This window comes from Channa argus, chromosome 1 (genome assembly GCF_033026475.1).
Source record: "Channa argus isolate prfri chromosome 1, Channa argus male v1.0, whole genome shotgun sequence".
Lineage (NCBI taxonomy): Eukaryota > Metazoa > Chordata > Actinopteri > Anabantiformes > Channidae > Channa > Channa argus.
In genome coordinates this window covers 8915168-9164288 of record NC_090197.1, presented here as the reverse complement: position 1 = coordinate 9164288, position 249121 = coordinate 8915168, and the positions used below count along the sequence as shown (strand labels likewise).

At 40.0% G+C, this 249121-nt stretch overlaps 9 protein-coding genes and 1 long non-coding RNA gene across 32 annotated transcripts in view; 5 read left to right on the top strand and 5 right to left on the bottom strand.

The window, feature by feature from the left end:
* Positions 1–8907: 8907 nt before the first annotated feature.
* LOC137108446 (doublesex- and mab-3-related transcription factor B1-like) lies at positions 8908–13148 on the bottom strand. Its single transcript, XM_067493078.1, has 3 exons — positions 11805–13148; positions 9382–9626; positions 8908–9264 (listed from the first exon to the last, which is right to left on the bottom strand). The coding sequence occupies exons 1-3, from the start codon at positions 12232–12234 to the stop codon at positions 9142–9144; spliced, it is 798 nt and encodes a 265-aa protein (XP_067349179.1). The 5' UTR covers positions 12235–13148; the 3' UTR covers positions 8908–9141.
* Positions 13149–14029: 881 nt separating this feature from the next.
* pleca (plectin a) lies at positions 14030–107483 on the bottom strand. Of its 23 annotated transcripts, XM_067490412.1 has the most exons (39): positions 107309–107483; positions 106597–106634; positions 104031–104192; positions 97992–98205; positions 46733–46794; positions 44869–44883; positions 43736–43825; positions 43280–43315; positions 41699–41776; positions 41408–41500; positions 38806–38972; positions 36275–36390; positions 35940–36046; positions 35543–35662; positions 35334–35429; positions 34709–34836; positions 33930–34023; positions 33688–33842; positions 33074–33410; positions 32642–32719; positions 32247–32408; positions 32059–32163; positions 31730–31825; positions 31447–31572; positions 31101–31253; positions 30766–30920; positions 30559–30685; positions 30214–30397; positions 30059–30079; positions 29409–29566; positions 29074–29252; positions 28850–28988; positions 28387–28743; positions 28137–28220; positions 27943–28047; positions 27612–27710; positions 22332–25679; positions 14946–21884; positions 14030–14842 (listed from the first exon to the last, which is right to left on the bottom strand). In XM_067490412.1, the coding sequence occupies exons 1-38, from the start codon at positions 107466–107468 to the stop codon at positions 15684–15686; spliced, it is 14145 nt and encodes a 4714-aa protein (XP_067346513.1). In that variant the 5' UTR covers positions 107469–107483; the 3' UTR covers positions 14030–14842; positions 14946–15683. The 23 variants fall into 23 exon arrangements, with proteins under 23 accessions (XP_067346513.1, XP_067346698.1, XP_067346794.1 ...); XM_067490597.1 differs by lacking the exon at positions 30059–30079; XM_067490693.1 differs by lacking the exon at positions 43280–43315.
* On the top strand, positions 36413–41193 carry LOC137108499 (uncharacterized). The gene is made up of 4 exons (XR_010912207.1): positions 36413–37211; positions 37429–37516; positions 38302–38336; positions 40154–41193. It is a non-coding gene; the product is annotated as an uncharacterized lncRNA (long non-coding RNA).
* Positions 107484–108841: 1358 nt separating the features above from the next.
* On the bottom strand, positions 108842–115129 carry eif3eb (eukaryotic translation initiation factor 3, subunit E, b). The gene is made up of 13 exons (XM_067492817.1): positions 115003–115129; positions 114366–114483; positions 114050–114167; positions 113878–113920; positions 113130–113234; positions 112881–113006; positions 112593–112717; positions 112136–112262; positions 111947–112048; positions 110218–110327; positions 109851–109953; positions 109491–109625; positions 108842–109030 (listed from the first exon to the last, which is right to left on the bottom strand). The coding sequence occupies exons 1-13, from the start codon at positions 115090–115092 to the stop codon at positions 108992–108994; spliced, it is 1341 nt and encodes a 446-aa protein (XP_067348918.1). The 5' UTR covers positions 115093–115129; the 3' UTR covers positions 108842–108991.
* A 12084-nt stretch (positions 115130–127213) lies between these two features.
* Positions 127214–136066, bottom strand: LOC137106643 (transmembrane protein 74). The gene is made up of 2 exons (XM_067490277.1): positions 135925–136066; positions 127214–135681 (listed from the first exon to the last, which is right to left on the bottom strand). Exon 2 carries the CDS (start codon positions 135631–135633, stop codon positions 134866–134868), a length of 768 nt encoding a protein of 255 aa, XP_067346378.1. The 5' UTR covers positions 135634–135681; positions 135925–136066; the 3' UTR covers positions 127214–134865.
* A 10877-nt stretch (positions 136067–146943) lies between these two features.
* On the top strand, positions 146944–153915 carry trhrb (thyrotropin-releasing hormone receptor b). Its single transcript, XM_067490138.1, has 2 exons — positions 146944–149252; positions 150225–153915. The coding sequence occupies exons 1-2, from the start codon at positions 148470–148472 to the stop codon at positions 150648–150650; spliced, it is 1209 nt and encodes a 402-aa protein (XP_067346239.1). The 5' UTR covers positions 146944–148469; the 3' UTR covers positions 150651–153915.
* Positions 153916–161957: 8042 nt separating this feature from the next.
* On the bottom strand, positions 161958–192776 carry nudcd1 (NudC domain containing 1). The gene is made up of 10 exons (XM_067489868.1): positions 192567–192776; positions 191347–191501; positions 188878–189063; positions 186336–186519; positions 185144–185332; positions 180119–180326; positions 175441–175585; positions 174969–175094; positions 165089–165248; positions 161958–162478 (listed from the first exon to the last, which is right to left on the bottom strand). Exons 1-10 carry the CDS (start codon positions 192679–192681, stop codon positions 162189–162191), a joined length of 1758 nt encoding a protein of 585 aa, XP_067345969.1. The 5' UTR covers positions 192682–192776; the 3' UTR covers positions 161958–162188.
* A 193-nt stretch (positions 192777–192969) lies between these two features.
* LOC137106533 (transcription and mRNA export factor ENY2-2-like) lies at positions 192970–194481 on the top strand. Its single transcript, XM_067490011.1, has 5 exons — positions 192970–193095; positions 193197–193271; positions 193381–193451; positions 193537–193611; positions 194214–194481. Exons 2-5 carry the CDS (start codon positions 193204–193206, stop codon positions 194288–194290), a joined length of 291 nt encoding a protein of 96 aa, XP_067346112.1. The 5' UTR covers positions 192970–193095; positions 193197–193203; the 3' UTR covers positions 194291–194481.
* Positions 194482–197438: 2957 nt separating this feature from the next.
* Positions 197439–244862, top strand: pkhd1l1.1 (PKHD1 like 1, tandem duplicate 1). The gene is made up of 76 exons (XM_067482409.1): positions 197439–197580; positions 203101–203178; positions 203571–203709; positions 203790–203898; positions 204006–204063; positions 204153–204246; positions 204432–204485; positions 204650–204723; positions 204810–204852; positions 205765–205835; positions 205944–206054; positions 206940–207032; positions 207619–207884; positions 208662–208753; positions 208830–208989; positions 209469–209604; positions 209841–209984; positions 210163–210317; positions 210730–210840; positions 211145–211294; positions 211419–211543; positions 211660–211823; positions 212003–212172; positions 212443–212575; positions 212796–212950; positions 213326–213448; positions 213749–213854; positions 214148–214255; positions 214344–214508; positions 214681–214802; positions 216028–216160; positions 216532–216724; positions 217046–217188; positions 217395–217499; positions 217813–217998; positions 218564–218737; positions 218831–219027; positions 219245–220217; positions 220629–220877; positions 221575–221724; positions 222694–222868; positions 223140–223296; positions 223412–223568; positions 223824–224033; positions 224225–224354; positions 224561–224802; positions 225046–225182; positions 225402–226431; positions 227570–227761; positions 228482–228633; positions 228735–228891; positions 233034–233247; positions 233792–233880; positions 233992–234149; positions 235260–235389; positions 235966–236084; positions 236272–236401; positions 236539–236712; positions 237103–237206; positions 237786–237909; positions 238051–238172; positions 238253–238343; positions 238502–238650; positions 238814–238936; positions 239017–239128; positions 240227–240343; positions 240501–240666; positions 240928–241160; positions 241526–241690; positions 241799–241956; positions 242038–242173; positions 242444–242788; positions 242905–243056; positions 243163–243309; positions 244130–244283; positions 244486–244862. The coding sequence occupies exons 1-76, from the start codon at positions 197439–197441 to the stop codon at positions 244749–244751; spliced, it is 12771 nt and encodes a 4256-aa protein (XP_067338510.1). The 3' UTR covers positions 244752–244862.
* Positions 244863–245531: 669 nt separating this feature from the next.
* Positions 245532–249121, top strand: part of gdf6b (growth differentiation factor 6b) — a 3945-nt gene continuing 355 nt past the window's right edge. The window contains exons 1-2 of the mRNA XM_067489730.1: positions 245532–245968; positions 246204–249121. The exon at positions 246204–249121 is cut by the window's right edge and continues 355 nt beyond it. Of these exons, the coding sequence (XP_067345831.1) occupies positions 245632–245968; positions 246204–247099 (1233 nt within the window). The 5' untranslated portion in view covers positions 245532–245631 and the 3' untranslated portion in view covers positions 247100–249121. The remainder of the gene's footprint in view (positions 245969–246203) is intronic.

Sequence of the window (249121 nt, the reverse complement as noted above, 5' to 3'; positions counted from 1 at the left end):
CACACTGAATAATATACTGTATAATAATGCAGCTCATCACATGTGGATAAAGCAAACACTAACCACACAACTCTCATTCACACAAACTGTACCATTTTTCAGTAATTGCACGTACAAAAATATTAATATTTTGCTGAGCACAATAGGTGCTGAGCCACAAAAGCTTTGTCAAAATAATCATGTCTCTGTATGTTTTATATTACACCATCAATCCAGAATCTACTGTTACAATGAGGCCTTTCCAATGAAGCATTTGTTTGCAAAAGTCTTTCAGCTTTATTTTTACTGCTTCTAGAGAAGTGTAAGACACGTGTTTGGACAGGTTATTGGTTTCACATGAAAAATGAGATCACTGTGTCACCTTTTACTTTAACGGCACACGCCTAAACTTAATTTTCTGAAAAAACAACAGGAGGATTTTCAAAACCGAAAGCTCATTTGCACTTTCACACTTAAAGCGGCTCTGAGGGCATTTTCAGAATCTTTAACGACTCTTTTAAACATCCATCTCTTGTCTTTAACCACTTATTGACAACACATAGAGACATAAGCAGACAATTTAGAGTCACCAATTAACCTATATTAACGTGCATGTCTTTGGACTTGGGAGGAAACGGGAAAAACTGGAGCTTGGTCCCCACCTCGGAAAAGCATGTAGTTTATTGTCTGCTACGCCTTCACTTATCTAATCACTATCTTTGTCTGCAATCTGGGTTATGTGAGTTTGAGGAAACAAGAATAGATTATGCTGACTGTTAAACTAAAAAGAAAATGACACGCAGTAAGAGAGGGAAAGTCGTGATTAGGTCCGAGTTCATCACTTCAAAACAATGTCACATTTTATTGTTGTGTAATTTGATCCACTGTTAAGGTAGAAAACAACTAATACGCAGTGTGAGAAACATGAGAAGTGTATTAATGTGTTGATTAGAAGAACACAGAAGCATTTTGGCGTCAGATGCCTCTGTCCATGCTCTGAAACTGATCCAAGTACTTGTCTGAAATTAAAAGCTGCTCTAAACTGAGTCGAGACACCAACTAAAGGGGGCGGGGGGGGGGGGGGGGGTATTTCCAGCCTGATTTGTGTCATATGCAATGAACTTTCCACCAGCAGTAATAAGTTCATTCATTAGTCCAAAGGGACCAAAGCTCTCACTGGCACTGTGGAACTGTTACAGGAACAAAAATCCTCTATTGCAACATAAACCACAGTATGGTGAGCTTTTTAAAACGTACGCTTTTCCTTTGTCTTTACAGAAAACTTGTCTGTGGATAATAACCTACTCATGAGCAAATGTGTTTTTTTTTCATTAGCTCTCCACATTGTTGAGGCTCCTTCAGGATATTGGATTTTCCCGTCGTATCCTGAAACCAATGCAGGAATTTATTTTAATAGTGTCTCCATTGTCTGTTCCTGTCAACGCCACACCCAGCTCACCCCTCACTACCTCATTAATACAGTATGTGTCCACTTTACTTTAGAGGCACCTGAAGCATCTAATTATAAAGACTCTGACAACCTATTCTCTCTACAAAATTCTCCACCGTTCATGTGCATACTCCAAATCCAAATCATACTCACTTTAATCCCAATTCTTTATCTGAGGTCCACTCCTTAAAGACACGGGAGCCAGCCCATGAGATCTGGCTGCACAAAAAAATGTGACTCTGCAACATCAAAAAAGGAATCTAATTCTCAGAATGATTGCAACACACATGCACATTGAAGTGAAACCAGCCTCAAAATAATCAGTGGCCTCTGTCCGTCGGCTGCACTGATAGAATCACATATACAGTTAAATGTTACTGTATGATTTACTGGACATGATCATTAATTCACCACTGACTGTAGTAACTGAGTAGCTCACTCAGCACTTTAATGTGGGTGGTGTGTCCTCAAACAATGTGGTGTGTTCTCCATTCCACCACCACATGGGACAGGTGTTATCATCTTGTGTTGTCTCAGACCCACCCATCGTTTCTTTTCACATGTATCCATAGTGATAAGTACTCATGGTTGGCTAACCTGACATTTGGGTGTTTTCTAACTGCTTAAATACACATGTCAAAAGTGATTTGTTTCGGTGGAATGAGCATTGAGCTGCAATCAATAATTTCGAAATCCATCTTGCTGGTGCCCCTGAGGGAAGATGGGTAAAAAACATTAGTCGGAAAAAGCATGTTGTGTTAGGGAACTGCTGGGGGGGTTAGTTTGCACATGTTTAGGGTCATACACAGTTAAAAGCGCCACAGGAAGTATTCGCAGCACTTCGGTAAAAGGAGGTATGTCTTTTGTACTTTGTTCATTTATTCCTGTGGAAACACAGTCGTAGTTGGCTGCAACTTAAGGAGCTGCAGCCAACTGCAGCTCCTTTTGTCTAGAGTTTGCATGCACTCCCTGTGCCTGCCTGCCTTTCCTCTAGATTCCTCCAGCTTTCCTCCCACAGTGCAAAACGTACAGCTAGGTGTATTGGAGACTCTTAATTTGCCCATGTGAGTGTGAATGGTTGTCTGTCTCTGCATGTGGGCCCTGCTTGAGACTGGCCATCTGTCCAGGGTGTACCTGGCCTCTCAACCAGTGTCAGCTGTGACCCGCTCCTGCCCCCGTCATCACAAACAGTGCTGGGTGGACAGGAGAAAGCATTTCACGCACTGAATAAATGAGCAGAGACAACAAAACACTAGCTTCTTCATATTTGATCTCTGTACAGTTTTAATAGTGTAATGAAGTTTCAATATCAGGGGAAACTGGGGACAGTTGCAACATCAGGCAGTTGAAACATAGGCTATTACTCCAGTCAGGAATGAGATCCAGTCATGACCTTCATGCTGCAAATGCTCAGTTAGCTCCTCCTCCTTCCACAGAGAAAACAGCCGTGTGTGACCTAACTTTCATCAAAAAGCATATTTCAAGATAAAGATTTGTTGTCATACTGCACGAAGCAATGTAATGTCATACTATTTTAGCCATTTATTAACTTCTAACAGGAAATGCATGTGTCAATGCTAGTGTAGCAAGTTTTATAATGGCTGTCAGTGTTGTCACAACATCATTAAAAGGCTTGTCATGACATAACAAAATGTATGTTTTATGGATTATTGAAGAACTACTTACAATAGCAAGATATTTAACCTTTTGTATTTTAGTATTTTAGACTTTTTAAAATCAGGCGGTGCATGGCATGGGCTAATCTGCCCTGGACTGATGGAGGAGCCATTTCCTCCGTGATCCTGTCTCTGACACACACATAAGCTACATCACACACAGACACACACAAATAATGACTTACATGTAAAGCCTGTCCACACACAGTTCAGGAAGCTTTCAAAGTACTTCACGTTCAGTTGTCGTTCATTTACATGTATTGTTTGATTAAAAGCAAGCATTTTGTTGTTTATAGTTATTACTTGACTTTTTGCACCTTTTTATTCTTCTTTATGTTTATACAGCCCTATAGCCAATTTATATTTGGTAAATAGTGTCTTATATAGCGCTTTTATCCAAAGTGCTTTACAGTGTTGATTCCCATTCACACACACACACAAACACTAAAAACCGATGGCAGTGGCTGCCATGCAAGGTGCTCACCTGACCCACCGGGAGCAACTTGGGGTTCAGTGTCTTGCCCAAGGACACTGACATTTAGCCAGGGGTTAAACCAGTGACCCTGTGGCCCATGGACGACTGCCTTACCAGCTGAGCTACAGCTGCCCCCAAAATAAAGATTATTTTTTATATATATTTATATATTTATAAGGTGTCTGTTGCTTAGTTTGTAGCTCCATTGGTGAGGCATGGACCACAGGGTCAGTCGTTCAAGTCCCTGCCGTTGCAGTGTGTAATGCCTGTGCTGTGTGGAGTCTGTACTGTTTCTTAAAAAGAAAATGAATTATATCAGACCAAAGTAAAACTCCAGGGTTTAAGATCTGTCTGATTTTTTTTACATTTGACACTATGAGATTTTGTCCTGGGGTATTACCAGTGCTGTAAGAATAAGAAAGCTGAAATGTCCCACAAACCGATGGGTTTGTGAATGCACCTGAGGTTAATGAGGGCAAAGCGCTGCTAAAGCTAATTAGTCAGATCAATGTCACTGTTGACATTTAGCCCGAGGCAAAGAAGATTGGCTCGTCCTTCAGATTCAGTCAAAACTTCTGACAGGTGACAAGCTTTGTTTTTACAAACTTATTAACACTGCTTTCACCAGCGGCAGTATTCACAGGTCACAGCTAACGCCAATGTTTGCTAGCATTAGCTTGTATTTGCTGAGCGTGTCAGTCCGTGTTCATCCTGTGTTAGCATACACAGATACTTAACAACTTGTTTCTGTACAAGTTAATTAAGCCAGTGTTTTTGAGAAACCCCGCAGGTCGTTTAAAAAGATCTTTCGTTGTTGTCGGTGTTTCGTTGGAAGCCCCAAAGACTCTTCTATCCATCAGCGTGATAAGATTTTCGCTCCACTCAAACGTGTAAATAAGGTTTTAACTACTTTCTCAAGTTGTGTTTTCCGGCATCAAAATAAAGATGGCGCCCCGTCGTCGGCTACATGCACGACTCGCATCTTGGAAAAACGAGTTTAATTTAATTTTATTTTTTTAATCCAGACTTTTATAAATATTTTATCCAGATGGTTTTATGACTCTTTGGGGATTGTCGTGTCCTGAGAACAACAGAAAGTGTTCGAAAACGACAGATCGATTGACTGACTGATGGTTAATTATATGGAGAAATGTAACCTGTAAGTCCAGGTTTGACAGATGTAAGATGTGTGGTTTTAAGTCTCATTACTTTTATTGAAAAATACTACCTCAGATGAATCTTTTTCACGGTGCCATTATATAAAACCATTTCCATACAACAAACTTACTAAAGTGAGAGATGGTTTTACAAGTGGTGCATTCAAGACAGTTGCCAATCATCCCAGGAGCGAAAGTCCCAGCACATTCACCCAAAGGCCGTTCTGTGCTGTGCAATGCTCTGATGAAGAAAAACAAGAAACAGAAAGCGCCTACTCAGTGAACGTGTCTGCAGAGTTGGTAGACTGAACAACTACCACTTGTTTGGAAGGTTTGCGAGGAGAAAGCCTCTTCTGTCTAAAAAGAACATGAAAGCATTACTGAGGCTGGCAAAATGGAATTTGAACAAACCACAAGACTTTTGTAACAATGTCCTATGGACAGATGAGACCAAAGTGGATTAATTTGGCCTTGATGCCCAATGCCATGTTTGTTGAAAACGAAACACATCATTTCAGCAGAAACTCCTCATACCCACTGTCAGTAACCGTGGTGGAGGGCTGATGCTTTGGGCTTGTTTTGCAGCCACAGGACGTGGGCACCTTGCAGTCATTGAGACGACCCTGAACCGTTTTCTAACCCCAATTGTTAGAACAGTTCAAAGCCAGGACCTTTAAGAGAGCTATGCATAAGCAATACCCAATGACAATGTTGTTAAGAAGAATGGGCCAGCATTCCTGTACAGGGATGTGGAAGACTGATAAAATCATACGGGAAATGATCACTTTAAATAAGTGCTGCTAAAAGCAGATCTACGAGCTATTGGAATATGGGGGGAAGTTGGTATTACCTAGATGTTTATTTTCTGTTTGGCTTCATTTTTGTTAAGTAATGCCACTGGAGAAAACTGTTATGATGTTGTTGTTTATCTACTAAGATCCACTATGATCAGGTGATTGCGTACAATTGTTTTTACACAAAAAACAGAATTAAAAGAGGCGGTGTTTTGCTCATCTGTGTGGTTTTAAGTCGATCATCACTTGCTTCAGTAAAGAAGCGTCAGTGTTTCAAGCAATGTTGAGCTTGGATGTCGCACATTCTGTACCTTCTTAAAAACACTAGTGTTAACATACGTTCTGCGTTCTGTCCTGTCTGCTTTTTATATTGAATGAAACACCTGAACTTTATGAGAAACTGTGATGGAGCCTGTCACTCACATGTGAACAGTTTGATGTCTAATATTGCTCTTGCAGGCATAAACATGCCTCAAATACTGATACTCTGATACTGTACCTGTTGTGCAGACTCTGACTTTTTATTTTCTTAGGGTGAAGATCAGATGGGCCTGTATTTTCCAGTTGCTGAAAGTCACTGCGTGGACTGAAGTACAAAAGGTAAAATCCTCCACCTTCACATTTAAATTATAACTCAACATAAACTCCTTATGTCCTAAAGATAATCTTAAAATGTTCAGTGCTCCAGATGTGTCTTAATTTAAGAGTTAAGAGTAGATCCCAGATGTGTGCAGCACAGAAATGGAGGTGAGCACGCAAAGACTTGACATTGGCCATGGCATTATTGATACACGGGATAAAATATGAGTATGTGTAAGACAGAGAAGGACAGCTTTTGCATTTGATTTTACTTGAATTATCCAGCACCTTGTCCATATTTGGTCATAAACCTAAACTACTCACCAGCTTCTACTGCTTTACTTTTATTTTTTTAAGGTAATTAAAAGTAAAGGACAACACTGTGAACCAAAGACACAGGGGTGTGTAACTTACATCAGTATGCTGGCATGCCGAGCATTTGGATCAAAGCACCGTGTCTACACTGTAAGTCTGGTCTTGCAGGGACTGGCTGTAGATGCCTACTTTTGTTAACAGATACTGTAGTTGGTGGGTTGGCAGTCGGCCAAATGGCAGCAAACAGTTCAGTTGCTACCAAAACCAGCAAACCTGTCCCCCACAATGATTAAAAGTTGTAGAGAATGTGATGGGAAAGGCGAGATCTAAAGTCACTAGCACGGTTGAAGTATTCTCAGGAATTTATAAATCCACAGCATCTGGCAGCGCACAGACACACTTACGTGCACACGCAGGTAGAACGATGTGCAGCTTCAGTTATTGAACCTGTTGAAGTTGCTGATGCAGACTGTAATCAGCCTGATGAAAATCCCACCAGAGTGGTGAATGGGGGGGAGGCATGGTGTCACAGTGTGTGCCTCCCCTGAAATTCCTCATGAAACTTCCAACACTTAAGTGACAAATATCAGCAACCAAAGCAGAATCACTGTGAGATACAAACATTCACTGGCCACTTTATTAGGTACACCTTTGCAATTTAGTGCAATCAAATACAGCAGGTGATAATTCTACTCTGTTTATTATTTAGGTCATAGTGGCTAGTGGAGTCGTACTGGACTGAATTATAAGACGAGGTGGTTCTAAAGTTTTGGTCATGTCATTCATTTTTAATAGGTGTTGAACCAGCTAAATAAACAGAGCAGTGATTCATCGAGAGAATTATGCAACCTGTTGACCTGAGGTGCAGTTATCCTCCACCATGTTGTAATTTGTTGCATCTTTAAAGCTGCAAAAATAATGGCTATGAATGTGTGAAGACTAAAAATATAGATTTGGTATAAGTTTATTTTATTGCTGCATATGCAGATCGGCCCTAAGTGCTGGTGAGTTTCTACAAAGCTGACTGGTGGTTAGATACAAAAGTGTTTCTGTGCCCCCTTGTGGGCAAATATTACATAATGTATATCAGCCTCAGAAACTGAGATTTTCAGATGAAGTTTGGATTCTGTAAATTAAAAAAAAAAGTGTGTATGTAAGCTGTCACAACCTGTTGAGTGGGAAATTTAGAATGAAAAGATCTGATAAAACAATTAGAAGAAAAGTGAAAAGGCAAAGAATGGTGTGACAATAAAGGTTAATAATAAACCTGTACAGTTGCTGTTCAACTATATTTAGTCAAATACTGAACTTGAGTATAATTTTGTTACTTTTTTCTCAGAGGGAAATATTGGACTTTTTATTTTACTATGTTTTACTGACAACTTTACAGATGCAGATTCTTAATACCTAATATTGTTAGCTAATAAGTGATGGTGTATTATTATTGATTTACACAGTGGTTAGAACTAGCTCCACAGCATTAGTGATGTAAATGATTAGTGAACACAAATGTATTGTGTATTATGTAATGTGTGCTATTGTTGAATACTTTTATATTGGGTACTTGCAGTATATTATGATGCTTTTACTTGGGTGGAATTTTAGGACAAAGTCAAAAGAATGGCAGATAAAATACAACACTGAATGTTGTATTTATTTATTATTAATTACTAGAACGATGTGTAATGAGATGACAATAAATATTTTTTACTGGTGTGTAGCCCTGAATATTGTTGTCTTTATGCAACAAACTAAAGGGTTAATTTTTGAATACAAGAAATTATTGTTGGATAATACTTTAGATTAAATGGTCAGAAATGACATTTTAAGTGAAAGGCCTGAACATTTTATATTTTTTCTGAAATATTTGTGTACAAGTGTGTTTGTGCATATGTGAAACAAATACGGATTAGACTAACTGTCTTTTGTACAAGTATTTTAGCGTATATAGTTTTCCTTAATACTGCTTAGTAATTTGAATTAGTGCTTCTACTCGTGCAATATTTTCCACTGCTACTTCTGCTGTTAGCAGTCCGTTGATGTAAAAAGGTTTAGTTATTGACAAAACTTGCTGATCACACCTGTCTGTAGCCCACAGTAGCTGAGCAGCTTCAACAGTAATTTTTCCAGTGTTTGAAAAAATATTATCGTTTTTTTAAAAATGATATAAAATTCATAGGTAATACGATATTACGAAGCTTGTAGTTACAGTAAAGCTATGTTATTTGTAAGCTTATAGATTCTTTTTCTGAAACATTGATTAAACATACACTAAATAGACTGTTAGTATGTTGAAGAATCAGGGTGGTGTGTATTCTTGTTTACATAAGAATTGCCAATTGAAGAATAACTTAAAAAAACCCTGCATATTATGTCTTATGCAAAGTACATGTGTGTGTATTGAACAAAATGGCGCAGTTCTGATTTATAACTGATGTAGTGTTTCACCTCTCAAATCACATTCAAAAAAACCTCGTATACGTGCAAATGAAGAATATCAGTCACGTTTATTACAAATTCTGAAAATAGAAATTGGAAAATAACTTAACATCTGAGAACAGCGGCAGCCTTATCAGCACATTAAAGAATGGTGTGCAGAAACATTCATGACAAAAATCAGCAAAACAGTTTGGTTCGTTAACAAAATGGAACCTTCTTCTATCAATGTGATGCAATGAAACAAGAAAACAATCAATTCCCTTTATAATTTAGTGCTTTAATCCAGCTCCACTATGTCAGCCTCAGCGTGTTTGGCCACAGGAGGCTCCATGAGTTGCTTCTGCTGGAAGGCCTCTGGAAGTGGGGGTGGTTGGAGGGTGAAGAAGACCTCTCCGCAATCCTGACACATTAAACCGAGAGACAAGTACTTATTACATGACAAAAGCCACAGAAAGCAGGTGGTTGTTAATACAGCTGGTCTGAAGTATATTGTAGAAAAGGAATAAAAGCAACTTACAGCAGGGGGTCTAGGCTCTAGTGGAGGTGGGTATTTCAGTGCTTCCTGCTGGATGTAGGGCAACATTAAGGGTCTACAAAGACCTTGGTTGTACAACCCAGCAGGTACTGGTGGCCACCACGGCATGTTGAGCGTGAGGCTTGGATATGGAACATAGCTCCTCGGGTCATGACCTCCCATCCCAAATGGGAAGCGAATAAAAGGCAGAGTTGCTAAAGGCCCAAATTCACAGGATGAAGGGGCCTCTGAAAAGAAAATGGAGACATTAGCTACATTTGAACATCTTCATAAAGATTCCACCCATTCATTTACCTTAATGTTAAACTCCAACCCAAAATAACAAAGGAATAAATATAGAGTTTTCATTACTAATGAATTTAGTTTTACTGTATTAATGTATTTGTTTACATATGATATTAAAAGCAACTATACAATAGCAATTCACAACAAACCCTATTAATACTTATATAAATTATTTATGCATTAATAACACAAATATTTCTAAAATAGTTCATTCTTCAAAGTGAAAAGACCTTCACCTGTAGCACTTTTAAATGCATTTTGATGCCTATTCTACAGTGGCCCTGAGAGCTCACTACAAATCGAGAAAATTGGACAAAACGCAAGCAATTAAAAAAACGACTTTAAGAAACATGCTGCAAAAGGCCCCAACTCTACAGAATTGAGAAAGGCACTTCAAAAGCCACAACCTGACAAATCACTGATTTGACAAATGACAAATCAGCATTCAAAAAGGTACAACACAATGGAAATGGCTCCAGGAGCAACTAAAAATATATTTCCTAATCTAAATGTCTGTCCCCCGAAACCGACAACTGTCACAGCAATGTTTCCGGGGTTGTGTTGTAGCTTTTTGCAGGGGGTTTCATCATTTGGTTTTTTGTGGCTTTTGCAGCGTCTTTTTTCAATTTGATTGTGTTGGGGCCTTTTGCAGCACAGATCTTAATGCTGTGCCTTCATTGTCAAATTCGTGAATGTATTTTATGTGTTTTTTTTTTTTTTTTTTTTTTTTATTTGCTTTTTTTGTCCGATTTGCATGTGTGTTCTCGATTTGCAGTGCTGTAAGCTCCCAGGGCCACTGTACTGTTCTTTTGTACTAAAGTAAAAAATTTGAGCGGAAATATTTCTACACTGTTATAATGCTATACTAAGGAAAACAACATTTTTAACAACATTAGAGTCTCAAACCCAAATTTTGTTTATCATATTTGCCCAACAAAATGATATTCTCACATTTAATGAACTGCGGTGTTTAAGGTCAAGACAGTGTCGTATTTTTTATCTAGTTCTTTAATACATTAGAGGAAAGTAACTGAGTAGATGTACTTGAGTGTTTTTTTTTTTCATTTTATGTTACTCTATATTTTTGCTTCCTCACACTTGATTTTAAAGTTTTCTTAGTCTACTACATGTATCTGACAGATGTTGCCTAGTTATTAAGAATTTCAAAACACAATTTCATTACACTTGTTATTTTTGTGTATGAGTTGTTGGCAGTTCCTCCAAAAGGGTGATTGCTCCTCCAAACCTATTTGGTGTTTTAAGTAAATGTTCAATGCCCAATAAGGAAAAATAGGTAAATATTTCATGAAAGTAAAATAAGGGAATCTTTATTTTAAAAAATTTAAAAAGCTGAACTTACTGTATTCTCTCTCTGTGTAGATTTTATTTTATACCATTGGACTAAAAGTATAGAATTAAGTAATTAATATTAGTTGAGTATTAGTTAGTAATAGTACTTCATATTGGCGATGAAGAACTTTTACCGGCACGTACTACAGCAAATTTTAACGTTAGATTTGATCGTTTTAAAATATTTTTTTTAACTTAAAAATGTAGCCATTTATTTTAATAAGTCGAATCTTTACTCGCGCCAATCTCCTCCGCTACCGGTGCGCGCGTGCATGCTCTCGGGGTGCTCGCGCGCGCTGTTGGAGCGATCTGCAGGTGTTAAAGACCAGTCCAGCGTTTTTTTGTTTTTGTTGTTGTTATTTTAGGTTTTGTTTTGTTTTTGCTTTTATTATAAAACTTATTTTGTAACGGACGCGTTATCATTAATTGATTAATGAAAACACTTGAGTTAGGGGCTAAGTGAAGTTTAAATTCAGGCGCAGAAAAATCTGCTCAATCAGACAGAAAAAGCTAAATTGTGGATGTCTCATCTGCACGTTTGTGTGTCCGTCAGCCATTTTCTAGTCGCTGAAGTTAGATTTTTGGTTTGAGCGTATTGTTGTGGTTCTTTGAGAGCGTTCCAAGGTCGTAACAATTCATAGATATCGAATAGTAATAACCTCCAGGTTTTCTTTACATTATTTCACTTTGAGTATTGTAATCCAGTCGGTTAGCTAACATTAATCATCATGGCGTTTGCTTCTTCAACGTGCTGTGAGGTGCAGTCTTACCTGCGCTGGAAGAAAACGGCAGCACGTCTCTGTTGCCCGAACCGGCCACACGCTCTCCTCCCACGTCTGTCCCGCACCTGGGGTCCATGGGTCTCCCTTCATTAATGGCGGCTCTCTCCGGGGCCGCTGTAGACTGTTGAAATAGGGCCCACGGACGAGGGCCTCCAGCCGCGGGCGAGGCGCGGGTTTGCTGCGTGTCTGTGCTCTGGGGCTTATGCTGAACTCTCTTCAGGCTTCGCTGCAGGCCCGTGATCCGACTCCGCTCCTTGATGAGAAAACACCTCGGGCAGTCGCACTGGAGAAAAGGGCAGCACTTCGTGTGGCCCCTCTGCCGGACGATGATCCCGTGGTGCCGGCACCGGGTGCACTTCGGCTGTCTGGGCCGCTCGTCGGCGGCCGCATCGGTTAGTTGTTCTTTAGACAGTGACATGCTGAAGCAGTTGTTTAACAATGAACTTGCGGTTTATTGCAGCAGAGGCCTCCACGCAGTAACATACGCCGTCTGTCCTTTTTTAAAAAAAATAAAAAATAAAATGTATCATTTGGCTGAGGTCATTGGCTCCTGGTCAGAGGCCAGTGAGGACAATTAAGACGAAAAAGGCCCAATCAGAGGCTGCTGCGTTGTTGCTGTGCTGATTACCAGACTGCAATGTGTAAAGGGAGTTTCAGGCAATGTCCCGTTAACAGCAACCCGTTTTATTTATTATGGACGACACTGTTTATCTGTAGGTTTATAAATTGCTTCTTCTGTCAATAGAGCAGGGCTCTGTCCAAAGTTTATTTTGACATTAATACTGCAGCTTAATATCGGAATCCTTAATACAGGAGTGTAGGATGCAGTAGACTTGTATTCAGTCTGTCTCGATGTCACCATTTGAGTTGAGTCCTCCATTATAAGACACAAAATAGCTGACTTTAATTATTGTTTTGAAAGGATCTTGGATATAATCTTACTGCCGCTTCAAGTCCAGACTCACATTTGTGAGAATTTAAGATTATCTATGAAAGTTAAAACGTGTTGATAATCCTCCATTTTTTCACAACAGCAGTCTAGATCTAGATCAAAGATAAACATCAACATAAATACTATAAAGGTCACATGTTTGACTTTTAAACTAGTGTTGTTGTTGTTGTTGTTGTTTGCAGGAGAAAAGCAGTAAAAGAAAATGTTTTCATAGGTTTCACAACTCCCGCACAGGAATAAAGGCTTTATTAGATTGTTTGTCAGGGTTAAGGGTTTCATAACGATTGCGTGGATGATTAACTGGTGAAACTGTTGCTGATTTAAGATTGTAATGTAAAATTACTTGCTGAAGTGGAAGATGCAAACTTCAGCATCACGTTACTTTTTTATTTATTTATTTTTTTAAAGCATCTACTAGCTACTGGAGGCTGTCTCAGCGTTCTCTGCTTCTGTATTTAATCCTAGACTGACTGCATAATGGGTCTGGGTTCTGTGGGTACCTAACCATCAGTTGCAGGCTTTGTTGTTCTTGTCTGTAAACTTCCTTATGACTCTGGTTATCGGATAAATGATAAAAACTGTAAAACACAGTGGACACCTGCCAGAATAAAGACTAAGTTAAGGTGTATGTGTGAGAGAACAGCCACATTGGCATTTGTCCCCATATCCATTTGGTGCCATTACCTTCTTCTCTACATTTAATAAGAAATCCTATGCATTTCATATTTTATAAAAACCAGTGACCAGTATAAAAACCCAAAAAGTTATACACAACGCTAATGATTCATAGTGGCCTATTCATTAAAAACTCCATTATGACCATGTTATAATGAATCCGCTATAATCAGTAATATAATTTAATGTCAAGTCAAACAGATGACAGCTGAGCACTTTTTGTTACTATTTTAACACTGCAGTGTTGCTGATTAATCACTCTATTGCTTCAACCACTGTTCATCATCTTCTTATTAAAGTTTAACTATGCAGCCTCTAGATGTCAGTCTTCTGCCATTCAATACCATTCGGCCTCAGACATCTTTTGACACCTGCTGACCATGTAACTATGGCAGATTCAGTTATTTACATACCATGATATTAACTTTCACAAGTGTTGATGTTGGCCATATCTAACTAACTGCATAATAAAAGTTGTATTTATTTCTATAATTAATATACAACTCAAACACAATAGCACCCAAAGTCTATCAGTGATAACGTTCATTTGGTTTACTGCCAACATGAGTCAAAACAGCAGACAAAATATGTTTCCTTGTTTATTTACATAGTGTAGGTTGTTACACTTAAAGTCCTTGTCACCATTTTAATATAAATACACAACTTTAAACAAGGCCTGATAACCCTCATTAAAATCCTTCAAACCTCTTTTAAAAACATAAGACAAATGCTTTAATGGTTGTCTCTTTGCACCTTTTTCAAATGTCAGTAAATCATGCAAAGCAAAAAATATTTAGTATGAAAATAAAATGCTATAGATAAAATGTGTTGCTTTACAAAGGAGAATTAAAACCAAAACAAAGGGGGGAGTAAAAGTACAAATACTGGATCTGGTGGCAAAGCTTAAAGATCTCTTCTAAAAAAAAAAAAAAAGGTAATTTAATGGCTTACAGCAATATATTTTTTTAGATGATTATCATTATACAGTACATACATTGCCTGGGGGATATTAAACATTCATAGCCCTGTGTAACTACACATTGAAGTTAAGGGTTATTATTTTTAAAGATTTACCTGATAACACAACAATCACACCAGGAAGGATAGCATTGCTTTTTCAGTCATGGGTGAGTTTACAGTGAACATCCCCATAAAGTGATACACAGTATTCTGCAGGCACTTACAAAGCATGGTTTAGGCCTTTTTAAGTGAGTTTAAGATTAGATGCAGGTCTCAAAGTAGTCCATTAAAAACAATCAGAAGAAACATTATTTGAGAAAGTACATTTGTGTACTCTTGCATAAAATCATTAGAGTCAGGGTCACAGTCCAAATGAATGCAGTGGGTCTCTGGAAGACATCTGAGTAGAGATGAACTCTGAAGACATATCAGAAAAAACCTGTTGAGAAAGAGATTGTTAGGTTTACATAGACACTAAAGGAAACAAGCATACGAGAGTTGGACATTTTATCAAATGTAATTGGTCATCAAACAAAGTCTACCTTGTTAAGTGTCTGCAACAGCAGGGACTTAGGTGGTCTTGAGGTTGGGTGGGTAAAGTCCAGATGGTAGTAATGGTCATATTCAATTGCATATTCCTTATGTTTGTGGAAGCTTCCTGTCGGTGGGTAATTTAGAAATGTAGCATGTTGCTAACTCCATAGTGTCATGACGGACATTTAGGAAATGTGTCCAGGTTTTGGCAGATTTATTGTGGCAGTGTAGCCCAGGAGAAAACGATTCTTTAAGCAAAGACTTTGTGTTATTTATCTTCAGGAGACTCCTTATTCTGCTCTGCAAAGTGGCTTTTATATTTCAGAAATATACACATATTTGGTTCTCTTAATAAGCAGTCTAATGGTCATGGTCAACATTTTAAGTGATAAAGGTAATAAATTCCTGTTTGTGAATCAGTAAATCCTTATGATAATAACATTTTTAATTGAAAAAAATATTTCTAGTACATTTGTAGATATTTGAAATAATAAAACAGCTCTAATATATGCTATCTGATTACAGCATAGTAATCAGAAGGTCTGATAAAATAGCATAAACAAAGTAAATGGGAAATATACATAACAAAACGATCCAACTTGTATAAAATTAAATATTAAAAGTCCTGTAACAACCACATGCAGAGCAGAATAAAGTTAGTCTTTATTCCACTAAGAATTAGGCATCTGGTGAGAACAATGGTTTTATAGTGTCATCTTTTGATTGGAAGGTCATTTCATAAATCCTCAGTATCGGCGGCCATAGCTTGGTGAACTGTAGGAGGTGGAGGAGAAGGTGGTTGTGAAACTTGATCCAGTGGCATCAAAGCTGCCTCTTCTGGAGCCTGACCTGGATCCAGTTCTTGAGCCAGACCTTGACCCAGTAGCAGAGCCTGACCCACTGATGCTATACGGACTGTAGAGGCCTTTGCTAGACTGAGATGATGCTTCAAGTAGTCTTAGACCAGTCCCCTCCTCCATCATGCTTCTTTCCATAGCATCCTTGTAGGAGATTTTAAGCTTGGTTTTAGGGCACGTGAGGTATTTTGAGTAAGCACTTACATCTCTTAACTTCTGTGCAGTGCGTGCATCTAAGGTGCCCTTCTTTACCGCCTCATCTATGGAGACTCTGCTAGTAGCATCTGGTTCAATTAATCCACCAGTGAGATACTGGACTTCAAGGAATCGCTGTCCCGCCTCATAGTACAGCCAGCCCTTCTTTAGGGCTTGAGCTGCTGACATCTTGGATTTGGTTCTAGGATCTTCAAATCCATTGTAGGCCTTCTGTGCTAGACTGATGCGGTCCACCATGATTTTATCCACAAGCCCTTTGTTTAATGCCTCTGTGACAGGGAATTTCTCTCCAGTATTTGGGTCAATGATGCCTCCTGTGCATGCTTGAGCTTCCAGTAATCTTTGACCTGTTATGTTGTCCACAAGATTTCTGTGAATGGCCTCAGTGACAGACACTTTCTCCAGTGTGTCTGTGTCTAAGATTCCAGCCACAGGGCCAGTTTCCTCTGTTGGGTCATTCCATGTGGTTGCTGGCGTTTTGATACTAGGTATTGGGCTCATGGGGTAGGAGGATGACGAACCAAACGATGATGAACGTGATCTCACACCGCTCATGTTTCCAGACAGCATGTCTGCAAACTCTGTGATGGAAAGAGTTCCTGCTCTGTACTGATCTAGAGCTGACTTGTCGATCAGGCCCCGTGAAATTGCGTCATCGATGTCATACTGCCGACCAGACCTTCTGTCAATTATCATGGATTTCACAACTCCATCAGATGAGGTGATGGTAATTTCCTCCCATTCACACTCCTGTTCTGCAAGCTCTGTATAAGTTTGATGGTCAATAAGCCCTTTTTGATAGGCTTCGTAAACGGACATCTCTTTACCGGTCTCTGGATCAACGATTACAACCCTGCGCTTGCGAACTGAAGACTTGGATGACGTCTTCCTCTCACGCTTCTTTTCTTTCAGTAGCAAAAGAGCCAGGCCTGTTTCTTGGTCAATCTTGCATCTTTCCATCAGCTGTAGGTAGGTAAGATTTTCCTCAGTGTTTGGATCAAAGAAGCCTTTCGTGTCATCAGATGGGTCAGTGAGGATTTGATTCATTTCCTCGTCAAAGAGGCCACGCTCATATGCGGTTTCAACTGGCAAGCGGTGGCTCTCCTGCGGATCTATGATTCCACCAGTAGCAATTTGAGCCTCTAACAGACGAACGCCATGATCTTTCAGAATGAGGCCCTTTTTCATAGCCTGGAATAGTGAGATGACCTTGCCAGTATAAGGATCCTTGTAGCCTGTGACAGCTCTTTCAGCCGAGAGTAGTTTGTCTTTGAACTCCGGGCCAACAATACCCATTTTAACAGCTTCGGTCACGTTTAGTTTCAGATTCTTAATGGGATCTATTACATACCCTGTGGCAGCTTGAGCCTCAAGGAGCTCAAAGGCAGTCCCTGGTCTAATCATGTTCTTCTTCATGGCTTGGTAAATGGACAGGCGCTCTTTGGTAGATTCTACAAACACACCAGCAATACAGCTGGTCCCCTCCAGGTACTTCTTTAGCCCTCTGCTGACCTCCTCCACTGTAGTGACCCCCTCAGTGAGTTCGTTGTATGTCTTTTGGTCAATAATCTGTGAAAGCAGCAGCTCATCCACAGTGATTTGCTTTCTGAGACCCTTGAAGAGAAGTCTTCTATCTGCCAGTGAAAGTAGACGCAAACCACTTTCTTTATCGGTTCTGCATCTTTTCAGTAGCTGGGCATAAGACTGTTTCTCATCGGTCATTGGATCAGGGTAACCTCGCACATCCCCAGTGGGTTCAGATATTCTTTCAAGTGTCTCTCTGTTGATGTATCCACGCTGCATGGCTACATCTGCGTTAAGGCGGAAGCAGTATTCAGGATCCATTAATCCACCAGTTGCGTTTTGGGCCTCCAAAAGTCTCAGGGCATAATCCTCAGGAATAAGGTCTTTTTTCATGGCCTGGAAGAGAGAAATCACTTTTCCAGTGTATGGATCCTTGTAACCTGTCACTGCTCTCTCAGCAGAAAGAAGTTTGTCATGAAGTTCAGGGCCCACAAGTCCTTTGCGCACAGCCTCATCAACGGTTAGAAGTTCGTCTTTAACTGGATCAATCATGAATCCTGTTGCTGCCTGGGCCTCGAGTAGATTTAAGGCAACTTCTGGCTTAATCTTTCCACTCTTCATAGCCTGATATATGCTGATCTTTGGAGGACTGACTGACATAACACCGGCAATACAACCAGTGCCAAAGAGATACTGTTTTACTGATGGCATTTCCATTATTTCACGAATAGTCATCTTCTCTTGTTTCAGAAGATTGTATGTCTGCAAATCAATAATTCGAGCACTGTAGAGCTCCTCAATTGTAACTCTTCTCCTGATTATATCACACGACATGCTCTGCTCTGACTTTAGGGTTTCTCTCTGTTCGATGATTTCAATGATGATGATAAGCATTCTCTCCTTTGTGATCTGCCCCAAGCGATACTGCTCCATGAGGCGGCGCCTCTCCTCTTCTGGAAGCATATTTGAGTTCATGACTTCCCAGATGGTCATACTCTTTCCTTCAAAACTCTTGTGAGGGATCTCTATTGCAGTGTTGGCTAGATCTGTTTGGGCTTGCTCCTCTGAGTACTGATAAGATTTCTTCACAGAAGCAGGCGCTTCAACCTTTGACATAGGCAAGTAGCACAGACCAGAGTTGGGATCTCTTAGACATTTTTCCAGCAACTGCTTGTAGGTGACCCTTTCATTAGTGTTGGGATTGATGAAGCCTTTAACATCACCAGAAGGTTCATTTAAGGACTTTAACATTTGTTTACTTAAACAGCCACGCTGAACGGCCACATCACTGGGGACACGATGACTGTTGACTGGATCAATAATTCCTCCTGTAGTAAACTGAGCTTCCAGCAGCGGAATAGCATGCTCCCTCAGTACAAGTTCTTTCTTCATGGCCTGGAATAGAGAAATCTTGTTGCCGGTGTATGGATCTTTGTACCCTGTTACTGCCTTTTCCGCTGAGAGTAGTTTCTCATGAAGTTCTGGGCCAACAACACCAGCCTTCACAGCATCATCCACAGAGTATTTCAGATTTTTAACTGGATCAGTTATGAAACCAGTTCCTGCTTGGGCCTCAAGTAGTGCCAGTCCAGTTGTGTGTTGCAAAAGATTCTTTTTCATTGCTTCATAGATGCTCAACTTCTCATTTGAATCTTCCATGGTGACACCATCAATGCGATCCGTGCCCTGCAAGTACTTCCTCACCTTTTCAGTTTCACTCACTTCTTTAGGTGTCTTTTTACCCTGTTGCAGTTGTTCAAATGTTGCCTTATCAATGATGTTGGAATCGAGTAATGTGTTGGCAGAAACTGGTGCCCTAAGGCCTTCGAAACAGATACCTTTCTCTGTTTTCTCTCCCTTTTCATCAACCATTGTTATCACAATTTTTATTAGCTTTTCAATTGTCACTTGTCCCATTGTGTACTGGCGTATCAGCTCTATTCTTTGTTCCTCCGTTATGTATTCCGAGTGTATGATCTCCCAAATTGTAACTTTTCTCCCTTTGAAAGGGCCATACTCAAGCTCCATGGTTGTGTGGTTGAAGGCCTCCTTTGTCTTAGCCTCTGTGATTTGTTTGTCTTCTTTTGGTTTTGGGGCCTTCTTTGAGAGGGGAAGCAATGGAAGTCCAGTTTCTTTGTCTGTGACACATTTGTTCATAAGTTGAGCGTAGGTTGCATCCTCTTCTGTATTTGGATCATAAAAGACCTTTATGTCATCAGTGTTTGTGTTCAGGGTCTTGGCAGTTTCCTCATCAAAATATCCACGCTTGTAGGCAACTTCATGTGGGATGTGATAGCTTTTAACTGGGTCAATAATTCCTCCTGTTGAGAGCTGTGCCTCGAGCAGACGAATGCCATTGTCTTTCTTAATTAGTCCTTTGTTCATGGCTTCAAAAACGGACACTTTCTTTCCCGTATATGGATCCCTGTAGCCACTGATGGCTCTTTCTGCGCACAGGAGTCGTTCATGCAGCTCTGGGCCCACAAGACCCGATTTAACAGCTTCATCAACAGGGACCCTCTCATTTTTCACAGGATCAATTACAAACCCTGTTGCTGCCTGGGCTTCAAGAAGGTTCAGTGCGGTTTCTGGTGACAGTAGTTCTTTCTTCATAGCTTGATAGAAGGGCATTTTCTCCTTGGTTGTTTCATTCAACAGTCCAGCAATGCAGGGTGTTCCCTGCAGTGCCTTCTTCACGGGCTCCATCTCAGAGACCTCTTTAACTGTTATTTTGCCATTGCTCAACTTATTGAACAAATCTTTGTTTATGACCCTGGACTCCAACAGTTCACTGGCGGAGACTGTGGCCCTCAAACCATTAAATACATTTTCATTATTCTTCTCCTTGTCCTCCACAACAGTAATGACAATTTTGATAATCTTTTCCACTGTGATCTTGCCTGTCCTGTACTGACGGATCAGTTCCCTCCTTTGCTCTTCGGTGAAATACTCTGAATTGATGACTTCCCAAATAGTGACAGTTTTTCCTTTGAATCTTCCAAAAGGCACAACAACATTTGATTGACTCAACACTTCTTTAGTCTCCACATCTGTGTATGTTGTTTCGCTTTCAGCTGCTTTCTCGGTTACTGGTAATATCAACAGGCCTGTTTCTGTATCCTTGGTGCATCTCTCCAACAACTGCTTGTAAGTGAGTTGTTCCTGAGTGCTGGGATCGATGAATAACTTGCAGTCATCGCTGGGATCAGTGAGTTTCTTGTTCATGTCTGCGTCAAACTGACCCTGCTTGTAGGCAGTTGGCAGGGGTACTCTATGACTATTGATGGGGTCAATGATGCCACCTGTTGCAAGCTGTACATCTAGGAATTTGGTGGCTTGCTCCTTCTCAACAAGTCCCTTCTTCATGGCCTCAAAGAGCGAGATTTTGGCTCCGGTATAGGGATCTTTGAAGCCAGTGGCTGCTCTTTCGGCAGAGAGCATCCTGTCATGGAGTTCAGGGCCAATCAGCTCATCCTTAACAGCCTCATCAACAGTGAGGAGTTTGGTTTTCACTGGATCTACGATGTAACCAGTAGCCGCTTGAGCCTCTAGGAGCATCGTGGCAGTGTTGGGATTTATCTTATTCTCTGTCATGGCCTGATAGATGCTCATTTTCTCATTGGATGGAGTCAGGACACCTCCAACGCAGCTCTGACCCTTAAGGCAGGATTTAACTTTATCAATCTTTGCGAGGTCTTGCACAGAGACTTTGCCCTTTTTCAATTTGTCAAACTCCTTCTTGGTCAGGACACCAATGTCATGGAGCCTTTCTGCAGGAACTTTCTCTCTTATTCCCTCAAATGTTAATGGCGACTCTCCATCTTTCTTCCCTCTATCTGCATCAACAGAGCCATTGAATACTGTCTTTGTAGTTCCTACCATTGTCATTGCAACTAACTGTTGCTCTGGAACCTCATCAGTCTGGACCTCCATTTCCTTTGTTTTGAATCCTCCCTGTTTGGAAGCAACCTCAAGATTCTGAAGTTTCTCTTTGAGCTTTTTGTTTTCCTCTTCCAAAAGTTTTTCTTGTTCAAGCCTTTTCTTCTCCAGCACTTCCATTTCTCTCTGTTTGTTTTTCATCTCTGCTTCAGCCTCCTTTTGTTTCTTCACAGATTCATCCATTATGGCCTGCAGTTTCTTCTTCTCCTCGTCCATTAGCTTCCGCTGCCGTTCTTGTTCCTCTCTTAGCGCTTTAGCTTTGCTCACTTCATTCTCAAGCTGTTTCTCAAGTTTCTTTTTCTCATCTTCGACATCCTTTTCTCTCTTCAACAATAGTTCTTTTTCTTGGAGAAAAGACTGCTGTAGGATGACCTTCTGTTGCTCAATTTGTTCTTGTTGAGCATTTGCCATCTGTTTGAAAAGGGGGGGAAAAAATAAATCTGTAAAATCAACCATCACTCACACATGTTGGAACAGGGAAATATTCACTTGATCTAATAATTCTAATAATCCTTTTGACAGGACTCTCATGACTGTACATCTGTAATAAGCTACAGCCAGAATCCGGCTCACTTAGCTTAACAAAGACTGAAAGCTACACTGCTCTTCCTATATCTTGGTTTAATAAGCCCAGGAACAAAGTATACCAGCCATAACAAGAGTGGCTGTTTCTCAGTTTCCAGTCTTTATGCTAACCATCTACCTCAGTCCAGCTTCTTATTTAGCATTAAACATGTTATATTTTTATCTCAGCAATTAGGTAAAACATTCTAAAATGGCTAATTATTCCTGTAATGTGTTAATGGGGCCATTTAACTCTACAGTAGTGTGTTCTGATAAAAAGTCATGTCACTATACCTCTTTAGATTTTTTCTGAAGCTCCTCTGCCTCTTGTTTTAGTTTCTCTCGCTCTTTTTCTAGGTCAGCGATGGCGTTCTTCAAGTCATCCGCCTCTCTGCTGCTCTGCAGCCTCTGTGTCTCCAGCTTTTGCACAACAGTTTCTGTAGTTTGCTTTTCTGCCTCTTGAAGACGAGCTTTTGCGTCATCAGCTTGTTTCTTGAATTTCTTAGCCTCCTTCTCTGCTTTTGCCTGAGCATCACTAAGTTCTTTTACCCTCAATTTCAGTTTCTCTGCTTCAGCTGAAATTTCGAGCTGCCTCTGTCTTTCAGCTTCTAATGACTTTTGGAAGCCCTCTGTCTCCTTATCAAGGCGCTGCTGGATCTCTTGTTTGTCTTCAAATAGTTTTTTAGCCTTTTCTTGTGCCTGGTTCTTTTGTTTCTGGAGCTCCTCTGCCTCAGCTTTTAGTCTTGTGGCCTCTTGAATCGCCTGCATTTTCTCCTTTAGCATTTTCTCTGCAAGTGCCCTCTGCTGGGCCAACTCAGACTCAGCCATCTGCCTCTGCCTGGCTGCTTCCTCAGCCTCCACACTAAGTCTAGCAGCTTCTTCTGCCAGGCTCTTCATTTTCTCAGCTTCCTCTGCAAGTAATTTCTGGGTATTGTCTTTGTCCTTTTGCATGAGGCGCTGGTTTTCTTCCTCAATTCTGAGCTTAAGCTTCAGGAGTTCATCCATCTGCACCTTAACTCTAGACAGTTCATCCTCCACCTGTGCTTTTTGTTTGACAGCATCATTTACCTCCCCTTTAACTCGCTGAAGCTCCTCATCCAACACTGCTTTTTGCTTATCAGTCTCATCAAGTTGTAGTTTAACCATTGCCAGTTCCTTTTCCACCTGAGATTTCTGTTTAAGTGCTTGTTCTGCTTCCTTTTTGTGCTTGGCCATTTCTGCATCAGCCTGCTGCTTTTGTTTTAGTGCTGCTGCCTCCGCTGCTGCCCTCTTGGCAGCCTCCTCCTCTGCCTCTTTCCTCAGTCTCTCTGCATCTTTTTGAGCTTTAGCCTGTTTAGCTGCTTCATCCTCTGCGGCCTTTTTCAATTTTTCAGCCTCCTCAGCCTTTTGACGGAGCACGGCAGCCTCTTTCTCTGCCTTTTCTTTGGCCTTCTCAACTGCTTGTGCAAGTTTCTGAGCATTTTCAAACTCCTCTTTCAGCTTTTCCTGTGCAAGAAAGTCTTCTTTATTCTTACTGAGAACATCTTGTGCTTTCTGTTCTGCAGCAGTGCATTTCTGTGCTGCCTCTTTGGCCAGAATAACCTGCTTCTCTGCCTCTTTCTCTGCATTTTCTTTCAGTTTATTTGCATCAGCAGCCTTCTGTTTGAGGCGTTCAACTTCTTCCTGAGCGGCTTTGCATTGTCTGACTGCCTCCTCCTCTGCTGCTGCGATCTTCTTCACCTTCTCCTCAGCTTCTTTCCGTTTCTTCTCTTCCTCTGCAGCAAGCTTTTTCAGTTTCTCTGCTTCTTCCTCTGCTTTCAGTTTACTCTTCTGAGTCTCATCTGCCATACCCTTCAGTTTCTTTAACTCCACCTCCAAATCCGACTTCTCTTTTGAAGCTTTCTCAAAGCTGATTTTAATTATGTGAATTTCTTCTTCAACCACCTTTTTTTGCCTCAGAGTTTCTTCCACAATAGTTTTTTGTCTGTCCAACTCTGAATCCGACGAGCTCTTCAGGTGCGTGATTTTCTCCTCGATGTCTCGTTTATGCTGAGCAGCTTGATCTTCCAGCATCTTCCTCTGATAAGCTTCATCTTCAGCTTGTCTTTTAAGCCTTTCGTTCTCTGCCTCTTTGGCTTTCAGAGCAACCTCTGCTTCAGTCTTCAGCCGCGTGGCCTCGTTGATAGTGGTCAGTTTCTCTTTGAGTATCTTTTCAGCCTCAGCTCTCTGCCGAGCTGCCTCTTCCTCTGCCATCTGTCTCTGCTTCTTTGCCTCTTCAGCCACTGATCTCAGTCTTGATGCTTCCTCAGCAAGTTGTTTCATTTTCAGTGCTTCGGTCTCCAGAAGCTGCTTGCTCTTTTCTGTGTTGGACAGTGTCTCCTTCTCAGCTTTAATCTTCATCTGCAGAAGTGCATCCATTTCACTTCTGACTTTAGCCAGCTCATCTTCCAGTTGTTTTCTCTGGTTTTCAGCTGTGTTCACCTCATTTTTCAAACGCTGAAGCTCATTATCCAACAGGCTCCTTTGCTGTTCAGCATGTTCAAAGTCAGCCTTTAAACGGATGCATTCTTGTTCTGCAGACAGCTTTTGTTGAGCTATTTGCTCTGCGAACTTCCTTTGTTTTTCTAACTCTTTCTCTGCATTCTCCTTCTGCTTGAGTGCAGCTTCTTCAGCTTTAGCCCGTTTCTTGGCATCTCGCTCTGCTTCAGTCTTCTGCTTTTCTGCCTCCTCTTGAGCCTGGCTCTTCTTTTGGGCTTCCTCCTCCGCTTGTAGCCTCAAGCGAAGGGCCTCATTGGCTTTCTGTCTCCATGCTTCAAGCTCCATCTCTGCTTGCTCCCTGGCTTTGTTAGCCTCTTCTTGTTGTTTCCTGAGCGTTTCAGCTTCCTCCTGCAACTGAAGGACAGTGCCCTGCTCTTTCTTAAGTGATTCTTCGAGTTGTGTTGCTTTTTCATTGAAGGACATGGATTTAGCTTGCAACTGTGTTGCTGCAGACTTCTGTGCCACCTCCTCTACTACTTTAATCTGTCTTATTTTTTCCTCCTCAGCCTGTCTCATGCGCCTGTCTGCCTCCTCTGCTTGCATTTTGAATTTTTGAAGGTCATCTAGTGCCTTCTGCTTCTGCTTGGCAGCTTCTTTTTCAGCTTCAGATTTGCGCTTCAGTTCATCTTCTGCATTTTTCTTTTTTTGAGTCTCTTCATTCACTTGCTTGCGAAGCCTTTCTGCCTCCTCCTGAGCAGTTTTCCTGAGTTTCTCTGCCTCGGCAGCCTGATCTCTCAGCTGCTGTAGCTCAGTCTCAGCTGTGCCCTTCTGTTTGATTGTCGTCTCTAACTGCACTCTGATTATGTGGATTTCCTCCTCAATCTTCCTCCGACTGACTAGTGCCTCCTCCAGCTGCTGATTCTTGGATTTGATCTCCTGTTCTGATAGGTTCTTCAGCTGATGCAGCTCTGTCTGTATGTTTTTCTTCTGCTTCTCAGCATCTGCTGCCACATCTAGTCTCTTGCTGGCCTCTTCTTTCATTTTCAGCTTCAGCTCCTGAGCTTCTTGTTCTGCCTTGGCCACAGATTTAGCATGAGCCTCGGCCAACTGTTTCTGCTTATCTAACTCAGCCTGAATCTCTGCCATCCGTTTCTTTTCCTCTTCTTTTAGTTTTTCTGAAGCTTTCTGTTTAAGTAGAAGCAAGGAAGGAGTAAAGAGAATTAAGATGATAAGTGTAAAAAAACATGTAGGCACAAAAATGTAAATATGAGAAAGTTACAGCTATTTAACTACAACAGTCATTTTAAAGATACTGTATTGGGAAATGCTTGCCATGTTTTTTTAACATATGGCACATACAATGACATTTTACTTCACAAGACAGCACAAGACTACAGTTTCCTGACATGCAGTTGAGGCATCTTAATTGACCGCTTCTTGATATGGCATAAATACCTGTACAGTAATGAAGGCCTTGTCACTTTTGCTCACTAAGTATCATAGAATGTGGGCTTGTTACAAATATTTGTGTGTGCGTGTGTGTATGTGTGTAACAATACCCAAATTAGAATAAATATTTCAACATGCAAAATGTAGTTGCTGTTGGTAAATTTCATATTCACCATTAAGGCTTGAGTTGTGTCCCTTCTCAGTATTTCGTAAAGTGTACAATAACTGATAAGTAAGCAGGGAATAAATAGCAAGCAAATAGAAGTATATTTCCCGCTGCATTTTGCAGCGGGAAATATACCAACACTGTACAGAAATGTTAACAGCACAGTAACTTAAATAATGATTTATGGAATTGCATCACAGCACGTCAGTGTCAGAACCTGAAATCCCTCACCACAAAAAAACAAAACAGCATAGTGATGCAGAAAACACTGGATGATTGCATGAAACACACAGCAAAAAGTCGGCTTGTTGCGAACCGTGACTAGACATAAATCCAAGATCAAGCAGCACAGATTCTGACAACAAATGCAGGAAACATCAAGAGATCTGTTCTGCCATTTAGTAAGTGTTGTGTACAGGTAACTTCTAACTGTAAGGAAGGTTCAGCATTTTCAAAACCTGTAATATTGATCTCGAACTGGCTCAGGATACATTTGTTTCTTGTATATTAGCTCAAGCCTTGATTAGCAAAATGTTTTTTACAATTATTTCAGTAATAGAAAAATAGTGGAGGGAAAAAAACCACATCATCTGGTTCCAGCTACGCACAAGAGGATTTGCTATTAAAAAGTTAGTTAAACAAGACATTTGTTAACAGGGACTATATTTGATCTTATTCAATCTTTTATATGATAAAGGATTAATCAATAAATCAAAAAAGTGTCGGAAATTACTAAACATGTACATTAAGTGCTTGTGTCACATTAAAGCAAGAGAAATAGTTACATTTTTAAATTGTAATAATTTTACTGTACAACAAAGCAAAAACAGGTGATGTTTCCAAAATCCTGAACCTTCCTTGTGTTTCAGACCAAAGATTTGATGTAGAGAAAGGTAATAGGAACTGAGGAGGTCTTTTTGATTGTTTGTTTGTTTTTTAAATACCTGGTGCTTTGGGGTTAATTCATCTCTTAAGCGTGTGATTATTATTCATCATGACAAAGCACTGGCGAGCAGGTAAAAGGGATCAAACACAATAGAAAGTTAGAAAAGAAGAAAAAAGGAAAACCTAAAGGTAGATTGAAAATAATATCTCTGAGAAGGCAGGAGCCAAACTGAAGCCTTTGAATCCCAAGTGTTGGTGATTTAAATAGGAAGTGAAAATGTTAATACCAAAAAAAAAAAAAAAATGGTTGGGTGAGCAGTCGGAAAATTAGAAACTAAGCCAAATTGGAGTCACGTGTACAGACTACATGACGTGATTAGAAAATGAGAGACATACTTTAGTTGGGATGTGATGTGCTGCAATAATATGAAACTGTTTGCTTCACCACTTTATGCTCAGTTATCATAGTGCACACACCAAAATTAATTTGAGAAGCCAACATGTTGGAAAAATGTAATGTAAACAATGGGTTTACAGATAGGAGTGGGATTGTTTGTGTTAGTGGGGCTGAAGGTTTTTAACAGAAGTCTGCTGCTGTGTTATTAGTGTGTAATTACCTCATCATCCTCTAAGCGACGCTGTATGTCCATGATAAATTTGATGTACTGGCTGGTGAGAGTCATTAGTTCACTGTAGCGGGTTCTCAGAGTGACATACTGTAAGAAGCATAGTAAACCAGATGATTATCTTGCATCGAACTCTAAATCACACGTATCATTTTCCAACATTCTGTGTTCACATTTTTAAGCCTTTAGCCTTTGTGGTAACCTAAGCTGAACATCTACTCGGTGTACGCTGCTTTGGTTATATACATTAAATGTTTTTTCTCAGCAACAAAGCGAAACGGCAGATTCCCAGAATCACCGCTTACACTGTAGCAAAGCTTACCTCTTGAATGATATTATCAGATGCACTCTCTATTTTGGGTTTCTTTAGAGGAGACGCTATGGGATCCTGAAGGGCTTTGTAGGTCAATATCTGGAATTCATAATCCTAAAAAAATAAACAAAAAAAAAAGAAAAAGCTGTCAAGCCAGAAATCCAACTTCCTTTTGTTGCAAAGCTGAAAATACCAGTACTGACCTTCACTGAATCGATGTAAGCTTTTGCATCCTTCTGGCAATTATCGACCTTGTCCTTGTTTTTCTCAATCTCTTCCAGAAGTTTCTGTAAGTATATTTGAAAATGTTAAAACAGACAGTACTTAAGTATTTGCTATAGCATTTAGTTTGCTTAAATATTTAGTGTTTTCTGGAAATTGATATGTATTCTGATTAAATCTGTGCCATCAGTGTGACCACCAGAGGGCTGAGACTTGTCTTCCCCACAATACCTTTTCCCCTGCCAGCTGCTCCCTAAGAGCCTTGCTGTCATTGATGGGCACAGCCTGAATCTTTTCCTGCCTCTGCCTCGCCTCTTCGAGCCAGCGGATGAGCCACTCGTAGCTTTCCTGGTAGGAGTTCATGTGGCGCCCGAGGAGGTTGAGCTCCCGTAGCCTCAGGTCGATCTGAGCGAACACAGCCTGCCAGCGCTCCAGGAAGCTGCCGACCAGCCGACGGTAATGTTCTAGCTCAACGTCACGCTCGCCGTGAATCCTTGTCATCTGGTCGTTGATGGCTGCTGCTGTCTTGAGCTCGTCCTGCAGCCGGTCAAACACGACCTGGTCGGCCTCTGCTTCAGCGCGCAAGGTCTGTCAGACAAAAGAAGAAAAGTCATTATCTCAACATGAAAGCGGTGAAGTTCATTAAACGTAAATATCAAATCTGTACAGGTATTATGAATCAACTGTTACGAACCTTCAGCTTACTACGATGGGTCTCCACCTCCTTCTCCTCAGCTGGGACTTTATTGACATCCCGAAGACGAGCCTCATAATTCTTTAAGGTGTCCTCTGCGTCTTTAGTGTTTCTGATCACAACATCTATAGTCTTTAGCCTGAAATCGAGAGGTTCACATTGTATTAAAAGCACAAGGCCACCTGGAAATCCATCAGGAAGAATTCAGAGTCACTAAGCCTCACTTGTCCAGGTAGACAGACGAGAGGCCATAGACATGGTCCATCTTCTTCAGTGTGATGTCCAGTTCGGAGCGCAGTATTGGGGCAGAGCTGGACTGTTGAGCAGAAGCCAGAACCTCATCTGTCTTCTCAGTAATGGAGTTCAAGTCTTTTCTCAAGCCCTCCAACTCTGATTGGACTTTCTGTCACCAAGAAAAATGAAGATTTTTATTAAGACTTTACAGAACATTCTACTTGGTAATATCCATGAATTTCAGTGAAGTATTTGTTTATTCCTTCTGCACATGATTTTGTGCTTATGTTTGTAAATTGCAGGTTTTACATTTAATGATTTTTACCATTTGCTCGGCCGTCTTCTGGGCACAAGCTTTGAGTGGCTCTTTGTCCACGGGCTGACGGAGACGGGTCACCGTTCGATTCTCACAACCCTCCAGCCTCAGACGAAGATCCTTTATATTTGTCAGATAAGTCTTGCACACAGACTCGTCTTGCTCTCCTGGTTGGATTTAAACATTTTATGTTTTAAATATTATTTTCTAGATATTACAAACTGAACAGAAAGTCCGGATAGTTCAGGTCAAGTTCTTGCAGTGCATGTAAGAGAGCTTGTTAAAGAAAACGAGTGGAAATATTAGTTACACAATATTTTAGCTTTTTGTATCATAAAGAGTAAAAAAGAGGCTTCAGTAAAAATCACCATCATGATTTGCAAATATATCAGTCAGTGTTCACATTAACTTTTTTTTCCATGCTTGATTGGATCCAATTAGATTTTCTATTATAGTGGTTAACTTATCAATTAGTTCATTCACAGGACAAGGATTGGAAATCAGCTACCATCAAACCCATGCACAGAGACAACAATGCAACCAAGAGGGAAGTTAGGGGAAATATGGAGACGATGAAAGTGGAGTTAATGTATGGAATGAAAAATGACTGTGACGTGTAACAAGACTGCTACACATCTGTTTTAAGCGAGGCACCTTACCTGCTTTGGGTGGCACGTGGCCTGTAACGTGAATGCAACAGTCAACTTACACACTAATGTCTGAGATATGATTCAGTGAGAAAATATTTTGGAATGATGTGGAGGGTCATGATCTAACGCTGAAAGAATAACATCAATAATCACATAGTCCACACCTTGCTCTGCAGAGCTGACCATCGTGTTGTAGTGCTGGTTTGCCTTGTTGTAGTTGGTCTCCACCTGCATTCGGTCCTCAGCCCCAAACATATGGGAGTCCTGGCTGTCTCTCAGGAAGTCCTGGTAGTGCTGCTCCAGGTTCCTCAGCGCCAGTCGGTACTCCTCCACCCTCAGGGTCTTAAACTACAGGGAGCAAAGGAAGATGGAAGTTAAAGACAACACAAAGCTGCGTCTTCAGTTAGTTTATTGGAGAACGTAAAGAACACTACATGTTAAGAAAAGCATTTTTCACATCTGTAGCAAATAATCAGGGAGGATGTATCCACTATGTATCTTGTTATTACCATGGTGATGTTCCAGGTGTTGATAATGTGGATGTCTCTCATCAAGTACTGCCATGACAACAGACTCTTCATATCCACAAACATCGTCTGCCACATTGTCTGCAGTCTCTGTAGGTTTCCGTCCAGTCTGAAGACGGTAAAAAACACAAATTAGCACATGAGTGAATGTGAACATAGTTTCTGACTGATCTATGACTCTCAGCTCACCCAGCAACACTATTCACTGCATCCTTATTGGTGGGTGGAACCAGGAAGCAGATGGATGGCACAGACGCCTCGTTGCCTTTATCATTCAGCACCTTCCACTTGTAAGGCTGCGAGTTGTCCAACAGAGCGCATTCGTCTCCTCTGTGGACCGTGATCTGAAAGAAGAGAAAAACAGATGCTCATGCAATGAACTGAACCTCATTCAAGATTACATTCAATATATTTGGGAGGAGAATTATAAATTTACTTTATTAGAAACTGGTGGAAAGCTGAACATTTTGGCAACACTGGTTTTACAAATACAAAAACACAGGACACAGTATTTATATATTTACCTCCATTTGTTTGAAGTCACATACAGCCTGAATGAGAAGTTTGCCCTTTATTGGGGTAGCAGGGTTTCGTGGTTTGAGCTGGACAATTGTTTTGGCCCTTCGCTTCAGACCTTCCAGGTGAGTTTTACACTCATTCAGTTGCTCCTTCTCATCCTGTGAAGGTAAAGTACAGGTGTAATCTAGAGGTTACACATAAATGTCCGAAGAGAAGAAAGAGTTTGAATAACATCTGTGCTCAAGCCACAAAATATAACGGCACGTCACAAATTGTACCATTAAATAACGCGATGTACTAACAACATCTTGGTGTTGTAAAAGTAAACAACACAGTGGTGAATGAACCTACAGCTGCGTCCTGCAGTAGGTCTTCCAGCCGGGTGACTGTGATAGAGCGGTCGCATGAGTACTTCCTCTTCATTGTGTCTTGCATCTTTTTGATCTTCTCCTCTGCCTCCTTCACATCTGAGAAAAACTAGAGGGGGAATACGTTTAAAAAAAAAAATCATCAAGTTGCAGTGAAGATTTACAGTACAAGTTGAACTGAAGAACAAAGAATACAAGTGCAGACCATTTACTGTTCTCTGATAACGTTACAGTAGCTCCACGGACAGTGTTAAAGGGAAACATACCTGGAAGTAGGAAGTGTTTTCTTTCAGGTGGGTTTCAATGCAGCAGCACAACTGAAGGATCCAACTCCACTGAGTCTGCAGAGCGGCAGTGAAGGACTGCACGGGGGGAAAGAGCACGTTTCCTCAAAACTCTACATTTTGGTTTAGTTAAGACTTCTAAAATTTTATACATACTGTACAATGACACTTGGGTCATTAGTATCCAACAAGTTTACTATGACAACTGACTGTTTACGTAGTGTTTAACGTTTCCCAGACCTTGACAATTTGGTTATAATGACAAAGTGGTCATAATGTTTTGGCAGCACTGTAATCTTGAATAATTTTACCTCGACAGTTTTCCTGGCAGGGTGTTCGTCTTTCAGCAGTTTGTCCCCTGTGGTCTGGACACCGTTCACCTTCTTCTCTCTAAGCTCCAAGTCCCTCATCAAACCCTGCTCCACAAAAACAACAACCGTCACACCACTGTCAACATTAGCAGAGCCCTGATAGTAAGAACAGCACTCAGTGAATGTACCGAGTAGTTTTCCTTCTTTGCCACCACGTTGGTGTTGCGATCACTCCAGTCATAGTTAACCTCCTCCTCCTCTTTCTCGTTCAGCCATATCAGTTCTTTGGTGGCGGCGGTGACGAAGGCGTGAAGCTGGACCAGGTAGCGCAGACGAGCCTTGGAGTCATTCTGTAATTATACCGATATACTTGTTATACAATGTGAGAGGTTGAAAGACTGGTTCAGAAGGTAACTGTGAGGGAAAAGATGATTTTAAGATCCACTCTTTGGTAGATGGAAGATCAATTTCTGTTTGTCCCAAATGAACATAGGTTACATATCCAGGTGCTCAGACACGTATAAAGGAATTATTGAATATATCTATGACTAAATTGAAATATATTTTATCCTTTGAAACTCACCAGGAGCTTGTCGTACTGCAGCTCCAGTTTTCCCAGATAGTCGCGGTAGGCAGCTTTACTAGCAGGTGAGATCTGACTCTGGAGAAAATAATGAGGTAAAATCCTACGTAAGACAAGCAGTATTTCATCCTGAAAACTAAAAAAAAAACATTTTCCTGACCTTTCTTTAATCAAGAGATTTTCTTGAAATCTATAGGTTTTGACAAAATATGGCAACAAAATTATGATTCATGACTCAAAAGAAACAGGGAAAAAAGGTAGAATGAAACCATTTTATATCATTTATACACCATTTACACAAAAATATACTTTTACTAGATTTACACTTTTCGTGTCAGTCTAAATGTCTAAAACTTTTTAAAAACGTTTATCATCTGAGCAGCTGACAGTTTTCCAACCCAAATTTCCTGCTTCATTTTAGACTAATTGTACCTCATCAGACTTTGCCCTCTCGATTTTGGAGCGGAACTCCTCCACTGACTGGTGCAGGCCACGGTGGCTGCCCAGCTGGGATTCAACAGCAGGCAGGTCTGAGCCCCACTCCCCTTCATCCACCCGGCGCTGGTTCTCCTCCACCCAGCCCAGCAGATCTTGGATGTAGCGCAGCGTGACTTGGTCCAGCTCAGGCCGCACCCTTTCTGGGGCCTGCTGCAGGACCTGGACAGTGTGCATCTGAGTCATTGGGATCTGCGTGGGGGTCACACCCGACTTGAGGCGCAGGTTGTACTCGCTCCTGAGGTTCACCAACCTCTCGTGGAGACGATACACTCTAAAGCCAGAATCAGTATAAAATGTTACAAACTTATTTTAATGTATTTGGTTAATTTATAAGGCAAATTATAAAATCCACCAAGTTTCGTCTCTAATTTTAGGATTTGGTTTTTGTATTTGTGTTTTATGTATAAAACTAATGTCTTTGAGTTTTGTACAATACAAGCCACTTGAAATGTTGCCTTGTCTCATTAAACTTGTATTAATTAATTGAAAATCAGATTCGTAGATTGAGTGCCAATAAAAATAATAGTTAAGTAAGTTTACTTCTGCACCTGCGATACATCTGTTCAGCTTGAAGGTGGCGTCCATCTTTAAGCAACTGAACATCGTTAAAGAGGAAGCGGATCATTCCTTCTGCTTTTTCTAGATCTGCCTCCATCTCTGCTGCATGCTGAGCTGGTTTCCCTGAGCTCAGACTTCTCACATCCTGTGGGACAGAGCAGCGTAGATGTAATGAGTCCTGCGGTGATTTATGGTAAAACTATGTTGCGTGTCACAAAGGTTAGTGTCTCACCATCTGCAGCAGGGTTTCCACCTGGTTGAGCTGTTCCTCACACACCCCTGACTCCATCTGGACCTTGCTGACGACCCTCTGAAGTCGCTCCAACCTGCATTGCGAGGGGAGAAGTAGAGGGTGGGGGTCAAAGGTGAAATATTTCAAAGAGGTCAAAGTACCTGATAGCAAGAAAGAAAGATAATTTGACTTTCTTTTTTTTTTTTTTTTTTTTTTTACACGTTTGATGTAATCATCTGAAATAAAACAAATCTCACAACAAATACATAAAACTAAATTAAGACATAAAAGCACTCACTCCGTCTTCTGGCGGAATAAATACTTTAACTCGTATCCCTGATGCAGGAAAGCCATGATGGAGCTGTGTCTTTCACAAAGGCAATATTTTTTAAAACCCTCCACTGCACTTTCTAGTGCTGTAAGTGCTGTAAGAACTACAACCAAAAGCTACGCCCAGGCAACCTTGTGATTTAAAAAAAAAAACACACATGATTATGGAAGGGACTATCAAATGACAATTTTATTGTGGGTCTGTTGCCCTGGCAATTGTATAGTCGTCATGTGTTTGGCTTAATATGATTTTTACTCCCCACAAAACAAAGCCAGCTCAGTTTCATTTTATTACCAAAGTGGACTTTATCATTAGGAAATGAGTCATCCTCACACAGTAAGACTTTCTTGATGCTTTGTGGTTTCTCGTCTTTTCCTTTTAGAATAACTGTTGAGTCTGCTTTGGCAACAGACAGCATGTGATGAGGTTTCATACGTGGCCTACTTGCCTCTCAAATTCTGTCCTGAGGAGACGCTCTCTCTCCAGTATGGCCACATGCAGACGACCCCATTCCTTCTCCACGTCAATAGGGTGGTAACCTGGCGGCACTTTGACAAGGCCTGCCTGGACTGCACCCTGCAAAATAAGTACCACATACTGTGACCTGCATTTAAACAATTACTCTTCCGTTTTTCCCAGACTGTAGTCTCCCAGACTGCTTTTAAGGCGGAAAAAGAACCTACTTTAGAGGTTGGACTTGTAAATTCACCTGCATTATTCTTAAGACAGGGCGTTCTTTTGAAAATGGCCGACACTACAAGACTACCACTACCATGACCACAAGCCAAGTCAGAACTGATTGACATGCATGTTACAGGTTCACATCTGTGAAGAACAGTTCAACTAATCACCTCTCTGTCTTGCCAAAACTGTGGGGGGGAAAAAAAGGTAAATGTCAAGTGTAAAGCTGGAATTTGTCAGTGTTATATTTGTGTAGACACGCCAATCACTTAAACTTTTTTTTTCCCTGGCATATATTGCGAACATGGCTGAACCTGTTCAAACATCCTGTGTGCAGCTGACTTTCATGACTGACAGAGTGCAGCCTCATTAGAACCACGATGAGAACTCACCTCAAAAGACTTAAAGATGTGTTTGGATCGGTTCTTGTCAGCCTCCTTTGCAGGAAGCTCTGTTTCTTTGAACTTTAGAAACTGACGCCAAAGAACCTGCAGTTCAGAATAATATATAAATATTCATTAGCTTCTTCGTCTGCATCATTATGCAGATCAATTTGTTCATCAAAAATAATTTCTTTACTAGGAAGCCTAGATCCACTCACCTCAATCTCCTCGTAGCTAGTGGGGAACTTCCTCTCCTCAAAGACAAGGATGTGGTGTCTGATCCACTGCAGCAGCATGGTGACCAGCTCATAATACTCCTGCCAACGCAGCTCCAGCTCCTGAAGCACAGATACAGACACACATCCAGGTTTTCAAACCCATCTGAAAATGCAAACTCTCACTAATTTAAAATCTTCTGCTTTCTAAACGTTTTCTACAAAGGGGCTTTGTGAACTATGTTTTAACAACTCTATGAAGCTGGAAAACTAGCACCCATTAACTCTTGCTGCAGTCAAAAGAGATAACCACCCTATTTTTTGAACCCTGCCATCAACAGACCTTTACACTCATCTAGAGGACAGCTGAATTACTATGACTTGAATGAGGAAGACTTACGTTGGCTTTGACACCATCCTGAACGTCTGGGACCCTCGGCATGACATCATACAGAGAGGAAACATATGTGATGATGGATTTTTCATCTGGATGGAGCACATCCACATCTGAAGAGAAACAAAATCATTTAAATTAGAAAATACATATAATGTTATTGATGAGGTAAATGTTGCATCAGTGTCAAAGTCAACTGGAAAATGGGACATGAACACATACACATACACGTACACGTAAAGCTAAAAAATAAGGAAAATAGGGCACACAAACCCCAATATTCTCTTAAATATAGAGGATGATAGTGAATATGTCTGTTGCTGCTGTGTGACTCCTCTCACCTTCAGGGTCCAGCAGTCTTGTGACACCCAGCTCTCGGTCTGCCACACTGAAGGCCTGCTCCAGATTCTCCTGGTTGCTCTGTCGGTACACTTGACTCATGTCGATCAGATTCGGCCTACAGACAGCAAAAGGGAACAGTGAGTGGGAGTGGTTTATTGCTGTCAACGTCTTTTCTTACATCTGGAGGTTGGAAATTTCAGTGAGAAGGATGCTCATTAATGAACTTTTGACATTACTCTGAGTTCTGCGTGTTTTAAATAACAAGGAAAAAAAAAAAAGACCCGCAAGCCATAATTCCTTTATGACAGCTGATAAAATGCCTGTAACATATTTCATGTTGCTGGAGGCAGGATGGCCATGAGATTTCATTTTACATGAACAGGCAAGCAAAAAGTAGATTCCTCTTTACCAGAGAAGCTTAAAATTCACCCACTGTGTCATGCACGGAGATAACAGGGGCATTGCCTCTGAGTGCACTTTGGTACAAAGATAACTACGGTCTAATTACACGTAGACACAAACACAGAGCTCATATCACTCAAGGAACAAAGGTGCATCTCATGAATCTTAGAAATACCAAAGAGACAGATTAACAAATGCGCAGATTAAATTGTACACAGTTACATATAAATAATTTCAGTGTTCCTACACTTGCACAACTCTTTGGATGTAGTAGTCATTGTGTGCCTGTGTTGGCTCTTCTGCATGGCTGCCATGTCTGCAGGACATCCTGTCCCTGCTAAGGTGGATGATGTGAGGCTCTGATCCTGACTCATGCTCCTCGCTGTGGGACCATCTACTGGACTGGGTCCCTTGGGTGTGGGAACTTCGGTCCGAATCAAACGAGTTTTCAGTGAGTCCATCCTCGCACAGCATGACCACCCTGTCCTCCAAGTCACTGACAGAGCCTGCTGTGCTGCTGGAAGCACTATTCAGGTGCCTCTTTGAGTGAAACTTTCTCTTTAATTTCAACATTGTAATGATATTCAGATTAGCGGCAGTAGAGGTTTCCAAGTGGGTGGAGTGAAGTTTTTTTCCTTTTCTTTTTTAAAACAAAAAAAGTTATAAAAAATAAATAAATCTAGACTTTTATCTTCACTAGTCCACTGGTAAATCCTGGTTACATCCAGTCCTCTTCATTTTTTCGTTCCAGTTAGCCACTGCTGAGACTCCACGCTGCAGCTGTTAAAACCTCTGCCGTCCTCTTCTGCTTCCACCAAGAATGAATCTATGCCAGAGAGGTAAGTGTACCAGTGTTTTTTCTACGATCTGCTGAACCTTCAGTGAGCTTACCCTCAGGGAAACCTTTTCTTAAATCAGTGAGATACACCCACACCGCCAAAGAAAACTCTCGCTCTCCTTACGCTGACTGATGCCAACTTTCCAAGTTGTACGTGTTATTTCTGTGTTGTGTGGCGAATGATCTTGCAGGGCTTGTTTGTTTGTGTAAACACACACAAAGACTCAAATTGGTACTCCACCCAAAATATGTGTTTTCAGTATAAGATGGGTACCTCCAGTTGGCTAGAAAGGGGGCTGTTTAAAGTATTGTCCTTTCAGAGTAGTATAATGTCTGTGGTCAGCTTAAATTCGTGTACGTCCTTAGAGTCAGAAAGTTTTCATAGCTCTCCTACTGCCCAAAGAATTTCTCTGCTGCCAGTGTGAACTTTAAACCAGTGATATTTTTGTCTCCTTTATGCTGGTGGAGTCTGATGCTCAAAGAAAAGATGGAAAAAATTCTATCACTTGCCCTAATTACCATTTACAGTACAAAAGGTTGCTTATAATATGCTTCTTTTATTGCTCGAAGTAGATGCTTATTTTGGTCAGAAAATGGGAGAATCATTTATCCTACGAAGATTCATTAACTAGTGCACAAAAGGTTAATGAATGACTGATGTAACATCCCTATAATTATGTACAAATAATTACAGTGTCTGCTGTTAGTGCACATTTACACATCATTCACTACCAGGTTTAGATCTTTAAAATGATTCTTTTCTCATTTTACATTGGTCTTTTACAGAAAGAGTTCCAGATGATGACAGACATTTTTAACAGGTAAATTAATGCTAACAGTATAACGGCTAAATAAGTGTTACCAGGTGTTAGATTCTATTGTCAATAAATAAACAGAAGAATTCATAAATGTATCTATTTTTATATTTACAGTAACCGGTCAGCATTTTGTCCTGACATGTCAACTGCGCTACTGTAAAAAGCCTAAATATTAAATAGGCAGTTCTTATTCTGAATCCGATGTATAATAAATAAAGACACAGCAACACGAAATATGCAAAAGGTCATCAAGTAAACCTTTTCAACTGTGTGTAAACTTCACGCCCTGTGGTGATACAAGATCGCAGGTCCAGGCAAGTTAGAGTAGAGTAAGAGAAATAGTGTAAACTATCTTTACCTTAATGTACATTTGTAAACTATCTTTTCTAGATTGTAAAATAAGATATGGGTTCAATGCTCAGTCTTGTTTCCTTTAAACCTGATAGTCTGAGGGCTGTACTCAGTGTCCCACCTGTGTTTATGTATGATGGCATTGAAGAGCTTGCCATCCCTCCAGCTGGTGGTGAAGTTGTCACAGCGCAGACCCTGGTATCCCTCCACCATCCTCTGAGACCACAGCAGCAGCTTCTCCTTCGCCGTCATGTCGTCTGACTGGCCGTTCACCTGAATGTCGGAGATCTGGAGAAGACAGTGCTGATTGTCAGTGGTGGTGGATGTAAAAAGTGGTAAAAGCTTAACATTAGCATAGGCAATAAACAAAACATACGAAGATATTATAACTGCAAGCCATTTTATGGTGAAGTAACTTTTTTCATGGTGGCATCTTAGATATCGTTTAGATTTTAATTACATATTATTTTGTACATATTAAATATGATTGAAATGTCGGTAGAAGGGCAAATATAAAAACTTTCCCCCCTTTGCCTGTTGATTTCTACCAGACTTGAGCCACAAATAACAACCACCACTTTTACTCAGAGGTCACGTGAAATCCATTAAATTACTTTTTTGTCCGAAAAACACCAGCTCTTTGTGTCAAACTAAACAGAAACCAGTGGGTCCTTCAAACATATGTAGGTTTCCAAGAAAGATTCACATTTACAATTCTACTCCAGCTGCTGTAAATGAATGTTGGACTATGTTTCAGAACCTCCACAGGCAAATTCCTCTTTTATCAGAGCGGGAAAACCAAGCTATGAGTCCCATGATCACACTACTAAAAATCCCTGCATAAAATATTACAGCGTACAAATTAACCAGCAGATTTACAGTGATCAATGCAAATTTACATTAAGGTAAATTCCAGTACTGTGTTGATGCTAAGGAAGATTTTTTTTTTGGCTTCTGTTGACTTGGAGCCACTTGGCACTTGTTCTATATCTATAATCAGTGTAAAAATGGTACTTATGAGAAGTTTGTGGTATTTCATTTGGTCTGCATTAAGCAGCAGACAGGTGGGGCTCCCTAAAAAACAATCACAGGAAATCGTTTGAAAGTTAACTCTGCAGGTTCCTTTAAACTGGACTATTTTTCGTCCTGATGCAGAAATCTACTTACTGAAAACTCCAATCAGGTCAAAATTATTAATTATGCAACTTCTAATTTCATTACTACTCCATCATTTTATTACTACTCTGATTTGTTTTAGCAGGAAGAAAACCTCTTAAATTCAGACAAATCCTAGCTGCTGATGATGCAGCTGATGAAGTGATGTCCAGCCCAGATATATTTCTCTTACTGGAATAAATGTTGCTTTATTACTTATACATGATGTTTTGGGGAATGCTGATGAGTCACAACAGAACTAAATTTCACCTAAAGCCTCTTTTTAATTCCATTTTTTTTTTCTTTTATTGCAGGAAAGGGTGGAGGAGGGGAAAAAAAGACGGTATTTCTTTTTTTCTGCTATTTTCCCTCTTTAAGGGAAACCCTGCTGCTATACGTGGGCACAAAATGACTCAGACGCTGAATGGAAACAGAACCTCCGCCCTTGCAGGCCTGACACATTCCCAGCTCCCTCTGCCATGAAGCTGACCATTATTTATACAGTCACCTGTGCTGCACCTGGGGAGCTCAGGGGAAATTCTCCATTGTTTGTGAAGACTAGCATGTGCCAAAACAAAGACATTAGGGGTTTGTTGCAAAGGAATAAGGGCTTTCTGTTGACTGATGAGCCAGGTTTTATTTTAATACTTGTACAGCAAACGTTCAAACTGAAACAGGTTTATGCTCAGTTACATTTCAGTCTGCAATAAGGTTTTGAGAAAACTTTCTACTGGGGTTTGACTGGTCAGAAGTTGTGAGTTCTCATGGGAAGCACTGAGTCACACTGAGGGATGAGGAACAGGATCCCACATCCACATCCCAACATAACCATCAGCTTTTTTAGGATCAAAGAATTTGCAAATACTCCCACTGTTTTTTTCCAACATCCACCAAACCATCTGCTAAAGAACTATCCAAACTTCAGGAATGCATCTGCCCACTGACGAATGCTTTCCGCCAGTGCGGCTTGTGCTGCCATAGCAAAGTCAAACTGTTTATATTTGAAAACTCCTGCTTGAATGAAACACCCAGAAATCGTATAGAGCCTCAGAGGCACACTGAAAAAATGGTGGGGGGGGTAAAATTGACATGATTGAATGTCCTTTAAAATGGCATTAAAAATGAATGAACAGAGTCTTTCAGTGTTTTGTCTTTGTGCACTCTAGGCCTCAAAAAGCTGTAGTACAGTACAGTAGCTGTGTATATAAATTCAAAGTGCTGCCAAGTGTCCGAGAAATCCCATTTGGAAATGTTTTGCTGCTGGATTACAAACTACTGCATCAGCATTAGCCTGAATTGACAATGACTGAAGAACTAACCCCGAACAGGGAAAACATTGTTCCTTATTGTGCCGCGGAAGCAAACTAATCACAAGGTAATAAAAGTATACGAAGGCTCTGTTAGTGGGAAATGGGAGAATGTAATGCAGTTTAAAAGGTAAATGCCACATGTAGATCAGGAAATGTGATTCATGGGATAAGTCAGTTTATGTTTAATGCAAAGGTAGGTATATTAGTATAATTACAGTAATTGACATCAAAGGATCCCTATAAAGTTCTCATGAATACCTGGAAGTGAAGAATGATGGTCCATATCAGCCCCAGAGTCAGCTTAGGGTTACCATCTGCAATGTCATCATTCCTGATGTTGACCAGTTTAACCTAAAAATGCATATCAATATGAGAAACACAGCTCATTTTTACGTCCAAAGTTGAACTACAAACTATGCCAGGCTTATACCCACATTTTCCCTTAATGGGGCAAAAAAAACCCAAACAAAAATAGTAAATAAAACCAAATCTTCAAACATCAAAATAACCCAGGCATTAAAAAAAGATACTGTTATTTTTTTAACCAACCTGTCTGTGTTTGAGAAAGTCCAGGGCAATTTGTACATTCTGCAGCTTGTGGAAGCGCATCCGGCCTTTCTCTCGTGGCTGCAAGAGACGAGATGATAAGAAATATGAGAAAGTGATCGAATCCTCAACTAAAAGCAAGGCCCCATGACTGAGGAACAGGTGTTTCAGATGCCACCAACACCTTGTGTTTAAAACAAAAAGATCTATTCTACTGTATACAAGTCATTACAGTCATGGTCTTGGAAACTCAAATTAAAAATATAGCAGATTTGAACTGTGACTTAAATTCTGCATGGTTGTGATAAAAGCATTTGGCCAGACTTTCACTAGATCCAACCCTACATGGCCTCAAAATGCATTAGAGATACAGCCAAGATGTCTGCAGATGGAAGCATGATAATGAATGAACAACTACCGTAGTGACTGTCCTAATATTCAGTCTTTCCTATACCTGCACATCATATACTGGCCTAGACTTTATCTGTAGTCATAAGACAGAGTTAGTCCAGGGGTGATGGTCATGACATGCATTAGTGCTCCAAGTTGTAAGCTTTCAAGCCAGTCTCAAGCTTTTTGCTTGCTTTTGATCAGCTTGCAGTGATGAAATCTTGGCCTCTGCTTTCAATACAGTGAGGAAACCTAATGCTTGCAATTCTTGTTTGACCCTAGAAAGCTCAATTTAAAAATATTAAGAGGATTATACCAGTTAATTTTTCTAAATACTTCTTTTGAAATCAAAATTGCAGGTGCAAGTAGATAAATATCCTTATTTTTGGGTTCAGGTCGAATCCACTTGACAAAAAGCGCTGGATCATGAGACAAATCAGAAAGTCCAACCCAGAAAACATTTCAAAGAAAATGATACTGTGAATGGTTTCATTTCTTTGGTCATTTTCTAAATGACTCATAATTTTAACAATCCCCATTCAGACACTAAAACCATTTCGTCTACTTACGGGTAGTGTCTCTAAGTCTTCATCTGTAGCATAAACTGCTTTTGATGTCCAAACACAAATGAACTGCTCTGAATCACAGTTTTTACAGTGATATAAAAAAAGCAAGATTAAACTGCACATGTGCAAATTACGGTGTTTGGAGGCAACAGCTTTTAAACCACTTCAGAGCCAAGCATTTTGGAATCAGGAGAGATGGAGCAGTGTGTCTGGCTGATGTGCTTTTGGACAACAACAGAGACCTACAGTATAGCACAGAGGAATGAGATAATCCAGGTTACAGACTCTCAGAAATGAAAAGTGAATAGAGGTAATTCATTGTCGGTTTAAATGTCTGTATAGCAATTCTTGTTATGAAACTTCAGTTAGAAAGACGTGATTACTGAAATTCACTATGTCACATAAACAATAGCTGTAGAAATTATTCCACTGAGGGCACTGCCTGCACTACCTCCATAGAGACCCTGCAAGCTCACGGACAAAATGGCTACATACAGTGTTTGATACAAATTGGGACAATATACTGCCATCATGTGACTGTCATCATGCAACAACCCAGCAGCCACCTGGGGTGGTGACACATGCCACGCCCGAGGAGGCGGCCAGCCACAGTCCAGGCGCCACTCACCAACCGCACGTTCCTCACAACGTCACGTTCCCTCGGCTACCTCAGCATGAGCATTGCAAGAGAGGAAGGCAGAGGCAGAGGAGGAAAGGTCAGGGCAAAGGTCAGCAAACAGGAATTAGATAAAGGAAAAAACCAGGGGTCAAACAAGTCAGAGCAGAAAGGTTACAAGATGGAAGCAAATCATGAAAATTAGTGTTTCAAGGCTACATCACCAGACGGTAAGTAAAGTAAAAGAGTGCACGTAACCTCAGCATGTACTGAAATGTTCAAAACTCCTGAATCAAATGAAACACATGCAAGACTGGACACAAGAAGCCCACTGGACATATATTTGACTAACATAAACATTCAGAATTAAAGGAGTAGGCTAGACAGCAAATAAGGTCAGTAGGACAGGAGAGCAGGGAGAAGAAGCTGAAGCAGATGTTCTGATATCTAAAGGTCACCAAAGCTCACCAGTGTGTCTCCTGAGAGCACCTCCAGCAGGGAGATGAGGTTGTGTCCATCTCTGAGGTCCTCGTACAGGTCGGTGACATGTCTCTGGGCCTGAAAAGAGACAAGGAGGAGGCTTTTTCAAAAGTTTTGCAGTCACATTTTGATCCATGGGGGAAAATCCTTTTTTTTCAGACTTCCATCCTGTTCGTGCATCAGTAATCAATCGCGGCTTTTGTATATATGAGATACAACAATGAGATTAAGGAACGTCCCATTAAATGCAGCCACATTTAACCTAATGTCACCATAACAATAGGAAATAACTTAAATGTAAACAGACAATCCAGGGAATCGAATTACTGTCTGCCTTCTGCCGTAACGGTCTGGTCTATATTTGGGGTTCTTTTTCATGTTTTTTGGTTTTTCTTTTCACAGCCTGGTTCTTATTTTCTTAATTTTGGCCATTCTTCTAATTGGCTAAGTTATTGTTTGACAGATGTAGGTTAACAACAGGAGGAATATAAAAGCGGTTTCAGTTGAAAACAGTTTGGTAAAGCTGCTTACTCACACATGAAAACACAAGAGAGCACCCATGCACACACACGTACACAACTTTAAGTCAATGGGCAAAAGCCTAAAGGACATTTTCAGTGAAGTGTGTAGGTAATAAATCTAATATTTTCCCTAAGTTTCTCTTCAAAAAGAAGTTGTGCTGAAACCAGATTTGTTTGCAAAGTCACCGATAATTGAATCGCTCATGTTTTTGAGATCTTGGTTATGTTGCCCTGTCTGCTAATCTCAGCAAGAAAGCTGTTAAATATAAAAGAGATAAATATTATACACAAAAACATAAGGCTGACAGTCAAATTTTCCTTTGAGTCTTAACTGCAACATAACAAATGATGCTAATTAGACTCCTAAAAGCCTAAAGTGTGTCCTTTACTACCGCATTAAATTCACTGTATTAATAATCATAGAGTTACGTAACATGCAAAAGCCACATTGTACTGCAGACAAAGCTCTCACAGCAGTAGGAAGAGAGTCCAAGTGTTAAAATGAGAGAAGAAGCTCACATAACAAAGGCTAAAAATGTAAACCCAGGCATGCAGGCACAAATGTGTCCACTCAGCACTCTGCTCACAGACAGCACCTACCTCTGCCTTCCAGTGCTGATGAGACAGGATGGACGATGAAAAGAAGAAACAGTTTGATGTGAGAAGAAATTAAACTGTAGGGATGTGTTAAGGAAAAGAACAAACATGCAGAGACGGGTTTGATGTGACAGACAAAGACGCCTGGTCATTTTCTGGTTAATGTAGCAGATCCCATCTTTGAACTAACAAAAGAAATGTTTTTCCATTTCATTTTTATGAATGTCCCGATTAAAATAAAAGGCTTAAATAAAACACAGATTAACGTGTGGTTTTTATTCTCCATATTCTAAAAGGAGGTGTAAGACCTGTTGCAGCAGATGTGGCTGTAAGAGTTCAGTGTTTCTGCTCCCGTAGTTTAATCCCATGATTCGGATGTGTCGGTGAGTCCAAAATGCCTCAGGGGCATCCAGATCCTAGACGCACTCGAATCATTTGGACTCAAATCTGAGGGATTTCCCGAAAAAGAAGCGGTGACTGGCAACAAAGAACGCAGTCAGTCCTCACGGGTTGACGGACTCAGTCCCCCAGTGAAAACAAAGACTTGTCAACCAGAACATGCTGCAGGGCAGCAGCCAACACGCTCCAGGTAAAAGGAGACATTAGCTTATTTAATGGTTGCTAAACACATCCCAATGTGACAAGTAACAAAAATAAAAACACACCCAGTTAACAGTATTTCACAGACAGAATACAATGGCATCTGTTACAAACTGTGCCTTGTTTCCCTCTTTTCATTCTGACATAATATTAAACTGCATGTAGTAAAATGTCAGAGTGTCATAGAAAGGTCCCCACTGTCCAGCTTCACTCCTCAAGTGGATGTCGCAAGGTAAGTTACTAATTGTGACTGAAGAGAAGAGCAAATCTTTTCGCTGACGATTATAACTACGATCCTGCTTGGTTGTTGTATTTAATCAAGTGTAAACTGCAACAATCAGCAGATTAATTGTTTAATTTAACAGTCAAATAATCATATACTATTTCATTTAATTCGGTTTTCGAGAATAACAGCGTAATCTTCCTCTAAACTCTCATTATTTGCTCTTTTCTATCATATTTGATGGTAAATTTAATTTTTTAGGTTATTTGATTTTGAAACAAACTCATCCCCGCTTTGTAATTGTTTGGCTGAATTATTAAAATCAATAAGTTTATCATTTAAGCCGCAAATAATATATATATATTTTTTTTGTTGGGCATTAGTGCATGGGAAGTTCCCAGAGCTCAAGGGGGCGTCTTTATGTGAGTGCAGGGGAATGTACAGTTTATTACACATAGGAAGTGTTTGCTATTTGCAGATCATGACTCACTAAGGTGGATGACACAAGTCTTGCAGTGTCATGGCTACAAACAAACAGGACTGATAAACGTACATTCAGTGTAGGAGCTCGGTCCTAGAGCTTTCTGTTCCCCTGCAGAGCCCTGAGACGCCGCCCCTGACGGTCTGCGGCACAGATGTGAAACCTGACCGAGCCCGGGCCAACGATGCCCTGGTGCCCAAATGCCGGCTACTAAAGTGAGGCCAGGTGTTCGTGATTCACTCCCTCACACGCATGGAGTACAGTTAACACAAACAGCATCTGACTAGGTTTTTGTGCAGAGAAGAAATTTGTGCCCACAGTTTCCCAGAGTGTCTCTCTTTTTCTGCCGTGCTGAATCGAAACCTGTTTGTGTTATCCTTTCTAGTTCAGGTAAAAATTTCCAGCAGCGAGATGCAGTGAAGAAAACCTTTGGAGTAATGTAATCTGTAGTAACCAGGGGAGAAACCAACGTAAGTGATTAAAAAGGACAGGTGGCACCTTTCTGATTACCCCACAGATTTTTACTGTTTAGAGTCGATAATTATTAGTGCACGTGTTCTTACCTTCACCAGGTGCTTGTTGACCCATTTTGTGAAGGTCTTTTTCTGAACTCTGTCTCGTTCATCTGTGGACAGACAGGAAAAAAACAGCTCAGTTTTAACAAATAACTAAGAATAAAGTGTAGTTTACAATATCGCTGACCACTTTCCCAGACTACAATGACCCAGAGACAATTCATTTTGAACCGTGCGTGTTGTAAAACACACCTTGTGAACACCTTTCTTAGGTGGAAGACGTTGATGCCATTATTGAACTCTCTCATTCCCAAGCAATGGTGATTATCTGTAGAGCTTGACTAAGACCAATCATCTATTTCAGGAAAATTTCAAATCTCAGCAAATTGATTTTGTTTGCATAGTGAATGAAACTCCATGGTTCCCCTGGCTGATCATCCAACAAACCCTAAAATAAATTCTTTGACCCCCTCAGAAAAACCCTGACCCCCAGTAATGGCTTTAGAAGCAGTAAATGGTTTTTGTATTTAGTGAGCTTAAACATTAAAAACCAGAGTTATGTTCCCACGTTATGAGACACTAGAGTAAACATTTTTTTTTTTTTAGGTTATAAAGCTTTCCCAGGCTCGGATAAATATCTGAGCCACCACACAGCCAGAAAAACAGATTCCTGAACATGTGAAGTTCAGAGACTGCAGAGAACACTGCCATTCAGACGGTAAACTCCCTCTTATAGCGATCTACAACTTGTCCATCAAAATACAACAAAGGTGTCGTATGTGTCAGGGAAAACACGAGTTAATCACACTTCTGATTATCACCTCTACAGGAACAGGCTCTAGCTTGTAAGTCTGGTGCCATTTTGGTTTGAGGTTAGTGGCTGATTATTTCAACTTAAACTCTCAAGTACCAGCAAATACTCAACAATATTTTCCTTACATTTAATCAAACATACAGCATCTCTTCACCATCATTGCTTGAGTAAGTCATGAGAATTTTTTGTCAACCAGTGATCATCATGATGTACTGGAACAAATCTGTCTTTGAGCAGTTTGTAGGTTCTAAACTAACAAGACAGTGAAAACCATTATGTTGGGCTTTGCTGTAAGTCACACTGGGCAAAGAGCTTTATTGTTTTATCGAGATCAGCTCTGAGATAAAAGACAGAAGTGATCAGATGAAAAAAAGAGAACAGAGAAACCCCAGACGAAGAGGACATCCCATAGTGCCAACACCCTTTTTAGGGTGGCATTGTGTCGATGACTCAAACGCATCCGTGACTGTCGGAGTCGAAATCGAGAAGTGAAAATAACCTCAACCGCACAGATGATTGTTTCTTCAGAAATTAAGGCAAACTGCAATTAACATTCCTTAAACAAACCAGTAACATACCAAATACTGACACTGAAAAAAAACTTTACTGATCCGTTTTACAAATAATGTGCATGCTTGTCTGACTTCTGTTGCCTGGAGCTGCAGACTGAGCCATGGAGGTTTTCTTTCATCCTCTGAGATAAGGCAACTTTCAAGATAAGGTGAGAGATATCAGGTCTCCTGAAAGAACATTATTGTGTGTTTGCTGCAGTATAAGCAAACCATCCTGTCACTCTGTTGCTGAAAAATGCTGTTGTGATGTGGATCCCCTCCCTCGAGGCAATAACATGCTTTTTAATATAATTTTATTATATTACATTTTTTAATTACACCCTCAGATTCCTTCACTATGCTATAAGTTATTTTAAACCATCTAAACTATATTTGATTTGAGGAACAAAAAAAATCAAACATCAAGTTATTTTTTCAGTTCCTCTCTGTTTTCAAATACAATTATTCGTCTGTGCAGCAAAGAATCCGACTCCAGAAAGTCTGTCTTCTGACTCAAATGGGTGTCAGCACAGTTGACCAATAAAAAGAGGAAAAGCCATGACACATGAAGGGGTGTGGCCCATTTGATAAAAGGGAGGTAGAAGACCACCAAGTACAAAAATTGGACTTAAAATAAATAAGCAGAAAATGAGCAAAAACCTGAGAATTAATGTGACAGACTCAACAGTTAGTTGAGAGACACAACTACACAATTGTTATTACAAGTTATGTTTCCATTTTCAACAATCTAACCACAGGAAAAAAAAACCCACAAAAACTCTCACAAAAGAGCCACAGAAGCAAAGTAAGCATTAAGATAAACTCTACCTTTCCTGTGATCCGTGGCCTTGAGCATCCCCTGCGAGTAAGACTCCTCAATGAAGACCCCATCACTACCCACACTGTCAGAGGAGTAGTTTCTAAATCTCTGCTGCCACGCCATGCTGCCGTTATCTCAGTGATCAAAAGCCAAGCAGAAGCCTCTGCAGGATTAGAGGCAATGTTTTCTACTTTCCACTTCTTCCTATAGCCTGAAACACTGCTTCACAGTCAGGGATCCTGCACTTAAGTGGGAGTGTTCAAGCCACTGATTCAGTTCCTGAACACAAGACTTGCTGCCTTTTTTTCCTCCCTGCCTTCATTTGTTGTCTCTGACATTCTATGGTCCAATTTTTTTTTTTTTAAAAAACCAACTCATGAAAAATGCCTGCCTGCGGGCTACGATGTTAGAAACTGTCACTCAGCACGGAGTGGTGTGTAGAGGAAGAGAGGGGAAGAAGAGTCCCCTTGTGGCCCTGCAGTGTTATGTAGACCTCAGCCCCACCCACCATACCACACCTCACCAAAGACCCTCAGAGCACCCAACCAACAAACGCCAAAACCAAAGACTTTAGATAAGTCTCCCACATTTTCACAGACACTTTATTTGTGTTTTTCCTTGTTACCTTATTGCTGCTTGCCAATGTAGTGATGAGCTGAGTATTGTAATGTACAGTTTGCTCCAATAACCATGATTTCAGCTGTCAAACAAGCTGCCACCTAACTGTAATCTTTAGCACTATCCAACAATAATAAGATTTGTTCCAGAATATAAAGGCAACTGAATGTTCACAATCATTTCAGACATCTTAAGAAAGTTTAACATTTATTAAATTACATTTTTTAATGCAAGAATAAAAATTATTGCTATTCAATTACTAGTCTATACTTATTTATGATATTACTAATTTAAGTGAACAGTTGTGCCAAATGTGATGAAATTCACACTGTTTCTCAGATATATGTAACATTGTTGAGAATGGGTCAAATGCGAGGTCACACTAAATTTGACTGAAAAATTAAAATCTGTTCATCTTTTAGTCCTGGTGGACATGTGCCAAATTTAAAGACATTTCCTCAAGGTGTTCCTGAGATTTTGTGTTTTTGAGAATGGGAACTCCTCTGGAAATTATGTTTAGGAAAAGTTCAGAAACAGCAACTCCAGCACTGATGTCTATAAAAGAAACTGCGGTTTTGATCGTAGCATCATACTGCAGAAGAGAGAAAAGCCTGCTCTCGTAAGATCCAACCAGATGTGCATGACACCTAATAATTAGAAAAAAACTGTAAAGACACTAATCCAGACAAGCATCACTCTCAAGTGTGTGGTCTGAGGCCGGAAGGTTGGACATGCTACACAGCATCACAGGGGCCTAAATCAGATGCCTGTTCCTCATCAGAAATCAGTCAAAGACACAGCAGAGCAAGTTTAATGTCTTTAGCCATTTGGCACAACTAAAAGAAAATCTTGAGGATGAATGCTTTTCCTCCATCAGGAAACAATTACTGGGAGACTGGCAGTGAAGTCTTACTTTCCTTGCATAACAGACAGCAGACACTCACAATATGGGGGGGAGGGGGGTTGTCTCCAGGAGAGAATCCAGCAGCAGAGAGGACACAAGCATTTTAAGATTTCTAACGAGAACAACCTTGTGGGAGTTTGACTACAATCATTTAGTTTGAATTAATTTTTTAGATCAATTCCCAACATCGTCTCAGTCAGTAGAGTTTACTACCACAAACAAAAAACAGATAAAAGAGGGAGAAAGACTTGGCTTTAGAAAACCTCTTGAGTAACCACACTGCTGAAGAAAATTACCCCAGACACAGAGCAGCTATTGTGGCTTTGGACTGAAGAAACAATGTGTGTCTATGTGCATGTGAACAAAAAGAAAAAGAATTGTTTCCATATTCTTCATGCCATAAAACTCTTCAATCAGCTTCTGTCTAAGACCGTCTGCACTAACACACAGCTTTCTGCAGCACAGTATCGGCATTGTTTTACAGCTGCACCTCTACACTAGCACATATATATGTTACAGCACATAAATACCTGTAACACCTTTCACACTTGAGAGCATCAATTTTCCGACACGATTCTGACGTAAGATTTTTTAGATGCCTACACAGGGAGGTGGCTTGTTGGGACTTGAGGTCGAAGCTGCTGATAATATTCCTTCACCAGACCTTAACCCATCCCTTTTTTGTGCAAACAAACATATTATAGACTGATTTTGATTTATTAATTTAAATCTTAATTTTGTACTTTTTTTTTTAAATTAGTTTTTTTGTCCTTTTGGCTTATCCTGTGAGTTCAGGGTCACCACAGCGGATCATTTTTTGCTGTTGATTTGGCACATTGTTCACGCTGGATGCACTTCCTGACACAACCCTCCACAATTTCTACCGGGCTTGGGACCGGCGCTGTGCGGCAAGGGATGGGGATGGGCTGTTGGGGGTTCAATTGTGTTTGATGTATAAAATGTGTCAGCAGCACAGGGACCCCTTTTAAAACTAATAATAAAGTCAGCCACACCTACAACATGCTGGTCCGTACACACAGTGCTGTACTGTGTGAATGTTTCTCCTTTCCCTGTAACTGATAACATGTAATGATAAACTGGTGGGAGTTTTACAGTTCAGCCAGGAGAAGCATGCAAGTCTCTGCATTCCTGCTGAGGGTGCGCCCACCCTCCTCACAAACAGGGGGAGCTGCCTCTCTCTGAGATAACACCACCCTGACCTGGAAAACTGTTTATCTGTGCAAGTGACAGCATGCGATGTCAGACTCACAGAGGACAGGAATATTAGCCAAGATGGGGTATCACCAGGTTCACAGGGTTTGACAGGGTTTATGATGGAAAGATGATGGAATGAATATTGGACTCTGGGAAGTTAAGGAATTCAAGTTATGGGACATATTCAACCTGAAGCTGCCAATAAAGACACTTTGGAAGCATTTACTACAACAGAAGAAGACAAAATTGTATCTGTTATTAAAACTGTGGAATGCATTCATCTTCAAAACAAACGGAGGTGGTGATAGGCAATGGGGAAAACAGTTTATTGTCCATCTGCATCTACCAAGAGAAGCCGAAAAGCAACAACACATTTAATGGTCATCGCTGAAGTTGGTCACATTGTGTTCTCCTTCATAATTACAAACGGCTGAGGACTCCAGCCCACTTTTGCACTAAAAGAATCATTGTCATACAGTATGCGTTCAAAAACACACGTAATTAGCCACACATGGTGTTTACAACCATGTGGTTATGAAAATATGGAGGCGGGATAATTGCTGGATTTATGATCCTCAGCTGTGACAGTCAAGGCCAATTAAAGAGAAGCTGAAATTATTCCTCATCACTGTTTCTCTCCCTCTTCTGTAGGAAAAGCTCCCCTGCAAAAAGTCAGAACAGCTCGTGCTCAACTATAATCCACTTTAATGTCTAACTAGTAGCTGGCAACCTTCCTTGCTCCAACTCCCTAATCAGGGTTTGGGCTACTGTAAAGGGAGTCCAAGGTCACCTCGGGCCCTCCAATGCTGAGTTATGTTTATGAACAGTCACTTCTCATTTTGGGATTTCGAAGACTGGTTGCCATGAAAACACTGCAAAAGAAGCTACTGGATGTTTACAAGAGTTTTTCGTGCCTCAAAACCTCTGGAGAGCTCCACGTTTGGAGGGGGAAAGGAAATTTCTCACAGCACTTAAAATTTCAGTGTCCAAAAAAATACAAACATTTGTGAGATCTGAGAATAAATTACAGATGACACTGTTCAGCGCTGTCAGTCCATAAACAAACATCCACTTAAGCCTCTCTGTCGACAAACTGCACATTCAGTTGCTGACAGTTGGCCGATTCAGTTGTTAACAGTAATTATGTGAAAATGTGAGCTAGGAAATACTGAATTACAGGAAAACGTTATGCTTTTTAATCAAAGATCATTATTCAGTCTTTAGTCCACAGTGTTGTTTAGTCTGTGGCATAAAGACAGTCAAAGGTTTAAATTCAACAAACAAGTATTCTCATTATTGACTAAATCTACCATTTTTTTCTTCATAAATTTGGGGACTAATTGGATTGGATGAAGTCAGAAAATTGTGGAAAAACGCCATCATACATTCACAGAGCAACACTTCAAAACTAAAACAAATTTAACTTTAATCCTTAGCAGATTTAAATTAGGACCTGAGATTACTGTCAAAGAGCTTTTCAGTCCTCTAATAGCTTTACAATATTCTGTCAACTGCAACAAATGTGTAATAAATTACTTCTAAAATAAAGCGAAGCTTTGCTAAAGATCGTTTTGGACATCCGCTGTTTTGACCCTCAGGGCTTGCTGTTCTGTGGGTGGAGGCATGGAAAAGGTTAACATCATCACCATCAGCACCCCAAAGCCCCTCCCTACCAGAGCCTCCTCCGGTTACAGAGATGAAGACAGCGGCTGAACGCTCGGACCTACCTGCGCAGCACATGCGGCTGTACAAGTGGGAGCCCACTTCCCCGCAGCTCATTTCATGGATATAATTAGTTCGCCGGTAAAAAAGTCCCCACTCGGAGCCTCCACACCAGGACGGCACAGCATCGTGTATCGTATCCTCCACTTCAGCCATCCTGGTGTTTGTGTGTGTGTGTGAGTGTTTGTGCCGCGCGTAAACGCTGGACTTTCTTGAAAACGCCCCCCGACTCGCAAACGTCTCGTGTGTGGAACCAGCCCTCAAAACCTTTTTTCCCTCCTTTATCCAAACCACATGGAGAAGAAGGAAAAAAAAAAAAAAACAGACAGGGTTGTATCAGATTGCAGACACTTTGTCACAAGTCCAGCCCCCTTTTGTTTTGTTTAGTGAGACGGACTGGACACCTCCCAGCCGCTCCTCCATCCCCCTGCTGTCGCCTCCGTGGTTGCGCGTAGTATTAACGATTTGTGCCATTAAGGCGCGTATGGGAGGGACGTCCCCGAAATACACACGCTGGAGGGCTGTGTACACTGCAGAGGACTACAAGCTATGTCCCTATTATAGCATGTGTGATGTGTGAGGCTCACCCAGCATTGCATAATACCCCGGGCCCCTTAATGCGAAGCAGAAGAGTTCTGGGAAGACACGTGTGAATATTACAACCAGTTAGAGACCGTTTTATTCTCCTTCTTCTTTCATCTCACAATGGATAGTAACTGGGGAACAGGGGCAGTGGAAGTTTGACAAGCCGCATGTGCAACGTTAACCCGCGGGTTGTAAATCATCACTTTCCCTTCACCTCCACAACAGCTGTGGGCAATAAATAACTCCAACTGAGGAGTTGTGTTTTTTTCTCCCCCCTTTCTTTGCGTAACACCGAGGAATTCTTCACATTCATGAGCAGGTATTGGCTTAGTTTCAAGTCAAGGCAGCAGACACACACCTGTGACTGTCCCTGCAATGAATCAATCGCGTGGTTTCTAAAAGTACAGTACTGAATTTAGAATTGTGGCTACAAATACACGAATACTAGTTGAACAGCAGAACAGAATAAGATCAGAATGAGACTAGCACACATTCTTTTTCATTCTTATAGTGTAAGATGCATGTGTCACATTTTAAATGTTTCAACGATGTGAGCTTTCGAAAAACAGGTTTGCACTTTCTGAACAACCGTATTCAAAGTAGGACAGATACGTACATCTGCTTATTGCTCTTCACAATATGCTATTCAACAACATTCAGGACGGTTGAAGGCTTTTCTGTTCAGAAAAGCCTTTTAAAGTGATCATTACTTTTTTATTATTATGCTATGTTATTTTATGTTTTATAAGTTTCTATGCTTTACATGTTTTTTATTTTTTATACTTGCTTTTAATCTGCTTGTGTAGCACATTTGTCAACAAACGTAAAGTGCTTTATAAACAAAATAAATTATTATTATTATTCACATGATGTCAAACCCAAAGCCTTTTTAGAAAATGAAAAAAAAGAATGACAAAGTTTTCAAACACGCAAATGCTAAATGTGAGAGTTGTTGTTTCTAGATTTCCTTAAAGGAGTAATCTTTTTTTTTTTAATCAAACATTATTGGTGGTTCTTCACATGGACCAATGAGAGCTGAGCACCTGGATAAACACTGGCCTCCGCTCTACTCTATGTTCACAAAGACAGAGGATAAACCTGACCGCTTCAGCGGTTGGCCACTAATGTTTGTTGTGATGTGCAGGTTATTGTGAAGGGCATGTAGGGACATGGTGGGGCGTGCATTGTTTTCAACAGCCTTCAATAACAGCATGTTCTTTCACTTGTTCACTTTTTTTATTCCGATCTGCAGCAGTCATAGTGGGACATCCTTCCTCCTCAAGTCTGTTATTATCGCCACAGTGAAGGGAGACGGGAGACGGGAAAGTGAGTCACAGCTGCACAAAACGAGCCAAAATCTAACACTAAGTCCTGCAGTTTGCTGCATGTGGTATGTGGTTTCAAAGACGCCGCTGCCAGTCTGCTGTGTCGTCCACGGACACTGCTGTAGATTTGGGTGTGGCTTCCCAAACGGATTAGACGTACTCGCTGTTAAGGCTGGTGTTGTGAAGCATTGTAAAACTGTTGAGTCTTTAGAGACCTTCATACAAAAAGCATTAGCGGAAATCTCACGACAAGAGACTGAAAACAACAAGAAGGCATTAAAGGCTGCTGAGGAGCTTCCAGCAGAAAAACATAACGGTTCAGAATTTATAGAAACAAAGTCACTTGACTCCAAATATGCAAATGACTCCTTAATTGTCTGTGCGCGCTAACTGCTTTAAGGTTCAGAGGATCTAAGTTGGGCCACATGAAGGTAAAGCAAACACCTCCCCCTGCAGTTTGTTATGCTTGTATCCAGGATACATAGTCCGCCGTCCCTGGTGTTGAGTTTACCACCAATAGCCACCCACCATGTGCGGCAGTATGAGCTTTTTCTAAACCTGGCTCTGGGTGATTTCCCTTTCACCCACTTTCATCTTCACCTTGTGTCAAAGCCACCTTGTTACCCCAGCAAACTAAAGTTCAAATTTCACAAGTAGATCAGCTGCCTCCTTCCATCCACCAAATGTTTGTACCCATTTGTACCGGAGCTGTAATGTAAACAGAAACCACACTTGCAGTCTGGAAAAGATGAATCGCAACACCTCCCTCCTCTGTTGAGAATACATCATTAAAGCACAGACAGACGCAAAGAAGAGGAAATATGAGCATTGCCGATGTGCAGGATGTAGATTTATTGTCTGCACTGCGGCAAGTGCAGAGCTGAAAGCAGATCTGAAATGCAAAATGGCTGGATATCGACAGAAGGTAGAGATAACATGCAGCCTAGTTTTGCAATGTAATGTTTGCCTGCAATTTCCCAGTCAAACCACTCATTCTGCTGCCTTTATTTAATCAGCACTTTGGCTGTTCACGCTTTACAGAATACACAATGGTGTACAGATGGAGCTGAGAGGTGAATGGTGTTTTTTTAATTTCTACAGAATTTCCCTTTTAAGTCTCCAAATGGACACCTGTTATTTTGTCATTGCAATGATAATCATCATAATACACCCAGGCAAGTCACTGTTGTGAAAACTACTCTCATGTACACAAGGTGTGTCCCTGTTTACCTTCCTTTGAAAGGAGTTGTGCAGGTAATTATGTGACTTAGACCACTGGCAGTAAGGGAAAAGTCCAGGACATCGCGTCACCCTAGCAACATGACCACCCATTTTTAGAAGGTGTGTGTCCTATTTAAACAGTTTAAGCCTTTTTCCATTGCGATGTTTCAGCCAGCTTCATTTAAAGTGAATTTGTGGCCAAACAAGTTTCTTATCATGCTTAGTGAGACACAAAAACAATAGCTCTATTTGTGCTTGCAGAATGTCAGACAGACATCCTGTAATATGCCTCAGGGTGTGTCACCTGCAGGACTGTGTTAACAGCCTCAATGTGATTAGGTTTGCCAGCAGTGAAATAGGCCCGAAGGGTGTATGGTGACATTAAAAGCCAAAGGTGCCTGCAGGTATCCTTCAGGCTCGAGGTGAATAGCATGTCATTCTTCTTTCCTTGGCAGCACATGATTGGTGTGTAGAGAATACTCTTAAAGCCGTACAAGAATAAACCAGCTGAACAAGTCTATTAGCAATGCAGGAGTAACCACAGTTGATGTTAGGACATTCTGAATAGTCTGGAGCTTAACCTCACAACAAGTCAACTTAAAGAGCCACAAGTCAGACACGGCATTTTTTTCCCCCTAAAAACACACTATTTCAGGGAAAACCCCCCAGCTGAGGAGCAAAGCTGATGCTGAGGTGTGCACATCAAAGCTCTGACGAAGGCAGATTCTCCCCTGCGGACCAGAATACTCCAGCTCCTACGTCATCACAAAACAGCCAGCACTTACAGGGTTAACTGCAACAACTCCATACCACAGGAAACTGAGACGTGTGATGGAAAAAAAAAAAAAAAAAAGAGGGGGGAGTGAGTAGGAGAGAGAGTGTGCGCCACCAAAAAGCAAACAGGACGAGAGACGGCAGAGAAGACGGGAGGAGGAAAGCCGGCAAGAAACTATTCCCAGAGAAAAACGCTTTGATCTACCTTCCTCTAAACGCAGAGCTGTCATCTGTCCTACAGTAAGCCTCGTAGCGATACGTTTTCTCGGCTTTTCTTACCTTGCTTACGGCGCGTTCTCCACTGCCACACAACGATCAAAGTAACAATGTGGCCCACAACCACCAGGGCTGGGAACACATTTCCAGGGGGGCTTGCCGGCATTGGGCCTGGTAAAAAGTGGAGAGTCCCAGGCTCTGAAGACAGGTGGGAGGGCTGGAGCGGGGGGTGAAAGGTGAAGGGGGGAGTGGTAGGGAGGAGGGGGGAGCGCCTAGGGGTGTGGTGTCATCCCGGACTTTAAAACAAGCGCTGGAGCCAAGTTGTCCGCTGCATTTACGAGAGAAAGAAGAATGAAAGAGTACCCCTCCCTCTGACTCAGTCCTCTGGCAAAAGTGGCCAATCTTACTCCCTCCCTCCCTCCCTCCCTCTTTTGCCTGTACTTTACCGATTCCTCTCTCCTTTCCATCTCCTCTGCCGTTTAAAGTTGCACAAAATTTGCTCTAATTTTGCCAACACAAGCAAAGGTGCAGCCCTGAAATAGTCAAAAAGAAGTTTTGTCTTCTTCTGTTACTACTGTTTTTGACCATCAGGAATTGGCTGCTTGTTTTCCTTGCTCACTGCAGCCTATCTGCAGGAGTTAATAATATATGAGGCTGTTTTGTGTGACACACACACACACACACACACTCACACACACACACACAGATAAGCCTTGATAACAAGCAAAACTAAGTGCTAGTGAGATCCACCTTAAGCCAGTTTCAAAGTTTCCAGTTCATTCACTCCACTGAATTTCCTTTTGGCCACTGAAGGCTCCTTGCAGTTATTTTCCACCATAGTTTATGAGCCACAGATAATCCAAGACCAGTCCCTTCCTCTTTTTATAAATGTTTATACTGAAGCCATACTTCCCAACTTTATTTTTGCCCTCAAAGAACCACCCACTCGCTATCAATTTAATCTCCCTCTGAAACTCCACTACGGTGTGTTTCCCTAAATGCTAATCTTTTCCTTATGCTTGGATAGTGCAACCAGTTCCAAACTACTGTTTTACCACCAAAACCTCCTAAATACCAACTTTTTTTTTTTTAACCCTTAAACTGTGATTTCAATTTTTCCTCTGGACAGACCCTGTTATTACAGTGAGGAGCCCTAAGGGGAATTTTCTGCTCAAACTAGATGAAGCTCCTTTTGACAAGCAAACCTTAAAAACCAGTCCATCAGCCATAATTACACCTGCTTGTTATCACAGTGAGGTATCCAGTAAATATATCTCTCAGTATTTCAACTGGTTGTCGGCAGGCACTTTTGTTTTCGGCGTTTTCATACAGTATATCGGTGTCAAAGGCTTTGACACTTCTAAGATCTTTTCTCATAAGAGCATGACTACATTAAGATGGGTAAATGTGTAACCCCCTTATCTACGTTTTTGTGCTGAGATTGAAATGATGGTTTTCTTCCCTTAAACTGAAACCTTTTTTAAAAGCAACCCCCAGGCTGTTAAAATCTGTAACTCCTGGCTCAGAATTCTCAGATGCAGCCTTGCGTATGTGTATTTGCATGCATACAACCAAGGGCAGATCTTAGGGTGGCCAGGGGCGTTTGTTAAACTCTGGTCCCACCGCACACGGCAACATTTGGGTTGATCACTTTTGCTGCCCCTGACAAAAAGGCTGATTCAGAGCCGTCCCACATTGGGTGGTGGTGGTGTTAACATTAAAAAGTGATTTGCATATTGGAGCCAAGTTAATGCTCTCTCTTTTCACTAAATATTATTTGATGTTAATTGGTTTAATATCCTTTAAATTATATTCTTATATAACATTAGGTCTTGTTAGCTTTGCAAAGAAACTGGTTATTATTTACTTTATCTGTGTTATGTTTAAAAAGCAGTCAGGCTTCTATGTCTGGATAGACATTGAAGTTCTACTTCCTTGTTCTCTGTTTGTTTTGTGACAAAGCGACAACTCCAAAATTCTTGTAGTCTCCTGACTGCTGACTCCTGACAATGTGCAGAGGGGAAGTAGAAATAGTAGACTATTTTTTTCTTCGTTTTATTTCTGAGGTTGGTTAGGTTGTCAGTTCAGCATCCATGCTCAGTCGGAGGATCCCACCCCACCAGGTGTGGCCCCGTCCAGCCATTAAGGGCTACCTTGGTGACAATCCCGGGCCCGGATAAAAATGGGAGGGTTTTGGCAGGAAGGGCATGCGGCGCAAAAACTCAAGCCAAATCAACATGCGGAACACGTTCCGCTGTGACGACCTCTGAAGGGACAAGCCAAAAGCCGTTGATCTATTTCACGACTTAACGTGGGTGGAGTTAAATGCAGAAACAACCTGAACTCCTTGGAATACTTTAAAAGTAAAAAAGTACCCAGCTTAGGCCCTGATCAGACAGAGCGCTTTTGCAGATTACAAAATGCGAGTTAGACCAGATTGCCTGCTAAAGCGCGGTCTGTCTGATTAGAGCTTTAATGTAGATGTGGTCTAACTATAATTGCAAAAACAGACATAACACCTACTGTGACTAATGATACCTTTAAAACCCTCTTGCTGGAAGCAAAACGGCATCAGTGGCATTATTTCTGTTGTTAGAACATTGTGCAGGGAACATTAGATGATGTGCAGCAGAAACCCAACACCAAGACCAGTGTCACGAACACAAACTGAAAGCAATGGGATGCCGCATGCCAACCACGCTCCATAAAAGAAGCAGAAATAGATATTACAACCTAGAACTTGAGCTGCCTTTAACATAAGCACAGTGTCAATTTATAAACTGTACAGAGGACAATGCAGTAAGTGCTTGTCATGCACGGGCCTATTGTTGTTCAGTATGCTGTGACAAAGCTAAATGAATAATTTAAATAAACAAGTTGCTTTCAAAGACAAAACATTGAAATTGAAAGGTAAAACTACATGGTGTTGGCAGTTCAATCGGGCTGAAACCTTATATGATCCCAGCTTGAAAATATCAACAAATCCCTAAAGCCTCAGGAGCTGGCAGCTGAAATCGCCAATTAGTTACAGTGAAAACTGAGCAAAGGGCACAGGAGCAAGGGAGAAGTATAGACGTCTGGAATAAATTAACTCTACCACTCCCACATGGGAGGAGTCAGCCCACTCCCACTCTTCTCACATGGTATGCATTTGCTCAATGATTCCCACATTGTGGTACATATTCAGCATACCCACACATAAGCAATATAGCGGACCTTCATGACTATTCAGTTGTGTGGTAATGCAATCATGAATGATAAAGCTCTCACTAACAGCAAAGGTAGGTTTAAGTTTACAATGAAAGAATTGTCACAGGAGTTTCATTCAACAACTATTTATAGAAACACAGCAACACGGTAGCTGGGAGTGGCACTCTCCTAAGATGACATGCAAAATGCAATCATTTAAACCCATATTTATTCTTGCTGTAGCATCCCCTGATAAAAAGTCTAAAATAAAATATATTCCTGTAAAAAAAAAAATACAAAAATCAAACCTACCGACTGGAGGTCCCGAACAGAAACAACAGCACAAATCCATCTCCTCAGAGCGTCTTCACAACTTTGAGAAAGAAAACAGTGAACTGCCAAGGAGTCAAATCTGACCTCACGACATTGTGTTCTGATGAAAACCGGGGGGGCGTGTTAAAAAAAGCACATGAAAAAAAAAAAAAAAAAAGGGAAAAAAAGAGAGAAGTAGAGGCACAGCTGGGGAGTAAAATCTAGACGGTGCTGCGAGTTTCACTCAATTTGTGAGGCTTCCCTCAGTGGAAAGAGCATCTCATGCGTGGTGGTTTCTGACGAGCACCACTGGACAGAATCCATGTGCAGGGTTGCAGAAATTCCCAGGGACACATATTCTTACCGGATTCAGACAAAGAGCGGAAAACATGATTTAGCCAGCAAGCTACTATAACAAAGGCTTCTCTGTGAAAGCCATAAAAAATTTGGAGGCAGGTCAGTAATGCCCCCATATCCACAGGATATGAAACATACTGTATGACCATATGACTACTGCAGCAAATACTTTGTCATAAAAGTTCAACAATAAAAGGTGGAACATCTTGCTAATATTAAAACATGTAAGTATTAGACATATTACTCTTATCCCACGCCTGCCCAGTGGTAGCTGCTTTGTTGGCCAAAAGCCTTACCGATAACTTGTTGAAGTTATTCATAGAAAAAAAATTGCCAAATATTCACTGGATTCATTTGGTCAAATATTGTGTTTTGTGTTTCATTTAAATCAAAGATGAATATTAGCTTTAAACTATTGGTAAAAAGGGCTCTGGTTAGTTGTGATAAGCATTTTTAAATGTTTTATCAACCGAATGAATTATTTAAAAAGCAATTCATAAAGATCTAAATCCTTTGATTGCAGCTCTTCAGACAAATAATATTACCAAGCAAAACTAAAATGCAGTTTACTCAAAGCAACATGAAATATCTGTATCTTAGGGCACATCGTCTGTGCAGCTGTGCATTATTTCCGAGCCTCCCCAAGCCTTAAAGTTTCACTGTCTTGAGACATGAAGCAGCCAGTCAGGGGCCTTTCCGCTGCCCACTCCCCCTGTATTTAACACTAGGGAACTTGATACTAGACGCTGCCAGGCAGTGTGGGTGGTGTCTAACTCAAGGCCTTCGGTGCAAAGTTATGAACTATATTTTGCATCGGTCTTATTAGCTAAATAAACCCTTGTTGTACACATCTTAGATCAGAAAAAACAAACAGATATGAAGCAGGAAACCTTGTTTTGGAAAAAAAAAACCAAAAAACAGCAGAACACCTAAAACAATATGTCACAGTTTAATCACGAACCCAAAGCGCTCTCCTGGACGGGTATTTAATGAATGGTAATGAGAGACACAACTGTACTGGTTTCATCCTCTCCGGTCCTCCAGCTGAGACTCACCAAAGTATTTCTGTGCTGACACCTTTTGGTAAGAAGACAGAACTGTTCCAACAACAAAGACGTCCTACCTTGGCCGTGTTGAATCAAAGCCTCCATGAAGTCTCTAGTATAATTCATTTCCATCGTAGCTCAAAGAGTTTCTAGCTTATTTCACTTTGTCACTATAACATTTAAGAAATGCAACATATGTCACTAAACTAAGACAGGAGACAAGTAGCTCTGTGTGCAGCTGCCGCTGTTCTGTTCTAGTACAGTAAAGACTTTTAAAATGATGGAGTTTATTTTCATTGCAGGCTGGGCTAAAAACACTGAAGGGCAGATGAAAGGTGGCAACTGCCACATGTTCTCATCTGGACGGCTCTGCTGCTTCACCCTTCTTGCAGAGGCACGGGCAGGAAAAGCTGAGTGTGGCTTAATTGGACTCACATTTCCCAGTCTCTGCTTAGTCATATATCAGGGCCCAACAATGGAAAGTTCTCAGGCTGTTTATTTTTATGTAGCTTATGCAGAAGCACTGAGCATCATCTTGTGCAATTCTTTCACATGGAAACTCTGGGAAATGTGGCATGTATTGTAAAATGAAAATGACTGACTATGACTGTGAATGTAAATAATATTACATACTATGATTTACTGTACCATAGAAGTAGTGTAAAGGATAGAATTATTTTGCCAGCAGATGGCAGAGTTATCATCATTCCTATGTAATTTCAAAATTTCTATGTATACAGATTCTACAATAAGGAAAGTGAATCACAAATTCTCAATACATAAAAAATCACTGCTGCAACCACTGAATCACTGAACAATTGGTATAATGTAAATAAAAATAGAAAGTTGTGATTTGTGATCAGTGTTCCAAACTAAGTGTTGTGCAAGGAATAAGGGAATACTAAGTATGTACACATGCAAAAACAAAAAAATGAACAGTGCTAAAACATCCACATGAAATTAGTTTTGGGATACTTGTGCAACATTTAAATTTAGCTGATAAACCTACACCTACTCAAATGGTGATGCAGCCAAGCCACATAGTGGCACAAGTTGTTATGCATCAAGTAAAATGACATGTAATTAGCACTGGTTGTCATTTAGCTATAAGGAAAGTGACAAGTCCATTATTTGTATAATTCAAAATTAAATGGCCCTTTATCTGATGCTCCCTAACACACAGCACTCATAGCAAAGCCCAGATAGTCCACTGCAGTCAAAGGAAAATGGCAGGATGGAAGGAAGAACTAAGACAAGCTCAAAGCTTGCTGGACTAAAAAAGAGATCCTGTGAATAGGCTGCTGCTCCTCAGGGTCCTCTCTGAGGAAGTTAACCCAAAGCAGACAGGTTTGGGGACAGCAACTTGACACACTGAAGTGCCTACAGGGAGTCTGCATCAAAGTCTGCACTTTGGACGAGTTCTCTGCAGCAACATGGAGATTGGTGATGACTTTTGTAAGAATAGACTTCTCCATAAGTTCAGTGGTGTCCTCAACATCCTAATCCACCACTTTCTCCTTTGTCAGGTCGTTTACAGTGTATGTAGGTGTTGACGGAGGGATTTCTGAGACAAGGTCAAAATAAGACTCTAGGATTTTAGAATTGGTCACATTTAGCTGTTTCACCATCTCAACATCTTAAGATTACTTCTCAAAAATATCTTCAATCACCAGATTAGTTTCTTTAGGAACACCTGACTGTTCCTTTACAGTTGAGCGCTTCCAAAAAAAGCGACTGTCAGCCAGTTTACCACCACATGTTTGGGCTCAACTTCAGGTACTACCAGAACAACTTCTGCAGCACTTCCTTTACTGGGGTAAAAGAAGTCATCTGAACTGTTGTATTTTCTTTGGGGGATCTCTAGTTAAATTGAGGGAGTTTTAAAGAATAAAGAAACTGGCAGTTTGGTCTCCATGAATGAGACAGGAGCTCCGTCTTAAGGTGGGAGACAGGAAGCATCCAAACATTGTGACCCTTCTTGGCCCCTTCCTTCTCTCTGCAGAAATGATTGCTTTTTAAGATGAACCTCAGGTTTTGAACAGCATCCTTACCAACTTTGAAGACTTGCAGCTTGTTCACTCGCTTTTCCAACTCTTCTTTACTGTAAATGTGTCCGAGCAATATGCCTTTTTGGCATTCTCTTCCACACTTGGATCTTAAGGTGTATGATAAAAGGCCTTTTATATTTTGGACATGGACCAAGAATGCAGGGCAACAAACATGCTGAAGCGGTGTAGGTACAGTGCAAACAGTCAATGAGGTACTCAATTCCTTCATTCTTTAGATAGTAATAAGCGTTTCCATGCAAAAGCCTCCTAGATATAGGCTGTAGATTTGAGAGAGCCTATGGCGTGGATAATCTTTAGATTGCTCACCACCTTGACTTCAGGGTGCATGGACTGTTGACATCATAAGCATGGAGAAACAGCGAGGCTCGCTTTTTCAGTCCCTAGTCAAAAGAAAAAGTGAGATGGAAGAACGAAAGAGAATCCAAAAGGGTGTGTTTGCACAGGATGCAAACAGAAACCAAAAGGATGTAAGGGAAGCAGTGTAGAGGTGTCGTAGTGGGATCATATCGCAGCCTCCCCACCAGGTGTATCCTTGAGTGAGACCTGCAACGTTAGCCACCATATTGACTCTAGCTCCCAGGCCCCCTTGTGGCAGTGCATCGCTCCCCCCACGGGGGTGGATTACATGTAGAGACTGAATTTCACAGTAACGTCTATGTGAAAAATGTATGTGTGCTCATTGATGACCAATAAAGATTATTACTAATAATTCTTATTGTACAGTTGGTAAAATCAGTCGAGTTTATCTGCAGAAAGCAGCCAGATTAAATAAAGCTTCCTCTGATAAGTGGCAGAGATGACCTTCAAACCATTATCAACAGGTCTGAGGGGAAACCGCCATCTGCCCCACACACAGAAAGCTGTGAGTAAAGATTTACCTTCAAAAGGCAATTTACAGAATGAACCCTTTGTATGTGGGGGCTTTCTTAATGTGGTGCTGCTGGAGGTGACCACTCCAACAACCCGTCAAAACCACTATTTTTTCCTTAAGCTTGGTACGTTTGTAAAGGTTGTTTTTTTTGGAAAGCCCAAACCTAAAGGTCAACCACTGAGAGACTACTGGCAAAATCTCCAAGCTTTTCCCCAGCAGTCATAAGAGCCCACATCCCCCAACCAGCCAAGTTGGTAAACCTAAATAGACAAGCCATCAAGTCATTTCTTTCCCCTAAGAGAGGACAATTGTGTCTGTGTTCAAGTTTGCGTTACTCAACCTCCTCTGAGACTGATCAACACTGGAAAGTAAGAAATACGTCCAGGATAACCACTAGTGCCAACAGGGATACAAATACAAGGGGGAGGCTTGGAAAATGTTTGCAGGGGATGGCGATTTATTCCCCATTTGCCTATAAATAAGGTGATAGAATTCTTTCCTCATTATCCAGTAACACATAAGAACATAATACAAAGCCCTCTGTAGATCCCAGGGCGCCAGATTGTGGCCATAGTACAGACAGTGATGTGATAACAATGAAGCTTAAAGTTTTGCAAATATGGGGTGGTGTCGCTGTTCTGTTTCCAGCAGTTACCAGTCTAATAAATCCCTTGCGACCATTTAAGAATCTGCTAATGAAAATCAACTTTGGCCTGTTTGTCAACGAAATGAATGTGAAACAGATTCTCTCTCTACTGGGAACAATGTTTCATGACAAACCGTGGGGAGTAACAGCATGTGAAGGAGACGATAAGGCCTCCTAACAAGTCTGGGTTAAATAGTATTAGGCAATAATTCTTACACTCGGCAGTATATGGGCCAAGTACACTTTGTACAAACACAGTAAGATGTGTTTTAAAATCCTTTTCGTGTCCCTTCGAGGGACTGAAACCTTTGGAACCCTCGCAGGTAGAAATAACCCAACCGTTCTCGGGCGTGGAATTTTTGAAAGAATCCCTGCAAATGCTTTTTGTGCCAGATGAGCCTCTACTGCAGCTCATACCGGGCAAATGCTACGTTGCTGGTTCTCTGGTATTTTATACATTTCATAGTAATAGTGGAAATGATATAGCGAAAGAGTAAGTGAAGATGGGTGAAATGCTGCTTTTCAAGCAGGGGGGTAATCTCTTGATATATGGCACAGTGGATAAAAATCTCTTATGGTTGAAGAAATAGGTCTCTCCCAGTGCAAGAATTCAGTGGTATTTTTATCTAAAACCTTGAGGCACATATTGAGTTCATTTGATGCAAAGACTTTATCTCCATGTGCTCTCAATTACCTGTTCTGTGGCTCTAAATCAAACAAAACAGCGGCAATAACAATCTTTTGTTTGGTTACTACCACCAAAACACAGGTGAAGAAAAATGAAAGCATCTGTACCTGCGTCAAAACTTTGCCAACTCCTGCCCTCAACTAAAGTCTTAAAAAACAGACAGTACACAAAGTACTGGCTCAAACACAATGCCACATGTATAAAAGCCCTACCGAGGCACAAATCCTTTATCAGCCAATTTGGAATTACAGCGCTTCATGGAAACATGTTGAAATGAAGAGTGGATGGGGGAAAGTTACTAAAGCTTACTGGTTATTTCGAGAGGCAACCCCCATGTGAATGCGTGTAACCATGAAACACAGACTGCGTCTTTAAACCGTTGCCAGGGTGTAAATAAAAAAAAACTATTTATTGTGTCCCTTTTTAAGCCATGATGAAAACTCATTGCCATGGAGGTGGTGACACAGGACGAGAGAATGGAGACAACTCAAGGTGACAGCTACTCTAAAACAAACCCATTCAACTCTGCTGGCAGATGCGGCACCCTCCACATTCCAGTTCATACTTTATAGCAAGTAATTTAGGATATATGGTTGTCTTCCAAGTCATTAAATGCAACTCCAAATTTTGACATTTGGAAATGGAGCATTGGGAAAACGCTGGAAGGAGTATTTCTTAAACAGTGTACACACATCTGGTGATACATTTTCCTATTCGGCACCCAACATGCTCCTCAACAAACACCCAGGACTGTTCTGCCGGAATAACTGTCTACAGTGATATTAAATTCAACTCCAGTGGATATAGACGTATTGAAGATTGTCACTTTGCACTCAGCTTTCTCTGTTCTGAAGTGGGTACAGTGTCTGTTCAACAGTAGAAAGTTTGAAATATTTTACAGATTCAAAATGGATATTTTTTCCATGCTGATGTGCTTTGTTAAAACTGTGCAAAGGTTTAAAGCATCTAAAGTTAGTTTTGAACAATATGGCTGAATGGTAATTTATTGTTATAAAAAGATTATTATTCAGGTGGTTATTAAGGTGTTCAGGGTTTAACTCTCTCTATGAGAAAGTGAGCATATACAAGAGAAAATGGGTCGGCATTAGATAAATGACAACAAAAGGGTTATCTGGGGCCTTTCTCTTTGTGGTTTGGATGCATGTATAATTTATCACGGTTACCTACCTAAATATGTTAGCTTATCGTATAGAGATGTTGTCCACACCTTCCCTGAGGTTAGACGGATTGAACGCCACACGAAGTGATGCAGAAATATTCAAGGCTAAACGTTTTTAAGTGAAGCTCGCCTATCAGAGATTTCCAATCACATTATTTTCCCATATGCGTATTGATAAGTAACATTCGGGGCTGTGTGAAGTGTGGTGGAGTGTAGCAGACATTAGCAGGAAAGAACATTGTAAGGAAGGGCAGAGCAGAGTAGAGTGGAGTCTCATGCTAACACTAATGAAAAATATATAGATAAAAAATAAATACTAAATACTAGACAGAACTACCTCATGTAAAGGATGAGGTAGCACCAACACACCGAGTGTTCAACTGTCTTGAATGACAAGAGCTGCAATGCAATACCGAGCAATAAAATGTCACATATCTGTGATGACACGGAGAAAATTCACTCAGATGAAGTTGTGCCACTCTCAAACAGCAGGCTACATGCAAATGAGAGGTTTGTATTTTACTGTGTAATATAGAATAATCCAATCCTCAACAGGAATTACTGTTCAGGACGATGCAAAGCGCAAAGACGTTTTAGCTGATACTTCACAAACCACAGGCTATAAATGCTCATTATGAAAGCACTTGAACGTGAGCCGTCAAGAGGGCAATTGAGCTAAAATGGCTGACACTTTGAACAGCTAATGGACGCTTCCGGGATCACTATGGCAAAAGCACTGAGCCTTTTAGAGAAATCTATGCCCTGAAGCAGCTGCAGTGTCAACAGAAGGAAACCTGTTGAGTGCAAAGGTAAAATCATTAATTTTCCCTAAAAGATCACTGATCTGAAATGGCCATTTGGAAAGCTGCTAATGGATGACTGCACTTTGCCAGAGTTGCCAGTTTGTCAAATGCATCATACTGTATGACTAAGAGGAACCATACCATAGCAACAGAAGAAGAGGAAACATGAGAGTTTCTGTGTGTGTGTGTGTGTGTGTGTGTGTGTGTGTGTGTGTGTGTGTGTGTGTGTCAGAGAGAGTGGCCACTGCAGTGAGTCATCAGAAGCCCATGCTAGGGCGTGGCCGGCCAGAAATGTCTGTAACCATAGAAATATGACACATCATAGAAGAATGACTAAATACACCACAAGGCCAGAACAGTGGTCAGAGGCGATAACATTGCTACTGGCAACACAGAAAAACACAGACTCACTCTTCCTGGAAGTCATTCAGTGGTTCATCACCACGCAACCACAGCGGAGCATCCAAAACTTTCAGATGATAAAAACATCAAAAAAAAAAAAAAAAAAAAAAAATTGGCAAACTGCAAGGTGCAAGATATAGTGAGTTAACTCTGGTTTTGACATTATTTTGAAGAGAGCACTTTTCCATGTTACCATGCATCAAACCACCAACAAAAAAGCAAGACCTTTAAAAAAACAAAAAAAACAAAAAAACACTCCTCTAAAAATCTACCTTTATCGATCTGTGTGCTCACAACATTCCACACACTCCTCTGGGCCACACCTCTTCATAACACCAAACCTCCAGCAATTTTAGCAATTTTTCTGGTGAAGCAAGAATTGTTTACAGCATACTGAGCATTGCAATCAACAGCAAAGTGAACAGAGAAGTGGATTATGCTGCAGCAACGGTGGAAATAACATTTATGTAATAGTTTTAATATTTTAAAAAATGCTTTCTTGTGCCTTGACTCTCAGTAGCTTTTGTAATTACACACTTTTGCAGTATGTGATACCGTAATACCGTGATAGAGTGTTGGACTCTGGGGAGATATTCAGATCTAAACTGACACCGAGTGTAAATACAATATGTTGGTTTGTTTGTGCTGATGCTTACAGAAATTGGTTCCAAGAATAAACTACTGGATTTGTGTTCCTCTCTGTTTCCTAGTAGCACTTTTATTTACATTTGAGTGAGTTTCCTCTACGGTGGGTGCAGAGCCTCGATTGAGTGGCTCGAAAGTTTCTGCTTGTTGGGAGTTCAGTCACAGCTCATTAAGACAATCTCATTCTTGGACAATGAACACTGTCTTCTTCGACACTAGTTACAATAAAAAAAAAGAAACCGCAGTCAATGTGAAGTTTTGTCACCCAAGGGTATTTGGGCCAGTATATCTACTACTGTATCACAATGGTGTTTCTGGCTGCAAAATAAGAAAGAAGAAAACTTAAAAGGCACTTTGGCAAAGCCCTGGCTGACACTCCCACAATTACAACCCCCTTTGGTCCAAGAAACACTCTAATGCCACTTTGTCAGCATAAACTGTGTCAGGTGCCATTAGTGCGGTCGTATATATCAGTTTGCCCTCCTCTCAAACCCCGACAGGATGAAAGGGGCTACTTTCTCTTTTTGCCCTCTGTTCAGCCCCCTGCTATGTCCCTCTCTCTATCCTGCTCTTCTCTGTCCTTTTCCAGATCACTGCCAGACTTTGCACCACCATGACAAAAATGCATCATAGTAACAATGACTCTTTGCAAAGATTCACAAACACATCTCACGAGGAAAGTGCAGTTATTTTTTTTTCCCAGTCAGTGGGGCGCCTTGCTGCCTGTGTTCCGCTGTTTTGCTTGCGGTGAGGATTGGCAAACATACAGCCCCTGCAGCTTTTATAACTTTATCGCAATGCAACTTCTGGAAATGGCACAAAGATGAGGGTTTATAACTTACAATTACTGACCAACTTAAATGTCAGTGAGAGGGATACAATTCAAATTTAGGAGTAGGATTTGGACATGTTGCTCGGATATAACCAACTCTAGTTAGCTGCATAAGCAAAAATGGCACATATATTATCTGTGGAAAACGAGGTAGTTTGAGCAAATAGAAACATATTTCATAACAGAGTGATCAAAGTCCACCAACAAGTCAATGGATAAAAATAATTTTAATAATGAAAATATTACATACTTTCAGTCATAGACTAGCTCACTCAAAGTGAACCAAGACAGCAGGACTGTTAAAATTGAATGTCCACCAAGGGTTAAAGATTTAGTTCTGAGAGAAAGACAGGGACAGACGATATAGCCTCAAGCTGCAGATCCAGCTGACTCACTTCACAACAAAGAGCCTGTCACACATTGTGATAAAAATTATACAAACATCCTGCAGTCTCTCATGACATGAACAACAACAGCAGCAGCCGTCTCCTCAGCCACCATTAACATTTTATACTAAGCTGGTTTGTCTAGCAAGACCACTGCAATACCATAATAATAATAATAATAATAATAAGTATGATTTGTGGTACATACAACAGGACCTCACCACTCCTCTGCCACTGACCCCAGTTGTTGTCTGGGATCCTCAACTCAAACCCACAAATGACTTTAAGGGCAGGGACAGCAACTTACCTAGGAAAAAAAAAAACACAAAAACACACCAGAAAATTGAAAATACTGTTCCACATGGAAATAACCACTGATTCCAAAGTACACTTAAACTTTAAAAAGCAGTACAAATGAAGAGAAAGCTTTTTATAGGGGTTCACACAACAGTTAAGCAACTTTTAATGGATTAAACAGAACTAACGATTCTAATTGCATAACAAAGACATTAATGTGCTGACCACAAAACTGAGACGGGATTAAAGAAGTTAGCCAATGCTCAATACCATGGAGATGGCGTTGGAAACAGCAGCTTTATTTAAAGCATGTAACGCTGTGGATTCAACATGAGTAAAGGTTATTAAGGTCCTTCTGGTAATTTGTGTCTGTCTGTGGTGGCTTCGCCAATAGCGCCACCTTCTGGCCTCTTCAGGGACAGTGCAAAATGAAAGTCAAAATACTGCAGCGTTGTCATACAAGTTGGTTTAAGAGACACCTGGTTTCAGTGCCCAAGCTAATTACCCTTCCCCTGACAAAACAAAGGAGAGGGAGTGTAATTATGTCCCATGAAGAGGTGTAGTAGAGAAAGGAGAGGAAGATGTTTCTAATTATGGAGGCAGTCATCCTTTTGAATTACAGGAAACCTGAAGGTAATGAGATTGTGTAATCACTACAACTAAGCTCTGAGGCCACTCTGCAACTATTAGGCAGCATGACTGACAGATTCACTGACAGCTCTAATATGATTACACTGACTAATTCAGTCTACATGCTAACCAGACAACACAACAATTACAAACGTATCAGTGGTACTAATAAGTCTCATTTAGTGCCTTGAATAGATTTACATGTATAAACATGGAACAGGTTTTTCTCAGATTATTGAGGCCATGTAATTGGGTTGTATGTATGTTACGTTGGATGAAAATGTGTAGATGTAAGGTAGGTTTACTATAGATAAATATGAAATATGTAAAAGTGAATCCTACAAAGTACTTTTACACCACTACAATGTAGAGCAAAATACTGTGCTTTTTATTCACAAAATTTATTTGACATGCTTAGTCAGCAACTTTGCAGCTAACCAAAGGGTAAATGAGTGAATTGTAGAAATGAAATTAATGTTGATGATTTTTCAAAAGAAAACAGGTTCTCTCCTTGAATCTATACATGAAATAAACTAAACTAGATTTTTGCAGAAACTTTATTTATGGAGGTACAGATGGAACAAATCTAAACTTTAAATCTAGACTTGTATATATTCATTATAAAGCATCAAGTTCAACAAGGGTTTGAAACACTGATCTCTTTGTATTGTTTTTGTACTTTTCTACAATTTATAATGTCATTCAGTAAACTTTAGAGATACTTAGTACTTAAACTTGATTAAAGAAATTGAAGTGATGCTTTTACACTGAACATTTTTGATACCCGAGTCAGCATCCGCATTCTCAAAAATGGAGAAGTGGCAGAAGTAATCAGAAGACATTATTGATTACAGTTTCAAGAGTTGACTAGTGGTTAAAAGAAATTGTGTTTGTGTTTGATCGTGAATCATGACACCAGTCTTTCGAGGACTTTTAGTTCATTTATTTGTTCGCTGTAATAGTGACAAAAGCTGAGACTTGGTCGACCATTGTTTTTACGTTATTAAGAGCTGTTTACTATATACGCAGTGTGATGAATAGGCAGCAATAAGCCCTGCAGTTGATCTGGGATCAGCAGCAGTCTCTTTCACACTCAAAGACCTGAGGGCACGCCATTGTGTCCAACAAGAACACAGACAGACTGGAAGTGCTTTATAAAGTCAGTGAATTTCACACAATTGCATTGTTTTGATATATCAGTGTCAGCGCACGCGTTTCAACAAAGCTCTAATAGAATGGAAACATAAAATGTTTTTTTCTGTGGTGACAGCTATTATTTGTGCAAAAACAGTTTATACATTTAAGCAGATGTTTTCTCAACTATTAAATCCAGGACGTTCATGTGACAAAACTTACTCCACTTGTGATTCCATGACTCACAGGTCTAATTGCAGGATCCAGTTGGAGAGATAAACAGTTTGAAGCCTCTTCTATACCAAACTTGTAAAGTAAAAGAACAACATGTTTAACATCTTGACAGCATTATTACGTGGGTTATTATAATTATAAGCTTTAGATTGAAATCTGCAAGGAGATGAGTGAGTATCCGTCTAATTTTCTTTCCTGTTTCGCCGCATCCTGTGCATGTGTATCTGCAGTCATGCTCTGTTTGATATCTGTGGATAAGAGCCTAGTGCAGCATTTTCTCTTTCCTTCACTGCTGCACTTTCTGCTTGCCAAGAATATCCCAGCATAAAATAATCAATGGATAAATAAGCAACTCTTGTAATAAGGAGCAGAGAACAGAGGGGGCCATATTTTAAAATATTTAATAGTCATGACTGATTTAAATATGTTCAAAATCTAGATGTTTAAGGACACATTTCTGAAAAGTTTAATCCTTCAGAGAATCGACTGGCTTCATTTAATCAAAGTGTATGATGGAGTTTACTGATGCACACATTCTGTTTGCATGTCAGGCTTAGAGATGAAAGGCTCATATATCATTTGCTTAGCAGCAGCAGTATTCAATAACTCTCGAATGCTTCAGCTGACATCCAGGAGCTTGTGGATGGCCATGTCAGATTCCTCATCTGTTCCTATCCAGGCAGGGGTATGATTCACTCCAGATGGCACAAGTCATGTTCTGCATGTTGTGTGTGCATTAGACATCCCAAAGAAAGCCATTATAATCAGTATTTTTATATTTATAATAGATCGTAACCTATAAATAAATCAATCAACAAAAACAAAAGGCATTAAAATATCTTTGAATGCTAAAAGTTTGGGTAATATAGACTTATAGACTTAAAATATATCCGAATAGTTTATAAAAAAAATGTGGGGGTACTGACAGAAGTTATGTGTAAATAAAGTACTTTTAACAATATTCTTCTGACTACAAGTCGTTGTGTACAGTGCAAATGCAAACAATGGTTAAAAACTATGCCCAGACCTACTTCTGACCAAATACTGCTTATTTAAAGCAATCCCAAAGCCTCGCTCAGTTTATTTTTAGTCTTAATGTCTCTCCTTGTGCCAGTGGAGAAAGAATTGACAAAACCATTTAAAAGGAATCAAAGGAGGGTGCTGACTGTTGTTGGTCTAACATCTGTCCTGAAATTCTCTTATCAAAGTGTTTTTGCTTGAGGTTGTGGAACAAATTTTAACAAAGTTTCACGCTGGCTTCTGATACAACAACAGCAGATTACAGATGTTTGATTCAGACCTGATTGGTTGCTGAACCATTTTGAAATGATGGATGAAGGTCTTTCTTGTTTTAGAATTAACTCCTCAAACTCCAACATGCAGGTTCGGACGTCTACTATTGTGTTTGATATATTTGGGATGAAGCATATACAACTGTGTCATCACACAAGTGCATGATTAATATCACAATATGACTAAATTCTTATCATGGTGAGATGATATTGCCCCGCCCTAGACCACAAGTTTATGCCATGTTGACTAATGTGTTGTTTTTGTCTGAACATTCCCCACAATGTGTTTACGTTTCTATAAGCAGAAAATGGAAAAAACATCTCGTGAAAATGTGGTACGAGCACATTTCTGGAATTTTTTTTTTTGAAAAAGTATTTACCGATTACCAAAATAATATCTTTTGATTGATTGATGAAGAATATATGTTTACATTGAATGGAGAACAGCCATTACACACAGCAAATTACTATGAAACAGGATTCAGACCAGTAAGAAAAGGTGACCGCAATTAGCCTTATCACATTTTCTGAGCATTTGAGTGAAGCCTCAGTGAATGACCCTGCATTTCAGGTTATCATTTCCTTAGGTTAGGTTATTTCATAAATTGATGCAATTTAAAAAAGAAGGTCTCAGAATTATGTATCTGCAAATTTTAGACAGGGAACTTGTCTGATGTCAGAAGCTACTTTTCCATATTGCCACGTTGTCCTGTAACACTAAACCTCTCCAGGGTCAAATGCACTGAACCCTACCCCAACCCCTTTTAACTGGATATCCCTTCCTTTGGCCTGTCTAAATGCCAAGCCATTTTTCTTTAACGCACACACATACGTGCACACACACACAAACACGCCTAAAGGAATGCTGGAATCCACAGAAACAACTAATGGCAGCTTCACAAAGGCCAAAGGTTAAAAGAGGTTAAGAATGCCAACAGGCTGGTAGATAAGCTCATTGTTAAGACGTAATAAAAGTTCTGTGTTAATGTTCTATGTTGCGGCTGGTGGCATTGATTAAATTATATATTTTTTGAAAAGACTGAACTATAACCTTTAGTTAAGAAAGTAGACATCACATAGAGGTTGGGAAACTCTTTTGCAATGAAGACCTGCAGTGACACAAAGAGCAGGGTAAGAAGGTGCAGATTAAACAATACAAAATGTATACAGAGGAAAGGGAAAATAACTGAGGAACCTGAAGTAGACTTGGAGGCTTCATAATCTACAATGAAAGTTAAATATTTATCAGCAAATGTAGGTAAATGTGGCTTATTTAGATTTTTTGGTAGATCTCATAAAAGCCTGTTCACAGTTTAGCATAAGCCTGAAATTGGGCTGAGTCCATGATCCAGCTCTGGCTGCCAGAAAGGGGTGAAGAGGAGGGGGATATTAAGCTGTGGTGAACTAAGGCCACCTATCAATAGTGGCCTTACATGTCTCAACACATACAGGACACCGCAGGCAGGCTTCTGTGTTTCTGTACCAACTGCCTGAAAATAGCTGAAAAGAATGAACAATGGAAGCAGTGGTCTTGAGGTGATGACATGCTTACAAATGAACTGCGTCTGTTTAGCTGTGTCCAACATATTAAGTAACACCGCTGGGAACCACTCAATGAAGTGATGAAGCTTTTCTCTCCAGAGCCCTGGGGAAAACATTTTCAGCCTGTCCGAGTGGGTAGGACTCCTTCAGGTTTCTTTACAGGGTCACTTAAATGCTTCTGCCGCCTGGAAAACTCTCCTGAAGTGTTACCACATTTTGCCTGACCAGAACACAAACCTCAACTTCATAGAGGAGCTTCTAAAAAGCAACTGCTTCATGGATTTAGCCAATTTCTCCAGTCTGCTTGGATTTGGTCTCCTCAAATTAGAAGGATTGAGTACTTTTAAATGTGAATCTGCTTTAAGCCTTATTTAAAGAGCTGTAGATCACGAGCATTGTTACAAGATCTGTTTAAGTTTAAAGTAGCACATTCTCAATGGCCTGAATACCTGGTAAACTCGCAGCCTATCATACCTACAAGGTGGCAGAGAAAAATGGGAAGAGAGTTGTGGCATTTAAATAAATTAAGATGCCTCAGAGCCAGAGAATCTGGTGAGTGGATGCAAATTTTTGAAAAAATTACTCCGCATTTTGCTATACTTTGCTTTACTTGTAGGTACTACAGATATGTATGAATCATCCGCATCCCTTAAACTTTGGTTGTTGATCGCTGATTTCAATATAACTATTACTACTATTTATTAAAGATGGCAATAAGACGATAAATCTTGCAGACACTGATGCCACGAAATATACATTTTGCATTACCATATTATTAATTTTTATACCAGTAAAATAAAGTAAAATAGTGAAATAAAGCAAGTGATGATGAAGTGATGTAAACACCAACTGTAAGCAAACATGAGAGCATTCTGCAGCCTGAACATGGGAAATCATACACGTTTCTTTTACACACACATACCCACTTTCTATCCAGGCTTATTGCACCAATAGTCTCATCCCTGGCTGAGGGGCAGGGCAACACTTAGCCATATCACTGCTGTTGCCGCTCTGCAGCAGCCCTTCTGCTCTGCATCTCCCGGCGCAGACGCATTTAATGTGCCGCATGCAGCAGCCAACAGCAGCAGCAGCCTCCCACTGCGTCTCACACACAGGCTCATAAAACGCACTGTGTTAGCACAATTGTTTCCCCCAACCCCTGATCAAACCCCTGTGGTGACGCCTGGACACAAAAGGGGAACAAAAGCTTTTCAGTCCGTTTAGCCACAAAAGCAGGCAGTGAGCGAGGGAGAACAGAGGATTACAATTCCTCTTTGCAACTCAACAATTTTGAGACCCTCCAAACTCAACTTGTTCATCCTGCATCCATACGATGAGTACGTCCTCATCACAGAGGGATTGTGGGAAAACAAGGCGGTCCTTAAAGCATATGATGGTGTGAGGAAGCAAAATCTTTTAAAAAATAGTCGAGGGGAGTACCTTTTAGAGAGCTGATCTCATGCTGGATAGACCTTCCAGGATCCATGCTCAGTCTCCAGTCTAGCTGCTGCTCAAGACTCCAAACAGGTTAATCTCAGCTCTGCAAGGTCAGCTGAGGGCTGAAAAAACTACGCTAGAGGATGCAAAAGCCTTTCTGCTAACAGCAGGCTGTCTCCCTCTCCCTCTCTCTGCTGCTGCCACTGGAGTTGGCAGCTCAGTGTTTTTGTACACTCCCTTTCTCTCTTCCCTGCCCACTTGCACTCAGTGCCTGTCAGCAGAGAAACTAAAAGAAAGGAGCACGACTCCCTCCTTTCCGCCCCTCACCCCTCCCTGATGTTGTCCCGTTTTATCCTCATGGTGTTTCTTAGGGAGGTGTCTCAACCAATAACACTCTTCCTGCACATAATGAGACTGTTTTGATTGAGAGGTGGTGGGTGAAAAAAATAGTCAAAGTCACAAATGGTTTATTTAGCACAGATTTAAATCCCACGACAACATATCACTGCTGTAGTATGAATGAGAAACCATTTATTTTGAAATGTGTTGTTAAGAAAAATAACAGGGGGGAAGTGGGTGTGTAATATTTCTCCTTCAGGAGGAGCGTATCAGTGACTCAGCATTATCTTCGCTCTAAAATACTCCATTACTAAAACTGGGCCAGTGGAGCTTTTAAAAGGTAAATGCTGTGCAGAGGAGTCCCTGGACTACAGCACCTTTTTCTGAGGAAACACAAATCTGCAATCTGCAATCTGAAAAGACTTCAGTTAGGCAACAGCATATTTTTCAACTAGTTTTAAACACAGATGAAACAACTGAAATGCACAATGCTATAACCCGCAGTCCTGATGGTTTAATTTAATTTGAGCAAATGTGTTGGATTTCAGCTCAAGTTAGTGATTTAAACTTTTACAGCTATTTTATGATTTCTCAACACCAGGATTAGAAAGTCACTGACAGCTGTATGTCTCATTCCATCTATCCATCAACCCAAAAGATATTAAAAAAGAAGCCAACCCATTTGTGTTATTGTCTATAAACCAAGAGTCACAAAGATTAATACTGTTAGAGCCTTGGCAGGGCTACTTTACAAGAAGACAGTGAAGGTTATGCTGATTTTGGCTCAGCAGTCTCCTCAAGTCTCCAGTGACTGGCTGACAGTTCTCTGTTGTGTTGTGTCTGAAGTCAGCAATACTGAAAATTATATATGACGTATGAATCTGCAGTTCAGACTTTTTTACCAGAAGTGTTAGACACAGCACATGGCCTGTGATTGTTAAAACAAAATGTAAATATATATAAATAAAATATATAACAACCGCAAGCAACTGTTAATAAAAATTAGTTTTTTGATGCTCTTTTTTTTTTTTTTTTAAAGGTGGGAAAAATGTCTTGGAGGATTTTAGAATAACCACAAAGTCCCCACTCTGATCTTCACTTGTTTGGCATCAAAAACAAAAGTGATGATATTTCTGTTGTCAATCTAAGATAAAAGCAACAGATACAAGTTTGAAAGCAACTATGGAGATTTTTCCATGCATCAAAGGTCTTGAACATAGACTGAGAACCAGCAGCAGATTTTCTCCATCAAATATAAATAGCTACTTTGAAACTGAAATGTAAAAGTGTTGGGAAAAGATTACGCGGAAAGCAGACTCAACTACAGGTGAAATCCATGACTCACTGAAACATACAATAGACGAACAATTTCTAAATCTTACAGCATCCTGGAAAGAGCAGATCATCCACTTAACAATACACAGAGGCAGTGGATTGTTTCTGTAATATCCTCGTACTGCACAAAGCTAAATCGGTGCTTTTTACCCAGGCGTGTGAAGTTGTGGGTGACTCATAATGAATCTAAGGGTGGCAGTTCTGCATTTCTATGTGACCTGCACTATTTGTCAGCAGGTGTGTTTCCTGTATTGCTTCTGTCAAGTCCAAGCTGGCATGACTACAACAGCTTCTATTAGTGTCGTGTGATCTGATTGATCACGCTGCTAGATGGTAATGTAGTCACATGCACGAGAGCCACTTGTCCACACTGATCGATGCCATTTCATGCTAAAGGTTTGTTTTCCTTCTAATTGAGTGTCCAGTAGTCAGACTTCTTGAAAGCAAAGCTAGTAAAACAGGGTTTTTGCTGCATGACCAAACCATTCTACTTATCCAAACAGCAAAGCTTTGACAGCTGCTTTTTACAAAAAATAAAAAAATAAATGGCTCAAATATTCTATACTGCCTGCAAACTGAGCAGAGACATTAAATCATACTAACCAAATTTAGAAATGACTGGAAACCAAACAAGACTGGTGCCATTGCTAAATGAAAACATTTAAAATCACTGGCCATGCAACAAAATCATTCTTAAATGGGAAACAGTTTAGTCCAGTTGAGGACAGATGAGCAGATGTACTCAGCTCCCCCCAACTTTATGCAGGCAACCTGGTTAACGAAAACATATTTTCTCTTCTAACAGAGTGGTGCTGAATTTAACAGCAAGCCTCTGACCTTGCGTGCACACACACACACACACACACACACACACACACACACACACACACACACACACACACACACACACACACACACACACACACACACACACACACACACACACACACACACTAATCCTTTATCTTTCACTTGAGCAGAAAAACAGAAGCAAGACACTAAAGCCAGTGCGTCTACTACTACCTCGGTGTACAGTCATGAAATTCAGTAACACTGTAATGACCCCTCTACTAATCAATATGCAATCAATGGAGGCTTGTCAGGCTGAAGGCAGATCACTGATCTGGTTTCCTAGCAGCAGTGAAGAAATAGATCTTCTGCTTGAGATTAACCCTTTATAAGATGTCAACAGGCATTCACATGTTTATCTAACGTTTGTAACAAGTTATCCACTACTTGCTGTAATAAAAAACAAAAAAATGCACACTGGGACAAATTCTAGCGTATTATGTAAATGATCCTTTTTTAACATCTGAAGCTGTATGTGTTACAGACTCTAAAGGATGCAGATTAAGTAATAAATTTGTTTCTTCCTAAACTGAGAGTTGTTTTGGGATTTAATCAAATATTTACTTTATCTTGGCTCACTAAGGATTTCTACTCCCCAGATTGAGCCTCCCAGGAAGCCCTTGCTCCAAGGCAGAGGACAAATCCTTCCTGCTGAGTTGGGCGATTTATAAATCTAATAATGGCCCAAACACCGAATTAGCGATCTTAAGGCATTTTATCAGTAGACTTTACTGTGAGCAGTAATCAAGCTAATAATACATATAATACTGAAGTGTTTCACTTTTTTTTAGACAGCATCTTCTCACTGCATTTTGTCATTCTGACAGGGAAAGCTGCAATTTCTTAATGAAATCTCTTCAGTAAAATGTTCCCAGCTTTTTACCAGAATTTGATGCTTATCAGATGCTCAAACGGTTTACAAAGCTACAAAAAAAATTACATAATGAAATAAAAAGGAGATGTACTTTATAACTATTCACCCAGCAAAACCTGGTGCCTTAATCCTGGTGTAAATTGTGAAGATACATTAAAATACACACAACCAGCAGGACTGAGCAGCTTCAGGACATCATTTCAGAAAAGAGCTTTACACTGAGGCAATGAAGCTTCCGGCAATGACAGGAGATAATCATCAGTCTGAAATGTGATCTTAATAAAGCTATAACTTTAAAATCCGAAGTAACACACAACAGCATGTTCAAATCTGTATTTATACCTTAACACTATTAGCCACAACATTAAAACATTACTGTTATCTTGGTTCATTTTGTAACAGAAAGTGTGGAACTGGGTACTTTGCACAACTGAAACTCATACAACAAACTAACACTAGATTGGCACTAGCCAGAAAAATAAGAGCACGATCCTCAAATAACGATTATAACTGATCCCCAAGTAATGTTTATTAGACATTGATAAATTAAAATTTCTGTGCTGACTTTATTCCTGGAATTAATTACAGTGATTTGTAAAGAGTTAATACTCTCCAAGAGAAACATATTATATAGATTTGTTAATGTATTTGAGAAAGTGAAGAAACTTAGGATTCCTTGTTAAATGTCATTTCATGGCAAAGTAAACTATCTGACAACCAGCTGAGTAAATGTTTTTTTTTTCCTCCAAGCAGCTGCTCTACCAAGTCAAAATTCACTCAAATTTCAGTCTCATGTCCTTCTTAATCGAAGGTAGAAAATCTGACACAAATCCCCTGCCCCTCTCCTGGATGTGCCTCTTGCCATTATGGAGCTCAGCCACTTGGAGATGGAGCTTAGTCCAGTACACTCTTTGGGTGTGTCTGTGTGTGTGTGTGTGTGTGTGTGTGTGTGTGTGTGTGTGTGTGTGTGTGTGTGTGTGTGTGTGTGTGTGTGTGTGTGTGTGTGTGTGTGTGTGTGTGAGGGGCCTTAGAGAAGGTGATATACTGGGTACTATGCCCTGCTATCTATATTCATTAGAGTGATATAAAACTCCATGTGCAGTTGTTGCAGCCCATCTTTACACACATACAGAGTATGAACCAGTCAGGGAGTCAACTGTCTGCGGCCAAAAATAATCTGTTTACTACTGCCACACCCGGTTTCTTTCACACACAAAGAGGGAAAAAAAATGATATGCAATACATCAAGCTGTCCTGATGTAAAGCTAATTAAAGGAATACAGAACGTGAAGTGACGGGAGTCCTTCACTGAGTCTTTATCTAAGTGAGGGCAACTCTGACTGCATAACTGCACTTCTACTAGTCCCAGATTTTAGGAAAAACAATAACAAGAAATATTCAGTTTACCATAATTCAAGACCATGAAATGCAGCAATCGGGCATTTCAGAATCAGAACCCCAAAAAAATGGTTGGCATTTTTGTTTCATAAATGTCAATAAAAATTAAGAAACTTATTTTCTCTGCAGTACCAATCAATTAATCCGTACTCACTGTTTATTCTGGTTGCTACCCTAAACCTTCATTGTTGTCCAAAATGTATTAAAAACATCACTGTCACAATGCTCCACTCAATGACTTATTTCTTTATTTCAAAACATGTTCTCACATGGTAATACTGTTACTATAAAAATACTGTATTTGATTTTGAACAGCCAGTAATGGAGGCTTTGTAGCCATGTTGTCAAGTTTGATAAGATTTGTCATCTTTCACATTGTTCTTTTCACCAAGTGAGAGATGAAAAAATAAAAATAGGAAGAAAGTTAGTTAGAAAAAATAAAGTTAGGAAGTCAACATGAGCAACACATATGAATGTGGTACAACAAAAGCCAAACATGGTGTGTGAGGGTCTTCGATGTATCACTTTAGACAAAAAAAAAGAGCACATCAATACTAGGAATTCACAGAATGTGTTGTGATTTAAATAAAGGGTTTCTGAGGCCCACTATTCTTCAGATCTACATATCTGAAAGAGAGACATTCAGCTTTTTGCTTTTTATGCCACCATGACAAATCCACTGAAGTCTATTCTACGGGCCACCTGGAAGAATGATATGGTACTTTACAGAACAATGATGGTGTTCCTGACCTTAGCATAAATGAAATAAATGAACAAAATGAATGTGGACAGAATTATTAATGAATATGAGTCAACACGTCACCTTTGGTTTTACCTTGACCACCATGCACTTTGGGTTTATCCAGTAAAGTCTGGAAACATTCAGATGGTTCATGAGTAACACGGACAAGTAAATTTGGAATAGTTTACAAGACAGTGCGATAACTTATTTTCAACATTGTCTGTTTAAGCTAGTACTTTTTGAGCTCTGAAAGAAAAAAAATATTAAACCTTGTCACGGCAGGTCCACTGCCCTCTGGAATTTATGTCACAAAATAAGAGGAGCAGAAAATTTGGGTGTAAATACACTAAAAACGCACAAGTGCTGTTGTGCTGTTCAGTGTAAGTTAAACTCCGAAACCCTATGTGCCAGCCAGTTCAATCCTGGCATTCCTGGCATTTGTCTGGCTTATTGTGGCATGCCAGAACTGGGGGGGTAAGCACTATTGTTCCACACCCCAGCCAGAACCAACGGGAAGGCAGGATCTGTCTGCACTTTAATGAACTGTACAGGCCAAACGATGAGCACAATCGAGAACAAGCAAAACCGAGACTGTGTTTTCTTGCGAGGTTGAAGGGGTAATAGACATATGTGAGGATACAGAACTCATACACTCACTATTTGGCATGATTTGGATTCCATTTTAGTGTCCACTCATAATTAATTTATAGCTCAACAGTGCAGAGCACTCAGACAGGATAAAATGATAGTTTGTATTCAACAGTTTCCTGGACACTAAAGTCTTGCAGTGACCAGACAGATTTCTCTGTCACTGACATCAGCCCTGCAGGCAGATTTGAAAGACATCATTCATGATGTCGCTGCTATGGCGCTGTGGTGGGAACGTAAACACTGTTTACTGTTTACTTGAGGTTAATGTTTAAAAAACCCATTGATTTTTTTTCCCCTTACTGCATATAAGTAAATTAACAGTAAAATAGGTGGATAACAAAAAAAAAATGCAGCTGTGCATAAAAGAGGAAAATGTCCATCTACAACAATTATGTGGCAAATAATTGTGCTAGAGATGACAAATATGACAAATATGTGCAATGTCACTGATTAACTGAAAAATACTATGTGGTATAAAATGAAATGTCTGAAATGTAGTTCTTTGAAAACAAGCAAACCTATTTGTACAGGTACTTAGTGGGGTTTAATCTTTGTGTGGTGTCGGGGTCAAATGGACCCATTTTATAGCTTTACTAAAAGAAAACTCATACAAGAAAAACATCAATTGACCTAAAACTCCATGGCCTTAGATAATTTTCAGTGAAGAATTTCTAACAGAAAAGAAATTACGACCACACATGATGTTCGGGTCAATTTGACCTGCACTCTGACTCTCACTCTCTCTCTCTGTCTCTCTCTCACTCTCTCTCTCTCTCTGTCTGTCTCTCTCTCCACACATATAGCACAGCAGACAGGTGCACATTGCTAAAATGTTGCGAAGTACTGAGAAGCCTTCTGCACCCCTTTTCCCACATTGTGCAGGTGCAGGTTGTGTGGGAACCTACACCTTTTTATCCCAAGCATATGTAGTGTGGAAGGGGCAGAACATATTAATTGTAGTGTATAAGTATAAGTCACCTACAATTCTCCACCAGCAGCATAAGCAGCCTAAATGTTGCGGACAGAGAGGCAGATAGTTAATAGGAAGAAAAGGATGTCGAGTATGAGGATAGCATAGAAGCAAATAAGTGTGTGTTTAAAAAACATTAATAACTTCCATTGAATTTTTTTTCTAGATTTATCTCACCAAGATCTTTATTATCGTTTATTTTTATTAGACAAATTGTAACAATTAAGAAAATGAATTACAATACTTAGATTGTGAAATATGATCAACATTAATTTCAAATGTTAATTATAGTGTCTGTGGTTGAGATAAAGTGTATCATATATATCAGTGTATCAACAGACAGTATTACGTTATGTATTTTTTTGTTACTGTAATGCTTTCAATTTCCAAAGGGACAAAAAGTAAACATAAAGCACAAAAAAAAAAAAAAATCAGTTTGAGATTAAAATCACTGAGTAGAATGAACGTCTTACAATGTGGTCACAATTAATGTCAGCTGTCATTGACTTCAAACATTTGAAGTCCACTGCTTTAACACAAATTGACTCTCAATTACAGCAGACTTTGTGCACCACCAGCAGACTTAGCTAGGCTGAGTTCACTTTGCGGTGGTTTATGGTTGGGAATCAATTAAATTTTTATGTAATTTATCATCAAAGGGAATTTAGACTCAGTGAAATTAAGTTAACTAGTCTATTAGTACCAGATAAATGGGGGGACGACTGAAATCCGTGTTGGCAAACTGAACAGTGAAGATTAAACGTTGTACCCTAGAAAACGCCGCTGACAGGGTCATTATGTCATTGAAGAGGTCAAAGCTTCCTACCTTTCGTAGGCATAACAGCTTTTTAAGGCTTTAGTGCCTTTAAAATGACATTAAATATGTTTGAGCCTATTCGCCTGACAGAGTTAACTATTCAATTTGTTTTGGTCCTTTCGGTTTATCCCGTGAGTTCTGGGTCGCCACATTGTCCGCGTGTTGATTTGGCACAGTTTTTACACTGGATGCCCTTCCTGACGCAACCCCCCCCAATTTCTACCGGGCTTGGAAATGCACAAATGGTTAATTTGCTGTTTTGTTGCTTTATTCTTACATTGAAATTAAACACAATTATATTTTAATTTTGGTCAGGCAGAATCAGCAGTTTAAAAATTAGGAGCATGATTGTGATAGGCATTGCATTTTTGATGTCTTTATAAATCCATTGATGTAACGAGTTGTTAACAGAATCATTTTTAAAAAAAACTCTGTGAACCCCGTTATCTTAATGACTTGTTAGCCCTGCACATAACTTTTACATTAATAATGCGAGTCTCAATTCAGTGGCTGCATCCTCCTTATGTCAGAGTTGCTACTGGGACTGTTAACCAGTAACCTGATTTTAAGGTTAATATTGTTTTGGTAGGGTCTACACATTACTAAAATGGTAGGATATATTTGACAATATGTCCAATCACTGCACTGACACACAAATCCTGTAGTCACCACACTATGTTTCAATGGTATATGTGAACTAACACAAAGCAAACAGGTCAACTGACAAACTGACGTGAAGTAGCAGACAGCGAGTGAAAATTCTGCTGCAGCTTCTGAGCTTGTGGTATTACTGTACCCTGAGCCCCCTGATGGCACAGGACTGTGGGACAGATAGTGGGTGTAAACATATATGGTAAATGGTAAAGGCTCTGCTCTTATATACTGCTTTTCTACCTATATGTACTCAAAGCGCTTTCTTATTCACCCATTCGCACTCACAATCACAAACACAAACACACACACACACACACACACTGACAGGGGAGCTGCTATGCAACTGGCCAACACTCACCAGGAGCAACTAAGTTGGGGTTCAGTGTCTTGCTCAATGACACTTTGACATGTGACTGAAGGAGCCGGGGATCGGACCAACAACTGCGGTATGGACGACCGCTCCACCTCCATTGCCACAGCAGCCCCGGGGGAGAAATTATGCGTACAAGTCCTCTGTCAATGGAGGCCCTCACACCCATGGCAGACAAACCATACATTAATGACCTGAACTGTAACCATTTGTCTTTTGTCCAAATTTTACACCTAAGGAAAAATAGAAAATTTCCTTTTCTTTCAAATAAATAATCTGTGTATAAATAAAAAAAATGTGATCAAGCTAAAAACAAGGCTGCTTTACATTTTGTCGTTATATTAATGTTTTCATCTGACAGTGACGATAATCTTAATGGTCAGAAGACACATAGACAACCAAGGGAAAAAGCTAAACCCTCTAAAATAATATACTTTGTTCATGCATGCAGACCAAATCACATTCCATAGACTTTCCTTTGGACCCACTGTACATGAAACCTGCCCTCCAGTTGCTTAAAAGAGGGTCTGAAGAGTTTAAGGACAATAGAAAACTATTCATTCTCTCCACATTTACATCCTTATTATGGCCAACCTGTTTGTCCTGTTGGTTTTATTGGCTTTAGTGCCGTAATTTATTGATTATATGTCAGAAATGTATACTTTTATGTACTGCATTTTGATATTTAAAAGATAATATCAACAGAAGACTTAGAAAGCATTAAAAATAAAATTCAAATAACAGACATACAGAATTGACATACAAATATATGGAAGATCAAATGTCAACAATTTACACAGAGTAAAAAACTAAGAAGCTTTTTTTTTTTTTTCTCACACATTCACACATTAATCAACAGAAAAGAGCATTTATAGTCTCATGTATATGTAGGTAAGAGCCACAATAATGTTGTTGGGCACTTTTTTGTCCCCTATGAGAAGAAATTTCAACTAGAAGATTTTTCCGTTTCCTTTTCCATAAAACAGTAGGTGCATTGGATGTTAGTAAGAGCTACACATGATGTGAGAATAATGAGTTGCATTTATGTGCACGTATGATTTTCTGAATGCACAACATGCCTCCAAGGACTATTGCTATTTTTAAATTTGAGATCAAGTTGCATGAAACTGATCTGAGGGACGTACTGGAAGTGCAGTGTTGAGGGGGCTTCTCTGTGGACGCTGTGGCTCAACAGTGATTCAGATGACAAACTTATCACAGGCCTTTTAGACGTGAACCCTGTTGGTAATCTTACACACAGACACACACGGGTCTTAATAGACAATAATATCTCTAGCTTCTAACTATCACAACTAACTTTCTAATTCAATCGTATCTTTTTTTAACTATTCCACTCTATTTTTATTCAGTCAGGATAAGCTTGACATATTAGAATTTCTCCTCATTTATCTATACTCTTTTTCACTGTCTGCAGCCACCAATTTTCCTCTTAAGTTTAGAAAGTGGCTTCTTTTTAGGGCTTTGGGGTTTGAGGAAAATTCACTTTGAATGGCAGAGCTTGGCAGAAAAACCCTACAAAATCAAACTTGATAACTGTGGTCATTATTGAGGTTCTTCTGTTTCCCAAGTGTGTTTGTGTGTGTGCGCGTGTATATATGAAGAAATATCTAACATGCAAATAAAATGCAACTTGTAGAGAGCATATCAATATGTTATGAAAATCGTGACTTGATTTGCAAAACTATTCATTGTTATAACTTTTTGCATCCTTTAAATAACAACAGGGCATTAAAACACTGTACAAACTTTTTTTGTTTTTCTTTAACGAGAATAACTCGGGAACTGGCCATGTAAACTTCTGGGGTATTTTTGTAGTGTGTATTTAAAGCAGAGCTGCGTGTTTTACACTGATAGATCTGTCCAGTCACTATAATAACACAAACCTCTGCTTGACTACACTTAATAATTCTCATAGGAAACTGAATTTCACCTGTTGCAATTACTTATGCAAGCTGTCATCTAAACAACTAAAACAGTAATGTCTTTCCATGTGATTCCACAGTGAATACTCAAGCTGCAAATGCTAAAAGGGATTTTAAACACACACTCAAGGTACTTTTCAGCCTTATAGACAAATTCTTTTACAAGTTGCCTCTTGATCACCCACTCACACACTGATGGCGCCTGCCAGGCCCACTGGGATCAACTCCGAGTTAAGTGTCTTCACGAGGACCCTTGTAGAGAGGAAGAGCCAGGAACTGAACCACCAAACCTAAAATTAGTGGATGACCAGAACTAGCCCAAATTAGAAGGAACCATTTAAATGTATCCCCTCAGTGGAAAATGCAGGAGGGATTCTTTTTTCAGGATCTGATTTCTCTTAATAGTGTAATGGATTCTGAGCCGGTGTCAATAGTTAATGGACAGATAAAACCTGAAGGAATTAAATCACTGACAGCATTTAAATCATGCATTATATTCACAGTAATATAGAAGATGCCCTCTGGAATCAATAAACACTGAATATCAACTGCATGTGAGTTGGGACATATACATACATACACAAACTTAAAACAAGGGTTTAGAGAAAGGGCTGACATCTTGTGGCAGCCCCCCACAAATAAACAAACCCACTTTTAGCTTCATGCCACAAGGGAAAGCTGATGGAGCCTTAATGAACTTTAACTCTTTTAATTCGCCATGATTTTGTAACCAGCATATTCATTTTTTCTGGAAGTACAATTATCTAAAATAAATATTATCAAGCCAAAAACCAACAATAAGAAAGAGTAACAGGAAAAGTGCTCTTGGCAGAGGCACTTGGGGTTTTGACTGGGGTGTGGAGCACCAGACTGGTGCCAGAGCAACACAGCAGGAACACTGATCTCAGTGACAGGCACAGTAGGCAGCCACATGGGAAGAAAATGACTAGGCTGGTGTGATTGGATAGAATGATACTGTTCCCAAGACCAGGCCCATTTCAACTTATTGATAGTTTGTAACTGGGGTGGAAATTGTACCAACAGTTATGAGTTCTGACTTTATTTAAAAGCTATTTTTATTCAGACATTCACACTGCTTTTCCACAACAATGCTTTACACACACACACACACACACACACACACAGTCTCTCTCTTTCCGTCTCTATTAAAGTCTGCACAAAGTATCTGAAGATCTACTAAATGGGAGCTGCCTCTTCCCTTACATCATATGTACCTGTCAACTGAGGCCCTTACTCACACCGCCTCCAGATGTTGATATAATCAGCTTGTCTTTACTCGTACATTGGGCCTGAGAATGACCCATGTAGGCCAAATTCAGCTGGTAAAAAACACAATAAGATTCCTACTCAATCTTATATTCCAACATCTTAATAACAGAATTGTGAATTGGATTAACCTGAGCACATTAGTAATTGACTAATTGACCAGTGCTCACTAGGTTAGTGAGAAATTACATGTCAAATAGTTTATGTCAAACTAAAAAGGCCAAAATATAAAGCTATTACAATTTTACACTACTATACAAAAAAAGCAAATCCTTGGCAAAAAAATTTGGTATTTTATTTTTACAAATAAAGTTTTAATTAAAAGGTTTCAAACGGGGTTTTCATGGTAACAAATAGAGGTTATGTTCTGTCTCTTTTTACTTCATCAAAAAATACATACAAGATGGCCAAAACTCTGCATGTAACTGCCGATAGCTGTCACAACACAACTAGCATAAAACATACCTCCACAGCACTATAGTGGTTAAAAGCTCCACAGGGTGTCTTTAATGTGCTGTTGATAAGCAACTCAATTAATCGGCTGCTTGTTTTGGCTCCAATTTATTAAAGAAATAAAATAGATGCATCTAAAATAAATCAGAGATTCTGCCTAATCACATGCATGTCAGGGTGAACACAGTGTTTGTGAGACACAGAAATCAGGATTTACTCCCAGGACTGGCAATGGTCATATTCAAACCCATTATTCAAATAAACAAAGGGAACTCCACGAATATTATAACAAATTATGGGCTTCGGTGTATGAGCTTTATCTCTGCAGTCCTTTCTGAAATGAAATTGAACACCACGGAATCATGCTAGTGTTTACCCAGACATAATCAAACAAATGACCTTCTCTTTTGCAGCACATTCGGTCATGTTGAACTTGGACCTATGGCAATTAATTACAAGCCAAATGTCTCATCCACACGGCCCAGTGTTTCCTGATGTATGCATAGGAGTCTGTCAGGTCAAAAGAGAAGACAATGAGAACCAGGCACAACATGACACAGGTCTTCCCTCACTGTATAAAAGGCCACACAGTAACCTTGTGCCCTTTAGACAGGCTTTTTAACTTTAAACTCTGTCAGATTCACCTGAACACAACTGTCAAACTTCATTACTGAGGATCCCTGTTATCCCTCTGTAAAAAAAGGAAAAAGCTGATGTATAAGTCTATGTCTTTGCAGCAGAAATAGGGCTTCACTGTCATGTGTGTCTACAGCAGAAATCTTATACTTCCTGTTTCCTAAAAGGCCATCTGTGTAAATCAATATGGAACCAATTATTACTGGGTTAGTCAGTCAGGTTTACATACTGCACTCAATGGAGCATGCACACACCCACCTGCCATTCAAACAACTCTCACCATGGTTGTCATTTGGGTATGTTGAGTAAAAGGGAGTAAAGAAGAGAAGGGTTGAGGTGTTACCTTTATATTTCTCTCTGACGTTCTCGTAAGCTTGCACATAGTCCTGTTCCTCTAGCAGCCGCTTCCCTGGGTCAAATATGGGCATGGACATGGCCTGGCTGATACTGGGTCAGGGTTTGGGCACCTTCCTCCTTTCCTCTCCCTTTCAAACTTTCCTTTTAACTTTCAATTGGCACTGTGTTCCTTCCTTTCACTCCCTGACCCCTCAGAGCTGATAAAACCTTTCCTGGCTTTCTGTCCACCTATCTGTCTGTCCCACCTTCTTCCTCTCACACACACTGTCACAGTATTCCCTCTAAAGCTGTAGGTTTCATTCCGGACCACCACCACCACTCCCCTCCTCTTCTTGAGAAATACCCACACATATGTCAGACCCTCCTCTTAAAGGCACAGAATCTACCACACACCACAAAGACAGATACCAGTTGAGGCTGAGCAACAGATCCAACACATGCACCGCTCAGGCCAACTCCACCCCAGAGAGATACACAGGGCTACATCCATGAAAAAACAAATGACGGAGTTGTATGGGGTCATTTGAGTTCCTGCTATTAGAGAAATTGGGGCAAGGCCGACCAAGTAGATCCTGGTGTAGTCACAGCAAACTACCAGAACTTTTGCATGCTTATCCTCAAAGTCACGTCATATTCCCAAAACAGAATGACGGCAGATTGCGAGGTGTTAATGCCAGAGAACCACACCTCTTCAGTACAACACTGGTTGGGTGCTGGTTCACATGATTTAAAACAAGGTTCCCTACATCTGAGACTTTAGGACACAACTTCTCAGTCCTGCCGGTTAATTACCAATGTGAACAAAAAGTATCACCTTACATAATGCTGACAGCCTTTTCTTGCTTTCAGGAAAAAGTATTTGATAAACCCACCACAAAATGCAAAATACATCCACTTAGATGTCAGAAGTTTGTCAGGCACTACACTAAACTAAGACCGGTGCAGTCTAATACAACATTCCTGCAATAAATTCATCTCTGGAATATATTAGTTTTACCTTGATGTAACTAATAAATTGCCAAATGAGGGTAGATAAAAGAAGTTAAGTGATCCTGAAAGTGTCCATCAAGGTTTACTCCCTGATCTGACTTGGATGCAGGAAATTCAAAATAAATTAAAATGAACATTCAGCTGATTTCATAGGAATAAAAATGAGCATAGGCTACATCACTAGTAGCTGCCCAGTGTCACAACCACAGTAACAGATTTACTATTACTCTCAAGCTAGTCACAGACTCTCACAGATGACGTGGTGACAACTGGATCTTAAAACCCTAAAAACACAGACATACTGTATACAGTACACTAAATAACACTATTAAATGGAAAATTAACAATGCAGAAATCACAGCATGGTTTATTATACTTTGCTGTGAGCAACATAATTAATAAGATTTACATCCACATTTAGGCCACTCAGCGTAGTAATGCACCACATTCTCACTGTCAGTACTAACAAACTACGGCAGATCTCTCCAGCTTGAGCACACATGTGGGTGTTATCGCTTTCTTATCGAGCTGGGAGGCTGCGTTTACTCAGCCATCTCGAGAATTAGGGGAATTTCACTAGCATAAAAACTGCGTGTTGCAAAATTCACGTGAATAAACCACCCACGTCAGGAATGGGGTAAAATCTGTCAACACTTGAATCAGCAAGCACAGTTCTGCAACTTTGAGAAACCCAACTAAGTGCAGTGTTTCTCAACCACTGAGTTATGACCTGAAACTAAGATACAGAAACTTTCTGACAAGGACTTTGTTATGTTGTCTGTAAAATATTCCAATTATAATTGATGTTAAAAATTGCTTTATGGATACATTGTTTGGAAATCCTCTCTATCCAATAGTATAGTATAAACAAAAAAAACAAAAAAAAGAACCCACTGTTTCTCATCGCTGGCCACAGTGCGGTGTGAGTCTTACTTTTGTTTGTTTGCTTGTCCCGCTTTGGCTGGTGTGACAGACTGTGGTGGCTACAGCTGTCCCACACTTCACCAAACCATAATCTCTCTGCCAAGGCTGAGCCAGCAATGTATTTTCTCTGCTAAAATACAGTAAAAGAAAACAACACATTTAAAGAAGTATACAACCTTCCACTCACTATTCATTGGTTTTGTGTGCTCATTGATTTGTGTTCGAAAGACCTTGTCTGCTTGCCTAAGGGTTTGAGGTCTGAATAGTAATTAGATGTTGGAAGAGAGTCCATGTTAGGACAATGTGTCGTAAAGATATGTTTTACTGCAGCTATAGTATTGTTTTCTGCAAAACAGCAAAGCATGTCTGCCTTAATTCCAGTAATTACCGTTGCTGTGGTAACAAATGGGTTGTTGGTAGTGGTTTTCTGTAAATGACTCCTTTTAGTTTTATCTGGTTTTATCACAAGGCACATGTTTGTAATTACAGTGTGGCTAAAGTCTATTAATAAAAGGCCCAAAATCCAATAAAGAAATTAAATGCAATGGAAAAAATGATGAAAAGGCACATAAACAATTTTTTTATGCAAGTGATTTCAGATTATAAATAATATTTGTTTTTTTCTTTCAATTCTGTGTGTTGGCTAAGCTCCATATTTACTGCACTGAAAATATGGAAAGGATTTTTTTAATGTTGGGTCAAATAAAGGGTTTATGAACAGGGAAAGACCAGTGACACAGAAAGATGCTCCATGCTGCAGTTCATCTTTATATACTGTCCTCTAGTGTCCAGTCTGTACACTGCAAACTCCTCAGTCCTGGTTCATTCAAGCGCGACACTGATCACGGACACAAAGAGTATGTAGGAAGACTTATCTAAAAGTATTTAGGCCTCAAAGAAAAAAGACGTATGAAAGAGAGGAAGCCACTTATACTCTACTGAACTGCACAGGAGCAACTCCAAAGATACCCTTAATAACACTGTCACACTAATGCAGCCATAGTACAGACTGTAAAATCAATGATGGATCCACAAAAATGCACAAAGTCCCATGATGGAAGCAGCACTAAATTATTTATCTGATACCTTTAGAAGCAGATTCTCAGCAGAATGTGTTTTGTAGCAACTATGGCCTGAACAGTAAAACAAGATAAATCTAATAGTTGCAACAAAGACAGGACAGGAGTACTTTCACAATAAAATACATTTTTCTTTTTCCCTCCTCATCAAACACCCTCAAGCAATGTTCCTGGATTAAATGTGGAAGGATTCACTGTTATTGCTATAACACAAGACTCTTCACCCACAATGTGAAACACAAAACCACATGAGTCAAGTTGTGTCTGTCTGTGAGACACAGGAACACAGTTAGTTCAGAACCTAAAAAAAGAAACCATCATAAAACTTTTGTGTTGTGATTTTTCTTTTTGTGTTGTGATTTTGTGGTTGTGTATGTGTGTGTGTGTGTGTGTGTGTGTGTGTGTGTGTGTGTGTGTGTGTGTGTGTCTCTTTATGGACACCACTTTTCTTTATAACAGAACTACACATAAATCATGCAAGAGCCTAATGCTTCTAATACTAAGACAATGACATGCAGGTTACAATTTTACCTTTGGGGCAAAAATGAAAATTAATCTGTTTCTCTGAGGGCGTAAGTTTCACATCAGATGTGGCAGACAGCAGCTAAATGAAACTGAGAACATCACAGGCCTGAAGGGTTATATAGCAAGACTGGATGCAACTCTTCAAACACCTTTCATCATCTTAGTTGGCCCAAAGACGGGAACAGAAGAGAGTAGATGCAAACATTTAGGTGCTTCACGTCACTGAAATAGCATAATGGTATGTGAAGTTGAGCGAGTCCATTAAGTCTGCAAAAAGAAATATTTCTGCAACAGGTTTACATATCATTAAGCAATGATAAATTCCAACCATCAAATACACCTTCAAAAAATGTAAAAAAGCCTTCTAATTACTGCAAGAATGAGCTGGTTTTACCCACAATAATAATAATAATAAATGATAGCTTCTTCTTTTCCTTTCGGCTGTTCCCTTTCAGGGGTCGCCACAGCGAATCATGTTCCTCCATCTAACCCTGTCCTCTGCATCCTCTTCTCTCAATAATAATAAATGATAGCTTAAAGTATAGAAAGTTAAAAAGGATATTGCCATAATTATTACCCCTAATTCATTATTCTGTATACTCGATCCAGTCCTCCAGTGACATAAAAAGCTGGAAATTAAACTTAAAATTTGAATAATAACCATGGTGCATGTGTGCCACAATTTTTCTGGGGGGTACATGTTCAGTGTTTCCCCACACAATTTCCGTTTTTAGATTCAAGGAAACTATTAGAGGGAGAAGTGATGTTCTGCTTGCACTGATGTACAGCACTTTAGAAGCCCAGACAGTAAGTAACTCACAAAATCCTTGGATTATTTTACACCCATCAGCTCATGTGAGATTCTAAACTACTATTATTCATTCACATTACTCTTCTCAATTTCCCATTGATGACATTTTTCAACAGCATGTTGTTTTTTTTCCACCATCACTCTGTACTGATGCCAGAGTAATTGTCAGAAGTAACAGTTATCTGAACAATAAAGCAGCATGTTAGAAGGCAGCAAAACCTTCACACTTCATGAAACGGTCAGCCAACACTGACCACCTATCAAACTGTCTGCAGCTTGATAACAATTAGTCCTCTTGCTATTTGTTCTGAGATAAAACTGCAGATTCATCCTTGTACTGTATGTGTCTCGCAAGGCTAATGAATCGGTCCAGGGCCATTGTGGCAGAAATCCAGTAAGACCACATTGACTCTGTTGCTCTTATCTAATATATTTCATTGGAACCTGGGGCCTGTGTCTGGAAGCGCTACACCAGGGGTGTCAAACTCAGGGCTTTGAGTGCCGCACAACCTGCTTGTTTTACAACTATCGCAGCGCAACCCTCATCTACCAGCTTCTGATTGATTGAATACATCTGATCCAGGTAATCAGCAGTGGGTAGCTCAGGGAAACCTTAGAAAACAGGAAGGACTGCACATTTGCTCTACATTGAATTTAAGTCATCAGAATTACATTTTAGTTAAATTCTTTCCCAGAAATAAATAAACCAGATACTGTCTCGCAAATGTTTAGTTTTAGGTGTCACTCAGTTCTGCTGCGCTATTGTTTGTGTAGAGGCAACAGAGTCATAAAACACTGCTGCAGTACCCCACCCAACCAAATCAATACAGACAACCAAGTAGGGGGTGGGGGGTTTGGGGAGGCCGTTGAGGCCGTTTATGGTCCAGAGGGACAATCTGAACTCAGCATCCACCACAAAGTGCTGAGGCAGCTGGTCGCATCATCTGACCTCTGCCTCAGTGTTCAGACAGTTAATAGTGGTGAAGTAGCCGCAGAACCTAATGAAGCTCTCAACTGGAAAAGGACATACACTCTGAATAGTTTGAATCCATCCAAGAGACACGAATGACCACAATGAGAAGTGGTAATAATGCAACAATTCTATTACACAATACCCATCTCTCAACCACCTAAAATAACAGCCGATCATTGGTATGAGTTTTTTTATTTGTGTTTTTTTGTCCTTTTGGATTACCCTGTATGTTCAGGGTCATTAGTCTGCATGTTGATTTGGCACAGTTTTTACGCGGATGCCCTGCCTGATGCGACCCTCCCTAATTTCTACCGGGTTTGGAAACTGCACTGCACGACTGGAGATTGGGAAATGGGCTGTTGGGGGTTTAGTGTCTTGCCCAGGGACACTTGGACTGACCCTATGGTCGACAGCCGGCCACTCTACCAACTGCACCACTGCTGCCCCACTGATCGTTGGTATATGAGTAAACCTTTAAAATTAACAACACGAGTGGCTGCGTGTGGCAGCAGTGTAGACCACCAGTTATTGTAGTCGCAATGATATCAATCACAAGTAAAGACTAAAATGAATAATAAACAAGCTGTCACATGTTTGATTAAATATTTCACTAATGTTTAGCTGGAGACTAAGTGCATACATAAAATGTGAATGATTAAAGTGAATTACTACTACAAATGGCAGATGCAAAAGCCAACAGTCATGTTTACATCTTTAAACAAAATAGGCCCATCAATGGGTCCACAGGCAAACCCACAAACAACATGAACAAACAATTCCACTGGTAACACTCATAATATTGAAGTCAGAAGCAGGAAAGTATCGCAATGTACATGCCAAACACAAAGCAAATAAATGATAGCTCAGCACACATACTACATGTAGGCAGATCATTTAGCATGAAACTAAATTGGCAGCATTAGCAGCTTTTCATATTGGTTTCACCTACGCACAGATCTCCAGGATGACAAGAAAACAGCAAGGACCATCACAGCTTTTTTTTTTTAATAATTTATAATAATAAGGATGTTAGCACATGCAACAAATGCTTACTATAAAACAGTGACACCACAACAGCCAACAGCACAGACAGAAAACCGCAGCATCCAACTTCAAAGTGCACATTTTAGGCATCAGCTGATGGAAACAAATTGCCAGCAGTGTCCAAATCACAAACAATTACCATAGTTATTATTCATCAAAATGACGCCAAAGCTGTGCTCTAAACTGAATGGTAAATGGTCTGCACTTATATAGGGCTTTTCTAACTATTGGTACTCAAAGCACTTCACACCGCTTCTCATTCACCCATTCGCACAAACACACACACGCCAATGGGGGAGCTGCTATGAAGCTGGCCAACACTCACTGGGAGCAACTAAGTTTGGGTTCAGTGTCTTGGTCAAGGACACATCGACATTTGATTGGACGACTGCTCTACCTCCTGCACCACAGTCACCCACAAGTGCTAAGACAAGCTTCTTAATAAAACACTACATGAGCAGCAGCAATCACAACCAATGGTAGCTGATTCTCTTTCAGTCTCCATTTTCTTTCTGTGTGTACGCCATACCTGCAATGCGGATGATGGCCCTCTCAGCAGGATCAAGCACGTCTCCAGAGGCCGACTTTGATCTCTTGATGCGATGGTGTTTGGGCAGGTTCCAGGGCAGCGTATCCCCCGGGGATGGAGAGCAGCTTATGGAACTTAGATCCCTGGAGCTCTCCTCTGACGCAGCCCTGACCAAAGGCCTCCTCTTGGCTTTGTCCTTCCCCTCCTCCATAGTCTAAATGGACAAAATGATTTTAAATATATCGACACAGGCTTTCAAATCCTCCAAAAATAAAAGAAAAGGACACAGAAATGAAAAATGTAATCTTTTCTATATTGCTTATTGTTTGATATCAACTAATATTTGTCGCAATTAAGTAAAAAGCCAATAAGAAAAATCATAGCTATTGCTTTACCTGTTTCAAAAATTTTAGCAGAAAAGATGAGATACTGAGAAACCTGCTGTTCAGTAATAACTGAAATTAAATAATTTGCTTTTCTTGATACTAATCTGAGAACAAAGCTCCAAAGCATAATACATATTGGCCAAGACATATAAGAGAAGCCCAAATTTTTTGACATATGATTTAGATGAAGACATTAAAACAAGGGAACACGAGAGCAGAAATATTTATCTAATAAATATGTCACATTTAAATAAAGCTACAGCAAACCAATATACTAAGAGTTAAAGCTAAATCCAAGAAAATGAAAAAAAAAAGAAAACAAAACACCTTTTTACAATATGACAAAATATTGGTAATCACAATGCGTTATAACTGTTATAATCCTGTTATAACTTGAATTCAGCAAATTCATGATTTTAAAATCATACATTTCTGTTTTGTTATATTAAAAAGCGGCTCTGTATTGTTTTAGTTGTGTTGCCCAAACATTTTCTAGTCATGTGAAGTTGAAGGACCCCAAAAGCCTTCTCATGCTTCTCTACCAACATGCATCCGTCTCATGTGCTTATAACACAGTCTACAAAAATCCAACCATCAGTTTTTGTTTTTTGATCGTATATTAAATGACCAGTGTTCCAGCTCATTACTGTACGTGGGAGGTGGTTATGGGACAGGATGAGGTTAGGTAAAAAGAAATATATATATTAAAGAAAATCAGCTATTGGCAAACACTTCAAGCGGTTATGAAGGTATCTTTACATTTCTCAAAACCTCTTTTAGCTTAGTAGGTGTTGGTGTATTCAGTCTATGGAACCAAAAGAAAGACTTAACTTGCATTTGCAGCTGCATTAAAACCAAGATGGCGGCCGTACGACTTCTTAAAAGTCAACGGGTTAAAATCTTTAACTTGTCATGCAGCAGGATTGTTTCTCATCCAGATGGTTTGGGGGGAATGCGGATTCTTATAATTCTTAGAATACCGACCGAATATCGATGAGTGTTTGAAAACGAACTTTTTTCAAACAGCACTTGTTAATTAACTTTTCCACAAATTGACTTCTGTTACTCTCTGACCAGAATGTATTTGAGCTAAAGACCGCGCTAAACTTACCAAGCTGTGTGACTTTCTGTGACATCTTGTTTATTGTCACCCTGATATAAACTGTATCACCATGTCTTGGTTAAAACGTTTGGTCTAAATGTATTAATTCGTCTAATATACCAGGAAAAAGTCTACGGTTGGCAAATATCTGGTAGCAGAACAAGCTTTCAAGTTGCTCTAGCTTAGAAACTTTGGTACCGTTAGCTTAATAGGCTACAAACAACCCATAATGCAATGCGCTCCCAAAGCAACGGTCAATCACAGGTGGGCTCTCCGTTAGCCAATCAGAGTACAGCAGCAGGTGTGATCGTCCTATTATGACCTACTTCAAGTAGACCAGTACTTCCAATGTAGAATGTGAACATTTTTGGATTTTTTTGTTGTGTTGTTTCTAGCAAGTTAATATTGTAGCTGGTTGATGTGAAGCTACTTTCTGCTACACTACATACAACTAGTTTTTTTCCCAGCGGTTCCCAACATAGAGGTCAGGCCTCTGCAAAGGATTAAGAAATGAAGCTGCAGGATTTTAAAATTGTTAATAGAGAAAGTTAATGAAGAAAATATAAAAAGCAAAGTTCACCTACATAAATTTATATTCATCTTCGTGTATCTTTCAAACATTTGCTATTTCATAAAATATTGAATTATTTCAATAAAACCATCTTAGGAGTTAAGAGGAGGAATGTCCCTTATGGGGAACTGCTGACATTTTTTGTAGGGGGTCATTAGCAAAAATTAACCCCGCATTTAACCTTTAACAATGCAAACCACAATCCACAATTCCAAGATTTAATTCAGCAAATATACTTTCTACCACTGGTAAATGAAAATATTGATTGACAACCTAGAGCTATTTTAGAGCATCTATAATTAGACCAATGGTTACAAAAAAAGCTCAGTGCTGTAGCCCAGGCTGCTATTTGAAGAAAAGGTGTGTGTTTTTTTTTTTTTTGTTTTTTTTTTGTAGCTCCTTATACAGCTGCAGTGAGGAGCTGGCCAGGGGCTGCAGATGCAGAAACCATCCTCCCACCCTCCTTTTCTGCTAAGTCACAAACCATTCAGTTCACAGGGTGCTCTCCACAGGGGCGATGGCTGCACCATCGCAGCCTCTCCAACTGTACAGGAGCACACTGGGACAAAGTCCCAGAAGTAACACGGTCTACAGTGCATCAACTATAGTTCAGTGTCAGGTTATTAGTTAGCTGGATGCTACAGTGCTGCAACATTGTAGGCTTGATTCCTTAAATAACTAAACCTTTAACTTATTCACTGAGCTCAAACAAAAGCTAATTTACTGCATGATGTCAGTCTGTTAATACCTCAGGATTTAAACAAGGGTGAAATTGAACATCTGCATACAACATGGTCCTCCCTAACATCACATTATTATTCAACATTTGTGGAAAAACCTTGTGTTTGCAGCCGGTTTTTCATGAAGTAGCACAATATGTCATAGACAAACACTAATGTGTTTGCCTTCAAAAGTAGGGCAATCCTTTTCCTGTGCCACTTCATTGACTAGTCTAAATGGAAACATCAACAATTGGCCCCTATTACACCAATCAGCTCATACCGACGGTTGGAAGAAAGTTTGCTTCTAAAAAATACATTGCACGACTACTTCAGGAATATGCATGCTGATCTGTTTGAGATTACGTATAGTAGCTTCTAAAATAGCCCTACACACAATGGAGGGAGAGGAGGGGGCCCGTGGGTCAGTGGTTGAGCACTGGGTTGGAATGCACAAGGCAGGGGGTTCAAATCCCACCGCCCCATCCAGCCACCAAGGGTGACCTTGGACAAAAAGCCACTGACCACACAATAGAGGGAGAGACGGAGACTGCCCCGAAGAAGCAGTGAACATTTTCTACCAATGAGTCTTCAGTAAATAGAATCCCTAGTCAGCCTGGCAGGAAACCACTAACCTATTTTCATCTCAGGCTCATCGTCATCTCTCTGAATGAATCATTACCGTTCTGCAGAGCGCTAATATTTAGTAACACCTACATCTGCAGGAAGGCGCTGAAAGCATCTGCATTTCAAAAGACAACTAGTGCACATGAAGCTCATCCTTTCTAACATTGTCTCTTCAGTACTCCTGCCTCCAGAGCATCGCTTTTGAGTGTGGCTTTGCTTATGGCCTTTATCCAAGCGGGATGGAAGCATCGGGGTGATCCATAGTTACCACGCAACCCTGAAGAGCAGGAGAGTGAATGCTCCTGAAACTCTCACAATTGGAAGTGGTGCGTGCTGGTATGAACAGACTCTGACTGTGCCTGAATCAACCTGACAGCTAACAGAGGCTCTCTTTTCTCCCGTCTCTCACTCTTCCAAACTGTAAACAACTGCTGGACTTCATTAGGACTGGATCGGTTGATCATCAGTTGGACAGAGAAAGCTGTCAAGACGTGATCCTTCTCCAAAAACCGCCTCACACTTGCACCCAGTCAGACGTGAGCTGCACTGCAGCGCCACACCTGACATTTGGCGCACCTGCTGTTTTCACAGGTTAGGAGGATGCGAGCACACTCCCATATTCTCACGGGGTTTGGTAGGTCGTAGGCCTAATTTGTAATCTGCTGGTTTCCAAATGACACCGAATCATGTGATTAACAGCGTCAGCGATGCGGCAAAACAGGGATAATTAATAATCTACATTCCTCGTTTACTCACGCCCAAAATATCCAGGATTACTGCTGTTTTAGTATCGGGTAAACAATCTCAAAATCCCGTTTACTGCAGGGGAACAGTCGATGGATTCCTCTCAGTTTGGTCCGCTCAAACTTATGGTGCCGTCATCCTCATTCGCAGCGAGAGTCGCGCCTGCGTCCCGCAGGATCCGGGCTTTGGGATGTTGAGGCGGTCGGACCTAGACGGACACAGGCTGCATGGCGAACCGAGAGGAGGAATCTGCTACCTCAGCCTGCAGCCTGCGTTGCCCGTCTCTGTTAGTACAAGTGCGCTGGCGAAGTTGTCGCTAAATGGCAGCGGGCGCATATGGATGGAGATGAGAGCTGATGTGACTGCAGCTGTGCTCGGTGCGCATGTGAAAACCGAGCTCAGGTCAGGATGATTGCGGCGTGCGGAGGCAGGAGCTGCTACACGTTAGGCTGCACCCTGCAGAATAGCCTATGTTATTTAATAGTCGCTATGCAGACGATCAGTTTCAGAGTAGGTGCGGGAAATGCTTCTATAACTATCGGCTCAGAACGGGAAATCTCACATTTCTTACAACCACTCACTTCTGGGATGCTGTTACATGAGAGGCAGCGCCACGCAGCACACTTCTGCTGAGCTCAGCATCGGTCAAGCATGTGGAAACAGATGTGCTCATGTGACGCGTGCATAGGCTGTGACTGTCATTAAGATGAGAAATACATTTTAACACCTCTGTCTTTTCAGCCCAAACATGTACAGCCAACACTGCATATCCACATTGGATGATCAAATCACTAACTAAACTAATCACCTAAACTATTTCTGTAGATGTTGACAGTTGAATCAATTACCATTTTCCTCTGTCTGCACTTTGCTTAAACAGCAAGTGAAAAATTATTAATCAAAAAACTTCCCCCAAAAAAGGGGACTCATTAATGTTTTTCAGGTTCCATCTTCGTTCCAAATGGGGCCAAGTTGCTCTGAGTGACATTAAAAGCTGGGCTGGGTCTTTACATAATCCAAACAACATGAATCATAGGCTTGTTTGTGTGGCACTACTACATGATTAGTCTCCCACTTGGAGGATGAATGAATGTGCTTGGTGTGAAGAGATGGGTCAAACCCACACTGAGCCCACTCTTGTGTTCAGAAACTATGTGTGTGGTGAGTCCTGAATGCCAGTGTCTGTGCCAGGTCTGTCGCCATTGTGCTGAAGGCTCAAGTCTGATCAACCAACTGCTTCATGCACCCAGGGAGCTGTGCAGCTCAGATGAAGGGCAATGACGTTTCAGGTCAGTTTAGACATGTTATAATCACTGTGGCAATAAATGTAATCAACCATTTCTGAATGATTATATCAGAGGCACATCAGTCCAAACAGTGGGCCAACATTACTCCAGTGAATTGTGATCAACTACCAGTGCTTTTGTTTCTCTAAAACAAATGATGGAAAATACAATAATCCAACTTCGACATCCAAAGACCTCATTTGTGCCTTCCCTCTTATACGATTCAATCTCCTTAAGTACTAAGTACTTTATATTTCTATATATTTTAAGTGACATTAAAAAAAAGTACAATAAAAGTTCTTCAGGTCCAAGGGAATCAATAATTTATATCTTTGGTAAATTAAGTCTTTTGTGTGTCTTTGTACGCCCACAAGTACCAGACATTAAACTGATAAGAACAGATGCTACATGTGATCTCAGCCTTTGCAAAGTGACGTCACTGGTAATTGAACTAAAAGCCTAAAAACCAACAGGCGGTTGGATATTTTTGCTTTTGAAATGCTGCTTTTGAGTCATCACTGTCCAATAAGCCATAACTCTGCCAACTGGATAGTGAATGAAAAGTTTTAGAACCCTGAAAAATAACTAGGAAACAATGACTCACCTTCATTGCAGTGGCAGTTTCCATCCTGGCTTTAACAGCTCGTTTCTTCCTTTTTCTCACTGTTGGACATGGCGGCTCCTGTCCAAGGGCCGCAGACTCGTTTACCACCAATTTCTCTGGTGGGACTGAGGGGGCCGGCTTCTCTTTGGCCCTTTTCTTCTTCTGAAATGAAATTCTGCTTTTAAATATTCCAGTGTTTTGTATCTACTTAATGTAATTAAAAGTTGATTGCGTCTACATTTTTGACTTGTATATCTGGTCAACGTTTCTGTGGAGAGTGTGCAGAATGTTTCAGAGGAGCATTCTGACACAGAACACTGAGCCAAAAATAAATTACTGTAACATAACATAAGTTTAGTTGAGCAGGCACAATTAAAAATAACAGCTCTACATATCCTGCATGCACTGACTGAGCTAGACAAAGCATTTCTTATTTAGAGGCCTGTGATTATGATTGGTACTGTCAGGTAAACAAATGGCATTTTGTTTTTCCTGCAGCTGAAATTCCCCGAAGAAAAATGTGGCTAGTTTTAGTGTAAGTGGCAAAACACACATTTGAAAATGTAACTATTCTATTTGAAGTTATCATGTGAATATTCTGTAGACCCTTCATATGTCGTAAGCCTTTATGTAGAACGTGTTTATGCAGTGGCTGTTTTAACAGCTCATTCATCAGCAGATGGTAAGAGGATTCTTTTCTCTTAGGATGAACAGTCGTGCAGTGTCATTTATCAGCGGTTGGAAGTTTTGAGGCAATATAGTTTTCTGAAAAGAGTGGATGTAAAGTTCAGAGAATTAAAACTGTGTGTGAGTGACATTTTCAGAGTTGAAACAAAAACGCAGGCCTCTCTGTTGGTCACCTCTAAATCACATGCAATTATAAGGAAATCATTGTGCAGGGAAACAGAGTTTTCAGTCTCCTCAGCTCTGTTGTAACCTCTGAACCACCAGCAGACCCGGGTCATGATGGGAATATTTACAGCCCCCCTCCTAACAGCCTTTGATTGTCTTATCAACTTGTAACTGCACTACCTTGATCCTGGTTTGTTCCCTAAAAAGCTCAACATGTATACACATAGTTTTAGCACTAGATTTAGTTTATACTTCTCCAAATTTGTGCACTTGTGTGTTTTGGCTATAATGTCCAAATGTCCTAAAAGCCTGTTTGCCTATAGTAACTACATCAGGGTGGTGGATGTGTGCAGCTCTGTCCTTCCGGCAGAGACCTGACGTCTTTGTCCATCGTCTGACTGCTGCAGAGGGAGACGGACCTTTGTTGGCATGCGAGTCGGGACAAAGGACTTCACTCATGGAGGCATTTCAGAGAGCTGCTCCAACTTATCGCACACAATGACTGCACAGTGCTGCTCCAGTCTGTAACTACACTCATAAGACTGTGCCAAAATACACTGAGTGAGGCCAGTACAGTTAGAGATCACTCGGTAAGACATGAGCACACTTCAATATAATTGAGGTAAAGCTGCACGATATGAGTAAATTATTGATGGAACAAGACTGTATTTATGTTGTTGTCAGCGTGTACTGTGCACCAGTGTTGTGTGTTGCCTGCAGCTTTACTCCTCACACCCTTTGTGAAGCTTTCAAATGAATAAGTCGTTAACGTGAACAATGTCCTTTGTTCTGTGCTTCAGTTCCTCTTGTATTAGTAAAACCCCTGTTGTTCACGCTGGAAACATTTAATGCCTCACTTCCCCTTATTATTGAGACAGAACATCAAGCATAAAAACAGGATCTACTGCAGGCTGAATCACTGCTATGCTGTATGTACAATCAGCGACATTAAGTTAGATCTCATTCCGTACTCGTTGTCCAGTGAGTTTAGTGACTCTAATGTTACATTAAATGTTTTAATAGCCACTGGATGAATTTCCATGAGCTTTGGATATGACAATCATGTTACAAACTAGTATTGCAATCCAAGTGATGCTTGAACTCTCTGCCGTCATCAGGGAGAAGCATTTTATTTCCGCTCTAACCTGTGGTGCACATTGTAAACATCACTGCAGCCTCAGAGCAGCACGACTGCTGCGACTTGTTCTTAACATTTTAAACATAAAAAATGATGAGTGTTAGCCTGTTTTTAATTTAATAAAAAGCATGCAATATATGAATATTTAAACACCCACATCTGTTTGTTCTGATTACCTTGATAAATATTTCTGCAATATTCCACATTAAACTAATTTGGCACACAAGCGTGGCTTAAATAAAACACTCTTTCACTCTGCATAAACTAAATGCAATCTCTCTTTGTGCAAGCATAATTATAATGACAATTATACCAATACGTAACCACAGTTTGCTTTGAAAGAGTGATAACGAACTTGTCAAACTGGTTGTTTCTTCGTTTTCATCATCCGCTCATTATGTGGATGAAGACAAGTGCAAGTAAATGAGGACCTCTGGAGTCTAACGTAGGACTTACAAGCTACAAAAGTGATAATGAAAACTGAACTGTCTTGTGAGATATTTCAGGAATGAAGTGTTGGCATTTATGGTGCAGTTAAACACAGGGACAAAATTCACTCCTATACAATAGTCTCACCTGAGCAGGAGCCTTAGATTTGTCGTGTTTTACCATCACTGTATGGAAAAATTGTAGATGGGACAAAAGAGAAAAAATTATGGTCAGTAGAAAATTAGAAAAAGCACAGTGTCATTTCAATGCAGTTCTTTTCAGTACTATGGCTCCAAAACTATCCAGTACAGCTAAGATGACAGCGGTAACTGTTTACTGCATGGAACCACATTTTGCTTTCTTATAGATTGAACAGCCTCTTGACCCATGACATTGCATGAAGTGTAATTTATAACATCTTGTTTAACTTAGGTGGTGGAGAGCGTGAAAGTGGATGGAAAAATATGCCAGTGACGGCTTTCAGCGGTGTCCTAAAAATTAAACGTGAATTATTCTACTTAGGAGTATGAAAAGAACCATTGTGTCCTCTTAATGTGCTGTTGCCCATCTCAAACAGTCACTGCTCCAACCACAAAATGAAGCTTTAGCCAACATTAGCTGGCAGTTTCTGGAAAATGTGGCTACTGCAGTCTTGGAAAGGAAACACTAACAATTTGCAATAACCGGAGTTGGAGAAAAAATTTGAAAAGTATTTCCACTGACTTCTAGTAAACTAGAGCCTGACTTGAAGTTACAACTTCACATTAAGCAGCAGCAGCAGCGTAGTTGTTAGCCAATCACAGGCCTCCACACACCCACAGAGGAAGGGGGGGGGGGGTGTGTGTGAAGACCCACCTACCTTCAAGGTACCTCTCCAGGGAGGGCGAGGAGCTCTGGTTCCAACTGTAGCAGCAGCAAAAGAAGACCCAGACAAGAAGGGTGGCCAGCACCAGAAGTAGGACCCAGAGGAGCCGGGCCACAGCTGGATTTGTGACAGCCCAGGCCGTCAGGACATCCATGGTGATGGCTGCTGAGCACGCTGCTTGTTACCAGCACAGCCTCACTGTCTCCTCAGTCTGATTCCCTGAGTGTGACTGCAGCAGAGCGCATGAACGGGGTGAAGCTACTGTGCTTATAGCAGCCGCAGCAGCAGCCGGAGCAACAGCAACCACAGATGGATACCAGCTGTTCCTGAAGGAGCCCTGCTCAGACCTCAGCCCACGTCAGCTCTGTGTGTGTCAAGTGTGTCTGTGTGTTTGTGTCTGTTGTGTTTTACTGAGAGCTGGAAGTGTGTGGCTGCATGAGGAAAAGAGTGGAGGAGTGGTTAGGAGTTCCTGAAGCTGACATAGCAGTCAGCCACTCCCCGGCTACAACCTCAGAAAGAAACCTCACATGGACAAAAAGGGCTGGACAAAGAGGGGCGACTTAAAAATGCGCCCAGGGCACTATTCCCTCTTTACTTGAACACCTGCCAGCTGTAACTTGTGCACTGAGCGAGGGATGGTTGTTTCAACACAGCTACTTGTGCTATTCTTTAAAGTAATTACCTATTGTAAATATTTCAAAGTAAGCAGTCTGGTTCCCCAACAGGAAAGAAATGCCAACTAGATTAAATCCCACAAAGACCGATGTGAGCAGGAACACCTTGATTGACAAAAACTATTCACCCAACTGCTTATAAATACAGCCTAGCACTGGAGGCTGCATGCTAATGTACTCACAACTTGTTTCACAGCACTTCTAGAGAAGTCAAATATTTGCTGAGGACATCCTGAAACAGGGCAGGCTGAGTAGTGTCAATCAATACTCTGAAATAAAGCGTGGTTAAACCTTAATTGCACGAGACAAAGCACTTACAAGGTCACAATAAATAAAAGACACATTAAAATGTGTGGAGCGTGTGACATCTTTGATGCCTCATCTCCTTCATCAATTCCTACTTTACATCAACAGTTTTGTCTTTAGTTTTCCAAAGTTTTCCTTTTTTTTTTTTATGATCAAAATATGCTTGTGTCCAATTTCAAAGTGAACGTCTGTTCTTTTGTGACAAACACAAACACTGAATTAGGAACTGCTGTCTGGCAAAGATGTTAAAATTCAACTGTCTGAAAAAAAACAAAAACAAACTAAAAACAAAAATGAGCCAAAGGCGCCATCTATGGGTCAAAAATTAATAGAGCAAAAGAGATGGATCACTTTCTTTAAAAGAGGCAAAACGTTTAATGTTAATATCTGCAATTGTTGTAGCTCCAGCAATTTGAATGTTGATGCTGAATAAAACCAAAATCGAGCCAACTCCAAATTTATACATTTTTGTGGGGAAATACTGTCCACTTGAAATAAATATCTTCAAATCGGAGTGAAGGGTGATGATTAAGTACGACTAGTTGCCTCTTCTTGGATGACTTTTTTTTTTTAATTGCAGAGGTTAAACTTTCATAATATGATAATGGTTGAGAAACTGAAAAAAATTATGAACACAATAAAAAAACTTTAATAATATGTGAAGAGCCATCTGCATCCTCCTTGTTGTGGTTCCATTTTAGTAGAAGCCAGTGTCTTGAGCAGCCCAGTTAGGTGTCTAAAGGAAGAAAAAGCTTTTAGAAAAAATGTTGAATTTACTTCATACTGACAACACAACATGTTTACTTCAAGTGGTTTCTCAAAATGTTGGAAAAGCTGTTTTGCTAAACAGTTTTGATGGTTCAAACTACTTCTACATTTTTTTTGGAAAATGATTCAAACTTCTTTTCATGATTTTGTACCCAAGCTATTAATGTAAAACAGGTGAACTGGCATTGCTGGATTAAAGAGAACATTAACGGGGTCTGGGACTGATACCCCCTAGTGGTAACCAAGTACATTTATTATTTAGTGTCCTTAAATACAATTTTGAGCTATTTTTACATGATCACATCTATTTACCCGACACTTTTATTCTGTTAGTTTGGTTTTCAGATTCTGATGAACACACAAGATAAACTTCGACATGTCTTCCACGGTAAAATTCACAGGCTGACCAGAAGTGATTCTCATTCTACCTCATTCCTGTTGCTGTGGGCCACCCTCTTCTCAATGTTCATTGCCAACATCTGGCTCCGGAATGACAAGCTCTTGGTCTTCTCAATGACCTGCTGGTACGGTGACACTGCATTGTTGCCCATCACAACATGACCCTGAAAGACAAGTCAGCAAATTTCTTGTAAGGCTGATTTAAACTGCACTGCGCTGCCCGTCCTGACAAGGTTTGGATGCCGTTTTTGGTCTGACAAGAGCAAAACAGACACATTGCTCCTGTATAGAACTACACAAAGCAGCAGTACAGTCAGAGCTGTTTATGACAGGCTTAGTGATTTGTAGCTCAAATGAGTCAAGGTGGATCAGTGAATGCAGAGCCTCACCAGTTTGGAGTCGATCTTGGCATCAAGCCTGGCGTTACGGATGAGGTTTACGATCCACCTCTCAGCCTCCTCAGGCGTCATGTTGAGCTTGTCTGCCAGCATGCTGTGTGGAGAGAGATGAGAGGGGGAGGTTCAGTTTGGTAAATATCCTCAAAGTGCTATTACATACAGTTTAATAAGCTTAAAATCTTTCAAAAATAAAAACCGGGACATGACTTAAATCTAAAAAAGCAATAATAGCTAAATTTATTACACAACATCAATCAATTAGATAAAAAAATCTCAAAAGATCTGTGGGCAACTGTGTTGTCACAAACAAAGAGCACCCATTTTTCTGATGTGTTGAGCCCATTTCAAAGACGTGTACCTGATGCTGATGCACTGATGAATCCGACAAAAGGTCTCAAAGATGAAGAGACGGGCATTTTCAATAAAGTCTTCAAGGCAAGCGACCAAAAAGAAATCATTGACAAGAACCTAAAGTAAAATAAAAACAAAACGACATTACAATGCAATGATCGATTTATGACATTCCAAGCACTTACATATAAATAGCATAGATAAAAAGATGATATTCCTATAATTTGTAGATTCCCTGTCAGCAAGCGGTACATTATTTATCTTTTAAACCTGTGATAAAATAAGAGCATTTCATCCATCAGAGGCAGGAGACAGTTGTCACAATTTCCAATCGCTCCCTTGTTTTACTGGGATAATGTCTACTACAGTTCCGACTTAAAAGATAATAGCACCACACACTAACCACACATGATGTGCAATCAATCATTTTCTGTGGTTTGGTTGTTGTACTTTGCCAATCTGACATTTTTTTTTAGCTCCTGGTTAATGCATGCATATAATAAAAAACCCGGCTTAAAATGTCAAAACCTCACAATGTGGAGCAATTTTCTTAAGACTGTTTTGTATTCGGTTCCCAGTTTGGACAATAGGTCTATTTTCTTCTAACAGCCAAGTCCCAAAAACAGATCTGGTCACAGAAGCTGCACAATATGACACCAAAGAAAGGGGGAAAAAAAATATATAAAAAATCATTGAAATGTATTTATGCATAATATGCTTCCAACTGTGTTCAGACCCATCATGTGATGTGAAGGTTATATCACACACTAATGTTGAGTTATTCTGAATGCATCTTATAAAGGCACTCTTTTGAACAATTATTTATTTATCTATCAGAAAGAGAAACCAGACATGAGTCCAACTGAGTGTTCTGTGGGAGACTGTGACATTTCTGTGTGTTTTTACATAATCGCAGAAACATCAAATAGGATGTTTTGCCACCTCACATCACCAGAAAAGCTTAATTTATGAATACATTACTGTCTGGGATTTTGAAGAGAGATGTGGCACCATTATTTCTCAAAGAGCTGCACTTCTGACAAAATAACGTTCAACACTTAGCTGTTGTAAACACAGAAGGTGCCACAATAACCCATAACTACTCAGTCATTTAAACAATTTAAAAAAAAAAAAGTTTTCATATTCTGTTATCAAGACAAACCATGTACACTGTTGATTGTTGATGAAGAAAAAAACTGCCATATTTTAAGTGTTTAAATGTTGTTATGTAAATGAAAACTCATGATATGAAAACAATATGACTTAATGAACTTTCTTCCCCCCTTCATCATTATGCATACGCTCTATCTGACAGGATGCCTGAGGTCTTGGCAAGCACTGCATATATTATACAAGAGAAGCAAAGGCCAATGAATGAGAGTGTTTAGAGAATGTGCAAGGTCCTCGAGCACAAGTAGAAAACTGCAGTCTAGGGTTTCCAAAGAGAAGGCAACCAAGCCCCAAATGTGACAGCTGTTTCACTTTGAAAATCAAACTGAATGAAAGTAAGAGCCAGCAAATCAGGTCAGACATGGATTTGCAGAGGCTGAATAGCTGCAAAGTTAAATGCCGGGGATTCAAGAGATCAGAGCACCATAGCTAAGGGAAGCTCCAAATTACTGCTCAGTCCCAGGAGACAGCTAACTTCTATGGGGCGATTTAGGCCTGTGCACCATGACAAACACACACTGTCAAGCATGGAGACAGAAGAAGAAACTTTTGGAAGCTATTCTTACCGACTCACACTCCCTCAGCTTCTTCTGGGCACTGTCAAAGTCAAAGTTCACATAGAGACACTCCACAAACTCAGTTATTGGGTCCTTGTATGTGTACGACTCCTGCAAGAGCGAAAGAGAAACACACAGTTTGAATAAACCCTTGAGGCACGTTAGATATGAATTATTCTTTCCACTTACTGATCTTACCTGCTGAATGACTTTCACCAAGTCCTTGAGCACTTGCCTGCGTTTTCGTACGTCTTTGTTAGTGATGACTGCAGTTGTAAGGTATCGCAGGATGTGTGGGCACATCGTCTGGATGGCATTCAGGTACCTTAAAAAATTAAAAACCACACACACACAAACCATCAGGAGTTGCCATCACAACAGATTAAAAGATTATCAGTTTATTCCAAGGAACATTTTTTTTAACACAAGCTGTGATACAAAATATAAAATACGTGCTGCTAAAAACCGAGAATTGAAATGTATGTGTTCGTTTCTATTGTAGTGTCAAATGTTTAAAATGATCAAACAGCTACAAAGGTTCAACCATATGTACTTTGGCAATATCACTCTAAGCTATGGATAATAATGCAATAAAGCTTAATCATATAATTTGTATTTAAAATGTTTGGCAATTTTTGGAAATGCAGTAACTCACTGAGGCTGGTAGAGGAAGAGCTCAATGATGTTGTCTCTGCCTTTTGGATGGTTGAAGAATACAAAGAGGGACCAGTGGATAAGCCACGTCCTCTGTTGGAGTGACTGGAGAGGAGAGCTGACGGACTGAAAAGAAAGGATGCAAAAAGTCAACATATGAGAAGTTACTTCACTGTGATGTGAGCTTTAATGTTGTACATGCCTTTTCTATGTTCTTAAAACACTGCAAATATGTTTATTATATTGGCAAGAAAAGGTCAAAAGCAAGCCACAAACTGTTTGCTCTTACATTGTTATCAATAGTCTCCCTTAGTCGAGTGAGATCCTCCATGGCCGCTTCCCAGTTCTGCATCAGGATCTCCGAGGCCAGTTTTCCCCACAGGGAGCTCAAAGCATTCCTGTCTGTTGAAGGAACCTGAGCAGCGAGCAAGAGACTGACCGTATTATCATCAGAGTAAATTGTATAATAACCGCAGGACAAAATCAAAAGAAATTCATCTTTTATAGCTTGTAGAGAACTTTATGTGATGATGCTTACCAGGACACGAAAGAAGTAGAGGTACTCGGCAGCCCCAGAGTAGTTACCACACTCATACTGGAATTTGGCATACCTGTACAGAGTGTCCAGGTATTCTTGACGAAACTAAGAAACGAGCAAAGGACATAAAAAATGTACAATGTTCAAAATCCAAACAACAGCAAATTACATGTAATTAATATTACGTTTGCCTGAAAGATTTTCCGTTTAGGGTCATGACACAAATAAACAATATGGTTGTAATATTTTAATTTCAAACTAATTCATTGTTCAAGTATTAGCCTCTTCACTTTTTCTTTCCTAAAGAAAGCTAATTAGAAGATTATGTACACGTTAAGAATGGTTCTGATTAGGGAAGATGTAAAATCTTTCAGACAAAACTGCTGACAACAAAATATACTGCTCCTAAAATAGTGGCAATAACGTGGAAAGCGTGTACCAATTTATCTACCTGCTAATGACCTAGAAGGAATTGTAATATATCTGCGCCTTATGTATGTAACATAAAGAAAACACGGGCAGCAAATTTGGAAGCACTTGCAGATAACTGTATAAGTATTGTGCACACTGGTGGGTGTAGTTGGATGTTTTAGGATTCTCAGATTTTGATACCAGTCTTGCTGGCTCACAGTGGCAGCTGGTTGTTATGGTAACAACACTGTGCAATGCACCTCACAAGGGGAAAATGCAATACACACACACACAAAAGGATGATTGGTACGAACACACTTTTCATGTCAAAACTTACATTGTGTTTCTCTGACAGATAATCAAAGAGCATCCTCCCATCTCTGAATGAGAAAAAAACAAAAGGATCAATACACGGCCAATTCACAGTTAATTTCACATGTACTATAATAATGCCCGTACTAAATTATTGAAAAAAAAAGTATTTGAAAGAGTTGAAACGCTGATCAGACCTTGTTGATTGCATCTGCCGAGTTGTCTCTGGGTCTTCAAACATCTTGACAATTGGCTCTGTCTCTGACTGGAGCTGCTTTAGCTGGGCCACCACATTACTCCTCTTCTCCCTCAGAGCTAAAGCATTTTTCATCATACAATTGTACATTGCACTGCTAAAAAAATCTCAATGTCTAAGACATAAAATCTAAACCTTCTAATCAGTCAAACACAATAAAGGCATGTGTTCAACCCTGCCAGTGTTTGGTTAACGTATCACTAATAAATAAATAAATAAATAAATAAATAAATAAATAAATCTCCTATGTTTCTTACAGTGTGGAATCTCCTTGTCCGCGTACAGGTTTTTGTATACGTCCATGGCGAAATCCACCATGTTTGTGTCGCTGAGGAGGTCCAGCTTCCCCTGAAGAAGTTCCTTCTCATTGTAGATCTGTTACAATTAAAACACAAATACTACTTATATTAATTGGTGGAATTTGAAAACGTCCCCTTAACTGGTTAAACAACTGTACAGAAATTAAATTTAAATAACGAATAAATGACGTTAGTATTTACAAAACGGCATGACTTCCATTCGGTCCATTCATTCGGTCCATTCATTCGGTCTCTGTAGTATTTAGCTAAGCTAAATGCTAACAGTTCGAGTGATTACAATCAAAAGTTAGTTGGCCAATCTTAACAAATACATCTCCTGTTTTCAGAGCAATTTGCTGAAAGCATCCGTAACGTCACAGCAACATCATGAAAGAAAACACTGAAACGAGGGTTAGATAATTTGCAATTTGCTTCTATTAGCGTTAGCTACTAGCTGATGGACTAACGTGACTGCTAGCAGGCTACCTGGTTGAGACTAACCGGTGCTAGTTACAATCTGGTTTTCAGGTATAAATGCCCCTTTTTAAACGGCTACATTAAATTTTGGTGTGATGCGATTCAAACGTTGCTGTACCTCTTTCACAGACAGAAACTCCAAAAGGGGAAAAACCAAATGCCGGTCCAGAAAATGTGCTATCTTGGTTGTTAAGTCGTACTCCGCCATTTTGGATGGCTTCAAAAAGAAACTTTATTGACAAACACCCCACAAATGTACAGTACATTTACGTCATCAATTTTACGGCTTTACTATAAAAAATAATAGAACAGGAAAAACAGATAACAATAACACAAACACTGTCACAAAAAGACTGTATAAGTCAACAGTGTTTTTTCTGTTTTGTTTCTGTGTCTTGAAATGTTAGATTAAGAAGTGTACCTATAAGTATACGATGACTTCAACCAATGACGTCACATAACGGCTTTTGAAGTTTGCCTAACCAGTTATCTAGGAAACGATGTTTATTACAGTTATTGGAGCTAAACGACTGTCAAGGTAGAAGTGGAAAGTTGAGTGTGTAGTTGTGGAGGTAAATGATTTCTTACCTTGCCCTGTGGAAACGTTGAGAAACACTTATCCGCTTGTGTGGAAGGTGGAACTTAATAAATGTTCAGCGTTTGTCATACAACAATCTCCAGAGTGGATCATTTTTGAAGATGAGTAAGCCTTCCTCAACACTGAGTCTTTACTGCAATGGCTTTGCTTCTCTGTCGGAATCTTCATTTTAATATTTCCCTCTAACATAGACTGGAAAAACCCCAGTCAAGCACAAGTACCTCAAAATTGTACGTACGCCATGCAAAGGATTTGAGTAAATGTATTCACTTACCACCTCTGCTTTGTGCTAATATACTAGCTGAAACCAAATAATTGGTCTGCTCCTCTTTATTTTACAAATGTGAATGTATTCGTTATCAATGGTAGAATAAGATAAATGTTTTTCTTAACCTCCTGAGACACAGCTTTTTCATTCATGTCGTCTTGTCGTGGACATTTGTTTTTGATCGATAATCTTTTGATGGATTTGAGTTTCCCTACTAAGTCTCAGGAGGCTATAATTGGCTCTATATAGGCCTATTTGTACTATATCCTTAGATTGTATATTATATATATATAATCAGTGGTAGAGCATTGGGTTGGGATGTAGAAGGCCGCAGGCCCAAATCCCACCCCACCATGGGCGGCACCAGCGTGGCCCTTGGCGGCCCTGCCCAGAAACCAAGGGCCCCAAGCACGGACAAAATAGGAGGGGTGCGGCAGGAAGGGGCCTCTGGCGTAAAAAACAAAAAAACTCATGCCAAATCAATGTGACGACCCCTGAAGGAAAAGCTTGATTTTTGTATATAATTTTTGGGAACTAGTAACATCAAAGACTGAAACGCCGATGGCTATGAAAATGTTGCTTGGGTGCTTGAGCTCAAGCTGTGGACTGGTCCACATTAATGCATTATTATCTCTTGGAGCTAATGCTCCAGAAAGCCAGGAATTAATTTAATATCTGGAACATGATCTAACACATCGTGCAAGAATGTAGTAGTACTACACCAGAATACAACAAAAGAACATTTATCAAAACACTCAAAAAGTTTCTTGGAAGAGAACCTGAAATCAAAATGCTTCTGAAACTGCTACAAGATTTTAGATCAAGCAGATGGACACAAGGACCCTTTGGTTATGAGGGCAGAAAGAACGAGCCTCTGTTGTTCCACTGATGTCCCTGGGTTCAGAAGAAGCGTTGGTCAGGTGGTTAGCAGCTGTCACCACAGCAGGGGTGTGAGATGTGACAATGTTCAGTTCATCAGCATTAGTCAATGAGAAGGAAAAAGCACTTCTCAGCCTGCCCAGGGATCAATAGTCACAGAGGAAGATCCTTTTTGTTTAGGGAGGCCGTATCCAGAGTCACTATTTGTAGAAGTCAGGGAAATACAATCGAACACTTGAGCCTGAACCAAAGTAGTGGACTGACATTTTTCTATACCAAGGTCAGTTTTGTTCACTGCTTCATCTGTCTGATAGAAATCTACAAACAAAATGAGAGTCCTTTTTTCTTTATGCCAGAGTCATCACTGAGTCGCTGCTCATTGACCTACAGTAGAAAATTACTCATGAGCTGCAAAGTTTCTTGGTGTGTCGCTACAGATGCATCCAAGAGGTAAATAGAGGTGGCAACTCATAAAAAGGCTGCATAGTGCAACTTTCCAAATCTGCTCTCTCATCACTTTGCAGTTCTCTCTGTTTTTCCTCTCTGAGGCCACAGCTGAGTGTAGACCCTTACACCAGTTTTTGAATAGCTAGGAAATGAATTCCCGGATGAAATCTACACAGAAGAGCTTACTATCACACTAAAAAAAAAAAAAAACGGCATTGAATGTCATTTTCATTGGCACACATGGCCACCCATCACATTCCCCTTCCTCTCCTACGTTTATTCCATCCTCAAGGCCAGGACATATCCCAAACTCAATCTCAGCAGCTGGCTGCCTTCCACTTCTTTTTATGGGAACAAGAGCCAGCTGGATGTGAAGTGCTGTAGAAAAAAAAGACATAAATTTAATAAGAGCAAGAGACATGATTGAAAGTGACTAATTACACAGACAAAGAGTAACATTCTATTAAAAAAAACTGTAATACTGCAAGTAATATCCTTTCTTTGATGAGAATTCAAGATAATTCGGTGCTTTTGTTGTGAGCTTGCTCTGCACTGTCCCTGTCGGTAGCACTGCTCTCCGGAGCCCCCGAGGACCACAGGTGTCAAAGTGAATTAATTTCCATACTCTGACAGTAAAGCAGTGGACATAAAAACAGCAGGAACCAAAGGCTTTCCTCTGGACTCCTGAACGCCAACTTCCAATTCCGTTTCCCTGCAAACACATTCTGCTGGGTGATGTTTGCTTGTGCAACGGTAAAACAGCAGACCGGCAGCTTGTGGCTTGTTATGTGCACTGGCAGGTTTGCAGTCACCAGGCAACAGTGGCTAGAGACTTTCTCACTCTGCCCAACCCCTTTAAATACAAGCCTAAAGTGACACTAAACATTAAACGGCGAGCGTTGTTTCATTGCGTTTATCGAAGCCGGTGCTACTCCCACATTTGAAACTGTTTTACGCGGACACACCTGGCATCGGTGTCCTTCTTGCTGTTTACTGTAGAAATCAACTGAAATGAACTAAAACACACAGTCACTGTTAATGAATTAACCTGATTAAAAATCTGCCAAACTCTAAATCCCATGTGATTTAAGTCCAATAAAGGTGTAGCACCTGCCTTCACTTTTTAAAACCAGATACTGTCTGTCACCTAAGTCTGAGGTGCACTCAAGATCAAGCTCGGAACCCCGCAGAGCATCTGATCCTCAGCTCTGCAGCCGCACACGGCACTTACTGTAGGGATCTGAGTCTGAGGAGGGCCGTGGACACCCGCCTCGCTAAGACGCTGCCGTATCTTTTTGTAAACATGAATTACAATTACATATCTTGAGTGTCACTGAGTGCTCGTGCTCACTTATGATAACCACACCTACGATTGCCAGGGGCTTCTGAGTCACTTCACGGATTTTACACTCGTCTCTTTTGGCCTGTCGGCATTTTCTCTCTAAATCATGACTGAAAGCTGAACATAGAGACAACTTAAGTATATTCAAAGAAGGATTTACCTCTCTTCTAATCCTATTTTAAGTGGTTAATATGTATTTTATTAGTTTGACAGTGTAATGGATTGTGTTGTATTGCTTTTACATCATGCTGATGTTTTAAGAATTGGGTGAAGATGTATCTAAATGTTAAGAGTATACATGTTTTTGGTGTCGGTATCGATGATTTGGCTAACTTAATTAAATGTTTTGCTAGAACGGGACCACATATGATAAAGTGCATTTCAAGCCAGATGTTCTATAAGCCAGATGTTCTATAAGCCTCCACCGTCACAATAGTTTTTTAGCTCACATCCATCAAAAGCGACTCAAAACACCTTAAAACCACTGCTGCTGCTGGAACTGTTTGACTTATGTTCAGGAGCCTCCTGACGCTCTTGCACACTGTTCCGTCTTAATGAACTCTTACAAGCTGCTTTCTAACTTGCTCAGGCACTTTCGTAAAACGTGGAGCCATGTTGCATTAGATACCGCTCAGGTGTGATGTTCACATGTTTATCACAAGTGTACTTGTGTTTTGATGTACTTTTTGGGCTTAGATGTACCTGATTGTTATTTAATTATAGATGAGGTCAAACCAACCCAAAAAGAAAGTTACCGTAAAACGACAGAATTTAACAATTTACTGATGTTTTACAAGGTTGTTCACTGATAGATGTGTTTTTTTTTGTCATGTGTAGAACTACTAATAACACTGTACATATCATTCCTTAATATAAACACATAAAACCAGCTCCGTCCTGTGTGGATAGTAAATTATCACTCATCACATATATTCTTGCATTCATTGCAGTGCCATGGATATGATTTTGCACTATACATACTGCAGCTATGTACTGTATGTGCGTATGTATGCTGAAAAAATATACAGTACACACACTGTCTCACTAATGTAATACAGCTGGTACTTGGCAGCAGCAGCAGAGTGCAGGCACTTCACTAAATAAAAACCCATTTCCCGCAAACCCTCTCTTCTCCTGTCATAAAAATAGTGTTGCTGGTTGTTGTCGCTACATGTCAGCCCCAATAAAGAGCTGCTCCTTTGTGGTGGTTTGCTCTTTTTCTTTATTATGTTACTGAGGGGAGGGGGAAAAAAAAGCAATTTGAATGTGAGCCTTTCTCTGAGATCCTGCATTGAAACCTTTGACTTGATTTGTGTCGGAGGAAATAATTCATGTCACAGCTTTCCTGTAAAATATGACCCAGATGCTGTCAAAGTCGACTGCAGTGCAGAGGCCATAAAAGGCAGCCAGTCTTATTGATGACGGACTGTTTGTAAATGACACTGATACACAAACAGCTTATTCAAGTGAGCTGCATGTTGACATTTCCTCGTGTAATTGTTGTGTATGCATCATGTCCAAATTGTACGTATGAATATTTTATGTACAGTACATTGCCACGGACTGAGGGACATTAAACATTAGATGGATGACGCAATCGGCCGCAGTCATAAGTCACCAGCGGAGACCAGAGGACAGAAAGAGCACAATAGGGACAGACTGTAGTGTGGAAAATTGTGCATTAGGAAAAAAAAGAGAAAACACCTAAAAAAAACTAAAGAATCAAAAAAAAAGCTGACACTATTACCTAAATTCACTGTGTGAGTGTGTCACGAAGATGTGTGCAACAATACAGGAACTTTAGAATGAATCTGCAAATTCATTCTGTAGGTGTGAACTCAACCACAGTTCTGCAAAATGCACCAACATGTGACCAGGTAAGGGTGAGTGTGTGAAACTGAGGAAGATATAGGTGTAAACGAGTCCAAACTCCCCGGTCTGCTGAGGTCCGGCTGGACTCTCCATGGATTGGCTGTGTCTAGGCCAAACATCGGAGTCCGTGCGGACTGTCTGCGGCCCATCGACGCCAGAGAAGTAAACCAGGCGCTTGTTTCATATTTCCCATGTTTTTTCCTTGACATTGAAGACCTCACACACGCATACACACACACACACACATACAGAGTTTTATTTCTTTTAGTTTCTTTGTTCAGTCAAATGTAAGAAAGTACCAGTTTTTTTTGTTAGAAGCATATGGCTCAGTTGGTAGAGCAGGCCATCAACGAACTGTAGGGACGGTGGTTTGATGCCCGGCTCTTCCTGGACATGATGTGTCTTTGAGTAAGTCCCATTAGGCCAAATGACAGGACTGACCTCCACAGAAGTACACAACAATTTGAAAAAATACTATGTTTGTGCATGGACATAAAGTGTTTAGCCTTTATGAGAAAAGCTTGACTGCTTATATTTAGCACACAGAAGCTCGTGTAGTAAAAAGCTGTGAATGTCATTAAAAAGGACAAAGAGAGCAGACGAAAGGTTTTTTTTAATTTGCCCTGGGCCGAGGTATTTCGCATATATTCCAAAGTGAATAAAATGAAGTGAGCTCCTTGAACTGTCTGCACACTCACAGGGTGAAGTTATACTGGAGTTCAGGCACTTTGTCATCTTCTGAGTAATTTATCTGTAATGCTGAGTGTTTCTAGAGTGGGAAAGTGCAGTTCGCAGTGCACACACATAAATCAACAATATAAAATGTGTGGTATCTATTCAAAATGTGAACAGCAAGGTTGTGTTTGTACGTTGACTACAAAAAGGGGAAAAGGTGATTCAGTGTAACCTGGAGAGAGAGGAAATGTATATTGACCCAACTTAAGCATAAATGTACAAGAGTTAATGAAAGCAGCTTTACAATATAATCTAATCTACAATGAGAGTCCAATCTATAAAAATAATGTACTTGATAGTAGAGTCATGCTTATACAGTAAATACTCGGTTCTGCTCTTCATCCCACAAACAATTTTCTGTTAGACATGGCCATAGTACCTGGGCTGTGGTGGCCTGAGGGGCAGAGCATTTTGTTCAGACCACGAGTATAGAAATTGTTCACATTATGGTTTGGATTGCTGACAAAACACAGCTCATTGTACAGAATAAAGAAGACTTTTGCCTTATTACTTGTGCAGAATTTGGCCGCGGGCATCATCACAAGAACTCCATCAACCTGTCACATTCTGCAGCAACTTCACTGGCTTCCGATAATTTATTGCATTCATTAGAAAATACTGTTACTTACTTCATAACATCACCCCTCAGTACCTTGCCGCCCACCTCCATTTCACCATACACCACCCAATCCCCTCAGATCTTCATCTATCCCATTCTGGTCGGCTCTCTACTATGGGGGGCAGTGCATTCAGTTGTTCTGCCCCCCCAACTATGGAATTCCCTCTCGCCTGACCTTGGTAATATCAGTTCACTCCCACACTTCAAATCCCAGCTCAAAACTTCTGTTTAGACTTTCGTACTCTGTATGAGTGGCTGGCCTGCACAAATATCTGTACAGATGGCGTTGACGGTTGATGCTGCGACAATTGTCCATGTTTAATTGTATTTATTGTATTTTATTATTTTTTATTAAAATTATTTTATTTTGCTTTTATCTGTTTGGTGAACTTTGCGGTTTATCTGACTCTTATTGTATGTTGCATTTTATTCTTCCATATTGCTTTGATCTGTACGGAAACCTTAAGTATCGTGAAAGGCACCAATAAATAAAATGTATTTTTTTTTTTCGTTATTATTACAGCTACAAACTGACTTTATATACTTTAATGCTGTATTAATAATTTGCCCTCTTTGGGGACCACAAAATGACAATAACATTATTATTGCTTTGCTGGTCCACTACATATTTATGCCAGGATAGTGATTTTCATGTTTACATTTGGCGGACATGGAGCAATTTTATGTTTTATTTTTTGTCATGCATCTGGATTTAAGTCCAATATTCAGTCTCTAGATTTATGATTTGTGTGTGTGTGTGTGTGTGTTTACAATTGCCTTTGATTTTTTTTTAAACTGCAGCATCAGAAAAGATCAAAACATTAAAGTTGCTGGGCATAAAACCAAAACAGTGAGCTGAAAGACACTAGAGCAGGAATCTGTAAAGCGAACTGTAAAATCGGTAATTGGGTAATAAAAGCCACAAAATCATCTGTGGCCTTTAATGCGGCATTTTCCTTCTCTGTTTTCCTTCTTAAGAGCTACAGAATAATATTTAACACACAACACTGATATATTATTCTGACCTTACAGGACCTATAATTGAGTTGAAAAGGCCAGAAACCCATTAGACATGAAGCAATACTAATATTATTTTCCGTATGTTTCTGAATGCAAGTTAGGTATTCAGCATTTGCCAAACAAATATTAACATTTATTAAAACTGCCCTGTGCAATTGAAGCTAGGGAGATCAAATCAATCTGCTCTGCTCAGCACAGCCTTAATTTGCTATGTCCCACAATGCTCTGAACCACACTTTAGTATGAAATTATATTGAATGAGAAGGCTTTCAAATGTACTGATTAAACACAAATTGTTGTAATTGGGATCGGTTAGAAGGGTGAACCTTGCTGAAAAAGTTTTAGAAGCAAACGTCGCAGCACTGCTGTTCACTGAATGAGACCGCAAACACAATTACGTCTTTGAATTCATGATGCGCTACATCTAGTAAAGAAAATGAAGTTACAAGGAGGTAGTTGGGGTGGATGACAGGCGAAGAGAGTGTAGTAATATCCTATAACAGACCTGAGATTGAGTCTGGAGTCTAAATGTGGTTGTGTTTAGGTGCGTTTAGTACTTTAGTTAAGGTTAGAGAAAGATTGTGGTTTGGTTTAAAGGTAAAAAAGACGTGTCTGAAGCAACTTTGAATTTTCATCATTCTTTCGTTAAACTTAACGAAGCTTTGAGTGTTTGAACACAACCATAAAGAACATTAACACGGCTGTTTGCATGTACTGGGTGACTGGATATTTTGGTGTACAAAAACACTAAACATGTCATGTATTTGTGACCTGCCATTTATGTAAAATTTCTACATATCCCTAATATGTTAATACAAAACATAATCCAGTTGCAAACATGATTATTGATATGAGAATTGTCTGTATTATCTGAGTATTTAGAAACAGTCACTGCCGCGTTCAAATAAAATGTGAAAATTCTGCCAAATACAAAACAAAGTCTCTCTCTGAGTTCAGCTTCTTTATCTGTGTTATGATCCATGAAGGCTGAAACCTGTGTGCAAACGAAAGCACACGTGCTAAATGAATTCGAATAGAGCTTCAGTAATGGATCTCTCGTGACGTTTTTAATCCTTTTTGTGTGTGCAGCTGTTGGAATCCAATGACGTCTCAGACACCCCTGGAGTTTCTAGTGTTAAGAAATCTTCTTTTGAAATGGAAGCATAAAAATGGAAATTGCAAAGAAATGGGGAGAATAGTTTTATACATGCGCTGAGATATTTAAACAGCAGACAGCAAACAACTGTCAAAAAAAAAAAAGAATATCAGTGATTAGGACAAAACAACATCCTGAATTAAATTAGTTTTTATTTGTCAGTTAGAATATGGCCATGGGGAGTTTGTAAAAAATACAAAACGTAGCTTGTTGACATCTCTGAAATAAAACAGTAACTCTAATTAGCTAATAGCTAATGTTCTTGATAAACTTGACAGTAATCACCATGGAGAATACCTAATAAATGCAGCAGAGAAAATCATCTTGATTGGGGTGAAATAAAATATATATTTTGTAATTATGCTGCTGGTGCATGCACATCAAAGTGAGGAGGAAAACAGTGTTGTCATCTGCATTACAAGGGATTAAAAAGGCAGGAACCTGGAACTGAAAATGCTCTGTGAAGTTTCCTGCTCAGCATGCAGGCTCATTATTTTCTGTGTAAAGGAGGAGAAACAAAGAATAGTGTTTGTGAGCACATGTATTTTTGCACCACCTGCCTCGTGTTTGTTTGTGATGCAGATGTGAATCACTTCGGTTTGATCTGGCTCCAGTGTCAGGTGGCAGAATTCACCCTGGAGAATAGACGAGGTCGGGTGTACAAGAAAGTTTTTTGGTTTTTTTTTTTTTTGGTTTTTTTTTGCCTAATAATAATTTGCAATCTGAACTGTTTCATCAGGACTCAAAGCACAAGTCTTCATGAAAAGAAGCCTCCATCTCTGCCTGCATGTAGCTGCAGCAGAATAGAATGATTAAGTAAAACAGTAAATAAACTCTTATTTAGTACATTTCCATCAAATAAAATTCACATCACACACTGTGTTTATGTTATTTTGGCTCCGGCACGGTGATGGATATGTTGTCACTTGGAGTTACTGACAAGCTCATGAGTCAGCTGACACTTCATGAACTCCGCCGATCTGCACTATTCAGCAAACATCTGCCAGCCTGACAAGAAAAAAACATGCAAATATTAAGTAGTCATTCAAGTATGCTTGGTAAAAATCTGTGTGTCTAGATAACAAAAAGCATTTTATCAGCTACCACAACTGGTGTCTTCCCATGCAGTTTGTTTTATGATAATACATGTTTTATGCAATGGCCACCTCCACCCCAATACACTGGAGGCAGGAGGAATTTCATTTGCGCTGCTCTCACCTGAAATCTTAAATGTTAAAGATTTAACTATTTCAAAAAGTCAGAGATGTCCACTTTGAAAACTTTCTATGATAAAATCATGGGTCCTGGAAAAATCTTTGTGCTGTTGTAAACCTCTAAGAGCTTCACTGATTTCAAGCTTCTCTTTGCACGGCTTGTTTTAAAGCAATGATATGCAACTTAAGCATGAGACTCGCCCACTGTGTTCATCTGCACAGCCCTTCATGTATTAGTCACTGCCAACTTCCAACAAAAAGGAGTCTGCAAAACGAATTGTTAAAATTAGGATTGGTTAAAGGGCAGAGCCTGACTCAAAAAGGTTTAGACGCTAATTTCTGCCAGTGCTGTAAAATCAGGACGGGTCAGGTTGGGCTGAACTTTGGTTGAGAGTCTTTTCAGTCATATGTAGGCCAGAGTCTGCATTTTGTGTATGTGGGCTTTATATTACCCACAAAACCCACTCAAACAACTTAACTGTTTGAAGCCAAATGTGAAGCACAAAACAAAATTACTGCAGCAGAATGTAGAGGGATTAAAAAGGTACAACTTGAACTGAGGAGAAGTGATTTTGCAACACGTGAGTCCAGTTGGCAGCATGAACAGACTGTTAAATGATACTTAGCAGTAGCTTAAATCACAGCAGGATTCTTAGTAAAAAAAATTAAAAAAAAGATGTTTTTTCATATTTTCATATTGATTATCAGACTTGATAATCAGACTTGTTGATTGTTGGTTAGGAAGCAAGGCAGAATTCCTAAGCAGCAAAATTAAACAAAGAACAGATAAGTGACCAGATCAAGCGTGCAAACACAACAACGGGTAAATCGTTGGGGGCAGAACAAAGGGCATTCAGAGGGGAGGGGCAGGATCAGGGAAACACAGGGAAACAGCATGTGGTGCGGATACGGAAGGTAAACAAGAAACATGAAAGGGTTCAAATCATGACAAACACCCACTGCATCTGCAATAAAGACGGGATCCTAAAAACTTACAATTGGAAGCTCAGTTCTGCCACTAGGTGAAAAAATACAGATGCAAAAAATTATCCCAGTACCTGCACAGTACATATTTGTAGGTACCAAGGTAAAAGTAAAAAGGAATAAAAGGGTTACCTCACAACTTAGGAACATGAAACAAGTACTTTTCTAAGTCTTCCAAATATTACCTGATATTTATACAATACATGCTAAGCAACAAGCTGTAGGTTGGGAGCAGCTTTAGAGAGAACACTGAATATTGAGTTATGACTTATTACACACTTTGTATATGATAAGAAGCTTTTATTTGGGAACAGGTTTTAAACAGTAAGCTGCCTGTTTTTAACCGAGTGCTGTCTGTTCTATAATTACAGGATACAACATAAACATTACTGATCGGCCCTTTTTCTTTTTTTCTCTTCTGGTGGTGTAATTTGACTTTTGATTATATTTCAGCGTAATTTCTGCTGCGAGCAACACAAATAGTTCTCCATCGCCAACGTCACGTTAGGATGGAGGCAGAAATATCAGACGCTGGCGTTTCAAAACCATACGAAGTAAACGCTCAACTACAGTGAAATGAGGGAAATGTTTGTTTTTTTTGATAAAATTTGCACAATTCCAGGAGATTTTTAACAAGCAAACAAACAAGCAAAGAAACGTATTTTCAACACACAATTATTCACACAATACGCCAGAAGCGGAAAACAAAGCACTAGAGCCACAGAAAAACACTTTTACACTTCCTGGCAAATACTCACAGTTTGCTGAAGAAAGGCCACCACTCAGACACGGTAGCGCTCCTCATTGAGAAATATTGAATCAGACAGAGGAGCACAAAAAGAATAGACACAATCAATGGTACAAAAACAATTCTTGCTGTGTTTGATACCAAAAGATTGCACTCAATTGATTCGCTCCAAATAAAGCCCTCCAAGGCTTTTGTCCGCGCTTGTTTCGGAGAAAACCTTCACTGAGTCACTCCGCATCCGGGAGGATGACGTCAAAGCCTCCTGCAGATTTGGAGTCAGGCTCAAAGATGGACTTCAGTGAAATTAGTATTCTGTGGAAACATTTATGTTCTTGCTCAGGAGCTATCTGTTGATGTGAAAACCTGGCACGCGGGATAAATTGTAGCATAAATCAGAGGCAAGTTAAGCAAAACTGTCCTGCTGTGAGATTAATTTACCCCCCCACCCCCCTCGATTTCGCCCCCAAAATGCTGAAATATCTATTCAGTGGAATTACAGACGGAGAGTTACCTCATTTTTTTCTCTGAGAGGTGTTTGCAAATGCTCACATGTCATCTCGACGCATCTGTATTTGATGGATCAGTGTTTATTTTTCCCTACAACCAAATAACTCAGTATAAATTTTGTGTCTTGTGATTTTAGGAATGTGTAAATATTAGACTGGGAACAAACATCTACATACCATTTGTCCGACATTCTCTCATTTTGATGTTTTTTAACAGAGACTGATTAAGACTGATTTAAGACTGATTTGCCTTTTTATACTTTCTATTACACATATCTTATTATATATATGTGTATATTACACATACATCTGTCAGAAGACCCCCAAGGATCTGTGGACATTTTAAGCTTCTGGCCTTTTTTTTTGAAATCCCCTTTAATTGTTGCTCAACCTTTTTCGAGTTTTAACTGTTTTGCTATGTTAATTTTATTTTTGTGAACACTGTTGGAGTGGTTAGTGCTGACACCTGGTTCTGGTCCCTGGTTCAAATCCGCTGTGGCCTTTCTGTGTGGAGTTTGCATGTTCTCCCCCTGCTTGAAAGAAAAAGGCTTCTGAAACATGTTTGCCTTGAACAACTGAGAGAACAACGTTCAGCAGACCACATTCAGAGACCACGGCTCTACTCATTGCACAACCCCCCCGAGAAGTGGTTGAAAGCAGTAGAAAAACACAGTAAGTGGAAACTGACAAAACTTACTGCCTGTTTTTAAATGGCTGTAGTACAAGTAAATGTGTAAAGTCCAGTTTATTTTCCAACAAGCTGTTCACCTCACTGACCAAGGCCCTTGTCCGGTTCTTTGTCTGGCAGCATGATCAACTGTAGGAAGAGACTTGGCTGTTGACAAACTACACGTCACAATTATTGAGGTCACTGTGCTCCTGGGAACATTCAGAGGTTTTGTCCTGATCTGTTCATTACATGACAACGTGAATGTGAAGGTCTATAGGAAGTTCCCTGGACTTGGACTCTGTGAATTGTAATAATAATAATTATTATTATGAATTTCTTTTTTTGGAATTTCCCCTTTTTTCCCCAACTTGCTGAAGTGCCCCTGGGGGCCTCTATTAAGAAAAAAAAAGAACTAATAAAGAACGAAAAGAAAAAAAAATCACAAAAAAGGTCTTTGGTGAATCTTCTTTCAAATATGAAATGATGAACTAGAACTGCCAGCTTCCACCCAGTACATCACCAGCCACCACCAGCACCTCCTGATCCCCTAGTACACTAGTTTGACTAGGACACTTACCACATGGTCAGTCTGCTCTTTACCAATGTTTTTATATTTTTGTCACCATCCCCGACTGTCTGCCTTCTGCACACTGCTGCACTGCCGCTACAGAAACTCCTGTGCAGAGTACATGTTGATGGCCCGGATTACATGTCACAGTATATTTGCTTTTTTTTGCACCACTGTAAAAGACCTGAGCAAATTTCGGTGCCATTGTATTTAAAACGTAGTTGTGCGATAAAAAATATCTTGTCTGTGTGAGTTTGCTAATGTCCCTAAAGCTGCACATGTGTGCAAGTAGATAAAGTAAGAAATCATGCAAAGGGTTGATGGCTTCATACCCCTGGTTCAGCTGATAACAATGAGAGACTTTTTTAAATCAGTAGCTTTATTTTTATTTTGTTTATTGTCCCCTAAACTCCATCAGTTTCCCATACACACCCAAGAGACGGGACGGACACACAACAGCAGAGGCGACAAAATAAGTACATCAGAGAGCTGGGAAAGTGCCAGTTTATGCAGTTTTTCCCTTAAGAGGCTTGACCAGGGGTCTGTGCTGGTCTGCATAAAAAAAATCTATAGATGAAAATGCTGTGCTACAGTAAAAACCACTGTAAGTAGCCTATTCAGCATTCCAGACTACAGCTTTAGGTTTGATCTGAGCAGACTGCGGGTTTGCAGGGGAAGTATTTTCTGTCTTTCCTTTTCAGCATTTCTGAAGAGGTGGATGTTCGACAGGAGACACGCAGTGACAGCACCTGACACATCTACTCAAATGAGGTGTGTACTTCAAGAAGTCTCTTTATACCAGGTGTAACAGAGGGAATATGTCAGTTTTCACACACACCGCGGGCTGCCATGTGAGTGGCAAATCAAAAGAAGAGCTTCTTTAACTCAGTTACACTGAGCCACTGTGGCACACAGGCATTTCTCCGTAGCAACAGGCTGACCCCGTTTCTATGGTTATGGTGTCCCTTCTGCGTTTCTTTCAGGACAGCAATGGCAAAAGGAAGGGGGAAAAAAAAAAGGGATAAGAGTACGTGGGCGCCGCTCAACCTACAGCAGGTGGTTGACTTAATCACCACAAACACAGGAAAGGATGAAAGTAGCAGCTCATCAGTGTGAGTTTAGAGTGGGATCAGTGAATTCCTGCACCCACGGTGCACTTCTACTGTCAGCGCTGTACTGAGTTAACAGGTTGAAGTTCATCAAAGCTGCTTTAGCCTTTAAACTGAAACCAATGTGCTCCATATGCTTGACTCCTCTATCCCCTCAGAGCGCCGACTTAAGATGCAGCCTACAGGTATATCCACCTCTACGGCTTTCAGCTCTGAAAACCCCCTGAAAGACAGCTTGAAAGGGGAGGATGTCAGTTTGTGCAGGATTTGGGTTCTCAAACCTCTGAGCTGAATGGATAAAGCTGATAAATGATGTGGATGGTGGTTTTATTTCCAACTTGTTCTTCTACTCCTCCTTCTTTAAAGAGAAATTCTTAGCCGAAGCTGTGCTCAGCCTCTTCTTTCTTGGAGCTGTGACTGAGTCTGCCTGCCGTTGCTATGCAACAATCAGAGTAACGAGAATCATTATTGAATAAGTCATTAACTTAAGGCAATAGTTCAAGAGAGGCATTTCAGACCTGGAGACATGATCTTACTCCTAATTTAAGCCAAAAGAACAAAGTGTATAGGATCATATGATATGCAGAGACATTCGTTGTGCAGTGCAGTTGGGGCTCTGTCACTCAGTATGATGAGTGGTTATGACAGCTGATGATAAGTAGCTATCATACGCTGGTGCAAAGCACCACTGCAATGGCTTTTCTTCTTCCTCATCCCCAGTGTCCACCGCCACACCCCTGTTCTTGACCCAGAGTGACCCCTTCAGCAATCCAATTCCATTTCCTGCTGCCATCTGCCCTGAATGATTACTCTGACTAACTCCATTCATGGAAGAGGTGGGAGGGTGGGGGGCAGCAGCCGCGGGCTAAGAGTGTATGAATGTATGCCAGGCGAGAGTGTGTTTTAGTGCGTCTGTCCGTCTGTTGGGGTGTGTTTCTGCAGGAGCCTGAAAGATGCACAGTGTGTTTGTGTGCGTGGGATTCTGTTCTAACCTTTGGAAGTTAGTGTGTGTCGGGTGTTTTTTTTTTTATTACAGGTTTGATTTTGTGTGTCAGAGAGTCCCCTGCTAAAACAAACACAGACACCAATTAAAGCAGCTGCAGCCCATTTACATACCCAACAATGTGCCTCTACAGGAAACAAGCAGCTTTAACCCTTCTCTTCCACTCCTCAGCTATTTTCTCAGTCACATCCAAGCAAAGGTTTCTACACATTATTTTTATGTTTTATTTTTTTGCCTATGTTAGAACTAAGCAGCATAAGAGATGTCTGCATTTGTGTGACTGGTGTAGTAAATGATCAACTTCACACTAATCAGAATAAAATAATAATAATAATAATAAAAGAAACAGAAGTAGATGCTACTGTCTATAAACCCTGATCACACAGACACTGGTGTTGATTAAAAGTTCAGACTTGAGTTCCATCAGACCAAAATCTGCCTGGTAATATTCAGTCATGCTGTGTGGTAAAAGCAGGGGGAGACAGAAATTATTGTGGGTGTGTTTACAAAGATAAGCTGCCGCAGCTGAAAAGGTTACAGTGCACAAAGCTGTAAATTAAACATTGTTTTATCCAACATTAACATCTCCCACTGTTCTCACATCGGCCACAGCCAAGCTGCAACTTTCCATCTCGGCTGATTTGATCCCTTTGTCCTGTAGCGTTTAGACAAGAACGTAAGCACGGACTCTGGATTAAGAGGAGAGTCCTGTCTCTCTGCCAGCTGGATATTAAGGGGTAGGAAGATAAGGAAGCGGGTTCATTTGTAACCGGAGGTGGAGGTGTCTCATATTTGAAAGTGCTGTTACGGCAGCATCCATTCGTAAACATTGGTAAATAAGAATGGGCAGCACCCAGGGTCAAATAAGACACCTGTCTTTGTCAGGTGCACCCGGATCACATTCACACCATTACAGACCTGGAAGTTAGACCTACAAGCACAGTCTCACACTCCTCAGCGGGGGGCTTGTATGTACGTATTTCAGACCTTTATGCCACCAATGACGCAATTGTTGGTCACTATTTAACTATGCATGGCAGCTTGATTGAGGCCCTTTAATATGTATTATTAAATAATAATTCAAAGTCATTTTACTGTGAAAGAAGTTATGGAAAGTTGCCTAAAGTTCACTTGTTGATTAATAAAAAGGTAATTGACAAAATAACTAGAGATAAAATAACTGATCATGGTCACAAGCTAAAAAACAAAACACTGCCAGCGTCGTTTACCTACATGAACAAATAGCAGGGTTGAAATGAAAATATAGGTTTTGTGCTACAGTAACTTCCCGTATTCTCAGTCAGGATTACGTTTTCATTCAATACATTTTATTATTAATATTGGAAACCAGTTTGTTGAATCAAAAGTGTGAAACTAGCCAGTAAAGTTTGGTAGAACTGATGCTTTATCCAAACAAACTTAATAAACTGAGTAGATCATCTGAATTTTTGAATTTGAATGTTTTCTAATATTTATATATTTAATGACAAACAGTAAACATGTTAATTCAGGTTTGATTTCAGGTGTAAATGTAAATGTAATTTCATAATAGACAAAATAATCTCAGCAGACAGTGACTGTAAACACTACGGTAAACGGGCCTTGTACTCTGATTTAAAAATTTCCCATAATCTAAATGGAGAAAATTGACCTTAAACTTCTTATGGCGTTAAAAAGTAAATAATTTTATTACCATATCCTGTGTGTTGGCTCTAATTTCCACAAACACAAGTGAGGCGATGTCAAAACTGAACATTTCCAAAACGGTTACAGGCAAATCCCCAGGTATCGAACACCACAGTGATTAAATGCCAGTCCCTCAGAAGTGGAGAGGAACCTTTTTACCCTGGGCTGAAAACAATTGTGGCTGGGACGACTGATCTCTACACTGACCGTAGCCTCAGTAGGAGTGAAGTGCAGGCTGGATCGTAGACTTTTTATGTTTTTGCGACTGTGAAAACTCATTCGTTTGCTTTTACTATGCCACACCGCCTTCTCCAATCCCACGTGCTTAACGTAAATGCTCACAGCCGTTCTCACATAACTGTAAACAGAAAGTCAATCTGGGAAACACAAGAACCCACCACCTAAAGCAGATGAGTCAGGTTGTTGCAGAGAGAGTTTTCCTTTCACACCTGTCAATCCCCCCCATAGAACTGCTAGGACATCAGATGAGGGTAGATTAAAATTAGAAACCAACTTAATATTTCATCAAGAGGTCCGCTGATCCTACATATGTAATTACATTAACGAGGTCGGAGCGAGCGAAGGTCATGTGGAGGATAATGCGATGCTGCTGGCCCTGAGTATTTCCAATTACAGAGGCTGCACGGCGCAAGCAGGGGATTGTTAATTCACAGCATCTCCTATCAGAGCAGCCAGCGCATTACTTCCTCCTGCTGAATGCGATGTAACGTGTCACTTCAGGACTGCAGCTGGAACAGTTTGGGCTTTGATAAGAGGGTGAAGTGGGCTTGATTGCGGCAGTTGTTAAAATGCTGTTTTTTTTTTTGTTTTTTTTTTGTTTTGTTTTTTTTGTTGCTGAGTGATTTGCAGGCCTCCCACGGGCAGTTAAGTAATACCAATTACCAGGAGATCTGTACCCCAGGGGTTTGTTGTTGATTCTCTCTCCATCGCTCCCCTCTCTCGCTACACTTTTAAACATCTGCAGTCAAAAACCCCAAGTGAATTAGGCGTAAACCGAGCTTCCCCGCCATCGGTGCTCAAGCACACAATCTAATTACACCTCCTGTGGTATTACTATTTACGTCTCAACAAATCCAATCAAATACAAGCGTCACTTCAGCATGTCACAATTATATTAAACAGAATTTCTTTGGAGTTCAACACAGATTCATGCAATTGTTGTGTTTGGGAAGCGCACAGCTTTGTTAGTAACAATTCGGTGAAGTACTGCTTCAGACAAGGTTGGGAAATGAAGGCAGCAACAATGGCACCACTCCTGGTCCAGGTTTGATTCCCCCTTGCAGCGACAGAGTACAGCACACACAGGCCTTCAACATACAAGTCTGCACTAGGGTGTAAACATTAATTCACTGAAATAGCAGCTTCATTGGAAGCGGTGATGCAGTGGGAAACAGTAGCGTGGTTCAGAGATCAGCATAAGGCAAATCCACGTAAACAATGTCTCAGGAAATCAGAGTTGCACGTCTTTGCACGCCTGTCTTCGAGTGAGACAAACATGTGCATGGACGCAGTCTTTTGTCATTGCAATTGGTCCTTTTGCACTGAAGACATTCAAGCTTTATGTGTTGCCAGTGAGGAGAGATTGTGGGGGGGACAAAAGCACACAAATGTCATAACTTCCAGTATTGTAGTGCCAGGTGTGAACGAACTGCTTCGTCGTTTCTGTCCCTGAAAAATTAAACGTGTGAGGTGGAAATCAGTAAATATGCCAGATTAAAGAAGAGCTTTCAAACATCTTTACTCCACGCTCTGTTTAAGCCCGTCTGAGGAACCTTTTCTTCTTTGTTTACCTTTAAAAGCACCTTAAGGCTTTCGGGATTCATTGGAAGTGACACAGTGAGCACAAGTCCTTTCTTCTTTGTAGTCTTTAAAACAAAACACACTTTCAGCAGAGGTCAACCATGAAGCTTCGGGACTCTAGGTTGGAAGAAAAACAACCAAGCGTGTATCTTCATGTAATCTGAATGCAAAATGGCTGAGCTGTACTGGTGGGACAGGAACCCAGACAAAGAGAAAAGTGTGCACTAAAAGAGACACATTAACAGCAGATGCATCCATGTGTCTGACAGCACAGTGAGACGATGCCAACACAAGCACTTGTGTCTGGCAAATATTTCGACCTGGTTGAGCAGTGCAGCGTTAACTGACAAGCTGCTGCAGGTACATTTGAATGTGACTGCTACATTTCCACTTTGCCACAAAGAGGACGAATAATGTCCAGGTTGGACAACGGATAGGAAGCCTTCAGACTGATGGGTGTGTTACTCAGACTGGAGTCCTGCAGTGTATGTTTTGTGGAATTACGATGTGAATTTTAAAATACTGATAAAGGCAAACGGAACAATAACAACGGTCGCAACTATTTACACAGGGGGGACTTGAAAAAACGTGAACCCAGCGATTAAAAAGGTTTGAGTAAACCAGCTGCCTCAGCTGTTGGACAAAAAAATGTAGCTTGAATCCCCACTTTGTGCCCATTGTAAGACATCAGTGGCAGGACTTTCCAAGCGCTTGTCCTCCTGTCGCGTCCTTAAATTCAGCTCAGCACTTCTAAATCCTCATCCGCCACTGACAACCGTGAGCAGGAGTCCCGAGTCGGGCTGGATCCTGCTCTCAGATTGATCGAGCCGTACAACTTGGCCGCATGTTTGGAATAGGCAAATGCTTTCCTCCTCATCATCTCCCCTTTCCACATGGAAATCATGAGCAGGGTGGACAGCAGCACGCCCCCGAGGGTGAGCAGGCACAATCCCGCTATGACACACCGGTCCAGATGGCCCCCCACTGTGGCTTTCTCCCTCTCCAGGCGCTCCATCTCTCGGGCGGACACGCTGTCCGGGTCCACTCGCACGTCCCTGGGGACTGTGTAGGATATGGCGACCAGAGAGATGCCAGTCACCAGGCAGGTCACGGCAATGATGAAGCCGTAATCCACAGACTTCCCCGAGGCGTCAGAGGAGAGGTCATCGTCGGACAGCAAGTAAAGTTCCGGGATGTCCTCCTCCTCTTCCTCAATCACTTCCTCCTCATCATACAGTTCACTTGTGGAGCTCCGGCTCAGTCTGCGGGTCTGCGGATTTGTTCCTATCAGCTGGACATCGTCACCCTCCTCTTCATCGCTTTGGTGTTTGCAGGTGAAACATGTTTCCGTTTCCTCCTCCGGCGGCGCAGCCCTCCGCGTGTCTGTCCACGGTGCCGAACCCCCGCCTCCGCACGGATGAAGTGACTTTCCGGTCTCCAGGATACTTTGGGAGGTGTCTCTCGGATCGGGTTGATCAAAGTAAAACAGTTCGAGATTTGCCATCTGATCATGGGCTGGGTTTCCCGGTTTGTCAAGCCCATGCGTCCGCCTCTGTCAGTAAAGCACGCAAAACAGAAACCAGTCAGTCACTTACTGCATTTGGGGGGGGGCAACTTTAATTGTTTGCACGTTTTGTCGCTGCGAGCCACTTCGTATCTGAAGTGTTGGCACAAAGCAAAATCAATGCGCAGCTCTCTCTCCAACGCCCGCATTCTAAAGTCGAGCTGAGCGAGGCTACATGCAGAACCACAAAGCCAAATAAAACCCAGCGCTCATTAACACTTTCTCCTTTACCTTTTCCGGCGTCTGCGAGCTCTCGGGTCGCCCCTCCGGGACACCTCACCGCCATCCCACACGCACAATGAATGTAATTGCACCTGACGTGTTTCAATATACCAGGCAGCAAAATGCGCTTCGCCGAGCGCCTCTGTGCCCGTCTGCGGCTGCTCGCATCCCCGGCTGCCTCTGCTCCCTGGTCAATTAGAGGGAGAGCTTTGGCAGACCCCTCCCACAGGCTGCCTCACAGCGCTTATTGCCGAGCACAACTTCAGGGTTCCCCGGCACATGCCCACTAATCCAGTGAGAGGCGGCAGACTGTGCCCTGAGGGCAAGTGAGCACTGATATTTCAAATGACTCACTTGTGACTCATCTACTTTCTATTAAACCAGCAAAACAGTTGAATGCAAACACACAGTATGTAGGATAATCCCACATTTCCATACAGTTTGACATCAGAAGCACAATTGATCAATTACCTGGCTTAAAAAAAAAAGGAGTCACTTTCCAAAAATCCAAACGTGAGTCCTGCAGGTAAATGCTCAGCTTATGTGAATCAGCTTCAGTATTACAGTACAAAATACAGCTCAAATTAACAGGTAAACCTGAACCCCTGGCTGAAATGTTGTATTTGCAGACATATTTGTCTAAGCGTGAATCTCTGTATGAACCTTTGACCTTCTGCTTGTGCTTTAGGAAAACCAGTGGATCAGTAAAGGCGTCATACAATTCATCCTGTGGGTCCCGTCAATAACTGCAGTAAAGTTTATGGCAGCGTCACGAACAACTAGTGAGACTGTTAAAAGCCATGGACGGACCTGCCGACACTTCCATCCACATTGACTGAAGAAAGGTAAATGTTAATAAAACAGAGGGGACACACATCGGCCACGGAGATTTTGTTTAACCCCGAGGTCAGAGGTCACAGCAGCTGAAGCGCAAGCTCTACTATCACATGAGTTATCAGCAAGACCCAGATGTTAGAAAGTCAATGGTATATTTTATCACAAAGGCTTAGCTTAGCACAATGACTGAAAACAGGGGCGAACAGCTAGTGTGGATCAACTTATAAGACACTTCGCCTGTCAGCACATCTAAAGTACATGAATTAACGCGTTATATCAAAACCCTTTGCTTTAAACTGATTTTGTTACCCGTGGATAGAGCTTGGACAGCTGTTTCCTCTGCTTCCAGTCGTTTGAGTTGGCTAAGCTAAGCTAAGCTAAGTTAAGCTAACCTTCCACTGGCGGCAGCTACATATTTAACGGACAGATGTGAAACAAGTTTTTTTCAATAAACTCTGAGCAAGATTGCAATTTCCCCAAGCTTTCAAACTATTTATTTTTTTTAATATATAGCAATCGCTTCAGTCTTATTTTCCTGAAAACTCCAGGCCTCCACGCACACACAAACACACACACACACACACACCAGAAAAATGGCAGATTCGTTGTCGTCCCTGCTGGTGGCTACACTTAACAACACTTCAGCAGGAAACTAAATTGTGGTCTAACAAGTGAGTCTTTAATAACTGGAGCATCCTTCCTTCTCTGGCTTCATTTAACACAATTATACATATTATAATATGGAGAATGCAAACAATATTTGTGTGACTAAGAGATGCATAAGAGGGAGGGATTCTCCTTCACTGAACTGAGCCTTTTGCATAATTTTCCTGACTGGCCCATTTTCAGCAAGAAGAAAAGTCTACTTTGATATTCAGTCAAAACCATGTCAAATCCCATACAGCCAGGAGCTCATATCTTCAAACTGCTTTAAAGGAAACATCACTTTCACCATCACATCACGTAATTGAAGGTTTGACAGGAGGGCAGTACTGTTCATCAAGGAGACGGACCTACCAGGAAAAATTGATCCCATTGATTTCGAGCGTGAAATATTAGAACTACAAATTACAATATTGGCACAGTGCGTGAGGGTGAACTTGGAAGGAAGTAATGTTAACCTAAAATTGGATAAATAAAATGCAGATTGTTTTAAGCCTGTTTCAACTGTTTCGATCCTGTTTTGAGCCCATTTTGTTACAGAAGAAAGCGTCAATAAACAGGAGAAACTGAGTTATTATTTTCACAGTTCTACAAAACAACATTTAATTGTAAACACCAATCAGCCATAACATTAATACCAGTGGTCTTAATGTCATGGAGGACAAGGGTCAGCAGGGACACTCTGAGCAGGACGCTGCTACGCAGCCCCACAGCAAAATGTGATACACAGTTTGCAGAGGTGGTAGAAGTACACAAACTCAATACGCAAGTAAAACTGCAAGTATTGGCCTAAAAAAACTGCCCACTACAACTTAAATGTTTTACTTACTTTGTTTTAGCTAAAGGTACTAAGCAGATTTTCTACATTTACTTAAGTACAAAAGTAAACAGTAACGCTTTAGATTACAGTCTGCAAGTCACAGGGTAAGTACAGTGTAGTAATTAGTAATGACAGTGTACCTCCAAAGTACCTATGGATACATTTTTGCTGTTAGGTGATAAAGTAAAAGTAAAACCTGGGGAATAATGTGGTAATGAGATGAGAATAAGAAAAATACCTACAGTGTTAGTATTTTGTAGTTAAGGGATACTACAATTGTGTGCGAATACTTACAGTGTAACTAGGGTGTAACTACAGATAAGAAGAGGGTAAGAGGCTCCACTTTACCTACTGTATAACAAAAGGGTTTAGATTTGTTGAGGGTTGTAATTAAAAGTAAAGCATCTTCTTTTCTTTAGTTTCATTCATTATTCAGTCATTAAGTACCCCTTTACTAAAGAATACTTATATACACTGTCAGTATTTTTCTTATTCTCATCTTGTTAACCTGCTATTCCCTAAAGTTTGCTTACTGTTATCAAGTTACAACAAGTAAGTATCCGTAGGCCCCGTGTAGGTACAGTGTAGTTACTAAGAAGTATGGTAAGTCATGGGCTGTAATCTAAAGTGTTACCAAGTAATCATACTGATTATGGTAATTATGGCAAAACATGTAGACAAAGTCATAAAAATAAGGGTTAAGTTCTGATTATTGTTTTTCAAATTATAAGCCCCGGACGGTATAAATGTTGAGGCTGCTGAGACAGCTAAGCCCTTAACTAGGAGTCAAATTGGACTTTTGTTCAACAGACCACACAGTTCTCTACATTACACACATGATTTATAATAAAATCTGTGTTCATTTGGAAGGGATTGTACATGTACCATCAACAATGCCACATCAACAATCCTAGCACAAGCCAAAAAGAAACAAACCAAAAAACAAGGATGGAATTTCATTGTCATTGTCATTTCATTTTTAACTGTATAGTGTGGACACATGGACTTATACGTATTTCCTGTTTTGGGACAAGCCCAGTAAGGGAAAGTATTAATGCAACAGCATGCACAAATGTTTGAAACACGTATTATTTAAAATAAGGATCTTCAGCTTCAGATGTCAACATACTGTACTTTTAGTCTGACTCATCACCATGCTACCTACAGTACTGCACAACAGCTGTCCTCTCGTGTGAGACAGCATGACTTCCCACAGTGGGTTCACAGAGCCTCCAGAATTTACATTTCTCTTTCTCCTGCCATGCTTTCCATATACTCCACTTCTGAGTGCTTTAGAAGAGTTCTTTCAGCCCGGTGATGAAAAGAGTAAGATCAATAGCTCCATGCTTGCCTGCTTCCCCGGGCAATTATGTAGATATAGTCATACAATAACCAAGGTTGGATACACAACTCCGGGCGCCGCCCACAGTCATTTTTCCTGCAGCATTGGATTTGGTGCAGCATGTGCAGCACAGTTGTGTCAAGTCTGTGTTAGTCTGTTTAGGGCAGATCTTTAGCAGAGTCTCAATGCTGAACCGTGAGGTATTGTCAAATATTTCTTTCACTATTTTTGTTCCTGGAGATTGAAAGGTGAAAGCGATTGGTGATCTTAAATAATATATGATTTTTTTTTTTCAGTGATTCATTAAAAAACTTTACATCCGGAAGCTCATGAGCTCAGATTTATTATTTGTTGAATGTAACCACACTTTGCATATACTAATGTCATTGCTGGTAACTCTCCGTATTTAGCACTCGCAGACAGTATATGAAAATTCATAAAGGCTTATTAGACACCGTTATGCAGTGTTTACTATTGTATGTGTCAACACCTGTGGGCAACTGTAATTTGTGTGATGTAATTTGACGTGGTCGGGATAGAAAATAATAGATATATCTTTGCAGAAAGACGTTTAAACGTTGATACAGACACTAAAAATGTCTTTACACTGTACTTATTACTAAAAATATGCAAAAGGTTGACTGAACAGTTTACCTGACTAATTAACACACATACACACACACTGGCATGTTGATTGTCAATGTGCCATGTAACCGTGTCCACATACCAAACTGCTGCTGAGGAACGGGTTCATTAGTTTAATGTGTTCACTGTACTGTACAGTACTTATAAAAATACTTGAAATTCTAATGAAGTTTTTTTTTTAATTAGTGCTGCAGTGTGTGTGTTTCACTCTGAGTGTCCTTACTGTAAATCTACTACGCTGCTCTGCTCTGTAAACGCATCAGCTACTGTCCTGGACGAGTGACTCACCCTCTGTTGCTCTTCCCTTGTGTTAACATTTTTTATGGAGACCTCTCTTCTTCAGCTCAAGGGTTTAAGCACGGCGGGATGTTGGGATCTGGGCGAATGACATGCGGGGACGTGCAGAGAAATTCACAGGGGCAGGGAAAACTCTAGCCCAATCCCCAGTTGCCTGCCACATCTTTTATCTCATTTGTTGTAATAAATGTTTAAAGAACCTACCTCTCAGACTCTTTATTTGGGTTTTCAACTATAATCCTTGCACAGTGTAAACTGTTTCAATAACTGCAAAAACAGGAAGCCTTCTTAAAGATGAGCTCTCTACCAGTGGGAAACTGGGCACAAAATGCACTGTAAAAAATGACACCTAATATAATTAAGTAGATTTCAATAAATAATAAATGTTATTGAAATGTACTTAAAAACCTTCGTGAGGGTCCCGAGCCCAGATAAAGTGGGAGGCTTGTGGCAGGAAGGGCATCAGGGGTAAAACACTTATGCCAGATCAACGTGCGGAACATGTTTCGCTTTGGTGACCCCGTCTTGTACATATGTTATTTGCTGCTTTACCATTTAAATGTAATTTTGTTAAATGCTTTTACTGAACTTGTACAATTAAAAATCATGCAAACGAACGGGAAGGGAAGTGAAGACAGCAGTTGCTCCACCTGCAGAAACGGTCATTCCCTCTGAGCAAAGCACCACAGCATTGTTCAGCTGTGATCCACTGTGTTGTGTTGTGGTGCTGATGTGTATTCTCCGCCTGCTGCCACCACCCAAAGGGAAAATTCATCTGCCTAACTACAACCTTAAGTGCGGCGCTGCAGTGAGAACAAAACTCACCACTGAGAGATGGTTTTCACCCTGCAAAGATTCTGCTCCATCAGTGTCCAGGAGAAAACCACCAGACTTTTCCCTGTGGAATATTTAACACCACAGCTCTCTTGTGTATGATCTAAAGTGATTTGTCTTTTCCTCTAGAGATGCTCTGAACCAGCAGGCCCATTTTATTTACGCCATCCGGTGAAGTGTGGCATTTTACGCTGATGGATTTGCTGTGAAGCCTGAGCACAAGCAAAGCTAAGAATAGCTGATGCAAAGCCAGGAGCAGCAGGAGAGGCAAAGATGCTGGTTCAAGGTTAGACTAGGACACAGGGAAACCGGCGTTCAGCAAGACACAGCTGAGTCAGATGCCTTGCAGCAGCGTGGGCAGGGAGGTTGACTTTGGAGTTTTAGGTGCAGTGATGGTGGATACACACACACTGTGTATGTCTGCTGGATGGCTCGTGTCCTGTGGTCACAAACCGGCGGCGGGCTGTTCGCTGCTCTCTGATTTCACTCTTAAAGGATGTTTTGGATCAAATTCAAACAGGTAAACACAGTGAGCAAGAGGAGACTTACTGCAGGGCCACTTCCTCTCATCTCCACTTCACCGATAATCCATCTAGGGCAGCATCTTCCTGCACATCCACAAACACTTTTTGACTTTTCCCATCAATTATGTTTGATGGGATGTTCCCATTTGAAGTTCAGTGTTTTGGGAACAATAAAAACTAAACTTTCAGCTGCAGATGCTTGTTCACAATATGGGGAGGGCAGTTTTGTTTCAGCTCGCACAAGAGAATCGGGGCCAGACTGTGTGTGTGTGTGTGTGTGTGTGTGTGTGTGTTCGTGTGCTTCCTGCACCAGATTGTCTGAACAGTTGCTGCATCATATTTCTACAGTTTTCATTTGCTGGCAGTTTTGTATAATTTAGATAAATCCTATTTTAAACCAAGACAGGTTCTCATTGCAGTTTACAACACCTTCAAAAAATTCAAACTGTGTTGTTTTAAGGATATAAATCGTTTAATAAAACCCATAAGCTACAACGTGTGAATAAGCTGTTTTACTTTGAATTCTGAACATCAGTATGTCAGAAATCAATTTTGTTCAACCTGTTCTTTTGTTTGGACAATAAGCGCCAAGAAGTCAGTAAAATGAAGGGCTATGTTTCTTCACTAGGTTTCATTTATTTCTTTGAAATAAGTTTGAAAAATAAAATAAACACTTACAACTGCCTAACACATGGACATGTAATTTGACAAATACAAATTTGTTGGGGTGACGTCATCTAAAGTTGGCAAAAATAATGCTTACTTTAAATTTCACAACATTTATTGAATGTCTATATTATTAATAAAAGAGGGTTTATGTAAGTAGATTATGTCACTTGTCTGGTAAGTCTATTAGATTATGTATTATCTACTGAGATTCCCTCTTGTCCTGTTTGCACAGCTCCTGCACAAATGTGTTGATGTGCATGTTCTGCCTGTTTTTTGGTCCTGGTCAGGAAGAACCGGGCGCGAACCTCCAACCCTATCGTTGGTAGGTAGCCGCTGTACCAGTTGAGCCACTGCTGCACCTTAATTTAGTATCTACAGTATAGTTATCAAAAATAATGCTGACAGTTTAAAGGTAACACGGCTTCAAAGGGAAAAGGTAAGAACTAAAGCTTCTGTAACGACAGTTTGATCAACGTTTCTTTGTAACAAAATGTGGAGAATACGCTAGATCGTCCCAAAACAAGAATCACAGGAAAATTATTACCACAGCCTCTGAAGCATTCACGATGAAGGCTGGTGCACGTACAGGTTAAAAAAAAATTACATTATTGATGCTAGTACAGATGAAGACTTTATGTGTCGTTGTAAACACCAGATTTATATTGATGAGATAGTCCATTCATTGTTATGAGCAACAAAGTCCATTTCATTTTGCACAAAGCTCATCATCCGCTTATAGTTTGTTTGTTTTGGTTGTTCGTTCTTTTCTTGTCCGTCTTAGCTTTAAAGCTGTGGTTCAACGTTCACTTTGACCATAAAAACAATCAACCTTAACGAATGTACGAGTTTTGTCACGTTCGAGTTTTTTATGCGTTTCTTTTTTGAAAATCTACATTTGAATGTGTCATTTCCATCTTTCAAATTTCTGAATAATAATTTATGAATAAACAATAAAGTGTGCTGAAATACGCACCTTCACACCCATCTATTATATCTCTACATCAGGTATGTGCAGAGTGGGTGACTCTGGGGGCTCAAGCCCCGGCTCTTTCCCAGATCAGTCAAAGGGTGCCCCTCTCAACTTTAACTGTGGTCGTGCTAGTTTTTCCCTCCTATATGTGACGTTGTAAATAATAACAAGGAAATAACGTGTCGGTTTTTCACCACAACGAGGAAAATTGGAATGTTTCTTGTGGTTTTGCCACATTATACTGTAACATAACAAGACCATGAATGAAAAACAAAATCTTTCAAAGTTTTATCACATTCCCCAAAACCAAAAACTACGTGCAAGTATCCTCACTTTCACAGCCCAGGGCTCCAGGTGGTAAACCAAGCTTGTATAAAAGGCTTTGTTTGTGTTGCACATGTAGCAATGTGTGTCAGCTTCATTCACAGTACATTTATTAGCCAAGCAAACAGGAAATTGGATGTCAGTTTCTAGTGGCTTTTAACATACTTAAACACAGTGACATCAAAAAGGATTATACACACTAACACATTCAAGTGTGATATTAATATAATATGATAAAGTTCAACATTGCGCTCATAATGTTGACATCAGTTGACAGATTAACTGTTCATCAGAGTGATGGGAAGGGATCTTGTGTTTGGTTGTATGACGTTCAGTAGTGCTGACCAGACTGGAACTGGAACAGGCAGTATCCAGGGTTTGAGGGGTCTGCACTGATTTTCCACCTGTTTCCTGACTCTGGAGTGGCACAGGTCCTGAACAGTGAGCTGCTTCCTCCCTATAATAATCATCCAGGCTATGAGGTATAGACTGAGCATTACACCATACTTACGAGTAACTGGTAATAAATTGAGGGCGGTCAAGGCTGGAGCAATGGGCAGCATGTTTATGACTGACCTTGAGTCATAGGTTTGTAGTGTGTGTGTGTGTGTGTGTGTGTTTAAGGTTGACAGCCCAGTGAGTCTCAGTTGGATAGATTGACTTTAAATTAGCTGCCACCGCGTCTATAAATTGGTCAGGGGTCATTTTACATTTTAGTTGTGCCTCATGTGAGTTACTATTCATACAGAACGTGTCTGTTTAATAATGTTTTTTCTCCACAAATACTTAGTTTGATTTAATGTACACTGAGTGTAGGTGTGAGTTCATGGGTTCAGTTGCTGTGCACATTGTGTAACTGCAGCATAGCTCAAGTGAATAGCCACATTTTATGGTTTGTAGGTCTTTGGGAACAGATAGAGACACGCTGATATGCTCGTGTTATCCATATTCATAAGGCACCTGCACAGAAGATTAGAATCTTTCACCCACTGCCATGTTTTGTGGCATTTTGGTCAGACCTACAGCAGGTGGTATGTCTGTTGAATGTTCATGAGGCCCAGCAGAAACATGGCGCTGACACTTTCTGTTAGTGTCAAAGGTAATGGTCTGTGGCCGAGGCATCACCAAGTCATCCAGCTCTCACAGCTGCACATGTTCCTCCTGCTGTCGTCAGGTTGAAACCAGGCAGAGCTTAAGCTGCTGCTTTTCTGCACATTTGCCTCCTTTGCTTTACTCCTCTGCCTAAATAGAAAACCATCAGAAACACCATTATATACAGTAGCATCAGTTCTTGTTTGCTCCTGTGCTTTCATGTTCAGCAGATTGAGACGATGACTCTTAACCTTTCTGTCATCCACTGGATTTACACATGAAAATCAGTAGCTTTAAACGATGGAAATCTGCTCAGCACACAATGAAACCAAATTTAGTGAATGTCCTGTGATGTTTTGGATGAGCTTTGCCAAACCTGATGACTAACCCCCAGTGAAATTTCAGGGTTGTCTCCATAGATACATATAGACAGCTCATTATGGTGAAACATCACTCCATCCGCCATCTTTGTACAATGAAGCACCACGTCCTGATGCATGTATGTCTATTAAGCCCATCCACTCCTTAAATCATTAAATCGTTAAAATGTCAGAGATGGATTTGTGATACAGGTATGTTTTTACATCAAAACACACCATTATTACATAACTGTCTACCAAGACGTAAACAATTTGGAACTGTGAAACGTAATAATTTGGAACTGTATGAAAAAAATGAAAATGAACTGAGATTTACCCCCAGGACTGACAAAAACAGATCTATCATATAAAACTAGCATAAGGTTTGCCAACAAGCTCCCTCTCCACATCCTTGGCTCTGCCCACAAATTTCTGTTTTTGTTTTAAATTTAATCTCTTTTGTTTCTTATTCGAGCTTTTAAAAAAGAAATAATTGCAATGTGCCGTAAAGAGAGTAAGCTTTTTGCAACTTGCTAGAAGGAGCACTGCAATAAAAAGTAATGAAAAGGACAACTGAACTTGAAATCTTGCATAAAAATATGAAGTGCAGAATGTGTGTTATTTTCCAATTGATTTATTGGGCGTGTTTTCTTATGCTTCTGTTGTATCAGCCACATGTGTGCAATATGGCAAAAATTAGACAACATAAAAACTACAAGAAAAAAATCAAATTACACGTAAAAGATTTGCATGTAGGCTTACACACGCTGTGTATCCAATTCTAAATGTTATCGCTTTGGAAAGTATTCAGACTTTTTATTTACTTTGTGTTGCACTATCAACTTAAAATGGATAAATGGCTGAAATAACAATTTCCCCATCAGCCTTCACTCATCGGCTAATAGTGACAAAGTGACATGTTTTTATAAACTGAAATCGAACAGTCACTTAACTTTTTGATAGCTTAAAAAAAAAAAGATTTAGTTATTGTGAATAAAAACATTACAACATGTAAAAATATCTACAACTCGAAGACTTTTTTTGTTATTGCATTACAAACGTGCGTCCTGTACTTGAGCAAGAGACGTTGCATTATGGGAAATGTAGGATTTGTTTAGACCTTTAAACATCATATCCTGGTCCCTTTAGAATCACACATTTTAGTAGCTCATTTACTGGCGTCCATGTTTAACAAGCTTATAGTAGAGAGGAAGGTATCAGTTTGCTGTTACATTAATCTGGAGGTTAAATGTAGCCTCCTGATGACACCACTTGGAGGAACCTTCAGTTCATATTATGTCATGAGATTATGGCGTTTGTAACCGTGGTCGACCTGCTTTTCCAGACCTGCTCCAGATGACATCATCTGAACTCCTAATGATGAAAGACTCCTCCCTGTGATGTCATCTGCAGTAGTTTTTCAGCTACATTTTTAAATATATGAAGTCAGAGGGAAGTTTTAAAGCCTTAATGTACATTTACACACTGAACCAAACCCAATGAAAGCAATTTTACAATTGTTGAAGTTGCCCTTTAAATATGAAGTATTTTATTTCAGATTCACAATTATCCCAATTGTTTTAATCAGATCTAATCTCAGTCACTTCGGTTTGGATAAACAGTCTTCATTTACAAACACACGTTTTTTATAATGGTTTTTAGAAGCTGGCATGTGTGAAATCCTGCTACTTTCCATGATTGGTGTAATGGTGTGACAACCTCTATGAAATCATCAAAATACAAACATTATGTTAACAGCATCGTTAAATGTCCTGTCTCAGGTGCTGGTCAGGTTTCTCCTTAAGGTGGCAGTAAAACTCTTTCACTCATCTTCAAATGATTTAACTTTTCCTCTGTCAGTGCTGCTGGGATGTGAATAATGTTGGAGAAATCGTTTTAACCGAATTATTTCTTATAGATAAAGAAGTCTTAATTTTGTGCCATTTTACTGCTTTAATAATTACACTACAAAGCAGGGGAAGTAAACTTTTTACACATAAAACCCCTTAAATGGACCCGATGATGCAATAAACAACAGCAATAATGACTTCACACAGGACTAAAAAGAAAAGGAAACAGACTCTGAGATGGTGGGAATCATAGGATAAAAATGTGTGTGTGTGTGTAGGGGGGTGTCATTATTATGTAATTCCCTGTCATCCCAGTCCACCTGTTCGCAATGGACGGCTGGCAACTTCAGAGCTCGCAGCAAAACAGGCACATGATTAAAGAGGAGTGTTGGCGTGATCGTCACCATTCTCTGCGTTCAGCTCCTGAAGAATGAGCACAGTTGGTGTGGAGGAGCGTTTCCCACCTCCACAGTGTTGTGCTGAGAACAGGCAACTGCAGATTCCCATGTTGTTGGACAGCACGGCAGCGAATGCAGGTCACTGCAGATCAGTCTTTTTCTGTTGGCTTTACAATAAATTACTGGTCTTTTTATCCACCGTCAACATTAGGATTTACTGTATCCGATTCTTAATTAACGAGACATGATGTAAGTTGAGGAAACGTACAGGTTGACAGTGAGTGTTCACAAATAACTGCAGGAATTATGTGCTGAACTTTAATTGCCTCACTAAAAATGTCAGAACACTGTCTTGAAACGTGAAGTATGGGCTCAACTGTGCAAAGAAGAGTTTCATTTCTATTTAAAGCCTTTTCTTTATTAAAGAAGCAACCTGTTGGTCTCAGCTCGTCAGCAGAGGGCTTCTGTCCTTTAAATAACGTCTCACCAATTAAATTTCAAATTTCAAATGTCCTCTTAAAACAGTCTAGTCAAAATAATTTGCTAGATTTCGGTGTTTGGCCAAGCTGGTCTTGTTGACTGGCAGAGGTCAGGTTTGGTTTAATCCATCGCATGCGTAAAGGGAGCTTGTGCCAAACGCGACGCTCACAAGCCAACCGCCATCTGTCCCGACAGACGCACTTTGTTTCTGACGAGATCACGGCCGCGCACCGCTTTTTTACGCACAGCGCGACCGCGGAATTACAGCAGACTCCGAGCGGCTCTGCGTCACTTTATGCCGGTTTGACGTCCCGCACGCATCCTGGCAGCGGTGGCTCGATTTACACTTTCTCACAGCCGTAGAGTTGCTTGAGCTTTTGTCGCGCGTAAAAATCCGTTTGGTGCATCGTATTTTTTATTTCTGCGGATATCTGGGCTGAAGCACAAAACATGGAAAACTTTACAACATCTATCGAAGCGAACCACACTTTGGGGATTTGGATAGACAACAGCATCCAGTACAAAGTGATAAGTAGTTTGTTGCTCTTCATGATTTGCGCTTTCGGGATTGTTGGTAACATCATGGTCATCCTGGTGGTGCTGACCACCACACACATGAGGACTCCCACCAACTGCTACCTGGTGAGTTTGGCTGTGGCGGACCTGATGGTGCTAATAGCGGCGGGTTTCCCTGCTGTCACGGACAGTATCTTTGGATCCTGGGTGTTTGGCCACTATGGTTGCCTGTGCATCACATACTTTCAGTACCTGGGGATCAACGCTTCCTCTTGCTCCATAACAGCCTTCACCATAGAGCGATACATCGCCATCTGCCATCCGATTAAAGCCCAGTTTTTGTGCACTTTGTCCAGAGCAAAAAAGATCATTGTGTTCGTTTGGGCTTTTACTTCTCTTTACTGCGTAATGTGGTTCTACCTGTCAGACATCCAGAAGCTGGTGTACGAGAACATCACCATCACCATCTGCGGATACAGAGTGCGCAGGAAGTTTTATTTACCCATTTACTTTTTTGATTTCGGGGTGTTTTTCGTGCTGCCGTTGCTGGTGTCCGCGGTTCTGTACGGACTCATCGCCAGGATCCTGTTCCTCAACCCGCTGCCCTCTGACCCCAAAGACAAGAAGAAGAACGGACACAACAACAACACCATCACGAAGAGCAACAGCTGCAAAAACTCCCGTCACTCCAGCTCCACCGCGACCTCCCGCAGACAGGTGGGTGGTGTGTGGATGATGGTATCGTTTACTGAGAAAATCCCATTAACCTGGACCTTGAACTGCACAGACACACGTTATTTACTCAATGCGGTTTGAAGTGAATTAAAATCTGCTGCTGATGCCACGTTATTGCCATCGTCTGCAGCGCAGCTGATAAATGTGCTAAAATGTGTATAACTACATTTAGTCAAGTACAAATATGTGGTGCCTGTACTGTACTGTGAGTAATTTTCCTTTGGCGCCACCAAATTCTTAGGTCTCCTTTGTTTGCCTTCACCTTATTCATCAAACCCCATTTCCTTCGAAATCTGATCAGAATTAGCAGTAACAAGTACTTATTCCCTTAATACGTCGCTACAGCACCAAACTAACAGTATTACAGATGCATTGAGTACATGTACTTTTGGTACAGTTGTCTGGTCAAAGTTATGTACTTTGACCCAAATAAGAGTGTCAGTGCAAGCAGTGCAGTGTTTTTAGCTGTTAGAATCTGTGATTGAAGGAATAAAAAGAAAAAATAACAACCAACCAGTGGTTATTTTTTCCATCACCAATTATCTTAACGGATTATCCACTCATTAATTTAACATAAGCAAAAGTCTGGCTTTAATTGACCGTTGACAGTCGATGTAGAAATTAATGAATTTTGCATGTAAAATGTATAAATGCCATGTATGGGCCTGTTATAACATAAGTTACCTGTATGGATGGATACTACCTGATATAAAGGATAAAATGTGTTTTTGTGTGTGTGTGTGTGTGTCAGACCCTCCTCACTCTCAAACAAAAACCAAGAAATCAGCTCTGTATTAGTTTTGTAGGCTAAAATTACACAAAGGAGCTGAACATGTTAAAGAATATTTATTGTTCCTGAAGATTATGTGAGCTCCGCGTCCTGTTTTTTATTTGTTCGTGGCTCAGCAGTATCAGTTTGGCCCCTCTCATATTACTCCGTGTTGCCCACCACAGGTGACCAAGATGCTGGCGGTGGTGGTGATCCTCTTTGCCACGCTCTGGATGCCCTACCGCACTCTGGTGGTGGTCAACTCCTTCCTGGAGCAGGCCTACCTGGACAACTGGTTCCTGCTTTTCTGCCGGATCTGCATCTATCTGAACAGCGCCATCAACCCAGTCATTTACAACGCGATGTCACAGAAGTTTCGCGCCGCCTTCCGCAAGATCTGCGGGTGTGGGCGGAAGGGCTCGGATAAACCCGCCACCTACAGCGTGGCCCTCACCTACAGCGCCGTCAAGGACACGTCCATGGTGGAGAGCACTGATCACTTCGCAACAGAGCTGGAGGAGCTCACTGTCACAGACGAACTGCTGTCTGATCAGAAAATGGTGTTTCAGGACACCTGCGTGTATGGACGGGGGAACTACAGTGATGATTGAGGATCATTTGAGGCCTCTTGACATTTGGGGTCAGAGGCGATTCAAGGGGTCGATGAAGGATTAAAGACCTTTAAGATGTTGCTTAAATGGAGTCTGTTGAGTGGGAATATTGTTTGCTGAGTGCCTGCTGACCTTTGCTGTAGCTAGAGATGTAAACAGAGATTAGAGCCCCTGTGGCATAATGACAGGCTTTGAGGGACAAAACAAAACATACTCTTCATCGAAAATGATCCTGGTCGTTGGAAGGCCACAGACACGGACAGGTAAACGCTCTCTTTTCAGACGGCTGGTGTCTTATCTTGGACCTTCTGAGCATGAGTCAACAAGGCATGACTGTAAACAAAAACTCCATTCCCACCTCAAATAAACGGTGTTTGCCACAATCCAGGCCAGCACCGACTCATTTATGGTCATTAAAGCTGCACGTGGCGGTGTCGCACGGCGACTTCAGGCGGCAGCAAGCTGAAACACTCTGACATAATGTGAACTTCTCCCGATGGGGCTTTGGTACATCCCCTCCACACATTCACGCTTAAAACATCGCTGGTCAGCGACGCTGTAATACCAACGTATACCAAAGACGTGACAACCCTGAAAACAGCTCACGCTCACGAGTCCGGGGTAAAAGTGTGTATTTCGGTCCTTATGTTGAGATTCACCACTTTCCATTAGTGAATTACCTGCACACAGTGATGTCGCTTTTCTCTGCTTCAGGCAAATGTTCTGGATTTTTTGCTAAGGAGAGAAAAAAAAAAGTATTTTAACACACAAAAAAAAAAAACCCTGTCCCTGTGCAGCTTTATTAACTGTGTGCCATCTTGCCCCCCTGATGATTTCAGGCCAGCCGCTCCATTAAAGAGTGAGTCACACCTGAACCTTCGCTGACAAAACAGATCCTGTTTTGATTGTGAAGCACATGTATACGGCCTCGAGCACATTGTGAAAACCAAGACAGACTGCGCTGAGTGTTCTGCAGGCTGGGGTCGAGTCCGGTTAAGGTCTCCTGATGGCGTCGAGTGTTTCTACTGAGAATGACAAGTGTTCGCTAACAGACAGGAGAACAACAGCATACGAAGCACTTTGTTACTTAAATTCAAAAGTGCCGTAAAGATTAAGTTTGCTGCTATAGTTGCTATAGTCTCATACTGATTCTATTAAGGCATATTTCATAAGGGGTTTATGAGGTGAATATGAATATATTTATGCATAAGAGGTCATTTTTAGTCCTTTGTAGTATCTGTTTGGTCGCTGTTTAATTTAGCATAACTTTATATGAATATTTCTGCTTCCACAAATGAATATTTTCATATTCCACTAATTTTTTGCCAGTGAACTTGGTGCATTTGAATACAGCAATTGCTTTTCTATGTAGTAGTGGCCATCAAGGGACTAATGATTCTTTTTTTTTTTAATAATTTAATAAACTGTTTTTTTGCTTTTGCCTTTATTTGGTAGTAAAATAAGAACATATAAGACACAGGCTATGAAAAGGTCCACAGCTGGACTCAAACTGGAGACATTGCAGTTATGTGACATGCACATTTCCATTTGGATCCTGGCACATTCATCATGCAGATAATTCTGCATTACCATTAATTTGTAATGTTTATTGCACCTACTCATCCTAGGAAAACATCCAGAGTGGGCGAGATTGAGAATGGGAACAGTATCATCACACCATTCAATGAGGTGTTATCAGTCGTTATCAGCCCATAATTGTGATTCAGTAGGCAAACAACGACCTCCTGTTAATGTGAGGTGCCGTGTAGAGGCTGTAGTGAATATGACAGAGGCAGGAGTGACTAGTGGCATATGTTGGAGACAGTTAAACTGTGACGGGCTGGATGGCTGCGTGTCAAAATGGACTTTATAGTAGGAGGCAGCAGTTTGTTTCCCACTTTAAACTGACAGTAGAAGTTTGTACTTTGTACCCAAATTGCGGCCTTTACTTCAATCGATCCCAGATGCTTTTGTGCCTAAATCCAATCAAGTGGTCTTTGTCAAGGACCTTCTGTACATACTGGAAGGTAGTCGGTCACCTACTGGACTATAATTATGGCCTGATAACAAATGAGATAATGTCCCCACTGGCTGGTGTTTTCCGGTGCCAGTGCCAGAAATTAATTACAAAAAGCACAAAAGGTGACAATGGTGTGGGTTTTCTGAGTTGACTTAAAGAAGTAAGAAATCTTAGGTCATCTTAGCTGCATACATCTCTGTCGGAGCTAAATAGCCACTTCTCAAGCGTTTGTTATTGTTTCTTATTTCCAAAATTATTATTACTTTACTTATTACTCGCTGTCAAAAGCACTTTCCTGAAGGATTAGTCTCTGAAAGACAGTGAGTCAGTACTGCAACATTTCAACCATCACGTGCAGCCACGAGCTTCGTTAGTTCTTGTTTAGTTGCTGTAGATGATTAAAATCCACGTTTGAGGTAATAACTACAAAGATTAGAGTCAATGAACTCTTTATCAAATATGCCTTATTAGACAGTAATACCTCCTTCTCTGTCATGAGTTTCTAATGTGTTTGTTGATTTATGAGGTCAGCAGCAGTGGTGTTAAACCTCAGTGTGACTGTAAACATGTGTTACAAAGATGTAGTGTAACGTGTTGATATATTTTAGCTAGATCCATATGAGCATCTGTGTCGGTGATTTCAAGCTCAGGCAAAGTGAATTCAGTGTTTTGGTCTGTGTTTCGTGTCCTGTGAACTGTGGATTTAACAAACCACTGCTTTGCTCTTCTTGCTTTGTAGTTGTGAAAGCAGTCAGTGAGCCGGTGAACATGTCTTAAATGGACGTGCGATGCTTAGATATGCTGATGTCGTGCGGCATTTTCTGCCAGATCAGTGACTGTTTATGAATTTCTGAGCGCAGTTTACCACACTCTGGGAACATAATTGGGCAGCGGCAGCAGCAGGGACGGCGGAGGACGATGAAGCTCTCTCCCTGATACTGTTGTTGTCAAACATGCTTTAAGTCACCACTGAATGTGGAAAATGTCAAATACCAACCACAGTTTTTGTTTAATGATCGTACCAGTGCTGTACATTTATTTAGTATCAGTAAAAGTGATGTTATTTATAGTGACTGGTGGAAAATAATATATAGACCAATATTATTTTTATCATTGCCATAAAAACACGATAGACTTTATTTTGTGATGTATTATCTGCACACTGCTGCTTTTTCGATAAACGTGAGTATATTGATGATTATCTAGAAATTGTTCATTTGTACATTTTATCTTTATGTTTGCAAATAAAGTTCCTTCTGGAGTTTGAGTCCTTTTTTTTGACAAAAGAAAAGCACTTTTGGGGGAATCAATGTTCCGTTTGACATCTTGGATGCTCATGTCTTGATTTTATTTCCACTGCTGTTCTTCATGCTTTAACCCTAATCCGAATAACCACCCACTAAAAAAAAATATTTTTTTTAGTCAAAGGAAAGGAAAAGAAGATTAAAAAGGACGAGCACAAAGTTCCTGAAATCAACATTTTATTATGTTTTTCTTAGGCCTTCAGCAAATCAGACATGAGTCTTTTATCTCTGGGAGGCTTAAAGACTAGCGAAAAACAGGACAACAGGAAGGGGGACTCATCTTGACTTGTTGACATATTGCTTTACATAGCAAGGTCAGCTCTTTTATAACTACATGTTCTGGTTATATAGTGCTTATATCTAAAATGCTCTGCAGCTTTGCTTCACATACACACACACACACACACACACAAACACCTATGAAGGTGGCTCCCATGCATTGTGCTCACCTGAACCACTGGGCGAAACTCGTGGTTTTAGTGTCTTGCCCAAGGAAGTGTAGCCAGCAGGGGCCTTGTGGTCCATGGCTAATACAGCCCCTATAACTATATAGCTCTAACCCTATAACTGTTACCGTGCTAATAGGTGGGATCAGTGATCAGTTGTTTTCATGTGCATAGTTATGGTTCAATAGGCCCCCTACTACCTACCAGTAGGCATTTAGGTTTATGGCAAACTGTAGGTCTTTGGACTGTGGGAGGAAAAAGCACAGAAAAAACTCCATCCTGAAACTGGGGACTTTAACTGTGAGGCAGCAGCACTGACCACAAGGTTAAAGCCGCTTAAAGGAGCACGTGTAGTGGGAAAGTTGTAGCTTGTAGTCATGATCCACAGAAAAAAACAAAAGTTCTTTTTTGTTTTTTTTTGAAACAACAAATGATGTTTATGTAGAGTTTTGCTCCCTTGCAAGGAGGGAAATGTGGTTATGTTTGGTGTAATTTGTCAAACCATAGGTGCCATCACTCCACATTAGACATCACACTTATTTAAATTCTTAGAGACACCATTACTACAGAGCTCATACTTCAGGAGCATATATGAAGACATTAATGGTGCACATCTCATGAGAATGTAAATAGCTTCTATCGCCAATAAACCTGAAATCTGAATTCATATCTATCATGCATCATCTAATATAAACAGCCTCAGTCTGTCAAGTTGCTTATATTAGGTATAAATTACAGCCGTCACCGGGACAAAAATTGTGTGAGCTGAATTTCAAACGGTGCCATACAATTTCTCCGGAGTGTAAATAATGTTTTGATACGATCCGCCTCCCCCGTCGATACGCAGGAGACTATGACGTGAGAATAACTACAAACACTTTGGAAGGAAAAGAGACAGGCCAAAGAAAACCATTAACCTTTAGCCAGTTCCCTGATGTAGACCTGTCTTAAATCGAGGAAGAAAGAACAGACAACTGTTCACAACTGCGAGTATGAGACCACTGATATGACCGACTGCTATTTTATTTTTAACTTGACGGAAAGAATTACAACAATAGGCAGCTTTGCTTAAAAGCTTGGTTTAGCTTCTCACAAGGGGCCTTGCACACACAATGGGAAATCAATCCAATGTTGATAAAAATCCAAACTGTCTCACCCTTTATTCCGATTTTAGGGCCTAAAGCTTTTTGTGATATAATATGTGATCACTACAGCAAATATTTTCAAATAGCCCATGTTGTTCTGAACATCTATCCATACGGGGGGAGGGGGGGTCATGCTTTCAGGTGCTTTGATTAAAATAGTAGTGTATCTTTTCTGTTGTGTCTAGCTATTTCTAAAAATGTGGATGCATGGTGTAAGAGTCTACAGCCATGAAAGCAACTCTGTGAGGACTAATGTAAGATACGTATATATCTTTACATAACAACCCGACTTGTATTTTATGGCGCGTACTTGGGTTAATTTAAAACATTTGGAGGATTTCTTATGGCTGTAAACCAAAGGTTATGTCAAACTGAAATTCTGACCAATTATGGCACGAGATCAGAAGTCAGGAGGTCCACAAACCACTGGAACTTCTGCTCTGGGGACCTTGAATCAGTTTTCACAGTCAAAATACTCCCCCCCCCTAAACAATAATTAACATGAACAATTCATATTCTGGCAACAATTAACGTTATGTCAAACCCATCCGGGTCCTCAGCTACTCCCGGAACCAAAAGAACTGAACAGCGGCTTTCTGAAAAGGACCGTTTTCTTCCAGAAAAAGTGCCGTTACTGTGCTAACCACTAATTTACTGGATGCTCTCAACAAGAATATGAACGATTGCTTTGGTAGTTGCTGATCAAGGTTCCACTGTGGCAGTAGGCAGAAAATGTTTTGTTACTTGCGCTTGCTGACCCTGAAAGAAAGGGAACAACAGAACAAAAATAAGCACTTGTGTCTGCAGACGTCCACAGCGCTTTGGAAAGTTCCAGAAGTGAGATCCAGGAAAACCGTTTTTTATTTCCACCTGAAAGCCCTCAGAGCTCACTTATTGTCTGTGATTTAAATCAATGGCTGTGTTTTTAGAGACTTGTAAAGCCACCTGCAATGACTGGACTGCAGCATTGATCTGCATTCTGCATGTGTAAGAAGAAAAGAAAATATGGCGATATATATGATGCACAAGCAAGCTAAGTTTAAAAAAGATGTAAGGGCACATTTGTTCTGTTTGCTGTACTTTCTCTGACTGATCATTTCAGCAGTTCACACTTGAAAAGAGAAATATCGCAAGATACAGCACAAATACCAACACTTATGAGGCTCCAATAAGAATTTGATGAGGCATCCAGTCAAATTTTTATTTCACTTTGGGGAAGGAAAAATGCCAAACTTATTCAGATACATATTCTAAACACGAGGGATGGAAACCAAAGCTTTTCTCTCCTCATTCCAAATCCTCTTCAACAAACAAGTGACAGGGAGAAAAATCAGCTGTCGCCCACTCTCAAGCCAAGAGTTCGATAAGAAGACTAACACCACTCAGATATTTGTTGCTTAGAGCTACAGTATGGAACTTTTTAAAAAATATTTTTTTAGTTGAAGGGGTGCTGTCAAAGTCTTCTAAAGGTTTTTAGCCAGGGTCACCCTTCCAACCAATCAGAGAGGTCCAAACCCTGCACATCACATGCTGACATGGCATAGCATCAGCATTTGACACCCGAGGTGGGTGACTCAAGTCATTTCAAGTCACTCTACGGCTAGCGTGATTTCCAGAAGCTGCACATTGTAGCTTTGAAGAAATCTACTAAAAATCTCAAAGCTCAGATCCTGTTTAATTTGTAGAAAAAAAAAAAACTACAAAGCAAAATGTCAAACTACTCTTACAATAACCCACAAAAGCAGAAAAAGCCTCAAAAAACCTACACTAATAAGTGGTACTAAAACTACTCTTTAGGAGCACTACTGAAAGAAACAACACAAATGCAGAATGAAAGACGTAACTCTGCCACCAACACTGCTTGATTGACAGGTTCTTTCTGAGAACTGCAGAGCACAACCACCACAGCTATTATCCATTAACAACAAGCAACAAAATCAAAAAGACAAAAAAAAAAAACCCCTGTAGATTATCACTTAATATTATGTTCTTGTGTGACAGGGTATAATTAGCAGAGTGTCTGCAGGGCCTGAATTAGATGAACATCATTAGTGCCCTTGTGCAAGTTAAATAACAGTGCGTGCACACTATAATATTTAATAGTCTGAATTTAGGAAAATCAAGTGTCAAAACACACAAGGCGCAAACGAGGAACTGATGAAGTGAGTGAGTACAAGGGGGCATGGGCCAATCAGAAAAAGAAAATGATGGAGGATGAGCAGGAGGAGGGACATCATTCAAGTAGATGCAGGGAGGCAAAGACAAACTTTCTGGCTCATTAACTCTGAAATAATTGTGAATCAGCACAATAAAAGGAGGTTGTTCCGTGATAATGGGACTGTAATGTTCGTTATGACACCCCGGACAGAGACAGCTACAAAGACAAGGGGTGGGGTAATTACAGCTCTACTGCAGCAAGGCGGCAGCCTCAGCTTTTATGAATAATTACACGTGGAAGAATAACGCGCCATGTTGAGGGGCTGTTCAAAGAGAAGTCACTTCTTCTCCTGTGATCGAAAACTACAGCATTCATATCATACAGCTACGGTAATGAAAGCACTTTGAAGTCCTCAGCCACGATTTTATGAGGCCTTATGTTTAAAGGATAATGTTCCATCATTTTATTATTGTGTCCAAATGACACAAGAAAGATCTAAACCAACAATGAACCCATTCTACTGCTACTTCTAAGTATTTCCTCTGTGCAAAACTTGCTGTTTCAGTCATACACAACCCCCCCCAAAAAAAAGCTTCAACGAAAACTACAGCTGTTTTATTTGCAACACCGAATTAAAAAACGAAAATGCTGAATGCAAGTTTAAACAACACACGCATGAAACGTAAGCTGGTGTCCTGTCACGCAATCATTAGGGAAAAAAAAAAAATCAACTCCATATTTAACAGATGTCTGGTTTCTCTTCCTGACGAGCATAGAAAGTGCCTCCAAATCCAAAAGAGACAGAAAGCGACTGAATTTTAGCACCTTTCAGCTCTTTGCTTCGGTTCACTCTCACTGTTTAGGTAAAATCGCAGTTAGTGTCCCAGTAAGTATTTAGTTGATTTTTTTTTTTTTGCAAAGTTGCTCCAAAGTCAAACTTGGACTTTCCATTCATCATTTGACCAGATCCACAACACAAATGTTTCTGTCTGTCATGTCATGTCGCCGACTTTACAGGGCAATAATTTTATTCGATTATTCCATTTTTATTTTCTATTTTGATACTGCAAATGGCAGTAAAAAACATCACATATATGTCTACGAGAATCATTCTTAGATTTAATTTTTGATAAATGAACATAAAATGTTTTACAACCTAAATTAAGTTTCTTGTGTTTTTGTATTTTTTATTCTATTTTTTTAAAGTGTGTTTTTCAGCCTTCTGCCTGATGGTAGTGTTTTTTTTAAATAATGGTTTGACATCAGGGAAACTATGCTAATTCATTTTTTTTTGCCACGATGAGAGGATCACTACCTCTGTCGAAACGTACGGTGCTACATCAAAAGCTTTGAAGCTTAGCACAAAGGCCGAGACCACGGTCAAGAAGAAGTTCACCCCCAGTGAAAGGACAGTGGGTTATTTTTAAACATGTTAACATACAAGAAGTTACTTAATGGGATTTAGAAACATGACACTGGTATCTTGCCAGCGAACTCTGAGGAAGATGTTGACTGCATTTGAGTGCGTTTTCCAAAAAGCCAACCTATTCCATAACTGAAGACTTAAAGAACTTCAATTTACCCCGTTATATTTACATTTACTTATTTGGCAGATGCTTTTTTTTTTACAAAGCAACCCACAAGTGAGGTTCAAAGCAAAGACAAAGTCAGCAAGACATTAAAGCAAAGTGCTGTAAGAGCAGGTGTTTCACTTTCATGAGGGCAAGATAGACCAGATAGGAAAAGACAAACAGGAGAAGAGGATTTTTTTTTAAAGAATAGAAAGCTGCTGAAGAGTTTCACATTCAGTAGCTTTTTGAATAATGAGAGTGAAGTGTAGCTCGTGCAAAGCTAACATTGAAGCACTGACAAAATCCTTCGGAGGAATCTGCCTTATCTCAAGACACCGACACTTTCCATGGGGGTCACTGCAGTCGCGGCCTGTGGAGGGGCGTCTGTGCAGGTATAACATCCATAACATCTAATTAGTTTGCCTCAATCTACTGATCCCATCGGGGAGGAGCTTGATTCATTACTAAAGAATGTGCAATCAGCTAAATAACAATTTGCCTACTTGACTCTCCTACTGGAGAAATATGTGGGTTTGTTTACTTTAATTGTTTAATCATTTCAAAATGTGCCAATTACACCTGCAGAGAAGAGCGGTTTCAATCACACGGAGCTGAGCTTTAATCACAAACCAATTGTTTATTCAAGGCCACTCAGTTCCCCTCACTGAGCAGGCGACGCACTAACACTTCTATATATCGGTGCTGCGTTTGATCAGGATTTACCAGTGAAGAGTTAAAGCAAAAGACGAGTGGTTATCGTAACAAGAATGAAACAGCAGTCTGAGCTTTCCTTATTTACATCTTGTATTAAATTCAGGATATTACTCACAGAAACCTGATCATTTTGCTGTATGTACAGATTTGGCTTCTCCAACTTACAAGTAGAACCAGTGAATGGAGAGCAAGCTTCCTCCTCCATTACTGCTGAGGGGATTTCTGTCTTACTTTAACAGGCAGAGCATCATAATATTACCAATTACACAAAATATTATTGCGTACAACTACTATGTAACTAGAGTTAAATTTCTTTGACCCTGCATTCAAAGAAATTCATTTAGAGCAACTGATGGCTTTTTTTTTTTTAAGGCATAGCTGTTTAATAAAATTCTCAAAACGACTTTAAGAGTCAGGTGGTGTTTACCTGAAAGCAGCCATATGAAGGGTTGGTTAGTGCAGGCAGTGAGCAGTGACTATCTTTCATTATCCAATTCTCTGTGGTCAGATGGCTTGACAACATGTTTTTCTCTTTGTGTCCCAGTAAACAAAGACCAAGTCCTCTGAGACATCCGGGGCTCTGAAAGGCCGGCCTCAAGTCATCTAGGGATGCTGGTGCAGTTAATAAAAAGCAAGCGGTGCGGTCTAATTCAATTGCACAATGATAATTAAATAAAAACAGAGTGTAAAACTCTTTTTTTTTTTTTGTTTCTTACCAAAACAAAGAGAAAAAAAAAATGAAAAGAGAGATTATCCACAGTCTTTAGTTTGGGGCTTGACCAAGAAACCTGGCCTCAGAAAGCAGCAGTTCTTGGAAATGAACAACACACACTTTACAGTTACTGTTCCAGTTCACACAACACAACAATTTCAATATATTGGTCAGAGCAGTTCTCCAATAATCCCTGAATATCTGCAAGTTTTTTCCAGACGGCAAACACAGAAACTGATCATGAAAGGACACTGATATGAAATCTGTTTCTTGCAGTAGTCAGAGGTGATGTTGTGTTTATGCCTGCTGCCTTTTTTAATCCAATCCAACAAAAAGCTTCACCCTCTCTGCTCATCTCTCTCTACGTTTCTGGTGTTACAATCAAAGAAAATACAAAAAGGGGAAGTGGACCATCTTTTTTTCTTTTTATTAAAAAAAACGTCCATTAGGGTCTTTTGAATCTTTTCATTTTTAGTCGGGCGACTGAATGAGCAGGCTTCTTCAGGGTTTCTTAAAAATGGGACAAAACTGTTTCCCCTCTGAAGCAGCAAAGCAGAAAGGTTTGTTTACGAACAGGACTTTGGTTTCCTCATAAAGCAGTAAAATTCACAGCTAATGCAATTGCCAGCTGTTCTCAGTTTTAATGCTGGAGAAAATGCACAAAAGTTTAAAATGTGAAATTTCCTCCATCATTTATTCCACCTTTCTAGGTAGCACACGTAGTTTAATAGCTCAGAGAGAAACTGCATCAGATGCCATCTGCAGTATTTTTAAATAACTCGTAGTTTGAGTGTAGCATTTCCATTCAAGCCCGCATGAAAAAACACTGGTGGAAAGATGGAGGATTTCTTGTGCTTTTCTAGATTTTAGGCTTCATGTCCAACTGATGTGTCCAAGATTGAGGCTAATTCAAATCTGAAACATGTTTCAGTAGATTTATGGAAATGAGTGTTCGCTCCCTTTGTACTTTCATAGCAAGGACTGTAAAATCAGCCAAGAAGTGGGAAATCCTCAGTATCCTCCTCCCCACTGACCATCTGACATGATACTACAACCGACTGTGCAACACAGCAAGCTATTAGTCATTTAATCAAAGAAATATGGACCATTTTATTTATTGAGTGGATTTAAAACCCTTCTCCAAGTGTGAGCGTTAATAGGGCAACTATGTGTACTGCATGTAATGTACTGTATATTTCTAAACATCCAGTATCATTAAAAGTGCTACACGAGAAAATCTCTTCTTATATACTTTATTATTTCATCATTGAAATTCATTTCGTTAGTGGATTTACAAAAAGAGCAACATTTCTTATCATTGAAGGTTTGTGAAAGGTGAAAAACGAGGAAATTGACAAATTGTCACAGACGAATGAAACAGAACTGCGCACATTTTTCTGTTTAAAACACATAACCCATCTTTAGCTTGGAATGACTGGGCTAATAAGATAAATATCTAATCCCAAATCTAATTATTATTGACCTTTAGAACAAAGAGGTTATTGGAAGTCAGGATATACAGTCTCTCATTAGATGCTCTGAAGCCTAGGATTGGTTTGTCTGAGTCCAGGCTTGCCACTTGTTGCTTGGCAACCTGTCCTATCTGACGGCCCTGCTTTCTGTTGAAGAGGACGGTCTCCACCGGGGACGGCTGCCGGTAGATGAACGCACGGCGGAGACACTCGCACAGCGAAGCAAAGGAGAAGTTTGGTGCGCAGGTGGCAAACTTTTTATCCCGTTTAGATGCCTGGACGTAGCCTGTGGAAATCAGAGAAATGAAGAGTAGGTTTAACTTTTATATATATTTATACGCTGATTCACGGAAAGCGAGGCGCAATGATGCAGCTCCACTACAGCAGGTAACACAACAGGAATGTCAATTATGACGTTTTTCACAGATTTAATAATCACATAATACACTAAAATCTAGCTGCAGTAAGTGTGCAATAAGGAAAAAAACCTACTTGACTGAGCAAAATATTAGACAAATTCTCAATGGGTTGCAGGGCTTGTGTCTTTGATCCAGGCCTTTCAAACGATGGTATGGCCGGAGGCAAAAAGTCCCATACATAGAAACTTTACCCACACACCGAGGAGAGGTTCCCCAGATGGCAAAATCATTTCTGTTTATGCAATGTAACAGTTTTTTTTAACTTCTAACTGTTTATCCTGCTAAGGGCTGTGGAAGTGTTGAAGCTGAACCCCAACTCTACACAGAGAGGCTGCACCCAGCTAGGATTCTAACCGGTGACGGTAATAAACGCTCCTCCATTGTGCTGGTGCAATCAACAATACAGTGAATTCGATTAGTTAGACAGAGATATATAATAAATGCATTAAAACATTGCTGTTGATTGTTATTGTCAAAACTCCAGCCATTTCTTTTTCTTCTCTTAAATATCTTTGAGATCTGGACTATTTGAGGAGGGTCTCTAATGGCAAATTCTATCTAATTTGGATATTTCTTACAAAAAAACAGAGGCATGTACCAGGTTTAGTACATAATTTAGGTTGGTAATTAGGCTCAAAAAGTAGCACAGTATTTGAAAGATCTCAGTAGACGGCACACAGGATGCTCGCGGTTGCTTAAAACAGAACTGCGGCCAATTTAGAGAAGTTGAACAGAAGAAAAAGACGAGAGACCTGATCAGTTAAGTGAGCTTTTGTTGAACAAAGGGAGACATCATTGCTGAAAACCACATTATCCTTCACTCTGAAAATTGGATTTTCCACTTCCTGCATGCGTGCTGAGATTTCCCATCTGACACCGGAGTTTCAATAACAGAGCCTGAGGCATTTTTCTCTACTGCTGGTCAACTTTATAATTAAAGCCAACGAGATTAGTTTTACATTTCCCGCTACGGCCTTAACGAGCACAGGAAATAAAACACAACTACTGTGTTCTCCTCTGTGTCTCTAAAAAAAGAGACAAGAAAAATGAGAATGAGCATTACGTGCACTACATTAACCTTCTTCTTGTTGCAACACTGCAAATCGGGGGGGGAGGGGGCACATACACTATGAATAATCCATTAATGCTTTTCTAACAGACACCTGCTCATGTGCAGGAGTAAACCATTTATAATCACAACACAGTCCTTTCTATTGCACCTAAACAAACTAGACTGTGTTGTTGAAACATGCTCCTTTCCTGTCAATTGTACTCAGTGAGCTCATTGCTGAAAATATCACTGAGGATCCATTAGCACTCTGAAACTGGATGATGTATTCTAACACAGAAATGGGCAGATGGGTATTAAAAACAGAAAGATGAAGATATCGCACCTGTCAAAGTGGAACATTTTAATGAAACTTGCTCCAAATGCCGTGGCATGTGAGAGATACTGTACACGTGTGGATAAATTAAATGAATTAGCACAAAGATGGAAAGAGATGCAGTTTTTTAAAAATGGGAACACGGACCGATGGTGTGAGTATTTGAGTTGAGCTTTGGAGTTTAATTAACAACAGCCTAAACATATCAGTCAGAGGCACAACGCGATCCAGTTATCACCCAGTTCAATTATAAAGACCAATTTGAATTTATTATATGCCAGGGAGGAGAGAGATCTGTTAATGATCCTGTTTTCAAACTATTTTCATAGATTTCTTTCGCTGTCCATTTTCTGCTTAACGCAAAGTCTATAAACTCCCCCATGTAATTAGCTACAGTTTTATCGCAGTCATTTAAAGTGTTCCATCATCTATCAACTCCAGCACTGGAGGCTCAGCAACAACCTGACAGCAGATGTAAACAACGCTAATGGCTTCAGGAATGAATTATTCAGCTTCGCTCGTGCTTCATCAAAGATGGAAATGAGAAGGATCCCGGTATTGTTTGGATGTGGTTTGCCAGCACAGGCACGTGTGCAATGAGCACAGAGGAGATGCGATTGTCTTGCCATGATCTGCCAACCCGTGATAATTCCCGTCAAAGCCGGACTAAAACTGAAACTAACTCAGAGAATCCCCCAGAAGTCTAAATAAGTTTTAGCAACTTCACATTTGACAGTTCGCACACTTTGCATTTCGTCAGTGCACCTCTCCTCTCTGCAGTGACAACCTGCTACGACACAAACTTTAAAAAAAAAATAAATAAATAAATAAAGGAAGGAAGCAGTAATTTGCGTCTAAAGTTAAATTAGGCAGAAAGCTGATTAATGACAGCATGTAAATGTGTTCCCCAATTAGCTGCTTAAGCTAGTCTCTGTCGACCTGCCTCGGTTTGCCTGCTCAGTCAGAACACACTGTTCACTTACAGTGTGTTGTGCTTAATTACAGTGAAACCCCAAGATGTAAATACTGCTAATGCTCCATATTTGTGTTGGTTTTTTTGTCAGAATAGGTGTTTGGACTTGAAGCTCTTACCCAGGGCGTTGAACGTGGCGATGTGTTCCCACATGTTATCGGGCTGGTCGGGACGAGGCTGCCACACCAAAGCGTCCACATCATGGCGGAGGCAGAAGCAAGGCATTTCGGATGGGTTCGCCTCAACTGTGAACAGGTACTGATGGCTTCCTAGATTCACCTGGCCAGACAACAGGGGAAGGTGTATTTGTGAATTAAAGTTAGATTAGTTCAATTCTGTCAGTTGTGCCTTTGGACTGCGTGAATTGTAGCTCAGTTGATAAGGCAATTGACCATGGACCACAGGGTCAGTGGTTCAATCCCCGCTCCTGGCTACAAGTCGAAGTGTCCTTGGGCAAGACACTGAACCCCAAGTTGCTCCCGGTGGGTCAGGTGAGCACTTTGCATGGCAGCCACCGCCATCGGTGTGTGAGTGTGTGTGTGTGAATGGGAAGCTACATTGTAAAGCGCTTTGGATAAAAGCGCTATATAAGCATCTATTTATTTATTTTAAATTATTGATCTCTAAGCGTATCGCTGTGTCACATGTGGACCTGAGTGTAGGTAGACACTTCGTAGAGGTGACTGTCTTTGTAGTTCATTGATAAGTGAATACAATGCAAGGCTTTGGATGCTTCGCTTGATTGACATAAAACTGCTTCTTATTAGAAGCATTATGCTAAATAAATAAATATCTAGTGCTGGAATACAGGAGGGTAATGTACTGGATCCACTGGTGAAAAAAAATGATGCAAAAATGTCAGTTTGGTTATTTGTCCGAGCAGTCGGTCTATAACTGAAGAATGGATTTTCTGTTGTAATCATTTGTGTGGCCACAGCTATTTTTCTTCATTTATCTACTTACTATACCTGCATAATTATTGGGAAATGTATCATATTTTTTTGTAGTCTGTGTTGGACTATTATTGGCTCAATAATTTGCACTTCGATTCTCCTGTTTGAAAACAAGTTCATCTTAACTTTTTATTCTCGCATGTTCTTTTTTTGTTGATTGATTTTTTTTTTTTTTTTTTTTTTTTATAAGAGACATCTCTGAAGCTTTTTGTAGATGTTTTCTTTCCAAAAGAGTAGTCAGTATTATTTTGATTCCTATTCGTGGCTGATTTTCAGCTTGAAATTTAGCATGTCCATAAGGGGTAAGACGCTATCTTGACAAGGAGATAAAACAGCCATAAAAGTCCACGTATTTGTCCCACACTGGCGTCGCTCTGATAAATGTGCCTGACGTAATAGCCTGTGTGTGGTATGCTGCTATTCTAGTCTGACTCAGTTTGTTTTGGAAAAAATACGACCATTGCTGTGACATAATCGTCCTCGACATCTGACTGTTCACACAGATCTCTCATTCAAACTCAGCCCACAATCCAACTGCCAACATGTCTCAGAGGCTGTCAGACAGCGCCGTCCTCCTCATCCTGACACACATTTGACAGGTATTGTAAAATTCCCCATAAACCAGCTCGTATGTTGGTGGTTGATGGCCGCGCACAATACCAACTCATTTAGCAGGCCGTCACTCCTCCACTCTCCAGCTCATTTTCCTGGCACTTGTGCTTCGCTTGGCACGCACGGCAGGCGTTCGCTCGTGTTTGTGAGAGAGTTGAATGACAACGACGCCAGTGACAACCCTGGTAAAGATTTGTGAACAGTAAAAAGAAATAAAGTTCACTGAATGAAACTGGTTATCTTCAGATTTGAGTCAGTTTGAATGCGCAGTGTGATTGGGTTTATTATGCTCCGAGCGCACAGATCCTCTGCGTGGGTGAAAGCTCCTCAATACTCAAAATTCAGTTGAGGTAATCTATTGATGTAAAATGTAGACGTAAAAGCAGATGGGCCTCCACAGCACATAGCTGCAACCTTGAGTATTGAAATCTGCTCTTGTCATCACTGGGAAGGCAAAATTCTAAGAAAACTTCTTTGTGTGCAAGGTCAGTTCATCTGAATATAATGAAAGGTGGTTGTGAGTATGCAAAGAAATCCGAATCAGATTTATTCTCCGAGTAGCAAGTACAAGGACTGTGGGCCAGTCGCAATATAAACCACAATATAAGTACCAAGACCCAAGAGTAATAACAAATGTAATACTGACAACTTCTGTATGATGTTCTGTATGATGAATCCCTCAAAATATTTCATGATCACAGAGTTTAAAGCCAAAGAACTTTCCGGAGCTATTTAGGCGGGAGACTGGCAGTTTTTTTGCAATAAGGATTATTGTGCTGGTCTCCAAACAACTGGTGCAGCACAGTGACACATTGGAGGTGAGAGGAAATTTCTTTGAACACTTCTTGTACTTTGATAGAAAGTTGTTAAAACTGTTAAAAAAGTGGATCTTAAACTCATTTTACTAGTTTACTAGTTGACGAGGATGGACAGGATCTGGAATGAGGACATCAGAGGGACAGCTCATGTTAGATGTTTTGGAGATAAAGTCAGAGAGGCCAGATTGAGGTGGTTTGGACATGTTCAGAGGAGAAATTGTGAATATATCGGTAGAAGGATGCTGAGGTTGGAGCTGCCAGGCAGGAGGTCTAGAGGAAGACCAAAGAGGAAGACCAAAGAGGACATTTATGGATGTAGTGAGAAAGGACATGAAGTCAGTGTGTGTGAGATAAGAGGATGCAGAGGACAGGGTTAGATGGAGGCACATGATTCGCTGTGGCGTCACCTGAAAGGGAACAGCCGAAAGGAAAAGAAGAAGATTCAAGGATCCAAGATACGTAAATTTAAACTAAATAATGCAGAGTATTATTTTCTACTCTCCAAGTGTCCTCTGATGAACTGATACAAAAGTGTGACTCAATAACTTGGCGCACACAGCCCCCTTTTGTAAAGAACAGATACGATCTTATAGATGCCTTTCACACGTACAGAAGATCTAGTTACCACTCTCTCAATATCTTACACCTGAAATGTAATTACAGTCTTTGGCCTTGCCTATAGATGTACGCTGGGCGGGAGTGGGTGTGTATGTATATTTCATATTACTGTTATTAATAAAAGGCATATGGACTCTGGAAAAAAAAAAAAATTAGGTCCCAAACTTTGTTTCACCTTCAAGAATTACATTAGCCAAAAATATAAAACTACAGCTTCAGAGCTGCCTGCACAATATGCAGTAAGATTATTTAGTTTTTCTTTTTAACGTCAAGATATTTTCACAGTCGGTGACTAAGCACTGTTATTGTATGACTAATATGTGGCTCAACCTTTGCATGCCAGGGTCATGGAGAGTGAAGCCATTTCCTCTGATATTCAATAGCTTGTTAGAGGTCAGATGCTAAAAAAGGAAAAAAAACTTAATCATGAGGATTTTATCTCATTATTTTACAGCACACCTTTTCCAACAGCCTCTGGCCTGCTTATTGGGGCCGTGCTGCACTGGGATCAGGTGTTTTATTATAAGCCATGGCAATTTAAAACTTCTGCCAAAAAAAAAAAAAGAGAGAAATCACAACTACTGGAAAAAACCTTACCGAACAATAATATAAGAGAAGGGGCCCGTTCTAATCTTCTTTGGTTTCTTAAAAAATAAAAAACACTATCACATAAAGAGGATTTAACTGAGAGCACAGAAAAAAAAAAAGAGCATTAACCTTTTGAATCCAGAATGTATTTTCCTACTAATACTTATTTTGCCTCTTTACAAAACAGAGATATGCTATTCAAAAGAAGAGAGTGGCAAAAACATCAAAGATAAGCTCAGGTTTTATGGTAAAAGCCGATTTTCTGTTAAGGACTGTGGAAGCTTCATGTACAAGAAAAAAAACCTTCTCAGGTGAAGTAAGTACTTTGCTGCACATTTTAATCTTTCTGTAGACAGTAATTACTTTATTACCATTACAAATAACATTTACATCTTAGGACCCTGTTGGAAGTAACATTCTCCCTTTAAAACATTTCTTAGATATATAAATGTTTCAAATAAACACTAAAGCCAAGCACATTCAATACTGTGGTGTCTGTAGTACATGTTTAAATGGCAGATGCAAAAAGAAATGACCCTGATAATCACACTAAACGGCCATTTTGTTTCACTTTAATTATCAGTTTCTTGTATTTATGTTCATTTCCGTCTGGGTGTTAAAGTTGCGTGAGATTTTCAGCTAACACGGAGGTTGTGGCAGGAACAGTTACAGTAACTATCATTGCTATGCTGATGACACTCATCTCTTCTTGTACTTTTTGCACATCTCATTTTAAGAATAAATGTAATTATAAATGCTCCAATTTTTAAAAACATTTTAATGTTCAACAGTCACAAAGAAGCAAATCCCTACAGCTGTAGGGATTTTGTAGGGAAGCAAATTCCTTGAGAAAACCTACCGTTATGTGTTCTTGTACTAAACACTTCTGTTTAATAAAATAACATTTGTTAATATATATTTTTGTGTATAGCATATAGACAACATGCAATATTTACTTGTATACAGCATGTATGAACAAGGTTTAACTTCCATTCTTGATGTTGTGACCAGCTGCTTTACAAAAAGGCTCCAACTTGCTTCTTCGTTCAACCCCAGAGTTGCCCATACAATGTAAGATCCTATACAGAGGTGGACCAATCTGTTGGTACCCTTCCACTAAAGAAAGAAGAACCCACAGTCAGGTTTGAAGGGTTCTTTCTCGTTCGAGAGGATTCCGATCAGGGCTCCTATGAGCCACTTCAGAATAGTCAGAGGATTAGTTCTTAGCTACTCTTGGGTGTTTAGGGTCAATAAACTGTTGAAGGACTCATGACCTACAACTCAGTTGGTTTTCGCTCCAAACTTTAAAGACACCCAGTAGTAGATGCAGCAAAGCAGCCCCAAAACATAACCAAGCCTGTTCCACTTCACTATGGTGGGTATGTTTAGCAGATTAACTCACCACCACACAAACATCACAGGTGGTAATTTCTGTATTAAGAACAGAAATTCTGGCTCTTTCTCACCACCATCGCTGATATCAACGTTCCTGCATCCTGCTGCTCCTGAACAGTGAGGGAGTATTCAGAATATGAGCCTCGTCTTAAAATCATGATCAGAGTGTTTGTGGAAATTTACACATTTAAAGTCAGTATTTTGGATCAAAGAGTGCAGGTTTTTTGTAAAATAATTTTAGTTTTTTGCAATAAAATAATGTATTTTACAATAAACTTAGACTACTATTGTTTGATGCTGGATGGCTTTGTGGATTCATACTTGTCCTGGTTGAGAGTGCCAACATAAAAAAAGACAAGTTTCACACCATGTTTGTATCTTCCCACACTAAAAAGCAAAGCCAGCAATACCATATCCTCACTGAAATAAAACGTAAAAAAAAAAAAGATCTTTGTTTGGGTTTAATCATTATTATTTTTAAATGATATAGGAGTATCTGCAATATTTAAAAAACTAGGGATAAGCAAATTTGAGGAAAACATCTAAATACACCTGGTTTTTGATCATTTCAACTCAAGCTTGTATTTAAAGAATGAGACCATAAGTTTTTACCTTAATCCTAAATGTATTTATCCTAAAAACTAATTATAATAATCATTGGCAAAGTCAAACCTGTGACATGATAATAACACTGAGTAATATTGGGTAAAAGTTGTTGTTGGCTTTTCTCTGATTAACTTCCCATTAACGTCCCAGCAACAAGCAACAGCCTTGTTATAATCAGTTCATGCAGAAACAAGACAAATTTAGGATTATTGGTAAAAACTTATTTTGTCTCATTTTGTAAATACATGTCATTGGCAAAGTAAAACCTGTAGGAGGGGTTGAGGCTGAGTTGGTAAGGCAGTTTCCCACGCACCACAGGGTCAGGGGTTCAATCCCCGGTCCCAGATATATGTTGAAGTCTCTCTGGGCAAGACACTGATCCCCTAACATCTAACACTGAACCCCCTCCCCAGCTGTGCAGTGCTGGTCCAAGCCCAGTAAAAATTGGGGAGGGTTGGGTCATGAAGGGCATCCGCTGTAAAAACTGTGCCAAATCAAAATGCGGACAATGATCCGCTGTGGCGACCCTGAACTCACAGGATAAGCCGAAAGGACAAATAAATAAATAAATACAAATTGGCAAAGAAAACAAAAACTACAAATTTTGGAAAAGTTATGATATAAGTTATGATGAACACAGGTGGTTTAAGCTACAGAGGTACATGGCATACGCTGTACATGTCTGACATTGGCCCAGATAATCACCTGGTTTATTTATTTAATTGAGTTTATTTTTTTAAACAAACATGAAGACATTTTTTGATGATTATAAAAGGCATAAAAGCTGCAAAATTAAAAAAAAGCTTATTTAGGATACTTTGAATTGACCTTTCATGAAAACGGCTGATTAACCTGAGCTAATTTTAAGCAATTCCTGCATTTCCTGGTTTTCAACCCTCAGTGAGTCCTAATTAAATCCAATTTAAACAAAACGAAAAAAGATTTAGGTTTTTTTTTGTGTTAAACATGAGACAAAGTATTTTCAAACTGCATTCAATTTACAGCCTCTGTGGCCTCCATAGTGACAGCTGGGAGTAACTATAGCTACCACATCTACAGATACACACCACTGTAAAAGGTGTTACCAGATAAGGCCAGTGGATATGACTCACAGCTACACTATAAGAAACACACATCAAAACCACTCTTTCCCTTTTAAAGTGAGATTGAAACCAAAGAGAAGCACATTGACAAAGGTGCCAAATTAACAGGCGGTGCCACAATTGTTAGTGGATACTTTTTAAAAAAAAAAAAAAAAAAGGAAAAAGGTCAGCATAGGCTATATCCTAGTGGCTAAAGTATTAAGGTGGACACAATGAGAATCGGAAGTGAAGAATAGCAATGTATGGCTTCCTGGATGAGATACAGATACGGATCAACACAGGCAAACTCCCCGCACACACACACACACACACACACACACACACACACCTGTATATACTCAAATGTTCGCACATGGAACAAACAGAAGCGACTGTCCTTCAAAAGGCTGATGGTACAGGTACAATTACACGGCACCTTGTTCAGATAAGGGCAGCAGCTTGGCTGGCTGTTGCTATTTGCAGAGTAAATGCAGGGAGAAGCATTACAGGGCTTTTATTTACAACAAACCTCACATCAGAGTCTGGGCACAAACATTGTGTCCTAAATTCAATACTCATCCTTTCATTACATAATGAACGCGTTCATTTTTGACTGTTGCGGGAGATCGTGATGGCATTTGTGACGACCTACACAGAAATTAGTTTGTGCAAATGAAGTAGAGAAACTGAAAAGGGGAGCATCATATATCTGCTTTAGAAAATGAAAAGCATTCACTTTTCTTCGTATTTCCAAAGCTACGAAATATCAAATATATTTTTATCCCATCAACTGTGCTTGTTTTTACCAAATAAAAACACTGTCTTTTCTTCAAAGTAGAGTGCTAAATGTGACGTCTTTTTCGTCCTCCTTTGACCAAATAATGGTCAAAGAAGGACAGTGTGACCAGTTTGTGCTCTCCGTTGTGGGTGGAGGAGCAAACATATGTCATACAGGTTTCCTTGGTCAGCTCTGCTTTTAAGCAAAGATTCCACATTAATTGTTTGCAAAACTTCTTTATACTGGAGCTTTTCCTGGAGACTACTGCCATAAAAACCCTGTCTAACTCAACCCTCTTGTAAGACATAACCTTGGGGAAATGTCCTCTTTAATCTGAAAACAAACAAGCAAAAAAAAACAAAAAAAAAACAAAAAGAAAAAGAAAACATTCTTAAGTCAAACTACGCAATGGCCAAGAAATTCTGGCGTTTTTCTTCAGATTGTGTGTTTTTATTTCTGTCCAGACATATATGGGTACTGAAGGATAAACTATAGAAAAAAGGTGAATTTCAATGCAGCACAGGCATTAAGTAAAAATGCATCAAAATATTTGGTTTATGAACAAACTAATACTTCATTACAGACCACAATGTCAGTACATCCTTGGCTTTCTTGTGTTATTCTATGGATCGACATGGCTCCTCTCTGGAATTTGTGCCAAATAAACTATATTGGTCTGTTTCTTTGTTGGTTCAAAGTATGATAGCGAACATTAAAATGCTTCAAATCTAAATGTCAGCATTGTGAATTTAAGGTCAGAGCACCACTGTGCCCAAGTGCAGCCTCAAAGAGCTGTTAGCATGACTGTAGCCTCTTAGGCTACGTACACATGACATAATCTCCTTATGTTGAAGGTTCAAATTTGTGCTTATAAAAGACACGAGAGAACATGCATGAGCACATTTTACTGAAAAGTGAATGTGATGTGTTTACAATGACAACAATGTCATATGTGCTGCAAAGTCAAATTTTGCAGTTTCTCCAAAAACATCTTGGTTACAACAGAAGCTCTTTTTACTGTGAGATGCAGACGTCCACAGGATTCTGTAAGATTGTGCTAGGTGGGCCATGGACCCTGTGGAGGGGTCTGAAGGGATGCTCCCCGGGAGAAAGGTTTTTACATTTTATGTAAATGCATCGATTTGCTGTACTATGTTCTCTTGTAAAATATTTACCCTAATAATAATTTTATTATAAATACAGCGGTTATAAAGATCTAAAAGCAGACAATTTGATAAGACACTTTTTGCATTGACACCACAAAAACAGTCTACTCTATATGTTTTTGGTTTTTTCCTCTTTCTGATTGATTGACTGATGATTGATAGTGGAACGCTAAGCTATGGCACAAATCACAAAAGTTAGAAAAGAAATCTTTTTTTTTATGCAAAGTGTTAAAATATATTAGGTCACTGTGAAACTGTGGCAGTACAAACTATATTGTAGTGGGCTGCCACTGTCTAAGTACTGTAATTAATTAGAAACACTGTTGATTTTTTCACATGAGAACAAAAGTCCCCGCCCCCCCCAAACTGATGAATTCCAAAGTGGCATCTAAGATTTGGTTTGATCACAATTCTCAGAAAAAGAATCTGATCTGAGTCACTTGAGCTGACGAGCAGCTTGCCTATGATCTGCACAGCCACAGAACATTGTGGCAACCACATGATAAAGGAGTAATTTAAAAAAAACAAGGAAATGGCTTCACACTCACCTGTGTTTTTTTTTTTAAATAAAAGTAAAGTCTCTTTAACTGCTTGAGTACAGCACCATGTGCCAATTCGTACCCTGACAAATACATCTTCTGTACTGGCACTGGAAATAATGACATCTGATGCGATGCTTCAGCTTCTCAAGTACTGTTAATAAATACAGATTCAAAAAGCTGAGAGAGTGACAGCTGCTGTTCATTGTGAATTAGACCTGGCTCTGCAGCCCTTTGTTCCCCAGTGGGCTGGACAGACTTAAAACTTGCTAATATCCTCATAACAGGTAAAAGCAACAGCCGAGTAAAACAAAAACCTCAATCATCTGTCTTTCGGCGAAAACAGCATCTTAGTACTGTGTATCCTTCCACGTCATTATGCAAAGGAACTTTTAAAAAAAGTGGATAAAAAGCCGACTGTTTTGCTGATACGCTTCCAGGACACATTGTTGGGTTAGTCAGAAAACAAGACAATAAACTCACATTTATGCAGTGGCCAGATACTGCTAATTATGTGATTCTACTATTACTATTCAAGTCACGAGGACAAGTGATGAAAGGGAAGTAGGTCTGCCTGTTCCTTCTTTACTGGGACTGTGGAGCTCTCTGGTCAAGAGGCTTGCTAAAGGCCGATGATAGCACTGCTAACTGGGGGCAGCAGGGCCGAACTAACCCATGCTCTTATAAAGTAACAAGCATCAGGTACCAAACAGTGGACCTGAGGGAAACAAAAAGGACGGAAGGAGCAGATGGAAATGACTGAAAATGTTAAAATATGAGGGCTCACTCTTGAAGGATTGGAGAGTCAAAGTGTTTATCAGTGTAGGAGTGAGGCATTACTCACCACCTGAGTGGGCTTAAGTGATTCTCCGTCAAAGTGTGTGAGGCTGGAGCTGTCTTCTGGGAACCCATCGCAGTCCTCCAGCTCCTGAGAGTTACAAGGGGGCTCATTCCTGTCCGGGTTTCCATTCTGGACAAAAAGGAGCAATGTGAAAACTAGACAGAGGCTACTGTTACACTTGGTTTGCATCTATGAACATGTGAAAAAGCCTGATTTGCACCGAGTGTCTCAAGTGGACCCACTTGATGATACTAATGAAGGGTGAGGGTGAAGAGAGGAAGTGGCTTAAAAGACAGTTGAACATGAGACTAACTTTGGAGACCAGTGTGATGATGTACACAAGACGTCAGGCCAAAACAGAGCTACTTTCAGACTGTTCTATCAAGATAGTCATTAAAAACGATGAGGCATAAAACTGATTATCCATTACATGTTGTACTCTACCTATCAGACTATTGTAATGAGTCAGTCTCACCAGGTCCTCTGCGGTTAGATGGGTCAGTTTCTCGTGGATGAGGGCGGCTTGCTCATCGCTCATCACATACTCCCCTCTCCTGTCACCCAACACCAGCTCTGGCCACATTGGTCCCTCGGTGCGCTTCTGCAGCGTCACCTCAACGCTGAGGACAAATTTAAAGAACAGAGAACTTACAATTAGACACGTGGTCCAATCAGGCAATTTGAGAAATTGTAATTTCAGAGATTTCCGGTTTTTTATTTTTTTTTCCCTTTATGAACTAGGGAGCAAATGGTGTAGTTAGAATGAGAATGATGCAATCAACCCGAAAACGGCTATCAGGACCAGTCTAGTGGGATAAAATGCAGTGTTGATGAGAGAGGTCAGAGGAAAACCTGAAGACTAATTCAGGCTGTGGTTGATCTAGTTTTGACACAAATTATGGTACTCAGCAAGTGACAAGTGTTTGAAGTTGAGCTGCACAGTGAATAATATGAATGAGGAAAAAAAAAAAAGAAAATAAATATATAAAAATCACAATCAAACGCTTTAGAAAAAAAATCTTCAGCACTCTTAGGCAGAGCAAGGAGTAATATTTAAAATATTTTCGCATGGATTTTACTGGACTAGTTGATTGAAACGAAATCAGCAGACGGTGAGATGAATGATTAATTGTTAAGAGTAAACAGTGGGAAATTGTAGTACGTTTTATTTTTTAAATGTTACAAAAATAACGCTTTTGAAATTCACATTGTAAATGGCCTCTTATGCTAAATGGAATCTTACAAACTGCTTTTATTTAATGCGCTTTACAATGTTGCTTCTGGTTCATTGTCTTGAGAGACCGGGAATTGACCCCCTGAAATTTGGAAAATTGGAAATTGGAAAATAAAATGGCACAAATAATAAACTAAAAATATTATTACTATAAAGGGAAAAGAATTTATTTTTTGTGGTACCAAGTTATGAAAATAAAATAAATGCACTGCTCATGGATTATTTTGATCACCGATAACATATATGTGTAAAAACATAATTTCAGATCCTTTGCTAGTCATTGTACAGCAGCTGTTTAGTCAGAATAATGTTATTCAGTCTTTTTGCATCAGGCTGCGGTGGAGGGTGCAACATGAATTCAATAAAAGGACACGTGAGCCTATTCATTAACTCCGTTTCACTAAATTATGGTAATGAAGATCAGTATTTCCAGATTCAAGCAAAAATAGGAATAAATTGTAGTACAATTACAATAACATTTCCGGCCTTGTTGATATACGTTTGCATAAGAGCATTTTTATCTCACATCTCACATGTTGCTCGCAGATGTCGGTACAGGTACAGTGAGGATACACAGTCCTAGTGCACCTTAGCAACTTCCTTACACAAGGAGGTTTTTGGTATTTTGGCTAACAGGCGTCCTAGGCAAAGTAGTATTTTTCAAAATTTCCATCAATCTACTACTTTAACAGGACACGTTTGGTGGAGCATGTGTTGCCAAGACATCATCTAACACTGGCCTCCACAGGGACAAGCATCACCAGTACTGTATTATACTGCAGGAGGTTATAAAACAGCTCTCAACATTGAAAACGTACCGTATAAAAAAAAAAAAAAAAAAAAAAAAAAAAAGGACAGAGTCTTAACTCAGTTCTGCACCCAGATTTCCATCTAATTACACATATTAAACAAACCAAAGTGTATTTTGTATTTTGTGTCCTTTGTGTATAAATGGGAAAACTCAGAAAAAATAAATTTACATTCAAGTTGAAACAGCGTCTAGTTGTTTACTGTACTGCAAGAAAAAAAGATATGCAGATGAATATCACTCACAAAGCATCGAGTGACTATCCAAAATAATACTTATCGTTGAGAGACAAGCTTAAAGATTAGAAATCAGAGTAATGTAATAGAATAATAGAAACTAATAAAACTTGGAGGAAAACCTCAAGTGCACCTCACAGTTTTTCATCCAAACCACATTATTTTTACATTTCTCTTACACACACACACACACACACACACAGGCATGATCTCTCCCACTCACATGCACAGGCTTTTAAACGTATGAGGAATTATTAGAAAAATAACAAACAGGCTATGTAATGGGTTTTTACACCGAATGGCAAACTGAAGCACTACTATTAAAGAAACAGGAAGCAGAGCTGCCGAGCTGATAGAGGCAGATGAAAGGTCTCAAAGTGGGGGATGTGACTCAACTCATATTGACAACCAGATTAATAGATCTAATGCTGATGAAAAGTATTCAGCCCTCTCTGCCTGTTTTTTGGGTTTTATTGTCTGGCAACACCGAATCACAGTGGATGTACAGAACAGGAGCTGTTCCACTGGGAACCAGGACAAGGTGTTCAGATCCCAGTCTGCGTTAGTCCGAGATAACTGGAGGACATGCTTTGGTGGCGTTTTTAAAAAAAATGCAAATCATTTCATCTGTCAGATGAACTTTCAGCATGTGAAGTTGTGCGTCTCTCAAATCCCTGGCCAGTTTAAGAGAGTGGGTGGGACTGTGACCTTTCTTTCAGTTAATAGTGTTCGTTCATTTCTTTTCTTTTCTTTCTTTTTTTTTTTTTTTGCACAGTAAAAAAAATACAAGCAGCAGTGGAGGAGGTAATATTCACACCCCCTTAGTGGATTCTGGTCTCTGCTGTGATCCCATTCCTGATGGAAATGTGTGGCTCTTTGTCTGCTAAATGCTGCACTGCATCCACTTTTCAAGTTTCTCTCCACGACTCTTAGGAAACAAACGCAGTCATCGGAACATATTTTTCGGCGATGTCAGCTTGACCGTGTGAAGTTCTTACGCCTAACACCCATCTTGGCTGAAATCTCGGCAACACTAAATCACTTCAAATCGAAGTCAAATACAAACCAAATTGTGTTATTATGAACCCATTCCTATCTGATCCACTTCCACACCCGACAGCATTCCAACATAAAATAAAAATAATAATTTTCAGACACTTTGGTATGCCCACATAAAATATATAAATATATAATACATAAAATTTCTAAAAACAATTTGAACACTAAACAGTTCGTCTTGAGAAGTGGTGCATGGAGATATTAATAAAGGAAACAGAGCAACTTTCAGATGAATAAACTACTTCTGCGACTCTTCATAAACTGTACACTAAAGATCATTTACCATCACTGATGAACCCGACAACGACTCTCGTCGTTTTCAAACAGTACCATTGCAACAGAGCTCATTACAATGTCTGACAGTTTTAACTTTAGCTGCTAAGAGGCATGCAGTTCTCTGCAGGAAGGCAGAAGCCAGAAACACTTAGTAAAGTTTAGTAAAGCTCAGTGATGATTCTCTAAAGGTTTATCACAACGTATGTATTTTCACTCCATCCTCTATGGAAGATCCGTTTGGGTTCTGGCATTTCTTAAATTGCTTTCTCTACTGTGCAACCATAACCCCAGTGAAGGTCAGCAGCTCTCTTGAAAACAAACAAAACATTCTTCCCATCCCTAGTTGTCTGAGTTTTTCCTTTAAATCTCCCCTTCCGAGACCTGGTTCCTCGAGTTTGTCGCAGTCTTTCTGTTCTTCAGCGACCTTGCACATCAGAGTGATGTGACCTGGTCTTGTTCATGTAATGTATAAGGTTTCTTGTAGCCTTCTGGGTCTCGCTCATTACTTGGGAGCAATCTGTATTAAGAGGAGCAGGAGATCATGCCAACATTGCGACCAGGGCCACAGAGACATGCAGCAGGGTCACAATTTACAAAGAGGTTTTGTTGCTTTCTGTAGAAACCTCCTCAACACAAACCTCCTGATACAGGGTTGTACAAAGGAACCATGATAAAATTTACTGCTGACATGCTGCTGAAAACGTTTTCTGGGAAAAACAGTTACAGGCTCCAAGTCAAGATTGCACGTCGTACATTGACTACTTCTAAAGACAAACATTTCTTGGCTGCATCTTTACCAGTGTCACAGTATCCACTAGAACCACAATAGGTGAGAAATGTATGAGACTGAGACATCAACCATGAACACAGATTTTTTATTTTTTTTTGGATTCCTAATACCTCAAAAATATATAAATATAATAATAATAATTAATCTAATCTGATTCTGAAACCCAGAAACTAAGCTCATACTTCATTTCTCATGAATACTGCATTTAGTGAATATTCCATATATTCCCAGATGGGAAATAATTTGGTTTTCTGATGCCACATAATCAAATCTCACCATTTTATAGCTACTTTCAAGATCTGACCTACTTTCACTGCCACTTAATGTACTTTTAATGTATTCTAATATTTACGTGAATGTTTAACTTATTTACTATTTCTCTTTTGTGTAAAGTGTCTCCAAGTGCCTTAAAAATGCTCTGTAAGCAAATGTACTGCATAATTATCATTTGACTGTAGTAATGGTATAATTACATTTACATTAATACATCTTGTGGGAATAAATAGAGTCATGTGACCTTATCTTAAATAGTCAGAGAATTAAAGTGAACAGACAGAAGAATATCACAAAAAAAGTGCAGACAGAAACTGTCTCTTGACCTTGAAAAGTTTTTGTTTCCTTGTGCACTGCATTCAGAAGCAGCATCAGACCAAGATCAAAAGGTTTCCTTTGTTAATGATGTGTTTTGGCTAAAAAAAAAAAAAAAAAAAGATTTATTAATAACAACCTTGCACATTCCAGCTGGCAAACCTTTTGTCATTTTTGATGATCCAGGCGCTGGCCTCAGGGTCTACAGATGTGTACAGCTGGCCCCCCAGCAAGGGTGGGAAACCTTGCACCCCGATGCGGATGTCGTCCGCCGTCAGCCTGAACTGCACCTCCTCCTTGGTGACACCCTCAGGCATGCGCACACACACAGTGATGTCCTCTGCTGTCTGCTGCCAGAAGTAAATTGGATCTGTATTCAAATAGGAGAGAAATGGTGCTTAAGTTAATGGCAGCCCTGTTCCAGCTGTTACAGATTCATACATAAAACATCTAATACAGTGCAGGGACGGAAGGGAATAACTGTTGAATATTCAGTAACACTGCAGAAGGGAGTATTAAAATAAATGAATTATCTTATTGCAAGAGAGAGCTACAAGTAGGTGGTTCACAGTGATGCTATGAGGCCAATTCTACTGCACAATTTGAATTTTAACCTATGGAAAATATGCAAAAAACAAAAACAAAAAAAAACTTGAGTTCCAATTGATTCTGTTGGACAATTTACTTATTAAGACAAAATTACATACATTTATTTATATTTTGATTCGAATGTTTACACGAAGCACACAAATAAAGTAAAAACAGATATTACATCATATCAAATTGCTTTACTGTCTATTTATTGTCTTGATTAGTTTTGGTACTATTAGCTACACTAAACAAATAACGTGAAAAATTTACATGAGTTTCACGAAATTCTAATGAGCATTTTTCACCAGTTCCTGACATTTTAAAAACTACACAATGAATAAAATTATTTAAAGATTGATCAAAATCACACCACAGAAAATGGTCCTCAGAGTTTTTGTACAGTGGGCGGCTGAGTATTTTCACACCATTGATGAAATTGACATGATTGTATCAACTGAAATGCGTAACATGATGTAAATTCTTAATGGGTATCAGGTCATCGTACAATCCCTGATAACAGTGACATTTCTGCCACTTTGCTTCACAAATTGGCACTAAATAGAAAATAATGCTAAAGTGTACCTATACTCTTCATCTCTTCTGCCAGAGATTAATGCGAGAGGTTGTGTGTTTTGGTGCTGATTATCTTCCATTAGTAATAAAATGTCTAAATGACTAAATGTAAATGTAAAATGTAAATGTAATGAGATCTAGAAAACCTGTTCAGATAATTCCGAGGCCTGTGAGGCGATCGGCCGAGGAACACGTCAGCCATTTTCAGTGCAGGTACGGAACAGTGGGCACATTCGTGATTTTGTAAAAGGATTTATCAAAACTGCTATGGTAAATATGTCTTCCATTATTAAAGTGTGTGTATTGATACAGATGCAGGTTAAAATTAATTTCTTTGCCTAATATAGTAAATGTAGAAGCTAAGTGCGCTCTGAGTGCCTCCTAGTGGTCAAATTAAGAACTTTTCACAGCATAATGAGGGTTTTAGAAAACATTGCACTGAATTAGTTCAGGTTTAAACACTTTATAGTTTCTTTATGAACGTTTTTAAAACAGACTGCATTTGCACAAATCTGTTCTCACATTTGCCAACATTGCAAAGAAGCCAACGTTAAGCCTCTGACTCAGCACCTTGCCTGGCTTTTTAGCATTTCGTGACCCTCGATCAAATTATTGTGTTTTTCTCGTAGTCCGTGACAACACCTGCACTGTGCGGTGAGCCATTATGAAACACAGAATAATTTGTCAGAGAGAGAGAAGGCTGGCTCACGATGGCGGGAACAGATGTACACGCTGAACGAAGCGGAAGTCAGCAGGGCCATGTTTGATAAAAGCTCAGAAATGTATGAACACGAGGCCTTGTGTCCTTTTTTTTTTTTTTTTTTTTACCTTTTCTCCTTCAGTCCTCAGACTCCTGATAAAATGACTCTGCCTGCCAAGTCCATAAACTTAAACAGCAAACAAGCCTGCAACCTTGTGCTTGAATCGAATTTTAAAGAATGAGCCGGAGGTTGTTCACTGATAAGTATTTCTAAACTAAAATTCCTTTGAGGCCTTTCATCAACAGCCCCTTTTCATCTGCTGCTGATCAGAATGAAGATTTGTGCATTACGTCCTTTCAGGATGCAGCGTTCCCTTTCTTAGGAGTCATTTCCTCATGCTAAATTGTTTCTCCTTCCTTCGATGCAGCTGCCAGACATTTAAAGTGACCATATTAATGCTATTTCATGAGCTGGTGGAATATATACTCACAGGCTACTTTGGCCACCCCATTCATTTTAAACACTGTGGCCAAAACATTAGAACCAGCTCTTACAGTAATTTAATGTGCTCCACCACCGACTGTGACCTAAGCATTAAACGCACGTATTATTACCTTTCTGGCAGTTTATACTTAAAAAAAAAGAAAAATTTATCTTTTTTTATGTTGAATCCTTATAATCTTGTAAAAGTAGAATTCATGGCCAAAAGACTGCATTAGATTGTACATAAACACAGGCCCAAATGTGCAGGTGAATAATATGTTTTATTTATTTATTTATTTATTAAATTATGTATAAATTATTCATATTACTTGATTTTAAGCACATTCATCACATTTAGCTGATAATTATAGAATTTGAATGTAGGGTGTTCAGTTTTTTATGGGTACTTTTTTCTTACATAAAAAGGATGTGAACATGTTTTTCACTGCTGGTTATTCCTATTGCTTTTTCCCCTCATTGAAGAAACATCATAGTGACTTTAAAATGTTGGTAGAGGTGCAGCTCTCTTTAAAATAAAAGTTTAAATACAATTCAGGTATGATTAAATTTAAACAGCTGTAAAACAAAAACAGCAACAACAACAAAAAACTATGGATCATATATAGATATATAGACACAGATAACACAGATGGAAGCATTAGTCTGAGGTAAATATTCTGATTCCTATACAGACAACTCTTTGCCAACTTTCTCAAATACAACCCTTCCATGTGCACCAGAACTGTCACTGACAACTCTATGCGATAACTGGCAAAGTCCAAGCACTGAAATTGGTCCAATTATGATGCTCTAAAACCAACAGATCCATATCTGGCAGGGATGTGAGTAACTGAGACATGTTCATTATCACCTTTTGCTGCCGACTGAATCAACAAAGAAACTAATGAGAAGGAGAGAGGTGAGCTGCCAGATTTTTCATTTCGTTTCCCAATACTCTTCTTCTTCTTCGCTCCAAAGCTCATCTCTCTCGCTCTTGTCTATTTAACTTTCGCTGTTGGGCAAACTGCTGAACAGACACGTACACTGCCAAGTCTGCACTCCGAATTATGTTCTGATAGAAATGAGCCATCATCATTTTGAGCAGTTGTTTATTAATAAATTGAGGGTTATTTGGTTTATTGGTCTTACATGAGTCATACCCATGTTCTCTAGCTATATAATATATAAATATGCGCACACTTTTTATCTGTGCAGCATTAGGTAAACTTCACCCGTCCTGCTCTCTACGCATTTCCTCTCTCGTCACTTATGAGCCTGAAGATGCCTCGTCTCTTAACATCTAATCCACTTCTTCCTCTCAGAAAGGAGAAAGGCAGGGTGCTGATAAGAGGATTGGCTAAAAAGATGCCATTATTCTGCTTTTGTGCCATACACACACACACACACACACACACACACCTTGTCCAGTCTGGGTCAAAGTTTTTCTTTTTTCTTTTTAAAGAGAGATTAATTGGCTTGTTTAGCGGTTGTGAGGATAACTGAGCAACAAAACAAGATGTGGGTTAAAGGACGTGAACTTTCAGTTCAGATATGGAGTGTTTTGTTAGTTTGAAGAAACATTCTGGTAGTGTGAAAACCAAGCTAATGATTTTTTTTTTTTTCATTATTGAAGCTAAAGCAAAACCAAGAATCTAACTGATGAACTGTGTTTTGCATAGTTTATATTACTGTACTGTATTCGCTCTTTGTGGTCCTGTTGTGTTTCTTTTGCATGATTAGTATTTCTCTGATGACTTTAAGTTTCAAATTTAAATCCCTTTGCTGATTTCTTTGGGGTTGTTTTGTGTCTCTTGGAGGACATTCTGCATTTTCCTGTGGTTATTTGCATCATCAGTGTCTTTTTTTTTTTTCTTTCTGCATCCCTTTGCATATGTTTTGTGTCCCTTTGTGATCATTTTGTATATTTTCATAGTTCTTTTGTTTCTTTCGTTGCTTTGTGTTTTGTTTCTGGGATATAGAAAATAGGCAGATACAACTGTTTCATCATTGTAATGCTAAGAAATGAGTGGTATGACAAGATCACATCTCATTATTTTTGAATTTCACAGTTTTGCTCTCTGGCCAGAGCTTCCAGCCTGTATATTTTAAGAAAATAATAAAATTAAAATCTTACTATAAATATAATCCGTGTTAAACTATGTCAAAGCCTCTTCTATGAGGGTGCTGAATCTTATCACGTCATCACGGTTTTTGATAAATTACATCTGCCCTTGAGAACAACTCTTGACATTGAGGGCTACAGTCTGAAAAATAATGTGGGCGTTAAGGGAAGAGCAAACAAATTGCAAATAAACTTATGTTCTTTAAAAATATCAAAACTTTAATAATATGCACTTGCATGTAGAGTAATTTATGTACAAGGGTTCTTAATATATTTGAAGCTGTTTCCAGAGAAAAATGTCTGATAAACCCAATGTATGAAACCTACCCAGCAGAAAAAAGCAGATGTAAAGATATTAGCCGAGTGGTGAACGAAACAAAGGATTCAGCAGCTGAGGTCTCTCAGGATTCAGTGGGGAGAATACATTTGTCATGCAGCAAGAAACAAATGAATCCCCCAAAAGTACTACAGCAGCATTTAAATGGCTTAGCATGGGGGAAAACATCACTTCTTCTGAGGATCCACATAACAAAATATCCATTTGCATAACTACTAAATCCTCTCTCCAACCCAATAATAACCCAGTATTTTTAGAGAAATACAACTGGATTTGAAGAAAACACTCGGTAATGGTTTTATCATAGTTTAGCAGTGTCCTAATGGCGGACAACGTTCTACAAATGTGAAGGCAGGCTACCAGCAGTTTTTCTGACCTACCTGCTGGCTCCACCTCCATTGGCACTGGATCAGACTGCTCCACTGGACGTCCATCCACATGTGTGAAGACAAACGGTTTCTCTGAGGCCACCATCAGACCTTTCCCCTGGGGCTCCACTGCTGCATAATGAGGCACCGACTTTCCCCTGAGGACCCTCCTCTTCTGCACCTCATACTTCTTCTCCTGGGCTGCATGTGAACACCACAAATACACAATGGAACAGGTGTGCAGTAATGCTTTCATGGAAGTACAAGTACCGTATGTTTGTATCAAAGCTATGTAGAGACCTAATTTTATTATAATGGACTTGCGCACTCCTTCAACTCATAGTAAACAAGTTCAAATCTCCTCCATTTTACATTTGCAGACACAAACAAAAGGAGATTTCTTAGAAGTTGATGTCAAGAGAAATTAGAAAGCTGCTAAATTGACAACAGGCAAGTCAAAACAGTGAACATAGTGAAGGTTACAGTACGATGTCTTACAAGCTTTTCTCTTTTACTAACATTCAGGATGGTGCCAATGGTGCCAATGGTGCCTCTTGTTAGCACAGTACAATGGTCCAGGGACAAAAGCCCTTAATAAAACACCAGATCAAAGCATTTTTATGTAGGTTGTGTTTGCAAATGTTAATGATTGTGCTTGAAGGATCCTCTACATGGGCAGAATGACAAAGACAATACTGCTGATACCCTGCACGAAAACATACTGTATGACAAAATATATTCTGACGTCCATATTTATCCTCTATCATGACACTGTAAAACTAAATTAAAAAGTGAAGATCAGTCACATTACAAAATGCACATTTAATCAAACACTGAGTTGATAAGCAAACAACAAAAAAAGCTAAGCTATAGAGAGAAGATCTCAAAAGTCTGCATCTTCAAAGCCAACTACAGTAAATCTGAAAGAGACTCTCAACAGGCCAAGGAGATGCTGCACAGTACACTAACGCATCTGGGACATAACCATTTAACTTCATTAAATGCACACAATGACTAACCTAGTATGGTTTTATTAACAAGTATTTCCATCATCTACTGGGTATTAGTACAATAAAATCCATCAGAGTGGAATAATAAGCATAAAATTTAGATCCCAAATCAAGCCTAATTATGTATGACATGCTTGTCTTATCCTACTTCAAGCTCAATTACTGAAATTACATCGGGTCAGTGCACCACCCACCATCTCCTGCAGCGTTGGTGACTGTGATCCACTCAAGAGACACAGAGTATCCGCTTCCTTTGGTTTCCTGCGGGTCTTTCTGGATGCGCAGCAGCAGAACTTCTATGTTGTGGACTCCAGCTTGGACATGAGAGATGCTGTGGAGGATGATGAAAGGCTCCCCCGTGTCTTCACTGAACAGAGGCTATAGGCACAGAAGCAACAAACCATTTTATCGTTTGAGAGGAGTCAGCTGACATCTAAGGAAATCTGTCATTGTAGAAAAAAAAATTAAAAAAAATAAAACAATTTCATGAAATTAAATACCACTTATACAAAGCTCATTATGAGGACGTTTGGGACATTGTGGAAAATTGTAAATAAAAAGAGAATGCAATGATTCTCAAGTCACTCAAAACCTTTTATTAATTTTTTTAAATTTAAATAGTTCATAGTAAAATATCCTGAAACTGAGAAACTTGGCTCTTTTTTTTTTTTTTAAATATCTGTTCATTTGTGGCATTTTTCACCACATCCTGCAAATGTTTATTTATTGTGAAGAGAAGTATCACTTATAGTTCTTTGTACTTGCTGTGTCAGTTTAAAAGACTGAACATTTGTTTTTGTTTTTTATGTTTTTTAAACTGCATCTGTATCTTTTAAAGAGGGTTAGGTTAGTTCTTGATGTCTCTCCTCAATTTGTGGTATTAGAAATTGCATTTAATTAAAACTGTACATATGTTGTAACGCATGAAATGTAGTGTAGGAATAAACGCTTAATAATTTCAAACTAACAGAATATCCAAGATACAGCATTGCAACAGAAATGGGTTCTTAGGAAAAAGGGTGTTGCAAAATGCTAACAGAGATGTTTTCCACTGGCTCATCCTGACATATAAAAGCGTTTTAGTGAGTAAGCAAAAAAAAGCAATGTAAAGGAGAGTAAAGAAGCAAACAGAGGTGTTAGGCATTATTCATTAGTGGGTGTTATCCATTTTGGTTAGTTCGTAATCTTTTTTAAACTAAAAAAAAAGGATATATGCTGACAAATAATTCTCCCAACAATGTGAAATCAAATCCAAATCTAACACACTCAGTGTTCATGTGATAGATGTGTGGGTGGCGGATATTTTCATGAATTTGAGATAAGCTTATAAATGTGTGCTCGTATTATTATTAAAAAAAATAAAACGATAAAAGACTAAAAAGGCTTTAAAGACTAATGATTTTGACTTTAAAGGCTTTAGAGAGGTATAGAATAGAGAATAGCGGAGGATGCATTATGGCTTGGCAACTGTCACCAAGCGTAGAAACGTACAATTAGAACACCGAAAGTTACTGACTCCAGGGTTTAAGATCTTCATTTCAAATTCTGCTCTTGACCTTTGCTTTCAGTGTGCTTGTTCACTGAGGGAACTCTCATTTGTAGCCAATACCAATTGCATGCTGGGCAATGGAATAAAGACTCATCGAAGATTTTATTCCTCACTATTGCAGGCCAATTTCTAAAGGCTGATTGTTGAAACACAAACGCTGGTTCTGCTGCTTGAATGCTGCTTGAATTTACATTCTGACAGTCTGAAGACACTTGTTTTGGTACAGTTTATGTGATGGATTATTGAAAATGCCATAATTCACAGACTAAACACTTCCAAAACAGTAAACAAGGCTCTTGGTGGGAAGTTTGGGCTAACTTTTAGGAAATTAGAAGACAATTTACCAGCCCAGTGAAATGTTTTAGGTGGAGTTATCAAGTCAAATGTGTTACAATTACTACCACTTGTTTACAAGTAAAACTTCTGCTTTGGTGATGACATATATCACATTCCAAACATTTCCAATGTCCCCAACTGCATTAAAAGTGTGTCACAGATGCTAATTAATCATTGTGTCAATGCAAAAAATTGACAAAGCAGCAATGAAACCCCAGTGCTACACACTGACATATATAATCTTTTCAGTATACAGTATGGAAAAATCTTTGCTAAGCTACTTGCTTCATTTGTTCGTTCAAGTTTGGACACTAGCTTGTGGACATTAATGAGATGTGATCCTTACACAAGACTTGCGAACCAAATGGCAAGTTCACTCCCTGTTCTTGGACTGGTCATTAATTAGCCACTGCTCTTTCACCTTTACAGAGATCTACAGTACTGTGCAAAGGTCTTAGGGCACCATCAGCTTTGCCATTTAGGTTGAAATAAAGAATCCATATTTATTTCTAGGTCTGTTTAATAGGATATAACCATAACGATGCAGGAAATATGTCCACAATATAAAAAAAAAAACAAAAACAAAATAAAACATTGTTAAAGCAAAGTGGCTTCTAAAGGCAAAAGCCTGTATTTAGTGTGACCTCCATTTGCTTTTTTATATTTCTTAATACTGTGTACACAATTTTGTTATTTTCAAGTTGTATTCTATTAAAGAGTGAAATAAATATCACTACTAAAATGCCAAATCTAATGTTGGCCTAAGACTTCGGCACAGTACTGTAAATTGTATTTTGCAAACACTTTCTAAAGAATATCTCCAAGTGATAAAACAAAAATGCTGTACATACTTCCCACTTCATATGGGTGTTGTCTCCCCTCTTGCCGGTGCGCAGGAGGTATAGTCGGCCGGAGCCATCGGAGAGTGCAGCCCACGTCGCTGAGGTGAAGCTGAGGGATGCACAGAGACGATCCTCACAACTGCTGGACTCAGCAGATGTACAAAAGACCTCTCTTGGCTTCCCCAGGGCCGTGTCCTGGAGTCACAAAACACCAGACCCATCAGTCAGTACTACATCCAGAAAATGAGCTAAAGGAGTCTCCACATAAATTAAGTCACAAACATCTACTGTGAGTCAACAAGTGTTTGTTGATAGAAAAAAAAAGTAAAACCATTTTGTTTGGCAAACAATTAAGATTATTGCTGCTGAGACTGTCCTGTTAAAAGCACAAAACAAAGAAAACAATTTCATATTTGCTTGAAAAGTAATGATTGTTCAAAGTAGTATAAATATCACAATTTGCGCTGTACAATATTGTATCATGATATTATAAATATGGCTTTATTAATATTATATTATTATATTGACTATACAGTTGCATGACCCTATGTTTGCATACATCCTCAAATCTCACGGGCAAGTTCAAGATCTTTGAAAGAGGACGAGTTAATTCTGGAAAATGAATAAATTGTGATTCAACCCATCAGAAACCTGAACCTGAAAGGGGTGGAAACACATGAAACATGTTCCACCACTCAAACCATAAAGAGCACCAGTGAAAGAAGGGAATCCTGGGAGATGCTGTAGGAGTAACGATAACAAATTGCTTTATTTCAGAAGGGTTTGTCCACAACTTAAAGTAAAGAATAAGCACTTGAATTTTACCCAAATATTATCTTAAATATTTAAAAAAATTATATCTATTAACTGAATGACTAAAGCAACTGGTTGGATTTTGTCTCAACTCCGTTGCAGGCTATGACAATAAATCTGAGGAGAGATGGTAGAGGGATGTAAAATGTGTCATATCTACTCTTACTGCTCCAGACTAATCAAACTGCTTTCTTTAAGCAGACCAGTCATGACTCACAGAGACCCAAATAAAGACACTTAATAATAAAAGGGCTTTGAACTACAGAAGAAGAGAAAGGTCAGTGCTTTCAATTCGAACGGGGCACTCTAATCCCATAAGAATATTCTGTGATTGACATCTGATATTAAAACACACAATAGAACATCACTGCCACACAGCTTGGCATTATTGTTCAAATACCAGAGGAAGAAGCCTTCAACAAAAAAAACAAAAAACAAAAAAACACAAAAAACCCCGGAACAACAGTTAACATTCTGTGCTCATCACAGAGAGACAAAGTTACCAACTGTCATGTGGTCGCCCATGTGACTGGGCTTCACATGCATTTTACCATTCTCAACGCGTTATTAGTAATAGATAGATAGGCCAGCTGTGAGCATCAATTACACACTGTGGGAACTAACAGTGTTTCAAAAGCACTATCCATCAGCTGCCCTGTTGTTGCTATGGAGCGTGACACTGTGTATTATACCGCTAGCTAATGTACGTCGCACCTTTGGGATAATTTTCTCCACCATCCGCACCTTTAATTTCCCGAACAGAGTGTGAGCCACCTATGTACATTGTGCCGAACAACACATCCCTGAAAATATACACAAAAGGAACTGCCAGGGACGATCATTATCATGTGATGATTGTAATTACACTTTGAGCAACACATTTCCATAAAGAGTCTTTTAATTATGCCACTGAAAGCCAGAAATACTGTCTCACAGGAATACAGTCTGATGATGATCATTCAGCCCAGTTTAGACATAAAAAGCCTGATGTGGCACCAATTTTCTCTAATCATGGTCAAAGATGTCTAAGACATAAAAGAATCATCACTCGAAAAGGTCACTGTGCTGATTTTGCTCACTCGTCTTAGCAACTTGGCACTGGGTAACGAACTGGGATCAGTACCTTGAGTCAGTCACTCCTGATAGTAACTACAGACACACAGCATCCAAAAACTTAGCATCTCTGCTGCGTCACATGATGAAAAAGCAAAAACATAAAATAAAAGTTGTGTTTTGTGTTGTGATTACTTTTCTGACAGTGTTGACATACTTTAACTGTGTGTACTTGAGCATCTTGAGAAATAGAGAAACATTTAGAGTGAAAATAAATCGATTCACATTAAAGCTGCCTTTTAAAATAATACGTTTCTTTTGACATAATTTGCCCAAAAGGCATCGTGAGCTGATGCTGCTATCACACACGTAATTTGTTCAGTCTACTGGTGTGTAAAAAGAAATAAAGCCAACCAATAATTTCACTGTCACATCAGAATTAAATGCATTGTATTAAACATGAATAATAAATATAAGCAAATAGGTTTGTACCTAACAAACACTGGCAGAGGACAGATCGACAATGAAAACAGGCCCACATGTTGCTGCAACACAAAAATAAGTTCTAGGAACAAGGCCTTCCAAGAAAACAAGGTGGATTTAAAAGCTTACCAGAGTGACGGTGAGACTGAGGACCCGGCCTTTGCCATCCACAAACAAAACACTGTCTTCATACCAAGGGTCTAAGTGCAGATAATTGTACATGCCAAAAGCACGCATATGTTCCAGAGTGTACTGAGTATCCTTCAATTTCACTTCCTCCACGGCTGCAGTACAGACAAAAAAAGAGGGAAACAGAAAACACGAAAATCACAAAATGACAGTTTATTGTATTTACATTTTTCTATTTATATCAGCTTCACTCAAGAGCCCTCCAACATATAATTATTGGAACTGCATTGATATGTTCAAGAAAAAATAAGAAAATTAAATGTATGAAAATATAAGCAAACTATTTTATTTCTGAGGTTGATATGCGGCAGACGGTGGAATCAGCATGTGTGAATATTGCTCTTCTCTGCTATTAAAATAATCATATTGTCTTTATGTCTTTGTCTCGGGCAGTATATGATGCTATGTGGAAAAAACAAAAGGCAATTTTAGACATTGTGGACAACAAAGTTCTTCACTAAGAATAACTGTTTTCAGAAGAGAGTTACAAAAATTGAGTCATCTATGTGTGTGATGTATGTAGTGCAATAACCACAAATGTCTGTATTCTTATGATCATCTGAAGAGAATTTAATAGGACTGCAGTTAGGATTTATTTCCTCCTCCTATTTTGTGAAAAATAAAAGGATTTTTATTCCTTGGAAATGTAAAATATTTAATACTTTCCCACAGCCCAAAGGTGTCTTGATTCATCTAACAAACCCAAAAAACCCAAAGATAAGCTGAGTGACAAAGAAGAGCATCAAAAATCACATTTAAGAAAAACATAAAATTTTGTTATGCTTAATAAGAAAATGGCCTAAAAAGCGACTATAACTACTAGATTAATTTTCTAAGCACGTGCTGTCAATTAGCTATTCGATTAATCCAGTATTGCTGTATTTCTAATAAACAATTTCTAATTTCTTTTTTTTTTTCCCAGGACACCCAGAGACACCCACCAGGGCCCTGAACACAACTCTGAACAACTGCTACACCTTCTTAATCTACATCGGCTTAATAAAATTACGTGCAATTTTTACTGAACTGGAAAAAATAATATGATAAATACGTATTGTTCAGCTAGTTATTTGTGTGACCTGAAAAGCTGAGACAGAGGTTACAGTCTGGTGTCAGTGCTAGCACACTTGCTAACTGTGCTGCAAGTTAGTTTCTCTCACCTGCATCCAGTTCTACGTTGTACGTTGGTATGGAGTCCAGAGATAATCTGTAACTTTCAAAGTTGGGGTCCAGTAGGTCTCTGTTGACCGTTAACGTGTAATTAGACGCAGCCATGTCTGTAGTTGCACAAGTCTTATTCACAAGTTGTTGCAAGCCTGTACAGCAAGATGATGATGGTGAGAAAGTGGCCAAGACAAACGTTTCCTGTTTTGTCGGCTACGGAGCCATTTTACGACGGACATGAGAGGCCCGCTCGCTCATGGGAATGTGAGTTCTCCTTGTATTTTCCCTTTGAACGCCTCTTGTCCTTCTAATACATTTATTAGGTGGTGGTTCCAACGCATGTAATAAAATGTAGGTAATTTGCGGTTTTACACTTGATTATTTCACTGTTATATCGCATTTTGGTCAGCTTGTAGCAAAGTAGCTAACCGCCGCCAAAGCGGAACTTTCAAGCTTGTGACGTTTCACGCGGCACCGTTGTGTAAAGGGACTGCCTGTTCCCCAGCTGATCCAGTTCAACAATAGGTAACGTCTAGCTGATTGCTAGCTAAATCATAAACGTTTTCATTTCCCTCATATTGTATCGTTCTTATTGAGACAGCTACTATGTCCGTTTGTTTTTTCAGGCAGAACATGAGCAAAGACTCCCAAATGAGGGCTGCAATAAACCAAAAGCTGATAGAAATGGGGGAACGGGAGCGGTAAGTGAGCTGTGCTACGCAATGACTTGATCGTGAATGGGTTAGACACAGAAATAGCTTGTTAGATATTCAGACATGTACATAACATCAATTAAATATGTGGCTTCAGGTTGAAAGAGTTACTCAGGGCAAAGCTGGTTGAGTGTGGATGGAAGGATCAGCTGAAAGCACACTGCAAAGGTAATGTGATTCATTGTTTGCCTAAAGAAATGTGTTTTTAAACCGTAAAACCGGATGGGGTAAAGTCACCCACTCTTTTGTTTAGATGTGATCAGAGAAAAGGGCCTGGAGCATGTCACAGTGGAGGACCTTGTCACAGAAGTCACACCAAAAGGCAGAGGTAAGTCACACATGTTCACATACAAACTCAACATCAGGAGGTGGAAAAAGCTAAGAAATATGCGCACTCCCGTGCAGTTATCATTCTTAAGTTGGTCTGGTTGAGTGTATCACATCTGCTGAGGAAACAAAACAACCAAAATAATAATACAACACCCCCAAATCCTCCCCTCCGAAAAAACTCCTGCTGCTCAGACAATGTTGATATACACTCACAGGACTATGAATTTCGGAAGTTAATAAAATACCATCACGGGATATAAAATAACATAACCTATGTGTTATATGCATTATAAAAGCTTCATATTTTTAGATTAAAGTAGTGCAACTCAATGGCATCCCAAACTACTTCCTCCTTATTGATGTTAGGATTTGTTGGAGGACTTTTGTATAAGACTGCATTACTTTCAATGAGCTGTACATAATAAGCTGTCCAACTGAGAGCATAGGATTAATCAAGAAACATTTGAAACAGCTTACAAGACAATGTTGACAAGACAAACTTTGGTATTTCTTATAAGACGGTATCTAATCACAAATACATTTGTAATTTACACGTTCAGTGCTCCGATATTTTTTTAATTAGTTCTCTCCTCTCTGCAGCACTTGTACCAGACAGTGTGAAGAAAGAGCTCCTTCAGAGAATCAGAGCTTTTCTAGCTCAACACGCAACTTTGTGAACGAGGTGATTCGTGTCTAGACATTGTTTTTTTACTCACTGTAGATCTACAATTAAAATTGAAACAGATCTTTGTTCTCATTGTGAGCAATGCTAAAGTGTTATTTTTATTTTGTATTGTGTGTTTTCATATTGAGTTTAGTTTGTTATGCTGCAGTTTTGGAAAAAAAATAAAGTCATGCCTATTTTGGACACTGGGAGTCCTAAATACTTTTTTTGTTGCTACTAAAAACTTGCTTGGCCTGTTTAATGGATTTCATTGTTTAAAAATAAGGGTGTGACAATGTCATTGTGAACTTGTATATGGTAATAGGGCTCTTGTGATTTTCCCTGTTAACTATCTGAAGGTTCTCAGTCCTCCAGGTTTGGTTATCGAAAGTATTTAAATACACAAAAACTTTGTAAAATGTATTTTTTTTTTTTATATATAAAAGGCTGAGTCATAAGAATGTAACATCATCATACCATCTACTCATTGGAATCTGGCACCACATTTCTTCTTGCAACAACATGTTTTTAAGTATTTCAGATGAAATAATCCACAGAGTTAATAAACTGGGTCGTACCTTAACTTTCATAGGATAGAGAATAAGCTCACTTTAAACTTCCGTTAACAAATTAATATAAAACAAGTCTACGGTGTCTCACCTGTTTGTCCTGGTGAGCTGCAGTAATGTGCAATATTCACACACGGGATTCAAAACCTACGACAAAGAAACATTAATTACAGTGAACTGAATCTCAATGGTGTGTTGCAGCAACTACTACATACAGGAGGTTAAACTAACACAGGCCAAAATTTATTTTGTTCAGCTTTAAATAAAACCCCACAACATTAGGGTTACAAGGACAAGGGGCACGTTTCATGAGCACAAAGTATCAGTTTACAAATGTCAGCAGAACCAATATCACCCTGAACAAGAAAAATAAATGATTCTTAAAAAGTAATCTCATATTTTTTCTGGTTGGATGGAGACATGCGTGTTGTTTACCTAGTTTCGTTTCAATGACCTTGGGGTCAGAGCTAACTGACTGCCTCCAGCTTGTGCTGCGGTGGAAGAAATACAGACATTCAAGCTTGAAAATAGGAAATATTTAGACTGGAATGAGAAGCAGCTGCCAACTGCATAAAAACTTACAAAAGGCAAACATCTTCCAAGGGAAACATTAGGGTCTGAGCATAAGTTGGGTCACAGGATAATGACCTTGCATTGGCTGAAGTGATGTGTTAATATGCTGGCACAGTGCGGCCACACGCTTTCTCCACCCGTTTCTGGGGGATTTTAGCCCTTGGATTGTCCCCCACTTTCTTCAACAGCAGCTCCCCCTGGTGGCACAGCTCCTCCAAAGTTTACTGCTGTTTCGGGCAAATGGGGAGATGAGACGAGCTCTTCAATTTGTTGTTTGCTAGTTAATCCCCCGGTTACGAAAGTTGACGGTTGCACAGTTGGATCACTGCGTTGTTCCAGGTATTAAAACATGGAATGAAAATGAAAGAGAAAAATTAGACCAGTCAACGTCAGGAGTGTTTTGTCATCATATCCCACAGACCAAATATTTCCACGTGCAGTTAAGTTGGTGCAAAGATAACACTATTATAATAACTACATCATAAAATGCATACAATTAGCCTCGACTGCTTTCACTGACACTTATTGTTATTTCAGAGATGGTTATTATTCCATCATGGAGAACAGCTCGCATCCTCTCCACAGCGGAGCAGCTTCAGCAACAGGCCTCTTCAAATCCGCTGCGACTAAGAACGGTACAGGTCGTCATTTCTGCTAAAAGCCATTAGTCTGTTGAATCAGTTTGACTGCAAACAACACTCTCAGCTCAATAACTCTTTTTTTTTTATGAATCTACGAAAAATGTAATCACTATAGCAAAACAATTATCATTTAAAGAATATTTCCGTGATACAAAACCTTGACGAGTCTAGCTTAATGGTGACTAAGGCCCTAATTGGACAGTACGTTTACAAATTAAAATATTTATTCATTTTTTGTTTTTGTTTAAACTGACTGATTGACCTTTTTTATTTTTAGCAGAATATCTGCTCTGGTATAGTGTAATCACATCAGGCTTCACTGTTTTGTCTGGGTTAGCAGACAATACATAACAAGCTCCAAACAGACATGGGCCAAACAGTTTTTAAACAATTTAAAATCATTTTTTCCGTATCTGCATTGAATATCAAGGTTAACACATTTGGTCCATTTACACAAAAAAGGCCACTTTTGTGTATCTAAGCAGTCTGAAACATATCTGATCCAGGTCTGCATTACTAGCATTAGACAGTCTGTCCCCTGTGACACTGCCTCATTTAGAGCAGCAACATGACAGCATGACAACATGACAGAACAGAAAGTTGCAAAATTTAATGAAGACAGAGATGTCTAGTAGAGTTAATAGGTGTTTTACTCATCTGTGAAACTACGGTACAAAATACATTTATGAAGAGATGCTCAGTGAAAAAAAATTTAATTGCATTGCAATAAAACGTTTTTGCACATGGGATTAGATACATAATTATAGCACAATCATCTAAAAATACTTTAAATTCTTTACTCAAGTTGAAGAACTGAGTATGTGCTCTAAAATTTAAGTATGGCATTTTTCATGTTGTTTATCATTTTTATTTAATCCATATTTGTTCCACATGTTCCTCCTAAAAAGGTTTCTGCAAAATTCCCAAATATTGAGGTCTTGTTAAGTTTAATTCATGTACAGATTCACGGAGAGAACCAATTCAAAATATATATGTATACCACCACCAAAAACCTGATTTAACTAACATAAAGTTAAATAAAACCAGAAATTTGCATTCATTTTTTCTAGTTTTTCTATTACATGTGTTTATGTATATGCACAACATTTTCAGTTGGCACCAAAGCTTTGTGGCGTCCATTAACTAGTTCTAGTCATCCTTCAACACAAAGTGGTGCCTGATAATTAGCCCGGACACAGCAATTGTGCCAAATTTGATTGACCGTTCCAATTAGAGTGAGTGGAAGAGGGGAGTCCCAGATGTGGAATGACTTCACTCTGGCCATGACTCTCTCCACTGGGACTCCGAGGAGAACAATGGCCTCTTGCTGATCAGTCTCCTCTTTTGTGAGCTCAACTCCGTGTTTGAATGACGAAAGATGAGTCTTGCCCCAACGTCATCAAGGTGGTCCTGGATGAGGAAGCCCTTGTCAGCCATGATGTCATCACCTGGTTCCAGCAAGGAAAGAACACCACTAATCCGCGTCAGCTCTCTGTCAGATATGCTGCCAGTGTACAGAGGTGAGATGAAGGTAATCGAACCACAGGGAGCTACGCCGATAAGTCCTTTCAGAGTTGTCCTATTCTTACCGTTTGAGAATGTCTTGGATTGTAGTTTCATGGATGAAGCTGTTTCAATAGTAATCTTTGTGCAGTCCAGTATAACCCTGACATTAGGACAGTGTTTTCTGAGTTTCAGAGGCATAGAGGATTTTACCTTTTCCCTGCTTGTCCAGATGGGAAGGGAGGCAAGGACGATGAAAAGGTAGTTGGGCCAGGTTATAGTCAGTCTGCTGACTGTTGTAATGCTCACATTGAACATGCAATGACCTGGTCCTTCATGCCCACAGCAACACACATACAATACAATAAAAACTCATCGATTAATGGCATGCTGCGAGGTGGGCTGGGATCGAGGCAAGCTTCATCACCCATCTTCTGTGCTTTAGTCCAGTACACCAGCAGAGAGGCGGATGGAGCAACAGACTCCCAAAAGATCCTGAAAACCTCTTCTGATGGGATTTTGGTGTAAAACCTTATCTGATCATCAGAAGCACAGAATCGGCTGAAGAGGGAATGCGATGATAGCGGAACATTGGCCAATCTGGCCTCCAGAGCCTCATCCAATGCACCTGTAAAAAGAAAACAAGGTAGTACCATAATCTTATAGTTATAAAGTCACAGCATTTATCACTCACATCAGAATACAGACTAACAATTGCAGTGGCATGATTTCCCCCGTGCTATATGCATGTAGTTCTTTGTATTAAGAGCTGATGAGCCACAATAAACATTGAGTAGATGAGTTGTAGATGAAATACATCTGGGCAGCATGAATAAAATTACTGCATTTATGTAGTTACATTAATAAAACCTCCATAAAGAGGGATACGAATCCAGGGCGGTTGTATTTTAGGGCTGCACCTAACCAAATTACTTTTTGGTCAATTAACCTATCAATTATTTTTCAATTCAACAACTAATATAGATTTTTGTTCCTTTTATTGTTCAATTAATTTAACAATTTACTAAAAATAGGTAGAACAATGGAATATTCAAGTTGCTTTTTGAGTAACAAAACTTTGTGTAACCCAAATTCTAGCAGACCATCAAAACACCTTACTGTACATTTGTACAATTTGAAAAACAATATAATCTTTCTCCAACATAAATAATTACAACTAAAGTAGTACTTCGTGTATCAAAGACTTCAGTCTTAGCTGACAATCTTTATAGCTAAGTATAAAATTAAAATCCAACAATAGACATAAAATAGAAATGAAAATTTGTTTAAACAGATTAAAAGGGCTCTTTAATAATTATTGTTAAGCCTGTAATACTATAATATTCTGTATTTATTCTTGGTTAATGAAAAAATGACATATGACAGTGATTTTTACTCCTTAACGCATGAACAATTATAATCCAATAAGTTGCAGCTGTTCTGAAATGGGACATTCTATAATAATGAGTACTTTTAGTGTTGGTACTTTAAATATATTGATGAATACTTTTACTTTCTTTTACTTGAGAAGACCAAAAGGGGGCTTCTTATTCACCAGGGTAGACTGCTGTGGACTCCAACTTGGTGTTTCAACACTGCTGTAAATTAAAATCCCGACCTGTTTTTACACATCTACCAGGAGACAGCCAGCGTTTGAATTGTGCTTTTACAACTATGATTTACGGGTCTATCTGAAGGACACCGGCAGTGCTGGACTACAAGTTGTTTTCAAAAATATTGTAAAAGTTCTAATAATTAGTGATGCCAAACACAGCCTTACCAAATTATTAAGTAAGAATGGAGCAATCTGAAGATGTCCCATATAATTTAAAGGCAGTCATCTTGTCAAAGTTAGACATGTAATGTTAGAAACAACTGTAATGTAAAGAGTCCAATGTTATTGATATAAATGGCTGTTAGACATTCTATTAGCTGAAGCCAAATCAAATTCACCCTGGATTCACTTAGTGACCCTTTTGTTGAGCTGTGTTCAAGTGGTAACTTTGTTGCTCTTACTTGTTGTCAAGGACTTTCCTATTGTCTCTGGTAATTTCCCCCTTATGGATATTCCTCTTATCTCATGTTAGATAAGTTTCTCAGCAGTTTCTATGTTGGACACCTACCTGTTTCTTGGTAGCCCACAGAAGTGATTGTTCAGAGGAGAATGCATAGTCTTTCAGCTGTCTCTGTAATATGCAATTATTAACAATGACATGTAAACTAGTTCCTCAGGTGCCTCGTTGTTGTCTGCAAATGTTACATTATTTTGAGAACCTTACTTCGTGGTCCTAGTCTTAAGTCAAAGAATTTCTCGCCAGCCTCAGTCTATGGGTCTGGTTCATAACCTTTACGCACCTTTAAATAACTCTAATGCGCTCGATATTTCCAATATATCTTTCAGAACACTTGTCTTTTCTTCTCAGCTCAATTTGACCATTTTCAGCTCCATTTACTGCTTCTCCCAAAATTATGTTCCGTACTTCAGCCTTTTACTGTAGCCTGTGTTAGTATGATAATGAAGGCATTTTTGTGTGTATAAGGACCAACACTGCACAGCTTGGGAGGGGGATGGGCTGTTAGGGGTTCAGCGTCTTGCCCAGGGACACTTTGACTTATAGCTTGGGCCAGGGATCGAACCACTCACCCTGTGGTCTGTGGACAACTGGCTTTACCAACTGAGCTACCTTATGATGGAGAATGATGTTTGTGTAAAATTGGGAAAAGTGATACAGTGAGAGAGACTGACTTTAATTAATGACACTTCAGGCTGTAAACATGCATGTGTGTTTTTACTGTAACTGCTACTGTTTTCTAGCAGAGTACTGCTGCACTGTCAGTTTGGAAGTAGTCATTTGCCGTGTTGTACTGGACTGCATTTTACTGAAAGATGTTATTGGTATGTTTTAACAGCTTCTGAATTTTATTATTTTTCAATATAACTCAGACCTTTTTTTTGAAACCAACCAAAATAGACACTATAACCTTAGGATTTCTTGTACTGCATGACTTTCAGTAAGCTTGTACCAAATGAACTCATGTTCACACATCTTGCATCACTTTCTGAACTTGCCGGACAATACAATTTACTGTTGTTTGGTTTATTATGATTTCAGAGCTAAAGAAGTTAGTTATTTTCTATTAATCACATAACACTTGTGGTTAGTTTGGTGTGTGGGCAGTGTGAGACTGTGTGGGCTGTGTCTCTTCAATTAGTACAATACAGTACAGTAGATCCCTGTATGATAACTGTCAATACCTGGTTTTGCAAACAAACCAGAAGGGATCCAGCTCTGAATGCCAAAACGCAGAGAGGATTTCAATCCACAATGCTGTTTTCATTAATGATATTTATTTTTCCTACTTGTACCTAAAACCATAAGAAACTTAAACTGTATAGAAGAAAAGATGGCACATTTTTTCTATCTGTCGCCCCTAATACTCTTGTTATAGGTTCTTTTAACAAATGAAATGAAAATAATTTGAAAAACATTTAGACTTTATATATATAATAATATAGAGTCAGCACATAAAAGACATAAAAAACTGTGAATTATAATGTGTACTATACATTTTGTGTACTATAATGCATGGTAGCATATTAAGTGAACAAAAAGACTAATTTGTGATGTTTGTATATTAATATAAAGAATAGAGAATAATACACCATTTAAAGCTTTATTAAAAAATAAATCAAATCAGTTTTAAATTTACTCAGTTATGGAATGAAAAGCAGAAGAAAATTCTAACAGCTTGAACTGTGAAACTCCCAGATCAGTTCTCTCTCTCTACCACTTGAGGCTGCTAAAAGTGCAACATTTTCTTCACAATATATATTTCCCTCAGTTATGTGCAAATTGTCTCCTGCATTACTTTCTGTTTTTTAAATTATGAACAAAGATCCTGCCTGACTATACATCAAACAAGTCAATTTCTTCTATAAATACTGTGTATTGCAGTATAGAAGCTACAGCTGTAGCCACGTTACCACGTCTGGGAGCCTGTAATGTTCATTATGTCCAAGAAAATCATTATTAGCTGTATAAAAGTTGATGGATGACTTTGCAGTTCTTGTATGTGACTATAAATCTGTCAGGGCTTCAACAGTGGCCATAGACATTTTTTTCCTTATTGTCTTTGTGGGAGGTTTGAAGTTATGGCACCTCGAATCACATACATCTCTAGAGTATGGGGACATTTGTTGCTGATATACAGTGAATGTTGTCCTAACAGTAAGATTACTGTATAGTAATTGTGTCTAAGGCACCGTATACTGCAGGTTAGCACCTGTATACAGTACAAAAGATTATAGAGCCCAAATGACAAGCACCTTTTAACATTACATGCATGTCCACAAATCACATGTACACTTTACAGATAAAGGGTATGGACGAAATGGTGCAATAAGAGTTTAAATCCATACTGAATATATTAACCACTATTTGTTTTTTATGCCCCACACCAGTGGCAGCCTCAGGAATTATGTTTTTAATTATGCAAGTGGAGTCGTGGTCAAAGGACAATGTCATCATCACCTTGAGTCTGTCCTATTTTCTTCAGCACAAGATCATGGGAACTTCTGGAAAGAATGTCATCACGTCTGGCACAAACATCTACTTGGACTTTTGGTTGAACTGATTAGAAAATACATCTGGACAGACATGCATGTAAACTGCAGGTAGGTAATTTATCATGACTGTAATACTGGTTGTGTGATGAATAAACCATCCAGCCAGAAGTGATGATCTCTCCTATGAAGAAATGTGCTGCCCATTCTTCACAACATCATATTAGTTCTATAGGGATTGTGAGAGATTATCATACATGAAACTCTTTCTCATTGTCCTTTTGATCCAGTTTGACTCTGCAGATGTGTTATTACAATAGATTTAGACTGTGATGGTGGTTACGTGAGCATGTCGCGCTCCACAGTCTCCTCCCAGATCCAGGTGAGAGGCGTAACAATGCAGCATTATAAAGAGCTTTATGTTCATGTTCCAGCTTAAAGACAGCATCTTTGTTTGTCCTTTGCACACCTGATACAGTCAACAGATTTTTTGTAATTGCCAACAGGTAGGCTGTGTTCAATTTCTAACGTTACCAACTCCTATTTAATAATATAAATGGGGTCAACATGTCTTTAGATATGTTCTGCCTTTTAAGATTAAGTTGTTTTAAATCTTAGCCATCTAAAATGGTAGATTATTATTAGTTTTGCGGTAAATGGTTCATAATGTTTCTACAGCCTGACCTCAACAGCAGCCTGCCAGTGAGACAGCTGGGAAATCTGGGAATGCTGCAGGATGGAGTCTGCATTGAAGCTGTTTGCCATCCTCTTTCCACTTTGGTGCTGTTGCAGTAAGTGAACAATTTTTTATTTTTTTTTTATTGCAGTTTATAATTCCTGATCCGTTGGAAATGTTTGGGTGTCATAATTGTGAGCCTTTTAAAGTCACATAAACCTCCTCCAATCTCCTAACAAATCACCAGCTGGCCCAGCTCTCAGGGAGACACATCTCCTGTTTTCTGTGTATTTTCAGGTGCTCAGCTTGTTACTGAAATATCCCCACATATGGGAAGCACCAATGGAGCAACACAACTCACCATTTCAGGAAGTGGTAAGAGATTCAAACCTCATTACTGGACATGCCATAGTTTTAATATTTTAGTTTTTAGACATGGTTTATGCTGAATTTAATAGCTAAATTAAAGTAAAACATAAAGATGTATAAATAACGATTGAGACTTTTTAGGACACCAGGACACTGTGCAAAAGTGGTTGTTTTAGTAGTACCAGTTGATAATTTTACTAAATTGTACTACAAGTACAGTACTAATACAAAGTTTGTGCGTCTTCATATTAATTTTAAGATGGACCACTAAATGATTTTCATTGCAACACGTCCTGCCTGCTCGCCTGTTTTCTGAGTCATTAGAAGACTTGTTATAAATCGGAAAAATTGTTTGCATTCATTGCATTAACAGTTGTAATTTTGTTGTGTGATTTCAGGTTTTTCTCAGCAGTTCCAGCTGAATCCAACTGACGACACGTTTGGCAACCATGTAACCCTGGTGTCCGATACCCTGTCAGTCCCATGCGATGTGGATAGAAGCGCAACACAGAGCAACCAGATCCTGTGTTACACCAGGTAGCCTTCATGCCAAGGGTATCTTAGTGCCTTCATGCATGCGTTTGTCATTTCTACTACGATTGATTTATGCATTACAGACCAATGCCATCAGATGTCTATGCCGTCCATGTCACCGTGGACGGTGTTCCCATTCCTGACAGTAATATATGTTATGGGGCGTACAGGTCATACTCCTGCATCTTCTATGTAAGTTTGTACAGTAGCTGATACTACACTTAACTTATTAATCAGTTCCTCCCTGCAGCCAAATTTAGATTTGGGTTTTTAATTATTATTTTTTAATTTCTCCTCAGACTGTCTGGTATCGCACCCCAACAATTTACTCTTTGAGCCCAGTCAGTGCTCCCCCAGGTAATGTCTTTGCTTCGGCCGTATGTCATGAATTCACAGACTTGTTTAGTTTGAGCTTTGGAAATAAACCCACTTCGAAATCACTGCAGGGACCTTGGTGACAATGCACGGACAAATCTTCACTGACGTGTATGGAAGCAGCACAGCCTTCAGCTCAAATGGTCGTAATGTCAGATTTCTGAGGTAAGAATTAAAGTAAAACACAGTTTTTTGCTTGCATTGAAAACTGTTGAACTAATCGATCGCATTTACTTATGTCATTAAAAATATACATTATGTTGTGGAGACTAGAAGAAAGAAAATTTCACTGTTTACATTTAAGTTGAAATCATGTGTTTTTGCAATCAATACAATCTTGTTTACTGCAGAGCCTACATGGGAGGGATGCCTTGTGTGCTGCTGAAACCACAGTCAGATGAACTGTAAGTAGTGTGTAGAAAAACACCTTACAAATTAAGTAATAAAAATAGTAAGTTCAGATGTGTTTTGTTTCAAGTTGAGCTAAAAACTATTTTCTGAGTGCTACTAGGTTATAAAAACTATTTTTTTTTGTAAAATATTTAAAGTCTTTCAAATCTTTCTCAAGGTATAACCTACAACTATATTATGCATCGTCTGATTGGGGATACATGAGCTGCAAAATGACAGGAACATATGTTGGTAAGCTGCTTTGGTTTATGGCTACAGCTTCTCTTTCAGTTTCTCTCTTTAACCTGCTCCATAAAATATTGTTTTGTTTCCAACAGGGCATCAAAACTTCAGCTACATTCTGGATTCTGAGTATGGAAGGTAAAAGTAACCTACATCATATGTTTGATAACATACAGCTTCTTTGTGCTAACTGTAATCTTATCATTTTCCCAACACTGTCTCTTGCAAATTGATGAAATTGCATTTAAACCACAAACACAAATACATGTTTGTGAGAAATATATTGCAACTTGGTCATGTTTACCATGGTGACAATTAAGATAACTGGCAAATACCCAATACATTGATACTTTACCATCTATAAAAATACACATTTCTTTTATACCAAATTAACTGATAAAAAACACACAGTTTATCTAATTACAGAATAAATAATTCTTTTTTTGGTTATGTTTAGGCATTTAATATTTGGTAAAACTAAGAGAAATATTGGGGTTTGGTTTACCAGAGAACAACTTAAAACCTATTTTTCTAACCTTAACGACACATAGGACTCTGGAGTCAAACTGGTGGGACAGTCACGCATTTTATAGCCTGCATTACATAGCGCACACACAGTACATAGCCAGGTTTGATTCAACGAGAGGCAACGAGACTTACTTTAAATGACAGGTGCTTTTGAGTTGAGCTATCAGGCGGATCAATCTGCAGTTATCTAGATCACTTGAGTTTGATGGGAGTGATGGCAGCAGGAACAAAGTCAACTCTGTAACCAGCTTCCTGATTTGCTTTGTCACTATTTAAACCTGTATGTTTAAGCAGCTCCTTCCCACATCGACATGTTGCTGTAGTTGGCCTATAATTATTAATGCTGCATTTGGATCCTTCCTGCCACAAGTGACAGAAAATGTGAACAGATAAACAGACAAATGCATGCACGTATAACTAAACACAGATGCTGAAGAGACAGCTTCCTACTGATTTTACTCAGTGATAATATTATAGTATTTAAAGTTATAATAATATTAATTATTTACATTAAATCTTCAGGAGTTTACCAGACAAGCAGCTGTACAGGGTTTCAGCTTTGGGGAAGCTCTCCATGTTCCAGTCTTATGCAGGTACAATACACTGTAGGACAGTGCTTTACGATAAATGTGTGTTTTTAAGAAGTAATTCCATTAAATGTAGTATTTATTCCCATTATAATGATTAAAATTTTTTTACAGAGGTGACAGGAGTCTTTCCATCACGGGGTAGTATCATGGGTGGAACCCTGTTGACCATCCAAGGCCGCTTCTTTGACCAAACCGATAGCCCAGCTCGTGTTCTTGTTGGAGGTAACTATCACCATCAATGTTAACAAACTCTCTGCAGCTCTAGCCACTTTCCAGTATCGTGACAAGTTGGTGATATTGTTTTCACACAGTTCATAATGTTGAGCACGATTAAATGAACAGGAAGAAACTCTACTTGTGCCAAAACTCTCACATAGTGATAATCCTTTGTAACTCAACACTGTGTGTGTGTGTGCAAACTTTAAAACAAAGGAAAACGATAACTGAACGATAGTAACTTCTGAAAGCTTAGAGACGCGCAACACAACATGACAAACATTTCATGCACTATTATGTTTCTCTGAGGTTTCATGTGTCATGTAACTCTGAGTTACAGTAGGTCAGTCACTTTGCCTGAATCGATGCCCTTTGATATTAAATTATAGTTTATTTTTTACATACTTACAAAAACGTTGCAAAATTTGAAAACATCCAGACTAAGGTTTTTAAGAGATTTCATAAAAATTTTAATTCTTAAAAATAAGAGTCACGTTCCACTTTATCAGACCACAAAGCTCACAAAGTCTACTTTCTAAATCAATTAAATATGTAAGAAGATAAAGTTTAGTTATTGCATTCGGGGAAATGTCACATTAACAAGGTAGTATTGTTGTATTAGTAATCACAGATGTACCATGTACAAACAGCATGTTATGTGTTGTAAAGTCAAGATGCTGCTAATGTCAACTCATGTTTTTTATCATCACTTATTTTGTGTGCAAAATTGTAATCTACAATGTACAACATGACAGCTGTCAGTCAAATATAGTAGAGTAAAAGCATAAAAAAGCATTAAATGTGAATAAAGTTCCGTAATCACAGTAACCTCGAAACTGTACTTAAATACATTTGAGTAGTTTTCTGTCACTAACAGCTGATTTTCTTCAGGTCAGCCCTGTGAAATCCTGAGCGTGTCCGACAACAGAATTATATGCAGGACTCCTGAGCACCAGATGAACAACATCAATGGAGTCTACTATGGTGAGAACAACTCTTTGTTCTGCTTTATTTTGTACTGTGTGATTTTCAGAAGAACGCATGGACATCTATGAATAAATAAACCAGTGGAGCAGGTTAAATAATCCGTCCACAAAGATCTGAAGATACTGATCTTGTCTTTGATTGAAGTTTGATTCTGTAACAAGATAACAAGTTATGTTACACAGTGACTGTGACAACAGCACATGTCAAAGTCACTGGTTTATAGTTTCTATTTTTTTCAAACTTGGATGTTTGAAACCAATATAACCAAAAGTAACTAAAAAGTTTGAAGTACTCATTAAGCTTCACATTAACCTGTGAAAAATTCCCAAAACCAAAGAATTTCCCAGAATTTATCTTGACGTCTTCTGATGTCCAATGATTTCTCCTGAAGTCTAAAATCCAACATGTTCTATTATCTTGCATATATGTCAGTAAACACAGCAATCGTTTGGGAGTCTGAGAGATTTTAGCCCACAAAAATACCAAAAGTATTGATATGATTTGTAGATTGGAATGATCACTTCAGCCCTTATTTTGATACACCACCATTTAAGTGTCTCATTAGTGACTTTATCTCCACCAGGTGGCAGAGGCTTGACGGTGGAAGTGTGGAACAACACAATGCCAAATTACTTGACTGATATTTGGAGATACAATGAGAACACAACTGGATACTGGTCACAGTGGGTCGACTCCATGCCCCATATGTTTCCCAATGAAATTAATTGGTTCACCTCACGATACAGAGGCTTCTTCATCCCTCCAGCCAGCGGCAACTACAAATTGTACCTGTGGTGTGATGATCGATGTGAGCTCTACCTCAGCAACTCCAGCCGCCCAGAACATAAGGTTTGATACCATGTTTAATTCAAGCACATGCTGATCTTAACTCATGCAGAGGAGGTGCAAAAACTCAATACTCAAGTAAAAGTGCAAGTAGGCTTGACTAAAAAGTAGGTCAAATTAACTACACACCAGTGAAACTAAACCTTTTCAAATGATAACATGTATTGTCAATTGTGCTGTAAACAAACTTTCATCTGCAAAACAGATGTAAAGAAACATTCTGTTATAATAACTAGAATTTCTGCCCCACACTGTATATGCCTCTAAGAAAATGTCAGTTTGCGGTTTACATGCATTTGTACCTAGGCTCATACTCTAATCAGTTCATCCATGAGTCCAAGCAAATATTTTGTGCAAGATGTGATTGAATTCCCTCCAGGCGTTACTGAGATACAGGGGATGCACAGACGATCATAATGACTGTGGCCACCAAATCTAATCCGTTCATCCTAAATAATATATAACTAAATGGATATTTGTGCCAAATTTGAGAAGAGATTTTGCATTCATAAAAATAGTGTGGACAGACAGACAACCAGAAAACACATTGCCTCCCCCCAAAGGATTAAAAAATAACATCCAAAGATCTCTGCTGTTATAGAAACTTGGTGTTGACATTGTGAAACTAAATTGTTGTGGAGTGAAATGCATTGGAAAATCAAAGATATTCTCAGCTTTTTTTCGCAGCAGAAGGAAAAAATGAAATTATGTATTTTGTGATACACTAAACCCTTCTTTTATTTTACCCCTGTAACAGTTGTTTTACATGTTCTACTTCAGGTAAAAGTGGCGTACCAGTCATACAGTATTTCAGGTTACAAACAACTGGACTCCCAAATGTCTGCAGTCGTGGTTCTAGAGAAAGATAAACCGTAAGTATGGGAGCAGCAAATATAACAATAATTCATCAGACCTGTAAACAAACTAATACATTTTTTTCCCCTGCAGCTACTACATAGAAATTTTAATGCAAGAATATACCAGCGAGTCTGGTGTTAACATTGGCTTATTCAATGCGGAGAGTTCCTTCACTAAAGGCCAGACAGACGATGCTGTGAACGAAGTTCAAATGATCACGGCCCAAAGTGATGTGTTTAATGAGGAGCAGGTATGTACGACTAAAGTGTTGCTCACATGGAACTTTATTTGGTTTACTGCAGCACATGACAGATTGTCTGATTCGACCAGCTAGTTGAGAGTCATTTCGGGAATTATGCGCTTTATTGCAGTTAAGTGTTAGATGGTGAGACCGAGAACGCGAACAATGATACTTTAGCTTCGCTTAGCTTAGCATAAAGGGTGGAAACAGGTGGAAACAGCTAACGTTAACTTGGCTCTGTTCTACCATAAACTCGATGTGTCACTTGCTAAAAAAATCCAATTAGTTAAGATCTCAGTGTTGTATGGGAGACAAATGCTGCAGTCAGTAGTTTAGGGCTGAGGGTTATAGCAAAAGGTCAGACAGCCATAGTTGATAATTAAATGATATCCAAGAATTGATTCTACAATCCCCTATTGTTTTATAACTCCTGACTTATTTGTCCACCCCTTTCTGTCTTATGTACCTCACTCATTACTGTGACCCAGGTGATTACCTTTAGCCAATGGCCCACAAATGTCACTGCAGTCAAAGAGGTCCAGAATGTAATTATCAACAGCAGCTGTGATGTCCAGTTTTGTGACAGCACCTACTTTACCTTGGGCTACGAAGCTGCAAAGACTGGTAATGTGCTTTATAATTAATATTATTATCATCATTATTATCATTATTATCATCAGAATCAATTAATAATTGATTTCAAAATACCTAAACTACTCGGTGCATTTGTATCTTGTACTTACATCGAAATCCTTACATCGGCTGGTGTTAGTGTAATCTAGACGAGTACACAGGCCTGTGTGTTTGTTGCATCTTAATTGCCCTGAAGTCTTCTGTCATGTTGTCTTTTTCACATTTAGGACCACTCCCACTCAGTGCCTCGGCAGAGATGGTGGAAGCAGCTTTGAACAATCTTTGGACCATCAAACCCGACACAGTGAAGGTCACCAAACAAGATGAAAATCCAGGATCTTATTACACTGTGACATTCAATTCTGACAGAGGTAAGATTTGACTGAAGAAAAAGGGAAGGAGCTTAGGAAGTGGGTCAGTGTTTTATTTAGGTGGTAACCAGAATGACTTCAACTCGGCTTTATTCTCAAATTCTCACACGTTGTATTAAGATTTTTTTTTACAGTACATAGAAAACTGAAATAACTAATGAGACTGTTTTGATTGCAGGTGATTTCAAACCTCTACTTGCTGAGGTTTTTGACTTTGACACCAACATCACTGTTGCTGAGGTTACCAAGGGTAGAAGCACTTTGAATACCTTCACTCTGATCTGGGGGGGAATCCCAACAAGGCCCATTGCCTTCAACGCTCCTGCAGCTGAGGTGTGTTTTTTTTAAATTCACAGCTCCTGCGGCTGGTTCTGGTATTGCTCAGATATCCTCAAGGCTGAGTGTCACTGGTTTGAATTTGTTGCATGTCATGCTCCTTCTCGCCTCTGTTTCTTGTCTGCTCTCCACTAGTATCTACCTAAGAATAGCAAAAATGCCCAAAAAGCCTTAAAGATATCCACAATCCTCATTGCTCTCAGTTTGATTAGCATATTGTTTTTATAGGCTTTATGATTTTTGATTTTAGTTTTTTTTTACTTCCTGCAAATTTTACACTTTTGTAAACAAATGCCTTGACATGAAGACTTTTTTTTTTTTTAAAAAAAAGGTTCTCAATTTGAAGAAAACGTGTACAGAGTAGAAGTTCGAGAAATAATACTCACAGCCACATCGTGTGATTGAACAGGTGCAGTCAGCTCTGCAGGACATGTTGAAAGCCGAGTGTCCAGCTGAGATCCTGTCCTCTGAAGGTACCAATGTGAAATACTTTAAAGACTTTGAAGGTGACAACTCTCAGGTCAGTGGGAACAAAAACTGATGTTTTCCATAAAATATTTTTAAACAGAAAGAATTTCCTAAGTTGCTGTCACATTTCAGAAAGCCTTTACTTTGCGTGTGATTTACAGCCCCCTTTCCCAAAAAGTTGGGAGGATGTGTAAAATGTAAATAATAAAAGAAAGCAATGATTTGCAAATTTCATTAAACCATATTTTATTACCTATAGAACATAAACAAGACATCAGATGCTGACACTGAGACATTTTACCGTTTTATGGAAAATATTAGCTCATTTTGAATTTATTTCACTGTTTTCTCATTAGTTTAATAGTGCTGATAAAGGGACTCCTGTGAAAAACTTGGGTTTCTGTGGGCTGTGGTCGCTGAAGAATGCGTACGTTCTCTTCAAAGATGGCTACATCAGAGAGTCTGGCGTCACATATGGACAAATTCCACTGGAAGTGTACCCCAGTGTAAATACACAACTGCTTTATTCACTGTGATTTGGTTGGAACAGATTATATATTCTAAATCTGTAATGACATATTGCTGCTATTGAAAACAATTAAAATGTTTTTCATTCTATTTTTCCTGTAGCTTTGTTTTGCGTACAAGGGATTGTTGAAGGATCAAGTTGGGATGAAGTTTACTTACATCGACAGCCAGGGACAAAACCAGACACTGATTGCAGAATTCAGCACCATGTTTAATAAGGACCAAGGGTGAGTAACAACAATTTTAATTTCTCAGATATAACCAAACACTAGGCACATATCACTGGTTCTCTGCAAAATATAAATACTGTTTGTGCAGCATTTGTATGTTTGTTTCTTTGCAGGTGGAGTTACAAATGCATGGACCTGCTGAGTTCTCTGCAGACACAATACTTTGGCCGTAAATTCACTCTGTTGGAGTTTTATCTCTATCAAGATGAATCTGCTGCAGATTTCTATGTGGATGCCGTTTACATTGGAAGGAGACCAACCACAAATGATGAAAATGGTATATAGACTGAGACTTTTGGTCTAATATGGCCACATTTTGATGTAACAAAATAACAACAATATGTGAATATGTATTTCTTTGTGTTAAATATAATATTGATGTGTAAGAGTAGACCTGAGTAGACGTTGTTCACTATTACCAGAGGTTTTCTGTGACTGTTTCCGTGTTTCTCACAGCTGTTCCCCTCAAAAGGAAGCCCCCACTGTTCGAGGGCTCTGTTCTTTCCTTCAGTGTAATTGCTGTTAGCAAAGACACATCAAGCGTTTCACAGATCAGCTACAATATTCAACCAACGCCACCAGAATGTAGCTTTGGGTTCCCACTTATCGAAGTTGGCTTCCTGCAGGTAACCAGCTATTTTGTGTAGTTATCAATGCACAGTGATTAAAACGTTAAATGAACATTGCTATTGACGCCTAATTTTTAGGTTAAACCTTGATGCTCAATTCTGATATTTTAGTCAAACCTGTTTTTTTGGTGATTGTTAACACTTGTTCTTTGGAACTGGGCATCCAAGACCCATGGATGGGATCTGTCTTTTTGTACAGCTAGTGTTTATCTGAAAATAAGACTGGCATCTGTCTAACAAATTTGTTTGTCCACTGTCCGCGGAAAGATGTCCAACTGGAATGAGGACATGGCCGTGTACAGTGAAGGAGCGGCCACCATCAACGTCACTCGCCCGCACAGAGTCACCCCTCCTTTGAACGGCACATTTGACTTGAAGATTTACGGAGGTCAAGCTCAAGGTAGTTCAGGTTTTCCTGTATTCTACAATACAGAGGCCAGAGCTTCTTGGGTGTCTTACCCACCCATGAGTAAACAAGCAAATAATTCTCCTGCTCCTAATGGAAGAATATCTGACTGTTTAGGAGTTTGTCTTTATATTGGTGCAAAAACATATTGCCATCCTGTAGTTTCGCTGTCCATACTGTAGTAGTGTCTAACGCAACCAGCACTTGTTCCTAGGTCTGTCTGTGAACATCAGTCCACTGGACCTGAAGTACGCTCTAGAGGGAATTGCAGGGATGGGTCAGGTCCAAGTTACAGGCATTAGAAATTGCAGACGCCCTGTTTGGAGGATTGAGTGGCTCACAAATCCTGGAGACCAGCCTCTGATCCAGGTCAGACTCCACTTTGTATTTCATCATTATTTTATTGTTTCAGTTTTTTTTTCTTTTTTGCTATTTATTTCAAAAACTCAACTTATTATTCACAGAGAGCAACATCTCTGCTCATTTTCACACACATTTGCACCTAAAGATTGATGCACTGACCTCAGTGGGATCAATAAAGTGTTATTGTATTATTTAAAGTTTAAAGAGAAATAACCCCTGTTTCATCTCAGCACTGCAGCTACAGAACCAGCAGTAATATTACTGGTAATACTAATAACACAGTCACTGCTGTATCTGTTCCAATCATTACAGTTCCTACAGGAATAAGGAAAACCAGAGCTGTAGGTCTTGGGTCCTGATTGTGATTTAATCTCATTCCAGGTAAATTACTCGTCAGTTATCGGCACAAACGCAGTTGTTTTTGCCACAGAGGTGGAAAAGGGAGGTCTGTCGATACGAAGCCTGACAGGAGATTTCTTCCGTGTCTGGGAAACCAAACCACAGGTACAATTGTGACAAGCCTTGTGCAGATTTGGTTTTGAGTTTCAGCATTTGTCTCTCACCTATGTGCTTTGGTCACTGCTGATCACTTATATATATATTTCCTTTTAGTTTGTTTCCTGTAGAGCAAGTATGCTGTTGTATATTTTGTGCTTCCAGGCAGGATTTAGTGCCTCTAAGTAACGACTTTGTATTGTAGTGGCTGTCAGCTACTGACTTCTATTATTCTATTGTTAGAATGTAATAGCAGTAACTAAATATGCCAGCGATTATTTTTGATGAGGCGCCTTTTGCTGTTTGCAGGTGGAGGTTTACATCAATGGTATTCCATCCAAGTGTTCAGGTGACTGTGGCTACGAATGGTCTGAGGACAAAACTCCACTTGTGACTGGAATCAGCCCATCTCAAGGTGACCTTCTAAAAAATGTTTACTTATTGATTATTAATTGGAATTTTCCCAACTGTGGAACAAATAAAGGTTTACCTTATCTTATCTTGGTTATTTAGAGGCAGTTTTCCCCTCTTCTAAATTAAACAAACATTTAAAATGTAAAGAGCCAAAGCAATTATTGATGTAGGGTTTAGTACCAAACACATTGCATTTTTTTACCTTTGAATACTGAATAAGTGAAATAATTTGGGCCTCGTGCATGTTATGTAAAAGAGATTGTGTTGTAAATATACTGTACCTACCTCGTTCAGGCTCTGATGGCTTGGGGACTCTTCTGACTATTACTGGGACTGGCTTTATCAGTGAAAATGCCTTCATCAAAGTGGGAGGGGCCACTTGTAATGTTGAACATGCCAATGGTAAGTGGAGTTGAAGGAAAATTCTGCTGAAGATTGTTGTTTTCATAGTGCAATGTTTTTAACCAGAGGTTTATTAATTATATGTCAGCTACAACTCAGGTGTGCAGACTCGGCAGTGCCAGTGCTGGTACCTACCCCGTGTCAGTCACCTTTCCCTCTGTGGGGAAGTCCCGTTACGCTAGTGGCAGCGTCCTTCTTTTCACCTACCAGCTCATTGTTTCTTCTTTATCCCCTCTGACTGGAAGTGTGGCAGGTTTGTCATTACCATTTATAGAACGGCAATAATGAACCTTAATCATGGAGCAAAACAGAATCACAAAATGAGAAGCTCAAGTGTCACTTTGTCCATAAGCAACATTTGAGTAGTTCACATTCATACAGTACAGTATCTGTAGCCAACGTAATCAATTTTTTTTTCCCCACAGGAGGCACATTGCTGACAGTGACGGGCTATGGCTTCAGCCACAACACCATAGTTACTGTCGGCAGTCAGGAGTGTGCACTGGTTCATGCAAGTGTCGTTGAGCTGACATGCAGAACACCAGCAGTAAGTCACGAAGAACTTACTGTACATTGTTATGTTTACACCAATACGACTAAGCATAGAAGAATGCAGTTATCTAACCGATTCAGATATTGAAATTAAAGTGCATATGGCATTTTGCATAGCCATCTGTTAACGTTTGCTGGACAAACCATGTCTCCTAAAAATTACATTTCTGTACAACTAAACTGCAAACACATTAGGATAAATGAAGCACCACATTTACTGAAGTTGATGTTGAAATGTTTAAAATGCAGGACTGCCATGCTACAGTTTAAGTTCAACAGGATGTCACAATTTTGTATAAAGACGGACCCAAGTGAAGAGACAGCGAGAGGGGGTTAACTGGTAAAACAGGGCAAAAAACTCAACAACAAAAGCTCGCTCCTGAGAGGGGGACATGAATCTGAAACATAGAGTACTAAACCCAAATGAACACTAGGATGTGTGACTAAACAGAACAAAACCAAACCTCAGGCCAGGAACAGAGAACCCAAGTAAAAAAAAAAAAAACAAGAATCAGGAACAGGATTCCAATCAGGAGCAAGGTGCACTGTCCGGGAAAAAGACAGAGGATTTGGCAGGGGAATGTGGGAAGAGCCGGGTATCAATAAACCAGGGAACATGTGAAAACAATCAGGCTGATGAATTAACATGAGGCAGGAAGCAGGTAAATGGGGCTACAAAATAAAAGTCCTGGTCAGGAAGTGGAACTGAAGTCCAGATCATGACTTCAGGACCCAGGTGTAGTTAGGCGTAGGCAACAAAGCCCTTTGGTTAAGAGTAGGGAAAAATCTTAAATTTAGTTTTAACGCAAAACTAACTGTGTGCAAACTAACTAACTATTTTCTTTTGACAGACAAAAATACATTGTCTGGGTACCTGTAATAGATGCGTTCAGGGTCAACGTATTAGCTATTTGCCATTTACTTTCACCATGTCCTTATTATGTTAACAGAAAACATGATCCGATTGCAATTCTGTTCCTCATAAGAAACTTTTGGCATGTGATTCTTAGTTGTGTAGCAGCTTCAATTTTGTGGCCACAAGTAGATATGATAGGAAAATGTTAGTGGTTATACCAAACTATGCAGGGACATTAATTAGTTTTTCTACATTTTCCTGCCCACGGACGTGTTTAGCCTGGATAATCCATTGCTTACAGAGTTAATTTAACTTCTTTAATGCATTTTTTAGAATTAGTAACTGATCACTTTATTCATTTCAGGGAACTTCTGGACCACAAAATGTCATGGTAATAGTTGGAAACATGAACCAGACAGCTGACAGCTCCTTCATCTATGATAACAACCTCACGCCCCAGATTATAAGCACGAGTCCCCAGACCACAACTGTGATGGGTGAGCTAAGCCTTTTATTTTGTTCATGTAGTCTAATTTAATGAATTCTTCTAAATAGCATTTCATTCAAGAATTCAGAAACCTTTTTTTTTTTTATTGTTTTCATTCCATTTCATTTTACTTTTAACTAATTGAGTAATTTAAGTTAAAGGAGTGTTGAAATCTGATTATGTATCACCTGAAATGCCTGTCTGAATGTTGACACATGGAATATAACCGTGTAATTATATGTGTCTGAAGGGCAAAAGGTAAACTATTGTGTTCGAGTCATGTCTGTGTTGTCGTGTGTCTCCATCGTACATGGAGATTAAAGCAGTTTGTAAAACCCCTTTCATCATTAACAACTTATTTGTTTCTTTTGGTACATCAAGGACATGACATTCTCACAATCCAGGGTTTGAACCTTGGAGGACATGACAATGACAGTGTTGTGTTTGTTGGCATGGAGGAGTGTGCCATCCTGCAGTGGACACAGACAAACATCACCTGTCTCCTCCCTGTTCTGCCGCCTGGCCTGTACAACGTGAATGTACAAGTTGGAAACAGCGGCTACCCCCAAACAAGGTACAGCTACAGTTTGTTGAAAGACAATTCCTCGTTTAAAGATTTGGACCCAAATCTGAGTTTTGCTTTCATTTCAAAAATGACACTCAAGCAAATGTAGACACCAAAACACACACACACACACACACCTCACAATATGGTGCATAAAAAAAAAATTGATGCAAATGTCACATTCTGAATGCTCTAACAATATATTGTATATTGTTTTGTAGTGCAGTAGTGTGTCATATTAAATGATTGGTAAATTTGAAATGTGACCACTGATTACACAAACTAAACAAACTGGGACTAATTTGACTCTTTCTAATTTTTCTTTCATAGCGACGGTGTAAATGCCACCATTCAATACATCCTGGAAATCTACAGCATCTCCCCACAAGTTGGCTCTTTAATGGGAGGGACCAGGCTGACTGTCTCTGGCTTTGGTTTCAGCAACAACATGTCTGACATCAAAGTTTCTGCTGGTAACCAGCCCAATGCTCAGCTATTTAAAACAGACTTGTCACTGTGAAGTTTATACCCCAACAATCAATGTTGTGTTGGAAACTGAATGTAAATTTAAGGCTGAGATGTGATGTAACTACACTCAAATATGATACAGCAGTGATTTATCATCTGTTAACATTGTCTTCACGTATGAGACATTTTCTGTGGATTTGTGTTGTGACAGGATCTGCTGACTGTGAAGTGGAAGCTGCCTCAGAAAACGAACTGCAGTGTGTTTTGCATTCAGAGGAGAAAACCTACACTGTCACCAACCAGGGGTTTGACTACAGTAGGTTTACATTTCAGTCCATTGTTCAGGAGTCACGCTAAATCAGACTGAAATCAACTACAACAGAAACAAGGATTAATTTCCAGAGAAATGTTGCAGATAAAATCATAAAGTTTCAAAGAAAGACTTAAAACAAACCTGTTGATACCTGATGTCGTGTTTTGTTATTAAGCAGTATAGATAATTTAATTTTAATAAATGTTCATTAAATTGCATGTTGCCTAACCTAACTTAATGCTTCTCGTACAACGTGTAAACTGCTGCAGACATTTAAGTCTAACCTTAAGTTTCTGCGGCCACCTGTGTGTTCCAGCTTTCGGAGAGGGATATGCGTGGAGTCCTGCCTCACTCACGGTGCTTGTCGGCGACACGGTGATGTGGCAGTGGGAGGCACCACCCTACCAGAGAGTCAGATACAAGGTCTTTAGTGTTTCCAGCCCAAGTGGCACCACCTATGAAGGGGGACCTTTCACCAGCGGAGAGACCAAGACAAGCAGAGGTAGAATACCGAGTCACTGGGGAGATCACAGGGAATTTAGTGCCAAAACATACTTTCTGCCATTGTTCTCAAGTTAAAAGAACAAAAAACAATTGTACTGCTCTGTTACCAATTTTAGATTTTTGGTATTTGGCCCCAGGCAGTTTTCCTGTATTTGATCAGATGAAAATATATTGTGATAATATTTTTTCTAAGCTGTTACAGTCAAAGAAGGCCATTTCAAATGAGTGCCCATAAAAACAAATGCAAACAGCATTAAAATGACAAATGTGTGAAAATCCTGTTCCTAGTTACGCATGAATTAAGAACACAACATAAACGGTGAAGCTACATTTGAAGCACAAGTTGTCTTGATTTTGTCTCTATGTTCGTCTTTGATGTTGGTGTGTTGGGTAGTTTTTTTCTTAATAACCATGAGAGTAAGAAACATCTATTAACCCCAGAACCAAGCTAGTTGGATCTTCTCCTTATAGTTGTTGTAAACATCATGTGACGCCTCAGCTGCTGATGTGCAACATCACAACATACTCTCCCTCTCTCTAACCCCTCCACCCCACCCCCCCAGGCTTTTTTAGATACCGTTTCACTGTGCCTGGTGTGTATTACTACAGCAGTGGCTATGTAGATGATGCCCAATTCAGGCTGCTGCAAGGAGTCGTTAAAGTCGAGCCTCGGGAGGACAAGAACATCAAGGTGTCCGTCAGAGTGGGAGGCATGGAGGCCATGTACGTGGCAGGAGGTACGTGTAGAGACATCACAAGGTTCAATGTATGTGCATAGAAAATAACATCACGCTACTTAATGATCCATGGCTCAAACTTCTCCCCTTCAGGTTCGCGTCACATTGCCGGAGCTGCCACTCAGTGTGTTGCTTCTCCACAGTGTCAGTTCACTGAGACTGTAGACAGTATTTTCTTCACAGCTTGCTCTACACCTACAGTCAGCTCCGTCTCTCCCAACCAGGGCTCGTACCACCAAGTGATCCTCATCCAGGGCGAAAAACTCAGCAACATCACCTGTGCTAATGAAGTGAAGTGTTTCCTATGGATTTAGATTTTAAAACGTATTAAAGTGTGGATTTTCTGTTTGGTTGGTAAACGAGAACTATACACTATCTTCTATCCAGGTTTTTCTTTTTTTTACATTTAAAAAGGCTTAATACTGTATAAAATAAAGAGTCTTCAGTTAAAGTAAAGTGATAGCAGTGAAAGCTTGTTCTCACACTGTTCTCCTCTGTGTCCTGCAGGTGACAGTAGGAGGTCAACCCTGTCAGGTGATCAATAGCACTGACTCTGAGATCTACTGCCAGCTCAACCCCAACAGCCAACTTTCCATGGCTGTCGCTCTCCCTGTAGCCGTCAGGGTCAACAACCTGGGCAACGCCAACATCGCCGTGTTAAAGGAGCTCGACCGGCGTTTTGTTGTTCTGCCTGTGGTCGACTCGGTCTCCCCTCCCGTCGGCAGCCCCACTGGCTACACCAGGCTTGTCATTCAGGGCTCTGGTTTCTGTGAGGGACAAGTGTTTGTAGGCGGCTCGCCCTGCACCATCGTGTCAATCAATTACACTACCATCATCTGTGACACCTCCCCTTCTTTGCCACAAATTGGAAATGTTGTCTTCCAAAGGGGCACTGTCCAAAGCTCTTGTAGTTCAGTCTGCTCCTTTGTGTACTCATCCTCTGTCACACCCACTGTAACCAGCATTTCCCCCAACAGCATTAATGATGTGACCACAGTCACCATCTCTGGCTCAGGGTTTGGCAGCCGTGTGGATGATGTGGCAGTTTTTTCCAGCAGCTTTGAGCAAGAAGTCATTGCTGTGACTGACGGCAATATTTCTGTAAGAGTTGGGGCTCTGCCTGCAGGCGACCACCGAGTCCAAGTGATTGTTAGGAGTAAAGGTCGCGCTTCTGGTGAACTCACCCTGAACAGCCTGGCTGAAGCTGTTCTGAACCCCACTGTGGGCAGCCTGGCAGGAGGAACCCTGCTTGTTTTCACAGGAAACGGCTTCGCTCCAGGGAATACCAGCGTGATGGTTGGTGGCCACCTCTGCAAGATTCAGGACGTGACGTCAAGACTGCTGCGCTGCCTGACGCCTCCTTACAGCGAAGGGCTGGTGACTGTCAACATACAGGTTTTCTCTGTGCAGTATCCTCCTCTCAACTTCACTTACTCTGTAGTCCACACTCCCATCATCAGCTTCATCAGCCCCACCACTGGTAATTAAGAGTCTCAGTATCGTGTTGTCATACTATCATGTATGACAACATGCTACATTTTGTAGCAATTTTTTTTATTGTCTTTTAGTAATAACTATTACCTGATGAACTGTGCAGAGCATAGCTGATAGAACAACAGCATTACAGAGAGAGTGAATTGATATTGAGTCACTAGCTTGAGTAACTTAATCAATTTTTTTCTGTCAGTCTTAATATATAATATTTTCAATCCAAAACAAAACATTAGTGTGCTAAAAAAGCTGTTACACATCACTCTCCTTCGAAGTCAAAATAAGCCAATTTGTTTAAAGACCAGGCAGAGAAAAGCGTATAGCATGGCTGGAATTTAGTCTCATGACCCAGTGCTGTGTAAGCTTTCTCTCATTTCTCCTTTCTGTCTATTTTCCACAGGGCCGAGTGGTTCGGTCATCACACTGACGGGTTCAGGATTTGGCAACGACTCCCAGTTCGTCTCTGTCACTATAAACGATGTCCCGTGCAATGTGTCCACAGTCTCCGACACACAGATTCAGTGCACTGCAGGAGACAGCCCGGGGGGGGCCTACCCAGTTGTGGTGCATCACCATGTCAAAGGTGACACCCAGTCATCTGCAATGTTCACATATGAGCTGACTCTGAGCGGAGTGCAGCCCAGTGAAGGTAAGGCAGAATTTAATGTTGATTTCTTTAGTTGGATTTATAATTTTTTGTAGGGTTACATTAAATAAATACATTAAATGTTACAGGCAACATGTTGGCACTGCTGAAGCAATTAAGGTTACATTTTCACCCCAGTAGCTACATGAAAAAAATACATTTTGAAATAAAAAAACATAACAAAAACTTAGTTAACTGTATAAAGTTTGCTGTATTTCACATTCAGTTCTGTAAATGTTAAATTGGTTAGTGGGACTAGTTTTTGAATTTTTCTTTATATCCATGTGACATTTTAAGGTCCAAATTATCTTTTGATTTAGTTCTGTCTTTGTAATGTATTTAATCCCAAATACTATTTTAGAGCATGCAAGACAATAAAAACAATATAAATCACTCATCTTTATAATACTACATCCAGGTTACATACACTAAAAACAACAAGCAAAGACAATAAATACAAAGTTAAACAATTGAAAGAGGGGAAAAAAAGTTTTTTTTAATATTGTATAAAAAAAGAAAAAACAACAGTTTACCTACATTGTACAAATTTCCATATAGAACAAGTACAGTGCCATATTGTTCCAAAGCAAGGAGTTTTCTCCAGTAAAATTTCTATTTTTAATTATAGCCGAAAAGCTTGTAGTTTCTTTTTTTTTTTTAGTATTTTGAATCTGTTCGTACTTCCTCATCTGTTATTCAGGCAGTTTTGGTGGTGGAGCTCTGCTGTCTGTGCAGGGTTCTGGGTTCGACCCACAAAACTCCACGGTGGTGATCTGCGGAAAAGAGTGTGTTGTTTCCAGAGACGTATCAACATCGACCTTTCTGTACTGCAAATCGCCACTCAACAATGGTACATTTAATTTACTTCTGTTTAATCAGTAGAACTACTGCTTTTCACTGCTGCTTTCCAGACAGTCCTGAATACACTTTTTCAAAAACTCTTAATACAAATCAAACATTTGACTCTGCTGATCAAACACACAAATTTTAAATGATAGGTTTTTACATTTCATGGTTGAAAGTTTTTATTGCCCTCAGTTTCATTACCTCTTTTTTTTAGTTTACATATATTTGAATGACATGAACAGAGACATAAATCCTCACTATCAGATCTTTGCAACTACTATGTTCTAGTGTCAGGTTGGTTTACATATTAAAATCTGTCTAAACAGCATCTCCCTAATGTCTTAATGCAAAAATCAAGAGAAGGAAATATTTGATTGATGAAAATGTTCAGAGTTGTCTATAACCATGTGTTCACAGCAATTAATAAACCGCAAGCGGTTCAGAAAGTGCTTTTTGCTTTCAGGCTTCATACAATTTATGTTGTTCATTTATGTAAAAAGACACAAGATAAAAAACATGAGCCGTAACATTTCGGTACTGCACCCTTCATTCTGTCTTAGATCCATACAAAAGAAAGTAAACATGATTTAAGGCAGAGGTTCAAAGTTATTTTTTACTTTAGAAAACAGCAGTACAAGTAAAAACAGATTTGATGTTTCTGAATGAAGGTGCTCCTCATTTGTCACAACAAATGTAATGCACGTCACTTTTTTTTTTACTTGTTTAAGTGTTAAGCTTTGATTCAGAAAGAGCATATTTCTGATAGTTTATGAGATTTTAGTTGTATTATGACAAACTCAGTTCTGCTCTAACTGAGACAGAGTTGTAAGAATGTTGTCATAATTTCGGTTTAGCAGAACATGTCAGGCATGTGTCAACATCCTGTTATGACAAATCTGTAGCTTGGTTTTATCTCTGTATATGCATGTTAATTCTAAGTGTGGTCGCGTGCGGGTGTCCTGTCCGTTCTCAGGGTCTCAGGCAGAGGTGAGCTGTGTGGTAGCCGTCGTTAACCAGCTGGATGCTGTCAACATATCAAATGGCTTCACCTACAAGTCTCAGCTGACTCCAGTGATCACTGACATCTCTCCACAAAGAGGAGGCACAGCTGGAGGCACCCGGCTCACGATCACAGGCTCCGGTTTTAGGTGCAGTAAAGGAAAAGGAAAATTTGTTTTGGTGCCTTATAGTAATCAAGTATATTGTTACATATAGTATGTTACAATAGTTTGTACTATAAAAATGTACAATATATAATATATTCATAGATAGTATGAATTCCCAATACAATCTATAACATAACATTTTATTTAATACATCTTGTTTATCTTTGGGTTGACACACAAACTAATAAATCGCTCACAGTATTCTCATTTTAATTCTTGGACCTTATTTAATCCCATCACGTTTACCTTTCAGCACAAATGTGAATGAAGTCAATGTGACCATCGCAGGGTCTGTGTGTGACGTCCAGTGGGCCAACAACACTCAAATCATCTGTGTGACCAATGCTCAGGAGCAGTCTCAGCAAACCAAAGTCATGGTCAGCATCGGAAACCAAGGCATCGCCAAGATGGTGAGAGAGAGCGGTCTTTGACCTTACTGACATAACTGGGTCATGTCCTGTCAGGTGGATATCACATGTTTTGTGTCCGTGCTTGTCTTAATGCGGCATCTGTTTCTTTCTTTAGGACAATGCAGATTTCTTCTACGTTGATGTGTGGTCGTCCAGGTTCACATGGGGCGGTCTGTCTCCGCCTGAGACAGGAATGTTCGTCATCATTACGAAAGGCCAGAGCATCCTGCTGGACACAAGCACCCCTGTGCTCAAAATGCTCCTTATTCAAGGTACAAAAATGATTTCTTTTTTTACACGTACTATCTTTCTGTATTTATCTATACGTTTTTTTAAATTTGTTTCATTACATAGTTTGTTGGGGCATCAGAGAAGACAAAAGAATTTACTAACTGGTTCCAGCATGATGTGTGAACAGTGTATCATATTCAAGAAATTCAAACTTTTCAAGCCTAAAGAGCTCACACACAGCACATGTCTCCTTAACAACACAGTATTAATTTAATCTGGTGTTTCTTTGTGCTCAGGAGGCACTTTGGTGTTTGATGAAGCCGACATTGAGCTGCAGGCGGAAAACATCCTGATCACAGACGGCGGGAGGCTCCAGATTGGCCAGGAGGGGGCACCATTTCAGCACAAGGCCATCATCACACTTCACGGTCACCTTCGCTCACCTGAACTTCCTATTTACGGTTCCAAGACGCTGGCTGTCAGAGAGGGAGTGCTGGACTTGCACGGTTAGAAACACACAACTATGGTTATAGACAAACCAGATATTTGGTAGATTCATATGTAAAACTGAATCATGCCACACCAACTTGACATACATCCTGTGAAGAGTTGAATTGACATTTTTCCCCTTGACACAAACTTTCTTATTCACCTGACCACTGAGATGCAGGTCATTACTCACAACTTGCTTCTCCAGGTATTCCAGTTCCTGTCACCTGGACCCACTTGGCCCAGACAGCGACATCTGGCTCCATCACACTGACCCTGATGAAGGCTGTGACGTGGAAAGTTGGAGACGAGATTGTCATCGCCTCCACTGGCCACAGGTAGAGATTGGAACTCATGCAAGTCATAACTGAAGGAAAATGTGGAAAGAAATAACACTGATTGAACACCCATTTGCATTTTTATAGTAGAATACCAATGCAGTCGATTTACTCACCAATAAATATAAATGATTACATAATTAATGTAAAAAAAAACATATTTTCAGAGCTTCAGTATTAGGTTATCCCAATTGTTGCTTGTCCAGGCACAGTCAGGCAGAGAATGAAGTGAGGATTATTGCCGGTGTGTCAGATAATGGGAAGACGCTCAACCTGACGCAGCCGCTGAATTACACTCACCTCGGGGTGGCCGTCACACTGCCGGATGGTACAGTGTTTGAGGGCCGAGCAGAGGTGGGTCTCCTCACCAGGAACATAGTGGTACGAGGCTCTGAAAATGTAGAGTGGAGTGAGCAGATCCAAGCCTGTCCCGATGGATTTAACACAGGTACTGTGTTGGGTGTTTTTCTGAATTAATTTTAGACTAAATTCTTCAATGAATAAAAATATCAAGTACAATTTGTAGAGCCATCAGTTAAACATACAACATAAAACCTTGCCTTTCTTTCCTCCCTAAACCTGGAGTCTTTAGGTTAACACTGTAATGTTCCCATTACATTATTGTACTGGTTTTGAGAGAACAATAGCAACATTATGTGCGATAGAAATCTTTATGTTCTGGGTGCTGCAGGTGAATTTGCAACCCAAACATGTTTCCAAGGAAGGTTTGGCGAGGAGGTGGGCAGCGATCAGTTTGGAGGCTGCATCATGTTCCACGCACCAGTGCAGAATCAGAATCTTGCAGTTGGCCGACTGGAATATGTTGAGGTTACATTTTAAGATTTCTTAAAAAAAAAAAAAAACAGAAAAAAAAAAAGTTCTTGCACTGCATAAAGTCTTATTGACAGGTGCACACAATAAAAAAATGAAATGACAACTACTGTATAGAAAGCATCAAGCATCACCTTGCTCTGGTGTTTATTTTGTCATGGCAGAAAAACCAAAGGACCTTTTCTGAGTTAAAATCTTTACGCTTTTGTGCCCCAGGTCTTCCATGCAGGACAGGCTTTCAGGCTGGGACGTTATCCCATCCACTGGCATCTGATGGGAGACATCAACTACAAGTCGTATGTGAGGGGCTGTGCGATCCATCAGACCTACAACAGAGCTATAACCATCCACAACACCCACCGGCTGCTGGTGGAGCACAACGTCATCTACGACATCATGGGTGCGGCCTTTTTCATTGAGGACGGCATTGAGACGAAGAACATCCTGCAGTACAATCTGGCTGTGTTTGTGAAACAAAGCACCAGCCTGCTGAACGACGATGTCACTCCTGCTGCTTACTGGATCAGCAATCCCGACAACATCGTCCGCCACAATGCCGCCGCCGGGGGCACCCACTTTGGCTTCTGGTACCACATGCAGGACTTCCCTGATGGCCTGTCCTACATTCAAAACATTTGTCCGAAGAGAATTCCCTTGGGTGAGTTTTACAACAACACTGTGCACTCTCTGGGGAGGTTCGGCCTTTGGATCTTCCAGGAGTTTTACCCAATGAGGGATGGAAGCTGCTACTACCAAATTCCCCAGCCCGCTGTCTTCCGGTCCCTCACCACCTGGAACTGTGAGAAGGGTGCCGAATGGGTCAACGTGGGTGCCGTGCAGTTTAACAACTTCGTCATGGTCAACAATGAGAAAGCTGGGATTGAAGCCAAGCGCATCATGCAGTGGGCCGTGACTGACTTCGGGGAAAAGGGAGGTGCTGCGGTGTCCAACAGCACCATCGTGGGCCACGTGGACGAGCTTGGCCTGGGAGGCAACTTCTGCACCTACCGAGGTGTCATCCTGCCATTTGATGATGGCATGAGTGTCCTTAACACCAAGTTCCTCAACTTTGACCGCAGGTCATGTGCAGCTATCGGTGTAACCTCAATCAATGGTGTGTGTGTCGATCGGTGCGGTGGCTGGTCTGCCAGGTTTGGTGGCATCCGGTTCTTCAACTCACCCAACAAAGCCGGCTTCAGGTGGGAGCACGAGGTGCAGCTGGTGGACAATGATGGCTCACTTACAGGTACTCAGGCTGTAGACTTATGCGAAAAAACGAGAGGAACAATGTATTAGTCAATACTTTCTGACCCACCTAACATATCTGTGTCTCTCAGCTAGTTAGTTCCTCTTGAAAAAACAAATCAGCATCAACATATTTCCTTTCACATTAACTTCGTGTAGGGGGTTAGTTTCAGGAAAAGGTCAGCTTCAGGTTAATGTAAGTACAAAACGCATCTTGGTAGGGGAACAAAAGTCAACCCAACATGCGGCATCTCTCTCATATTGATAGCTGCTCCCTGACACTTTATCTTTAGAATGTATAATGTAATGTACTGTATCTATTTGCTCTGCCACTGCATGTGCTGTGTGGTGTTCAGGGACAGTACATTGTGAGGATCATCAGTGTTTTGCTCAATAGCATTAGAGTTCTAAATTTTGTATAATAATGGGGCCTATATATGCGTTTCCAATAGGTTTTATCAGGCTTTAAATCTACACACAGTACCTGTCAAGTTATCAATAGTCAAGTTGCTTTTGGTTTGTATCTTTGCATTTTATCGTTGGCGATATTTGTTACACCAAATGCCCAAGTAACAGATCTTTAACCTCGTTTGATCTGAATTACTGCAAAGTTTTCTTTTCCATATTTTTGTTTGCAGTTTATAACATAAATGCAAAATATGTTAATCCTTAACACTTTTGCACACGCTACTTGACTTAAAGGTAAATGTCTTAAAAACTGAAATTTTATGAATGATTTTTTTTTAAATAACACTTTCAGAAATTGGATCAGGATTGTAAAATTTTTCTCTCCTCAAATCTGCAACTTAAACTACCAGGTATTACCATTTTATATTTCTGCAGAAACGTAAGTAATGAGGCACATGTGGAAGATGTGACTTATGCATCAAAGACCACTATGACTTTGTTTCATCAGTAGCTTGGTCCGATTGATGCCCAGAGAAATTACTGCCATGCTTGGAATCCATTTACTTGAGTTTTGAATTTGTTTACTTCTGCCACCTCTGCATACAGTATATTGAGCAACCAGCGAAGCCATTACAGACCTAGTCATAAAACATTTCTTAAGGATAATGCAGCCTACTGTAAGTGAGCTTATCCTCCATTCCTGCTCTCGACGGTACTCTGTTTGTTTTCAGGAAATATCGACCACAAAGTGGTGCCTGTGAGCCCCTTGCTGGACCCCGCTCGCTGTTCACAGAGTGCTGAGTGGAGCGTGGGTTTCCCCGGCGCTGTGTGCAACCACAACGTCACCTTTCATCGTCTGGCATTCAACAATCCCTCACCGTACACTCTGCATGGGAAGGATGTCATGTTAACCAACTCGTTTGGTAATAAAACACACAGTTTGCCGTGAAAATAGCAATGACTTTGTTACAGTATCTTTAACCTTTTATTGGCCTCTGCTGGTGATTAGTGGGTATTACAGTAGATTTGAGGTATTTTAGAAGGAAGGGCCATTGGCTGTGTTTTATTCTGTCATAAACAGCATAGGCATGCAGTAACAAACCTAATCACCAAACATAAAACAAAGAATATACATTCAGTCAAAACATGCACAATATTAAGTGATGACAAATGATAAAAAACACTAACAATCGGTCATGGCTGCTATATAGCATCAATAAAGACTGTCGAGCCTCTGTTGTTTTAAATTTCAATAAAATTTATGACAGATTTTAATATGGTAGATTATATATTCAGTGTTTAGCATACATAATTGTAGAAAACCTAACAAATACCACTTGAACAGTAGAGAAGAAAAAGGGGTGACAGAGAAGAAAAGTTATTTGACTTGTGTGATGTTTGCTTTTTTGTAAAATGAATCGTTTCATATATACCTGATTTACCTCCTATGGGCACATGGAGGCTAGTGTATAAAAAGATAATGAATATAAATAAAGTATCAGTTGGAATAAAATGTCTGTATAGGAGATGTTATTGTTGAACAAAGATTTTTTTACAAATTAAAACAATTGCTGTAATGTAATGTAATGTAACCTGTCTGGTTCTTCAGCACTGATAGTGTGTATTTAAACTCACGGTCACAGGCACCAGCGTGGTCCCCTATCTGGCGAGAAGACTGACTCATCCCTTTGGCTGGATGGCCCTGCTGCCTTCACAACAAATCTACAACTGGTACTTTGACAAAGCGGACCACGTCACTGACATCAGTTATAGTGCAAAATTCTACGGCTTCAAGGTGAATTTAGAACCTTCTCATTACTGTAATGGAGGTACATCGTTTGAAGGTACTGAGCCTTTCTTCCTAGTTACAGTTATTCTCTGTTTTCTCTTAAACAGTCAAATCAATATGTCATCGTCAACCACAACTTCACTCAGAGTCTAGACAGGGTTCATGTTATTGACTACAGGGACGGATCATCAACACCACTGAACTTCACCAGTAACAACGGAGACTGGTACTTCAATAACAGCTCCAACAACCTCTACTACATCGGTTAGAGCCATTTTTATAAAACACTCCAGATAATAATACTAATTTCAATAACAGTTGAATTGACCCCTTCAATGCAACCGCAAGGGGGCACAAGCCAGTGTCTTCTTGTGCCAGTCCCAAGTCTGGATAAATGCAGAGGGTTGTGGCAGGAAGGGCATCCGACGTAAAACACATGCCAAATCAAACATGCGAATCGTGGCAAAGACTTCCATACCGGATCGGTCGGGGCCCGGGTTAACAACGACCGCCACCGGTGCTGTTGGCCTACAGGGTACCGGTGGAAATTGGACTACTGTTGGTCGAAGACGAAGAAGAAGAGGAGGAAGGTGTGTTCGTAGGCAGAGAGAGAAGAGGAAGAATGTAGGACTGACAGTAGGGACTTTGAATGTTGGTACTATGACAGGGAAGGCTAGGGAGTTGATCGACATGATGCAGAGAAGGAAGGTGGACATACTGTGTGTCCAGGAGACCAGGTGGAAAGGTAGCAAGGCTAGAAGCTTAGGAGCAGGGTTCAAGTTGTTTTACCATGGGTCAGATAGGAAGAGAAATGGAGTAGGAGTTATATTGAAAGAGGATTTTGTGAGGAATGTTCTAGAGGTGAAAAGAGTATCAGACAGGTTGATGAGTCTGAAGCTGGAAGTTGAAGGGGTGATGTTCAATGTTGTGAGTGGTTATGCCCCACAGGTAGGATGTGAGTTAGAAGAGAAGGAGAAATTCTGGAGTGAGTTAGATGAAGTGATGCAGAGCATCCCCAGAGGTGAGAGAGTTGTCATTGGTGCAGATTTCAATGGGCATGTAGGTGAAGGGAACAGAGGTGATGAGACTGTTATGGGCAGGTTTGGTGTTAAGGACAGGAACGCAGAAGGTCAGATGGTGGTTGACTTTGCAAAGAGGATGGAAATGGCTGTAGTAAACACTTTCTTTCAGAAGAGGCAGGAACATAGGGTGACGTACAAGAGCGGAGGGAGAAGCACTCAGGTAGACTACATCTTGTGTAGACGTTGTAATCTGAAAGAGATCAGTGACTGTAAAGCATTGGTAGGGGAGAGTGTAGCCAGACAACACAGGATGGTGGTGTGTAAAATGATGCTGGTGGTGAGGAAGATAAGGAGGACTAAGGCAGAGCAGAGGACGAAGTGGTGGAAGTTGAAAAAGGAAGAATGTCGTTTAGTTTTCAGGGAGGAGCTGAGACAGACTCTGGGTGGTTTGGAGGTGCTTCCAGATGACTGGACTACTACAGCTAATTTGATCAGGGAGACAGGTAGGAGGGTACTCGGTGTGTCATCTGGAAAGAGGAAAGCGGACAAGGAGACTTGGTGGTGGAACGAGGAAGTTCAGGAGTGTATACAGAGAAAGAGGTTAGCTAAGAAGAAGTGGGACACTGAGAGGACTGAAGAGAGTAGACAGGAGTACAGGGAGATACAGCGTAAGGTGAAGATAGAGGTGGCAAAGGCCAAACAAAGAGCATATGAGGACTTGTATGCTAGGTTGGACACTAAAGAGGGAGAGGTGGATTTGTACAGGTTGGCCAGACAAAGAGATAGAGATGGAAAGGATGTGCAGCAGGTTAGTGTGATTAAAGATAAGGATGGAAATGTATTGACAGGTGCCAGGAGTGTGATGGGAAGATGGTAGGAGTACTTTGAAGAGTTGATGAACGAGGAAAATGAAAGGGAACGAAGAGTAGAAGAGGTGACTGGTGTGGAGCAGGAAGTAGCAAAGATTAGTAAGAGTGAAGTGAGGAGGACATTGAAGAGGATGAAGAGCAGAAAGGCAGTTGGTCCTGATGACATACCTGTGGAGGTATGGAAGTGTCTAGGAGAGGTGGCAGTAGAGTTTTTGACTAGTTTGTTTAACAAGATCTTGGAGAGTGAGAGGATGCCAGAGGACTGGAGGAAAAGTGTACTGGTACCAATTTTTAAGAACAAGGGAGATGTGCAGAGCTGTGGCAACTACAGAGGAATAAAGCTGATGAGTCACACAATGAAGTTGTGGGAAAGAGTAGTGGAAGCTCGGCTAAGGGCAGAGGTGAACATTTGTGAGCAGCAATATGGTTTCATGCCTAGAAAGAGTACAACAGATGCAGTATTTGCTTTGAGGATGCTGATGGAGAAGTACAGAGAGGGTCATGGGGAGTTGCATTGTGTCTTCGTAGATTTAGAAAAAGCGTATGACAGGGTGCCGAGAGAGGAGCTGTGGTATTGTATGAGGACGTCTGGAGTGGCAGAGAAGTATGTTAGAGTGGTGCAGGACATGTATGAGAGCTGTAAGACAGTGGTGAGGTGCTGTAGGTGTGACAGAGGAGTTCAAGGTGGAGGTGGGTCTGCATCAAGGATCGGCTTTGAGCCCCTTCTTGTTTGCTCTGGTGATGGACAGACTGACAGATGAGGTTAGACAAGAATCTCCCTGGACTATGATGTTTGCAGATGACATTGTTATTTGTAGTGAGAGCAGGGAGCAGGTGGAGGAAAATCTAGAGAGGTGGAGGTCTGCTCTGGAAAACAGAGGAATGAAGCTTAGCCGCAGCAAGACAGAATACATGTGTGTCAATGAGAGGGACCCAGGTGGAATGGTGAGGTTACAGGGAGCAGAGGTGAAGAAGGTGCAGGACTTTAAGTACTTAGGGTCAACGGTTCAGAGCAACGGAGAGTGTGGAAAAGAGGTGAAGAGGCGAGTGCAGGCAGGTTGGAACGGGTGGAGAAAAGTGTCAGGTGTGTTGTGTGATAAAAGAGTATCAGCGAGAATGAAAGGAAAGGTGTTCAAGACGGTGGTGAGACCAGCAATGTTGTTCGGCTTAGAGACAGTGGCACTGAAGAAAAGACAAGAGGCAGAGCTGGAGGTAGCAGAGCTTAAGATGTTGAGGTTCTCTTTGGGAGTGACGAGGATGGACAGGATCAGGAATAAGTACATCAGAGGGACAGCTCATGTTAGATGTTTTGGAGATAAAGTCAGAGAGGCCAGATTGAGGTGGTTTGGACATGTTCAGAGGAGAAACTGTGAATATATCGGTAGAAGGATGCTGAGGTTGGAGCTGCCAGGCAGGAGGTCTAGAGGAAGACCAAAGAGGAGATTTATGGATGTAGTGAGGGAGGACATGAAGTTAGTTGGTGTGAGTGAAGAGGATGCAGAGGATAGAGTTAGATGGAGGCACATGATTCGCTGTGGCGACCCCTGAAAGGGAGCAGCCGAAAGGAAAAGAAGAAGAAGTTGAATTGACCCCTTCATTGATTTTAACTTTCTTCTTTTGGTTCTAGTTTGACTAGTAGAGGTACATACATAGTGTTACACTTCCCACTTACTTCCCTGTGTCAAAATATCTCTCTACTTCCGGCTGAAAAATGACTCCAGATGACATCACTTGGAGGAAGCTTCAGTTCAGATTTTGTCATCTTGTTGCTAACACTATAGAGTTTGTGATCATGGTAAACCTGCTTTTCCAGAGCTCCCCCAGATGACATCATCTGAACTCGTAATGATGAAAAACTTTCAGCTAGAAGCAGAGAAATATTTTAATATAGGGAAGTTAGAGGGAAGTTTAAAAGCATTAATGTACTTTAACACCCTGAACTAAATCCACAAAGAGACAGCTGAATATTGGTGACATTGCCTTTTTCAATACTTAATTAAGCAAAAATGTGAAATATTCACTTTTTTCAGCTTTTCAATTTGAATGATTTGCTATTTTTCCTCATAATCTATATCAGGTATTGCATATCTTTGGGTTTGGGACTGTCACAGTTTGGTTGAAACCAAATGTCACAGTGGCTTGTGTGAACCTGTGATTATTTTTTTACACACTAAACCAGCAGATTAATATTAATAATTACATAGGACTGTTGTGGAAATACATATGTACAGTTGACAGGAAAATGGAAATAGTTACTCAATATTTTTGAAAGTTAACATTAGTCTTAGTAAAACCTGACATATTATTATCATTTTTTATGAATGTTACTGTTAAACAAACCTGGAAGTTCAATGACAATAAGCTTTTATTTTTTGACAACAAAACATATGAAAATGAGTTTGTGCCTTGTAATGATAATTAACTGGATTGATTAGCTTGTCCTTTTGATTATTTACCACGTTAATATTGTTCCAAAAGAGAAAAGTATAAATTTCACATTGTTCTGTTCCCTCAGTGTCTGGGAACATGAACCAGCGCAGGCGTCGTGACACCATTGACCGCTCCATGATCGACATTGGGATTTACCTCTGGGCGTACAAATGCTGGTACCCAATTTGCATCCAGCCAACTCCAGCTACAACATCACTTCCAGCTTCAACATTACTTCCAGGACTTCCAGGACTTCCAGGCACAGGGCCACCTTCCATCACTTCTATGTATAAAATCGTGTATGTTTTAACATGCAACATGTTTTGCATTCATTATCTAAAACAACGTATCTTGTTACTGGTCACAGGGTATGATGGACACAGTTTGAGTCACAAATTAACTGCATGTCTTTGGATTGTGGGATTGTGAAACCAAATTCTCACTGGAACCCATGCAAACTGCATCCATAAAAGCATTAATTTGAGAACATGTGGACCATACCAATAACAGTCCGGCAGATTTTCTCTGCAGTACTTTATACTTACATAGTCGTCCTCACCCAGTTGCTTGCAGTAACCCAGTAAGTTTTAGAACCAAGTTTGCACCATTTTGTTTTATATCAAAATCTCTGTATCCAACAACCTTGGTTCTTCTGGCAGTATTTAACCTAAAATTGCAAATAGCGCAAACATGCACCTTCTACAGCACAGGGGAGCTTCAGTGACTGCACTCTGAGCTGCTGCTACAGAGCTAAAGACCAGTAAACAACTTATTTAATGTCCAAACCTGAAATACTCTATGGTTTGGCCTTTCTAACACTAAAGTCTCTCCGTTTTTGATTAGATTCTGGTCTAACACCACTTTCTGGGAACATTCGGCTGAAAACAACTTCAGAGTACCAACACAGGGCTCTGATGTGGTCATTCCATCAGGTAATATCTTAAAATAAGAAACATATCTACAGAAGTAGGTGCTGTTATGTTTTCTCATACATATCTGTTGTGGTCAGATTGACTGATTTTTATATCCTCATCAAACCCCAGGGACGTGGGTTATTTTGGACGTAGACACTCCTCCTCTCAACAAGCTGAGCATCTTTGGAGTTCTTGACATCCCTGACACCATGAACAACTCGTTCACTAGACAGGTTGGGCCTCAGTACAGGACTGTGGTAGTAGATGCTGTGTACATCTCCATCCAGGTCAGTCTGATCTCTGTGATTTTGATTATTTCAACCGTACTACTTTAATTTAGAGTCTGTTTCATCTCACTCACCTAAAACTTTATTACACTAATTTGTGATTTTAATTTTAAAAACAGCCATTCTCTGGTTTCAAATTTGAGGACTTGCATTTAATCTGGTATTTACAATTAATTGAACATCTATATCATCAGGTTTTGAACTGTCGGAGAAAAAACATCATTCAAACGACGCCTTCAGTGATTTTGAACTTGCTTCTTGTGGTTCTAGTTTGAGTAGTACATGTACATAAATGCCGTTAAACTTCCTATTGACTCCCTAAATCAAAGTATCCCTCTACTTCTAGATGAAAAACATCTCTAGACGATAATCACTTAAAGGAACCTTAAGTTCAGATTATGTCATCTTGTTACTCACACTATGGAGTTTGTAATCATGGTCAACATGCTTTTCCAGAGCTCCCCAAAATGACATCATCTGAACTCCTAATGATGAAAAACTCCTCTGGGTGATGTCATCTGGAGGATTTTTTCAGCCAGAAAGCAGAGAAATATTTAAATATATGGAAGTCACTAGGAAGTTTAAAAGCATTGACGTACACGACACTCTAAACTAAAGCCATATAAAGCAAGTTGAAAATTGGTGTAGTCGCCCCTATAGGCTCCAAGAAATCATGATTGTAATTTTTTCTCAATAATTTTACATTTTGTTGAAGTTTGAATAAGAGCTTATGATTTTGTCAACAGTTAATTGACAAAATCATAAGCAGTAAAATAAAAAGCAATGAAAATAACTAAGTTGCAGCCCTGAATGGTACATATGAGGAAAATAAGTGGCATCTGTGACAACTTTTAATTAACTCTTACACAATACATAAACTTAATAGGAAGTGACACTTTCATGTAAATAAATGTTAGTTTGTCGCCTTACATATGACAACAGTTATTGAACCTATAGGGAACATAAAGAGAAATGTGTTTTGTGTCTCAGCAGCAGCCACAGAGTGTTTTTGAATCAGCTGAAGAAAAACAAATTTCAAACTAATTCAAGAAATAATTCCGTTTGCGGCACAGTTTATGCCCTCAGTCACATGTGTTTACGCTCTTTCAGCTTGGACGGCTGATTGCAGGGTCAATTGATCAGCCGTTCAGAGGTCAGCTGAACATCAGACTGAGAGGGAACCATCTCACTCCTGAATGGCCTCTTTCAAATGGACCCAACCAAGGATCCAAAGTCCTGGGTAAGATAATGGTTTTAGTTTAGGCTTCACATGCTAAGCTGATCTGAAGGCCGATGCCCAAATGTGAGCAAATGTTGGTGGTTTCCTTCATTGCCGTCATTCCCATGAGCAAGGCAAATAAACCAGCCAAGTGGTCAACAATTCTTATTCTAAAGTCTTTAGAAATCTCCTTAATTGGAGCAACGGCGCCCTCTAGAAACCTGTGTTGTCAAGATCAAACTCTGATTCCTCTACTTTACACAAAGCAGTGATTGTCCTCCCATTGACTAAAACGCCTGACTCATACATTCATTTAACCTTTAAATAAATGAATAATTCTAGAGCTTTAAATACTTTTGCCGCACACATTTTTAAGAAAGGTAATTTTTTTCTTAGGGTTCTCTATCAGTTTTAGGAAACCAGATAATGTTTCGTGTCATATTTGCACAAATGAAGCCAATTCTAAAAGCTTCTGTGTTTTAACTGCTTCTTCTCTGTTGTCAATGTGTAACTTAAACATGGCAGGAACTGTTTTTGTCGTGACAAAGGGCTAATTATAAAATAATCCTGTAAAATGTTTTCTATGCCATGCAACAGGGGTGTTTGGTTCACTGGAGTTGTATGGACAGCCTCACAGTATTTACTTCACCAAACTTGCCGCCACTGCTTACGCTGGATCCAGCGTCCTGACCCTCGCGCAGTCCGTCGACTGGGAGGTGTGAATTATTGTTTTCGCTTTCGATCCATTTCTCAGTTCATGTAAAGATTAAAACCTGAATAAGTTATTAATTATAATGTAAAGTCTGTACTAAATATTGACTTTAAAGACAATAAAACACTTCAGCAACTACAATTACATGAATTGCGAGGAAAAATTGCGGACATATTCCGATGTGTTTACAGGTTGGAGACCAAGTCGTCATCTCCACCACCAGCTACAGTGCATGGGAGACAGAAAAGCGTCAGATTACCACTGTGTCAGCAGACGGACGCAGCCTCACCCTGGACCAGCCCCTGAGCTACACTCACATCGGTCGGTCCACCATTTGCAAATATCTCGTGTTTGCTTTTTGTTGTGCATGTGTATATTACCCTTAGACAGTGTGAATTGTTTTCAGTGGGAGTTTTAAAATGTAATTTAAATTCAAATATTTGCTATTTTTCATCCAGGTGAGACTTACTCGGTCTCAAATACATCTCTCTTCTACACTCTGGCTGCTGATGTTGGTCTCCTGAGCAGAAACATCAAGATCATGGGTCAGGATTATCCAGATTTGATGAAGGAGTCCTTTGGTCCAAGACTATTGGTCGGTTCCTACTACTGGAATGGAATTAACTACAAAGGTACTATGGGAATATATTTAGTGTTTTAAAATACAGCTTTTTTTTGTGTTTTGTTTTTTGTTTTTTTTTGAGTACGTTAGCTGTAAAATCATAACTGGATTGTATATTTAAAACTGTTTCAGTACAGTAGGTGTTTGTGTCTCCTACTACTGCAGCATTTTCTATCACAGTCATTGATCATATTCCACCAGACACACACACACACACTTCTGACATAAAATGGTGTTTAACCCCAGTGTTACTGTCAGAAGTTAGTTATAATTGGATAGTATCATACTTTCAAAGGTAAGTTCACAAACATGTACAGTGTATAGTTTTACTCCTTGAGTGTTTGTATGCACAATACAGTAAAGATAGAGTAAATCCTATTTTCATATTTTCTTTCAAAAGGCAAAGCTCAGATCAGAAACGTGGAGTTTATTCAGTCGGGCCAGGAAGGCTGGACCGACTACACTGACCCTCGCTACTCTGTGGCCTTCCTCGACCTAGGAGATGTAGGATCATACACACACACACACACGCAGAAACAAATACAAATTTAAACCTAAAGACTGTTGGATTACATGTATAACAATCCACCAACATTGTAAAAGCTGCTTTAGATTACAGACTTTGCAAAAAATGCATGTATATGCGTCAGGAAGGGCAACTGGCGTAAAAATCTGTTCCAAATCAACATGAAGACATGAAAACAAAATGATCTGTAACCCTGAATGATGGCAACCCTGAACTCACAGGATAAGCCAAAAAGACAAAAAAAGTAAAATACAAATTATGATACATTTGGAATATTACACTAAAATTAAATAAAGTGTGATTTTTGTTGAGGCTTACTGTATTAAAATTCAACATATTGCAGGAATATGTAGATGAGATGGGTCTCGAAATGTTATTTGGGTCATGTATATTTTAATTACAGTCAATGTCATAAAGCAAATAAAGTCTTTTAGAAAAGTTGCTTTTCCCATACCTGACTGCAACAAAGAGATTCTTTTTAAACTCTTAAAAACATTTTCATAGATCTGTTAAATGTGTAAAATATTAAATTGAATCATTTTATTCTGTGTTTAAAGGTTTTGAACGATTCGTACATTCAAGGCTGTGCTTTTCATGACGGCTTCTCTCCAGCCATTGGAGTCTTTGGGACAGACGGACTGAAGATCGATGATAACATCGTCCACCACACCGTGGGAGAAGGTAAACACCACACTGTGTCCATTATTGCTTATTAAAAGGGAGACATTTTTTTAGGTAAAGCATCTCTCACGGTCAAGATAATTTAGTAATGAACTACTTTTCCTTTATTTTTATCCCAAACTATACAATGTGTTTTTGCAGGGATCAAAATTTTGGGCAACAACATAAAGATGATGAGGAACCTGGTGATGATGACATTATGGCCTGGATCATATCAGGGAAGAAAGGAGCCAAATAACTTGGATTGGAACGCTGCCATCGAGGTCTGTTTCCTCATAGATACAAGCAAAACACTTGTAATCCCGTGTTTATAACCTGTCCTATTTTTTTTCTCTAACATCAGGTCAACAAAGGGACAAATGTTGTGCTGCAGAATAACATTGTGGCCGGTTATGAGAGAGTGGGCTATCACATCGATGGCGAACCCTGCCCAGGTAAAGGAAAAGCGTAGTGATTTCACCAAGCTAGTCAGAAGTGGTAGATATTATCATGTTCACTTATATTTCACAGTTTTGTTTTGTTTTTTTACATGAAGTCTTAGATGTTCGTGGTCCTTAAATATGTTTTTCTCCCATGACTTTTGCCTGTACAGGCTATTGGAGTGACAGTGAGAACTGGATTAACAACGAGGCTCACGGAGGCCTGTTCGGAGTGTATCTCAATAATGATGGTTTGCCTGGCTGCTCACTCATCCAGGATTTCTTTGTCTGGAAGAGCTTTGACTACGGCATCTACTTCCAAGTAGGAAAACTAAACTGAAAGGGCAACTTCACTGAATTTTAACTTGCTTCCTATGTATATAAACAGCATAAAACAAAGCTCACACTGAGCAGAAGTATTTGAAGTTTTTATTGTACATTGACAACAGAGCATCATCTTCTTACTCGTTCTCTCCTGCTCGCAGGCCGCGATGAACGTCATTGTTTCCAACGTGACCCTGGTGGACAACGGGATGGGCATCATGCCTCTCATCTTTGCTCCTCCTTCTGTCTTCCATGCATACGCTGATAAAACAGCACAAATTCAAGTAAGTGTCGCTGATTCATCTTTATTTAATCATTCAGTTATGACCTTTTTACTGAAGATTTCGTTCATATGTTTTCCTAGAATGCCTTGATCGTTGGCAGCAGCCCAAACTTCAACTGTTCAGACACCTTGTCCACCAGCGACTATAATATTGCCATCACTGCTGGCCATCGTGCCCCTAGACCTCTCAAAGGTAGAGTATCATCTCCTTGGTGTCTATACAACCCCAATTCCAAAGTTGCAACAATGTGTAAACAGCATGCAAAGATTTGCAAATCTCAGCAAGCCATATTTTATTCACAATAGAACATAAACAATATATCAGATGCATTGAGACATTTTACCATTTCATGGAAAATATTAGCTCATTTTGAATTTGATGGCAGCAACACACCTCATAAAAGTTGGAACCGGGGCAACAAAAGGCTGGAAAAGTAATTGCACCAAATCAAAAACAAATGGAGGAGCATTTGACAACTAATTAGGTTAATTGGCAACAGGTCAAGATGGGCAGAGGTTCACCAATCTGTGACAAACTTCATCTAATAATTGTGGAACAATTTCAGAAAAATGTTCTTAAACGTAAAACTGCAAAGAGTTTGAAGATCCCACCATCTACAGTATATAATATCATCAAAAGATTCAGAGAATCAGGAGGAATCTTTGTGCGCAAGGGACAAGGTTGAAGGACGAAACTGGATGTGCATGATGTTTGGGCCCTTAGGCTGCACTGCATTAAAAACCAGCGTGATCTGGACAACTGGACACCACAGCATGGGCTCAGGAACACTTCCAGAAATCACCGTCCGTGAACACAGTTCACCCTACAAGTTAAAGCTGTGTTATGGAAACAAGAAGCCGTGTTGCATCATAGAAAACAAAATCTGGCAACAAAGGCCCAAAACTGTTGAGCAGCTAGAATCCTGCATCAGACAAGAATGGGACGACTTTCCTCTCCTAAAACTCCAGCAAATGGTCTCCTCACTTCCCAGACAGAGGAATTTACAGACATTCGCTAAAAGAAGAGGGGATTTGGGGGGGGGGGGACAATGGTAAACATCACCCTGTTCCAAGTTTTATGAGATGTGTTGCTGCCATCAAATTCAGAATCAGCAATTTTTTCCATAAAATTGTGAAATATCTCAGTTTCGACATCTGATATCTTGTTTATATTCTGTTGTGAATAAAATATTGGTGGATGAGATTTGCAAATCATTGCATTCTGATCGTAATTTATTTATTTTTCGATAAAAGGTATTTAAACTATTGATTCTGTTTTGACTCTGTACAGGTGGCAGATCTGGAATCTGCTGGCCAACTTTTCAGTCTGGACACAACCAGGCTCCTCTAACTGCCCATCATCTGAACAACAACTACAATTCCATCAAAGGACTAATAAACGTCACAGGTAAGTTTAGTCTCTGAGTATTTTTTGGAAAATCCGAATTCTGTAATTACTTACAATTACAATTAGTTATTTAGCAGTTACATTTACAATTAAGCAGCTAACAGCTACTTCCCTTCCTGTTCTTCAAATCTTTTTTTTCCCTCTTTTCTCTCGCCAGACACAAAATTTGTCGGTTTCAGAAATGTCTGCTCCAGCGAGACAAATATCATGTTCCTCACCAACCCAGAGAACGAGGACCTGCAGCACCCTGTGCATGTGTCGGGCATCCAGTTGATTGACAGCACAGAAAACGCTAAAGTCTTTGTGCACAGGTCTAATCTGGGGTAAGTCAGTTGCAGTGTTCATGAGACAGTGATAAAATGATGACATGTTATCTATAACAACTGAGATGACATCTGGTTATGTTTAATATATTGGGAAATATAGTTTTCAGAGAATCCTAGAGCAGTAACTAGGGCTTTAAATTGTCAATTTACCAACTTTATCGTTGCTGCTTTAATGATTTCAGTGGACAAAACTGAAATCTACATCTACTTTATCTGCTGAAGTAGATGTTGGACATTGTTTTGTTTTTTATGTTTCAGTAAAGTGAACCCGTCCGACTGTGTGGACATGGACTGCGATGCCAAGAAGAAGACTTTGCTGAAGGACTCTGATGGGTCGTTTCTGGGCGCAGTGGGAGCCGTGGTGCCTCATTCTGAGTTCGAATGGGGTGGTGATCCAAGGAGGGGACTGGGTGACTACCGCATCCCCAAAGTCATGCTCACGTCCCTCAACGGCAGCCGCGTCCCTGTGAACCAGATCGCTCCATACAAAGGTACCTACACCAAGGGATTCGGACTCTTTTAGTAGTCTTGTAGTAGTAGTAGTAGCTTAGTACTACTGTAAATAGAATAGAAATTATTTGTACATCGTAAAAAAATTGCATTACGGACTGGTCTGCAGCTTTGGAGGCTGAGTGACATTTCCTTCCTATAGCCATCATTACAATTTCCTGTGACTTGTGCCATAGAACCCTTCTGTTGTGAGGCTCATAACTGTCGTTGCCCTTATTCATGTGCCGTTTGATCAGTAGCCAGTCACGGCTGGTGATTTATCTGGGATCTACCTTTATTGTCCTGCATGACATTTCTGCTGACAGTATCAGAAAATGAACACGTTATTTGTTTCATTTGTGCACAGGTGTGATCAGGAAAGACTGCGTGTACATGAGTTCCTGGCAGAGCTACAAGTGTTTCGGGCTGAACTACAGGATGCTGGTGATTGAGAGTCTTGATGCCGATACAGAGACCAGGCGTCTGTCCCCCGTCGCCGTGCTTGGAGACGGCTTCGTGGATCTCATCAACGGTAATGCCACAGTTCTCATCTGAATAAAACTCTAGTGGCCCTAAAATCTTAATGGTCTCTCTACAAACCATCTAAAAAAACTAAATGATTGCGTGTGTTCTTGTCCAGGCCCTCAGGATCATGGTTGGTGTTCGGGCTACACCTGTCACAGAAGAGTGTCTCTCTTCCACAGCATCGTAGCCACTGGTCACGCCTTTGACGTGTACTTCAGCAGCGTCAGCCCTCAGAAACTTCGCCTCATGATGATCAACGCTGATTCATCTGAGGTCAGTGCCCAGATTTTAGAGCCCTGCTCAGAATATCACTTTTACCAAAGTTATGAACTTATCTATTTATTATTTCTGCAGAGCGTCATCGTTTCAGTCTTCTACTCCAAGCCTCAGCGGTTGGATGTGTACATTGACAACCAGCTTGTGGCTCCGGCTAACGCTCAGTGGAACGCGAAGAAAAATGACTACATCCTAAAGAAGCCCATCTATACAGGTAGTAAACACAGAAAATGGGTAACGTGACTAAATCATTGCAGACATAGATATAAGCAGGACATGGTGCGGAATCACATACACAATACACATACAAGGTATGATATGACACTTCAGTGCAAATGTCCCATAATTATTAAAGGAGCTGTTAGTATCTAGAGTTACTAAATTTAGTTTTTACTACCTCACCATAAGAACCTGAGGGTGCAAGAATGTTTTTTTACATTTTGCATTTCTGAAATCACATTTTTCTTCACGTGATCCCTTCAAGGTGAATACATCCCTCAGCTGAACGGCACTGCGGGCACCAACTACTTCGACCAGGACTACAAGATGCTGAAGGTACTGCTGAGAGGCTCCACGCCCGTAGAGATCCGGACTGCCCCAGTTCTCATCATCGCCTTTGGGCTGCCCAGTATGACTGAGGAGCAGTTCTTTGGAGACAACCTGATCATGAACCTGGCAGCTTTCCTTAAAGTTTCCCCAAGCATGATGCGGATCAGCAAGATCATCCGGGAGAATGGTGGGGCACGGCGCAGGAAGAGATCGACAGGCCTGTCGGTGGAGGTGGAGATCAAGAAACCTCCAGTTCAACAGACCACCAACAGCACTAACAGTTAGTGTGGACATAAGTGTTGTTTTTTACGGTTTCCATGCGTCATGCGTGCCTGTAAATTCCAATCCAACCCTACAATAAAACTCAGCATCCCCTTCTACTTTCTTCCTTCTCAGATGAGCAGGACTTCACACTGTTAAAGAACATTGCTGATGATCTGGGTCAGGCAGCACTTACCGGAAACCTCAGCCAGTCCCTTGGCTTCAACGTGTCTTCGTTGGGCATCATCCCACCTCCTCCTTCCTCATCGGACCCGAGCTGGAATCAGGTGAAGCTAATGCCAGAACATTTGCTTAGTAAATATTACATTAAAACTCTAATACCACGTTTACTGGAATCCATCATCACTGGTAGTTTTGTGCTTCAAATTTCAGGTGGCCACAACCGAAGTGTCGAGGGATCAACCTACGGTGAGCTACGTGGCCAGCGTGGCCAGGCTGCTGCTGATGAAGGAGCCGATATCCGGGGAGTTTGTGGGTCCACTGTACCAGCAGCCCAGTCTGATGGCTGTGGACGAGCAGGTGAAGCTCATCTCCAACCAGATCATTTTAGCTGCACAGCTGCTAAATCTGATATTTCAAATTAAGAGGAGAAACATGAGCAACAAAAAGTAGCTTAAGAGTTGAAGCACATTACAGAAAGCGATTTAGGAGACACTTTAATCCTAAGCAACTTACAAATAAGTAGCCGCCAGGAGGAGCAGGAGTCAAACCACTGACTCTGAGCTTCATGGACGACTGCTCTACCAACTGATCCACAGCCGCCATTTCCACATAGCTACATGTACAGTTACAGCTTGTTCCCCACTTTTTCTGTCTCAATCTTTATTGTCAAACTATCATGTAAACACTAAGTGTGGTGTTTTTTTAAAAAGTAAAATAAGACAAAATTAAGAATGGATACACAGTACTTAAGTTGTATATCCACTTTTTAAAATTAAATTTTGGTTTATTGGAATAATAACTTGTAGAAGACAAAACAGTCTTATGGTTCTGATTTTCTACTCTGAAGCAGTCGATCTTCTATAAGTTGTTGCCTAAGGTTTCTTCCAGGGCTGTTTTATTGTTTGTCACCACATAAGTAAAAACACACTCAGAATCAGATACTTTACTTCTTTTTGAATAATTTTGTGGTTGAAAACTTCTCAATTTCTCTCATTGAACCATATTTAAAGATTCCACAAGCTGATATTAATATTACATATTTAAATAACATCACACCTACATAACGACCAACAAGATTCCATTTTAGACAAACAGTGGCGTGGAATTTTAGGGAAAGGTAAGAAACAGACAAACAATGGGATCTACCATCTGTAATGGCCTGTGTTGTTGTTTGCAGGGTGACTGTGTGTCTGTGGGAGTGACGACCCTCACTGTTACAGCCAGCCTGAAGGACGCCAGTGGAAATACCAGAGACGGACTTCAAGGAAACATCACCATCCCGTTCAACAGCTGCTGGGCCAATTTTACAGATTTGTCCATTGTCACCACTGGTTCGTCTCCATGCTTGCTTTTGAAATCGGTCCTAACTGGCTGAAACTTATTGCAGTTCAGATAAAGCTGATATTGAGTAGATTACTGCCCGACTGCCACACAACTGTAGTCTCTGTCATCATAAACTGACTTCGGCAAAGTGTCAGATGCAAGAAAAACACTTATTATCAAGCTAAGATGCAACATTATTTCTTCCTGCAGGAGATAACCTGAAGATGGGCTTCACACTGAAACAGTGGGGCACGGAGTCACGGTCCTTCAACATCAAAAACACTGCAACCACCCTGACTTCCAACACCAGCACCAGCAGCAGCGCCAGCAGCAGCGCCACCGCCGACCCCGGCACCGTCACTGTGCCAACGTCCACTGCACCACAGACCACCACTGTCAGTAGAACCTCCAGCTCCAGCACAGCTGTCTCTGCCAGCAGTCTGTGTCTGATCAGCGTCATTTACGCCTTGGCCTGATACTCTGAAGGCACATTGATATGTTAGATAGCTCAGATTGCTCTATGAAGTATACATTATCATTCTTTAGTCGCTTTAAAATAAACAAGTCTGATAAATGAAACAAATGTATTTCCATGCATGATTGTTTTTCTGTTTCCTTTGTTTCAGTATATGCAAATGGCTGTTTGATTTAATTAAACATTAGGTGTGAGACCCTCGACTTTGTGTTTTAAAGCAAAAGGGAAAGTGCTTCACTTGGATCTGTAACAAGCTGAAAGAAGATCTTTGCGGTTGCTCGAAACTTTCTCACCATGGACTCTGTCCATGGTGCTGAAGGAAGTTGCTTGGCCACATGTTTCCCATTTTGCACCGGAGCACCACATTTGTGTTTCACTAGAGGGCGTGAGGCACCGTGGTAAAACCTACATTGACGGTGCACAGAGGAATAGTTGCAGTGTGGAGTGTTTAAAGTCCACACTGCAACTTGAACAGAGGGAAAACGTCTCAAACTTGGCCTAACAACTCAACATTATGACACATTTTGTACAAGCAGAATTTGAACCAAAAGCGAGTGTCCGCAAATGCACCAAACGTTTGACGCACATCTTTTGAGCGCACATCTGCCTTCCCAGGATGGAGCTGAGTGAGGAACAATTAGTTTTACAGCCTTAATTTGCTTCCTCCGTTTAGCCCTAACGTTAACAGTACGATGTGGGCGTGCTCTCGCCCCCTTTTTTTTTTTTTTAAACTTTGCACCGCCTGTTCTCCTCAGCTTGTGCGCACTTTGCGGAGCAGCCACTTGCTGCTGCGGAGTGGATGCAGAGTTCAGCTCCGGCTCTGCCCGTGGTCCCTCGGCCAACGCTCAGGCACCGGCTCTGATTCAGGACGAGACCAGAGGATGGATTTCTATAGTTTCTCTGTACTCTGCGGGGCCGTTGTGATTGTATGGCAAACCCCCTGTTTTCAGGCTCTCGCTTTCCTCCCTGCAGCTGCTCCGAAAAGCAGCAAGTTGGCGAAAGTTTTGGATGGAAAAGACGCGTCTAAACATGTTCACGCGCCACCTTCCATCGACAGATACAACAAAGCAACGTCTAAAGATTTAGTTGAACCGCATGACTACATGCTGTCCATTTACAAGACATTCTCCACTGCCGAGAAGCTGGGACTCAACGCCAGTTTTTTCCGCTCTTCAAAAGCTGCAAACACTATTGCAAGTTTTGTGGACAATGGACAAGGTCTGTGGAGCTCTACTGTTTGTGTGTGTGTGTGCGTGTGTGTGTGTGTGTGTGTGTGTGTGTATGTGCGCGCATGCAGGTAGGATTGCTTGAAGACCCATGATTCAGTTTTTCTCTCAGATTAATTCAGTGCAGACAATAGTTGGATTTTTTCTGACAGACTCCACATCTTTGTGGTATTTACATCATCTCCATGAGAATGTATCTGACCCTGTCGTTTTAATGCTTTCCACAGATGACCTCCCACTCTCCCCTCTGAAGAGACAGCAGTATCTGTTCGACGTCTCAACCCTCTCAGAAAAAGCAGAGGTGCTGGGAGCCGAGCTCAGGATATACACCAAAGTGTCTGGGAATTTCAGGATATCGGAAACAGAGCCCGTCGACGTCCAACTTCTCTCCTGCCATGACCAGCAGCTGCTAGACTCTAAAACACTGGACCTGCAGGATTCCCACAGGCCAAAGTGGGAGGTGTTGGATGTGTGGGACATCTTCAAAGAACGGCTGCACCTGAGCCAGGGGAAGCACTTCTGTCTGGAGCTCAGGGCTATGTTGGACAACCCTGACAGGGAGCTGGACCTGAACCTTCTGGGCTTGCACAGGCACGGGAGGCCACAACAGAAGAAAGCAATTTTAGTGGTATTCACCAGGTCCAAAAAGCGGCAGACTCTCTTCAGTGAGAGAAGAGAAGGGAGAGCTTTGGTGGGCTTAGAGAAAAAGGCCAAAGACAGAGGCCCTGGCACAATAGCCAGCAGAAGGAGGAGGAGGACAGCTGCCTCCAAAACCCGGCACGGAAAGAGACACGGTAAAAAAGCCAAGTCCAGGTGCAGCAAGAAGCCACTGCATGTCAACTTCAGAGACCTGGGCTGGGACGACTGGATCATCGCCCCGCTGGATTACGAGGCGTACCACTGCGAGGGTGTGTGCGACTTCCCCCTGCGCTCCCACCTGGAGCCCACCAACCATGCCATCATCCAGACTCTGATGAATTCCATGAACCCTAGCAACATGCCGCCGAGCTGCTGTGCCCCCTCCAAACTCACCCCCATCAGCATCCTTTACATCGACTCAGGAAACAATGTGGTCTACAAGCAGTACGAGGACATGGTGGTGGAGTCCTGTGGCTGCAGGTAGTAGATCTGACAGGTGGTTGACTTTTTTTTTTTTTGTCCATCAAGATTTCCTGTGTGTGGGGAATCAAACAGCACCGCAGCCTGCGTGGTGGGAAGGCTGCACCTGGACGGAAAACGAAGAAAACATTTCAGAACCTTGCACCAACATGGTCGTGTTTAATACCTCAAACACTGTTTGTAGATTTGTGTCTTTATTTGTTCTGTCAAAGAGTCCATTCGGTTGCCTTGAACTCCTGTGCAGTGCCTGCAAAGTCTGATAAATCTTTTCTACTGTATGTCAACAAATTAAGAAACAGTTTAAAAGAATAGTTCAGCATTGTGGGGGAAATTGTTTTCACTTCCTTGCAGAGAGTTTGATGACAGAATTGATACCACTCTCATATCTGTAAGCAAAACATGAAGCTACATCCTGGAGACAGTTTAGGAAAAAGCCCAGGAACAGCTAGTTTGGCTGTGTCCAAAGGTAAACCATCATCATCATCATCATCATCATCATCATCATCATCATCATCATCAAAATGTGACATGTTAATGAGCGAGCATTAGAGGTGATGGAAGAAAAGGCAGGCAAGCTGTTTTCATGTCAACTCTCAGCAACAAAGGAGATAATTCCCCAACTATTCCTTTAAATAAAACATAAAGTATATAATATCATATATTTGGGGAAATTAATCACTAATATGACAATTTAAAGATGGACTTAGACGTTAGTTCCTCCGGTATTTGTGGTTCTTTTTAAAGTATAACATACAGTTAAATCCTGCCTGACATGAAAATAGAAGTTGTCTTCTAATATAAAGAGCAGTTTGAGAGTCCAGGAGGGTGATAAATCTCTAAAAGTCTTCTGTCCAAATCCATCCATGCAGATGAGGTCACGTTGATTTATTAGACTTTTTTGCCCCGACCGGTTTCTTTAGACACTTTAAAAGAATTTAAAGAGAAGCGTTTTTCTTGCTTTGTTTTTTTAAGAAAAATGGAAACTTTGAAGATTAAAAAGCAAGTTTGCAGCACTTGACAAAAGCCTATAACTCAGGGAACATTCTCGGGTGCTGCAGATAATGTGAAGACCCCTCTCAGATGTAAAACCCCCATCATTCCCACTATAACCAACACAGGTTTACTCACCGCTCCTTTGTGTTGGAGGAGACACGAAGTTGTGTCTCTCGTGCACTGATGTTCAATGGTACCCCGTGTAAATATGTGATATGGAAATAATAATTTATGCTCTGTGAATAAGTTATTGCATTTTTATTGTCCGCTTTGTTCTGTTACATCTTCCAGAAGGCATGAGTCACACATCTGGATATTCAGGTTCAAATAAACACGTGTGGATAATGTTTTGGTAACTGAAGGTGACGGCTGTGCTCCGCTCACAGGCTGTGAAATATCCCAGTGGAATCAGTGTTTTTCATAAACATGTAAATAACAAACAACTAATCACAGGTGGAAAACACATTTGTTTGCTGAACCATTTCAGGCTAAGCTCTTATTTAAAAACATAATTGTACATTTTAACCCGTTTTTATTTCATGTTTTACATTATTTACTGGGATTCTAAAAAATAATATATTATAATGATACAGTAAGATGGGTGAACGACTCAGTGTCATGCCACAATATATTTAGATTTTATTAATACATTTGAATTAGTCTAATTAGCATATTCTTCAATCAACTGTATTAATTGTAAAATATGTAGATTAACAGAAAAATTAAAGTGTCTTAAACTGCATTTGTAGTTGTAGTGTCAAATTTTCTAATTGTACATTTGCTTTTTGCTGATTTCACACTTGATAATGACACATATGTTCTTAATTTTATTCTTTTTTATTCTTTTTTGTTGTTACTTGATGTCTCCTGCGTAATTTATCAGTCATACATTAGTCCTTAACGGGGATTTAGTCTGAATACTTGGTGGCCTAAAATATCTACCGATTGTCACTTTTTTACTAGTAAAACAAAGTTTTAAAATGTTTACTGGTTAGAGACTTACACAGTATCTGTAAACAAATAGGTAAAAAGT

Coding starts and splice junctions, on each gene's coding strand:
- LOC137106533 (XM_067490011.1), top strand. CDS start 193,204: ATGAGCAAAGACTCCCAAATGAGGGCTGCAATAAACCAAAAGCTGATA. Junction 193,272..193,380: donor GAAATGGGGGAACGGGAGCG/GTAAGTGAGCTG, acceptor ATGTGGCTTCAG/GTTGAAAGAGTTACTCAGGG. Junction 193,612..194,213: donor AGTCACACCAAAAGGCAGAG/GTAAGTCACACA, acceptor TCCTCTCTGCAG/CACTTGTACCAGACAGTGTG.
- pkhd1l1.1 (XM_067482409.1), top strand. CDS start 197,439: ATGAGTCTTGCCCCAACGTCATCAAGGTGGTCCTGGATGAGGAAGCCC. Junction 209,985..210,162: donor GACATTCAATTCTGACAGAG/GTAAGATTTGAC, acceptor TTTTGATTGCAG/GTGATTTCAAACCTCTACTT. Junction 211,824..212,002: donor AACCACAAATGATGAAAATG/GTATATAGACTG, acceptor TGTTTCTCACAG/CTGTTCCCCTCAAAAGGAAG.
- pleca (XM_067490412.1), bottom strand. CDS start 107,468: ATGGATGTCCTGACGGCCTGGGCTGTCACAAATCCAGCTGTGGCCCGG. Junction 31,826..32,058: donor CTGCCAGGAAAACTGTCGAG/GTAAAATTATTC, acceptor CCCCCCGTGCAG/TCCTTCACTGCCGCTCTGCA. Junction 28,989..29,073: donor TCGTCTGTCTACCTGGACAA/GTGAGGCTTAGT, acceptor TCTCGATTTCAG/GCTAAAGACTATAGATGTTG.
- eif3eb (XM_067492817.1), bottom strand. CDS start 115,092: ATGGCGGAGTACGACTTAACAACCAAGATAGCACATTTTCTGGACCGG. Junction 113,921..114,049: donor CGGCAGATGCAATCAACAAG/GTCTGATCAGCG, acceptor TTTCTCATTCAG/AGATGGGAGGATGCTCTTTG. Junction 113,007..113,129: donor TCTACTTCTTTCGTGTCCTG/GTAAGCATCATC, acceptor CTCGCTGCTCAG/GTTCCTTCAACAGACAGGAA.
- LOC137106643 (XM_067490277.1), bottom strand. CDS start 135,633: ATGGCAAATCTCGAACTGTTTTACTTTGATCAACCCGATCCGAGAGAC.
- nudcd1 (XM_067489868.1), bottom strand. CDS start 192,681: ATGGCTGCGTCTAATTACACGTTAACGGTCAACAGAGACCTACTGGAC. Junction 186,520..188,877: donor ACACCCATATGAAGTGGGAA/GTATGTACAGCA, acceptor CTGTGCCTATAG/CCTCTGTTCAGTGAAGACAC. Junction 162,479..165,088: donor CGCCACGTTCAACGCCCTGG/GTAAGAGCTTCA, acceptor TGATTTCCACAG/GCTACGTCCAGGCATCTAAA.
- LOC137108446 (XM_067493078.1), bottom strand. CDS start 12,234: ATGTCACTGTCTAAAGAACAACTAACCGATGCGGCCGCCGACGAGCGG. Junction 9,627..11,804: donor GCCGTTTTCTTCCAGCGCAG/GTAAGACTGCAC, acceptor TTTTCTTTTCAG/AGGCCCCTTCATCCTGTGAA. Junction 9,265..9,381: donor TAGAGCCTAGACCCCCTGCT/GTAAGTTGCTTT, acceptor TTAATGTGTCAG/GATTGCGGAGAGGTCTTCTT.
- trhrb (XM_067490138.1), top strand. CDS start 148,470: ATGGAAAACTTTACAACATCTATCGAAGCGAACCACACTTTGGGGATT. Junction 149,253..150,224: donor CCGCGACCTCCCGCAGACAG/GTGGGTGGTGTG, acceptor TGCCCACCACAG/GTGACCAAGATGCTGGCGGT.